At 40.5% G+C, this 276,174-nt stretch overlaps 6 protein-coding genes and 1 long non-coding RNA gene across 17 annotated transcripts; 4 read left to right on the top strand and 3 right to left on the bottom strand.

The window, feature by feature from the left end:
• Positions 1-8,430: 8,430 nt before the first annotated feature.
• Positions 8,431-46,247, top strand: EMILIN2 (elastin microfibril interfacer 2). The gene is made up of 8 exons (XM_041399353.1): positions 8,431-8,684; positions 8,781-8,903; positions 22,555-22,730; positions 24,444-26,378; positions 31,881-32,204; positions 32,779-32,817; positions 39,043-39,180; positions 39,765-46,247. The coding sequence occupies exons 1-8, from the start codon at positions 8,557-8,559 to the stop codon at positions 40,100-40,102; spliced, it is 3,201 nt and encodes a 1,066-aa protein (XP_041255287.1). The 5' UTR covers positions 8,431-8,556; the 3' UTR covers positions 40,103-46,247.
• A 1,703-nt stretch (positions 46,248-47,950) lies between these two features.
• On the bottom strand, positions 47,951-91,402 carry LPIN2 (lipin 2). Of its 4 annotated transcripts, none has more exons than XM_041399357.1 (20): positions 91,233-91,402; positions 77,082-77,282; positions 75,260-75,355; positions 71,610-71,908; positions 67,524-67,631; positions 63,461-63,593; positions 62,485-62,806; positions 62,144-62,243; positions 61,170-61,357; positions 59,867-59,960; positions 59,496-59,565; positions 59,304-59,393; positions 58,505-58,587; positions 57,257-57,401; positions 56,346-56,494; positions 55,820-55,906; positions 54,326-54,478; positions 53,207-53,321; positions 52,420-52,523; positions 47,951-52,112 (listed from the first exon to the last, which is right to left on the bottom strand). In XM_041399357.1, the coding sequence occupies exons 2-20, from the start codon at positions 77,271-77,273 to the stop codon at positions 51,968-51,970; spliced, it is 2,673 nt and encodes an 890-aa protein (XP_041255291.1). In that variant the 5' UTR covers positions 77,274-77,282; positions 91,233-91,402; the 3' UTR covers positions 47,951-51,967. The 4 variants fall into 4 exon arrangements, with proteins under 4 accessions (XP_041255291.1, XP_041255288.1, XP_041255289.1 ...); XM_041399354.1 differs by lacking the exon at positions 91,233-91,402 and adding an exon at positions 82,298-82,651; XM_041399355.1 differs by lacking the exon at positions 91,233-91,402 and adding an exon at positions 82,298-82,651 and having other exon boundaries at positions 63,461-63,584.
• A 6,908-nt stretch (positions 91,403-98,310) lies between these two features.
• Positions 98,311-170,356, bottom strand: MYOM1 (myomesin 1). 4 transcript variants are annotated; one of them, XM_041399424.1, is made up of 40 exons: positions 170,199-170,356; positions 166,200-166,688; positions 158,172-158,309; positions 153,790-154,000; positions 151,770-151,927; positions 148,053-148,145; positions 147,098-147,186; positions 146,911-146,970; positions 145,361-145,525; positions 144,608-144,769; positions 141,321-141,462; positions 139,007-139,206; positions 137,361-137,417; positions 136,860-136,984; positions 135,002-135,185; positions 133,806-133,980; positions 131,463-131,584; positions 130,215-130,541; positions 128,429-128,625; positions 127,555-127,681; positions 126,642-126,826; positions 125,786-125,900; positions 121,260-121,416; positions 120,239-120,345; positions 120,071-120,115; positions 116,511-116,647; positions 115,551-115,695; positions 114,915-114,974; positions 114,597-114,664; positions 113,916-114,029; positions 113,266-113,353; positions 112,526-112,564; positions 112,327-112,432; positions 110,332-110,495; positions 108,758-108,794; positions 108,427-108,449; positions 106,810-106,865; positions 102,002-102,217; positions 100,172-100,295; positions 98,311-98,941 (listed from the first exon to the last, which is right to left on the bottom strand). In XM_041399424.1, exons 2-40 carry the CDS (start codon positions 166,625-166,627, stop codon positions 98,715-98,717), a joined length of 5,373 nt encoding a protein of 1,790 aa, XP_041255358.1. In that variant the 5' UTR covers positions 166,628-166,688; positions 170,199-170,356; the 3' UTR covers positions 98,311-98,714. The 4 variants fall into 4 exon arrangements, with proteins under 4 accessions (XP_041255358.1, XP_041255359.1, XP_041255360.1 ...); XM_041399425.1 differs by having other exon boundaries at positions 130,524-130,541; XM_041399426.1 differs by lacking the exon at positions 130,215-130,541.
• A 19,488-nt stretch (positions 170,357-189,844) lies between these two features.
• Positions 189,845-197,046, top strand: LOC121333174 (myosin regulatory light chain 2, smooth muscle minor isoform). 3 transcript variants are annotated; one of them, XM_041399296.1, is made up of 5 exons: positions 189,996-190,102; positions 191,020-191,055; positions 194,975-195,172; positions 195,343-195,504; positions 196,554-197,046. In XM_041399296.1, the coding sequence occupies exons 3-5, from the start codon at positions 194,989-194,991 to the stop codon at positions 196,724-196,726; spliced, it is 519 nt and encodes a 172-aa protein (XP_041255230.1). In that variant the 5' UTR covers positions 189,996-190,102; positions 191,020-191,055; positions 194,975-194,988; the 3' UTR covers positions 196,727-197,046. The 3 variants fall into 3 exon arrangements, with proteins under 3 accessions (XP_041255229.1, XP_041255230.1, XP_041255228.1); XM_041399295.1 differs by lacking the exon at positions 191,020-191,055 and having other exon boundaries at positions 189,845-190,102; XM_041399294.1 differs by lacking the exons at positions 189,996-190,102; positions 191,020-191,055 and adding an exon at positions 193,406-193,565.
• Positions 197,047-204,862: 7,816 nt separating this feature from the next.
• Positions 204,863-210,278, top strand: LOC121333176 (myosin regulatory light chain 2, smooth muscle minor isoform-like). Its single transcript, XM_041399297.1, has 4 exons — positions 204,863-204,993; positions 205,259-205,457; positions 205,657-205,818; positions 209,470-210,278. The coding sequence occupies exons 2-4, from the start codon at positions 205,274-205,276 to the stop codon at positions 209,640-209,642; spliced, it is 519 nt and encodes a 172-aa protein (XP_041255231.1). The 5' UTR covers positions 204,863-204,993; positions 205,259-205,273; the 3' UTR covers positions 209,643-210,278.
• On the bottom strand, positions 205,374-229,526 carry LOC121333177. Of its 2 annotated transcripts, none has more exons than XR_005952250.1 (3): positions 229,312-229,526; positions 228,299-228,457; positions 205,374-205,504 (listed from the first exon to the last, which is right to left on the bottom strand). It is a non-coding gene; the product is annotated as an uncharacterized LOC121333177 (long non-coding RNA). The 2 variants fall into 2 exon arrangements; XR_005952248.1 differs by having other exon boundaries at positions 228,303-228,457.
• A 16,609-nt stretch (positions 229,527-246,135) lies between these two features.
• On the top strand, positions 246,136-257,783 carry TGIF1 (TGFB induced factor homeobox 1). 2 transcript variants are annotated; one of them, XM_041399213.1, is made up of 4 exons: positions 246,136-246,958; positions 247,360-248,573; positions 255,173-255,399; positions 256,726-257,783. In XM_041399213.1, the coding sequence occupies exons 2-4, from the start codon at positions 248,558-248,560 to the stop codon at positions 257,290-257,292; spliced, it is 810 nt and encodes a 269-aa protein (XP_041255147.1). In that variant the 5' UTR covers positions 246,136-246,958; positions 247,360-248,557; the 3' UTR covers positions 257,293-257,783. The 2 variants fall into 2 exon arrangements, with proteins under 2 accessions (XP_041255147.1, XP_041255148.1); XM_041399214.1 differs by lacking the exons at positions 246,136-246,958; positions 247,360-248,573 and adding an exon at positions 248,581-250,384.
• The last annotated feature ends 18,391 nt before the right edge of the window (positions 257,784-276,174 follow it).

The raw sequence follows: 276,174 nt of genomic DNA, 5'->3' as shown, positions 1-276,174 counted from the left end.
AGTTATCTAAATCTCTCCACTTATACACAGCTGATATTTCTAGACATTTGGCTTAATGTTTCTGCTCTGGATATGGATGTCTTCTCCATGAATGAGAGCTGTCCCCATAATTTGTGTTAATCTTCAGCAGTGCTCTATTTGCAGTGAAATTACAGCGTAACAATTTGCAGTGACTTCCCTGACCTCCAGTTAGAAAATGTCCTACTGTGCCTCAGGCAATTTATTTTCCCCTAGCACAGTCTACAGTCACAGCTTCTGTGATATTATTTCTCTATCAATGACAAGCATCAGGGAACAGTAGGAATGAACTGGCGAGATTTACTAATTGAATGTTTGCCTTCAAGTGGCCTATTGTTGGTAATGCTGGAAAACTGTTCAAATGGAATGTGTAGACTGAGAAGAACGAAGGCAGCTTCTTAAAGATTATCCTATTTCTCCAAAATCAAAACTAAAAGGAGCAAAATAGTAGCCAATGTATTTCTAAACAGCAATGACACATATAAGCTTTTAATATTTTTCAGAAAGAGAAACACAAAGTGAAAGAAAAGAATAAAAACCCCCTTCTCCTTTTCTACTGTCTTCCCACTCCCTCCCCCTCCATCCTAACCTCAGCTGCCCTACAACACTTAGTGTGGGTGCTGTTATTACTGGAATACAGGGATTTTCATCTGGCACAGTTAAACCACTTCCCAAATTAAAATAGGCTATCTTAGCATATGCACAATAACCTACATCTACAGACCTTTTGCTGGCTTTAACACTGTTGGTATAATTGGAGTGGCAAAATTCCCTGTAGAGACCAGGCCTCAGCACAAAGCTTGAGACTGTAACACTGAAGACAACAGAGTTCTGATTTTGTTCATATTTTCTAGCATCACTGACAGGTACCTATAAAAGAACAGGATTCCTTCCTTGTTCATTTCTCATCCTACAGCAGTAATGACTCCACCATGTTCTTCTGTAAATGGCTAAAGGGAAGAAAGAGAAAAGCCCAACATCAACAGGAGCAGAGACTACCAACAATTCCTGACAGAGTTCATCCTAAAGTTTAGATTTAATTTTAGCTGTTATAAAAAAAAATACTTTAAATAATTCTACAAGCCTGAAATACTGTGCTTGTTAAAGTAAAAGCAAATGTTGTAAATAATGCCAGATGCCCTGAATTGAGTCCATGACTGAGTTCATTCTTGAAAATATGCTCCTATATATAAATTCTTCATATCCTATATTCACTGAAGTAAATTCTAAAACCATGAGTTCATTTTACCACTACTGCATGCAGTCTTGTCCGGTGTAAGTATTACTGTCATTGATCAGTTCTCAGTCCCCCACACAGGGAGCACACCAGCAACGTTCATCTTTAACTTCTTCTCCCGCAACCATCATCCCTGTAGCCATTGCTCTTCCAAGACCATATAAAACCACACCCTCTTTTGGCAACAGATATTTCCTTTTAACAATAAAAGGCAAATTAAAGAGGATACAAGCCCATGGTTGATCAAGAACATTTGTCTGTACAGCCTGCAGCAGGAAGGATGCTGAAGTGTAAGATGTGTCTGAAAGAATCAGAGGAAATGGTGTCACCATCCTCACCAGGAGGTTTTGATCTCAGGTGGGAAAAAGGAAATTCAAGACTAGTCTGAACTTATCTCATAGACAACTTAAGGATGCTGCTAAAACCTCTGAGATGTTCTAAATTCTAAATATTTACCAATTTACATAAACACTTGGTAACTGAAGGATATTAGGATACAGAATGGAAATGTCAAGATAAGTGAATTTAAATACATATTTAGATACTCCTCACTGTCTACCAGTTGTCATTAACTACATGGCTACTGCTCATTAGGAGCCATGTATTTAAACCTACCCAGTTTCTCCCAGTACTGGAAAGAAAAAATCATCAAAGCCATTATCTGTGGAAAACCTTTCTGTACTTCCCTGTACTCCAAGGATTTTGCTGCCCAAGTAATGGAAATTACTTTAAACCAGCAGGTCTGAAAATAGAATATCTGGTGTTTTTAAATAAACTATTGATTCTTGCCTGAGGTTTTCAAGATGAGGGGGCAGAATGAGGCAGAAAATGCACAGAGATGGTATCCAGTGATGTTATCCAGCAGAGGTTTGACTGAAACAAATCTTGGGTGCTTAATTCCTAGTTTTCACAGAGGTGAGGGCTGCTGATTCCCATTGACATTGGTGGGAATGAAGTACTTGCCTACTGTGAGTATGTTGCCCTCAGCTCATTTAGACTTCTCAAGTGATCAAACCAGAGCACTGCTGTCACCAGTTTATTTATTTGCAGCCCTGAGAAATCCAACACACGTGGTTTGCAGTCTGATTAACACACAGTTGGACACACAATTAGGATACAATGCAAAACATTTATCAAGAATAATTTACTGGAAAATCTGTAGAATAAACAAAGGTAATTATAATTTTTTAAAATGTAGAATAGATAAGAATCAGAAGAAATGTTGAGAAGGTTTCCTTTTTTTTTTTTTTTTTTTATTGGGAAATAAGCCAGGAGTTATTTTTTCCAAGGAAGCAAGACTGATGTTGTGAATCACAGTATTAGGTCTTACTGACATAAAGAATTTCCGCCTCTTGTTTTCAGCAAGAATTTCTTATTTTAATTTTCAGTGGACTGACTGCATTTTTAATCAATTCCTTTAAATAAACCAGTATCTATTATTCCTAAAATGAAATTATAATGTCTGCATAGAAATTTGACCCCGCTGTAGTTAGACTCACTTAACTTTCTTGCTTAGTTCAAACTCCAGGAACTTCAGCATGAGCCTGACTGGTTAAACTGATGAACAAGGAATTCAAGCTTCAGAATAATGTGCTTTCCTACCAAGAGCAATGTAATTGTTTAAAAATCTGCTGACAACTTTGTCCCAAACACTGCAAAGCCATGTGCCACTCCCTTGCTCTCCATTCCAGCTCATCTTTAAAGTATCATGAAAGCTGAAATCTGTCACTTTCAATCAGAGAACAGCATGTTGAGAAGGGCAGTGCATGCTGTGAAACTCAGAAAGCTGCCCTGTACCACATGAGGAAAGGACTGCACAATAATTAATGCCTTCAGTTTTATTCTGAAATATTGCACTACCATCAAAAGGGAAATATCAAAACAAGTATAACAACTCTTCATTTCATAAGAAGCAAGATTCAAATAAGCTCTTTACAGCAAGGGTAAACAGTGCAGAGTTTAAGGCTCAGCCTTTTAAATATATTTCAGCAATTTGCCTGCAGGTTTTAGAAGGGCCTGTGCACAGGTAGCAACTGTAGCTTTGTACAAACCAGCTTTGTGCTATTGTATGTGCGGGTTAGAGAAGCAGTAGCTGTGGAAAGAACAAAGGAATATTGTGCATCTTCTCCCTTTAAGTCACCTGGCAATTTCACCAAACCAAAGATAAGCTGACACAAAAGAAGTCTCTTCCCCCTGCCTCCTCTACCCTCCCACCAACATCCCATCTGCCAAGAGATGCCAATCTCCTCTGATTTTATTCCAGTACTCATTAACTTCTTCGCCCCTTACACATGTCAGCCAGCCTTGGGCTCTTCACTGAAAGGTCTTATGGAGCAATAAAATGTTTTCTTCTGACTGTCATGCCATACTGGATGTCCAGACTTGCTCTGCTCAGAAAACCATGGTAACCACATCAGTGGATGATATGCCAGTCAGTCCTCTCACATCATATAACAGGTAATGTAAGAGAGCGCTTAACTTTTGTATAGGAGGAGTGGAGACCTTAATCCCGCTCTTTGTTTAGGTGTCACAACCATCCAGTATCAAGTAGACAGGCTGTCCCAAGTGTGGAATACTTGTGGTTTAACCATGCTCCAGCCCTCAGATCATTCTTCCAGGTGAATAATATAGTTTGATCTCTTTTGTCCTGCCTTGAAGCCTTGAACAGATGCAGTGGTGTGCTGAGAGCTGCTCCCAGGGAATAGTCTTTGTTCCTTTTGTTCTCCAGCCAAAACCATACCTGTGACAATAAAGAGCATCAGTTTCAACACAAACACTTGATGTGTGCCACAGCTAGGCAATGTTTGGGCTCTTTGTAATACACCAGTTTGTTTTTTTGTTTAAATAAATGAAATTAGCACAAATGTTTTTCCCCAAAAAGGAAATAACACCAGAGAAGAAAGACTGGAGTTGCCAGGTTGCCCACCCACACACTGAAACATCCTCAACACCACACTGGCAGTGCCTAGATAGACAGCTATGGCACTTCAGGAAGGAGATGTGGCTGAGCACTGGTTGGAACCACATGGGCTATTTCTCTGCATACTCCAGAGCTCCCAGAAAGGTCTGTGCTACAGACCTTTTGTTATGGAATGAGCAAAATCCTTGTGGCTGTGTAACAGTTACGGCTCTCCAAGGTGGCTCTCCAGTTAAGAGAAAACCAAAATACTCCATTCTCCCTTCTCTCATTATTGATTTATCACTGACTAGTGAGTACTGCTTGAATTTTAAACTAAGTGTTTATAAACAGTAATTTTATTAACATCTGTTATTTGCTTTTCATTCAGTCATTAATTTTCATTAAACATTCACAGCTAAATATGTGTCTGGCAGACTTTAGTGAGGCAATTACACATAAAATTTAAAAATTGAAACCCATCACTTCTTGTGATGGGGAATGAACTTTTTAAAGAAATTGCAAACAAAGCTCACACTGTGATTTGAGAATGGAAAAGTTGCAAAACACCCATTCTATATTCAAATTAGAATTTTTATGTTCATATTAAGATTACTATGTAATGACATATAGGCCAAGTGAATGGGACAGAGCTGTGTCAGTCTCTGCAAAACAGTATTCAAAACCCTCTTTCCCCAACAGAGTATTTTCCTGGTATATCCAAGCCAGCATGCGTCATACACCTCCATCCAAGCTTTCCTCTTTTAGCCTGCAGTTTCCTACAACTTCCTTTCAAACTTTTCTTTGTTCCCTAATGCCAGTTTCATCTTTCTGGAGGGACACTTTGACCTGCTTTGACCCATGGACCGAGTTAACACAGCACCAAATGTAAGCCCAGACAACCCACAGCTGTAGGCCAGCTCCTCACATCTGATGGCCAGTGAGAAGTACCTGAAAGACCTTTTGTGCCACAGGCAATATTTCAATTTTTTTATTAAAGAGAAGCATCAAGGCAGTACAAACACCTCTCTGAAAACCATTCATCTCAGGTTGTTTTGGTAATGTTTTGAGACAGTGAACCTGAAGAAAAGGAACCCAGAATTCATGAAGCAATTTGTTGCTGAAATCTACAGAAAAGAAAAGCTGATGGATAAGGGATGTAAATTGCAGGGAAAACACCATTTCTACCCCATGCACAACACCCTACAAATACCTTTTCTCTCTTGAAGTTCTGCAGTAAAAATCTGGAAATGTTTTTGCAAATTATTCTACCCACCTGTTCTGTGCACTTTTCTCTCTCTGGCAACCCTTGCACATGGCCCTTGTTGCTTCCCCATCATTATCCTCTTATGAAGTATGAAAGTATGGTTTGTCTTGGTGCTAGAAACACAGCTAGACTGCTTAGCAAAGAAACAAGAAATGTAAAATATTTCAAAGGATTTATGGACTCACATTGCTGAACTCTGTCTCCCAAGGATGTGTGTATTGAGCTCGCCAGTCACTGAAGCTCTCAGTGCACTCACAGACTACGTGCTCCATTTGTAGGGAGGGGTGGAAGGCTGCTTTCCATGTACTGTAAGAATCATCTGTCTTGGGATTACTGTGAATTTTAGAGATGAGATGACATAGCACAGAAATACAAAATGTGAACATTTCTGTCTCCTTGGGAACACGATTAACCCTCATACTTACACTGTGAAATAAAACTAGTTACACCCACAGAAAAAATGCAGCCATGCACAGAGCTTGGACCACATCTTCAGCATGCACCTGAGCTGAAGATGCTCCAGGCAAAGCCCAGTTTCTGTACTGGTTACTGTTGAATCAGCTGATATCACACTGATAGGCCCAGTGTGAATATCAGAGGAGCTGAGGTCAACTCTATTCACCCACCCAAGTTCGTCCATTTCTCTTCAGCTCAACACTTCTAGCACAAGTCATCCTCTGCTGACATTCCTTACTGAGCCATCATGCAGCCACCCTAAAACTTCACTCTCTGCACCACCACTTGTATTCAAGTTCCAACAGAGCTCTAGTTTCAGGCAGAAGATGGGGACTGGTCCTGCAGGATTTTTTTTTTTTCATTGTTATGGTTTATTTTAAATGAAACAAACTCCAAAATGCACTGTGCTTTGCAATGGAAGAAGTCTTACATAGCCTTTTAAAGAAATGGCAGCAAATGCTGTGAAAGCCTTGTTTCATAATATTTACAAAGTAGTTGACTCAGACAGTAAAGGGACAATTATATATCAGAAACCAGGAGAGATTTTATTGAATGAACAAACATTGACAGAGTCCTGAAGTTGCAGAAAGCTTCTGACTTATTACCTGTCATATCCATGGGGTAAGCAGGGGCTCTAAAAACTCTCCTTCTGATGGTGTCCCCATGTTACGTTTGGTCAGGCAATTGACTCTGGGGTTCACAGGTAAGTTGGGCGCCCTCATGGCAAATCAGGTAACATCTGTTTGTCTTCCTTCACCAAAATGTAAGCTCAGTGTTTAGCATATGGAAATATACTGTTGCTTCATGCTCATTTTGTTTAAATCAGTCTATTAATTTTTGTACTATGCAGTCATTCTCAAGACAGGCATGACTTCAGTCTTTCGTTATTTAATGACTTTCCCTTTGTGGGACAATACACAGCTCTTCCATGTTGCTCATCACTTTTGGAAAAGGACAAATTTCATTAGTTCCTTGGCTGAGTGAGGAAGGGGGAAAGGAAGAAAGAGCCTTCTTTATGGCTTTTTAGGAACTGAACTGTAGTCTTGCTCTCTACAGGCTTGGGAAACTCCAGATAATTTCTGCCAGCACAAATAATGAAAACCAAATTACATGCTTCCATGAATGCAAACAGTGGCACAGGAAATTGTTTAACCCTTGAGAAGTTTAAAGTATAATTTCTTAAGAGAGTGAGGTGTTATCCTCTTCAAAGCATCTACAGAGCATTAGAAGGGTTTCAAGTGAAATAGGACAGATTGAAGCAACATCTCACCTTTTTTCATTGCTATTTATTGCCAGTGAAGTTTTCCTATGCATCTGTAATGGCATACCTTTCTCCAGGGCACAGGAAGCTTTAGCATATATTTCCAATGAAACAGTTTCTAAAAACCAGTCTGAAAGCACCATTTTGACCTCAGCATTTAAAGCTTATTTCCCAGCAGACTTGCAGAGTGAAGTTTTTGGGTGAGACTCCCAGTAAGACTGGCAGATGAAATTTGCCTGTTTCAGCAGGTCGGGGCAAAAGATGAGGTCAGCAGGCTGCTGCCTACAGCAGAAGGAAGAGCCCTGCCCTGCTGCTGGCTCTGCTGCAGGAAGAACAAGGAAAGCCTGAGCAGCTGCTGTTGGCCATGGTAGGCCTTGGGAGCGCTTGAGCAGGGTTGGGGCTGGTCAGGCTCAGCAGGAGCAGCCTGCACTGTTCCCAGATCTCTCACCCAAACTATTCTCCACCCAAAGATCGCTCTCTCCCTTCCCCTCTTTCCCACTGCTGGGAGCAGCCTGCCCTGGCCCAGCCTCGATGCTTTTGTTCAGTGTCACTTCAGCCCAAAACTCTAACTCACAAAAGAGCAGGAGCTGAGGACGATGGGGGACATCCCTGTGGCCCTGCTCTCGGTGGGATGGCCTCACACGGGCAGGTGTGAGGTGCTTGAGTTGGATTTTAACAGCCAGGTGAAGCTGAATGCCCATTTCTCGCTCTGCCCAGTGAACACCTCTCCTTACAATTAAAGGCTTATTGTACTTCCCTCCTCAGCACCCTTCCCATGACAGTGGGTGAAACGAGCCGTCATCGGGCCACGAAAGGAACAGCGACCACCTCATGGCACTGGTGTCAGGCAGGACCCCTGGGTGTCACAAAGCAGCAAACCAGCCTCAGCCTCCCCCGCAGCCCAGCACGTCCGCGCCGGCCCCACCTGAAGAGCCCCGTGTCCCCTTCCCCCGGTTCGCGGGCTGCCCTCTGCCCCAGCAGCCCGGCTCCCCGGGAGCGGCGGGGCTCTTCCCCGGCGGACCGGCCCTCTCCTCCCAAGAGCTTTCCAGGGGGAAAAACTGCTACGGGGGCTGTCTCCGGCCGGCTCGGGCAGGGGCCGGGGAGCGGGGGCTGCCCGAGGGGACCCGCTGATGGGGGCCGGGCGCCGCACGGGGCCGGGGGCTGCCGCAGCGCTCCTGCCCGGCCGGGGGCTGGAGCGGGGCGGGGGCTGGGGCCGGGGCCGGCCGGGCGGGCGGAGGGGAGCGGCGCCTTGGCCGGAGGGGGGTGCGGAGCCGCCGTGGAGGGCGGAAACGGGGTGGGGGGATTTGCGTCAGTGAGGGAGCTGAGAGCGGGCGGGACGGACGGAGGGACAGACGGACGGAGGGAGCCGGCGGAGAGGCACCGGCCCGCTGCGCTCACCCGCCGCCGCTGCCCGTCGCCCCATGGAGCTGTGCCCGGGGCCCGCGCCGCCCTCGGGATGGGCTCTGCCGCTCCTCCTCGCCCTGGGCGCCGCCGGGCTCAGCCACGGCACCCCGCACCTGCCGTACTCCCGGCCGGGCTCCCGCAGCAAGTGAGTACCGCCCGCCCCGGGACGCGCTGCGGCACCGGCCGGGCCGGGCGGGCTGCGGAGCCGGCGTGCCTGACCGACATTGTCCTTCTCCCCCAGGAACTGGTGCGCCTACATAGTGAACAAGAACGTGAGCTGCTCGGTGCTGGACGGGACGGAGAGCTACGTCCAGGCCCAGTACAAGTGCGCCTGGAACCAGTTCCCCTGCGAGCCCACCCTGGTGTAAGTAGCGCAGGGGGCGACCTCGGCAGGGAGAGCGCTTGGCCGCCCATTGCCAAGCCCCGGCGGGGCAGCGCCGGGTGATTCCGGGCGCCCCGAAGGGCGCAGGGCCGGGCAGGGGGTGCGGACCGCCCCTGGCGCTCCCCGAACAAAGCGCTCGCTCATTGCGGACATCGGAGCTAATTAGAGCCAGATTGAGTTGCTGCTCCGTGCTGCCGAGAGGGAGCTGCGCTGGCACACCTCGTCGGCTCGGAGAGGCGTGCAGGCGGGCGGGAAGCACGCGGGCTGCTTTCCATGGGCGGCTGGAGCGCCGGCACCAGGACCGCGCCTATGGGAGCGCACCTGGGCCAGGGCTGCCAGCGCACAGCCGCGCTCAAAACCGGTTCTGTTGCTGCGCCGTGGTGCTGGATCGGCGCATGAAGGGAGAGCCAGGAACGTCAGCCAGCACCTTTACAGTCTGTGTGTCCTTGTCTGTTATCCAGCAAGGGGAGCGGCCAGTGCAGATTTTATGGGGGGTAATATAAAGTTGCTTGTTTGATTTTAATCTTCGTGCGTGTGACCACGTGGTAATCTGTGGAGTGGCCACCTACAGCAAGGTGTGCTACAGCAGGCATTAGGGAACAGATGGATCTCACCTGCTGGCTAATCACAGGGAAATCTCCTTTCCTCATTTTTCCACTTGAAAAGCAGCAATATTTACACGTTTCTCTTTGAAAGCTCTATGTGATACGCACTCTGTGAAACCATTTCAGCATCCCCAGGAAGTCATAGGCTTAGACTTGGGCTGAGATGATGATGAAGAGTGTTTTACAATAAAGCTACAGTAACTAGTTTTTATTTTGACATGAAACAGTGATGATGAGACAGATACTACAAGATCCTGGGTACCACTGAAATAGAACTAGAGACACTGATGACGCTGCCACCCTGGGGGTCCATGACAATAGGTGTTGGGTGTTTGGCATTCAGATCTGCTGCTTTCTGTTTGTTTGGGTTGTTATTTTCGTTTAAAACCCAGCTTTTCTCTATATAAACACTAGAATTGGAGGGGAAAAAACAAAGACAGCAGACAGCTGAGTAACACCATCTTGTGTAACTTCCCTTGTTTCTCTTTGGAGTCTTGAACTGGCCATTTTGGACTTCTGACTGAGTTTGTGGATGTGTAATGGGGTGTGCCCTCTGTCCCGAGAAGTCTCTGTAGTGGAGCTACAGAGGCATGAGGAGGGGTTGAAACTGAGCTCTTTAAACACATAAATCACCAATCATTAAGATAAGGAATTTCAGAGGCGGTAAATTAGGACTTTCCTGGACTATCTGCTAGTAGATAGTGAAGAAAGTGCTAAGGCATTGCTTCTAGCTCAGGAAATTCCTGCACTGAGAGTGTGAGATTATTGGCAGCAGTAACAAGGGGAAGCCCAGCTTGAGCAGGGGGCTGGACTGCACGACCTCCATAAGTCCCATCCCTTCCAGATTTCTCTGTGGTTCTCTGAAATGGCATTGTCTGTCCTTGTGCTTCTAAACATCTGGAGTTGGCTGCTGTCAGAGAGAGAATGTGGGGCTGAGCAGACATTTGGTCTCACCAGATGTGTCCAGTCTCATGGGGTTTTTTTGTTCTTTTGAGAATGGAATTAGATGCTTATCATGAGACTTTGTCTCCTCTGTTTGACTTTTTTTGGTGAACATCACTGTTATTTTCTTCATAACCATGATGGCAACTGCAAAACAATTCCTTCTTCTTAACATAAAATATTCCTTATTATTACCATAAAATATTTTTCTTCTGTCACAGCACCAGCTGATCAACACCAAGAGAAGGTGAAATATCGATATCTTGAAATTTTATTGTGTTCAAAACTGTTATAGGTTGTAATTTTATTTTTGTGTCTGTTGCATATGCACTCTCTTAGTGGCAGAGTAAGAAAGGTGATAATCCAAAAAGCTTGAAATACCTGCCTCAAATTCTGCAAACCCCTAACTTGATTCCTGTGAAAAATATTGTTTAATTCAGAAGGAGTAGCAGTCTGAATAACAAAATGTGTTTATATATGTTTGCTAACTAATGTTCACAAAAATAGGAAAGAGCTATAAAACAACAAAGAAATGACTGTGAGAAATTTCCACTTTGTAGAAATTAGTCTCTTTTTTTCTCCTTTATACACTTGAACAGAGAACTTAAAATGAGCTAAATAGCAGATATTCATGGGAATAAAGTACAGTCCCTGTGTAGTCTCCTCTCGATACTCATGGTTTATCTAAGAGCTCATTCAGCTGCAGACAGTGGGAACAGTGAAATCCAAACCAAACAAAGAATTCCTTAACTGTATAATGGATGTGTGTGTTTTATTAGTACTTAAGTACTATTAGGTCTATTTTTTAATCTACTGTTGGTTTATATTAGTTTAAGACTAGATTTAAAGAGCCCATTTAGGTTATGCATAACAATTACTTAGATTGCAGTGTATGGGGGAGCATTTCACTGCCTCAAACTTGCAGTGTACTCCTGAATTCCATGTGTTATTTACAGACAAGATATGTGTGTTGCAGATATGGATTATAGTCAGCCCTGATTTGTCTTTGCATTTTTTTAAATTTTTTTTTTAATAGAGAGCTCTGGTGATTAAGCCTAAAATCATATGCATGCATGAACCCATTTTATCTACCCTTTAGGCCCATTAAAATATAATTTGTCTGAAGACAAAAAACCCTAAAGCCCCTTGTTGGAATGACTACACCTCCATGATTGTTAACTGTAAATTCACTTTGGCTGCAGGGTGTATTTCCTGAAAGGTTAAGTTGAAATTCAGGAAATTATTACACTTCATTGTTTAACTGTTTTATAGGTACTTGGGCTCAATAGTGCATTTCCTTGCTGAAAAGTTGGTGAATACTTTGGCTGATTAAGGTGTCAGGGATGAATGTGAGTTGAAGTGTGGCTGCTTAAGAGATAGGAAGAGAGAGAGTAGAAAGAGAGAGCAGAAATGCCCTTTGAAGTATGTTCCCTTTGAAGTGTGAGAGGCTCCTGATTTATTTTTCTTAAAACTATGACTAGCAAAGGAAGGACAAACTTTGTTATTAGTGGGTCACTGGGCTGAAAGGTACAAAAATATTAGTGTTTATACTCACTAGAAGGATCTTGGATGTTTTGAAATTTAATATTGCTTCATAAATAATTTACCCCTCACTGCTTCTTTTGTCATTAATTTCCATTCCTAGCTTTCTTATGAATGTTTTGGTAACTTAATTAGCAATAACAGCAATTTGTAACTAGTAGCATTTTCTATTTCTAAAAGAAAAAACATGTTTCCTTTCTGGTTAGATCCTACACACTCTTTAGGGTTGTGACTTGTTTGGGACATCCTCTGGTCACTATAGCCCTTTCAGGGTAGGATGCTGTCATAGCAGTTGTTTGTTTTGCCCCTTGTTCTGTGGAGTGTGTGGGTACACCTGGCTGTACCAGAGGTGCACTAGTTTATGGCCCAGCGCTTTTGGGAAAAGCTGCTTTCATTAGTAAGGTTTTGATTTTGAAGTCTGAAGTGAATTGAAGTGGCTGAATGTTTTCTGGGATGTTTTCTGGGTTTATGTCTTTGCTATAGAAGTGCAAACAGAACTTCCCCCTGTGAGGTCATAAATTAAAAAAAAAAAAAAAATTAGCTTGGTAAGAACCGCTGGAGGTCATGCAATCCCCTCGTAGCCCCCAGCTAACAGCAGAACCAGCTTCAAACTTAGATAAGGTTGCTCAGGGACTTGAAGAAAGGATGTTTTATCAGATCTCCTAATTCACGTACCAGCCCCCATTAATTATGCTCAAGTGAGTAAAGATATTTGTGTGCTCAGGTCAGGTCATCTGTCTTCAGCTTGTGAGGAGTGACTTTTATTATTTAGTGTAAGCTTCTCATCTTAACACTAATGATACATGGATACTAAGCAAGCCCATTATTTCATTTAGAAAATGACCCAGAAAATGATGAATGAAGCAATAGGTAAATTAGCAAGCCTCTCTGAATCTCTCACTGAGCAATATTTTCCAACTTCTTGTAATTTTATTACTTTCAAATGATCATAAATAAGCCCAGTGCCAAACTAATCATGATTTTGTTCATGGCCCAGAATATTCAAAGCACCAGATTGAAATGACTTATGAGAATGTTACTAAAAGTTTTCTGCATTCATAAACATCAGAACAAATTACTACTTATGAGAAAAACATTACTTTTAATAAGCAGTATTCTGCATTTATTTACAATATATTACTGGGTAAAAGTGGAAATTTTATAGCTGAAAACCCTCACGTGAGACATGCAGTTCAAGTGAATGGCTTCATCCATCTGGCAGCCCCAGAATGACCTGGGTGGAGCACATCAGCCCCAGTACAGGAACATATAGGAAATCCCTGTGTAGTTTTCAACCTTCTAACAGTCCCAATATAGTTTTCTCTGGGACTGTTCTACTGCTAGAAATCAAGCATGCAGATCAGTGTGGGAGCGCTCAGCACCAGGCAGGAGCAAACCTCAGATACACAAGTCAGCACAGATTGAGCCTGTGCTTGCCACTGGCTTCCAGCAATACATATCTCATAAAAAAAAAAAAACAAAAAAAAAAAAACCAAAAACTTTCAGGATGCACAAAAACCTTGGAGGGAAAGCAAGAGCTGTTTAATGTTTCCCCTCCAAGTATCTATAAAGGTCTTCAGGACTTTCTTTCCAACTTTGTGTATTTTGTATGAAGCAGAATTTCTTTGTACAGACTCCAGCTAGCTGACTACATAGGGAGGTTAGCCTAGGGGCTTGTGCATTGAAAACAGTAAGGAAACCTAAAAAACTTTAGTCTCCTGGAGTGCTTGTTTGAAATCTTTGAGATCCTGCTGGGTGTGGTAAGTTTTCCTGGCTGTCTACCCAAGCCTGAAATTGTGCATCTCTGTCTCCGCACACTGAACGCAGCAGAGTCTTTCTCCTCTGTGAACTGGACAGAGAATTTTCATTTCACACATCGTTTAAGTTTGTTGCAATAATGTAAAAAAAAAAAAAAAAAAAAAAAAAAAAAAAAAAAAAAGTCCCATGCTGCTCCTCACTTCACATTAATGTGATAACTCAAAGTTTCATGCTTTTCTGGTTTGAGAAATGTGTGACCTGGAGGTCTGGGGCCTCTTCTGTTAAGCACCAAACTGTTGCCAAAGCAATAAATTTTTATTTGCAGGGAGCTGCTGAGCCATTTAGGTGTATTCCATCATAAATCACCTAAATAATCAAGGAACATTTTGTACCATTACACAGTGGGCAGTGCCAGTTTTACACTTTGGGGATATTATGACTCCCATCTGACTTCATTTTTGCATTCACATCTCATCTTTCCTTTCCCTTCTGGCTCACTTTTAACTTGGTGTCTTGAAAAGTAACAGCTCTCAAAACAATGCTCCGTTTTATTCTCAAAGTTGGGGTCCCACTTCATGCCACAGCTTAGCTCTTGTCTTCCTGAAAGTATTGGTTATTTGTTTCATCTGGGTATATTTTCAAATAATCTCTGAGAAAAAGCTCTTTCTAGAGCATTCTAGAAAACACTTTATTTCATGGGCAGAGAAGCAGAAGAGATACTATTGGAGCTCAGTTTTTCAGGCAGCTTTATCAGCAGCAGTGCTCTGCATCCTCACTTCATCTCTCCACTGGTGTAAGGTGAGAAACTTGGTCCCTGCTGCTGCTGGGAGAGGCAGGTGATGATGTTGTAAACATATAACCTGTTGCAGAGTTGTTCCTGTTCCATCCCTGAGCACATCACATTGCCGCTCTACAAAACTTCCCTGAAATCCTTTTGAAAGGGCTGTATTTTCAGGGTTCTTCTATCCCAAGCTATTTCAGTGGGATTTTAAAAGTTTACTGTTGGTCTGTTACCTTGTATTTGACTGGCATTTCAACATTGTAAATCCTGAACTGAAGCTGTGCTTTGAGCTTTGCCACAGGCTATCTCTGGCTCTGAGCTCCTGAAATGCATCCTATGTCCTTGTTTTGCCGTTCATAAGAGGAGAATGCCTACCTAGTGATAATTTGTGAACATTAAGATGATTAACATTTTAAACTTCTGTGCATTTCCTACTGGACTTTAGTGGTCAGCTTTTTGAAAATAAAATCCTTGGCAGCCAAGAGAGAGGTAGGGATTTGTGTATGTGAATGTGAAGATATGTGTACAACAAGAAGAAATTACTAGATGAGACATGAGGACATATTTCAGAATGTGCAGTGCCTTGGTTCTTTCTTCCCACAAAAAGCCATTTATCTCCCAAGAGAGAAAGTTGTAGTTTGAACCTCATCTTTTTTTGATGGAAGAGTTCCAGCTGAGTGGCATAAAATCCACTGTATAAGTAGTGAACAATGGCACTTTTGGAGACTTTGAAATGAAACCATCTGGCGTTGCCTGAGAATAGTTGAATGTTTTTGTCTTCTTCCAGTTCCTGTAATCTTCTGTCCTTCTTACTGAAGAAAACACGAACTCTGCAGTAAAATTCAGCCAGATTCTCTCAGATGCATTGGAGCAGTGTTCAGTGTTGAAGACAACAAAGTACCAGAGACCAGGCTGTTGTGAGCTGTCTGGGCAGCACGGTTGGCTGCTCCTTCTCTGGTACCACTAGATGAGATGATAGTTTTATTTAGGGATGGACAAATACAACTTTTTCCTTCCTTGTATGAAGGAGTAATACAATCACCTGCACCAGGTCTCTGCCCACTTAGCAATTCCTTCCAGATGGAAGGCCATCTTCTCCCTCCATGCTTTCCGGGTAGCGTGAAGCCACCAAGTAAAAATAACCAATGGAAAAAAGTACTGAGTCTCTAAATGCTCATTCCTATTTTATGAAAATAAAATTCAGTAAAATTACAGTGCCTTCTTAGTCAGATACTAAACTACTCTTTGCAGTGACCTGGATGGGTGATTTCTTGGGTGTGTACACAGCAGGTAATTGTGTTCCTGTGGATGCAGAGTGCTTTGATTCGTTACCTTGCTTTTCTTTAGTTTCTTCCCTGTTAATCCTCTCAGCCAGTAGCATTTTTTTTCTCAGGATTTAGCTCAGAACAGATCTGGTACGAATGTTGGCCATGCAATACATGACTGCAAAATTTATTAAGAACTCCCTTGTGGGCCTGTGCAAGCCTGGAGAAGCTGAATCTCCATGGTCATATGCACCAATGATGCTTTTCATAACTTAATATTTTCCACAGGAGTGCCTCAAAACTTTGTTTCTCCCAGTACAAAACATTTAAAACACTCTCTTCTTGCTTTTCATTATATATATTTTATTTTGATTATTATATTATCCAAAGGCCTTTGAGGAACTTCAGTCTAGATGTCTGTGAGTGGGCCAAGCGCTGGACTAGTGTCTAAGGTCAGTGGCATTTTTTCTCAAGAAAATGTAATTGCCCAGATCCCAGTAGCTGTAAAGACATTTACTGACCTACTTTATATAAATCCTGGAAAGAAAAAATGCCAGGCAAAGGAAAAATAGCAGTGTAAAGATAAGACTTGCTTAAGTCCATCTGTAAGAAGCCGCTTAGTGTCTCTAATGCCAGATTGAAATAGAAAATTATTTTGGGGTGCAATAGGATTCTTTTTAAATGGACTTTTGCTGTATTGTGTAATTGGGATTTATTACAGCCTTGATGGCTTGCTGTCACTCAACTGCTGTCACTTAGACTTCTGTAGTTTTATCTATTTGCATCAAAACATCTTTTTGCTGTTTGCTGTAAATGCCTTAGGATAAATTCTTAGGAGAGACACATTTTTCTCAAATTAAGCTAACCTGTGGGCTGAAACACAAGCTAGCTGCTGGTACCACTGCATAATGACAAGGTAATCAAAGAACAAAAAACAAAGGTGGGATTTGGTTCACCCTGACCCAAACTGTCTGCCCAGGATGCAGAGGGGTGAATCTGAGCGTGGGAGCTTAGACATGCAGTGATGGTGACACAGGTGCAAGTCAGTGGTGTCCAGCACACTCTGTAGGTAATAGGATGTAAATGATGACTTTAGGGTGAGATGCAGCCCTGTTTTGACTCTTCAGGCTGTGTGGACTACTGCTGTTGGCCTTCATGGAAATACAGACAACTAAAACCTGTCCTTACCTGCACATGAGGCACCTGAAATCCAGGTGAGTGCTGAAACTCACCGTGACAGACAGCTGCTAAAATCTACAAAGATTGTGGTGGAACTAGGATGTCTGCCACCATTTGTAGGGAATACAAATAAGCTTGCACGTTTGGGAAGAAGGAAACATGGGATCAGCTGGTTCTATTTCAGTGTTTGCATAGTATAAACAGCCAATAAAGTATATTTTCAGCAGAAGTGTTTTCAGCCTACAAAATAAAAAATGTTTGGTTAGAATATGATTGCATTTAATTGCATCTTCTAGGTAGTGTTTTTGGGTGGTGTCTATATGCCATTTCTGTGCTCCCATTGCAATATATTGGAGATTTGGATGACTGGAACTATATAACTACAGTATAGCTGTAAAAATATAACTACCAGACAATGCAACTTACAAAGAATGTGTCTACATGCAATAAAAGTGTTAAATAGTGTAGATTTGATATCTTCTATTTTATAAAGAAAGAAATTTGCAGGCTGCTGAAGTCGTGGGACTTGTTCCAATGGCTACAGAATTTTGGACCAACCTTGAAGCTTTGTGCTCAGAGTAAACATTTTGTATGCTGCTTATGTAGAAACATGCTGATTCTGTGGTCCCTTCCTCGCAGTGAGGACGTGGTGGCACTTATCTTATTGCATTTCCCAAAAGGTTGAATGTTAATATCCAGTTACAGAGCTGAGCCATATGTTTTCCCACCAATTTCGTCCAAATGTTTCTGATTTGTTTTATCGCTATTAGGTGACATTCCAAATATCAGTGTTAACTGTTTCCTTCTGTGGTTTAGCACCGTGAGAATACTATAGCTGATTCCCAGTGAAAATGTCCAGCATTTGCAGCAAACATGAATTTTTAATTAAGCATTTTCCTATGGAAGTACTTCTCTCTCAAAGAAGAGGAATATTTGAGTGCTATTGTCACCCTGTACGTCTTCATTTCAGCTGTGAAACACTTAAGATAATAAAAGTGGAGGTTTGTATTAGTGTTCTGGGTGTGTTTTCTCATTTGATCAGCATGTTGAGTTCATGGTGAAGGTAGTAGGCGTGGGTAGTTACAAGCCTGTTGTGGAAAAACTCCTAAAAACCAGCTGTTCTTATGTTCTCTGTTGCAATGAAAGATTAGAGACAGTTGATATTAACCTTTATTCATGCTTTATAAAAGAATGATTGCAGTATTTAGCTCAATTAAGAGATTATGACCATCCTCTTGAACTTGAAATCCACAGGAGAATGGAGTGACTAGGCACAATAAATGCTGGAGTGTTATGTGCAACTTATAACCACGTAAGAAATTACTATTTTTTAAAATAGTTTTGAAGAATGCTTGTAAAAGTAGTTGTGCTAATTAACACTTACTTGAATAGCAGAATTCCAAGTCAACCAGAGGAAGGTTTGATGTTTTACTGGTTTTGAATTGCATTGCAGCATATAAAGGTGTAAAAGTGGAGTTTTTAAGATACTTAGGAAACTTTTGTGGACCCTTTTGACAAAATTGCCTCACTAGAGAACTCTGTAAAAATTTACACCTGCCAGATAAACCATGTGAATCTTGTTGTTACTTTCCAACCATGTATCTTTATCCAGCTTTATAGAGAAGGAACATTTTGTCTGTCTGGCTGCCCTGAGTGTATTTTGTGTGTTTTGTATGTTTGTGATTGTGTATTTTAAATTTGCTGTGTCTGTGAGTGAGTAATTGGATTCAGAATACTGCAGATTTAAATAAAGTCATGTCTAATTTCCATATTTTGATACTTCCCAGTCTTGTGTCTTTCACATGCATGGAATCACAAATTAGGGATGCAGTCCCTAGGAGAAACTTATGGTTTGTTTTATTAGAATTGTCACCAACAACATAACTGTGTTCAGTGCTATTGGATGTTATATCCTAGCAAAATCCTGAAAGTCTCCAGCTCCTCCACTGAAATTCACTGAGTGAAGCGAAGTTGTGACTTAAAAAAGCATCTTGTAGGATTGAGAACCTCCCTGGGGCTGGATGCAGGCTGGTGGCTGTCATTTGTCAGTGCAGCTGGACACTGCTGTCACAGTGACACTGTTCCTTGCAACTTGCACAGCACTTGTGCTTGAAGAATGTCATTGGCAGAGAAGCTGTAGCAGTGGAACTTTGATTTTTAAGCAATTTTTATGTGACTGTATTCAAATCAGAGAAGTGCTAGTGTAAGTTCCTGTTTCCTAGCCTTACATGTCTAGTTTTCCTGGAGGAAATGGGAGTAGCTGTGTGATTCATTCAGCTGGATTGGCAGTATAGAGAAGTAGTTTTCAGTAAGTAAATCCCAGTTGAATTTTTGAGCCATCCATGAGTATAGCTGTCTTCTTACCACAGTTCAAAGTGTGACTATGAAAGCTGTTCTAGATCCAGATTTTGAAATGTTCTAATTCTAGCTTATTTTGGCTCTGGGACAACTGTGATTTAGGATTCAGGTTAATCTGTATTTGATGGACCATATCTGAAAAAAAAAACCAAACCAGTTCCGATTTTTGTTGTTTCAAACCTGAAAGAATTTTTTAGAAGTGGACTGTTTTTCAAAGATTTATTTTTATTAAATCCTATTTAAGCATTTTATGCCTATTAGGATCAGGAAACTATAAAACAAAGAAGAGTGAGAATGTCAAACATGCCTGGTTTTTATTTTTAAGATGGAGTTTGGAAAAGCTTTTAATTTTTGACATTGGAAAAATATTAAGCTCGATTTCTTTTTATTTGTTTATAATATTCTTTTGTATTTTGATGTTTCTTATTATTTTTCTGACTGTTGAAGCCATCTGAAAGTGGCTATATTGATTACTTTGACTACAGAGAATATGTTAAAAGAGAAAATTATCAGAAATGTGATGGAAAATCCTCACTGTGTAATTTGAGCAAAGAAAAGCACAATTTGCGCTTAAGTAATCCTTACTCATTTTATAAAATTAGTTTCAGCTATATTCTTAAAACTTTGTTGGGAAAAAAGAGAGATTTGGCATTTGAAAACAACCAAAATACTGTATTTTTCAGGAAGGGGTTTGGCCCTGAAAGTAAAAAGAGGAACACACACAAAGTTAGGAGCAGTTAAGTGTTTTATGGAAATCATACAGAATTATGTACAAGCATTTCCGGCATGGGAAAACTGATCTGGAAGTTCAGAGTTTGCATTTCAGTAATGTGGTGGTTGTGAGAGAGGCTGTAATGACTCTCAAAACCACTTCAAAACACTGAAGTATCTAGCTAATCCTGTTTCTCCTGACTCTGGCAGCTAGCTGGAAGGAAAGGATTCAATCCCAAATTATCTGCAAAAGATGTAGTTTAATACTTTAGATAAGGGAGAAAGAAAAGGAAGTTCCTGGGTGGCCGGGATATTGTTCTCCCCAGTGGTGCCCTCTACATTGCACTCTTGTATTTAATTTTTAAAGCACTTTACCACTGGGATTTCTGTACTTTGTAAACAGGATTCAGCAGATGTTTAAGTGAAAACCGTAGAAGAAATTATGAGCTGGAGTGAAGTCTACAGCTGTTTCATATATGGTGTTCAGAAGGTATAAAAGGATTGGAAACCTCTGGTTTCCACACTCCAAGTCAGAGTCTGAAAAGCTGACAGGCACAGCAAACCACTGCAGTTATGAGCAGCTCATGGACAGAGATTCAGCACAGACTGGCCCTGCCTTCCTATGCAGATCCACAGAAGAATGGAATCCAAAGAGGATTATTAGCGTAAACTACTCTTGTTCCAGAAATAGTTGGAAAAAATATGATTGTCTCTAGTGAAAGTAGCTTTTACCCCTTCAATGAGAAGTCGTAGACCAAGTAATAATGCAAAACAGCACTGAGTGTTTCCCGAGTGCAGAAATTAGAGTATGTTGTGGCAGAATTGGGAAAGATACATTTGGAAAAGAAATTCATAATTAGTAGTTAATATTTTAAGCACACCACCACAAGTTGGTTAACCAGCTTACCAAAAAGGGACAGCAAGTGGCTGTCAGATGGGGGACATTATATTAAGATTATGTATCTGAAATATGCTGAATAAAATTGTTAGAATTATTTCAGCAACTATTTGCACACATGGCAGGAGAAGCTTTGAAGAGTAACGGTAAGCTAAATCCCACTCTGTGACTCTCAATATGAAATGTTTCACAGCCTGTAAGATTTACTTCTGTCCATTTGGTAGCTGATTACTGATTTTTTTTTTTTTTTTTTTTGACCAGTTAGGAATTTTGGATATTAATAGCATGCCATGTTCAGTGAAATAGGTGACACTTGTGTGATAGCATGGCTGCTTCTGGTGCTGTTCTGTACTGTACATGGTTTCTCTCTGTCCCAGGATACACTCCCTGCGAGCCCATCCAGGCTATGGCTGAAGCCTGTTACAGAGCTCCTGTAGGTTCCTTTGCTGCTGTCCTGCATTTATTCTGCTGGTATTACTGTTTAGGGACACCTCAGCTGTGAAATAAGCCTGAAAACTGTTCTAATCTGAAGTAATCTGAAGGAAAAAAGATCTGAAAAAGCCTTAGGGAAATTAGTAGCATGATGGTAGTTTAACTGAGAGAAAGGAATTCATGTGAGAAATTGGGATGACTTACTGTTTCTGTGTGTTCCAAAAATACAATTTTATAGAGCTCAGGTGGCAAATCCCTGTTTTACTTATTTTCCTCATGACTCAATCCAAAATGAGCTGTACTTTAAATTGATTTAGTTTTTATCTGATAGCATAGGCTCTGCTTGTGCTCTGCTGGGATATCACAGTGTCTGACCGCAGCTGAATATGTGGGATGTCTTTCAAGGGAAACTATGGAAGAAGTCGATGGTTAGAGAAAATTGCACAACCAGAATTAGCTTGTCATTTATTAACTTTTGAGTGGTTAATCAGGGAAGCTCAAGGTTGTATGTGCATAATGGGTGTATAGGTTTGTCTGCCAGACCCTCTTCAACTTAACTGATGAAGTAGGAAAGAGTTGATTTCTTCGTTGTGCAGTGTTTCATCTGATTCCTTCTTTCATGTCCTTGTCTGACTCACACTTTTAGCATTTTGTCCTTCTCTGGAATATCCCTCCCTCTGGAATACCCCTGCCTGCTTTGACTGTGCTGTACGTATGGGTCCTGAGGAATGGTTTTAAGTGGAGACTGTGGAAATACAAATGGGACAAAGCAGGCAGAAGCATTTCTTGATGTTCAGAAGAGCCCTGGTGGGGGGGTTCCGATGAAAAGTTAGAGGAAAAACATTTTGAATTTTGCTGGTGGTCACGGGTACTGTCAGCAGTGTCTGATGAGTTGCACTTTCACTTGCCATAGCATTTTATCCCTCTGCTCATACATGAAAGCCCCTATTCCATGGCTCCCTATCATGACTGTGTTGAGTGGTGGCAGATTTAAAACCTAGATAGAAACACTTGTTCATTTGATGTTTAAAGGAGAAAATGAATAGTAGCTGTAAGTATTTGATTTTCATTATAAAAAGCCCTGAAACCTGTTTTAATTTTAACTTTAATCTAAATAGCAGCTTAGGTTATGGGTTGTTTAAAATGCTTTCTGTTTTGGCAGATACCGAACGAGTTTCAGACCTCGGTACACAGTTGCATATAAGACAGTGACAGAGCTGGAATGGAGGTGTTGTCCTGGCTACAAAGGCGAGGACTGCAGGGAAGGACCTGCAGAAAAGCCAAACACTGCTCGGCGTCCCGCAACACCAGCGAAAGCTGCCGTGAAGAAAGGCACAGGTAACTTTTTGTTTGAATTTTGGTACGCACAGTCAGGTCTGGTTTCTTGTTTTGTCTTCTAAGGATAAGAATCATTATGGTTTCTACTGAACTCAGCTGCTGGCAGGTACAAAAGCCATGTGAAAGACTCTGTGTGGTGGAGAAACAATAGCCAGGCAATAGCAGTCCTGATACAGAGAATTTCCTGAAGAATAACAGAGGAATGGGCTGTAGAACACTGGCTGGAAGTGCCAGCTGGCTACTCATGGTTCCAGAAAGTCTTTAGGTTATGACTGTGGGTTTTGTAAGAATTTACAGGGGATTTTTTTGTGGTTTCTCCAATGTTCAGAAAAAAAAATATTACCAAAACAAAACCCACCCCCCAGATACAAATTTTAATGAGGGTTCATAGCAGTTTCACAGTGTTTTGTTTGAGATTCTAAAGATTTACAGATTCTCATTAGATTACATGCTTTAATAATGAGGAGTAAGGGAATAAGTATGGATAAGCCTCAACTTCTGAAAAAATATTTTAAAGAATGAATGATGTTTGTGTAAGATACTGTCTTCTCTAAGGGCAAGAAGGCTTTCTGTTACTGCCATATTATGCCTTTTCTCCATTACGAAAAAATGATAAACAGATGTTCCCTTCTGAAGGACGTTTTCCAACATAATTGGAGATTAGTGTCACATATAGCACTTAGTCAGATTTCCACATGTGTTTTCTGTGTGGTGGAGTGTATTGAATGACTGAATACATGGTTTCAAACTAGTCCCATAGATTATAAACCTGCTTTAAAAATGAGCTTTTAAAGTATTTTGTTACCTGACCTAAAATATTAATTCCAAAAGATGATAATAAAACATAGTGACATGTGTATCCTTCCCCGCACTTCTAGACAAAATTAAAAATTACTTTTAACTTTTCCTGCAGTTTATCCTTTCTTGACCTCTGATAATGTTTGTTTTCTGGGTTTTTCGTCTGGATTTTCTGCAGTTGTTACACATTTTGTGTGAAACCGAACATCCAGATTTGTACATGGCTTTGTAAATGAGGTCCTACTAATGACAAGATTCAGATTCATTAATTGATTAATTGATAGGTAAAAAGTAGATTACAGCTAAAAGTCTTCTCTTTCTGATTTTCCTTCAATGAGGACGAGTTATTTTAATCAAACAGTTTTGAATGTGTAAATTTTACACTTTTATACATGTTTTTATTAACTACTTAAATATATGCCAAATAATTAGGTATTTGTGAAACAAGGGTGATAACTAGAGTGTCTTGCAGAACCCCATGTCATATATAGGATCTATGTTTGGATCCCAGGTCAGTAAAACACGGAAGCACAAACCCACTTCAGGCACATAAGTGACTGACACTGAAGTTTTCAGTGGGAATTTAGAGGCAAATTATTGTTATAGGAGATGTAGTGGTTCTAAGGTGATGTGTATGGACCTTAGATCCATTGCTGAACTGGAGGGGTGGTTGCCAGTTTCTTTGTGGCCACTGTATCTTGGCAGGAATCGGTCACCATGCTAAAACTTCTAGTTCTGAGGGTTTTGATACCATATTAACTATAAACGACTGGAAATAAGAACAGAAAAGACAACAAGCATTAGGGAGTTTAAACCATTATTTCATTTTAAAGAACAGTGAAGTCAACTGCAGTTTATTAAAACAGATACCACTGGGAATATTTACATCCACATTTTGTTATTTCTGGGAAACAGATGCAGAACCAACAGAAGCACCGGTGCCTCCACCATATGAGAAGAGAATGCAGTTCCTTGAGGACGAATTGTTTAGACTTACACGGTCTGTGATTGAACTCCAGTCCTCTGTGGCAGGTGTGAATGAAAACCTGAAGCTGACTGTACAAGAAGATGCTAGCAAGATGTTGGTCACTTGGCTGAACAACCTTTACGACCGCCCGGAGCCTGACAGTGCAGTTGGTGGTGAAACAGACACTATTCAGCTGCCAGGACTCCTCAGCAATAAAGACCAAAAAGACCCTTTTAGTGATTTTGAAATGGAAGATATAAAAGCTGAGCTAGCTGAGGTTAAAGAAGCCTTGAAGATGAGGAATGATGAGCTGGAGGAGCTGAATGGAAAAGTAAAAGGCTATGAAGGGCAGCTAAAACAACTGCAGGAGGCAGCACAAGGACCTACAATAACAATGCCCCGTGACAATATATATCAGGATTATATAGACTCAAAATTTGAGTCCCTCAGGCAAGAAATAATGGAAGAATTTGAGAAGAAAATGGCAGATCTGAAGAATTCTTGTGACTATAAACTAGAGGATATTCAGCAACAGTATGATGACAGTGAAAATAACTGTGCAGGGATAATCAATGTTATAAGAGGAAAAGAGAATGACTTGAGGAAAGAAATAGATACTCTCCGCACTCAGATTCCATCAAATGACTCCAGTTGTTGCAAGAAGGGTGAGGGAAATGACTTTGACCAACAGATGAAAGATTTAGATAAGAAGATTGACAGAATTGTAGAAGCACAGAGGATCTTGAATGTCAGAATAGATAATGAAATCATTCGATTGTCGACTCCAGATCTGGAAGATGTGTTTGGTGAGAGGCTGGAGGAGCTAGATGCAAGGATGAATATTACAGAACGAAATGCTGAAGAACATTGTTTTTATGTTGAGGAGACTCTCCGTGGTGCTATTGCTGCTGAGGTGGATGAACTGAGAGATTTGTTTGACCAAAAGCTGCGGGCGCTGGAGGTCAGGCTAGGCGGGACTATTTTGGAGATTGCCAACACCACGGACCCGGATGGAATGTTTGTTAATCCTGGGCCTGTCTTGCCCAGCGATGCAGGATTTGTAAATGAACAGTTTACAGCAGAGATGAATTTCGTGAAGGACAAACTGCTGTCGCTTGAACAGCTCTGTGGGCAGAAATGTCAGTCTGCACCGCGAGGCTCGCAGGACCTTCAGAAACAGCTAGAAAATTGTAACGACAAGTACAATCACTTGCTTTTGAAAACAGAGAATAATTCTGCCATCCTGCAGTCTCTAAATAGCTCTCTTAATGAGAAACTCAACTCAATTAAGGGTAACCAACGTGACATCCAGAAAATGCAGAGAGACGTACGTGTATTCCGATACAATCTGAATGCCATTGATAAAGATATGAAGAATCTTCAGGATGGCCTGAGTAGCTGCAGGGAGCAGCTTCTGGGTGTCAATTCGACATGCAGAAAAACACAAAGAGGTGTCTTCCGAAAAATTGATCAAATGCAGAGGACATTTGCAAATCAAACTGCTCATTCCAGTGAGAATTGTTGTGGTGAAGTGAAAGACAGACTAGAACAGTTGAATGACCATATCCTGAATGATCTTAGCAAGTGCAAAGAAAAGACCCAAGGGGTCCAGGAGGGTGTTTCAGATGTTGAGAGCAGAGTCTCACATATTGAAAAAGTCTGTGGCAAGCTGGACTCTGTTTCAGACAGCCTGCAGAATATAAAGGAGGGCCTGAATAAGCACGTGAGCAGCTTATGGAACTGCATCCGTGAAATGAATGGAACTATAGCATCTCATTCTACTGATATTTCTGGCCTCAAAAACTCTGTCCAACAGTTTCATAGTCAGGTTTCCAAAATCACCACAGACATTGAAGGCGTGCTGAAATCTCAGCCTGACACAAGTAAGTTTCTTGCTTATTTTTCTTTTACTTTTTGCTTGTTTGTTTGTTTTTCAACTGGCTTTCCTTTCTGAAACTCTTAGAAAAGAACTAAACAAGGGAGGAAAAACTTATTATTACACAATTCCTACTTTATTTTTGCAATGACTAATTTTGGCTCTTTGCTGCAGAACACCACAGAGTACTTTGAGTGCTTTTAAAAGTATCCTCCAAAAAGAAAAAAAAAGTCTTACTTTTTTTATGTTTACTTCGAGCTAGAATGGAGACAATAGGAAAAGTAGTGTTTTTGAATAGTGATTTTAAAGTGAGTTTTTTGTAATAATTGTCTGTATTATGCCAATTCATTTGATTTGATTTTTTTGTTTTGTTTTATTTTGTTGTTGAAGATTATTCTCTATTCCTCAAGGAAAATTGAAAAGCAAGTAGAGAAAAATGAATTCAAATGAATTCAAATTTATGATAAGAAAGATGTCTTCTAAGTTGTGTTCTTAGCATGAGTTTATGCTTATAATTCAGCACCCACTCTTTGATCTAGAAGTTTCACAAATGAGCTCTGGCATATCTTGGCATGGCAATATAAGACTTTTGCTTCATAGTTCTCCCAGAAGCTTGCTTTCCCACAAGGTCGTTGGCAGTACTTGGCACATTCCAACTGGCAATGTTTTAGCACCTCAGCCAGTTCTGTTAACAGTCCAACATGTTGGTGCGAATCTTGCAAACCTACCTGCACTTTGTTTAAAGTTTGCATTAGAGCAGCTGAGAGGCTGGGGCACATTCCCTTTGGCTCTGAATGCTGGGAAATGGAAACCTCAGCGTGCTGGTGAGCCTTGCCATGAAGGTTTAGAGACCCTGACAAATGCCACTCAGTTCCCTCTGCAGTTCTTGGCTCCAAATTCCAGCAATGGGTTGTTTTCCTGAGAGCTGAAGTTTACAGAAGGAAGCTGAGTTCCTGTTCTCCTGTTTCTCTTAGCATGACGCAAAATCATAGGAATTGGAGACTGTTTTGAAACTGCACTCTTCAGTTGGTTGATGCTTCTGGTTTTAATTCTGTGCACGTATGAGATAAATAAGAGGCCAGTTTCTGTGACTGGGTAAAATTAGAAGAGGTGCTGAGGGAAGAGCCTGTGTGCTGTTGCAGCTGATAGTGGTTGGGAGAGATCGGATGTGAGATTCTTGAGTGTTCTTTCTTGAGTGGCCAAGTTGTGCCTCATGAAGGGAAGAATATCCTTCTCACCCCAAGGCAGAGACTTGAAAACCTGCAATAGATGTGTTTCTTTTGTTTAATTGTTTAAAACCAAATGTATAGCAGTACTTGACACAAAAATCCTTCTGAGGTGAGAAGCTTTTGTGTGAAATAAAAAAAAAAAAAAATCTCTTAACTTTAAAGGAGGAAGTGGAGTGAAGGAGGACTGTAAACTGCAGATCATTCTTTTGCTATAATTTTGACTTAAATTCAAAAGGGTTAGGACCTTTATCCCTTGATCTTGCAGAAGCATCCCAGTCTCCATTAAAACAGAACATGATGTAACTGTGTAATCCTGCTTCTCATCCATCTTGCCCAAAATTAACTAGCACTAGGGACCAACATTGGAGAAAGGTCCAAGATACATACAAGCAGTAATCTTCTGCTGTTTGAAGCAGGTGTTCAAGTGACCTCATGGGTTACAATGTATTAAAGCATTAAAAAGCCTCTGCACACCTGGGTTTCCATAAAATAAGACCTTTTCAGGGCAGACCCCTCCAGACCGCTGGGTGTTAAAAGCCTGTGGAAGGACACTGCTGCTGGGTCTGGGCTGCAGGCACTCTGAGCATCCCTTGCTGCTCTGGGTGCCTCTGGCCTCTAAAGGATTTGTGAAGCATACACTGCAGTTCCCAAATGTTTCCAATTACAATAACACTGTCTGGCACAGCAGCCTAAGTAAGTTTTGATGGCAAGAGCTGAAGAAAGATTTTGGCAGAAGAGCCTTTTTTGGAAGTGATTTTGGGAACCATGTTATGTGAGTTGGGGTATGGCTTTAACTATTTTTACATTTGTGATCTGCAGCCTTGTCTGCCATACCAACATTATTTGACAGGAAGACCTGAACTTGGATCAGTGGACAGTTTCTTATGCACAATTTGCCAGCATATCGTAGCATTCAAATGATGTAATTTGACTTCAGAGGGGCCGAAACAGAAACAAGTTGTTACTAATAAAGTTGTTGAGGGCAGTAAGGCAAGGATGTGTTCCAAGAAATAAAACATAAAATCTTACCAAGCAGTGTAAGCCCAGCAAAGTCAAATTACCCTCGCCTTAAAAATATGGTTGTATTATCTTCCATATTTTTTATTCAGGGGTTTCAAATGCCTCAATCCAAACTAACAAGCCAACATAACAAATGACTGTGCATCAGATACGAACCCAGAGACTAGAAATGTCTTTAATTTGTTGTAATTCCTGGTGAAGATAGTGAAATGTCCTGCAGCACACAAGGCAGTGGTGACAGGAGGCAGTGGTCTGCTCTAAGCATTCAGGGAACCATGCATGATGTGCTCTCCAAGGTAAAATGATCCAGCAGCTTTCCATCCGCATTAAATGGTGCCTTCTCCCAGTTCCACGTTTTGTAGTCTAAGTTGTTCTCATTGCACTCTGTTCCTCTCTGCGGGTATGTTTGTTCCTCACATGGTATGAAACCAAAACTAAAGTGGTCTCTATTATTGTACTGCCTTTTTTTAATATATATCCATGAAGTTTTCCAGGAATCAAAACTGGGGTCTTGCAGCCAGATACTGTGCTGGGAGTGCAGTTTGCTTTGGTTACAGGTATTTGACCTGACCTGCAATTCCTGTGGTATTTGTCTGTGTAGCAGGGTTTTGAAACCAACAGCAAATCTGATGAAGTTGTGGCCTAAGAAACCAAATGTGTGTTTTGCATTACAGCATGGATATAAAAATTTTAATGCTGTATTGTGAATAGTTGTACAGTCAATTCCTCTGGGCTCCCTGTGAGCTTGTGCACAGTGCTGTTTTCTGACAGATTTGTAAAATCCCCTCGGTGTCTGTAATAAAACTCAAGTGAGGTCTTTTGGGCTTCTTGTGAGAGCAGTCACAGGTTCCTTTACTCTCTAGTTAGCTTTATGCACTTCGTTTCTGTGTGTTTTGGGGGCTGAGGGGAGCACCAGAAGATGCTGGTGTGTGATGTGGTAACCACACTGTCACTCACAACAGTGGTGACAAGCAGAGTAGCAAGGATCCTGCTGCTGAGAACAGCGTTGCTGTTCCTCGCTGTGTAATGATCTCAGCTCTGTTCTTGCCTTCCCAGATAGATGGGAAGATAATGGGAATATTGTGGTCATGGCCTGCTCAGCAAAATTCAAGCAGATCTCTACTCACACATACCTGATTGCTTCCACTTGAAGTTTGGCTTTAGGCCTGTGATTCTGGATTTAGTGTTATGGAGATGGGACAATTCTGAATATTGCATTATTCATGTTGCATGCAAGGAAGCAGTTTGCTCAGGACTTGGGATTTCAGCAGTTGATTGTTATTTAAAGGTCTAGAAAAGCAAGCAGAGAAATGTATTAATTTTCCAAAATGGCAAGTACATGCATCCCAAGGTGAAGTACTTTGTCAATTTTTTTTTTCAATGAGGTTAAGATTTTAGTTGAAGGCCTAAATCAATGCTTCTGTGGACAGAAGTTGTCTTACAAAGCAAATAATTATGTTAAAAAGTCACTTTGATACTTTCAGGTTTTTTGAAAAATTTTTAATTTTTTTTTTTAATTTTAGTGTTTAATTTTAAATTTAAAAAAAATATTTTTTTTAATTAAAATAGTTTCAATCTGTATAAAGCAAACATTTCACTGTTTAGGCCTCTGCCTTGTGGACAGAGTTACTGAGTGAGCTTCAGCGCAGCTTTGTGGTGCATTGTCTGCATGAGTTTCAATTCTCCTGATGGTTAAGATCAGCAAAGATCAGGGAGGTTTTTTCCTAGCAGCCATATCTAGAAAATGAATGCAGGTGGTGTGAGACTATGACTTCAGACAGCCTCCCGGTACTCCTGGAGGCTTATGTAGGCTTTTAAGGCTTTTATGAGACTGAAAACAAGAACTGAAATTCACAAGGGTAAAGTGCAGGTGTCGAGTGGTCACAAAACAGCATGTGGGTTGCCAGTGATGCTGTCTGGACCCCAGCCACGTGCTGGGGACAATACCTGCACACGTTTGTTGTAAGCTCTTCCCCAAATGTGAAGAGTAAGGCTCTCCTGGGGTCCCCAGACACACAGCAGAGCCAGGGGAAGCCTCACACCACATCTGCTGCTTGGCACATCCGGATGCGTTAGCCCTAGCCCCTGGTGAATTTGTCTAGGCTGATTTTGGACTGTATTGAATTGAAGTGTTTCATTGTGGGCACCACTCAGAGAGGTGGTCTCTGCTGGGGACCTTGGCAAGCATCTCTAGTGTGTGACAAGTTGTATCAGATAAATTTTCAGTGGGATGTTTGCCCATTTCCACAGAAACTCACATCCATCCCCGCACCTAAAGACATGTTTTAGTCTCAAAATGCAACCAAAGTAACCTATGCTGATGTTTAATTTAGCATGGAGAAATTCTTCTTCACCTACTTCTTCTTCTGTGTAGAAGCTGTCATTGCATCTGCTAAAATCCACACATTTGTAAATTTCTATTCTTAGTGTAAATGTAATTCAGCTTTACGCTTGGGAAGGCATTGCATCTAGGACTTCATTTTTATGAATAAACCAGAATTCCTATAAAGGGCTTAGAACATACACAAATGGAACCATGTCAGCGCTGTTCAGCCCTGATGTCATATGGGTTGGCTGCCCCAGTGGAAAAGTTTTTTAATGGTATCTCTTCTATTTAAACAATAAAGAATTTTCTGGTAGATTATATCTTTGAGTTCTGCCTTTATTGTCAGAAAATATTAGTAGTGGAAGTATTAGGATGTTTAAGTTCATTACTTTTTAAAGTAAGGGATAAAAACTCTTAAAAGTCATGTTCATTTACTGATGTTTTTTGCTGTGGTTAACTTTCTTATGATTATGCTAAAGGGACAGCCTTATGCTAAGAGTAGAGAGTTGAAAGCAAGCGCAGTGGGTGTGAGGGGCTGAGAACTGAAGTGAAAGGAGAGAGAGAGAGATACAGAGAGCACTCTGGAATGAAGGTACTGCTGGGAATAAGTGTGATACTCTGCCTGTTTGGTACAGAAAGACCAAGCTGGTGTAACAATTGAATGAATGTTCATAGGTTATTTGATTGCTGCTTGTCCTGTCTCCAGGCTGTCTTCATTCCTTTCCCTGTGCCACACAGGGAGTAAAGAGTGGAGTCTGTGATACTTCAGGAGTGGAACGGCATTTAGCCAGCGCAGTCTTGGGTCTCAGGGAACAGGTGGCCTTCAACTGAGTCCTGTTTTATTTCGTAGTATTTATTATGCAAAACCATGCAAGCTTATATTCTATTTTAGGCAAATAATTTTGTATTTTTCCTCCCCTTCATCACGTCAAAGGGCGACCAGAAGTAGCACAGCAGCCGAGGCCACCCGTGCAGCCCCAGCCTGGCATATCCCTGCTGCCATCACGACCCAGGATACAGCCCCCGCGACAGAGGATCCCTCTCCTCCCACCACAGCTGAGACCTCCTCCACGCCCAGCCCTGCCAGGGTCAGCAGTTGTGCCACTTCTGCCTGGAACAACCGGCATCATCCTGGAGACTGGGGAGGCAGGACCTCCTGGCACGGTTTTAATGTCTGGGAGAGGGCGTCTTAGGAGTGCGGATGGCCAGGCTGGCCAGAGTACCATGCCCATTGCTGAAGGGTATGCTGGAGCACCAGGTGAGAGAACCAAGCTGGGAGTGCATCGCTCCTGAGCGCAATGCATGTGTCAGGTCTTGCTGGAGAGGTGGCACTGAGATCTGCTGTGCTTTACCAGCCCCCTTTTGGCCTTTCGTGGACACCCACTGAGGCTGTTGCTGTTGGGAATGGGTTTACAGCAGAGATGATTTGTGAATGGACCTCTGCAGCCTCCAGCTGGCTGCAGAAGTAGGGGAAACTCATTCAGTGCCAGTTTTGCTGCATTTCCAAGGATGCACAAAGCATGAGGTCAACAGAGATGATGTAAAATCCCTGGTAACTACAGCAGTCTTTGCCACTAGGGAAACTTAATTTCTTTTTTTCTTTCCATTATGCTTGCAGTGGATTTAGTGCATCGGAGTAATAACTTGGTTCTCTTTGCCATGACCACCCCAGTTTAACAATAATTGAGCATTTCATAGGAGACACTATTTAATAGCTGTTTTGGTAGGTTGCTCTTCAGTAACCAGGGATGCTTTCTAGAGCACTGCAGTGATATTTGGTCATAATGTGCTCTGCTGTGTACTGAGTCACACATATTTCTTTTCCTTTGTAGGATATCCAAAGTCATCTCATTCTACCACAGATTCACAAGGTAAGGCAATTGCGTCCTAGAAATGTTTCATATGGGTTCTTAACATTTATTTCAGTCCCTGGAAGGTCATGACTGAGAGAAAAAAAAAGTGTTAATTTTTAGTACTTAAGTCTAGCATTGAGGAAAATCTGATTGATTTTTGCTAGACCTAAGCATTAAAACATAACCTGTATCTTTTGAAAACATGGAGGTGGGGAGAGGAGTTAGGTTTTGAAAAATCATTTTGGGTTCTTGCTAATTACTTCACTGTGTGTTTTTTTTTTAAATACAGAGAGTTGTATTTTCTAGCTAATGTCAGTGTGCACCTTTCTGTATGCCTTCTAAATGACAAAAGAATATTTATGATGATTTTATTATTTGTTTAATAAAACATGAATAAGGCCAAGACTAAGATCTTGAATAACTGCTGGCATCTTACCCTAGTGCATGAGGTTGTTCTCCTCTTGGGAGAGTTTCTCTTGGGCTTTGTTACAGTCACCAGGGCTCAAGTTCTGACTTCAGTGAAAGTAGAAGTGCTGCCACTGACAACCACTGATTAAAATTATTCAAAATTCACTTTTCTTGGTTTGCTGTGCTGCTTTTTTTAAAAATTGTTAATATTACAATTTATTTAAGATTTTGTATGATGAACAGGTATAAAATTTATGTGGGACGTGCTGGTTGGCCTAGATAAATATGTTGATTGGGTGCTGTCAGCAGTGCAGTCTCATACTCAAGATATTATCAAACCCTGGGGAATGGTATCCTTGATCAAAGTATTTCCACATCCTCTTCAAAAAAAGTTATTTCACCTAAATTTGTTTGACGAAATATGGGCAATAGATGGAAGTAAAACATTAGGGCTTTATGGAATTCAAAAACCTACTGCCCCAGGACTTAGTTTGATGGCCATAACAAAATCACGAATACACTTCATGTAGAATGGTCTGGGGACTGACAAAAAAAGAATTGTAAAGAGTTCATGCTCTCATTTTGATATTTATACCTGCTAATTAAAATTCCATCATAGCCTTAAAGCAGTCTTTTTGCATTTGAGGATTGTGGTGGTAAGAACAGGCAGCGATAGATGAGGTTTCTGGAAAAGGATAAGAAGTAAAGAAACATTAATTTATCTTGATGCCAGCAAAGCCAATATAGATGTCTAGATTTCTGTGATAAATGGATTTCCTGGGGGTTTCTTGCCATTGCAATTTATAGAGAGCAGTATTTTAATAGGTTTATGCTAAAACTGTGTGGAACAGTAGGTGGATGTTAGAAGTGTTGAAAAGGCAGGACAAGGCAAGAGTGTGCCCATCTGCTGCTTGGTGGAACGTGTTGGTGGAACAGTTACCACCCTGGGATCCAGAGGGAGGTGGGCTTGACCAAGGAGTTCATTTTCCTGATCCATGCCACTGAATACCTATCTAAATACAAGATATTCCTGCTGGTCTGTCCTTAAAATTTCCACAGTGTGCCTTGCAGACCTCAATGGCAGACAGTCAGAAAACAGAGAGATAAGGGTGGTACCAAAAGCTGTTTTGTGGAGTCAGAGCATTTACACCCACTGTCCCTCATCTGGACTGGTTGGATTGGTGGGCTGAGGACAATTGGATGAGGTTCAACATGACCAGCTACCAGGTCCTGCACTTTGGCCACAATAACCTGCTGCAGTGCTACAGGCTGGGGGCAGAGTCACTGGAAAGCTGCCCAGAGGAAAAGGACCTGAGGGTGCTGGTCAGCATGGCTGAACATGAGCCAGGGTGTGCCCAGGGGGCCAAGAAGGCCAATGACATCCTGGCCTCTATCACAAATAGCGTGGCCAGCAGGACTAGGGAAGTGATTCTTTCCCAGTATTTGGCACTGGGGAGGCCACACCTCAAGTGCTGTGTCTAGTTCTGGGCCCCTCAATCCAGGAAGGACATTGAGGTGCTGGAACGTGTCCAGAGAAGGGCAGTGAAGATGGGGAAGAGTCTGGAGCACAAGTCCTGTGAGGAACAGCTGAGGGGGCTGGGGGTGTTTATCCTGGAGAAAAGGAGGCTCAGGGCCGGCCTTAGCCCTCTCTAGAACCCCCTGAAAGCAGCGTGTAGCAGCTGGGGCCGGCCTCTTCTCCCGGCGACAAGCAACAGGAGCAGAGAACACAGCCTCAAGCTGCGCCAGGGGAGGATTAGATTGGACATTAGGAAGAGTTTCTTCACAGAAAGGGTGGTTAGACTTTGTAATGGACTGCCCGGGGAGGTGGTGGAGTCACCGTCCATGGAGGTGTTTAAGGAATGGCAGGATGTGGCATTCGGCGCCATGGTTGACATGGTGATGTTCAGTCATAGGCTGGACTTGATGGTCTCAGAGGTCTTTCCCAGTCCAGCTGAGTCTGTGTTTCTAATTGTCAGTGTCTGATGAAGAGAGAGCATTCTGGGACAGAATTCAGTTGTTAACAGTGCTGGGCAAATTAACAGCTGGGGAAGGGAAGATTTTTGGCTTATTGGAGGAGAAACTTAATGTGTAAAAAAGCCATCAAGGAATCCTTACTGTTTAATTAGCTCTGGACAACCATTTGTGATGTCTTTGGCAGTCTTCACCCAGTACTTTTTGTAGTACTTAAATTCAAATCTGAAAGATGACCAGACCTTCTTGTACTATAATTCCTAATATAAGAAGCTTGTACTATTAAAATGGCCTTCTGAGTACTCTCTTTCATTTCTGTTTCTGAATAGCTTCTGTTACATAAAAGCACTGCTCAGGAAGAAGTTGAGGGCTCCAATGCTCCAATTCTGTCTTCTGGGATTAAAGTAGCCCACTTTCATGCTTTTCTTGAATGCTGAGGCATGGTTTGCATCTTTTCAGTACCAGAGCATTTCTTGATTTTTGTTTTTTGGATTCCTTAGCTATGTATAAGGAACAGTAGGTAAGTGCTGGAGCAATATTCTCTTGCTGCAGTGTGAAAGGATGGAATTGTAAGAGCAGACAGATGTTACTAACAGACTGAGCAGGAAAGTATGTGTGTCTTCATAACACACCGAGATATCATCCACATCAGAATCACTGTGATTTAGCAGAGCAGCTTCATTGAGCACTGGCTCGTGGAAATCAATGTGGTGCTGTGCTGCATGGCCAAGCCATAGGCAGGAGGAATGTTTCTGAAAATGAGATGTTAAGGTCAGATTGGAGAGTTGAAAAAAAGAAAAATAGGCAGGGAAGTGATAAATTGTATTTTTGTCCCATTTGCTCTAACTGAAATTACACACTTTGACCTCATTTAGATTTAAGAGTATTGACCATTTGTGAGAGGAAATCTGACAAATCCTCTTCACTTCTGCTGTATCCAAGGGAATCATAAGTGCCTACAGACAGATGATAGACATACTTACTCTCTGTCCTGTGTCAGTTCTTGAAGAATCCTCATTCCAGTTGCTGAGCAGTTGTCTGCAGCACCGTCACACTGTTATTTTTTCTCCTTTCATCTTGATGGAAAATGCCTGTGCTGTGTGCTGTTTTGTTTTTCTTAATGATCTTTTTTTTTCCCCTTTTCTTTCTTTCTGCCCCTTGGGCTCTGTGGGAGGCATGAACTCTGCTTGGAACAAGGAGCACAACTAGCAGATGGGTGGAAGTAGATGTAACCTAACAAGGGCCACCCATGCATCTTCTGGGGTTTTTTGACTCCCCAGAATGCATTACAGTAGCATAGATTGCCAAGAACAGACTTACCTGCTCCTGCTTATCTGTATGTGTAATATCCCAAGTGACACCTTCTTGAATGCATCTGAAGTCAAAAGAGCTTTTTCCTCCCCCGAAAGAGGCAGTAAAACTATGGTTGAAACTTTTGTGAAAGATTTTGTCTGCCTCGCAGTTTCTTCATCAGAGCTGTGCCTCTGGTTCACAGCTTTAAAATGCTTTAATTTTTTTTTCTATGTTTATACTTCCATAATATTGACTGCTTAAGTGAAAGTAAGCGTCCAAGCCTGGACCTTCCTTCAAGAAGCTGAACTTTGATCTTTGCATGAAGAGAAGTGCTTGTAAGAGGGGACATGTAGGAGAAGATGGTGCTTTTTGAAAAAGCACTGAGGTGTTGGTAAGAATTGTGAAAACTTCAAACAGGCACAACTCCATCTAGAAGGTGGGAAGAGGGGAGGAGAGCACAGACACTCTGCATCTTTACTATGTGTCCTTATATCACCCCCTGAACTGATCTACAGGATATTTAGACAGGTTTAAGGTTTCTCCTTGAGTAGATACATATGATGTGCTAAACTCAGCTGCAGATCTGAAGCAATTTCATCAGCTTAGCAACAAATAGTTACTTCTAATAACTATTCTAGCAATTAGTGAAGTAAAATCTTGAAGGAAGCTGTGGAGAGCGAGGGCAGGAGTCACTCCTTTATTCAGATGACACCAACCCAAACAGGACTGTTGCTGCTCCAAAGCTGGCAGTGTTTCTGGGCAGGCAACATGTGGTTTGCTCCATCTTGCTGTGCTACTGCAAGGGAAAGAAACCTTTTGAGTGAGCCAACAATTTGAGGTGTGTTTTCAGTTAATTTTAGTCTCAGGGTAAGCTGAGAGTAGCTTTCTGTGTAAGTAGCATTGTGTTAAGGTGGTGGAGCTTTACAGAAGCTGTTTGAGTAACTAGGCTTCCTGCAATTAATTTTGGTCCTTTCAAATAACCTTATCTTAGCTTGCAGGAGCACCTGCAGGCACACTGGCAGGTAGGACTGATGAAAAAGGGCTTCTGTCTATCTTCTGAGCTTGAGACAAAATGCTGAATAAGAAGATTTCCAAAGATATGTGAGGCAGCTGCTTACCAGTCCCTGAGGGAAATCAATGTAGTTATCTGCCAGCTCTGAAGTTGTAGGCATGTCTTCTTCCCCTTTGCCTTTTCCTCCCCACCCCCCAGGCTGAGTTATTCAGAAAAACATTAGCTAGCAGAACATTTGTATATCCACATTTTAGAGGAAGTTATGTGACTTTTTAAACTTCAATTTTAAAGCAATATCATCTGAATTAGATTGGATTTTAGGAAAAGTGTTTTTACCAGAGGGTGGGCAGGCACTGCAATGGGCTCCCCAGGGAATTGGTCACAGCACCAAGCCTGACAGAAGAAGAGTTTGGACAATGCTCTCAGGCACAAGGTGTGATTGTTGGGATGTCCTGTGCAAGGCCAGAAGTTGGACTTAGGTGGTTCTTGTGGGTCCTTTCAATTCAGGATTTGATTAATTTAGCATTTGTTGCTGATGGGCATCTCTGATTGAGAGGGAGAGGCCAAATGTTAATTTTAAGGAAGGCAGAAGGAGCAGGGTGAAACAGCAGCTGTGGACAACTCTAGGGCATTTGTTGTTTAGCTACTTGCCCAGACAAAGCAGCAAGAATTGACTCTAGCATTGCGTATAGTGCCTTAAGGAAAATGTTGAAAGGGAAGGTATTTGGAATGGGACTAATAAGTGGCTGAGCACTGAACACTTGATATTAAGGCAGTCTGTTAAAAGTAAAAATTAGTCTTAATTGTCCAAATTATATTTCATCCATCTCACTCTAACAGCAGTGTTCATCTAGCAGCTGGATAGCCACTATAAAGTACCTAAGTGTCAGTTTGATCTGCTGAGAAAAGAAGAAAAAATTGTAAAGTGAAAAGTCTCATAAGGGCTGGAGAGAGACAAAGGGTTCTCTTTGCATTAATACAGAAATGTTATATATTCTTATAGCCATTTTCACTAGGCTTTGGCAGAGAAAGTGTGAGATTTAAGCTGTGCACAGCTTCTCAACGTGACAAGGAAAGCTGGCAGGAGCTATAATCTTTAGCATTCCTATGGCCATTGTGATAGTGAGGAGAGTGGAGATGTTGAAAGGCAGTCTCTGTCCTGAAGAAGGTCTTGGGCAGAAGCATTGTTGAACTGAAGTGTGGTAGGATTTCCACTGCCAGCATTTACTAACCATGTACTGTTTCCTTAGAACAGAAAAAAAAACAAAACAAAAAACAAACAAACAAACAAAAACAAACAAACAAACAAAAAAAACCCAAAAACAAAAAAAAAACCTGTGGCCAAGGCAGGAACTTTATGGTGCTCAGTAAATTTTAAGGTGAGACACCTGGAGCCTGGGCTAGCAATATATATTCTGCTAATTCTGGCATCCTGCAATTGGCAGGATTAGTCCACACGGAGTATGTGCAGGAACAGGCAGAGGATTATAAAGCATCATAGGGACAAGGCTGTGTTATCATCCTGATGTGATTCTGACTCATGTTGTTACCCATTTCAGGACCTGCCACTGCTGCTGTGCCCTCTCTGGTGTCATTTTCTGCTGGGCTCACACAGAAGCCTTTCTCCAGTGACGTCGGCGTGGTTCACTTCAACAAAGTGCTTGTGAATGACGGGGACTATTATAACCCCGACACAGGTAAAGCCAAGGAATGCACCCACAGCCCTGCTGGACAGGCAGGAGCACAGGTTACCAGTGTTCCCTGTTACCTCAGGCCTTGCTGGTACATTGAACAAACCAAGCCAGGCCATCTAAACCAGACACATGGGGGTAAAAGCTTCCTGTGGGTGTGGGCAGGCACATGCTTTCATGGCTGGTTTTCCACGACTGCCCAGTACTGCTGAGGCACAGCTCACCTCTACATCTGCCCTGCCAGCACAGCTGGGAGTGCTCCTCAGCCCACCTGAGCCCAGGCAGCAGAGGTGAGGTTCCTTACTCATCCACTTCACTGTGGTGAGGAGGGGAGAGGAGAGGGAGAGGAGAGGGAAAGGGAGTTCTCATGTTGCCTGCCCAAGGACCCTAACTGGGGGCTGCCTCCTTCTCAAGCACAGAATGCTAGGTGTGCCTTCATGACTCCGATCAGTCGGTCACCTGCCCTGGCTGACCTTGTTGCCTGTTCAGAGCAGTGTGGTGTGACCCATGTGGCTTTATGCTTGCCATTGTGCTTAGGGCAGTGAGGTGTCCCTGTTTTGAGTGACTGAGAGGTTGTCTCTCTCCTGCAGGCATTTTCACATCGCCGTTTGAAGGGCGCTACCTGATCACCGCCGTGCTGGCCCCGGAGAGGGATGAGTACGTGGAAGCGGTGCTGTCCGTCTCTAACGCCAGCGTGGCTCAGCTCCACACTGCTGGCTACAGAAGGGAACTGCTGGAGTATCACAAACCCTACTCGGGGAAACAGACCTGTGGTGGTCCTGGGACGTTCCACCTTGTTCTTCACCTCAAAGCAGGAGACGAAGTAAACGTCGTTGTAACGGGAGGCAAACTGGCCTACACAGACTCTGACGAAATGTACTCCACGTTTAGTGGAGTTCTCCTTTATCCTTCCATTTCTCATGTTTAGGTTTACCTTGAACAGGGGAGAAGGGTAAGATATTCAGAAGAAATTAAGTGTAATAAAATTCAAAGCTTTAATATATTCAGTTTATATATTTGATTTCAGTGATGGGTTTATAGTCTATAAGGAAACATTTTCCTTGTCCCTTGTTTCCAGAGGTAGCTACAAAAGACACATTTCTGTAGCTAAATGAACTCTTTCCCAAGCCCTTTATCTGTACAAGTAGAACAACTGTTTAAACAACAAGTATGTTCTCAATAGATACTTCTCCACTGTGCTCCTGCTATTCCCTAGTCAATTGCCTTTGCAATCTTTTCCCTAGTTTTTCAAATTGTCCCTAGTGTATCAAAGTTTACATCTTTGCTCAAGTTTACAGTTGTGGCCAGCTATTTTCATGTTTTCAGTAAAGCAGAGCCAAGAAAGTGAAATTGTGGTGGATACGGTAGATGACTTTTTATTCCTTGTAATATTTAGTAATGTGCATTGGCATAATCAATTTGTTCAGTGCAATTGCAAACCATGGTGGTGCAAAGCAAAATGATATTCACCTGCATCAGTTTTCTTTTTTGCCTTTAAGGGCCAAACACTGTGCTAGGAGACAAGGTGTGTGTGACTCAGTTATGTAGAAGCAGCAGCACAGGGAGAAACTTGCCTCAGCTTTCCACTGGGAAGATGTGAACGCAAGGTGCAGTTGGTACTACTGAAAGATTTAGAACAGTTTTGGTCTATTTATGGAGTAAAAAAGATGACTGGTTATTCATGATGCTCCTGAGATTAAAGCTTGCTGCTGGAAATTAATAAAACAGGTCAGAAAAATCAGAATCAATTTTGCTTAGCTAGAAGAGCGGTGATTTTGAAAAGTTTAAAAAAATTTACAGGGCTTGTTTCTGGCAGTCCAGCAGTATTTGCATTAGAAGGGAAGTTTTTGTCTTTGTCTTTGGTGCATTGTAGAAGACAAATTAGAGAAAAAATGGTTGATATAGGAAAATAACATTATTAGTCAATATTGCCAAATGCACAAACCAAGCCTCTGCCAGAGTGGTTGTGACAGCCTCCTGCATCGGTGCTTTTGAGTGAGGTTTGTTTCAAAACTCAGCATCTGTTTATGTGGATAAAGCAGCTTTCTTAGCTTAAACAGATAAACACAGCTGAGGCAGCAGGGTTTTATTTTGCACACTAGCCACTTCTCAGTGGAAGTACTAAAAATGATGCTTTGGCTCTTAGGAGTTAACATTTTGATCACTTCTGTGGCTGAAAAGAAATCCAGCCATGTTTAACTGAGAGCAGAACTGTATATTCATTTTTCACGTGTACATATATTTGTCTCTTGTACATTCTTTATATCAACTGGCCTTTTAGTAGTCTGTTCATGCCACATAGAGCTGTATTTATCATAGTGGTTTGTGTATTGTATTTTCCTTATTACAAATGCAGAACAGCTGTTTGTAGCCTCAGAACAAACAAGTTTTTTAGGTGAGGGAAGAACTCCCTGTGCTGTAAAGCAGTATATTGTATTTAGCTGAAGCCCTTCCCATCTGAGGAGGTCAGATGAAGACTTGTGCTTTTGTTACTTAGTTTTGGAACACATACTCCCTAATAACTATGTTTCCAGGCAATGAGTTGGGGCCTTCCCACAACAAACTATCACATCCTGGAAGCTGAACTGCTTTAAGAAATGCAGGGAAAAAAAAAACCAAAAACAAAACAACTTTCTGTCCACAGAGGACCTCTGAGTCAGTCCTAGTGCAGCTAGGGTTGCACTGGGGCAGCTGTGAGCACAGGAAGGAAACAGTGAGTGGAGTTTTAAAGCACCTGATTTGGGAAGATCTCTTGACACTTGATTTCCAGAAATGACGGTGTCAGAGATAAGCAGAAGCTGGGGCTGGCTGTGTTCCTAGGAGGAAGGCTGTTTCTGACAGAGCAGCTGGTGGTCAGTAGCCAAAGATGTAAGTGACCTTGCACTTGCGCTGATGGAAGGAGCCGCCTCCGTCTCGTTTCCCTGCCTGTGTTTCTGTTCCGTGCATTACCACGCAGTCAGCAACCGCACGCTTGTTCAAGGGGGGCTTAGCTTTCTTTTGTCCTTTCTGTCCCGTGCCTTCCTAGGGCTCAGAATGGTAGGGACAGACAGGAAGGGTTGTTTTCTGTGTTGTTAAAATCCAAGTGTCTAATACGCTTTTTCTTCGTTTTAAAAACATAACAATTTCTTGTTACGTACAAAAGCCAGAGAAGCACTTTTCCTTTCAGGATATTTTTCACTCTCCTCGAGAAAGCTGTGTTCTCTAAGAAGCTGGCTCCAGACTATGTATGACTCAAGATTATTGTTGCCTGTTCTAAAAATGACTCATGGAAACAAACAAAATGAGCTGAGTGCTTAGGGAGACCTAGCTGGCAAACACAACGTTATTGTTCCACCTCCCTCCAAGTGAGAAATTTTTAAGAATCAGCAGTGCAAGTTTAGTGGTAAGAGTTGCAAATCAATTATTTAATTATTATCAATAATTTAATTATTACCTAACTGCTCCAGGAGATTCCTAAATCCAACCCACAAATCCTCACAAGCCCAGTTTTGCTAATGGGACAGGGCCATCTTCCACCAGTTTCCTTTTAGACACAGGATGTGCTGCTGCCTGTGCTGGGACAGTTTAAGCACTCAAAATGCAGCGTAACTGATACTTGTACACTGCTGTAGGGCATTCCCTAAACTGTGTCACAGCAGGGTGCAATCCCAGCACCTTATTTTGAGGACTCCTTTAGACTTTTGGGGGGCAGCTTCCCATTCATCTCTAGCTGTGTCGGTGGGTAAAGTTATGACCTTTTACAAGGAACCTCTATCTAAGAGTCCCACCTTTGCTGAGAGGGATTTGACCCTTAATTTGCACTTCCTTGGTAATTGCTGTAATCAAGGTAGGTGGTTTGGTTCCTCCTAATGAGGTTACTTTCTTGGAGCTTACAAGGTGGAATATTCACCCACCTGGGAAAACCACAGGGATGCAGCCCATCAATAGGGAAATGGAGAATGAAACCTGAGTTTGTCTCTGCTCCAGTCAGTGCTTCGATTAAATATTAACAATGCAAGAGCTGGAAGAGACTCAGGCACAAATGCATTCATAGGCCTGACAAGGGTTGGCTCCACACAGAGCAGCCCAGCTTCAAGGAAGGAGCAAGAGCTCTGCTCCAGAACACCTGAGCCTGCTGACAGAGCATTTACATCTTTGGTGAGAATCAGCAGCAGCATACAGAAAGACCTGCACTGAAAGAGCATTTCTCACTGTGGGTTTATGATTTGACTGCCACATCCAGGAGAATCCACAAGCTCCAATAGGAAGCATCTGTTAACTGAGAAAGCCTTAAAAAAATCCAGTAGGTGGGAGCTCTAAGACAGAACTGGTGCCTGTTTCACAGATCACAGAGCTACCCTTTAGACCTGCTTTGTAGGTAGTTTAGTAATGCAATACATGAGAATTTTAAGACTCTTAGACAATACAGTATCTGTTGGGCCAAGTGCTCTAATTTGACATCAAAATAGGAAGAAACTCAGAAGGAAGAAACTCACCTTCTTGCAGCTGAAGCTGTACAGGCAGATGTGTGTCTGACAGTCCCTCAGCCAGGCACGAGGCCCTGTGGTTCCTCAGGGACTGCAAATATCCAAACCTGATGAGTCTCCAGGGCAGCATCACTTGTGAGACAGGTGAGTTCCCAGAGGCAGGGCTTTAGCAGCCAGAACATCTGAAGCCAAGCCAGCATGCTGACAGCCAGAGAGACTTGCCTCTGGCCAAACATGGCAAGTGTATCCTAAAACCCCAATGTGACATATAAATCAGTCATATCCCCAGGAAAGACTGCAGCAAAGCAGGAATGCCAACTTTCACTGTAAAAAGTGTAAAAAAAAAATCTACCTCGTTATTTTAATTTGCTATTAAGACCTCTAGAGACAGTGAAGACATTTTTCTACTGTCCACTTGGAGAACACTCAAAGCTATGAGGACTTTCTGTGGTATTCTATCACATTTTCTTTCAGTGTACACCAGGCTAGTTGCACCAACCTTGTACAGTGTCACTGAGACTCTAGTTGGTCTGGTGAAACCAACTGGCTCAAAAAGAAAAATTAAAAATAGTCAAGCAAGCTGTAGGTGGAAAGCATAAGAAAGCAATTTGAAACAACATGCCCATCACCAACCCGTGCAGCTTTGAAATGTGCTGGGAATGCAAGGTAAAGAGTTCCCCAACTACAGTCAGGAGATTCAAATCAGGACTGAACTCTTTCCTGAGAACACAGCATGCATTTGGAAGTGATTGTTTGCTGATTAGCTAAGTCCTTGTAGTACAGCCCGGTAGTGGTTATGGGACTCTTTCAATAAAATTAGAAATGCATTTACGGTCTCAGCTTGGAGATGGGAGGAATATGCACTCCACGAGACCTGCTAGCAGGTACAGGTCAGCTGCTGGTTGCTTCTGGATAATGGCACAGAGTTCAAATTATCCAGCTACCAGGAATACCTGGGGGCAGTCTCCTGTCATCACAAGATAAGTCTTGTGCTCCAGCCAACATAACCTTTTTGCAATGTACCCTGCAGACTTGGGTGCAGAACAGCAGCTCTGCCAATTTTTTCTATATGGGAGACTTCAAACAACACCTTGTAACATGTTACTGCATAAGCAGGTTTTGGCATTTATTTCGCTGTCTTGATTGTGAGAAAAGGAACATTACTAACATTTTTCAGCAAAAAGAAGAGTGCATTTCAAAGTATGCTTTAGGTGTGCATGTCTATACATATATTCATGCATATATAAAAATTATCTCAAAGGGGAAGAGAAATATCCAGGAACATGAAGAAACTGTGTGACAGAAAACAACTGCAGATATGTCCAAATAAAGCCTACCTCTTGTGCAATGCCTTGATGCTCTTTGGCTTTCCAGGGAATACAGCAGCACTGTTAAGCCAAGATTTTTGTTCTCTTCTCCACCGCCTTTAGAACTGCAGTTTCTGGCTTCTCAGTCAAGCTTGCACGTAGATTTAAAATGATTATTCTGTGTCAAGCACTGTGTTACATAGACTTTGTAGTACATAGAAGTTCTGCCAACACAGCTCTTGTCCATCTTAGTTGCTCAGTCACTGCCCTGTTCTGGCAAAGATGGTAGTTCAGTTGCAAGGGACCTACAGCAATCACCTACTCCAAGTGCCTGACCAGTTCAGTGCTGGACAAAAGCTTAAAGCACGTTGGTCAAAGGCATTGTCCTTTGTCTTTAATGCCTCTTAAACACTGACAGGCTTGGGGATCCTGAGATGGCCCCTCCACTCCTCCAGCACGGCAAGGACAGAGCCCACAGGGGCAGGATCTGGTATCTGCAGGGCTGAGCCTGCCACTGCTGCAGCGAGTCTGTGCCTGCCTCACAAGCAGATGGAGCAAGGGCTGTCCATGCCCAGGAGTGCTGAGCAGCTGCACAGAGCACTCCTGGGCTGCACTCCCCTCCATCCATCCTGCTGGAATGGGGTGTTTCCCAGTGAATGAGAGCGTGGGCAGCCAGCCATTCCCATGGCCCTGGCAGGACCCCCTTCTCTGTGGTGTATCAAAGCAGCTTGAAGTTCAAGAGCATGGGGAATCCAGGGTGGCTTCCAGGGAAAAGGAAGCATCCAGTGCCATGTGGGGAGTGCACTTGGCTGCCGTAGACACAAGAGATTCCATAAAACTAGTCTGGGGATCTTTGGGGGTTGTTAGTTGTTTGGAATTTGTTTGCTTTTTTGTTCATTTTTACAAATCACTGACCTTTGCATTTGTCCTGGTTCTGGCTTGGACAGGGTTAAGTTTTGCAGCAGTGGTGAGCACCTGGATATGAAATGTATGCTCTGCTGTTCCTATTGCTCTTGTTACTGTTCCTTATCCACTGCTGTTTCTAGTAAATTGTTCTTATCTCAACTTGTGATCTTTAGCTCTGTGTGTCTCCAGCTGTCATTTCCAGCCCTCCACAGGGGAAGAGAGGGAGCTGGAGGAGGGCTGAGAAAGCTCAGTGGTCTGGGGTATTTCAGTGGGAATACAGAATTGGGGAATATCACTCCTAAACCATGACAACATTGCAGAGCAGAGCTGCTCAGCACTCATATCCATCTAGGATAGGATGGATAGGATCTAGCTCTCTGCAAGGCATTGTCCCTTGAGAGTGAACAGCATCTCCCAGTTTGACATTGTCAGCAAACTTGCAAATGGAGCATTTGGCTTCTGTATCCAGACCACTGATAAATATATTGAACTGGCCCTGGAACTGAGCCTTGAGGAGCACTGCTGGTCAGCAGCAGTCCCTTTCACAACCCTTCCAGCCCCACCCTTCAGCCAGTTCTAGGCTCATGCTGTTGCTTGTGATCACTAGGAAGTATCATCAGAAGTGGGGAATGTAAGATTAGAGGCCAGCAAGGTAGGAAGGCAAATTAAAAAGAGAGGGCAGGGAAAGGTTGGCTTAAAGACCAGGAAGAACACGAGGTGCACCAGCACTTGAGTGGGACAGAAACACCAGTGGGGGTTTGATTAAGGCAAGGGAAAGGAGGAAAAGCAGCAAGGGACTGCTTAGGAAACACATTGCACAGGAGCGGCCACCCCTGCCAGGCAGAAGACCCTGACAAACCCTTGCTGTGCCCAACAGTGAAAGCTCTGAGCGCACACAGCACAGGGAACATCGCCCAGACAGCCCTGCTGAGCTGGCTCTGTGCTCAGCTCACCCCTGCAGGAGAGCTCAGCTGGCAGCAAGTGGGAGCATACACACACTTCCCCTCCCTCCACAACAGTGCAGGGCTGCAGGTCCTCAGTGCAACAACTGCATGACACAACTCCAGGCACGGTGTTCTGCACAGAGGAAGTGCCTGCTCCTGGAAACAGTGATTCTGTTCTTTACACATCGAAGCCAGCTGCTGAAGACAGAAAAATCCATCCGCCAAGAACAAGTCCACCCTAGCAGGAGTGCATTACAGCAAGATGGACACAGAAGAAACAATGCCAGCTCAGAAAAGTTTTTGCAACAGATTCAAATGGCAAACATAGGACACATCACCCTCCTGTTACCTGCACTGGCAGAGTCACTCACTGCAGCACCAAGGATGCAGTGGGACCCAGGTGTGAAAGATTGGCAGTGAGCAGACTGGTGAAAAGAACAAATGCAGCATGTCAGCAGGGTCATGGGGGAAACCTGGCAGGAACACAGGAGGTGATAAAACACCTGCAGTAACACCAATGATACCACAGAAAGACCAAAAGGCACAGCATCATTCATGCAGATCCCTCATAATTGACTGAACAGTCCGGTTTTCTATGTAGGCTGCAAGTTGGTTGCATTTACCAAGAGCAGCAAGAGACCAGGAAAATTAATTTCTACTGAAAGCTTGAGGCCCCTTTTCCAAGACAGTCTCACAATATTTGCTTCAAGGCATTTAACAACTGTGGAAGACAATACTTTTTGCCTTGAAAGGGAAAAGTTAACTTTGATTGAAATAGGATAAAACTCCAAATTAGGGCAGATTTACAAGCGCTTAAACTGCACTTACAACGTTTTCTTCAAGGCAGCTTGTACATTCCCAAGTCATGCCTCTGTTACCTGATATTTTATATTACCATGTGCATGTTTGCTTTTCATTATAGCTGTAACCCAGTATTGGTACTGGCACAGAAGTTAAGCTTGATGACAGCAATTTTTTATCAGCTGTATAAATACTCTGAAAAAAAGTAAATCAAGCCTGAAAGAAAGCAAATGTTCTATATCCTGAGAAGACCAACTTGAATTATGTTGAACATAAACACAATTTTAATAGCCCTGCGTTTAGTCATTCAGCAGTATAATAAAGGAATTGCCAAATACAAAGTAAAGAGAAATTTCACTTGAAGTCTGTTTTTATTGTGATAACATTGTTTCGAACACCAATAAACATTGCACTGAAGTGTGGGTTGCTGTACCCAAGACAGTCCAGTCTTAACAAAAACCACTGTATTGGTATGATCACAGATTTGACATTTTAAACACACTACCTTATTAGTGATTGGGTTGCTTAACAATCAAGTATTCCACATCTTAAAGATAAAAATGAAACAAATGACTGAAGAGAGTTTTCCCACCCTCAAAATAAACCAACATTTTAACTTTCATCTGGAAGTAATTAACACTGTAAAAAAGTCCCAAACAATTCCTTTCTATTTAGCAAATTTTAACTCTGGAAATTAAAATTTATTCAGGCAAAAATGACACTTTAAAGGCATCTCAAATTCTCTGTGATGTTTCACAAGGAATTTGCATTACAGTCATTTAAACAACTCATTCATATGACATCATTTTCTAGAAGACTTGCATGAAATATTAACATGAAATCTCATCTCTTTCATGTTTACCATAAACGGATTCAGAGTTTGCTTTAGAAGTCCCATAATGGAGTTGACACAAGTGTTAAAATTTTTCCAGTTGAAAAGAAAAAAATGGGTTTTGGAAGGCATATACTGATGACAGAAAGTTAAGAAGACATGAGCCAGGATTGCACATGCACTTGTACACTGTTGGGAATGAAAGCCCAACCTTCTGAAGTACAAACATGCTTGGTACAGTAAATAAATTTTAAAAAAACTAAATCCAAAAATGCATACCCTTTAAACTGCTGATCTTTAACTCATTATAGAAATGGGTAATGTCCAAGTCACTAACAAGTTTTGAATTGCAATGTTCCTTACTTACTTCCAGACAGGTGTCATTGACTCAGCCTTTGAGGGGTTCCAACGCTAAGAGGATCTGCATCTTCAACAACACAGTCTCAACAGGGGTGTGCGTGTGCCCGCAGCCAGGCACACTTAGAAGTTCCTCTTTCACAGAAAGAATGATGTAGCTTGCGCTAATTTTACACCAGTATAGCACAACTTGTTCTCAGACATTAGTTTCAGGCCACTTCTCTCCGCTAAGGTAACAAAGGTCAAGCTAATGCATAATTCTGATTTACCCCCCTCCACATTAACATTGTGGCACAAGCCCGCAGCAACGAGATGTCTGCTCTAGAGTCAGTAAAGTGCCCAGCAGCCCCGAGAACACAGGTACACAACAACAGGCCCATATTCTGTCCTTAAATGGGGTTAACAAACAATCTGAAAAGCTTCAAATACAAGCCAGAGTTAGAAAAACCAAATCCCTTGCCCTACCCATATCAGAAAGACTCAACATTTACATTTCATCAAAAAACAAATATCAAACTGTAGCTGTTACAGAGAAAAACAAATTATTTTTTTAATTAAGCAACCTTTTGGACACTCCTACAATGGAAAGTCACATGCTAGCAGAATGAGGAGCTCTCAACAAAACTCACACAACCCCCATCTTCATACCAGCTGAAAGTACATGTATTTGGAGATACACCTGATACCATTTTTCCACACTTCTCATTTACTCAAGTCCCCACCTCGAAATCCACAGCTTATCTTTATGACAGTCTAAAAAGTTGAAGGGAATTGAAGAAAAAAAAAAAAAAAAAAGTAAAAAAAGAGTATTAACCAAAAAAGACACAGCCAAACCATGTTAATAATCTGTCCCATTTGGGAACTCATCATGGTTTGATGAAGTGCTTTTATTTTTAGAAAAGCTGTGTAATACCAGGGCTACCAAGAGTAGACTTTAGCATGGTAAAGGAAATTTTGACATCCACAAAGAGACTGTTTTAGGAAAGGCTGCTTCACTCCCCTTATGCAAAATAGAATCTTTAGATAGAATATTTCATCTTGTAATTAAAATACTTTATTATGTTGGATTCTTATTTAAAGTATTTAAGTGACTTAAAAGCTCAAATTACATTGATATTCAAAGCACTTGGTGATCATGAAAATTTTAGTTTCTAATGAAATCTATGGGATAAAAAGTAAGAAAATAGAAAAAAAGCCACATGGAATGATGTTTGCAAGCTTTTGACATTGAAAAAAAAATACAAGAAAAAAGCAACAAAATATCCTTTGAGTTGAATCCCATGAAAGGATTCAACTCGCTACTTAAAGACTGAGTAGATGGGTGACAAGAACCACAGAAATTATTGTTCTCACAGTACAAAAAAGAGGATGCCTTTCACTTCACTGACATGCACTACACAACATGACAGGTGAGTTTTTTTATCCCACTCTCCTTCTCCTGCTCTGGAAGATATTCCAGGTTGATTTTGCTTGCCTCCACTCATTATCCAGTGTTTTATAAATATAGGAATACACTAGAATTTTATAAAGAAAGAGAAAAAAAGTAATTTCATTTATATAGTGATTTAAAAATGCCCCCTGCACCCCCCCCCCAGCAGTTCACCAATTGTTGAGTGTTAGATCAGAACTATGGGTTAAGACAGCCTGACAATGGAGAAAAAAATACTTCTGGAGGGCTGTAAAATCCTCTAAATATATTCTTTTGCAGGTAGTAAAAGCGAGTGATCTGGTGTTTAAATGATGTTTAAATGACTGTAGTCCTTAAGCCCTTTGGGCTAGCAGAATGGTATATTCTCATACAGTTTTGTCCAGAAGAATTTAAATGCACTAATTCAACTTAAAAAGCAGCCACCTTTACCTTCAAGTACTTTTAGAGAAAGAACAATTAGCTGCTTTTATAGCTGATAAACACCAGAACTGGAATGCAATTTGTTCACAGGCTCTGACTGGAACCTGAGGAATGACCATCAGCATGATGTTTGTGAATAACCCAAAACTTAGGAAAAAAAAAAAAAAAAAAAAAAGAAAACTTAGAAAAAAAAAAAAAAAAAAAAAAAAAAAAAAAAAAGAAAAGAAAAAAAAAATTCTGCTCTGCAGCATTTAACCATTCTCACAGCTGGAACCTTACTACTGAGTCGTATTTTCTTCCAGCTACTGAAAACCTGCAATACAGAACTCTGGAAAGACCTGCAGTAGACAATTAAAAAATTAAATACATAATTTTTTTAGTATTGCAATTCCCTGAATGAAATCTATACATACATTTTACTGGCCTACACAGCATACACACAACATACGCATTATATCTGTGCTGAAAAAGGAAATAAAAATGCCAGTTCCCCAACTCTTACAGAAATGTTCCAAGATTTTTCTTGATGAAAATTTAACATGACACAGCACAGCCTGAAAACAACAAAAGCCATACAAGTGTCTGAAGACAATTTTCCTTTTAACAAGCTCTTGAAATAGTTTAAACATTGTGTGTAAAAAAAAAAAAGTAATAAGCAGAGTTAGTTCGAGCGTGATTTGTACAAGCCCAGTCTTGTACATGTAACAAAAGGCATATTTACATTTAAAGAGGAATTTTATGTCTTCAGAATCTGCCAGGCTAGTAAGGTCTGTACATTTTCTGTATTCTAGCTGAGAAAGAGCACAGTGGTCTTAGGCTCTGGCTCCTCTCAAAAGTGGTCTAAATGCCCATCTGAACATTAAACCACGTTTTTCATTAATGGGTCTGACATTCTATTTGGCAGTTTCCATACACTTTTTGGCTTCATTTTAGAAAACATACTTAAGACAACTTAAAAAGAATCATCTATGTTTACAATAAGGTCTGTATTGATGAAAATGCAAAGTCATATTTTACCTCAGTATTTACTTGCCCTGATGCACTTGGGTACCATGACCATCAATTTCAGGCCAATCTCAAGTGCCACAGAACAGGTACATAATAACAAGCAATAAACAAACAAACACAAAAACCAACACACCCTCCCACAAAAAAAATAGACAGTAGCTTTGCATTTTCTTTGTTTTAAACCAATGAAATTAAAGTGATTTCTTTCGTAAGACTTACGGTACCAATATATAAATTAGCATCCTCACTAAGAAAGTTCTTCACATTTAAACTGAAGCTGAGTAGCTCAATATGAAATTCCATCTCCTGGTGAGAAGTACTTTTCAGGCCAGGTCATCCATGTTAAGGTCAGGAAGAGGCTCTCTCCAGTAGCAAAAAGAGCTGAATTCTGGGCATGGAAATGCAGAACTCTGTTCTTTATTGATCAGTGGGAACACATATTCCACAAGCTCACTTAGTCTGTAATACCTGTATTAAAGGAGAAGAAACACCATTATTTAGCAGTCTAGCTATTGTTCAGCTGTAGCCAAAAGCAGCTTTAGAAGCACAGACCACAAAGTTCTAGTCAAATAAGGTCCCACTACCACAAAAGTGATTTTCAACTCTCTTTTTCCAACTTTCATTTTTAAAAGTTTCATTCAAGTATCGAAAGCTGTAAGTCCCCAGCAGATAAGGTTTTCCATGTCACACGTAAAAGGAGATCACAGTCATAAGTGCAATTATTTTATAATCCCATTTCTAAGCACTTTAGCTGAAATAACAAAAATGGTCTTACGAAGATTTGTTTCCCTTAGTCTGTTCTTGGATCAGTTCACCCTTTGGATTCACAGTAAATATTCTGCAGTCTGGAACTCCCACTTGCATGTAGGCATATACATCCTGCAAAAGCACCAATACAAGTACATGCTTCAACATTTCCTTACTGAATGTGGTAACAAGCAATTTATCAAAGGAATGAGAAAAGCTGAACCAAAAAGGCTACAGTAAAGCTGCCCCTTAAAAAAAAGTCCCCGAACAACAGTAAAAAAAACCCCACCCCCAAAACATACACACACACTATAAAAAAATATTCCACCTGCCCCCAAACTCTTAATTCCTGTGCCCAAGCCTAGGACTACAAACATGCATGAAGTCTACATCACACAGCACCCCTCCCTGTGACAATATTCTTCTTACAATACCCCTCTTTCTCTCACTTAATTACAGAAGCACTGAGCTGCAGAGAAAATACAGGAACCGTACAACCGGAAAAGGGATTCAAGACTGTAAAGCACTGAATTAATGCCCTTAGGTCACAAAGCAGTCAAAAATACTTTAAAAGAAGTCAGAAAGGTGGCACATATTTAATAAACTGAGAACAGTAATGCATCTTTGCAACCTTTCTCATATAAGTAGTTGTAGCAACTTTTGTTTAAGGTATCTGCATGTGGCTTTTCCCAATCAAACCCTTAAAAGCAGCAGTGTCCCATTTCCATATTCAAATTTTCATAAACACAAAAAGGAAAGCCTGTTTGTTTTGCTTCTCAAGTACATGCATTTTAACCATTCAGTTAGGCACTTACATTGGGCCTGTTTCCAAAAGCAGCATAGAAAGGCTGTTTACTGGGAGCAAACAAGTTCTTGATATCATTCAAACATTCAATTTTGAACTTTTCAGGCTTCTTTTCTATGACTTCCCTAAAATAAAATTTTAACAGTCAAAGTCTAAATCATAATTTGATAGAAGGTATCCTCCTTTTCCCATTCATCTGGTATTTATATTCTCATTGCTTCCTGTTGCTAGCACTGGTAGTTATAGAGACAGCACTAAGTACTTCTCCAAGAACAATACAAGAAACAATCAAACATTCCCTCTTTTCCAACACCTACAGTAAAAAAAAAGCCCAGGCGAATACTGGGCACAGGTTAAGTATAAATGGAAATGGAATTCCCAGTTGTGAATGCAGCTGTGAGCTGACTATCTGAATCAGAAGATCTCATCAAGTATAACACACAAGTGTACTAGTCACAACTCTTGTCTCTGACAAAAGTGCATAAGGCCCATGACATTAATGGAAGTTGCTGTCATTGCAATCTGTGACAAAATAAAAACAATAAACAAAACCCCCTCCACAACCAACCAACCCCCCCCAAACACTTGTCCATTACTACCTCCTCCCATTAAGAACAGGTCCAAAAGATCAACTCAGCTGAGCCATACCTAAACTCCATAATTTTTTTTAAGCAGCTGTATACGGAGAAATCCCAACACCACAAGATTATTTCACATGACAGCCTATATTCCCTAGATTTTTTTAAAATTTTTTCTCTACCTTGTGTAGTAATAGTGCACTGCAAACCTTGAAGAAATGCTTGAAAAAGACAAAAATGTACTGATATAAACAGAACCTAAGAGTTATCAGTCATGGACTAGATGAATAAAGAGAAGGGAAAATGAATTCCTCCTGGATTGATATGTTGTGTTGTGTAGCCACTTCCAACATGACCACAGGAACCGAAGTATACAAGTGAAATTCAGACAAAACAGAGTTTTTAAATTATCACTAGAGGGACATCAAGTCCCAGTAGCAAATACAGTCCAGAGTGGAATGTTTTGTTACAGCTGTAATGCCAAATACTTTTTAATCTTCTCTTTCTCTGAAATGGGGAGGGAACTGATACAAGAAATCCCACATGCTTACCTATGAAAGGCAGAAAACAAACTGCTGGGGGACAACATGAGAGGGCCCCTGGGGAGAATAGTTCCTTTGTCATTCACCCAGTGCAGGTATCCTCTGGTGATATCTGCCATCCCAATGGCACGGGCAGAACAGTACAGGAACTTGTAGCCATTTCTAGAAAATAAATTACCAACTTAGTTCATATTCCAGCTGAAGTTTCTTTGCTAAGCTAAGTACACAGTTATAGCAATGTCCAGAGGCACCAGTTTAGGTATTGAATTGCTGCAGAGCTCTGCACATACACAAGGAAAAGACTTTTATATCATTAAAAGAATCTGCAAGGCATGTAGTAGTTTAAATACACAACTTAAATCAAAACAGAAACAGGAAGTGCAAACAGAATAGCAATGGTAAAAGTCAGAGGACACAGTTAGGTGGACTAGACAGTGTTTAAATAAGTGCCACAATGGTTTTATTCAGCTTCTTTCAGCCCAGCTGTATGATGACAGCAATTATTTAAATTATCTGCATCACAAAATAATGGGTGCCAGATCTCCTGTCTTTTTCATGTTGTTGGCAGAATTTGCAGTGCAGAGTGAACGATGGATAACAATAAGCATTCATTAAGCCCCTAAATTCCTCCTGCAGACTTTGTATGTTCATCTGTTACACAGATTTGTATACAGTTACTGCATGCACAAAAGGCTTGAGTGTTTATGTGCATTTTCAAAGACTTGATTCAATTTGGCAAATAATTCCAAAACTGCTCTTCTGTTATGCACTGAATAAACAAAAAAACCCACCCCAAGCCACCCAAACAAAACCCAACAAAACAGTAACATTCATGTTATCTCCCATGAAGCACAAGGGGCCACATGAAGGCCAACAATATATTCTAAGACCCCAAATATTTTTGTGAAAGAAAGACTACTAAAAAATAAAGACAAGAAGTTAATTATTTTAATTTAATTCTGAAGTTTCTAACTGTTGATCGTCCTCAGTTAGCAAGTATTATTTCTGGCATCACTGTATTTGAAATAAGTTGTTCCACAACATAAAATCCAACCTATGGAGCATTCATCTGGCTTTGGAAACAAACCCATTAAACGAGAAAATACTAATGCATTGGAAGGACACTATTTAGTTTAAAATTTATTCCATCTGATATTAAAGGCTTAGTGACCAACCTGAGTTGGTGGAAAACAGACATGCATGTTTGAGAAATGATTTCTATTATGGTTCCCATGAAAATATTACACACAGTTTTTAAAAGCCACAATGCAGAACAAAATGCCTGAGAAGGGAGCTAGTAAAAGCGGTGGCTTGCATTCCTGTAAAAGTATACACCTGTGGAAAGAATTTAGTTTGATTTGTGTATGACACAAGTTGCTCACTTCCCAGCATTTCCACCAGTACATTTTAATACATGAGTAATTTTTAACAACTATCCAATTACTTATACACTAATTCCCATATTCCAGAAAATCATAATTGTTTCACAGATTGCATACTCACTCGTTTATGGAATGATAGAGTTTTGCAATGCCCTGATGAGTCCAGTCCTTGCCAAACTGAGGGAGGATATGTCCCAAAGCATCAGACCTAAAAGGAGAATCAAAGGGACCTGACATGTGGTATATGAGTTTTGTTAAAGACAACCACTAATGAATATACAATTCAGAAATAATATTTACAGAAAAATTTCTGCAGGTAACTATTTAAAAAGAGAATTAATAAACAGTCCAGACAGAGCAATTAGTGGGGTCATAAAATACAAGTCAGTTTCCAAGTTAACCTGTGGCTGTTAAACTTGGAGAAGTCTAATAGAGGCAACAACCACATGGTAAATGTTATCATCTTGGCATTATTCTTTTAAAATACATTTTCTAGTTTGTTTTAAAGGCAAGTACAAATTAAAATCAAAGCAACATTATTAACGAATATCCTTTAATAGTTGTCTTAAATAAAGTTTTGAAATACAGGATAGGATCAATAAAGCAAAATTAAAAAAAAAAAAAAGAAAAACCCCTAAGATACTTACTTGGTTATTGTTCCATCAATGTCTGATATTATGATTTTATCATTCCAGTTCCAGAGGTATATTGTTCCTGCACAACGGCAAGTCCCTTGATACTGGGTTGTAATACTAAACACAACATCATTAGGGCCATCTCTGAGCTTCAACTTTGCCTGTACAACGAAAATAATTGAAAATGTAAGATGCCTTCCCTCTGTAATTTTTATGATTTTGGAATCACAAATGAGCTGCACAAAATGGCTCATATATTCTTCCTTTCCATCTTGATTAGCTCATCAAAAAGTGAACCATGGTTTAATACAGGCACAGTTTTGCTGTCCCAGTCTGTTGCAGCCTGGGTACATGTGTATGTCCACAGTTCTTGTAGTGCCTACAGCAGCAGGTATTTCACCCTCTGCCACTTTAATTCTTGCAACTACAGCAGACTTGCAGCACTATCAAACTGAACTCCCAGTTTGCCATAGGATACAACAGTATCTTCTGCTTAGTGGATACTTTCCTCAAAATTCTACTCTGATGAAAATCATACACCTAGGCAGTAGCAGAACTAACTTTTAAGTTAAGTTAGACCACGATGAATAAAATGCACACCAACTTAAATGTATGCTATTACAGAGATGTGCAGATCCCAGGATATCCAAATTGCAGAAGCAAACAATGCCACTTTTCTGGCAACCTCCTGACTACACAGAAAGTAGAAATAGAACTTGAAATAGAAGTTTGATTATAGAACTTAATAAGAAATTACTATTTTTTAATCCAAACAGATTCTTTAAAAAAGACCACAGAAAAAGTATCAGTAATTCCCTGCAGCTGCCTACCCTTGCACAGGAATACACGTTAAATTTCTTTATAAAGAAATTTTTTCTAAGGAATATCAATCATCCTACGCACAAGACAGGCATGTCACTTACTATCTGGTCTGAAGACAGTCTAAGTGACTTCTTATAAGATGTAACGTTCCCATGGGGTGGATGCTCTGCTGGGGCAGAATCCATTTTCAGGGATTCCTTCAACTCCTGGGATGCTTCATCACTAGAAGAATCATCCTCTGGAGGCCTAACGTGACATCAACCAGAATAAATGTAAGCTACATAAAATCCTTCTTTAATGGAGTAAGGTGCTTATGCCAGAGTAACTTCTGCTTATGTTGAGGATTTGCTGCTACCTGATAGCACAAATTAAGGAAGCCCATGGTCCAGGGAATGCCCAGATAAAGCCAATAAGCAAGTAAGACTTGGAATGCCAGTACTGGTGGAGCTCTAAACATGACTATTCCCAGCTGGCTCCACACACAATGGGTTTAGTAAAGACACGGTGTCAGGTGGTCACTAATACTGTGTTGATGAATTAGGCAAACTGCAGATGAAAAGGGACACTGAATGGGTAGCAGTGCTTCGTTTTTAAAAAAAGCTGCCTCATTTACTATGGCATTTAAACTGTGAGTGTTAGTGGAGTAGCTCACCTTTTAAGGTTATTCACAGACTTATTTTCCTGCTCACTAGAGATTTCAAGATTAAAAGCAGCATTTAATTTCTCTGAAGTATTAAATCACAATATATTTAGTTCTCTAAACCTTTAAGAAACCAACATTTACAAGTACCTTTGCAAAATCATGCGGGAATGTGCATATGCATAATAAACACCCTAGAATGGGAGAGTTTTGTGCTTTTAAGCACTGATAGCTGTCTACCACAACTTGGGCAACATGTGCACTGTGATGAATACTATTTTATTGTTTCAATTATTTAATGTTACAAAAAATTCCACATGGTTCAAATTATTAATACAATATTAGGCCTTCACAAAAGAAAAAAAAGTATTACAAAGTGTATCAGAAACAATATCACTGTATTTACAGAGCAGTGGCCTACTGATAAAGGTTGCCATGTATTTGTTCTGTCACTTCTGTTATGATTTAAGAATAAACACAACAGCATTTAGGAAATAATTGTAGTGTATTTGTAGTTCCTACAATGTTTGCAGCCACATTATTTTGCTGAGTTGTTTGCTATACACATCTGGTTCCTCTTCAGTAGCTTACAGGAAAATGTTTTTTTCCCATAGTACATTACTACAGAATTCTTAATTCAAAAAAAGGGAAAAAAAAAGGCAAAAAAGCACTATTCAGTCCACAGATAAGTCTTCAGACAGGAACACACCTACTATTAACTTGCTCTTTTATAGTTGCTGGCAGTTCGTTTGCTCTTTGCGTCTCAGTTTTCCCCTCTTTTGCCTCTGGTATCTAAAGCAACATGATAATAAAGAATATATTGACATTTTAGGCATTTTAAAGAAATTCAAATTAAAAACAGCTACCAAAATAGTACATAATCTATATTAAGTCTCAGAATCACCATTCTACATAATAATTTCTAAAATTATTTTCAAAAAGGATGCTTTTGAAGAAATTTTCTATCACAGCTTTTTGTTATTTGAGGAAACAAAACTCTTGTGCGCCAGAAATTGGAAACTGCTAGTTTAACATGATGAATTTAGCATTAAAAGGAGCTGTCAATCTTTGAGCTTATAAATCACTTTTTTGTGGAAAAGTAAGTTGATGGCCTATACTCAAGGTTTAGAAAGCTTAGTTTAGTATAAAATAGGGTGTCTCAGCTTAACTATTATGCAGTGCAGGACCTACTCACTTATTTGTTGTACATCCCTAAAACACACTGAAGTGACTGAAGAGCAGCTCTGATAACTGCTTACGGCTTAGAAGACAGAATTTTAAGAATAAAGCACAACAGGAGGATAAAATTAATTTTGCTGATGCAACTAAAGCATCTGGCAATATTGCAGTATTTGGGGCTAAATAAACATATGCAGCTACAATTGCTGCAGCATCAGCTGGCCATCAGTGACACTGAGCTATATGAGCAGTGTTTTGAGGTACTTCTGACAAATAACTATTTTTTTAACACCTAACAGAAAAAAAAAATCCCAATAGGTCTCAGCCACCTGCTTAGTCATGCTTTCTTTCTTGCGCCAGAACCACCACCTTCCAGACTTCTTTGGCATCTTTTCTTTGACCCAAGACTCAACAGTAGCCTGAAAAATTAGACATGTTTTTATTAGTGTAGAAAAACCAAAAGATAATCAGGTATTACTACATATAAAATTTTCAAAGAAAGTATGCAATTCTCTATTTACCTTAGGCAAACTCTTCTGAAACACCTGCAAACTCAGAATCATCGGAGCAGCCAATGCCCAGTTATAATACCTGTTTTAAGACATGTTATTTGTAGGATATTACAACTTGCCCTTGTGTTGATAAAAACATGTATTTTCTGCCAACCACTAACATTTTCTGCAAGCAGAGTAATTTTAATATATACAGTTCAACATCAGTGGCAATTACAGAAAAAAAGTGTCACTTAAACTAAAGCTAAATTTAATGCAAATCTTTGGTTCAAACAGATTCATACACAAACTGCAATGGAAGCTGAGAAACATGCTCACTTCAGAGCCAAGATCTGCAATGGGATTTTCAATGACCTCATTACAAGACACAGAGAATTTACCTGTTATAAATCCGTATTACCAAATTAGGATTGTCTATGAGCCCAGGGTTTTCAGCAAATTCATGATAAGTAATAATATGTTCCATGAATTTTTCTGCAATACAAAGAGATTTTTAATTAGAAAGTAATAACATAAAATCCCAAGATGTCTCATTAGTTTACATCTAGGAAAGCCCTTTCTGTAATTTCAGAGACAGACTGTCTCTGACTCACTCTGCTGATCTTGCAGCATCATTAAAGATGTGCTAATTGAGGTCTACCTGTCAAGAGTCCTGTGACTGCCCCCTCCCTACAGAAAAAGCCTTGTACCACTTTAACAGTCACATTAAAAGGGCATTAAGAAATCAAAAGAGGAAGGATAAGGAGGAGCTAATTCAGTTCAAAGGCCGGAAAAAGAAAGCCATGCTTGTCTAGCCAAGTTTTCTTCCAAAATTATGACGACAGGTAAGTGACCTACATTCTACAGTAGAAGAAGGGGATGAAGGGTGATGCCAGCTTTTCAGGTTTGAAAACCTACTACTATCACTAAACTAGCTTTTTCACAACTAGTTTCTATATATGTTTGCAGAAATCCACGATTCAGTGTAAGATCCCTGCAATCAAGACATCCTTTTATCCAATCAAATCCAGTATTGCTACCATGTTACCACAAGAACAGTCCTGAGTCTTTATTAATAAGCACCTAAATGTCACTTAATGTATTAGAGACTGGATGACCATTTAAAAAAGTAATGTTAAAACACTGCAATATATGTCCATAAAGATTTTATGCTCCTAAAAGCTCCTTCAAAAATACATACAACTTCAATAGTAAATAGACTAAAGAATTAAGAGAAAAAAATCAGCTAGTAAAAATCTAGAGGTTAACAATCATTTAGTAGAGCAGAAAACATAGTCCAACACAAAGGGGTTTTTTATCACTTGAAAAAAACTGAAAAACAAGAAAAATTGTCAGGCAATCGGAAAGAAGATGAATTGCTAAGATTTACAAAGGACTAAGAAAGGACTGACAACTAGAAATCAATGTAGATGGTCAGATAAATAATATATAGTACAAAAAAGGAGACAGAAAGCTTCTCAAGACATCAAGTGTCCTTGATTGATATGAGGTTCAATTCTGCTATCTCTGCTTGGCAAATGCTTGGGAATTTTACAAAAATTAAAGACTTTCTATCCCCTTTTCTAAACATGAGCATAGTTAATAAGCCGAAGTTTTGTAAGGAGGAAATCAGAGCGTTCAAGCCACTTCATTTGTTTAGCTGCCTGAGATCTATTCCTCTTTATGTTTTAGTCTTTCACATACCTTTAGAAATCTCTCCATTTTCATTGAGACCTCCACAAAGTGAAAGTGTAACATCAGGCAAGTCCATAGCAGAATCAGACATGCACTCTGTACCGCTATCAGCAGCAGCACTTCCCACTGACTGGGGTGACTGGGAACCAGAAAGGGTATCTGACTCTGTCCACTGCCTGAAGCCAGGATCAGAATCACTAAAGGAAAGTGAAAAGTACTTTACTTCCAAAAAAATGTACAGATCTTACGTTACAGAACACACTATATGATTACTCCCCCCAAAAAATCTTGCTTTTGAATTTTTACATAATTTCACAATTTAAAACCAACCTAACAAAAAACCCAGACACATACACCCACACCAACCCTTCATATTATTAGCAGACTGTTTCCAGTTCTCCTAACATCCCCCTCAATTTGGCAATAATTGCATTTCTTGCCTAAATTGGATTTAAATGAAGAAAACATCCTCTGCATTCTACTTCTGCAGAATAATACTGCCCCTCAATCTTTACCAGAAAGTTGTAAAGCAAGCAAAAGGAAAAGAAGGCACTGCTTTTAGTACTTTTAGAATACTTTCTGTTGCAGAATGTACAATACAAAAGAAAAATGGCCTTTAAAAAAAAATCCCATTGTCATTTAAGGCTGGAGTCACTAGTCTGATGCACTGAGAAGTTTACAATATGGCTGAACAAAAGTACTGGTACAAAAGCAGTTTAAACGTACTCCCCTCTATGTCTGCAGAACATATAGGTTCCACGAAGAGCAAAATTCTCACTAGTCACCTCCCATGTGATCTCTCAATGTGCTTCTTGTCAAATTAGAATTTTCACACTGAGATAAGTACTGAATACTTCACAAAAGCCTAAAAACCCAAAGTCCAATTATTTTTATCAGAACTGGCACATAAATAATAAATGTAACGACACAGGTCATGCAACTGCAGAATTACCCATATTTACAGCATTTTACTTCAAAATTACCTTTTGGGAAAGTAAAGTGCTGCAACTTCAGGTTCCAAAGCCTTTAGGTCATCCAAGTAAATATCATCAGGGCCTTGATGATGACTTCGCTTGTGCACCCCTGTTAATTTTAACAATTAAGATTACTAAGATGAAGTTACCCAGACACATTAAATACAAACATAATCATGGAAGATTCACACTTATTTGTATGATTTTTACGTTCCAGAGTTTCATTATCATTTTAGTCACATAAAATTTTAAATAGGAAAAACTGAAGAGGCATATTTATACTTTTTCCACTATGACCTCAAGTTTGATCGATCACACTGAGGGTAAGAATCAAAAGCTTTATTCTATACCTTTCTTTTTTGAAGGAGAGTCAGTTTTTGCTGTTGGTTTTGTTTCTGGTAAAGGATCCATCAGTATTCTGGACTGATGATCACCATCCAATGGCAACGGAACATGTGGTTCTACGATTGCAGAAGCAAGAGAGTCTTTAACATCCATCTGCTTAAGGAGAGGATGAGTTCTTGGCTCAGGTTTCAGTACTGTACAGACAGAATCTTTCACATCATCGTCGTCTTCAACTTCATCAGAGCTGAGGATAACCCTAAAATGAGTCTTCTCTGATGGAGTAATGGTAGCTGTTCTGCAATGCTCCAGTTTTTCTTTCTTACTTATCTGAAAAACAAAAGTCTAGTAAATCCTTTCACTCCACCTGTTTGTTTTATTCCATTCTAAACATTACATTTGTACTCATGGTACAAGTTCTCATCACACAAGGAAACAAGAATATAACTTATTGTAGCAACATAAAACATGTCACACCATATTAGCAAGGTTCCCTGCAAAAGAATTTTCATAGGAGCTTATTTATAAGTTCAGTAAAGAAACTGGCATAGAGAAAGCACTGACTTGACCAAACCACAGCAAAGAGAAAGTTTAAGTGTGGAAAGTTTAAGGGTGGACTTATCCTTAAGTGTGGCTTTACCAGGGCCTCTGTTAGATACCAAATTTACTCTTATCAAGGCTACAGTTCCTCTAGAATGAAACAGAACTTACTCTACAATGAAGAAAATTAACATCTTAAATTGTTTCCCTCAGGTTCTGACTAAAAATTCAAAAATTTCAGACTTTCACTGCTAGGTTTTCTGGGATTACTTTGCTGAGCAACTTTTGAACCCAACAAAGCTGACTCTCTCTGCCTGCCACAAGGGGCTGCTACTTCCCCATTTCAGCTGTATCTGAGCAACAGCAGATTTTCAATCCTCTCCTAAGACAGTCTTAAATATGCCAGAAGCCAGTCACAAAGTTAGAGACAATAAAGACATTTACCTTGGTTGACTCTGGGAATCCTCCCCATGTCCACTCCATGTGAGATTCAGATCTGAGCAAGCTCTCAGCAGGCTTCACTTCCAGTTCTGAATCACTTTTAGGGCAGACTTGCTCAGAGAAAGGGCTACCAAATCAATAAGAGGAAAAAAAAAAAAAAAAAAGGAAAGGAAAAGGAAAAAGAAAGCCAGTGTTTAAAATGCATTAATGCATTTGTTGTCCAGCTACTGTTGGTAGAGTTTTCAACAGCTTAACAGAGCTTCAATTATTTGGCAACATGGCAAGAAGCCCAGCAGGGTTTTCAAACGGTGAGAAATTAGGTTAAAACCAAAATCACATTAAAGACATTAAAGGACTTACATAGTGATCACACTAAACAGATTCCTGCACTGCATCTGCAGTGCACTAATAGGTCTCCCTTCAGCCCATGTTCCATTTTTCAAACGAAAGAAGAACGAAAAAGTTCATTGAAAAGTAAGACAGAAAATAGTTTTAAATTCCTTACTGCTGTAATAATACAGCATTTCAGCTTACTATGCAGAGACTTGAGTAATAAAAGTCTCGCAAACATAACTCACAATTGCATAAAACAACATCAATTCCCAGTGCAGGGAAAAAAAAAACATTAAGAAGATAACTTAGGAGACGAAAAGGAGATTACTTGGAAACTTCCTTCAGATGTGTTTGGACTAAATGACCTTTAAAATCCATCCTATTTTTCCTACAGTGGTTATCATCCATAAATCAGAAAGAGACTTCTAAAATTTACTTCAGTCAAGATTACTTTTTAGCCAGAAGAACACCCTACAAAATGCTATAAAGAAGTGATTTCAAAATCATTTAGCACTTAAGATGTTAGAGATTAAAGGAAACACAACGTTTTGTCTACCCTTCCTTGAACAGGGCAATTATATTCCATATTATAGAAATGCTGATCTTTTTACACTTTGACATTTGTAACATATTATGGTTTGGGTTTATACAAACAAACCTCAGTATTTGAATTTAAACTGTAGGGACCAGAACTGGACACAGCCCTCCATGTGTGGCCTGACCAGCACTAAGAGGAGATGGATAATCACATCTCTGTCTCTGCCACTAATGCCTCGTGGATGCAGCCCAGGATCCAGTTTGCCTTTGTTGCTGCAGCCATGCTCTGCTGCCTCAGGCTCAGCTCGTTGTCCCCCAGGTCAGCAAGGCTGCTCCCAACCACACAGATCCAAGCTTGTGTTTGGCTTTTTGGCGCTGTCATCCCAGCACACGACTGCACACTCTTTACTCTAGTTCCACTTGCAATTTGTGACTGATCTGGGTGTTACACAGTGTCTTTGAGGCTCCCTCTCCCATGAAAACTTGAGCCAGATGAACTTTTGAGGTCACTTCCAATTTGGGTTGTTCAGTCATTTAATATTGAAAATTTTAAAGTAACTCCCTACAGGTATTTAATTTATAGACTTTTTTCCAAAATTCCTGCGAGAATTAGTTACCTAATTCAGCACCATATACCAAACTTTCTGAAGGTTTGAGCACCTCAGGTTTTGTAGTATCATACAGGACTAAACTGTGGTCACAATTCAGACTGCAAAAATAGACATTACACAGATCACAATCCAGACAGTAAGAATCTCTCATATTGCTCTGAGAGGACACCTTAAAAAACCAAGATATCAGGACGTTTAAACATCTCTACAATGGTGAGTTGTCATCTCAGTTGACATCCAGCCTTCAGCACCCATGGACATAAAAACAAAACTGATATTTTCTCCCTCAGTTCTCCATTAACAATGCCATACAGGAATGACACTTTCTGTACTGTTAGAAGGGCTTGTTTAAAGTGACACACCGATGAAAATACACGTACCCCTTTTTTTTCCGGAAGAATATGAACTAACTTTCCCTACATGCCAAATAATTTATTCCACCTACACCACAAGTCACTTGGAAACTATGCATAATATTAACCTGTTTCTAAGTCTAATTCTTAATATTCAGCAGTTCCTGCAAAAAAATTAAATATTTCAGGGCTTTGGAACCCTAAGTCTATTCTCTTTCCCTCAAGGTATGTTTTTCACTGTCACTCTCAGGCAAAAGTGTTTAACCAAAAGGCCCCTGCTTCTAATAGTGACCTAGTTGTGCCAACATTGCCTGTTAAAACAAGCAGAATACTGATGGGATCAGGTACCTAATAGTTATGCTTTCTATCTTATTACACTGAGTAGGGCAAACTGAGAAGTGTCCCCATGGAAAGGACTTGTGCTATTTTCTTCCTTGAGCTCCCTGCAAGGGCTCTGAAGAGCAAGACAACCAACTGAACTGCAAGTTAGTTAGCTTTTTCAGATCTCCAAAAAGAAGGTTATTAAAAACTCCCACTTCTCTTCCTCTGTATGATAGCTACATGATAAAATCATTCTTTGATGGCTTAGAAGAAGTAATTTAAAGCAAAATTTCTCTTCTCCTAGATGGCTTGTGTCAGAGAATCCCTGACCCAACATCTTCCCCAAAGACAAAAAGGAAAATTGACAATTTCTCTGTTGAACTGTAATCTGGACTGGGTAGCTTTTTGTTAAAAACAACCCCAGAACTATGAAAAGCCCAGATACCTCACATGAGGCACAAACAAGTCATTAGAGCAGACTGGCCCCATAACACATAAATGAGAAGAGATGCATGAATTATCTCTCCCAGATATAATCTGCTAGTCTATGTTAGCTCAGAGTTTTATAAACTGAAAATAAGTATCAGTCTCCATGCTACAGTCATCTAGGTGATATAATCCATACAGCAATGTGTCAGTCCTAAGGATCAAACACTGTGACTGCTTTTCAGTCACAAACCACAAACCTTTGGGGAACATTTGAGGACTGCATCTCATTAAGTGTAATTGAGGATGTGGTTGTCAGCCCAAAACATAAAAAGGAATGATAATGGGATTTCCTGTCCGACTGCTTCTGTTCATTAACAAGCTACGCACTGGGGGAATTAGCAGGCACCAAGCATGGTGTGGTACATTCTGACTCCACTGAGGCCACAGCCCTGCAAACACCTGAAGCAGAGAAATCATAAACACTTCAAAAAATATTGGCTGAAGGTTGAACTCTTCCATTCTGTACCACCTATTGATGCAGAAGGACAGGCACCTGTGCACTGAGCAGGTAACAAGAAACAGTGGCCATCATGGAAGGCTGACCAGTAATCCTCACTGACCTTGTGAATGTACCTGCTATGAGGCAGATTTCTTCATCAAACTGAAAAGCAGTACAACTAGACACTTGCCAAAGAGTTCAGAGGAATCAAGATACTACTTAGCATGCTATGTGACACATATGTGCCCTCTCCTGCATGTCCAAGGTTCAGGAAAAGTACAAAATTTACCTCAAATACTACCACATATGCACAAAATGCTTTCTTATGCATATAGAAATTGAGGTTAGAGTGGTGAAATCCAAAGTGCGAGCCTTGAAAAATTACAAACTGAATGCAAGAGGAATAGCATGAATATCACAATGTACTGAAGAATGTACTTGAATGTACATACAAAAGAGCCCTGGTCACTGAAAACTGACTGGGGAGCTGTATTATGCCATTTTTAAGAACCCACAGTCAACTGATGATGAATTCAGTGTCTCTGGACAAAGATACCAGAACTCCAGCAAATCCCCTGTTCTGAAGTGGAATACGACTCAACTTCAGGATCTGGCTTTACCTTGAGCAATGAGGATTACTTCACAGGTAAAACGTACCTTAACATACACATCACCTTTGTGTTCTGGCAGATCAAGTATTGCTTATGCAAGGGTGAATCACAGGGAACATACCAGCATTCCATACCCTTCTCAGCTTGAGGGAATCTTATGAACTGTATTTCCTCTCTTTAACAGTCAAATAATACATTTTGTAAATTTCCCAAAGCTTCAAAGTAGTATCAAGTGTTGCATTTGATATCACAGAAGTTGGGCAAGTTTGATAGTTTTACAGATCAGGGGGAAAATTAATAAAAAGGCACAGTAATTTTTGTTTTTATAATTACTCATCATCACACAAATTATGACATTACAAAGTGACTTACTTCTCCAGAGGGGACCAGTCTCCATCAGATAAGGGGTAATGGTCTTTCGAATGATAAATCAAAGATTCTTTTTGTTCTTCGCCCTTTGGTGATGAATTTGAGGATCCTCTGTGGAGACACATAAGACATTAAGTCAGCTATAAGAAATCTGTGTTACTAATTCAGTAAAAGAAACTACAAAGATGTTATTAAAACAATCTAAGAGCAAAAGTAGGAATGTATAGCTTAAAGGATTTGTTGTTTGCAAGATACCTTCATGTAACTTAAAAAGTATTTTAAAACTATTATTAATACTTGAAAATATTGCAAATTTTAAAATCTACTACTCCTGGAAGTTAATACTGAAGAAATCACAACAGCATAAATAATACTACTCTACATGAATAATAGTTAATGATTTTACTCTACACAGGCAGGTAATATTAACAAAACACAAAGATCAACATAAATTTTTACACAGTGAACTTTACTGTGTGAATCATACAATCACTGGTAAAGTTGAACTAGAAAGGTTAGTTTTGACAACGTACATTTAACAAATTAAAACAATAATAAACCAGGGGTAGGTACTAGCAGCACAACTTACCCAAGAGTTACAGATTAACATCAACTACAACAAGGAGATAAAATAATGCACTTTTCTGAACAGTGGGTTTGTTTTGCACTGGGAAGTCTACTCAGTATCTACATCAAAGACGCACACCCAACCAACAGTAAGGCCCACTGAACAGGCACACACCTTATTTTACACAGAAATCCCCTTGAAATGTTACCATCATAAAGTACTTCAGATCTTTTTACAGCTTTCTGAATTTAACTGAATAAATATCTGTTCTCAGGATACAATTAACTTGTCTGAGGTTAGATCAGGGGTATCATGGCTATACAGTAGATAAGAATACAAGGAAGACATGACTGGAATTTGAGTGCAAAATGCAATAGAAACTTCTTTAATCCATTATTAGAAACGAAAAACTATTTTTATTTCAGTGCACAGTTGTACTGGATTTGTTTTGGAATGCTAATGCTCATTTCTCTTATGGATGGAGGAAAGAAAACATTCTGCTATTATCAAATGTGTAAATATTTAGAATTTGCATGCCTACTCAATTAGACACTAAGCGGTTACAGTGATCTACTTCATTTGCACAAGTCTTTCCTTTGGAAGACAGTCTGGGTTATGATAAATGCTGAAGTCTAAAAATGCTTTTTTTTAGCTCCACTTCTTATTCTGCAGTAGTACTCTTATGAAACCTGATGATGCTGCCTGACTTAAGATAAGAACCGCAGAGACGGTACATCCTTTGTATTCATAAACTAAGCTAAGTGTGACAGAAACAGATTTCATACTATCGTTGTCGGCAGCACTAAGTATGTCCAAAGGAGGAAAAAAAGTATGATTGAACAATTAAGTAAACACAAAAAAAAATATTAAGAAGTCCTCAATATCTTTACTTTAGGGGGGAGGGAGGCAGGAAGACACATGGGTGGTACTGAACAAATTTTATTCATTGGAAATTAGCAACAAGAAGGGTTCATATAAGGGATGCAAAAAATCAAGTTTAACTGATAAGTGGATAAACACAAAAGTTAAAAATCCAAATGTAGTCGAAGGTTATTGAAAATACAAGGGAAAAATCAGTATGCATCAACTTGTAACTTCAAGCTGCACTATCAACTCTAAGCTATTTACTTTGCAACATTTATAGACAATACAATCACATCTTCTCATTGTTGTCCACTTTACATATAGTCTAAATATATACAATTTCAGAGAAAGACTTTAACCCTTTAACACCCTTAGCACTGGAGAAATAATGTCCTCTATTTCTGAGCTGTACACACTGTAATCTCAGTTTTCCTAATATTATTTTATATAAGTCTAGCACTACTAACATATCTAAACGACAGCTGGAAAAGACAAAGAATGTATTTCGAAAAAAGATGATAAACACTTGGTAATAGATTTTCCCAAGAAACAGGAAACATCTTGTTTTCTCCTTTATAAAAAAACCAAAGAGATAAGATATTATATACTGGCACCTGTGACTGAATTTTTGACCTTCCTGTTAAAACATCAGCCTCCCTCTTCCTTTCCTAGTTTCACTTTGAAACTGAAGCCATGCCTAAGAACAGTTAAGTTTCTAATTTCTTATCATTCTTCTTCTTTTCAGAGCCACAGATTTATAACTAAAATAAAACCACCCAAGAAACAACCAACCAAAACAACATAACCTCACACAAAACTACTGATTCCACCTTACACCCCCACAGGGTTTGAAAACAAAGCTTACAAACACTTTTTCACAACCCTATCTTTAGCTGGGAAGAAAACAAATTGCAAGGCATTTATTTCCTGCCCTGGTAGCCCACTGAAATGAGTTTGTATAAACTTGACTAACCGACAGAGAGCCACAAACCTAATGTATTTGAGCCTTCACCATTACAATGTTTTTTGTTTCAGTCCTGCATTTACTTGCTGTTCACAAGACAACACCATTCTTTTACAGTATCATCTTCTTTTTGCTTTATAACACCCTGCCTGATAATGTATTTCTACTATAAGCTGTTTCAGTTTATACACATTAAAAAAAAAGTTTAGAAATAAAAAGCCTTGCCAAACTTTCATTATAAAGAGCACAAAAAATAAAACCAGAGTAAACTTGATGAAAACACCATGGTCTGTTCAGCTACGACTAAACATTCAACATTCTGATCAAACACACCATTTTTTATTCACCTCTAGACAAAGTAAGATGATTGCTAGAATAGCAATCTGAATCCTAAACACTGGATGAAAGCAGCCATTATTACAGCCATTGCATAACATTCCTAAATACTTCATACATTTGTAATGACACATTAAATAAAGAATAAACAATTATTGGGTTATATATTCTCTCTTCCTGTACTTCACAGTTATTTTTATTTTTTATGGCTTTACTGTGACAAGTTTATTGTCTTAATAACTGCATGCTAAAGGCTAAGCAAAGGTCTTCCTTTTCTTAAACTGAAAAAAAGATAAAAATTTCAAACCAAACAAAATGCCATGATTTAAACAGAGCAGTGAATATCTAAATGACAATTCAGTGACATAAATATGACACTAATAAAATAAGGCAAATTAACTATGAAAGGTGCAGACACTCTAAAAAAGACTTTAAAATCCAGATTTTGTTCGTTGTGTTTTACTGGCCATAGGTATGATAACAGATTCATGTTTTCCTGTTGCACTAACCTTTCTGTCTGGTACTTACTGAATTTGAGACTCCATTGAAGATCCATACTGAAGGAGTTTTTCAGTTGCATTTTATTCTCTTACACCAAAACATTCTTGCAATTCCCAAGACCCGATCTTGAATTTATTCAGCCAGTATTACATTTAATAACAATGCTGTTCAGTGAAACATCTAGCTTTCTTTGAAAACCAAGTCCTGATGAGTAGGCTTTTCTTGGATTTGAAGCATTTATATACTTGATAGCTTTCATTTATAACCTTAATCTTTCTTACCCTATCTTACCCTATAGACCTCTTCAGCTAATTAGTATGTGCTACCATTTTAGCACAAGCTCCCCTTTACTAAGTCTATTTTTGATTGATTGATTTTTTTTCCTCTTTTCCCCTCCCCACCTTCTTCACTCATGTATAAAGAATTCTCCTTACTAACATGAAGGGACATTAATTTACATAATTTTCAGTTGCCATAGTAAACTTCAGGTTTCAGAGAAGCCAAATTCAGATGTGGTGTGCTACAGGCATTCCACACTGCAGTCTATCTAGAGACTACCAGACACATCAGAAAATCACTCTGCCTCATCAGAGAAATTACACTGAAACTTTCTCAGTCACAACAGATCATTGCAACACTTCTTCACCAGAATGGGCTTAACTGCTCAGTAAAAAATGGCCCAATTTTAAGGCAAATTGTGAAGATTTGGAAAATACCTGTTTGGAGTTTTGTTTGCTTGTTGTTTGATAGGCAGGGCCTACCAAAACCTGTGCAATACTTGCATGAAGGAAATGAACAAGTCACCTTTTAAATGTTCAGTGGTAACAGTGAAAACAGCAACTATCAAAGAGCTTACCTTAGGGGCTGCACACTTTTCTCATCATCTGAGCTTATTTCCATTTCAAAAATGTCTTCAGTCCCAGCAGAAGAGATCTGATCTTCTTTCCTGCTATCTTGTTTGTATTTCTTTCTTCTTCTTTTTTTCTTTTTCACAGAACCTGGGGTGAATACAGTCTCTGTTTCTCCAGAATGTGGAATTTCTGAGTTTGCACACATCCTCTCATTTTCTCCTGATTTCATATGATTGTCAGAGTCTTTAAAAAACTGATCTTCAGTGGGTATTGGAGATGTTGCCAAATAAGCAGGAACTTTTTCCTAGGGAAAAAAAAGAAAAGGCTATTTTTTCCACTTTGTTTTGTGCACACAGGGTAGTTGTCAGCTACAGATTAATCCTTGTACCTATATTTAGACACAAAGCCATACAGATGCCCAATGGTATGAAGCTGATATCTAGAAAGGAACCAAGTTCACCAAGAATGATAACAAAAAGTTCAGAAAAATGCATGTTAGTATTCTTACAGTTTTCAGACACAAACAACTGATTTCGCCAGCAAAGCGAACACACAGTGAGTGGAATGTTTTAGAAGTTATCTGCCTTGAGCATGCCAGTTCCAGGCTTATTAAATGTGTTAATAAAAAAAAAGGCTAATTAAATCCACAGCTGTTTATTTTGAAACAGATTCATGGGAAGGTATAGGTTGAAAGGGACATCTGGACACCATCTGGTCCAATCTTCTGTCGAAAGCAGGGCCTCAGGTTAGGTTATCCAGGGCCTTGTCAAGCCAAAGGTTGAGTATTTCTAATGAGGGAGTCTAACACTTCTCTAGGCAACCTATTCCTGCTTTTGTATGGAAGGATTTTCCTTATATCTAGCTGATATTTTCCCCATGCCCTTTGCCCCATCTTATGGCTAGACAGCTTTGTAAATAGAGTGTCTTTGCTCTGTAACTACCTTGTAGGTACTGCAACACTGTGGTTAGATTCCTCTGAATCCTCTCTAGGCTCAACAGAATAAGGTCCAGCAACTTTTTTTCATATTTCAATTTCTCCAGCCCTCCACTGGGCTCTCCAACTTTCCATGTCTCTCCCGGCCAGAATCATGTTCCAGATTTGATCTAACACACACCAGGCTGAGCGGGACAACCCCACATCCCTTCACCTACCGGCTGTGCTATTGCTGATGTTACCTGGGATGCATTTGCCTTACTGCAGCCCGGGCACACAGCTGGCCAGCTGATGCAGAGCTGCATTTCAACCAGCCAGATCCCAGCCCGCACTGCTGTGTGTGCCAGCTCACGCTTCCAAGCCTTACGTGAGACTGCATCTGCATCTTGGTTAAACCTTGGTGTGAATCTTGTTGGTCCAGTCTCCCAGCCTGCCAAGCTGGCTCTCTGGTGGCTTTTTCTGACCTGTCTACCTCTCCTCTCAGTTCACTGTTATCCAGAAAATTATAAAGGTGCCTTCAGTCATGTCATACATTATTTATGTAAAGTATCTTTCAAAAATAAAAAGTCAACTATAATTTGGTCACGTTAAAACCAACAAACAACTAACCCTCAGCTAATTACAACCACTGCCCTTTGAAGGAAAAGCTTTAGCTATGGACTGCCTGAGGTTTATTTACATTGTAACAAGAAACTGAAAAGACACTGACACCCAGTCTGAAAGAAACACTGTGAAGGGACAAAGACAAGAAGGAACAAAGGCAGAAGAGAATGTAATTTGCATAGTGAAGAGAAAAAGTTATGGAACTCCATTTCATGGTAGAGAATAGAAGTAATTACAAGATGTCTGTTATTTTACTGGACTCTTGTGCAGAAGGTTAGTCAGGAACACTGATGAGACACAGTCAGAGCACTGATACTACTTTTGATGTGCTCCAAGTCTTATCTGCTATTTAAAACTAAATTCAAATTTTCATTGAATGAAGAGTTAAATTACAAATTTTGTTTCAATGGCTGTAAAGTACAGTGAAGTAGAGAAAGGAGAACAAATACAGCCTTATGCAACACTGATGACACACAGATTTTGCATTGTGAAAAAACTTGAAATCAAATGCCAGCACCTAAACTGAAGTTAATATTGTGCACAATTAGTGTTAAGTAACCAAGAATAACAAAATAAATTTAAAAAAACACTCAGGAAAAGTTAAAAGAAAACTCGCTGGAAAATTGTTCTGATTTGCACGGACAGTGGTATTTATATGGTGAGTGGTATTACTTTTGATTGTCAAGATGTGAAAAATGCAAAGACTGACCCCTTAAAGGACCTTTCTGAATGCCCCCAAAGGGGAAAAAAAAAACCTTAGAGGTTTATAATTTAACACTTAAGCATAGCTTCAAGAGGCAAACAAAGATTTTGATCAGTTGCAGGGGAAAAAAATGCCTAAAAGCAGTAAAAACAACTCAGTTTTGCTTTGTAGCAAATTTGATCTATATTTTCAGCATGAATTACCAGTTTTCAAGAACACATTATACACAGATAAGGCACTCTTGTTATATATCAAAAGGTACTATGCAAGTGCAATAGCTCCTTGAAAACACTGCTGGGGACAAAGGCAGTGGTTAGCACCCTTGCTTTCTGAAAGTCACGGGACTGATCAGTTCCCATCAATGTCTGACACAGCCCAGATCTGTAAAAAACTGCTTTCAGTTTTTATTTTAATCACGGTGTACACTGACACAGAACTCAACCTTCTGCTTAAGTAGGTTTTATAAATCCCTACCCCAAGTTCATTTAGGGTCTTAATGCCTATTTTTTCCTTCCATTTTAAATTGTATTTAACTTCTTTCAATATGAGAGCTTCCTCTAATCCCCAAAGTAAACAAGTAGCACCCTAAACTGAAAACTGGATCAATCTCATTTCCTGGAAAGACTGATTCCTAATAAACAGAAAATTAATGCTTTATCTTTTACTTCTCTGAGACAATTTTTTTCCTCTCTTCTCCGACTATTTTTCATTAAACTTTTTGGAACCTTGTATTTAGAACTACTTTCCTTCAGACTTTCTGAAAAATACCAACCGACTCAAAAGCAATCAAAAGCAATGCTCAGGACTGACCAATACTGTGATTACATATCTCCCATATCCTTAGGAAATCAGAGTAAAAATGAACCATTATTCCTGTTTTTCAGAGGCTCATTAGCTTCCAGTTGCAAAAGATTCTTGCAAAATAAATTCTCAAACCAAAGAAGTTACTGTTATCTGGTGAAAGTTTCATAAATAAAATTGTGAAAAACTAGGCTAAAATTTGTAAGGCAAATTAAAATATGCCCAAAAACCAGACTACCTTTATTAGTAGAAGCACAAGCTGTAATAACTCAAAGCAAAAATTATTATAAGACACAGCAATCAGTATAACTGCAGTCAAAAAGAATGAATTAACTAAAAAAAAAAAAAACCAAAAAAAACCACCAAAAAAAACCCCTTCAGTACATGTTCCAAATAATTCTCTAATTAATAGAAATAATTAGTTACTTTAGTCTTACTGGCAGCAGAATTGTACGAAGCATCAAGCATCTTGGCAGCAAAGAGATGTTAAGATTCAGTTACAGAAAACCTAGCATTCATAGAAGTGAGGATACTGACAACATTGTATGAAGCACTTTTAACCCTCTACTATGTTATTGCTACATCGCAGCCATCAACAAGCACAAAGTCCTTACATTTTCCTCCTCGGTTTCTTGCACAAAGAATGCTTCTCCATTGTCACCCAATTTCATATGCAGATCAACAGCATCGCCATTAATTTCTATATCAATCTGTGGAAAGAAACAATTTATTGTAAATAATTCATCATGGGGAAAGTGCTGACCTCATGGTCCACTTAGCTCTGAGAGTAAACTTTGTTTCACTGTATAAGGGTGCCCCTTTCTCATCTTTCTGACACAAGTCTGTCATAATGCTCTTTAATTTGTTCACCTGCAAAATATATCATGCTCCAGGCAGAGAGCCTAACACCCACAAGAAAAATAAGAAAAAAATAAACTTGATATAAAGACTGACTCTTGTTCATACAATTACTGATATAGTCTTTATTTGATGGAAGAATGACTGAAGCTGTTCAGATGTTTAAATTTTAATCTGAATTGGGGCCTGGTATGAATATGAATCCTGAATACCAGAAGTTCCACCTGGAGACCTCCTGGAGGCAGGCTTTGTCTGAAAGTGATAAGAGACTTGTCACAATTATTTCTGCAACTCAAGTTAGTGTTTCAGATTTTCCTGCCCGTGAGTTTATGGGGTTATGCATCCACAATGCAGTAACAAACACTCAACTGACTATTGAGAGAATGGTGTGAACAGTAACTCCCAGGAGGGAGGAAACAAGGAGCAGCAGTCATCTACACAAGCAAAAGCTGAGAATTACACTGACAGTCTAGTACAACAGGTGCCAAAAAGTAGACGTTTCTACTATTCAACAGCTTTTTAGAGGCACCCAGAAGCTAAAAATCTCTCAAATTTGGTTCAGCTACTCAGAAGTGTATAAAGACATTTAACAACCTCTAATTTCAGACACTCTTGCTGTAAGCATATCTTGTTTGCCTCAATGTCAGAAAAAGTACAGCTATACCACCTCTTTTGTACCCTGTTGAAAACTGCAATGTCATCTGTTACAAAATTGTTAAGGTAAATAAATTCTTTGTCATCAGCAAGCTCATTAAAATAAACATTAAAAAGTGGGAAATCAAACAAAAAATAAACATAAAACCTGCTGCTCACCTGTTTACTATGACAAACACACAACTTTAATGCATGTAACTCTATTGACCTTTAACAAAAAAATGCCCTGATCTAACCGCTCTTTCAGTTTCATTTTATTCTCTTTTTACAACCAACATATAAAAATAGGGGTAACTTCCTGCAATTTACTCCTTAAAAAAGCAGAATATAATCCTGAGGATTTATGTCCTGTTTAATAAATTCATCCTTTGGTAGCACACCCACATGCCATACACAGTATTCCTTACTGACAGTAAAGTCCCCAGCTCCATTTTCCAGCCAACACAATCCAACTCACTCTCTTGGCATGATCAACAAAGCCTATGGGAAGGGAAGGACAATCTGCTTGGGTAGCACCACCATCTCAGAATGGCTGGATGGGAAATTGTACCAGGTTCTCTTTCTAACATGCCCACACAGGAACAAAGCTTCAGTCTCAGTTTTCACTTGCACATGGATGCTAATAACTGCACTTGCTACTCCAAATCAGCCGTGAGCACAGCTAACAATGAGCAGTATTTATAACAGGTCACCAACACTTAACATATGCTCTGCTTGTCCTTCAGGCATTCCAAAAAAGAGCTGCTTACATCAGGGATCAGTTAAATAGCATTAAGCATTTCTTTCCTGGGCATACTTGGATAAGTAAACAAATAACCCCATGTAAGCATTTTACAACTGTGTATATATTGGTGTTTGTATTTCTAGGAAGGAAGGAAGGAAGTGGTTCTCAAAACTTTGTTTTGACCCACTTTCTGAACTTACCACTTTTTCTTTAGAGCGCAGTACACCAAGCTTCCCAAAGCGGACATGGAAAGGAGAACACTGGTATGTCCCATCCTGCTGCCGGACCACAATGACATCGATGCATCCCGAAAGGGTCGCCTGGTTAATGCCTTTGTACAGCTCCTTCACAGTAACCAGGACTTGTCCTGCAAGTTGCCCCACGTAGTTCATAGTCTGAGACTAAGGGAGAGAAAGACCAAAAAATAGTAAGTAAATTTAAAACACAGTAGATTTTTTGAAATGAATTTTTAAAAAGCACTTATATAGATGAGCGATGTCATTTATCAATTACTCTACTGTAACAAGATTTACACAAATGTTTTCAAGAATCAACAAAACTTTGAGGCAATCCTCATATTACTAAAAGTATCCAGAGTTATAGAACCTATTCCTAATGCTTTATCTACTTGAATCTATCACTCATTAAATACTTCAAAGAAAATTCTGAAGCATGTAATTTTTAGACCTCAAAGCCTAGATTTAAGTGATGCTTAACTCAGATAAGCTAAAAAGAAAAATTCATTCTCCAGAGGCCTGCCTGTTTAATACAATCAATCCTATACAGAAAATGGAGATAATTGTACATAAGGATGCAAAAAAAAAAAATCTTACAAATCAGGAAAAAGTATGTAGAACATACTACATGCAACTCTTCCTTTACAGCTCTGTATTTCAAAAACAGCTGAGTCATCTTAGAGAAATTATCAAAGTATGTAATGGGAGAAAAGAGATACATACATTAATAAGATTATGCTACAGTAAACAGGATAAAGAGCACAGAATCACTTATTGAAAATTCTGTCTTATCTATTAAAAGTACGTAAGTAAATGAATGAATTCTGAATGACTGCAAGTCTTGCAAACTAAGAACACAATTGGAACTATGAGTGCTAATAAGGAATTAAAGTCCAAAGATTTCTCAGAACATCTGAGCTTGAACAGGAAGAGGAGGGAAAACTGTGAAAATGTTCTGATAGAAACCTAAGTGCAACTCTTCCTCATTCTACGTACCATCTTCTGCCTCCCACCCAAAAGTCTGCTACAAGCTCATTTCAAAAACATCCAAGTAACTGCAGCCTCTGAAGTTAAGAATATTTAGGAGAACAAAGAACCACTGCCAACATGCAAAACCCACGACACTGAACACATAAAAGAGCCTAAATTATATACATTTTTAAAAAAACCTATTTTGGGATATTGTTTCTAGAAAAAATCTACAATGATTTTTTTTTTTCTTATTTGCATTTCTATTTTTATTAGTCATTGAACAAGGTTTAGGATTCTTCTTAATACCTCTAAACAAAACCATACCACATTACAACTGTTCTTCCTACTGATACTGTTTCATTGTCTATATAATGAATCAGTTATTCTCTTTTGAGCCTCCAAAGTCTTCCTTACAGTAACACAGAGTATCTTACACTCACCCAAAAGTGACAATTTTCGTGGTATCTCCACACTGATATAAATGTAAACAGGCAAGAAATCTAAAACTACTTTCACACAGCAGCTATGGAAACATTTTTCTCCATCTCAGGCTTCTCATACATTACTGAATCATATTAATGTTTTTTAAAAATAATTCCTTCCTCTTCACAAGACTTACAGAGGATTGTGGAGGGTTTCCAATACAGATTTAACACTGTCTTGAAATTACCCACAGAATTACTATGCTAGGTTATGTGCTAAAGAATTTTTTCCTGTAGCCTGTTGATGAAGACAAAAAGAACAGACTGTCATTGAGTGAGTAATGAGTTTAGGAGGATGGACTCTCTATCAACATTAGTCATTAATTCAATTTCATCTGTAAGTAGCTTCACATACAACTATAAAACTGATTGCTTGATAGTGAAGTAATAGCTCACTCCTCCTAAAGAGGGAAGATCTCACTTGAACCTTTCCTCATCTGACCCTCTAAATGAGCTGATTTTAGCACCCTGACACAGGTGGCAAAAGGCTACCATTTTTTGTTGTTGTTTGTTTCAGCAGGTTGTTAGTAAGTTAGATCAGCTTATTAAGCAGAACATGACAAAACACCTGAGTCATGAGGCCCTGAGCAGCACCAGTGAGCTAGGAGGGCGGAAAAAAAAAAAAAAAAAAAAAAAAAGAGGCAGGGAACTGAACATCTTTTTGACAAGTGAGATATTTGCTGCATCGCATGGAACTGTAACTCAACACAGAGATGTTACAGTATCTCTGCTTTCCTGTTGAAACAATTAATGTTCACCTAATATGACAGCCATGTTTAAACTCAATCTCATGAAAAAAGAAAATCTTTAATGCACAATCATCATCATTCATGGCTCTAACTTGGCCACTTCCAAGAGCTGTCTACAGTATCAGCTTAGAAAGAAAAGTTGATTTTGTGTTACTAAGGAAACTGCATTTGTTAAAATAAATGTTTGACACAATCAGGAATAAAAGTCTTTAATAAGGTCCGCATCCCAAGTATTTCATTTCAGCAAACAGGACTTGAGAAGTGGGCATAAGCAAGAAATTCTCTACAATTTAAGCAGTGACTTCTTAAAAGATCAAAATTTCACACCTTCTGCTAACAACTGAGTTCAGATGATAAAAAACCTAGTTTTTCTCCCATACATGCTAACTTGACCATAGACATTCATCACACAGCCCACACAAGACCAAAGCAGTCACCCATTTTACAAATATTCTTGCCCATCTGTAGCAAAAATATCCTGTAGCAATGTTCTCTCTTCTACAGGTATCGATTTCATTACTGTAGCTCATAGCACAGCCACTTTTATGAGCATACATACACTGAATAACCTCATACATTTGAATGTTCATAACCAGTTCACTCTTACATCTGGAAAAGTTATGAACTTTTGTACCTACTGAGTATTAAAAACATTGCTTATAAGGAAAGTATGATCCAAGTCTTAATGTAAACATTGTTTTGTACATTGCAAGTAAACCAAAGTAGATAAAGGTAATAAACTAATGCACATTATTGCTTACCAGGCTGCAATTCAGCTTTTAACATAATGGTTCACTTTGCAAGACAAACATGTTATATAAGAAGGTTCAAACTGTAGCAAGAAAATGATCAAATAGAATTGAAGTGTCACTACATACCTGAGAAACATGCCATTTTATCTCAAATGTCAATAGAAGCCCTGCTGGGAGATTTTAACATTTGCGGGGCTAGGAGTGGGTTTGAGCTTTGCTTGGCTTTGTTTGTTTTCCTTAAATGTTATTGTATATTGTTGGAAAACTTGTGCTGAACAAGTACAGAATCAGACTACAGTGAGAAAGGAACACAGTAAAATATTATTGTGTTAGTTTTTGCAAATGCAATAGAAATATCCTGATCATGGCATAACCAGTAGGACAAAATATTTCCTCGATAATACTCTTTATTTCATGCTTAGTAACCATTTCTTCTTAAATATCACAGCCTTGAAAGCAGAGAGCAGTATACCTTCCTAACCTCCTATAAGAACCTAAAAAGCACGCTGATTGCTAGTTTTGAAATTCACGACAAAAGCCTGATGAAACAAACAAACTAAGAAAGGCAAGGTAGTAAACTTCACAATGCTGCTTAGTTTTTAATTTTTATTGCTTTCGATATCCAGAATCTATATTCACTCCTGATGCAGTGAAATTCCAGAACTCTGCAAAGAAACTGAGATTAATGCAGCTCACTACTTTACTCAGACAGCAAATTAAAAGGCTATGTATATCTGAGGTATATCAAAGCAAAAACATGCTTTGTGACTCCTGAGGCTCCAGAGAGAATGCTTTTTGAATATTTATGCAATGCTACCTAGTTTACAAAAATTTTTACAGCTGAATACATTAATACCACTAAGGTAAGGGCAACTGTAATTGGAACGGGGGAAAGAATCTCTATGCCATATCATGAAAATAATTTTTTTTGGCAATAAGCCATTGCACTGCCAAAAGCAGAAATTGAAACTGCTTTGGTTTTTTAACTTTCTTTTTCTGAGAGCATAAAAGTAAATATGAAATAAAAAATATCTACTTCAGCAGTTCAATAACTAAAATGCCTCCACTTACAAAATACTCAAATCAGTGCAACTAAAATTAACCCTGAATATGCTGTTTGACTTTCTTATGTAACAGCAGTGGCTCTCAAAAATAATAATTAAACAGTACTCCACCTCAGAGTATCTTTATACGACAGACAAGACAAAGTTTCAAAACTCATTACCACAAAATGCTTACATTAGCATAACCTGAGCAGGAGGTTTTGTGGGTAGGAATTATATCTCTGTACCATTAACAAAGATATGATTTTAGCTGCCACTAGACCAACATGTTTTCTTTAACTTTTTTTTTAGTGTTATTCAGTAATATCCATATAGAGGTGCAAGACACAATCCAAAGTCTGTCCACAATAGGTGTTTTCTGCGCATATGGAGAACTGCTTTACTAATCTGCATTTCTGGGGCTCTTAAAGCCATCACCTCTTATACAAGTGCATCCATATGAACGTGCCTACTACAAGTGCCTAGCTCAACAAGAGAAAAAAAAAGTGCAAGTTACTCAAAGGCAAGGTATCAGATTACTCTAGAAAGCTACAACTTTAAAGGGCATGAATTTCAACTATCACTGCAAAAAAAAAAAGTTACTTAGAAGCAGATCTTAGCTTCTAATAGCATAGATATTCATACACTCCATTTATTTTGAGATACATTTAGAGGGTTAAAGTACGTCTAATGCCACATGATGTAAACATAAAAGAAGTTGTATTTGTTTCAAGAGATTGGGCAGAATAAAATAAAAAACATGCAGAGCAGTGGTTTACTTCAATTTATCTCATTTTGCCTATATTTGCATACATGGAAATTTATGAGGCAGAAGCTTTCCTTAAGCAGAGAAAATCTTCAGCAAGTGTTTTACTAGTTTCTATTTTGTACTCTGAAAAAACTGGGGGGGGGGAAATGACCCTGTCAAACAGGACCACTGTAGTATCAGATCTACTCAACAAAAACATCTTTGTTCCCAAGTAAAGATTTTAATTGGGGGTTTAGGATTGCTCCTAGTACTGCAAAGAGCAGTTATGGAACAAAAACAGGAAACAAAGTAAGTCTGTTGAATGCCTAATTAAAGTGTTCCACATACTATTAAATATAGTAAATTTTTATATATTTTAACTGTGTTATAGGAAATTATACACCCATATTTAGCAATAAATCTGTCGAACTCACCAAGATTCCAGAAGGAACCTTTTCATGGGCAGCAACATCACTTCTATTTGAGTCATCTTCAAGAACATCCTTTTCTGAGTTATGCATCTCAGAAAACAGAAAACTAACTTTCCACAACACAGGTAAGTGAAAAAATTACAGCCATAAGAAAAGGTTGCAGCAGCATTTCTTCTCTTCTCATAGAAGCAGAAGAACCATGTAAACCTTCTGGTCTCTTAGAGGAAACTGCTTGGTATACATTCCCACGCAGAATTACAAGTAAAAAGGAAGTGCTTCTTTAAGAAAGCTCACACAGAAACTCCCTCACCAATAGGCTTTGCTTGAAATGTCCCAGCCCCCTTGCACTCTCCGAGATAAGTGACAACATGGGCTGACTTTGCCATATGTTTGCACTGATAGGTGATGATCTTGGTTTGCATCACGTCACATGACTACAGTTGAAGCTCCCACGAAAACAGGGATTTAGTTAATGATTCTTAAGCAAAGTCTACATTAGCTCACTTGGAGACTTTTCACCCACTGTTGCAACTGCAGCCCTGGCAGCAGCACTCAAAGTCCTGGTTCAGCCTATGTCCAGACTGCCTGCTGACACTCCATGCGCTGCTGCCTCTGCTGATGGCGTCACTGGGGCAGCCAGTCGTGCCTGATACAGCAAATTTCACAACATTTCAGGGTCTGCTATTTGCAAACTTTTCTCCCTCCTTCTTGAAATTGAAATTACATAATAATAGCAAAGAGACAACTGACCTGGTGTCAAGTTTATACTAAACCATATAAAACCAATGCACACCAAGATGAGCATTTGTTTTCCTGTGGAAATTTTCTTGCTTTCTTCAAACGGAATTGCAAAGCAGTACAATGTGAATGTGTGGACAAAACATACAGGTTTTTTAAATAACTAGCTCTATGACTCAGAACAAGAATTGATTTTTCATCTGAGGAATTCTGAAACTTATCTAAATAAAATAATGGATAGGTGAAATAACTTGAGGAAGAGAAGTAGTGTAAGGAACCAACTCTGTCCCAGAATGTGAAACACGTTCTCTGAGGACCATCAATAATACCTCAACACAGACAAGTTCTCACTACCCTAAACCCATGTACCTCCTTCCACTCTCACTGGGTTACTGTGTGTCTGCTCAGAAGACTCTAGTGGATTGCTTCTTGAATTGCAAGCTTAAAAAAAAAAAATTATCCAGGACTACTACTCCTACTATTTATCCTACTACTATTCCTCCTCTAAGTTTTGTAAGTTCATGTAAAAGATTTTGATGCAAGGAGAGTGAACCACATTATAGGATGCAGCCAAATAGTTTGTAGGTTTCCAAAATAATTGATGAACTACACTCAAGTCCAAAACTGCATCAGTGTCAATGACAAAATCCTAAATTGAGTGTTGGGATTACTGTGTCTGCAGTAAGATTGTAATAAACTGCCACCATCTCTGAGCCCTTTTCTATGCATTGAATAAATTCATATTTCATCTGGGTCTTATTAGGAAAAACTAATGTGTTTTTTAGCAAATATGACAAGTATTTTCATAGAGTATTGAGAATTACTAGACACACACAATTTATCCTTCCTTTATCCTGTATGTTCTATTAAAATAGAGAATAAAACATACAGTTATGAGCAAAATGGAAGCGTAATTCATAAGCCAGTGCTCCTCTTCCAACACTACTGACTTTGTTTTATGTTGGGATTTCTATCTGTGATATCTCTACTACTTCAGTATCGTTCAGTATTTCAGATGGACACTATTTTCATCAAAGCTTATAAGAGAGTTTTAGACAACAGCTTTTCTAGAATACAGATAAAATTGTGTCACTACAGTAAGGTAAGATTTAGGCAGGTAATAAGCTTTGCACATTTTGTTAGCCCTCTTGTCTTTTATTTCTCAATATTAATAAGATATGTAAAATATAATTCCTGCTGAGTAAGTTTCAGCACTAGTTATGTATGTGCAAGTTGCACAGGAAAATTAGCTTTTATTTTGAAAAGCAAACACCTCAAATTTGGAAGTGTTAGAAGCAATGTTTTCCATGCAACCTTAATGAAGCTCTTTGGTGTAGGTAGGTTTTCCTGTGGGGTAGTCTCAGAAAGCACTTATGAGTTCTCCCATGACTCACACAAGTTAATAATGCTGACCAAGATCATTCACCATCTTATGTTCTGTCTTTGACCTGCTCTTTGTGAGTCTACACATTTTATCCTGCTGCTCATTAGTCAAAATCCCTGATAAGAAGTATGATTCCATTTTTAAAACAGTTTTCTGCAGCAATCGTCATAATATATTCAATTGCATTTCATTTAGTTTTGTAGCATCTCAGAGATGCAGTATTTTTTTCACCTATGCAAAGAAAAATTCAGTACCAATTAGGAATTAAACATGCAGGGGAGTTTAGCACATTTAGAGCTTGATTTTTCAGATTTTCCCTCTTTCTTTTACCTCTTTGCACATTGCCTCAATAAGCTACATTTGCAGTTGCAAATCAGATTTTTTTTTTTTTATTGACCATCTGGGATATGTAAAAGTCTGACTGCCTGCGAAAATGACATTTAAGTGATTATTGGACTGTACTGTATAGGAACTGTAGAACAAACGCCACCAGAAAACAGCTACAGGACATTCCCCCAACTCTCAGCAGTGCATTCCATTATGAGTTCTGGAAGAAAGGAAGCACAAATCCTACAGACATAGCTTCTATCAGCACACTCTCCCAATTCACTCAGAGATCAGAATAAGTATGCCAAGACAAATAAATGGACCAAATCCTCCACTAATTAACATACCCTAATAGATACGGTAAGTATGGGACAACCTTTGTTCATGTTCCAATTGTCTCCTTCAACCCACCTTGTCACACATAATTTCACCTACTATCAACCAAGAAGGAAACACCACAGTTCTCAAAGTAAGGATGACTTGTGATAATTCTTAGTTTCACACCCCATCCTGACACTGGAAAAGGTCCTTTCTCCATAAGGCTCCACTCCAGCTCCAAAATTCCAACACTTCTCTATTTTCACGCACTTTTACACTTTGCTTATTAGGTGTCGGGGCAGAGACACATAACAGCGGACCCGACACAACACTTCTCTATTTTCACGCACTTTTACACTTTGCTTATTATGTGCAAAAAAAAGTGGAGGAGTTGCCACTTCTCCTACACAGATTACAAAAATCAGGCTGGGGCTGAAAACACTCTTCTGTGTTCTTGGTTCCAGCCCTGGTGTGAAGCCTCTGCTTACTGAGACTGGAAATAAAGCTCTGCTCATTCCACGTTGTGCTAAAACACATTCAGCGCAACATCTCTGATATTTTTAAGTGCAAAAGTCTAGCTATTCTCTATATAAACCTAATTCAAAGGTTATTAACTTTGCTAAAATAAAATAAACTTTGACATGACTAAAAGAAAACATACTGAATGAAGACTATCTCCCTGAGATGCCTCCAGAAATGGACACACAAATTTTTCTAAAAGAAAACAGCTAGCGCTTTTCATCTAGCAGAATGGAAAAATACCATCAAGTGTCACTTCTTATTAAAAAAACATAATATACTTGCTAAAATTTTCCATACAAAAGCTGAAGGTACTTAAAATATAACATGGAATTACATTTTTAATTTTAACAAGTTACATGCAACTAAAAAGAAACTCTGTTCAACAATGTTGAAAAATACCACTAGGCAATGCTACCTGTTTTTACCTGCAATTCCCAGCTGTCAAAAAAATAAAAATTAAAAAAAAAAGGCTCTATCACAAGTAATAACAGCAGGTATGAGAATTCAAGCAATTAATAGATGTTAGAGAAACACTATTAATACAAAAGTAATGTATTGTTCAATAAACTGGTGGTTAAAAAAGAAAATCTAATTAGTTTTGCACCTATGACGCAATATGGTAAATTCAATGCCTTCAAGATTTCCTGTCAGATGGAATCAAGAGCATTTAAATCAAAACATTTTGCAGTGCAACTTAACTACTTTTTATCACCAGGGAAAAAAATAGCATGAAAGGAAATCCACAGTTTATTTAGAGTTAGTGCCTTTGTAATTGTGTCAACAGTTTTATCTGTACGATCTGCAATGAATCATCTGATTTCAGTGTTACAGTATCTGTCCTTGTATTAATCTGAGCATTTTCTTTTTTTAAAAAAATTATCCTTTTCTTCTGTTTACAAAGGAACACCAGGGAGGACAAAGAATAGTTTAAGAGTTCATAAATTGAGTTTTACTGGCAAAGTGATCAGTTCAATCAAAAACTTAGGTTACACATACACAAAATGTTCTTATGCATGTGGAGACCTCAACTTCTTTCAAGGTACTGGAAAAAGTAACTGGCTAATCAGAGTGCAGCCCTTTGGAACCTGCATGGGCACCCCCTGCCACACTTGACATATTCCCAGCAACACAGACTCTTGTAAGGCCACATCATCCTTGGCTGAACTTATTTCCAGACATGTAAGTCAGAAAACAATGTTTCTCAACAGAAATTCTATCAATCTCATTTTTGGGTGAGATGAGAGAAAGTAGTTGAAGCGTTGTTGTGTTTCTACAAAGAACTAAGCATTTCCTTAATAAGCAATCCAGCAATCTCTTATCTTTGTTTCCTCTTTTTAACAACATTTCTTTCTAGGTGCTTATCTGTCCCAGGTGAATTTAAATTTTCTTGCAACCTCCCAGGGTTTAAAAGTCAAAGCAAAAAAAACCAGAGTCATGTGTGCAAGCACAAAATCTAACTACATCTAATTATCTATTTGTGGCAAATAATTTGGTTACATTTGGAATGGATACACAAATGTAAGATTTGAGACTAGTACAAACCTTCAGACTGACAAGAACAGAAATAATACTTATTCTGAGAAATACATATATGGAATACTTAAAGAGCTGTAAATATTGCATCTATAAACAAGATACCTTTTTCCCCCACTTGATAAGACACTTGATAAGATTCTCCATATTGCTGAACTCATGAACATATACCAAAATAAAGCAATATTCCTAAATTTAATTTGCATATAAGACTTGGCTATGTTACTAACAAACTGCGTAAGAATGCTAGTCTTACAGAATTCCCACATAGATGTAATTACATGAGATGTTGGGAAGAGAAAAATTAGATACAGTTGAGCAAAGTGGCATAAGCTTACTCTTTCAGCAAAGCCAATCCACTGTATTATTGAGTTGTAATGACCACAGAGGTCACATCTGGCTGAGGGATCTGCTCACCCCTAGCACACAGCAGTGTCTGCACCATCTATATAGGACACAGCACACCTGTGCAGTGGCCTCACAGATTTCTTGTTTGTGTTAACAGGCACACTTTTTCCTTCAGGGAATGATTGGCTTTAAGTCACCACTAAGTACTTTTCTTATTTAAATCACTGTATTTCAGTTCACATCACAAACTAAATTCTAGTTAGCCGAGGGAGTCAATTACTTCCATTTCTAATGGAATCACAGCTACAACTCATTATCCGAAGCACTTATTTGAAAGAATTTTGAAAAGAATCCTTTACACATTTCCTTTAAAAGGCTTTTCATAACCATCAATTCAGAAGAAGTGTATTTCCTGAGGAGACAGCTATGTAGTCTAAAAAAAGACAAGTAAACCTAGAGACACAGCCTAAGACCAGCTTAGCTGGCTTCAGCCACATACACCAACAGAAATATGTCACCTAGTACACTGCAGACTTTTCTATTATTACTTTGCCTATTTACACTTCTGCTATTGAACTTCAGCACTTTGGATAAAGAAATGGGCCGATTCATCAGCTAAAAATCTCATCCGCTCACTCACTGCACACAGAAGCAATGAGGAAGTGTCCCTTAGTCCTGGGAAAATAAGTGACACAGGATAACTTCTGACAACCAATGTCAAATTACATTAGTGCACAGGTGAAAGAAATTGATTAAAATATTTAGCTAGGAAGGGGAAGCTAGCATCCTTTCTCTGATGATTCCCTTGAAATATAAATACCAGGAAAAAAAATCTCAAAAGAAAGTGTGCTTAAGCTTTGTCCTCAAGCAGAACGACAGTCTGACTTGACTGAGCATGACAGTTTCATATTAAATCAGTCTGCCTGCCCAAACTGAAATGCAAGCACTAATGTAACAATCAAGATGAGAGAGCAGCTAGGCAGATTAAATGCATTTTTAAGTGCCACATTCTTTGCAAAAGCAGCAACATTTTCTACGATGCTTAAAGTAGATAATTCTATTTATAACTTAAAAAAATCCCTCTGTTTACCTATGTAACAGTGAGATATGTCTAGAGATGACATCTTTGTATTACTGAAGAACCTTAAACTGTAACTTCAGCAAGACCATGAAGAACGATCTCCAGATACAAAAGTACTGGGGAATAGTTTGCTACCATGAGACCCAGTATGTGATGAAGACATCTATACATACTTCAGACTTGTATTTGATCACAAACATACCACACACTGTTGTGTATACGTCTGACAGCTTCTTCACTGTGGATATCCACAACATACAGCACTGAATCTCACACCAGAAATGGTCCCTTCACCCCTTTTCAGACAGTTACATAAGAACGTATTGCTAAATCATGATATAACTAATGATTAAAAGTTATTTCATATATAATCCAAAGCTATTTTAAAAAATATCCGATTTGTTAGAAATTTTAACTTAAGCACAAATTCTGTGATCCCACAGAGACCGTGAGAAACTTTTCCTGTATGCTGCAATCTTGTACTTGAACGGTGCAAGACAGGAAAACAATAAATTGTGATCAAGACTAAAATTCTGATCTAGACTATTTACCGTGTAACCATTTTCCAGGAAGAGAAGAAACAACTGCAACTAAATTAACCTCTGGCTTTGACAAAGGTTCCCAAAGTGGCATTAAACAAAATCCTTTCACCTCTATCTGATCTAGGTTGCAAATTCTCTGAGGCAGAGACCAAGTCATACAGCATGCAATGCAAGAAGGGCTGCTCAGGGCCTCAAGGTACATAAGGAGGTGTCAAGTGCCCTACCCCTGGAGACTGGATCTCCCCTTAACTGATCAAGACTTTATTTTACATGAAGGAAACGCTAGAGGCAGCGAGAAAGGACATAAAATTCACTGCACTGCAAACCTGAAACATTTTACGTGGAGGTCTTCCAAGTAAACAATAACAAAGAATTACACTTACTTTTGCAACAACCCAAAATATTAAGAACCTAGAAAAAGATGAAGAACCAAGAATAAATTCAAACAGCATCTCTGTTACAGGCCACTAAAAAACTGAAACTTTCTGATGTGCTTAACTGAAAAGTTATGATACAAGCTTAAAAATCAATGCTGTAATTGCTGACAAGAGCCATTCAGCACTATTCCTAGTTATTCCTACTGCAACTAAGAGTAATACCAGATAATACAGCATTTCAGTCAAAGTTCCTGGCATCCTGAGATTACTTAGAAACCTTTTAACTCCAGCATATCTGTTTAATAGTCTATTATATAACAGTAATATACATTTACGGAGCACCTCACTTTACACCACTCAAGTAAAAAGATCTTCCTTGATTTTTTTTTTTTTAAGGGTTGGCAAAACTCTTTACGTTCCTGTATGTTCTTGGATTCAAAGGAACTCTAGCAGGGACTAGGAGAGAAGGAACAACTTTGGGCCCTGGCTGGAGATAGCTGCCTAGTATGTATACAAAAAAAAAGTTGGTTATGTATCAACAAAGTGATAAACATTCCCACACATAAAAAAAAAAAAAAAGAGAAGGCATTTCGTGACTTACGACTTTTCATTACAACTAAATGAATACCTGTACATTCTTAAAATTCGCATAACACTACAATTTTTTTTCTATTTTTTCAAACATTAAATGCTCAGTACGCAAAATTGTCCCAAAAATGCTGGTGAATTATAAAAAACTCCAACCAACCAAAGAAAACCAGAACAGACCCCAAGGAGCTGCACTTCAGTGATGCTTGTGGGTTCCTTACAACCGGGATTTTGTATAACTCTAAGGACTAAATTTTATAAGGTTGTCTGTCATCTTCTCTGACAGTATCCTGCATAATACCACATACCAGTACAGTATATGGCTAAATACTTTCTTGTAACAACAGTGGAATTTTGTTTGGGGCGGGAAAAAAAAAGGTAACCAGATGACGGGCATGAACAAAGTGCAGCCACAACACAGGTATATTTATGACATCATTCTTCTGGATGGAAATGCACAGGTTTGCACAGCATGCTGCCCTGCTCCATCAAAAATCACTGATGCCTGCTACACGTACTCAGTTAGCACTTCAGGAGAAGAAGAAGAACGTAGTTCACACCAATTAAACCAGACGCACATTTGGCAAGCCCCCAAAGAGAAGCACACAAAAAAACCGCGGGCAGTGTGGCTCCCCTTCAGACTCCCCACACCAGAGGAACAAACACGGGAGGCAGGGGCGGAGCGCCCCGCCGGAGCGAGAGTTCAGTGCCCGACTTGGAGGGGCAGCCAGGCGAGACCAGGCGAGGCACGTATCCCGGTGTGCCGGAGCGGCCCCGCCAAGCGCGCCGGGAACACCGGCGCTCCCGCCACCCCCGTGCCGCGGTGGGGCGGCAGCGCCGGGCGCCTCCCCCACGCCGCTCTGCCAGCCGCACACCGGGCACGGCAGCGGGCGGCTGCCCTTCGCTCCGCCGGCCTGGGCTGCGGGGAATCGCGGGCAGCGTCCGGAGCGCGGGCAGTGCCGGCCGGGCGGCCCCGCTCCGCAGCGACGGTTCCGGGGAGGTTCTCAGGGCTCACTGCGGGGAGCCAGCCCGGGCTGGCAGCCGGGGCAGGGCCTGCGCCTCCCTGCCTTTCTCCCGCTCTCCCTCCTTCCCTCCCTGCCCGGTGGCCGCCCGGGCTCGCCCCGCACGCAGGCAGGGACACCTCGCGCCGAGCCGGCGACAGCGGCCCCTTCCCGCTTACCTCGAGCGGGGCCCGGCGGGAGCCGGCGCCAGCCGAGGAGGGACGGACGGCGGCTGGATGGAGAGACGGAGGGATGGAAGGAGGGACGGCAGCCGGGGGAGCCGCGCCCGGGCGGGTGCGAACTGCGCCAAGCGGCGGCCGTTGGCGCAGCGCGTGCACGCCCGCGCGCGCTCCCGCTGGCGGCGGGGGCGCGCCTGGCCCGGGGCGCCACGTGACCTTGGAGCGGCGCCGGGAAGGAGGGAGGGAAGGAGAGTGAGGGAAGGAGGCGCGTGCGCGGCTCCGGCAGCACGTAGCGCGACTGGAGCCTCCCGCCGGGATCCCGCCCGGGCCCTCGGGAGCAGGGATCGGGGATCGGCAGCGGAGTCCAGTCTGGAGCAGCTGCTTACAGTCGTGCTCCGAGCCGGGGCTCAGGATTAGCGCCTGGCGACTGCGCGGCGGAAAAGATGCGCTGCCTTCACGGTGTTTGCCGCTTCATACGTCCCTCACTGCATCCTTCTTCTGAAAGTTACCGGCCCACCCACGGGAGGAGCGAAAAACATTTATTTTTGTACACATATACATATCTTTATACATACGGACATATATATGTCATATATGCATTCTGCCGTAGTCTGTCTATAATATATCTATATCTATGTCTATAACTATATTTAATCTCTGTCTGTATCTGTCTATATCTCATGGTCTCAAGCTGTGCCAGAGGAGGTTTCAGATCGACATTAGAGGGATTTTTTCACAGGAAGGGTGGTTGGACATTGGAATGTCTAACCCAGGGAGGTGGTAGAGTCACCATCCCTGGAGGTGTTTAAGGAAAGGCTGGACGGTGGCACCCAGTGCCATCCACGGTCTGGTTGGCACTATGATGTTTGGTTGTAGCTTGTAGTTGATCTCGGAGGTATTTTCCAACATAATATAATTATATATATATATATATATATATACTTTTTTTTTTTTTTTTTTTTTTTTTGGTGATGAAAGTAAGTGTAGAATTGCAAAATCAGAACGTGTCCAGCAGGCTGTGTATGCATTTCAGGACAGCAGCTTCCTTTGCCCATTGCTTTTATGATTCACACCACTGCTTGCTGAAGTTGGTTTGGTGATGTGTTATTATTTACCTGAGTCACGCTATTGCCCAGAGGCCCCAGATGATGCCATGACATAATATGTGCTAAACCGTGGTAAAATTATCACTTGAAACAAGTTGCACTGTACAAAAGGGTAAAGAAAAGGAGAAGCAATTGGAAATACAATTTGGGTTTCACAAATGTGAATGAAGTGTTTTATCACTATCCATGTTGCTTCTTTATTTTATTGTACTTCAATTTGTCTACCAACTACTACTTCATCCACCAGTCCGTTGACAAAAGTTTTGATAAAATTGGGGGTTTGCCCCACTTGGTGTTAGAGCCTTTTTAGATTTTCACATAGGTTTCATTGTAGTTGTCACATAATGAGAAATCAGGCTGGTCAATGGAGTATTCAGGGCAACTGACAAAAAGACTTGCTAGTATACAAAGTAATTTATAGACAAAATTTATTGTGATAGTCCATGTATCTTTTAAAAGATGCCTGACAATCTTTTTTTACCAGTCCTACAAAGAGATAAGATCTGTTTATTCATCTGTACCTCCTGGGACAAGCTGCCTAAAAGATTATAGCCAGTGAGTTTGCTTATTTATAGATAATATATTTTAATCCATTTGAGCACGGAACTAAAACAAATCTATCCCTGCATAATGTGCAGGCTGGGTTTTCGAAGAAAGTGGTTCATGGAAGAAGGCACAGAGAATTATGTGGATAGGGTGACTATATTATGGGTATGTAAAAAGGAAGGTCAGATTTCATGCCTGCCTATTGTGATGATGTTATTGTCATATCAGGAATTCTGAGTCAATCTTGGAACACTTTCCAGGACTTGAGGATACATGGAAGAAACAAAGAGTAATGGAGCAATTTTCCACCCTTCAGTGCAACCATTTTTCAGCTGCAGCAGTTTTCTGAGAGGCCTCCTGTTTGAGTATAGCATTGCAATAATAATTACCTAGCCACATTAGCATAACATCTGTCGCAAACACACAGTCATTTCCCTGCTTTGCTGAGTTCCTTATTTGGCATCTTAGTCTCACAGTTTGTGAGGGTATAACCTCTTCAGCAATTGCTCTAAGAGAGTATTTTCATTTGTGGTTCTGTGATCTTATCTTTGCTGGTCATAATAAGAAGTTATTTTTTTAGTGGATGGGATTCTTCTTTTCAACACCAGGCAGCCCTGTTCACAGGGAGATAAGAGGTAGGGGCTAAATCTGTCATATGTCCTCAAATATTGACATTAGCTAAATCCTATTATGAAAATAAGCCATAAAAATCTTTACTTGAAAAGGGGTAACAAATGGGTAGATCATGCTTTTCTGTTTCAAACCTGGAGTATGTGCTTCTGAGTAAAGAGCACTTATTTGAAAACACAGCGTCTTCCCTTTAGGTAACATTTACCATTCCAAAATTATCACCTTTACACAATCAGGACTACTGAAGTAGACGTCCCTCAGTATTCTCCTTTTGTATTCTTTAGTCTTTTGCACTTACACATAGATGTTTACAATCAAGCTGTAAAAAGGCTTGCATTTTCCTCAGCTGTGTCTATCAGTGGGATTGGTTTCTGTTGTGATTGTGTGGAGTGGTGTAGCCAGGAGCTCCCTACACCGAGGCACCATTTGTGGTCCTTGCTGAACCACAGCTCACTGTTGGTGGATCCAGAGCCTCCAGGGCACAGGTAACCTGCTTCCTCATTTGTGTTCATTTTGCCTTTTCACCACAAATGTCACTATTGTTTCCCCCATCTGGGAGAGGGGAGGGCGTGATGATAGCAGCTGCTTACCGGTGTGGTTATTTTGGTGGAGAGGAAGCAATTTGAAAGTATGTTACCCAGTGCCATACGTAAATCAGTGGCTCTTTGGCTCTTCAGCTGAGGATTGTGTCTGGCAGCAGCAGTGTGTGAGAGAGGTAGCCTGCTTACGGCTACCAAAGACTTGGCGTTAGTGAGGAGATATAGTTTTGTCATTTTGCCTGTTTGTATGCACACAATACTTAGAAAGAAACCACTCTTTAGAGCAGTCATTTATTCCATACCCATCATCAGCAGACAGGACGATATCTCACCCTGTAAACCTATGGGAATCCTCATCTCTGCCTCTTAGTCACAACTAACACATGTCCCCCAGAAGCATTTTCCATAACATCTCTCAGATCAGAATGACATTATGACAGGATGTTATGATTTAGTTTTTTTTTTTTATTTCCATTTAAGAGAAAAAAAAAAAAAAAAAAAAAAAAGGAGGTAAGTTAATATCAAGGATTCAGGGCTGTGAGGAACTGTATCCTGATGCACCAAAATTTTTAAGCACATCAATAGTCCTAAAAGTTGATGGACTTGTGTGTAGAGTTAACATATTTGGTTACGCCAGCACGCTCAAATCAAGTCTCATATAAGCAGTATTTCTCCATTCTTTGTCAACCATTAGCAAGTGTTTTACAAACCATTTTCTGATAATAGATAATTATAGGATTTCAGGCCTTCTGTTAAGAAGTTCCTTATCCTTGCCAAAATCACAGCCTAATTAAGCAGGAGGTTTTATTCCAGTCCTGTTAGGATAAGTGATGAAATGGTAAATGGAAATAACTGTGTCAAATTGGATGGTAGGAGATGCAAGATTGGGAAAGAAGGAAGGTGTTTCATTTGAAAACTTGCAGAAGGAGATTGCAGGAAAGAGGTCTCGCATAATGAAATGGGAAGTGAGACAAGGGCAAAAGTCAGCAGAAGATTGCACCCAAATCTGGGGCCTTCCTTCCTCTCCACCAGCCCCTTGTCTCTCTCACAATACCTTTATAAGGCTTTACCTTTAGGAGCCCTTGTGAAATGGAGTTTTTTCTAACGTTTTTCTCTTTACAACTTTTGTGGCTCTTTTCCCTGAACAACATTTTGCTTCAATTCTTAAAATTTGATGTCCTTTTAGCAAGACCAAAACATACAAACAAAAAACCAAGAAACTGTGGGGAAAGGCTTGTTGCAGGTGTCTGTCTCCTATAAGTGCAGATTATATGGGATATCACTTATGCATTTACCTTATAGTTGTTGTTCAAGGGCAAAGAGCAGAAGTGCACTCTATGCTAGTTTAAGGATGATCTCAGTTTACAGCTAGCTGCTTCAAAGATTATGGCTTAATGTATTACCAAATTATGTCTGTCAGTCTCAGAGCACAGACACAGAGCACAGATCTTCCTCAATAACTGGCTAACAAATCCAGAAGAATTCAAGGGCAGCTGGAATCATAGTGCCTGTACTGCAGTGGAAGTCAAAGCCTATTTTTCTCATCCTCTTTCATCTTCAGAAAGCATCATTTGTGGTTTTAAAAGGTGATTGGATAATATAGCTTATTGCAACACTTTCCCTTGTTGTTAAATACAGTTATTATTACATGAGAACATAAATTTCTAAAAGAGTTATAAATTTGAATATAAGGAGTAATATGTGCTCATGTAAAAGGGAACATGTAGGTGAGAAATAAGAAAATAAAGAGAAGGGCACTTCAAATAAACATGGCATCCAGTGCCTGAGTTTAAATGTAGTCAAATGATTCTCTGTGTTTGATAGCAGATCCTGTCGCTACAGAAATAATTTGCATTCTATCGCTGTGTAGTGCACAGAGACTGAAACAATTTTTCATACTTATAATGGAGAATAGAATATAAATAATACATTTTAAATGCAAGAAAGAAATTATTCAACCACAGTAACATAATAAGCTTTAGCATACTCAACAATTTTGTTAATATTAATTTTGAATATTTTGTTATATATTTGTGAACCACTACAGCTTAAATAATCAAAATAAAAAAGGGAGGGTAATCTATGTTTACTGTGCATAACTACACTGTTCTTCTGGATAGCAAATGCATTCCTGTAGAACAATACTGATGTGACTCCATTTCCAGCTTTATGAAGAACCATCCAAATTTAACCAAAAAATCCCCTAACTCTAGTGCATTTTAGTTGAAAATTTTAAAGCTATTTCCAGTAGGTTTTAATTGAAATATCAGGAAAACAGTGTTTTTTCTTGCAGCAAAAAGCTAAGACCTGATTCTGCTACAATGACACAAAAGAGAAATCTGCAGTTGGCTTCATGGTGAGAAAAATGGGCTTTTTAATCTGAGATTTGGGACATTTTTAGAACATTCTTCTTAGCTCTAGCTTGATTTCTATTAAAGCTAATGCAGAGACCCCTGCGGCATTTTGCAGGAATTGGATCAGGCTCTCAGTGGAACAGTCTGTTCTATATATAACTTACTCACTGCCGTTGGTGTTCGTGGCAGACAGACTCCCCACCCGAAGGAGCTCTGAGAGGTGATGGATCTTTACAGATGTCAGGCAGCTTGAAATAATTGCCATGGCAAAATGTGTGAGATTGTGTGAAACAACCTGCAGCTTTCTACTGCTTTTGAAGGGCCACTCTGTAACTCTGACAGAGTGCTAGAATTGCGCATCTCTAGATATTTATAATTTTCTGTAATAATTGCATGTGAAATTATATGTATTGGGGTGTCCTGCCATGGAAATGCTCCTTACTGCATTTCTCTGAAGGACTTATGTCCTTCATTGCTGGGCTATAATACATAGATTTAGAAAAAGATGTGATGTAGAACTGAGTTGAGCTCAATGTCAAACAGTACCTAAGTGCAGTTGGATTATTTTAGTTGTAGTTCAGTCTGCTTTAAACTTTCTCCCAACACCATTTTGTGTAGATGTCAGTATTTTGATTTCTACAATTTTTTCTCTCTTTCATCCTACGTCCTTCTGTCACTTGCTATGGACCATCTAAGTTATTTAAACCCTTTACATTATTTACAGGAACATTATTACTCTACTTGCCTACATATAAGTGTTCTATCCAGTATTTCATCCAGCCAGAAAATTTCTGTTGGCTTTAAAAAGAGTTGAATAGAATCCTATTGGAATTTAGAAGGAAATTAATTTCTTCTCATCTGGGATATCAGTGTCTTGACTTCTGTGCATTTACATGCTATTGAGACTCTTTGCTTTCTTATGCTAACAGTTCTGCAAGGATGGATTCGAAACTGGTATTTCTTGTGTTTTCAGTATTTCTACATCAGTAATATATCCAGCACCTAGAAATACCAATGGAATTCATCAATTCATTAACTGACCTTTCATCAATAATCCATATGGAAAAAGACAATACAATATGATTAAGCCTTCTTAAAGTTGAAAGCAATATGACTATTTCCCTAGTAATTAAAATATCTTCTATTAATTTCTTATGTTTTATAACTTCTGGTCACTTTAAAGTTGAACTTAGCTTGCATAGCAACAAAATAAATTCTGACCTTTATTTTTATTGGTTTGTTTTTCAGCTTGAACACTGCTTCTTTCATGGTATCTAAGCATTTGCAAATAAGTCATATTTTCCTGTATCCTCAGTACATAAACCTGTGAATGGACATAGTAATGAACGTGAATGAGCACAACAAAGATTTAATGCAGAGATTCTTGCCTTGAATTTATTCCTTACTTACATGACCATGAAGCTACACTCTCTTATTAGAACCAGTGGATTTGATGATAGTGAGTGGATGAAGGGATAGTCTTGGGCTGAACCACTGAGGAAGAAGAGCAGTGGATTTAGCAGAAATGTGAGTGCTGTGGCAAAAGCTGTGGAGGAAAATTAGCATTTGGGGGGCAGCTGGTGCTTCATGGGTTAATGCTTTATCCACAGTAACTCATGAAGGCTTTAAGGGAATTAATGAAGTGGAGAGGACTGGAAAGCAATCACGTGAGTCTTGGTGATAAGAAATGGCCTGATGTAGTCCTGATCCACCTGATGAAAAGGGTTTGCGTGAAAGAAACTTGGATCAAAAGAAAATGACTTATGCCCCCCCTGCATCCATAGGAGATGGTTCTGTTTCTGGAGATCTTCCACTGTGGCCAAACTCTTCATGGGGGAAAGTAGAGCTCACATGGCATGAAGAGGACTGTATATATCATTTCCTTGAAAAAGTAAGCAGCATCTGCCTCAAGCTGTGATGGCCTTTAAATATTGATTAACACATCTGTGTAACTGATACCAACATTCCTTTACACTGTAGTAAATATGTCAGTTCTGGACAGGATTTGCTCGAATGAACTCTGCTTATAATGGACATTTTTTAGTAACTAAATTCACATTGACAGTACATGTATCATTATTCAGATACTTAGAAATTCCTGCAGTGCAGTGCCGTTATCTGGTACTAAAACATAAATGCCCATCTACTATGCATTTAAGTTTAAAGTTTGGAAATATTACAAATGTTACACAAAAAACCCTATTAATAAACTTCTGTGTTAAAATATTATGGTTAAGATGCCACTCATGAAATCTCAGGTTGAGCTTATTATCCTGTTGGTGACAGGATCACATTCTTCATTGAAGCTCAGTGGGGTTTACCCAAGGCTGCTTTTTCTGGTGGTTTCTTTCCCTGCCTATCCAAACTTTCTGTGGGTTGAGGAACTTTTTCTGCTACTCCTGCCTTTCCAGCAGTCTTCTTTGCTGCTTGCTGGTTGCTTTTTGTATCCTTTTCTGTTTCCACAGGAGGTATTTCATTTGGATCAGGTGTCTCTTCTGTAGTAGTAATTTCTTCTACGTGTGGCTTAATAAAATCTGATTTAGGAGAAGTAATAAAATTTCTGAGTAATCCTAAGTAACAATATTTACTGTGCTCAGCAATATTTCTTGCACATTGGTTATGACCTTATCATGTTCTTTTCCTCTTTCCCTACCTATATAAAGAGATTCAGTATCACACACAATATTACTATTTATTATGGAACCAAAACCAAGCCCAAGTCTTTATGTCTCTAATTAAAATTATCTAGAGGTAGATATGGGAAAACATTTACAGGTACAGAAATAATTGTTTCCTGTTTAAGTCACCTAATTTAAAGGATTGCTCAGAAAAGTATACCATACCAGTGAGGCAAGAGAGGAAGGAAATGCTGTAAAGTATTTGTTCTTGCCTTAGGAGCAAAAATGTGGGGGGAAATAAAAGTATAAAAATGCTCTGTCAGAAATGATATAACATACAAAGAAAAATGATATAACATATAAAGAAAAATACTTAGGCAAAAATATGTAAAACAAATTTTCTGATATTGTCAGAATTTAAGACTGATTTGGAGCTATAATGCTCTATATGAGAGAGATGCAATTGTGACTAATCATTGTCCAAATAGTAATTCTATAGGTAGAGTCTAAAAGAACAGTAAAATAATATACAAGTAATACGTGAGAATGCTGAATCACCAGAGAGCTGATTAATTTTCTACCCTTCCTATAAATTAGACAAAAAATGGTGACTTATAACTCCAACTTTACCATTCAATATGGACATGAAACTAGGAGAGAATAATTGATGACTCTCAAGTAGTAGCTAAATAGTCAGGGTTTTCTAAAAGACTTAGGCATTTAGGGTCCCTGAATCAGCAAGGCCTTATTTCTGGTGAAATATCAAACATCTAGCTGCTGAAATGAGTCTCACTTTGGAAAATAACACCATCTGTGTATGTATACATGCTTACAAAGTCTTTCCTCTGTATTCAGAAATGTAGAAGTATTTATTATGGTTTTAAAAACTTCCATCAGCCAGGTTAGTCAAGATGACAACTTGCAGTGGAAGTAGAAAAGGCGGTTTGAAAATATTGATTTAAGTCTCTTTCACTTAGGCCTAACCTGGTAATTCATACTTTGCATCTGTTGTTGATTAAGAGCATATGTACTGTAAACTTGATTGATTGGGACCTATGAAATATTGATTGGCACAGACAATTAAATCCATAACAATTTAACAATTTTTTCATTAGAACAGAAGAGTAACAGTGAAGGCACTCTTACCTTTCTTTCCCCCTTCCTTCTGCTTGCTTGCCGTCATTGTTTTTTTCTTTTTAGATACAGTTTTATTATTTTGATTGTGTCCTTGGACTGTGTCAGTCTGCCCTGACACAGGCATCACAATCACCTGAAGCAAAGCAAGAACAAAACGTGCACAAGCGAGGCATGGGGATGCATCACAGATTCAGCCTGAAATCCCCATAGGTGAATCCCTGGAAGTGATCCCTTTTGAAGCAACTTATTACCCTAACTTTCAGGGACACATACATCTGCCAAAGCAAAGTAAAGTAGAATCCAGCATGTTACCTGACCTACTTATATTCCCTGGATGTTCTGCCAAAAGGAGGGAGGCAGGACAGATTTTTGCAAATGAAGCAGTCGAAATAAACTGATGTCAAAATGCAATCGTTACTAAAAATAATACTGAGTAATAAACATCAGTTATTGCAAAGAGCAGGTGATATTCTTGTTTGCACTGTGGAGAATGGAAGAGCTGTGACTCTGTTGTTATGTTGTCTGCCACAGGACAAAGATGAAGCGACCTGCATATCATCCTTGAATTGGCTTCATGTCCTACTAAGCAAAATTGTAACATAATTTTGCATTAGTCCTTCAAACTCAGGAAGCTTGCTCTATCTCAAATTACAGATCTTGTAATGATTATATTTTGAAATTAAAAATTAAGCCTTATTGTTTTGTCTGTTTTACCTGGCTGCTGTGACTAGATAATCTGAACTTTTTTTTGGTAACAGATATTGATTTTTCTATCTAACAAAACACTTACATATCACCCTTAAATCACAATTCATGCCCAGGTGCATTGAAAAACATAGGACTACTCCTGTGACAGGATTTACAAAAATACCTTTTTGACTTAAGGTGTGAAGCAGTGAAGGTCTGGACAGAGAGGTGAAGAGATTCCATTGTGGTTTTGTCGCAAACAGCAAAGTGAAGATTAACAGGGATCTAAAGGGAAGCTGGAGGTAATTACAGTGGTGAAGGCATTAAGACAGTAAGATACTGTGCACAACTACATGAGCTGTGAGTAATAAAACAAGACACAGTGAAACAAGCTTGTGATTGAAGGAAAGAAGTGAATTCAGTTTATTTGTGAACATAAAGCAGAGTTCATACACTTTTACAGACACACACATATTATTATTCTCTTGGCCTCCTAAGCCTTCTTTTCATTTATGTTACAGTACTGTTACCCTGTTTGGGCAGATTAAACAATATTTAGGGCTGTAAATGACACCCATATTAAGGCCTCACTAAATTAACACAGCAATACAAAGGGGCCTTAACACAGACGAAAGCCAGCACTCATTTTTCTGTGATCTAACACATTCCATTTATGCTGCCTTACCAAAGCTGGAACAAATCCTAACTGCTGCTCAAGTACGCCCCGACCATTTTTGATCTTTCCATCTACCTCATTAGTTGCTTCCACTGAAGCAATTCTTGACCCTTTCCTTCCAGATGCTCCAGGAAGAGGGTGAAATGGTGGGTATGTGCTCACAGACAGCATGCACTTGGCCTTGCTTAAAATGCTACAGTTAGTTTATGTGAAGTTAGCACTAAGAAAACATTCAGGAAAGGCCCTGTTTTCCCTGGCATGAATGAGTGTATTAGAAGCAAATGTGAAGTGAATGGAAAAATCCAAGGCTGCCTGCTAAAGCAGAAAGCCATTTACACACATGGATTATATCAGCCTAACATCCAAAATCTCCTCTGTACTTCTGTCTTCTAGACTTAAATTCAAGCTTTCATTTTACGCTACTGCTTTTTCTCTTGCTCAGACTCTCTCTCCTCCTCAGGTATGTAGACACTTACGGTGACGTCGCTGGTCTCTGTACCGTACTTGTTCTTCACCACAATGCTGTACTTCCCAGAGTCTTGTGTGGACACAGTAGAAATGGAAAAGCTGACGTTTTTTCCAGATTCAAACTTCAGGATGCAATTGGCATCTGATACAAATGACTTTTCATTCTTCAGCCATGAGACCTCTGGGGTGGGATCTCCCCAGACAGTGCACGAAAGATTAAGTGCCTACAGAAAAAGTACAAAGGAATTATGAGTCAGTAAATTTGCTGTGTTTTTTGATGCCTGACTCTCCAAATATTCCAGCTTCCCATTTAGTTTCCTGCTTTTAGTAAAGGGATGCATACCATCATCAGTAATCAATAATTTATGTCACTCTTCTCTATCACAAAGGAAAAGAAGGAACTCAGTTAATTAAAAAATGCATTAAAACCTTTCAATATTTTATGGACCTTCTTCTCTACTGTCATAATCATTAGTAGAGGTTTCTCCATGCATATTTTTTAATATAAAATTAGATATTATCTGCATTTGTGTGTTAGACCTGAAATGAGATTTTAATGAACTGTCAGATGATTTTGTTCATATTAGCTCACTATATATATGTATATTATCTCCCATAAGTAAAGAAAGTGTGGCTGCCTTTATAGAAAACTAAGAACAAAGTGGCCCTGGAATACTTTGTTTAATTTGGGATCCTTTTAAACTGTGCCCTGACAGCTCTTCTAACAGACTTGAGGTGTTTTATGCATGTCTGTAAAACTATTTTTAACTGAAATCAAGACAGGCTTTACTCATTCTTTAGTGTTTTTGTAAGAATTTCCCTTTGATTTTCCTAAGGACTGAATTCAGTCTCATCAGCCTGTAGGAAGTATCTTCACTGTTAGAGAATCATCTTGTTGGAGAGGTCACTGGCAGCTTCTTGTACCTTCAGTGGGCTGGTGTGTCTCTTTGTACAGGCCTCCTTTTTTTCTTGTCAGCTAATTCATTTTTGGGAGATATTGATGCATGTAAAGGATCCCCTCCTGCAGTCATAGTGCTATGGCAGTCTTCTCAAAAATATTTGCATCACAATGAGACTCAAATGTGAAAAAAGTTCACATGACAATTCATTGGTACATAGGCCTTTCTCTGGAGCTGTATTTAGGAAGGAATTTATTTGTATACATATATGTCATTTAAAGGGGAATCTAACTGGACTGGGAATTGAAGAACTTCTACTGCAAAGAAAATTATCTTTGCTGCTTCAGTAGGAATGGACTAAGTGATAAACAAGGAGTAGACAAGATTTCACTTGACTGGAATCAAGTACCTCTTCCAACCTTCCTTCCAACTCACTGCTTCTTATCCAGTAGTGTGATAGTGGAAGATGGGACAGAAGAGAGATGCCTGGAAGGCTTTTGAAATGAATGGACAGAAAAATTGATAGCTTTACTTATAAAAAGTGAGAGGTGTTTGTATCTCTGAGAACAAAATAAAAATCCCCATGTGCCCAACCTGAGGACCAAAATGAGAGCAAAAGGAAAGGGGAAGTCTTTCCTCTACCAGCAACATGTAATTCTTGGTACTGAAGGAGGGCAGATTCCAAGTGAGAGGTGGTTATGGCATTCTGGAAATGGCCTCTATCTGATTTCCTGCAGCACCTACAGCTGGTGACCACGTGGGGCTGTTGACTCCCTTCTCCTGTAGCCCACTGGTGTGAGTGGGGTTTTGGTTGCCATATCAGTCCATCTTTTTGAAAAACAAGTGGGAAACGAGGTTTTATGTTTCTTTCCCCCTCTTCCTTATCACTGTGGAAACAAACATGCTCTCAGCCTTAGCCAGGCAATGTATAGGGACCCTGTCAGGTGCTCAATATTTCATTATGGTCTTCTGATTCTCAGGCAAGCAAGAGCTCAGCACCAAGTGGCTCCAGCTGCCACTCCACCACAGTGCTAATGAGCTGATGTCCATGTCCACGCAGCTCCATCAGTGGCATCATTCAAAGCTGGGGTGTTTGAAGTGCTGTCATACTCCATAATTCAAAGAGATTCAAGCAGCAGTGATGATTCTTTTATTCTTCTAAATCATTCCTTAAAATAGCTACATTTCCCTTAACATTGCATCACTAGCTCCTGTTTGATACGAGTGATTCTCTTGCTGTTCCCAACACTTTCTGTTTATTTTCCAGCTACTAATGTGCAGAGATGTGTCTTATAACTCACTATATAGATGGTGAGAACTTGGTTTTCTGAAAAGTAATTCCATACCCAAGGAGAAACAATTGCTCACTGTGACTGCACCTGTTTCAGATTTCTATTCTTTGGACAAGAATTTTCTTTGCTCATGTATATATTTATCACTCAGTGAAACCCTTGATTATAATACTGTGTTCAACCTGATATCATTATGGTAAAAAAGTGTGCCTTTTTCTCCTGGGCCCAGGGCACTGAGGCATGTCCACTTGAAGCAACCAGCAGCTGCAAGTCCAGACCCTTTGTGCCCCTCACTACCTCTTCTGCCTTTTACTGCAGATTATCATGGGCAGGGTAGTAGAGGTGGCAGAGAGAAGCGTGCCCTTGTATTTAAAGTATTGCCATTCTTCTTTCATATTAGCACAGCATCACAATCGTGGATGGTTTGGGGAGTGGACTGAAGCAGCTCAGTTAAGGAAATCTGCTCCCTTCCTCCAGCCTATCTGTGAGGACCTGCACCCCTGGCAGAAGGGTAGGATAGTGAGTTGGTGGGAAGAAGGATGTTACATGTTGCTTCTATGTCTGAAAGTGCCTCAGAATCCTAAGCCTCTTCACTCATTTACAGACCTTCATTAAAACAGCCACTTAGGTAAAGTTGCCTGGCTGGACAAAAAACATGCTAGCATCCTCTGTCAGGTCGGATTCCTCCCTAATGTGAACTGACACTTAGCCTTTTCCAATTATAACATACTGCTGAGGAGCATTTATGTCTATCAGTGGAAGCCTCTTAGGCCATCTGGAATGCTATTTGATTAACACTTGGTAAACACTGGTTCATTGCTTCTCAGCCATACCCTTCAGCTCACATGTAAAAAGGTAATAAATGGCATCACAGTCACAATGTTAAGTTTAAATTTGAGATAAGCATGTGCTTGGAAGTTCAATCTCGGGATACCAATCTGTTCATATAGGTTTGTGGTTACGGTGGCACTAGAACTCACAATCAAAGCTTGCCAGACCTCTGCTACCTCATTTGCTGTTTTACAAAATCCTCAATGATTGTGCAATTTGCATGAGTTACACAACAGAGAATTGCATTCTTCTCTCTCCAGCATATATGCAAACAACAGACAGATGAGCCAACACCACCCAAACCAGCTCTGTTTTCCCTGATCACTCTCTGTCCTACTCAAAACAATCCTCTACAGAATCAAGAAACTTAAGGTCAAGGATATTTGTCTCGAGTTCTGGGAGTATTTCAGCCACGTATTCAAACGTTGCAAATGTCCTTGCTGTCAAGGACAACTTTTGTCTGGGTAAGATTTTGCAACTCATTTTTACAAACTCGTTTTATAAACACTGCACATTTTGTGTCAGTGAACTCATACACAATTTCATATCAGCTCTCTTTTGTCCGAAAGCTTAAAACTGGTAAAAGTTTACACCCAAGTTTACACCCTGCCAAAGCATCATGAGAATCTCGCCTCCAAGCACTGATTAGCTGAGAATCTGCTAATTCATTCTGTTCCTTTGTGTCTTCTATCTACAGTTACAATGTTCACATGATCACTTCTTACTTTACAGCATTTCTCAAACTGCTAAATCTGTTAAAGAATTTTATTTTGTAATGTCAACATACTTGATTTTCCCAGAACTGCTGCGGTTTGCTATCTTGTCTGCTATTATCTCACGTTGACAAGCATTTCAGAATAAGATTTTAGATTCTTAACACTTCTGCTGAGCTTATAATCAAATTCTGTTAACCCAGCTGACCTACTGACAGATAAAGCCAGAAATACCAGGGAGCTGCCTTACTGTAGTTGTCACGTTACAGGTTTTCAGTGACATTCACATGCCCTATTTCACTGTTTGAACACACTGTGAAGAGGAACAGGCTTGTGGCAGAGCAGCAGGAGGTGAAAAGCAGGTGCTTCTTGGTCTCAATACTATTAAACAGCAAGTTGTAGAAGCAGTGTGCTGGGAAAAAGTTGTGAGACTGAGAACTCAGTTTCTGGGTCGTCTGTTCTGTGCTCAAGCATCAATGTTCCTCTGGGAGTGCCTTACCATAATCTTTCAGCTAAACTCTCCTAATATAATCCACTATAACATCAGTGACTTATTTTGACTTCTTTCTCCTTTACCCTGAGGAAATAGAGATTTTTTTCTCCTAGTGTCTGGACAAGAATTGAGTTATTGTGGTTTACTTCTTTTACACCATTTAAAAGCCAACCTCTACAGGTGTGTTACCATGCCACATTGTAAAGAGCTTAACTGCAGAAGGCATAAAATGACTGGCTCCCATGTGAAAACAAGAGTTAAACTTTCCTGATGCTTTCCTGATACAAGAAAAAAATCTAACTGTGAAACCTGTGCATGAATTTTTAAAGAGCTGGTTATATAAGGAGTTTTAGTCCCAATTCACATTGTCATCTCACTTTTATCTAGTTCTTAAGAAAAGACACTGCCCTGAATACATAAACCCATCTGTCCAATCCATTGAATTATGTACAGAAGGCAGGGGATGAATAAATAATGTAGCAGATTTTAAAGATGGCATCCTGAAAAAAAAGGGTGAATGTTTTCCCATCATTGAAAGGCATTCAAGCTGTTGGGATGCTGTGTAAAGCTTCAGTTAATTTACTGTACCTTGCCCTCCTGGATGGTGACAACATCGGGCAAACCTCCAAGTACCCGTGCACGATCTGGAAATAAAGAAGATTAATTTTTTTTAGTGTCTCAAAATCAACTGTGTGCTGGATTCTGTTTCTCTTCTAGTTCTTTCCTTTTGTCTTATTTATGTACAACTTGTCTCTGATATCTGTGCTAGCAGAGAACTATCCAGCATTTTTAGCACACCATTTGGACTTTAAAAAATGTTGAATTCACAGCAAAAGATGTGTTAATAGTTGGTGTCAATCACTTACAGAGAGGAATTAAAGTACACATGCAGTGTCCTGCAGACTTTGGTATCAATTCAGTTTTAATTCTGAGTGCACAAAAATAATTTATGTTTTTGAGATCTGGTGCTCAAAATTTTTACTGCAGTAAACTAAAAACATTGGGTGTCTAAAGGGAAATGAATGACACCTGTTAAAGTGCTGGAGATTAGCTTTAAGACAGACTTCAGTCTCAGTGGCAACAATGAAGTTCCACCACTTGCGTGTATCTGTGTGTAAATGAGACTGGTACCTGATTGATCCAGCTTTAAACTCAAGAGTCCCATAGAAATCTTAGACAAACACAAATAAGCCAGTCACATGCAGGCTTTAGCGCACTTATCCTGGAATACGGATTTTGTTCGTTACATGTCTGGGTGGAGCCTGGCAGAGGAAGGAAATGACTGTACAGAATGTTCCCCTCCAGTGTACTCTGTAAAAGATGTGCTCTGGAGCAGGGAGATAACAGCCTTGTGAGACCAGGAAAAGCACTGTGTTGTGACAGTTAACATGCCAGTGCCTTGTGGATAGTCCAGGGTCAGAAATTAAAGGTCAGGGCAATCGCTGACCCCTTTGCGCTCTCTCAGCCGGGACTTGTGGGGGTCACTGTTCGTATCCAAGCCCTGCTCTATCTCTCTATGCATTTTTCTCAAATAACTTGTCAAATGCCAGTTCTGCCCTCATTTTTATGCAGGTCTGAAAGTAATTTGAAATTAATTTGAACCATTCATTTTTTCCATGGCTTCTTCTGTAAGTAGGGAGGATAATAAGTCTAATAATTCAAACTGAAGGCTAATAGCTTACTCCTTAAGTAGTTATTACATACTTCTGTTTTAGTTGCTCTGTTGGAATTGACATACAGGCAAAAGTGTGAGGAGATTCTAAGCAATTCAAAAGCTACTGTTGCTTTCTTACATTTCTGTAAGTAATGCAGAGCCATTTGACATTTTAGAGCATTCAAAACTAGCCAAATTATTTTCTCGATCTTTGAAAACAAAGAGACTTTTGTGCAGAGATTATGCATGAGAGATCCCAGCAATAAAGTTTATTTTTAGAGAAGGCTAACTGATACTGAGAACAGGAGCTTAGATGAGAAAAATCAACCTAACCCATAAGAATAATATGATTAGCTGCAAAGTGCACCAATGTTAAATCAACAAATGGTCACTTACTTCTCCTTGGTGTAAGGACAAACTTGTTTTAGGATGAGCACGTGCATATAAACATGTTTACGTGCCCTCTTTTTCCCAACACACAACCTTCCTGGAGAGGAAGAAAAGCTTCATAAACAGTTTCTTGCAATCACTGTCAAAGAAGGCCTACTTACTTTTCTCTGCAATCGCAGCTTGCCTGGAGTTGAAAGAAACAAAGAGAAAGTCCAATTTTAGTAAAGGTTTACTTAGAGTGACTGAAAAATAGATTATCTTTTTAACTGCTTTAATCCATTAAGGAAAATCTCTCATTGCTTGGCAATACAGCTTTTTCTTTGCTACCTGTTATATAAGAGTTGCACTAAAGAAGTCACATGCAAAACTCCTACGGGCTTCTGTATGACTAGGACTTGTTTCGTAAGATAAAGTTATCTCCAGCACAAAACAAACAAATACTGTTATTATTTTATGGCTGCCATTACTGAATTTAGGTGGCATAATACTTACTTTAGTCTCTGGAACTCAGCAAAGGCTTCATCAAAGGCTTTGTGAAGAGGAAAAAAGTACATTTAGAGATAAATAATCAAACAAGTTAAATTTAATAAATAAATTTAAAATGTAGATGTAATAAATTTAAAATGCATGCATGTGTACTGTACAAACACTAAAATGCTGAATGGTTTGACTGATAAAGGCCATCTGGTATATGGCAGAATGCATAAACACACTTTTTTTCTTCCAGAAGTCGGGCTTTAAGACAGAGGGCAAGAAAGTAGTAGGCTGAAGTAATTTCACAAAAGAGAGGAAGAAATGCACAATACAACACTTAAATGAGGGATTGTGGCAGTGACCTTCCAAACTTTTTATATTGTACATCCCTATATAAAATTATTTTGAGCATGCACTCCCTGTCTGTAAATTTATTTATAGATTGTGTAGATGTATACAAGTGAGGGTCTCGTATATTCTCGCTGCTGCCCCAGTGAAGCACACTGGGTTGTCTTGCACATACCCACTTCAGAGACCAGCGGTTATGGAATACAAGATAGAGGATTTTACAAGGATTTTTCACATCTGCTTGAAGCATCACACTGATGGCAAAGAGAAAAGTGAACAACAAATTGTTGTCTACTTTGTGAATTCAGACTAAGCTGCCATCATGGGGGTGGTCAACCTCTCCTGCTTTGAAAGGGAAGAAGAAATGTCTTTTCCTAGAAAGTGGAGATAGAGTACAGAAGGAACAGCATGGAGATGATTAAAATGTTATCGCCCTTACACAGAGCTTTTGCAAACAAAAAGTGAAGTTTAGGGATGGGAATGGGTGGGAATGGAAAGAGCAGTTTGGAAGGAGTTAATCTGTTCTTTGGGATCTGAGAGGTCTCTCAGAGTAAAAGCTTCCAACAGTCAATCCAAATTTTTCCCCTAACAGTCCTTCCTCATGCTGATGAGAGGTCTTGGCATCTCTGAAAAATTAGGAGTTTTATTACACCCATCAAAGAAATGGGGTAGGAAAGTATCAGAACAAACTCGTCCCTCACTTTCTCCTGGAAATATTCCTTGGAAGAGAGACACATAGAAGGCATTCAATGCTACAACTCATATTTAAAACTGCCAGTCAATGCCAGGAACACAAGGGGTTTAGTAAAATAGCTCAGAAACTGGGCTGGCATCTCAGTAGGCAGACTGTAAGTGGGTATTTGGAATAGGAAAAAGCAGTTTGTATTTTATTATTTGAGAGCACAAGTTGGGGAAAACAAATGGTGTGGTCTGGGGAGAACAAATCACATAAACACAGAGTAAGCTGAATTGGAAGGATCCCACAAGGATCACCAAGTCCAACTCCCAATCTCACACAACACCATCCCAAGAGCTACATTATGTGCCCGAGAGTATTGTACAAAAATGCTTCTTAACTCTGTCAGGCTTCTTGACACAGTCCCTACAAAGAATGCCAGACTGGTGGGTGCACACACAGACCCCACAGGGTGACAGGTCTGTGGCAAGATGCTGCTGTAGATGCTCCCACACTGCCACAGCACACTGCCCACACGGCGAGGATGTTAGCAGAGGGAATGGCCTACCTTGTCCAGAAAGATCCACGGTCTTTTTGTGCGTTGTGTTGCCATCAAAGAGTTCCATTATGTATCTGCCTTTGTCCTGTGGAGTGGGCTCATTGATCTGCAACCAGATCTGCTCCCCGGTGACACCAGTCCTCATCCGGTCCGTGAACTTAATCTGGGTATCACTGGAAAGTTCAAACCAATGTTACCTTTTGGTTTTATCAGAGTATAAAAAAGGTTTGCTCGTGTTGAGTCACTGAGCACATCTGGAGTTACTAAATGATTTCCAAGATGCTATGGTATGCCACCATATTCTGAAACCTTTGAAGTCAAACCCTTGCTAGAATTATGAGCCAGGTGGGCAGAATTGGTGTCACAGCCTTTCCCTGTTCAAGGTCCAGCTATCCTCAGAGCTTGCAGAAGAATTATGCATCTCAGTCATGACCTGAGCCATAGAAAAGCTGTACCAGTCTAAAAACCAGATCACTGAAGGGTAGCCCAGGCATTCAAAAATGTTGCTGTTCTCTTTTTAGCATAGGTTTATTTCTGCTTGGGCAAAACAAAAGTATACAGGGCTGTATCTACAAAAGAAAACCCCACTTTTGTCAGAAATGATGTTTGCCCAATTTGAATGATTTCTGATGCTCTGCTATGTTTGGAATTTAAACACACTTTGACATAAGCATGTCTTCCATTAAAAAAAAAAAAAAAAAAACAGAAAACAAAATAAAAAATCCAAAAACCCAACAGCCTCCTCCCTCACCCCCCAAAGTCAATTTCTTAGCTTTCTAGCTAAGCAGTTAAAAATGAGGCAAAAGATATTTGCCAAATAAGCTACTCATTTCCTTGTTATCTTTAAACTGATAACTTTGAATGTACTGGAGAGGAAAAATAATTTTTTTTCTAGATTAATTTGACATGCTTCAAGATGAAACAAGTTTCTAAAAATGAAATTGAGAAAAGAGAGAAAGAGAGAGAGGGAAAAAAGCCCACAATACTTCATATTCTCTTGCACTTATTTGAAATACTTGGGACTTTGGATGATACCAGGTCAAAATGGGTGCCAAGAAAAAAGAGGGCCTCAAATGGCTTGCATTTCTCTGACAGGCTGCTGGTTAACATCAGTGTCAATAATTACAGCAAGCCTGGTACAGCACATCCTGGGTATTCTGTGCCTCATTTACATGAGTTTTATTGAGAGATCAGTAATTCAGATTCCATCATACAGACTAACTACTACCATATCCACAGGAAGTGAAACAACAAGAACAGTAATAATGGATTTGAAGTGATCTAAGTTGTTTACTTCTCTTGTTTACTTCTCTGGGTTTTCCACTGCAAGCTGTTTGTGCTGGCTGAGAACTCAAATCTGTCTCATAGATTTGGATGTGCAACTCCCATTAATTTTATGGGGAGCTGGGCACTTAAATTCTTTTTTAAAATCTCTGTTCTTCTGTCTGTCTTGGTTACGTTTGTAGTGCTTGCAGGAGGGGTTGTCTGGATTTTACTGCCCCAGGCACATGCTGGAATTTGCTTTGCCTCCTAAAAATGAAGCCATGCATTAAGAGGATATGCCTGCTTGTCCCAGTTCCACTGAATTGTGGCTTCTAGACAAGCAGACCTCCAGGGCAGGTATCTCTGAACCCATGATACTGGCCTCTTTTGAAGCCTGATGGTTCTTGGGTTATATTTGCATCACTCCATAAAACTGAGTCAGAGAAAGATGCAGCTCCCACTAGGGAACTGGGAAGTGCTCTGAAGCAGCACCATCCTGCTGGCATCCTGTGGGATGGGACTGTCTTTCATGAGAGAAACAACAGGAGGCCCTGGAACCATCACACCTGACTCTCATGCTGATTTCCTGTGAATGTAATTGACTGAAACAGACTCATATGAGAGAAGGACTCATGAGAGAGGAGGGGAAACCTGGGCCTCATCTCTCTCGCATATCCAGGCTCTTTCTGGATCTATGAAACCAAAATTGCACTGGGTTTTGCAAAGCTCTTTTGTACTTACTTGTGCACCCAGCCTACTCTCAAATCTTCTACATAATAAGTAACATAGGAGTACAGTCTGATACCCTCAGCTGTGCTCTGGATTTTCAGGTCTGTTGCAGATAAAGCTGAAAGAAGAGCACATGGTTTTATGCAGCCATACAGCCATTCATTGAGTGCCACAATGAGTCATTCATTAGAAAAAAGAATTAAGTGCTTACCAATCCTTCTGCATACTTCATTCATCAGATCTGCAAAAGCTGTGGAAATAAAATCCAGAGACTAAGACTCTCTGTCTGCAGTTCAAGCACAGTCAACAGTAGGACAAGTACTGGCTCTGAAATATTCTCCCCAAAAGGTTTGAAAAACCAGTTTTTGAAAAAGTTACCTTTTCAAGCATATTAGAAATTGGAGTAATGCAGAAATGCAGCCTGTTATTTTACAGTTTCCAGACTTTATTTAAGTGCATTCTTGATGAATACTGCTGCAGCTGAACAAGACAATGTTTTTGGGCTTTTTTGTAAATGACACTGTTCAGCTGGAATGCTAACCCATTTATATACATTCTAATGGATAGGAGTGGAATGTTAAGAACATAGTAATCACAGTAAGTGGAAAGGCCTCTAAGTAATTGACAAAATATACTAAAAATATTTTTAAATTATCTAGTTCTGTAATGTTTTTCTATACTTGTAAGCTTATTGATGGCCCCTGAGGAAATCTGTTGTCATTTTGCTTAGTGGTAATCACTGTATGCTCCCAAAATTATACAGAATCCAGATGCAATAAGCTCTATTCAAATGTTATTTGAACTGAAAAATCTCAGTTTTTCTAATCAGATGATATTGTATGCATGAGGACCAAAGCCACAGGAAGGCAACATGTGCAGATGCCTGTATTACCCTGAACCCACTTCAGTCCTGGTATCTGCTGGTGTGGCTGACCACAGCCAGGTTCTGACCTGTGTCCTTGAGCTTCAGCTCGCTGGAGTCCTTTCCTCTGTCATCCTTCAGTATGACTTCATATGTGCCAGCATCTTTCTTAGAAAACTGCAACATTGCAATGATAAAATCAGTTTTCAGAACAAGTATTGTAGAAAAATATAGGTTTTACTTGTGAACCCAGCTGATATCCCGTCCCTGTCCCCAGCAGATACCTGATGCCTGAGGCTGCCCCATGCTCCCCAGCTGCCCTCCTCCTGCCTGGGGTGGTGGGATGGGCTTTGGCAGGAGGTCCTGGGATGCAGGATCTTGTCCTACCCCAAATCTGCTGCAAGGCTGGGTATGAACCAGACCCCTTTGGTGACTAAAAGCCTGAGTGACAAGCACTTTCCAAATGCTATTCAGAATAGAAATGTGGTCTCAATCTGTTGCTAAATTGACATGCAAAGGAAGTGACAAGCTTATTATCTCTTCTGTCATCATTTCCTGAAAATCTGAACAAGCAGTTACAGACAGACATTTGCTTTAGTGAAAACACAGACGCCTTATGAGCTTTTCCATTTTTAAAACCCACTTCCTTTTTCAATTGTTCTGCTGGAGTACCAGATTAGATCATATAACTCATCTGAACAGTAATTTCAACTGAAGGCTAATGAAGACAGTCACTCACCTCTGATATCAGGAGAGTACACACGCCATCCTTAAAGTCATGTTCTTCGTCTACCATTATCTCCCTGTCATCTTTGTACCACACAATGTGTGTTTCCTTCTTAATATTAGCCACCTAAAATGGATGAAAACCACATTCCAATTATTCACTTCATCTGAGCAGGGGAGCTCAGTGTTGTAATTTGGGTTAGCTTGTCCCATGGTTTAGTGTGTTCAGGTCTCTCACAGAAGAACAGCAACCTTTAATACCTGATTGCAGGGAGTTACTGCAGGCCTCCATTTTAAAATGAGAGAGACAAGAGGGAAAACAACAACAGGGATGCAAACAGAGAGAAAAGGAGACCAGGGAATGAGTTGATCCTGCCCAAGGAATTTATTCATGCATAAACAGGCCAAAAATGAATTAGTCCCTGGATTGACAAAGACTTGTCATTCCTTTTCAGGTGCCTTTCTCTGATAGACCTGAAGAAAGAAATTCAAGCTATTTTCCAAAATATTTTGTTACATGCAATGAGCTGTTGCCTCAGCAGGATTAACCTTTGGAGGCTCTGTCACTGTCCAACATGCAGCTGGAGTACAAAAGCACAGGGCATCTCTTTAGCCCCTTCCCAGCCATCTAGGTAATGGTAGGCCAGAGTGGTGTACTCTGAATATTGTACTCAGGGTTTTCCTTGCCCCTTACCTTACATTTCAACATCACGTTACACTCATCAGTAACTTCCCATCCCAGTTTATCCACAAAATGAGGACCTGTTTGAAATTACAGGTATATTTTTAATGGTCACATCAATGGTATTCATGATGCAAAATGAAAGACAGATGTATTTTACTCGACAAGAATTCTGTTATATTTTAATGTGGTTTTATTTTTCCTATTTCTGCTTCAGAAGTAACCACGTAACACAACAAAACCCATGTATTTCAAATGAACGTGTATAACTATAAACAAACTCTTAACAGACTAACACACATGTGATACTTATAAGTATTCTATTATCACCTTGTTTCCTGTGCCACTCTTTGCTCTGGAAATCTGCTTCATCCCGTAGCTTCTTGAATACTAGGAATTAAAACCAGTAAGAAATACAAGGTTAAACTTCATGTGCCATTTGTACAATGCTGAATGTCACTGTAACAGTTCAGTCTAACTCTGTCCCTTGGATGTCAGTGAGAAGCTGGCCACAGGATCAGGTTTTCACTGGACATTCGAAAGTGTCAGAAGCTGATTATGGCTAACTTAACTTCCCTAGCTGCTTGCAGTCATCAGGAGTTTTATGTGTCCTGCCTGATGATGTGCAATCCCCAATCATACAGCTCCTGGTAGGAAGGCAAATGAGAAGGCAGCAGAGTCAGCAGCTGCTTGAGCTCTAACAGGTGCAGCTACTTGTTCCCAGCTGAATGGGCTTTTTATATGGGAAATTTTCATTCCACCCATAGGAAAGCAAACCACAATATGCTGCAGTATTTCACATTTCTGCAATAAGTCCCATTTCTCCCATTACTTTAAAAATTTCCGTTCACACATATGCCCTGTCCTGTAGGAGGTAGGCAAAACTGTGACATAAAAAAACTGGAAGGTCTGTTGATGTTGAAAACAGTGAAAAGCCAGCCCCCTGCATAATACAGATTAGCCTACCATCACCAATGAGGACAAGACTAGACTGATTGGTTGCTTTTCCATCCTGCAGCTGGAACGTGTAAGTGCCTTCATCCTTCTCCTCAAGTTTATCCATAATCATTTCAATAAGGCCAGTATTCTTGTCCACCTTCATTTTATATTTCTGCAGGAGTGGAAAGTAAAGCAACAATTAATACAGGTCAGTGACAGAAAATATTTGTGAAGTGTTATAATGGTCTCTTTAGGAGAAACTTTGTTTTCTTTATTTGGAGTCCCACTTCCTCAGGTTCCCATTTGTTCAGATCCCTATCCTATTCTAGATTCACTATCTCTAGCTCCAGCTCCAAATGTACAACCAAATAAATAAATCTGTTTATTTACTGATGCTGTACAAGCATATGTCATGCCTGTTGCACAGAGAGTACTATGTTCCTTTTCATGAGAAAGGTTTAGATTTGCATCTGCTCAGAATTGAGGGTGATTATATTGTACAAGGTTGTGTCTGGAATGCCCCCTCTCTGCCTTCTGTCTGGTATCAGTGCTGCAACAAAGTCATGCCATGTCCATGTCCTTGTCTGCAGCTGGAAACAACCACTTGGGAATTTTTCTGTGGTGTTACAAAATTCCTTCAAACCACAAAGAGAGGTGAGGACAGGGGTATTTTAGGGCTCTAGATGAAGGAGGTAGGAGGAGTCTGGGCAATTGCAGTGATTCCTTGAAGACCACAGTTAATAGAACACGTGGTATTCACAAAAGTGGCAGGGAGACATATAACTTCCCTTTATAAAATGCATCCAGTAGAATTCATCTGGACCTCAGAACTATGGGTAAAATCTTTCTAATCATGCTTTCCATGACATATACTATTTCTCATGAAAATTCATCAGAGCGGAACACTAGTTGGAGGTATACTAGAGACACCAATCCTCATTGATACTCATGAAAATACAAACACATGTAAGCAGTGAAAAGCCTTACCTCTCCATTGAAAATCTCCTTATCATTAAATACAAAATTGGCCTTTGCATTGCCAGACAGTTTTTCAGCTTGCAGCCAGAATCTCACTTCTCCTTTTTCCAAGATTTCCACTGCCAACTCAGAGATAAGTGGGACAGCTACAAAGAAGAAAGAAAGGAATGATGTCTATTTTGCCTGTGCCCCAACAGCTATTGCCTGCTACAACCAGAAAGCCAGTTAATCATTCCATACTCGAATACTGTATGCAAGGTAACCAGCTCATAACATCTCTTCACATAGACAGAATGTTTCTCCACCCACACATACCTAGAATGACAGATGAGATTTAGTCTTTTGATCCTTCAATCACAAGGTCTGGCCAAACTAAAAGCGTTCAAGATTTGAGTTGTGCTCCATTCTAAAACAAGGCTATTTCAAATGCAAGCTGCAAGTATCTGTGCAGCATTATGTGAGTCTGTATGCTGCAGACCCGTGTTTAATGAGTTGTCTAATAATATTACTGTAAGACAGTGAACTGACTCAGAGGGGAAAAACCAAAACAAAACACAAAAGATCTCCAAGCACAAAGCCAGATGAGAAAGTCAGCTGCTGAGCTGTAGGTTGGGAGATTTTTGAAAACACTCTGATCCTCTGCTGAGTGGAACCTCCATGTCCAAAATCCACCAAATATCCCAACACCTTAGTCTAATCCTTAGTCTCCCCAGTGCATTTTGATTTCTTATAAGTAACCGACACCCCCACATACAAACCAATTCAGTGTGTCAACAGGGAAAAAAAAAAGTAAAAATCATGTACTATACCATAGGTAACTCTTTTTTAGTTAGCTAGCTCCTGTTAGTAACAGTCCTCAGCTTGGTTTCTCTTTAAATTTTCTTTAAGAGACCATAATCAGCAACATTAAGCACGATGAGTTAGACTCTGACATGGGGGCATATTGCTCATCTCACTGACTTCCGCCGTGTTATCTGTATTGGTGGATGTGCAGATTTTCAGTAAAAATCATATTCTCAGCATTATGTGTGCTGCTGTGTATGAGCTCCCCCCAGGCTGCACTTTCTCAGTAGGGCAAAGTCAGTGTTGCTAGGGTGTAGCACGGAACAGCTGAGGACAGTGCACAAACACGTTGCAAAACACATGATGATATAGTCATCATGTGTGTACAGACACACCTCCCAGGGCAGGCTGGTTTCTTTAGCTCAGTGCATGCAGAGGCTCAGCTGCAGCAGGGCAGGACTGGCACCAAAGCAGTGTCTCATTTCTCTCATCCTGCTATTTGCACTGTGGTTTTAGTGCCTGAGTGGCACAGGGTCTGCCTCTGATAAAAACAAAGCTCCTGGGAGGTGAGGCAACAATCACTAGGAAACAAAGAGAATTATGGAAAAGGCACATGCTTAACCAAAGTGGGAAAAGCCTGGAGGCTGGAAGGACAGCATTGCCATGAGGGAGTGGGGCAAAGACAACCCCATGGAAGTGTGTCCCTGCTGTGCAAACGGTCCATATGAGCCTTCCTCACCCAGCACATCACTGGGTGTGTAAGAAACAGAAGGAATCTCAGGGCTTGCATAACTTCTTAAAACAAAGCAACTGAAATGCTACAGGAAGCAAGTGGGAGTGTGAATAGACATCAGGCTGCACTGCTTTTGTCTCACTGTCAGCTCTACAGAAATCTTAAACCCCCACTTGGATTGCCTGTTATTAACTAAGAATATCTTAGTCTAACATGGAAGAGAGAAAAGTATCTCAGCAGCTGTTAAATAAATGGCTGAAAGGATGCAAAAGGATTCTTTTTTGGAGAAAATTCTGATCACTTCTCAGCCTAAAGGAACTGGACAAATTTGCCTTAAAGTCTGCCATGAGCAGAAGTCTTATTTAAAATATTTCCATAAGCACCAATAGCTATTTTAGGCATTTTCCAGTGGTTTTACATCCTATTTGTATAGCATTACAAATTACTGGCAGCACTTGACAGGCAGCCCTTGGGCAGTTGCTAAATTGAGAAGCTGGAAGAGTTTCTTTTTACCTCGTACCAACACACTGTTGTACCCATACGTGGCTGTGTTCTGTAAGGCTCTTATTCAAGCAATCCATTTTCCCATGAAGTTAGTGGCTGCATGTGTTTCTAAGCAGAAGTTCCATTAATTGCTGCTCAGAAGTAAAAGCAGCTGAATCTCACCCCCTAGTTCTAATATATATTTTTCTTGAAGTGTACACAAGGGGCCCAGAGTGGCCAAAGCATGAGACAGTTTCCTCCTTAAGGATACTTTCTGCAGTGATCTCCCTTTTCTGCCTCTGCTTTCTGGAAGATCATGCACAGCTATGTCCGTGCTGATACAGTGCAAAAAGGATTATATGATCCGTGTCCTGAGGAGCTTTTTTTGTGATATTGGTAGTGAACACAAAGCATGGAAGAGTCCTCAAGAAGGGAAAGGTCAGAGCAAGTAAGGTCATGCAACAGCAGCAAGGTTTTGTGATGACCAACTTGTAGTGTGAAAATATAATTAGGAGAAGATAATTGGGAGGAGCAGGAGTTAACAAGGGTTTGTTTGGACTGTCATTAAGCTATCAAAAGGTGATACAGTATGTTGAGAAGAGTAGAGCCGATGAGAAAAAGATGAAGAAGGAACTGAGAAAAAAGATGTAGGCAAAAAGACCATTTCTGTAGCCAAGGATGGGCCAGGCTGAGAGGTGCAATGTGGGCTGAGTTGGAAGAGGTGCCAGCAGTGCATGCACTAAGCTGAAGATTTTAAAATGCAGGCAAAAGTTTTAGTGCCTGGAATGAAAAAGAAGAGAATATAGTGGGAGATGAGACCAGGTTTAGGTCTCATCTTGTTGTGTGCTTTAAGATTCATTATTTTTCCCCCATTTATTCAAGTAATATTCCAATAAAAATAACCAAATCGTGCTACTACCAGGGTATCATAAATGTCTGTGGAATTGGCAAAAATACCACCCCAAGAGTAGAAAGCATGTTCAAATTTTGTCAAATGTTCCAGGAAAGAAGGAAAGAATGAATTTCAGCAGGAAAATTCTGTACATATAGGTCATTACAGCTGAATTTACTACACTTGCCAAATTTGTTAACCATAAATTTAACTTATGTTAACTTCAGTTGGAGTAAAATTAGAGAATCTTTCAAATTCTGGTTTTCAAATCAGGTCAAGCATGCTGTATTAAGTATTAAAGCCCATCTGCAGAAGAAGCAAAGCCAATATGATACTTATTTTCCAGCTGTTATACAGACTTATTATATAGACCAGTAGCCTGCAATAGTTTGGGAAGAACATCAGTAATATACAAATGTAATGAAAGAGGGAGAGAAAAAAAGAGAATCTTAAATTTTTCAATCCAAACCCACTTTCACTTGAAATTACTATAGTGACCTCCTTACCTGATAGTGGCAGGAGCTTTGTGACCATAGAATGGTTTGGGTTGGAACGGACTTCCAAAGGTCAGCTAGTCCAAGCCGCCTGCTATGAGCAGGGACATCTGCAACTAGATCAGGCTTGTGATACCCCACTGCATGCAAAGCTCTCCCCTACAGACATGATTGATTCACTTACTTGGGAATTGGCGTTCATGGCTCAGAGCAAGCAGGCGTTTCATTTCTGCAAAAGACATAAAAGAAGTAATATGAGGTGTGTGCACGCCTTTTGGATCTGAGAGACACAGCAGCAGAGAAATACAGATGTGAAAGCAAACTAGGCATGCTTAGTAGGCATTGTGTCTACCTTCCTCATCAATTGTGTAGCTTGATGAAACTCCATCAGTGTCTGTAACAATACAAGAGTAAATTCCCAGATCATCTTCTCCAAGATCCTTAAAGGAAAGTTTTGACCTATAAGGAAAAAAACCCCCATTATGATGAAAAGGTGAAATCCATCTGAACCAAACCTGTCCTTTCTGTCTATATTACCAGATATGAATAGCCTTGTGTTAGCTTTTGCTCTGAGTGAACAGACAAATGTTTGGCTCTGTCAACTATAAATCAAAGTCCTACCATGTGTGGTACAAATGGTGATGGCACCAAAAGAAAAAAAGCATGCTGTCGAGGCTTTGATGAGCCTGGAAGGATACTGTAGATACAAGTTGACTCAGACTCCATATGGCAGCACCATGATTATGGTGGGCCACTGTTTCTTTCAATGTGGCTTCTATCACTAGGAGAGCACATAGGCCCTTTATGGGCTGAACCTGTGCATTCACCTTGCCTTCCTCTGGGAAAAGCCTGAAGAAACAGAGTAGGCTTGGAGATGTTATATAAGTTACTAAATCAGGCGATAGTGATGCTGACATAAGAAAGCCTTGCTTACTGCAGCAGTTCCAAAGATTACAGCTGCGTTACAGGGCAAAAGCATTTTTAAAAAGCCAGATAATTTTATTATTTGGAGATTTAAAATAATAAGAATAGGAATAATAATAATAATAATAATAATAATAATAATAATAATAATAATAATAATATCATTATCTGCCTTGACTGACAGGTTGTAAGGTGACAGGGCTCAGATTTTATCTCCCCCTGCCTAAATATCACTAAAGTGCCTACAGAGGAGGTCTGACTCATTCTGTGCAAGCTACAGTTTCCAAATGGTCGGGTATGGATTTGCTGGAGAACAGCATTCTCAGGAAGTAACCATCAAGTAACGGAGGCAATTTTAACTCTTCCTGAGGTCATACATTAAAAGGATGGATTTCTGTCATGTCTAGATCTCTCAAATACAAGAGTATTGCTACCCCTGAGGGTCTTACTTTCCGCCTTTGGTATCGATGTTCAGTCGAGGGTCATCCTCAATTGGTTCATAATTCTTGGACCAAATGAACTTAGAGTCTGGAGACATCTGATCACATTCGAAGTTCAAGGAAATTACTCCATTGTCATCTACATCAACCACCACTTCCTTGGTTCCTTAAAGAGCAGAACAAGGCAATTCCAGTTTCTCAGAGAATTCAGCAACCAAATTTCTACAGATATCATTCAGAGAGTGGATTAAGCAGATCCTTGCCATTTTCTCAGCTGGAATATAAATTGCTGCAGTCATTGATATCCCTGGTCTTCGATTGACAAGAACAGTTCTTTTTCTAATCCACAGGTTAAAACACATAATAAATCAGCTGATTTACTTGTGTGAATCTAAGCATACACAAGAGTTGCAGTACTGGCTATGAAAAAGCCTGAAGGGGGTAAAGAAAGCAAGACTCTAAATCCGCTAAATGTCTGAGCTATTGAATAGCAATTTTTATTTTCCATGGTAAGCAGTAGTTAGAGCTTTCATTATACAGCATGCATTTCCTATTCTCTAATAGAGTAAGTGCCATACAGGGAACAATATGCAAATGTGAGCATTTGAAGAGGTGAAGAGGAAGCAGTCAAGTCGTCCCAGCAGCACACATTTGTGACTGAGGCACATTCTTGGTGACACTGGCTTCGCTCAGGGAGGTTGGTTTAATTGCTGTGCTTGGCATCCAGCCCTGCTGCCGTCTGCACCATTAATCCTGGGCCCACAAAGGGAGTGAATATTTGCAATTAGCTGCTTAAGTCACCCACCAAGTCTTGCCAGTGCCTTCAGTCATTGAGCTGGTTAGGGTGACCCAGTTTGTCCTTTAAAAGGCTTTGGGGGTGAATCCTGGGTCAGCAACCTGAAGGTGCCTCTATTCTGCTCCTTCACACCCCAATGGAGCTGAGGGAATTTCATCTGGGATTTGGGCAGCCCAGTGAACTTGTCATCTGTGGCATTAATGTTCATTTCAACAACTTGTCTGAGAATGTCAGGGAGAGCATGTGCACTGAAAGGGACTGGAGAACATCCAGCCTTCTTTTCTGAATAGCTCTGAGCTGGATATCACATCTGAATAGGGCACTCATGTCCTATTACTTGGGCTAAGACAATTCTGGGCTGCCCAGAATACTAATGACACACTTTCTCCACAAAGTATTGTACTTCAAAGACAAGAGCCTTATTCCTGACACTGAGATTGAATGCTTTATTTTCAGCATAATTCTTAGTGACCCTCAAGCATAGTAATAGATTTCTGTGTTTCGTCGTCCTAAAACGATACATGTCTTTTCCAGCACTGCGAGCAGCTCCTGTCATGACAATCTGTGTACACACTTAGTCTTCACACTTTGCCATAAGCGTTTAATGAAAGATGAGATTAATATTCCTACTTTGGTACTGTTATGTACCAGCCCTAGCAGTAGTGAAGCACATTAAGTACCAGTATGTGATAAATGAAGTCTGAGACCTACAAATATTTTACTAGGCAACAGTATATTTGCAATTTTTTGTTATAATTTATTATATGTAAAATTCAACGCTTGAAATTTCATTAGTGTTTCATTTCTTCTAGGTCATTAGCCCATGAATCTTTTGTTGGCACTTTATGTGACATGGAAAGAATTACAGCCATAAGGGTAATTTGAACAATACAATAGAATTTTTACAATTGTTTCAAAGCATTCTTATCGTAGCAACAATGTATATAGCATTTATTTCCCAAAATGATGATGGAATTTACCTCTAATATTTATATGAGTAAAAAAAAAAATTGTCTACATTACTGATCACATTTGAAGAACTCACTCCACCTATCCTGCAAAGTGGAGGCAAAGAAGCTGCCATAGTATTAGCAGTCTTAATTTCCCTCCTCTAGATAGCTTGGAAGTTTCAACATATCATCCAGAGCTTCTCTTACAGTCACAGTAAGAAATAAAATACTTACATGTCATATCACATCACATCTCTGTTTATCTGAGCATTTTATTGCATTGAAAGGAAAAAAAGAACATAAAGCAGACATCTTCCACACACTCAAGGTAATGGCATTTTGAATACATCCAGTCAGAAAAGTTGAATGGAACAGTTTCCTCAATTTCTGAGGTTCAGGCCCTTCTCAAGTGGCTGATGCAAGCTCATAATCTAATTTTGCTTTGTATCAAGATAAACAAGGACTAAGGGCAGCAATACAAGAGTTGCAGTCTGCTCTTAGATTTTTCTTGTTTCCTGTGAGATCCATATATGCTAAAGTGCTTTTGTCAAAAGCCAAAATTACAGATCAAAAGTAGTCTGGATTGGTATTCATTTATATAGAATAAAGACAACTGGCACCCTTTGTATGAAAGCAGGTATTTTCATTCAGGATATTATTGGCTTGCATTCTTTGATTAAAAATCTCAGTTGTCTTACAATTTTGCACATTCGCCAAAAGCAGCATTCCAGCAGGAACTTTCTAGAGAGACCTGACAATATTTTGTCTCCATCCCAGGTGGTAATAGAGGCATAATTCATAGGGCAGCACCAAAATATTTGTGGTAATTTTTAAAAAATTGTGTGATTGTTCTTGACATTTTTGTGGTTAGAGTGAGAAAGGTGGAAGCCTGCTCAAGAGGGTGTTTTATGAAATAATTGTTTTTAATAAGTTTTTGTCTTTTCTTAATACCTTTAAGAAGCTTAGTTTAGTGGATTCTGTATCAGCAGATCTCAGCTCAAAATATGGGTCAAGTAGATTTGTACACATAAGTAATTTTCAGTTTCCCTGAGTGTTCATTTGGTTAAATCCTCACTTTCTGGTGATCCCTCAGACGTCATACCTATGAACTCTCCTTCTCTAATGGTGAGGTCTGTAAACCAAATGTTCTGCTCAAGTTTACCTCTTTTGAGTGAGCACAGTGTACGATTTTTTTGGCCATGTTGGTCATCTTCACAAAAGTTTGTTTGTATTTTTTCTCAATTGTAGTAACATGGTCAACCCTTTATTTAGGACACTTGAAGAGCGGTATCATCACAATGTTTTTTCAGAAGTATGATACACAGATATTAACCCTCAGTGGAAAAGGATTAGCAAAGCCAAAAGTTTTAATATTAATAGTGGCTTAATTCTCTTAATAGAAGTGGCTGCTGTATATAGCTGTTCTCAGGAATAAATTTTTAAGGCTTGCAGGTTACTATTATTAAGGTTTTTCTATCACCTTGCAGGTGATAGAAATAGCCGTGGTGCTTCAGCAGCTTATAGATCTGAAATTATGTTTCCTATATTTTTCAAAGATCCTGTTTCAAACCCTTCTTATTCATACAATTACTAATATTCTTTTTGTCCTTGTACCCCAGTCTTACAACTGATGCTTTCAACTGATCATCTACTCCTTCCAGTATCTTTTTCCCATCCCAGCTCAATAGCAGTCACTCCAGGCTCCCTATTCTGAGTTTCCCAGTTCTTTTACACCCCTAGCTTCACACCTCATTTTTCAGGCTTTTCTGACTTCCAGCCTCACTGAGGTCTAACTCAATACTTTTTAGAATTTTTGCTGCCCTGGTTATTGGGCATCTATGAGAGCTGAGCAGGAGGATGTAAAAATTAACCTAGGGGTCAGAAACTGGGAAAGGATCCCAGGCAAATGAATTCTGCAGGTGTAGGAAGGGAATTGTCAGAGGAGAAGAGGGTGTATGATGGATCCAGGTTGAGTTGTACACTTGCACCTTCTTACATCATACTAACCTTATATTAGATTTGTTTAAAATATCTGAGATTTTGTTTTTGCACCTTGTAGGACCTTGCACTTCTAAAATAGTCTATAGATGAGGAAGCCACAGGTCTGTGCTTGGGTTTTCTGTTGGGGGTTTGGTGACAAAAAAGTGTTGTCTCTGACCAGTCACCTCTGTTACTTGTTCAGCTAAATAAAGCCCAGAGGTTTCCTGAAGTTCCAGGTATGGAGATGCTGCCTTTGCACTGGTTCCTGTGTTTCTTGCTGATCTTACAGACACACTGGAGCCTTCAAGGATGCCTCCAACAAAGAACTGCACAACTGAAAGTGGTCTTCAAAATGACTTCACTGTGCTTTTAAAGCCTTTATTTTAAAGGCCAAGACAAAAAAATAATTTTCTTTTATCCTTTCTACTTTACATAAGAAAAGGAGAATGATAAAGCATAAACAACTGGTTTAATACAGGAAAGGAAAATTTTATATCTGTAATATTGTTTTGTTGAGCTGGTCTTACTTGGTCCTCTACTTATGCACCTACCTGTAGAGACATGCAAATCTTACAACTTTATTTTATCTTTATATCCCTCAACCTGTAGTTACGATAAGAAAATCTGTTCTGACCTTAAAATATACCAGACAATGAACTTAAGATATGGCCCTTAACTCATATCTTGCTTCATAAAAAAGCTTGACTTGAGAAGGACCAGATTCTTGGCACGTAGCCTGCAGGTAAACACATTGCATAAAGAGGAACCTGTGTAAATATGATGACAAAGAGGAAGTCTTTCCAACGAACCTGGTCGTGTTTCTGCTAGGACAGCATCTGTGACATCTGATGGCTTCCCAACGCCAGCCTGGTTTGTTGCCCGCACACGAAACACGTAGCTCACACCTTGTGTCAGGCCACCAATCTGGAAGAACCAAATATATGTGTAGTGGTGCGTTGCAAAACACTGATTTTAATTTCACACTTATTAAGATCAGAGTGGGTATTTGACAATTCTATTTCCTTTCTTGTTTTGTTTCTTTTCCAGTTATCTTTTTTTTTTTTTTTTGTTCATATTCAATTCCAAAGTGACATGACTAATCTGTGTGACTTGCTCCTTCCTTGTGTGCATAGTTCAGGCAGCGTCATTGCTGTCATTGATTTCTTAGCAAAAGGAGGACTGGTTTTGGAACAGGATGTTTTTAACTCATGTACATTGACCTCTGAAACATCATAGTCTTTAACTGCAGATAAATGTTGGCTTCGAAAAATTAAATTATCAGGGTAATAAGCACCAGCCACACCTATTTAGAAACAAGAAGGAATTTAATAGTACAGATTTAATTGCAGTGCCTTGAGGAATTATATTGAAACTGTACCACCTGAGGATACTCCTATAAAACATATATGAAAGGATCACATTTTATAATGACTTGTCTTTCAAATATTCTGAAAAGTATAAAAATAGCAAACCTACTTCAGACTTATCTCTAGAACTGCTATACTGCTGATCATGTATTTCAAAGTCATTCCACAAAATTATGCGTCATATGTCCTACTGAGTATTCCTTTCAGTGGAGCCATGATCAGCACAGCATGATGATATCAAAACTGACTTCCCCAAGATTATGCTGCTATGCCAGTATTTGAATCTTCAGCTATTTACCTTCAAGAATTTCTTTTGAAGGGGTTTCTCATTGACACTTCTCCAGCGTTCCTCCTTTGCTTCAGTTTCCTTCATATCAACATAATAACCAACTATGGGACTACGACCAGAATAAACTGGTTCCTTCCACAGTAAAACCAGAGAGTCTTTCCTGACTTCTGTGCATTTGACATCATGGGGTGGCCCTGAAATGTAAAAGTTGGGGTTGTGGTGTCAAAAAAAATCCCAAAGGGACCAGTGCATAAGACTCCAGAACCAAAACCAGACAGAACTCAAACTGTACACAGAACTTATATAACATTTAGCTCCTCTGTATCATACCTAGACCCAATGTACAAAATACAACCCATGCCAATTAAAAAGACTACCCCAAAACACAAGCTAATTGGTTGAGATTGGTATCTTGATCAAATATTCATGAGCTTACAAAATGGACAAATAATCCCCAAACTCTGGGAAATAAGTTAATTGTTAAGCTAATGTGCTGCTTCAAGGACTGGTCTAAAGTACACTGAAGTCAGCGGAGGTTGTTTTCATTAATTTCCATGAATGCTAAAAGGTCAGGGATCTGGCCTTGTAGTGATACATTTAGACAAGGGTTACAAGACCCCATTCTTTTCTGCCTTGTTCCTTAGACAGGTATTTATGTCTAGTATTTAAACTAGAAAGCAAAGTGCCAGACACAGTAGAGGAACAAAGAAGAAAAGATAAGGAAAACTAAAGAAGCTGCTTGTAAAATGCAACTAATTAAATAGGGATTATGTAAGGCATCATTGTAACGGCACGAAATCAAAGTGCTGACAATCCAAGCCTGGCCATGAACTTCAGTGTCCCACTGACTCCCCTGCAAAATGTCCACATTAGATAATCAGTCCCAGAGCACTCCTGGGCCGTGTCCCACTCAGGATCCTACCAGGAACAGCAATGGTCCACTCTTCACATTTGAAGGGCTTGCTGGGTTTGGAGGGTGCCCCAACCCCCGCCAGGTTAGCAGCAGCCACCTGGAACTGGTACACCATGTTTTCCTTCAGGTTTTGGATCTGCAGGATCAATAAGATGGTACTTATTAACTTTGGATTAGGACTTCAGAAGAAAGTCACAATAATAACTGTTGAAAACAAGAGCATGCTTTTGTGTGCCTGAAGATGGAAGCGTTATAGACATCTTAACGTGATAATTATGTTGGCTTTTCCTCCGATCAGTGATGGAGCACACATGAGTGATCTTAGCATACTCAAATTGCAACCCCGTTTTCCTAGCAATAGACACTTTGGTAGCCAGGGAGGAAACAAGGTACTGCTCAACAATCATCTTAGTCTGTCTCGTGGCATGGAGCAAGTTCACTTCAGGCAAGAGTTGTCCTTACAGTGGGGTGAAACTCAGTCCTGGCATTGCTTTCCATTCCTAAAGCAGCTCAACGAGGTTGTCTCTAAATTGGGTCAAGAACTGATCACAAAAAGCAGCTGGCACAAAGCTGGTTTTAGCACCAGCAAGCACTGGGATACATCCACCAAACCAGTAGGAATTCCATTTGTTGTGAGGGCCTGACTTACAAAATATCAGACTATGTCAGTGAATTTACAGATGATAAATGGTGCCAGACTAACAAATAAGTGTACAAACAATTTTCTAGAGAAGTTTAATAGGGCTAAATAAATTTACCATCATGGAATTCAAACCCTCTGAACCATCTATCCACTGAATCATAATTCATCCCAACCCATCTTTGAGATTTGATTTGAAAACACTGCCTGCTCCCCCAGCAATAACTGGAGTTAACCTCTTACCCTGTATGCCCTCTCAGTAACAGCCTTAATGTTGGCCTCCTTCCATTTCCCAGGAACTCCATCAACCACTTCCCTATAGTTCACGTAGTAGCCGGTGATTTCAGTTCCACCAATGGCTTCAGGCTGTTTCCATCCCAGCACCATCGAGTCACGAACACTCTCGAGTACCACGATGTCATAAGGTGGAGATGGAGCAGCTGTTTTGATGTCAATAACATGTGAGTAGGAGGCAAAATCTCAAGCTTGCTTGCACTTACCGTATTCAGGTGGCTCCTACCCTGCGTTTCCTAATTAGGACAACATTTATGTGCTCAAGGGAAGTTTCTGGAGCTGGAATAAGAAATGCAGGATGAAAGCCTCCACAAACCAAATGCAAAATCCAATCCAAACTGCATTGGAATTAGTTTACAGGATCCCCTGTTTTTGAAAAGCAGGCTAATACATAGCAAAAGAATGTGTTGCAATTGCAGCTCTGATGCAAGTGATCAGGACTCATTTTACTCTGTGAAAAATGAGGAACTAAAATTAGCATTGCAAAAACTAGCAAAAAAATTGGAGATGCAATGATTTGTTTTCTTTTGCAGAAAGCAAACCCCTTTTCACAAGACAATATTTATTGTAGTTTTCTTTTTTTTTTTAAAAAATATAGTCTCACATTCTTTCCTCTCAAGAATTGCCTTTATCTGTTTCTTTTTTTTCTTTTAAATTTATATACTGTGCAAATTTTATCATTGCACCCATCATGTGGTCTTACCTTAATGGAAGGCAGAGTGATCATAGGCACTGCAGCATGACCAGAAATGGAACATGTCTGTTAGTGGAGCTTACATTAAAAAATATGTGGCATAATCCTCCTTCTTAGATATTTTTTTAAAACAATACAGAAATCATTCACTTCATCCCTACCCACTTTCTTATATTAATTCTGTATCTAGTAGGAAAATGCTTGCCCACATCCAATATATAACATACCAGTAAAAAGCCTTACGTTTGCCCCTGAAGTCATACTTTGGATGAAAATCCCACATAATATATGTTTCCTTTTGTGTGTAATGTTTTTTATTGGTGTCAGCTAGGCCCAGGTGCCCCTAATTTGTTTTCTGTTCAACATTTTGTGTCTCACTTCAGAGGCCTAGGGAGCAGTTTAGTTGCCGGCCAGGTATCAGGACTCAAATGATATTCAAGCCCCACATATCTTGGGCAAAAATGGGTGTCTAGGCACTGAAATTTAAAATATGATTTTGTGTTTGTGCTTATAAGTTGATAGGTTTTCCTCCTTACGTATCATTATTAGTCAGAGATGGAACATAACATTCATTAGCACAGTGTGTCAGCAGGTAAGATGTAGTTTAGGCTAAAATCCACACAGCAACTTCATATTTCCTAACAGAACACGGATTTTCATGCTTACCATCATAAACAGATTTTGTTTCCTTCCCACATATATAACCCAGAGAACTAGGTAACCAGATTCCTAACAAATTACTGAAGTGATTTAGAAATAATACATCACCTTGGATACATTAATATGCAGTCAAACAAGCCATTAAATTACTAACCATATTGATGTGTTTCACTTTCATTAACCACTAAGTTTGTAAAGTGATCTCCAATACCATTACATGCATAGTGATCTTAATGGAGAGTTGAGCACATAATTAATAGGTTTGATAGAAGGTACATCACTGTAGAGCATGTCCACTTGTGGCACAGTTGAACAGAAGTTACAGCAGTCTGAAGTGGACCTACCAAAGCAGCAAAATCTATTTATTTCATTAATTCTCACCTGTATCTTTCTTCTTTGTAACTTTTTCCACTGTCAAAAGATCCCCGGGTCGAGACTTACTTGCCTGCTTAGCAGCAACTTTTTGTGGTGTGGATGTGACAGCATCCTTAACCATTCCTCTCGTGTTACTGTCTCCTGCACTCCCCAATTTGCCACAGCTACTGGGCAGTGTCTCTCTATTAAATTTAGCATTGCATTTTAGCAAAGCATCTGTGTCAAAGATAGGCTGGGAGGCCTCATGCATGCCTTCCCAGCTGGTAGTGCAGTCTGTTAGTCCAGCAGCTTTACCACTCAGTTCAGGACACACACCATGAAGCAATCCTCCCCCTATAATTGCCAGAAAACAGCAAAGACATTTGGATTTAGAACACATTCTTTTTTCTTCATTTAGGCAACAGAGTTAAGAAATGCATGCAGTGAACAATACAACTGAAGCATGACATGTCACTGTGTTTATGCACAAAATGTTAAGCTTGAATTCAAGAAAATTTGAAATGCATAGAATACCTCTCAGCCTGCTCACAAATAATGTTTTTTTTTTAAATAACATCTAGTATTTAGAGCAGAAAAAAGATTTAAAGTTAATAGTATTACTTTGCTATAGTTATTTCAGTCTTAGATATTCCAGGTCACGTTTGTGTTCCTATGAAGATGATCTCACAAAATTGCCCTAGGCCACATGTCTCTGCTCTAAGGTTGAGAGGTATGCAGCTTCAATACAAATGAGAGTGAGAGTGCTGCAGACATACAATTCATTCTAGTCCAATGATCTCATTAATCTTTATGGATTAGTTCAGGCAGTGGCAAACAGAAACAATCCATCAGCAAAGGGAGAACACACAGGGTTATAGAAGGTGTACAGACAACACATTGCACTACTAGGTTTAGTCATGGAAATAAATTTCTTAGGAACTGACTGTATATAGGATGGTGTGGATTAGAGGTGATATATCAGATAAGAGAATCAGAAAGACAATCCATTTTCCAGGATACCTATTAAGTGAACTTGGCAGTGCTCTCATACAGTGGTTCAAAAGAAACACCTGAAGAAAACTGGATGGTGAAGGTGAACAGTGTACAAGAGGGCTATGAGTGTGAAACTATGTCTGTGAGACTACAGGATCTATGGATAAATTATGATTTGTGAACAACATTGTGAATGAAAGTAATTAATTAGTCGCTAATAATTGCTGAGAACATATTTACTTAATTAATTACCATTGAAAGGGGCAATGGGAAATAGCTTACCAATGGCTGCTTTCACCTCTATAGGTTCTGATTCCTGTGAAAATTCACTGAGTCCCGCTGCATTTACAGCTCTGACTCTGAAAATGTACTTCTCACCAGTGCTGAGCCCATGGCAAACAAATCTGAAACAAACCAGCCAAGGAATATTTAGGAAGTATTACAGAAAAAATTAAAGTTTTAAGGGGCAAAAGCAAGCATTTCTTCCATGATATTTATTCTGGTTTCTAAACACCCAAGACAAACCATGACCCCAGTCACTTATATGAAGGTCAGAGAATGCAGAATCTGGGCACCTCGTTCTCACAACAAAGTCTAAACTCATCTCTTTTAAGACACACTATTTCAACACTCTTTCCTTCTTGAGACTACACAAATTTCTGTGTTACCACAGGGTCTACCTTACTTCTGCCTGCATATAAAATCCATGCTTCCTAGTAGAAAAATGTGAAAAGCTGCACAGGTAAGGTCTATATTTGTTTCTTGTGGGATATTTTCATGACACAAGTAAAAAACACATGTAACACATAAATCCCTTCCAATCATAAATGAAAAATTGCAGTTAAAAAAAATTACAGGGCATTGTATAGGAGATAAATTATTTTTGTACTTCACTTTCTTGCTTCAATACATGACAATAATCGAAATCAGACCAATTCTTTTATTTGAAGATAATAGTTTACTTGATAATCTAATTGTCACATAAAAAAAAACCCTCATAAATTTTCTCTGGCATCCACCCTGAAAATACAAAACTTCTGAAGACAGGAAGAATTTATTTAGGAATACATTGTGGTATGGAAATTTAATTTTTTTTCTTTAAAATCCCATTTATTTTTCACAGGTATTTTAAGTATATTTTATTCCATGTTATTTTGATTTTGTTCTACTTTATAATGTAATAATTGCACTACCAATGCTGATCTCATGCAATGGCATATGAAGCAACTAGAATGTGGAAAACAAAATCAAACTTTTGTTTTGGGGTAAGGAAAAAAAAAAACTGAATCAAAATTTTCAAAGTGGAATTTTCCCTACCCATCCTATCAGACTTTTCCAAATCATTTGCTTTCACTAGGGTGTGTGCAGAATTTCAAAAGATCAAAACATACTGTGTAAGGCAAGCTATGAGCTACAGCTAATGCTTTAAGATTGACTCAGCCAGAAAAACCAAGAGCTAACAGACAGCCTGTGTCTGACTGCATCATATATTATATCACACTGACTAAAAATGCAGTGATAGAAACCTATGCAGTGTACTTGTATCACAATATATAGTAACTCAGAACAGTATTTTTATTTCTACAGTGGTTAAAAGTCACATATATTTTAAAATAAGCAGAGAGCACGAAACTTCACCCACTTTCAATATAACTGCAATATAACTCATAGAAATAGATATGAAAGGATGTAATAATGGCACACATAAATACAACATAAATGGACTAAATGATATAAAGGACATTGTCGTGTCTGTGTTCAACTTAGGTACTTCTGATATACTAAGCATTTACAATGCCCTTCTAAAGAGCAAAGCTGGTCCAGGAGTGTTTAGCAGAGTTTTACTTGTTCTAATAAGGGTTGTCATGGATAGCAACTACAAGTAAGCAGAATCAGTCATAACAAGCAGGGAGTACTTCTGCATTGACATCAATCTCCTAGAGGAAAAAGTTCTGCACTTACTGTTTCAGACTCTGAAGATTATGTACTTATTCAAACAAAACCAAATCTTATTTATCTCAGGAAGTTTTAAATCTTGATTATTTTTTCTGACTGGAGACGAAGCTTCATATAGGTAAGATATGTGGGTTTGTATCCAATATTTGAGTGTTCATTATTTCTTGATGATTACAAGTGAAAGAGAAGTCAGAAAGTAGTATTTTTATTGGGATATAGTCCACATGTCCTCCTGACATCCCAGATACACAGTCCAGAAATGTTTACAGCAGTCTTCCAAAACAAAGCACTTTGCTTCCAACATTATGCAGCTTAGTTCTCCACATTTGTAACTTCAGTCATTCCTCAATGTCCTGCTTTTCATCAAGCTGCTAGGCTGTACAGTATCTAGAAGTAGCAAGCTGCTTCTCTTTTCTTCATTAGCAATGTCCATATTTCTTCCCCCCTTGACTAATTGTTTCTAATATAAGGTTGATTATAATTTGTCTTTGGACAAAACTCACTGTTTGAAATACGTTTTCACAACTTCTTAGGAGCTTCACATGCAAGAGGGATTCCAACCTGCTGGCTACCACAGAAGCTCTACCACTACTAATGGCTGGAAAGCACATATATACAGTACATCAGACATTGGTGATAATAATATTTCCATGGTTTAAGGTTAATTACCTTGTGCCTTTCACTGGATTGTTGTTACATGGTTCCCAACGACCAGATCCCTCCACACTTGACTCAATGTAGTACCCAACCAGCTCCTTGGCATCTGGGGGCTCTGTCCAAGTGACAACAACTGAAGTATCTGTGTTCCTAGTTGGCATAATACGGCCGGGAGCTTTGGGAATATCTGTGGGAGAGAAGCAGAAATAAATTAGTGGCCTGCCAGTAAAAACTTATAAATAAAATAAGCATGAAATTCTATTCTTGATTATACTAGCATGACTAGTACAGAATCTTCAAAAAACTGCTCTGATACAAATTCAGTAATCTGTCAGGACAGGACAGGACAAGACAGGATCAGTAGGCTCAAGCCTTTGGTGGTGGGGTTCCTCACTTCTCTATTGCCTAGGATTCAGTGTATTTCCTTAAAATCATGTTTAGTTTATCCCCTTGTTATGAATATTTGCAGCAGATATTGATTTGGAGCTTTTTAAAAGAGAAAATGCGCTAGGTGCACATTGAAGATCTTGCGCAGCCCACAGGATAAGCCAGAAGCCAAGGCTCCTGTTAAGTAGCAAAGGGCAGCTGTAGTGTTTTTTAAGAAGAGATGTTTTGCTCTCCTTAAAAAATGTATTCCATGGGCACCCAAATGCTCTGAGAAGTCAATATGAAGTGAACAGAGATCATTTGGGAACTGGATTGAAATCTGCATTGCTGTTTGGAAACAAATTGGTGATGTAGGTGTAGCTACTGATGACTTTCTGTACTGAAAATCTTGGCTTCTTTTCCAGTGAAAATAGTCTCTGCTTTCAATGTAAGTATTAAATTTTTCACTTTTGTTTAATTTGGCAAACAAGGAAGTTTAGACTCTGCTGATGTCTGGGCTTTTTTTCAAAAAAGACTCTAAGTAAAACAAAACATTTTTGTACTTCCTTGAGTTTTCATTTTCTTTTGCTATTTGCAGTCTTTGCAGTTCTTGGCATCGTTATTTGCAGCTTAATTTCCTTGTTTTGTATCTGTCATTTGACTACATTAAAGGCTGAACAACCCAAACAAAAATTATTTTAGCTAAAGGGAATAAATCACTGAATGTTTTTCATACACTTGAATTATTTTCTGGGCAGCTACCTGCCTGCAGACAAAACAATTGCATCACAAACTGGAAAGTTACCATGGAGGTAATTTAATACACAGGACCACACGCTTACCAAGTTTGTCATCCACTACAGTGGCTTCAGTTGCTTCTGAGGGTTCACCGATTCCAGCAGAATTGCAGCAGCGAACTCGGAAGCAGTAGGATTTGCCTTCAGACAAATCAAAAACTGCAAAGCGAGGGGACTTCACAGGGATCTCGGTGTTCACCCTTTGCCAGTCCTCTGTGCCAGCAACACACTGCAGTCAAACCCAGAAACCACGTTTAGAACAGAAGCATCTGAAGGCTGAGCATCTCACACATCAAGGCTTTCTGCCTGGGCCACCAAGTTCATGTCTGCTGTGGAGAATAGGGAGACACATCCCTTCTTTGGGGCTTTCTACAGAATGAGTGTATTTCAAAGCTTATGAATCTGACAGAGGTTCACTTACTCCAGAAAACATACATAAAAGTTTACTGGTTTTAACACACCAGAGCTAAACCCTCTCCACTGCCAGGAAGTGATGTCATTAACTGCACCCAGTCTGGACCACTTTTCAAATGAGTTTTGCAGATATTCAGCATTATGCTAAGAGCAAAACCCTAACATTATCACTTTGCTTCTAGATGCTTTTGTGGCACTGCCGGTGTTTTTGGGGTGGCTTTCAGAATTAATAATGATTTGATCCTCATTTTCCAGGAAAAAAAAAAAAAAACATTTGCAATTAATTTGTGAATTGTTTTTACTTCCATAGGTAGAAAATATACATACCATGATCACTTATACCACTAATACTTTTTTGCTTTGATTTATATGAAGTATAATTTCAAGTAAATAATTCTGGTTTCTGAGGGATTCAAATTCTCATCATGTGACATTGGTGCTGAGTACTCAGCATGCAGTCGATTATTAAAAAGCTTTCTTATATGGAAAATCAAAATTCATATATTCACGCTCTCTAAGGCTGTTGCTAAGTGAAACTCATTTATTTAGACCAGATTTTGTGTGAGAGATGGAAAACACATGATGGAAAGATATTTATGCCTCCCTTGATGACACCTCTAGACTGATAGGAAAAAACATTGATAAAAAAGGTTATGAGCCAAGAGATGCTAGTAGGAAGGGTGATGGTGTGAAGAATTTTCTAGGCTAGCAGCCATGCAAAAACATCTCAGGAAAGCAAGTGAAATTAAAACTGACTCAGAAAAATTAATTAAAAATTAAAACTGAAATTAAAATTGATTCTGTTTAAGGAGATCAAAATAGAAATTTTGTGATCTTTGTTGAGTTGGTGGAGCAAATGTAAGCTAATGCAGAGGATAAACATGAAAAGGCAGCTGGAATAGAAAGTGCTGATGACACGAAACTCTTGCAAAATGCGTCCATCCAAAATGTTAACAATCTGTCCTGCCAGACAAGCTTCATTAATACAAATTTTATACATGTAATTATATATATGGTACTATATATATATATACATAAATATAAATATATATATAATATCATATATGTCTATCATATATATTTATGAGATTATTATATATAATATACATTATATATAAATAAACATGCATTTTTTATTTTTATATCTATCTATCTATATATATATATACACACATAAAGCATGTGACTTTGCTCTGTGTTTTCACATTTTAGAAGGAGTTTTATTCTCTCTACTCCAGGTAGTCAATGACACAATTCAAGAAGAATATTACTGGGTGTGACGCATTCTTCACCTACTTTCCTATTTCCCATCTTTCTTTTATTCCTAGTTTATCTTAAGCTATGGTTTCAGTTATCTGGATGAACTTCTAATCCTTGCCCTAATTTGCAAGTCTCAGACAGAAATGAGAGTTAACCAGAGGTCCAGAAGAGATGACAATACAAATGTAAACTATTGCCACAGCATGATTCTGATTTTGTCCAATTTTACCTTTTCCACAAAGTACATGATACCCTCATGGCCTCGCTGTCCAGGAGGTTTCCAGCTAAGCACAACATAGTTCTTGGTGGCCTCAATAACTTGGAGGTCTGTGGGGGGACCAGGAACAACACCCTCTGAAGGACAGGGAAGAATAGGAAAGGGAACTTGGATTTAATTCTTCCATTTTTGTATCAGAATTAGCATCATAATTAAAAAATAGGAGTATTGATATACCTCAGCACTTAATCTTTTTTTTTTTTTAATGTAGAGTTAAAAGTCTTCTAAATATTGGATTTAAATTTCCTTCTTTAATTCTAAGCATGATTTCGTTAGGTCCTGAATAATGAAACTTCACCTCAAAAACCAAGTTGTTGAGTTATTCAAGGTCAAGTGATTCTCAGAACAGCTAACTTTGGGTGTGTGCCAAAGTTCACTGAACTCACTCAGAGCTTTCCTAATTACTGAACCAGCTTCACATTAGACATTTGTAGGCAAAAGGGCTGTGTTTACCTGCAGGTTCTTCCTCAGTCACAATAATCTGTCCAGTCCAAGGAGCAGAAGGGTGACCTGAAACAAATGTCAGATATAACACAATGAGAACAATGAGAAAACTGACTCTTTTGTGGTTCAAAACTAAAACTTGCAAGATCCCCCTAAGCTCCATTTTTGGTTAATGCTGTGGCTGTTGCTCATGTAGCAAGCTAGTTACCCAAGCTAGTTGTAGGCTTACCAGCTTGAATATTGAAAGCAGCTCAGCATTTAACATAGCTAGAAAATCCACTGAAACATCTATTCCTTCCTGAAATGTCACTGAAGTCTCCTAGGTGACAAGGAGAGGTATTTGGTTCACTCAGCTCATCATTTTCAGAGAATTAGTTTCAGCTTTATTTCCCATCCTCTATTCCTTTGGTTTAACAGTTCACTTATTAAAGGAACAGCCAAATTCCTGCAGGCTGCATCTTGTCTCTTTTTAACCACTTTCTCCCATATTACCAGCTTGTAAATCATGGGTCACAGTCACAAACAGTAACAGCTCAGCCTGACTCAGCATGTCCACTAGATAAACTTGGGTGTCTCTCTGAGCAACCAATATGTTATCACACTATTGCAGTTATGCAGCTTTCAACCAGGTCACTGCACTTTCAGAGATAATTTTTGCAAACACTGTTCTCCACCTCCACGTTGTTCACCTTACATTGGCTGACCTGATTTGGAGATGAAAGAAGAGAGGAAGCAGGTGGGGAGAAAAATTATGAGGGATGAGAGGAGATATAACAGGAATAGGCCACCAAATCCAGACTTCACCTTCTGTGACAGCTTCCATTCTGCCCATTGAGAAAAGCCCTCTGCCCTCCCCAGGCTTAGGGTTTCACGTCTGCCTGAGTGCAATGTTTCTTGGCAGTGCCAAGTCTCTCTCCTCTGGCCTTGTGTTTTATCTTGAATGAAAATCTAGATCATCTGGCTGCAGCACTACACACAGTAGCTCACAGAAGTTGGGACCATGGGAGCACTGTAGCTTTGCATAAAATACCCTTTCACATTGGATCATTTTGAATTGTAAAACTTCAGAAATATGTAGAAATAGATTTTGAATAGAAGTAGAAATTTATTTTAGGCACATGATTGTGCCATATGCATAGAGAGATGGGTTTGGAAGCAAAATGTCTGAGATGTTGTGAGGTCAGAAGAGAAATATCCTTGACTTGTAAAATGCTAACCTTTAATGTAGAGAGCCTGGGATTTGTTGGGCTGTCCTGGTGTTGTTCTGATGTTATTGCAAGACTTGGATTGTCACACGAGAACAGAAGTGGCCACCCTGGTCTGTGGCTCAGAGAGAGACTATTCACAGGATCTGTTCAGCTATTTTGTTGGCTGAACAAAAGCAAGACTCTCTAGGCAATTAAACTCTCCTGTGCCTTTCCCCCACCTTCCTGCAAGTTTGGAGCATAGCACTGCAGTCAGCCAAAGTCATTTCAGCAGATAGAACACTTAGTGCAAAAAGCACTGAGATGATTTCTTCTTGGCAAAGCCGTCGCCACAGGATATTTTTGCTTTGCATTGCTCCCTCTGGTGGGATTTTGAAGGCTTATGAGTTGATAGTAATACTTTTTTTTTTTCTTGAACCTCTCATGCAACCTGTAAAAAGCACATCTTACTTCTAAGCCTGGCTCTGTCTGCAGGATCCAGAGCAGCCACAGGCTCTGACACCCGGGACGGCAGGCTGACACCAGCCTTGTTCACAGCTCGGACTCGGAAAATATAGGAACGGCCTTCAATCAGACCAGTGACGGGAAAACGAGCAAACTTCACAGGATTCTCATTGCACTGGGTCCAGTGGGAGGTGCCAACCTCACACCTGAAAAATACAAACAGCAAGAGCAGGAAGGGAAAAACATGAACTCAGGGCACCCCCACGCCTTTGCAGCTTCACCATCTGTTCATGCTCGTTGCCTGGTCCGTACCAGTTTCCTCAGCAGAATTAGGTACTGGTGACATCAAAGCAGCTGCACCAAGGCATCAGGCTGAGGCACCAGCTGGGCATGCACTAAATCCCTCACAGCTGCAACCCTTCTTTCCTGAACTGAGAAAGGGATAAGAGCAGACTCACTTCACTGTTTGAACCCTCCAAAGTATGCTTAGGGAGGGTCAGCTTTAGCTTACTTGAAGGGGCAGGAAATACGCATCCCTTGCAGTTGCCAGAAGGACACTACTTCATCGCTCCTGCACAGTGCTGCACTGTACATCCCACAAGATGCTGGGCTTCATGGGGTGCAGAAACTCCCACTGTGAGTTCTGGGAGCAGCCCAGCACAGAGATAGCCGTGAATAGGGTTAAAGTCGGGCACTCAGTCAGGCCCTGCTTCAGAAACCAGACCACTGGGGCTGCCAAGGGAGCCTGCGGTGTGCTGGCTGCAGTCCCTACAATGACAGGACCCAGCGTGGTGCTGCTGCTCCCACACACCGTGTGCTGTGAAGCTTCACACGTATCAGGAGGCTGGTTTATGGCAGAAGGAAGATATGAGAGTAGCCACTTCAACTCAGCAGGGCAGGAGAAGCCTGTGGTGATGGCTTCCCTGTGTCCAGCAACATGGTCAACAGAAACATGACCTTTCAGCTTGGAAGAGACTATCTGGTGAGATATCTGCCAAAGAGAAGAGTACAGTCCCTTCCCATATTTCTTGGTACATGCAAGAATCTCTCCTGAGAATTGTTACCACCCCACTCAGAGTGGTTTTGTGGTTCTTGTGTCTGCTTGGGGTGAGGAATGCCCAAACTTTTCTTCTACCATTAGCACCAACCAGTCCTGCTGGCTCGTCCACAAGGCAGTTAGGGGCTACCCTGGCTGAATATTTGGGTCCCTAAATACCTTTAGTGGGATCCAACACTGGAGAGCAGTAACAGAGCTTTGAATTTGGGAGCAAATGCAGAATAAACAAGGTGAACACAACAGAAAAAGCAAAATGCCATTTCTCTTGCAATTACTCTTAGGGCTAAGATCCCTTAATAGCCTAGCTTTAACATGAGATATTATTGTTCAGAGTCTAGCCTTGATTTTGTTTAGGATTTTTCAATGAATATTAAAGTGCCATAGCTTACATATAGCAGAGCATTGTTACAGCAATGACTGGCACTCAAAAGTTATCAAAACAGTAAAGTTGTATTTGAGCGTTGCATTTATTTCACAAAGCAATACCCTCTTTTTACTGAGATATACTTTATGCATACTCAAAGGCATAATATAATGACATATTTCATATATATATATATATAAAAGTATATATGTATATATATATGTAAATGTTTGAGTGTTTTTTACATGCATTTGAATAATCCCAGAGGAACCTCATGTGATGGACTCTATTACCAAAATTCAAACAAATATTAACAGCATTGAAAATCACTGCAAGTCTCAAAATACTGACTTAATTTCTTAAATCAGAAGCTTCTAGCATCCTGCCACTGTGTATGAACATGGAGGGTTCATATTTTTAAAAATAATTTCCATGAAGCTTGTGAATCTACGAGCTTGAATAACAACAGCATTTGGGAGAGAAATCCAAGTCCCTTTGGGATAATATTTTGCTTTCTGGTGCATAGGAACTATTAGGAGAGAGGCAGGAAAGCCCTGGTACTGAAGGAGCCACAGCTGCCTGATGGAGAACTACCTAACACTACAAAATCCTGTGGCCCCTCATGCCTCAGAGGAAGCAGGCAGGGCTGAGCTGTGCAGATCTGGCAGAATCTTTTCTGTGCAATTAAATGAAGCAAGATGTGATTATTTCCATGAAAGGTAGATCAGGGCCAGCCAATCAAAAACAACAACAACAACAACAAAATCAGTTTTCTTCTGGCCAGCAACAAGAATGAAAATAATAAAACATGTTTTATCTCATGTTTTGCAATGTGCCTTTAGTTTTTTGAGTTGGAATGAGCAGTAATATGAGTTCTCCAGTCCAGCACAGTCACTGACCTGTCAATGAAATACCCAAGGATGGGGTTTCCTCCATCGACAGCGGGTTGCTTCCAGGAGACAATGACATAATCTTTGTTGGCATCTAAGCACTGCACATCTAGTGGTGCTCCAGGGGCTCCAGGGATTTCAGCATCAGCATCTATGAGGATGGAGAAATATGTCTGTAAATGTGAACCATAGTCCTTTCACAATTATTACTCTTGAAGGATCAAATTGTGTTCCTAGTGACTTCAAAAAAGTATTGCTTTTATATTGCTAGTGTTTTTCTAGGTTTTGGCTTTTCTTTGCAACATTTACAAATGTTTCATATGTTACAGCATACTGCGAATGTAATTCACCTAGACATTTTAAATAGAATTAGTACCATGCATTCTGGTTAGGTGCTGCAAGAGACACTGTTGAACTAAAAACTTGGCAGCCAGGCAATAGTTGAATTAAAAGTATTCACCCACTGGATATAACAATACTGAATTAAATATCTTATCTCTACTCATAGTTCTTCATTGTTTGATTCTGGTTGGCTGTGAACTGCAAAGGTTCCAAAACGTTCTGAAGTTTAATTATGTTACACACAGATTATCACTGTGGAATAGAACCTTCATAAGGATAAGTGTATTGTTCCTCTCAAGTGTTTATACAAATCTGAGGTTGCTGGTGTCAAAGGGCCTTGACTCCTGCATCAGCTTCTGGACATGTCTTATCTAAAGCTTTGAAAAATAGAGCATAATGCTGGGCACTGGGGAATTTTTACTGTTTACAAAGAGTCTAATTTGTGAGATGATGAAATCTTCATGTAGAGAAAAATAACCTTTGCAGCAAGATTCTGTGAAAGACTTTCAAATAAGAGATGTTGTTTCTCTGCAGAATGACATCAATTTGTACAATTGAGAGCTATTTCAAAAGAAGACCTAGGAGTTATATACCTGAATAAAAAATATTTGCTGATAAATATGAGTCATACATTCCATACAAATAAGAGTTCTCAAAAAGGTTTAATGTTTCAAGGCATCATGATTTTTACTTTCATTAAAAAATGCCTTATTAGAGAATGTAACATGCCTCATTAAGTAAAACAGTAGTCTTCCTAAAAAAAAAAAGAAAATCCCAGCAACACTTTGCAGTCTTCTTCTATAGTCAGAGTAACATCACATGTTGAAGCTGCACCAAAGTTGCCGAGTCCAGGTTCTAATTACAGGTAATGATGCATTTTTAAAAATGGTAGCATACAGAGTAAACCATCCAGTTAACATCACAGAATACTAAGAACATTAATAGTAACAACAAAATGTCTTGAGAGACCTCTTTTTGACAGGTTTTAATTGCCTGTATTTACCATTTGACAGAACGTGAGACAACAGTTTCTTTCCAAGACAGACTGGGAAACAGCTGGGAGAACCAGCACTGCTGATCAGCCTCTAGGAGGCTAGGATTTCATCCCTGATGGCTTGCTGACAAATGATGACCTGTAGCCATGGCAGAGGAGTCACACATGCTCTGGAAGCCCATCTGAACGTGTAACATTATGAGCCTCCCTTCCATTGATACACTGATTTCTGTGTGTGACACATAAAGACAGCTGCCCCAGCTTAAATACCAGAGCTGCCATTTAAATAGAAGTTGGCTACAGTTTAGGAGGAGCAATGAGGAATACAGTAGCCAACCAAGATTGTGGGGACCATTTAAACAGGAATGTAGAATATAATTGATGTAGATAGAATTTGGTAAACACACCTATTGGCTAGGAAAATACTCTACTGAAAGGGGTAGTGGGTTCAGTCAGGTCACACCTGTGTTGCCAGAAAATGTAATAGGATTGAGGGTGATCATTTATTTATATGGCAGCACGATGTACAACAAAAAAAAGAAAGACAAGTCCTATTTCTTGTCACAAAATCTCACTTCAATAGGCTCTTTCTTCAGGTGATGAAAACGTCTGCTTCAGTTGTATTTTCTGGGCAGGTTGTCATCTCACACAATTTTGCTGGACTTGGCAACAAGGAGCCATTCTGGGCATGGTCTCAGAGCCAAGAATTTCCAGAGCCTTTTCAATTAGCATTACACACTTCAGCTGCTTTTAGCAGCTGGGACAGATATAGAATCAACACACAACATGATAGCCATGACTCCTTTTAAAGAAATAATTCTTAATTGATATTCAGTGAAGTTTTTGATGGTACAAGCAAACAACATTCACAAAAAATTACATTTTAATTCTACTCTTCACTGCATTACTTCAGAGAATCACACAGTGGTTGAGATTGGCAGACAGGTCCAGGTACTGTCTAGTTTAGCCCCTGGCTCAAAGCAGAGTCAGGCAGAGCTGGTTGCCCAAGGCCATGTCAAATCAGGTTTTGAGTGTCTGCAAGGACTGGGACTCCACAGCCTGTCTGGGTAACCTGTACCAGAGCTACAGTGTCTTCTTTACTCCCCTCCATCACGTACACTTGGATAAACTCCTCCCATGATCTCTCTTTTCCGAGCTGAACAGTCACAGCTTTCTCAGCCTCTCCTCATATGAAAGATGCTCCAAGCCGTAAATCACCTCCACATCCCTTCAGAGGCCTCACTTCAGTGAGCCCATGTCTCTTTTGTATGGGGGATCTCAGAACTGGATCTAGCATTCTAGATGAGCCCCACCAGTGCTGAGTAGATGACAAAGATCCCCTCCTCAGCCTGCTGGCAATGCTTTTCCTAATGCAGCCCAGGATGCCACTGTCTTTGTGACAAGGGCACATGTTCCCCTTGGTCCACCTGGATCCTTCCTGAAAAGCACCACTCCAGATAGACACCAGCCTATTCTGCTGCATGAGATTATGTTTCTCCAGCTGCAGACCTTTACGTTTCCATTCCACTGTATATTTTCCTGCAGTGAGCATTAGAGAGAACCCCTCAAACTGAGAAGAAAATCTTGATAAAAATAGTGCAGTTTAGTTTGCAGTGGGATGGTTACAAAAAAGCATTTGTAACTTATTATGTGCATTTTTTCTCCTTATGACTGATGTTCAGCACTCTGAACATAATACCCTAAATTTCCTCCTGAGAATGTCAATGGAGTTTAGAAGTCTTCAGGCAGATGACACCAAAGCCTGACACATGCATGGATTTTTTCCAGAGATAATGACTGGAATGTACATTGCTAGAATTTATCAATAGAAAATAATTATTCTGTTGTGATGGGGGGTGAGAAGGATGGGGGGGAAGCACCTCAAATATCTGAGACTGATTTTGCCAATAAGTTTTTCCTCAGCTCTGTAGTGAGTTTTGTGCACAAGACAGTGTTTTACCTCGAACAAAGACATAACCACTGTACTCCTCATAGTACTCTCCCATCGCCACTCGGAGCGTGTAAAGACCTTCATCTTCCTTGTTTGCATGAGTCAGTGTCAGAGAAGCTCGCTCCCCGCTCCACTGCATCTGCACCCATTTGGATGGTGTGATAAGAACACCTAGGAATCAGAGAATTTCATGATGAGCACAAGCAGGATCTACTGAGGAATAGATTCTGAGTACAAAGAATATATTGGGATAGATTGGAAATACAAAGGAGACCACTCTTATCAGACAACATTCTGTCTTTGAAAACAGTCATAGATAACATCTAATTCTGCTCTTATGATAATTTTGTCTTTGATTTGAAAGCATTACTTCAGAAAGCAATAGTTTTTTATATTTTATCAGCTGTTGCAGAACACTGCAGCTACTTAAAAAAATATCTTGGTGTATAAATAAATAAATAGTAAAAGCTATATGAGCTCTATAAATGGGCCACATAGATGCTGGCTCTGATAAAAATGCTTCTAATTTATATTTTTTTTAAGAAACAAAAAAATCCCTAGAAGACTTTTTCATAGTGCTTTGTCAATTTTCTGTGGTTTCACATCTAAATGCTAAATTATGAAACAATTCTAGCTGAAAAAGAGAAAATATCATTGGAAAATCTGAGAAAGTGATGACCAAATCATAATGGTGACACAAGCTGAAATAAGTAAAGATTTACATGAAAGAAGTTTATATTTCTTCTTGTCAAACATTCTCACCATTTCTGTACCACTCAATGTCTGGTTTGAAGCGCTTGATATCAGGATTGATGACAACGGTGCAGCCCAGACTCATTGTTTCCCCTTCTCTCCCAAAGGCTACATCAAACTTGTCGACAAAGCTGATTTCAAACCTGGAAGCATAGCCATGAGGGGTAACAGCAACTGTAAAAGAGAAAAAAAAATATCTGGCTTTCTTTCCTTCTGTGACAAGTTTAGGAAGAAAAAGTACTCAGTGATTATGAATACAGTCACAGGTAAAGTTCAAAGTATAAATAGGAACAATATGTATATTAAGTCATCATCTTCAGAGGCAATTGGAGCATTGGATAACCCAAGTTCTTTCTATTGCAGAGAATCAACCATCCCTTCATTCATACAAGTTCTCACAGCTAATTAATTTTAGCAGGGAGGGGCTTCTGCAAAATTTAATTTCAGAATTTTCAAAATTTCTAATCCAATGTTTTATCATAAGGTTTGTTTTATAACTGAAAAATATTTCTATTTGTGATTAATTATTTGTTCAGGTCAAGTTGATCTTCAGCTTATATGGTTCTTCTCTTTCCCCATTTTAACTCCTTGCTCTATCTCAGAAAAGTCATGTGTCCACTCATCCTTTGTTTTTGTAAGCTAATAAGCTTTCGTGAGGGCTACTATTAATATAAAATGGTAGCCTGTTTCCATTCTTGTTCCTGAATACATCTTTTTGGATGCTGTGTGTCCCAAGTGGTGCAGTTTTTCAGACAGAACATCCTAAGTGCCTTTCACTTGTACTGTACATACACGGCAGAGGGGCTTCCATGCTTGTTTTGAAAACAGTTCAGCTGATAAAAAATAAGGTCACACTTTACTTTTACTCAACTAGCCTACACTGATAACTTTCCCTCTTCCTGTGATCAATGAATATATGCAAATCCTGACATTTCTTTCCCATAAAGAAGTGATGAATCCCAAATTTTATTTGAAATATATGAAAGTCTCATCTGTCAAACATTTCATGGGGTTCCTAGGGCACCTTCACCCACATGGCATGTGTGGGCGGATTGTCTTATCGTCATGGAAGCACGGATGCCAGATTGTTAAAAACTGAGGTTCTCAGGTAAAACAAACTACAGTTTTTACCTTGACATACCCCAAAATAGTCTAATTGAGTTCTGGATATGTAATTCTTTCCATGCATTTTCTGTTCATTTTCACATCTTATGAAACCACATAATCAGCAGATAACAATTAAGCCTACCTACTCAATGTAGGCACATGCTTCCCCATGGCATGTTTTACACATTGCAAAAGAGAAAGTGGCTCTCTTTGACAGGTTCTATTTCATAGTGAAGTGCAATATTAACAGGATATTTCTTATATAATCCAGCAGATGTAGAAGGCAATGTTGTTTCCTCCTGCTAATGAGGCTAACACCATCCCAAATTGTAAAGCTCCACACCCCTGTAGATCAGACCTGCTTCTTTTTAAAATAATATTACTAAATATTCTGCTTAATCATGATGTCACAACTATAAATGGAAGTTTCAAAGAAACATATTGTAACTTACATGGAGAGAGGGAAAGATTTCTAGCATGCAAAAGACTTGCATCAATTTCTCCTTTGTACCCTACACAGAAAAAGACAAAACCGTCACTACCACCAAGAGGCAAAGGCTCTGTGAGCCACAAAACCAAAACTGGCAATGTGCATCTTAATAAAAAAAAAAGCCTTGAAGGAAATATTTTGCAACCTACTCTTTACCACGAGGGAAGCATAAACCGAAACTTCTCCTTTAACATTCATAGCAGAGGCATGATACTGGGCAGTGTCGTCAAAGTCACATCTGAAATGATAAAAATGATTAGGCAGAGCACCCAGTCGCTCCTTGGTGTAGCCTCCCTGGTATTTTAGATTAAGAAAACCCTCAGAAATCTGAGTAAAATCTATTAAGCAGAAGCTTGGGAGACAGACACGCTGGACACTGGACTGATTGTAGCCATTAGGTTTTTTTTAGTGTTAAACCCCAGTGTTTGAAATAAATCTCTTTTCTTTTGAAATAAGTCTTTTTTCAAATATCACTTAGAGATTTGAAATTGGGAATACAGCATAAGTAGAAAAAATTATCTTATAATGTTCATTGCTTCTACGAAGAGATGCCTAACATGGAACTTGCAGGAACGGTAGGTTTCATAAAATATTTTCAAAGGGCACGTTACAGTAAAAAAACTGTCAAATCCAGGTTGTTGTTGACTAGGACTTACACTTTCAATATTTTTAATGCAAAGGGTGTGAAAAAATTTCCCTTTTGGAAGATGAGTACTATTAAAGATCTTTCTTGTATATAAGTGAGGACATCTCAGTTCTTTTCCTCATTTCAGCAAGAATTGTGAACTTTGCTATATTTGAAAAACAGTTAGTTCACATATTTTCACATGTTTAATTGTACTCATCAAGCAGACAGATGGAAAAAGTAATCATAGTTGCCCTACTTTTCTGACTCTGCCATAAATAGAATATCCAGATAAATATTCCAGATAGATAATCCAGACAAATAACTCAGGTAAATTGCATGTCCTCAGTTGATATCCCTGATATTACCTGACTTGATATCTCTTACATCCCCAAGTGGTATGTTCACATTTTGCAGCTCTCATTCTATAGCAACATTTCAGCTAAAGCTCTTTGTTAAATTATTTAATATTTCCTTACTCGGTAATCTCCAGGGAGTGCAGCCCATATCGACTTTGAATGATATACTTGCCAGGGTGAGCCTGTACATCAATGGGCACATTATTCTTGTACCTATGGAAAAGCAAAGAAGCAGTATGTCACAAAGACAAGTCATTCCATACTTTAAAAGGTCAGGTGCATGATATTTGAAGTAGAACATCAGTAGAACATCATCATTTCTCTTTGATAAACGCTAGTCTAACTCTCTGGGAAGACATTACATATCTCTGGAAGTGTAACCTTTCTCTCTTTTTCTTTGACCTGCCCCAGGTGGATTTTATTCTCAAATAAAAAGAAGAAAATAGTCTTGAGTGGGATGAAAATCAGCTCATATTACCACGAACTTCATGTTGCCATTTGTAAAAGAAAGGAGAAGTCACATGAGCAACATCTCAGAGTTTTGTAAATGGCAAATAAAAATTTTGTAGCCTCTTTACCTACCAGTTATCATAAACATTTTGCTTGGTTTGCATATTTGACCTACTTTTAAAACCTTTATATACACTAAAAAATGTCATGTAGAAAGTTAACTTTTTTTGTTTATTTCCAACTCAACAGGGTTAGACTGGAATACACTATAAGTGTTTTCTGGCATAGATATATCTTCAGGTAGGAAAAGTTTACTGTTCAAAATTCCCAGTTGTCCTGGTTTGAAGGAATGAATAAACCAGTGCTGTGAGCTGGTACCACCAATTTCAGAATTTATACAAACACCTTGAGACTCTCATAGTGGAAGAACAGTGGTGCATGATAAATTCTTCCTCTTCAGTTGCTCCATAAAATGTCACTCATTCTGGATAATACGCAGTGTAACCAAGTAAATGTCTGAATCCTGTCTTATGCCAGCACTGGAAATATAGAAAAAACTGGCAATAGAAGTCTAATAAATAAATAAATTGCACTCTGAATTGTATTCAGTACATTTGGGATTGATTTGAGGTCCATAAAGAAAAAATGTTTCCTGAGTGTCTTACTTTACATAGCTTCTTCCCTGTTCTTCACAAGGTGTATATACATAAAGTGAAACGATAAAGGATGACAGATAAAAGTATCTTCACCTTTTACTCTGATGTAGCTTAAATAAATCTTTCTTCTCACAACAGATAACCAGAAAAATAAGTTTGTGTCTTCATTTCAGATTTTATATTTTAAACCTTTCATGATTTTCAGTCAGGAAAGGGAACTGGTCTGGTGTCAGTGACTTGCCCCACTTCACCAAACAAATCAGTAATTAATGATTTTATTTTCACCAAGAATATTATCAGTTGACTATGTCTCAAGATGAAGCCATATCCACAATAAATCTGAGAACTGACTTTCAGCACCATCAGCATTGTACAATAAAGACTATTTCCCTGACTACAAATACTTGGGCATAGCAACACACTGAGAGTTTTCCAAGCACTTAAGTAAGGACCATAAACCCTAATGCTTTTTATCCTCATCTTCCTCTCAGCAAAATGTCTATGAAAAGGGACTCAATGCAGGGCAGCACTCTCTATTCTATATCAATTTGCAGAGATGCCTGACCTCATTACTCTATTATCCTGGCTTAGGCAGTGAATAATACATGAATCCAGCAAGAGTAATACATTCACCACCACTATTCACCTTATCTGTGAGCTGGTGCCCCCCAGACTGAACTGCCTGGGAACATCAGGGCATCTTTATATTACTTCTAGTGTGTAAAATATTTTAGGAAATAGAATAATGTCATCAGTTCTTAATATTTTCCAGGGCATATGAAATTATGTAAACAGGACTTAACTCCACAGTATCTTTAAATTTTCTCCAAAGGGCTGGGCAACTCTTGGATCCTATGGCAGCAAAGTTGTTTGGTAGCACGAGGTGCTGTGCAGAAACAAACTTTTACTGGGTCATGCCAGCAGTAAGAAGACTTTCACCTCTTTTGTCTTCACTATCAGGTTAGTAAAAAGTAATTGATTCAATTTTTGTTTATTTATATTTGTCTATAGAAAGAATAGGACTCGTGTTAGAAGGACCACTTGTTATTTCTGGAAATGCAAATTCCAAAGCAGCCAAGTCATTAGCTAATGTGGGACTGCAACCTCTCACTGTCATTAGGCACTGATAATTTATGCTTTCTGCTACTGGTTTCAAATGTCCTGGGTTTTCCATATGCTTTTTTTTCCCAGGGGAGTCAGAACAGCTGCATCAGGCAGGCTTTCTTTAGAGAAAGTCCATAAAGCTTTATAGTTTTTCAGGCACAGCATGAAAAGGTCTTCATTGCTTATAGAAAGAATGACTGTTTGCAATATTTTACTGACATTTTGTTAGAAAGGCTGAATGAAAGCTGACAGATCCAGGTCAGCACTGTTCTATATCTTAGAGCAAAGACACCTGCTGAAAGGATGTGATCTCTTTTTGTTTGTTTGGTTTTTTTTTTCTTCCATTAGTAGCCTGTGGCAAACTGAAATCCCTTTGGAATTCAGATGTACAGTAAAATGATGTATTAATTTCCACCATCCACATTTAGCACTTAGATGAAAGGCTGGTTCACAGCGAGAGCAAAGACAGACAGCTGAAGGCTCAGTTTAACCATGTCAGGTCTGGGGGATAAGGTGAATCTCAACCCAAGTGAAAATGACCGAGCTCTTGAATTCTTGGGTAGTATTCAGGTTACAGAGCTGGATTACAGCCATGAGCATAGCTGACCATCACTTATATCCAACTGAGACCAGATCTGAAGGGCTTGTCTGGAATCCTCTCCAGGTGGAATGTGAACACAGGGCACTTGTAACCCTTACAGGACAGGAAGACTGTGTCCATGCAGAGCCTGGCTGTCAGAGTCCCAGGAGAGAGATCAGTGACTTTGTGGACTCAGCTCTGGCCTATTAATATACCTCTTAATAGCAATTTTTGACAAGCCCTGACATCAAGGTTTTCAAGACCTAAAAAAATGTAGAGTCCCTTAAGCAATTCAAGCAGCAAATTGCAATATATGATTATTACATAACATTATGATATAGTAGATGTTTCCCTTCCAACTCAGCATATTCTGTGATTCTGTACAATTTTCCAATACTTCCAAAGTTTTCATCTTACTTGGATGGTTCCAAAGTCCTGACTTTGGATGGTACCTGAAGTCACTGACTCCAAACACTGTCCATGTGTCTGCTATGAACACATCATCATTACTGAGATTTCACAGCATCATCAAGGGATTTCTGTTCATGGAGATTTGGCACTGAACTGCTCAGCTGCCAAAAAGTTTGCCCTTGATCAAAGCCTGCTTTAATGCTTCAGTGACATTAGTGTCATTTGTAGAACTAAACCCAAGTATTTGGAAAATATTATCAAAGATAGTATGATAAATTAAACGGCTATTTTTCCCTAATCATCGACAGAAGGAATATATTTGATGTCTCTACCAAATAAAAAAAAGTCTATTTATTTCTAGTGCTGTTACACAAATATTTTAAATATCATTATATTAGTTAATTCACTATAATAATTATATAATTATTTGTGTTGTTATTATTATTACTTCATATTAATATTTTGCTCTTTTTCTGTACAATGTGACTTGAAAGGTGTTTGACAGGCCTGCCATCAGTACGTGATTTTTTTTTTTTTAATTTAACTTATTTCTTTCCAGAAAAATGACTACATTTACTGAGATTACTTCAGATTCTGGTTAAGTGGTGACTTTCAGTGCCAGGGATACAAACTTACCATGTAACACGGGGTTCTGGCCAGCCAGCCACAGAACAATTAAATCTAACATTTTCCTTTTCCCAGATAGTGTGGGAACGAGGCTCAATGATAAACTCAGGAGGATGTAAGAGTTTATCTTGATTCAACTTTCTATGGAATGCCTGAGTCTCTTCTAGCTGGAAAAGAAACATTTTATTATAGACTTGATTATAGCAGCAGTTAGAAGTGCAAATTATTAATACCAAACCAAACCAAACCAAGAAACCCCAAACCAAACAAAAAAAAAAAAAAAAAAAAAAAAAAAAAAAAAAAAAAAGAAAGAGAAAGGCAAACCCCCATGCAATTGTTTTCTTAAACATCCAGACACACTTAATGTATTTATCTCACCTGAACACAGAAAATAAAGTTTTCATTTTCCAGAAGTTCTCCTTCCAAAATAACTAGATTTGATTTTACAGGGTTTTTCCCCTCAAAACTATTCTAACTAAAATAATATTCCGTATTTAATTACTTGTTTATTATTTTAAATACAGAGTGGAGGTGAAATAGGCCTGAAACTCAGATGTCTTCTGTAATTGTTCTGATGCAAGGCTCTCTATGCCTAAGTCATCTCTGACAGAACTACTTTCAAACCTTTCCTCCTGACAGGATCTTTCATCCTCCCAAGGAGAATGGTTCAGCTGGTTCAACTGCTTGACTATCCACAGAGCTGGAAAAAAACCTCATAATATGGTATAAATCTTGCTTTCTGCAAATTAAATGATTTCTTTTCTGCCCTAACTTTGAAATATATGGAGAATTACAGGTCCCTGTATTCAGGTTATTAAATGAGGACTTTTATAAGCAGGGCAATACCAGTTTTCCCTACAATGGTTTCTCAGTACTGGACAGGTTCTATTTGTCCTCAGCATTCATCAAACAGTGACTGCTCTTTATCATAGACCCATCAGATTCCAACATAACTAAACAACTGCTCCTTATGTGTTACTGATAATGCTCTAGATTAGTATTTGTTTTTATACAGCTGTCATTAAATTGACTGACCTTTTATAACTCTCAGATCCTGAGGTACTTCTACGTAGCCAGGCATTCCTCATTTACTTTTCTTTCTGTGTGTAGTAATTCCCATTGGTTCCTATGCAATTTCACCCTCACTGTTTCTCAATTTTTTGAGATGATTTTTTACTTTTTTACCTTGTCTTTGAAAGTGTTTACACCCTTTCCAACCCTATGTTATAAGGATATTTTATAAGCATATTGCCAATTCTTCTGCTCAAAACAATAAATAATAAAATATAGTAATAGTATAGTGTAGTGTAGTATAGTATAGTAATATAAGTAGTATAGTAATAGAAATAAAGTAATATATTTGCTATACGAAACATATTTGCATTTATGTGTCCTGTCTGGTCACCACAGATTTGTAATTATGCTCTGAGAATTATTTTTTGAGAAGCTGGACAATAATGCACACAATTAGAGATTCAGTTCCAGATTTCTTCTCTAATTTATACCAAATTTTTCCCGAATTCTGTCCTAATTTATACCCAATGTTTAAAACTCTGGAGTGAACACTTTGGACAAGCCATAAAAGTCCAGAAATTACCCATTCACCTACTTATGAGCAAGATATTTCAGGGGGACATATATATATATATATATATAGCCACATTTATTCTCTGCCCAGCAGCTGCCTAATCTTCCAGGTGAAGGATGCTGTGCCATTCAAATAGGAGTGGGCATGACCAAAGAGCCTTCCCTGGTCCCCTCCTCAGTTCTTTTCTCTCAGCACAGCAGAAGCACTCCTGGTGTCTGCCTGGGACACAGTGCCTCTCTCCTTTTCCATTTGATACCTATACAACAAGACTTTTAAGTAGTTCAAGAGATTTCCATCGAAAATATTTAGGTTTATTACTTCCATTATTGTGATTGCCCATGGAGTAAATCAGGGCACTGGTGTGCTAGGCACCTTACAAACACCAAACAAAAAAAGGCTAATTTTCTTTTCCAGCCTAAGTATTAATTTATAATCTTTTACCGTTTTCTTCATGGCTACACGTTCAGCAGACTCCCGGATCGCCACTTTCCTTGATTTTTTTTCGTGATGTTCCTCTTCAGAAGTTGTCTTGGCCACCTTGCTGACACTAACTCCTTCCCCTGTGGCAAAAAGGTTCCTCTTGGCAACATATGCGGCACTTTCTTTAATTCTCTCTTCTTCGGTGTCTGTGATGCCACTGATATTCACTTGTCTGAAAGAATTTTTAGAAAGCAGAATCCCATTAGAAATGATGAGAACATGCTCCGTTTCTACTTGCTACAAAATCAGCCACTACAGTGGCCAACACCCTTCTGCCACAACACTCATACGTATTCAAAGGAGAAACATGGAAGGGATTCTGCAGAAAGACTGTGTATTTCACTATCCAAAGTCATGGCCATGTTCAGGGCCTCTCCCTCTAAATATGCCACACACATTTTCAGTTTAAACATTATCCTGCTGTGGCTTTTCATCTCCAGCACTATAAAGATGAGTGTGAAGCACAACCACAGACCTTCAAGGTATTAACTTACAGCTGCAGTGTTTGTAACAGCATTGCCAAGGGGGCAAGAGATAATTGTAGCTGTATAACAATCAATGTCCTCACTCATTAATTATTAACACCCCTCCCCATCCCACCCTATATAACTGTAGACAACAATTCTCCATCCTATATCGCTATATATGCTATATAATTTATATATGCTATATAAATTCCATCCTATATTATCTTTCAGGAAGATAACTATGGATTTTCTTTCCTCTTCAGGCTTTGTACAGAGGTGAGACATAAAGTACTCTCAGTGGGTGCAATCCTGCTTCCACTCTCACATGTGGAGGTACCTTTGAAACCATATTGTTTTGGCACTGCCAGAACATTAGCTGCTGTAGTGGTGCATGCACAATGAGAGTTCCTTGACTTAAGAAGAAGCATCAATATCCTCCTGCTGAATTTAGTTACTTTAGGGGAACATTAGATAGCACACTGAAAACAAATTTGGTTTAAGTTCTCATTAAGTGCCATCTTGCAAGCACTATAGAAACATCACCTCTGTTTCTAGATTGCACTCAAGCACAGCCTCTCTTTTATTATAAAACACTTAGTACTACTACTACAAAGCAAAAAATAGAAGGAAGAAATTTTTTCTGTTTTTTTTTTTTTTAAGATTGCCAATATTATGCATCTGACAGCACATCTCAATACCAAAAAAAAAAAAAAAAAAAAAAAAAAAAAAAAAAAAAAATTCATTTAAGCTCAGAATTAAGTGTCCAGCCCCTTATATATGAAGTCAATTTGGTGAGATGCAAGGCAGTCAAGCAGTGGAATGCTGTAAACTTAATTACTTTTAACAACTGCTGAAAACACTAAAAATCTTACTTAACAGCATAGAGCTTTGATCACCCTCAAACTCAACTTCCTGTGTTTCAGTCTGCTTTAAGAGGATGATCTTTAATAAATCAGTGGGATGATAGACTCCCTCCACTGAGGCACACCAGCTGTCTCCATAAATATCACCTGAAGCTGCAGATATAGGGAAGAGATTTTTAAAAACAATTTTGAAAAAAATCAGTATAATGCATATGAATATAGCTTTCTACATTCATTTTAAATGAATCCATGACATTTTTCTTCAAAGGCAAACTGATATTATTTCCTCCTTAATTACATTAGTTAAGATCTCAGCAACTTCACAGTATGGACTGGTTCCTCAAGACATTAAGCATCTTTTGGGAGCTGATGAATATCCTCTGACTAAAATAGAACTCATCCTAGTCATCTGCAGTTGTAATCCCCAGATGCTTTTGATCAACAGTATTAAATATTTTGGTTTTCTAATAATTTCTCCCTGTTATAATCTTCCCAGATCAAAGAGAAACCTGTTCCCTGAAACGACAAATGCACTAAACCAGCAAACTGTACCATTTAAGAGCAGATTTTACAGTCAAGTCTCAAGGGTTTCAGTAGAAAATAATTTTCAAACAGATCCAACCCCAAATAGCACAGGCAAAATATAATTTTAAGGGTATTTGCCATCTACAGTCCTTTGGCATAGGCTTATTAGTGATTGCAAATAGTTCCATGAGCCACATTCAGCAACTTCAGCACTTATGGCATTACATCAAGCTCTGGGTGTTTTACTGTCTAAAATACTGCCTGGCTGTCCACAATTTTCTCTTGCAACGATTAGCCCAGGTATTTAAAAGGTGTTTGAAAGGATCAGTTGCTAAGTGAATAATCTGAGCAAAGTATTTTTCTACAGCAGAATCTCAGGCTTCTGAAGCAGAGCTAAATAATGGAAATGGTGACACATCGCTGAAGGTCACCCAGCTCCAAGAAACCCACAGAGAGATGACCTTTATAAATAACTATTCCTTTTAACAGCTCTCTGCCCATGGGAAACAACACATCAATTTCACTGGGGAATTTGGGAATGACATATAGCATGCACAAGGTTCAATGGGCTTCAGCTGTTATCTTTTAAACAAAAATAAATATCTGAGAGGAATGTGGCATGCAACTTCCACAGTCCTGGCATGTGGTCATGAGCATGATGCCAACAGTGAAAAGCCTAAACCAGATACCATTTCATGCCATGTTGAGTTGAGCACTATACAGTCATCATATGCTCTTTTTAACTAATATAAAAAATTTTAAAAATCCCCAAACAAAATTTAAAAATTTTGTGTCATTTCAGTGGCAGAAAAGCACACACAGCTTTCTGAATTGCCATAAGCAAAAAGTAAGATTGACACAAAAAAAACCCCAAAAAACCAAAAAAACCCCAATGATGTAAGAATTTTACAGTACCTTTTAATGTAGGATCCCAAACAGGACACCAAAATATTTTACAGACACAAATAAATGAAGCTACACATAGTCACATTGAATTAGATATTACTGTATGCATTAGAAAATTTTTTAAAAATTAATTTTTTCTTAATATTTGTTAAAATGTTAACATGATGTGCTAAGATCACAGAGGCCTGTAAAAAAGCTAAGTACTAATCAATAGTTGTGTTTTTCAACTATTGACCAGTACTAAAAATTTTACTTGTGTAGACTCAACATACAATAAAAAGGAAGGATATTTGTGCATGGGAGACAGATGATGGGGAGCTGCAAATCTGCTGCATAAGTATAAACAGTGGCTCAGATGCAAAAGTAGTGAGAAGCCTTGAGAATATGTTATCTCAAGTTTTGTATGGGACTGTCAAATTTTTATGTGTTTCTATCATAGAAGATACAGATGAAACTCCAAAGCAATTTTTTAAAAAGTCAGCAGTGGTTTTTTTTATGTTGGTTGGATCAAAGAGCAGTGAAATCAACACAGGAATATACAAGGGGTGAGAAAAAAATTACTCTGAGATAGTGGGAGGGAGTTAATAAAAAAAACCCCTACTGTTCTCATCACAAAAGCATCGCAAATGTTCAAAAGGCCAGAGCAACAACATCCTCGCAGACAAGCTGGAACTCAGTTCACATGAAACCACAAGTTTGGGTATAAAGCAGAAGTGCTTTTGGGTGTTGGTGAAGCAGTAGACAGAAAAGCACTGGCTCCCGGAAACAGCTTGGATGTGTCCCCTGAAAAATGCTGTGCTGCAGAGGAAAGACAAGTTGAAGGGAGGTTTCTGCTCAACTGCAGGTGGGCAAAAATTTTTTTCCTGGCCTCTGACCAAGAGCAAGTTTTCCACACTACACCCCAGTATGTATTAATCTGAACACGTGACTATGCTGGAGCTGCTGGAGACTCCTACTAAAATCACCATGCCATACCCCAAAAAGGGCAGGGGAGTCTCTTTGCTGATGTTGGTTCTGGCTTCCACATAAAGTTCACATTCAGCTTTACTGAGAACACTGCTGCAGTAAGATGTATTACATCAGTAGTAACCATGCAATAAATACCACCAACACGTGAGATCAGTATGAATCATTACAATGGATTTGAGAAAGCATTTGGTTTCCCCGTGCCAGGACAAGATATTAGCACGTTGTTTCATTGTTTCTATGTTTAATACTGGGTAAGAGAGATTTGATTACAGAACAAGTTTTCAAACCAAAAGAATAAGCTAAATAATGTGGACAACATGCTTGCCAGGTTCTCAATAGGCAGAGTTCTAATTATATTTTCATTTCATAGAAAGTGGCCCTGACAATGTGTTCAAAACAAAGTCCAGACACGTAGGTTCATTTGTCCTGGCTCTGGATGAACAATGTCCAATTTCCTGCCAGTCAGTTTACTTCTCTTTTTCTCACTCATATGAAGTGCAAACTATCACCATAAGATCCATGAGTGTAAAGACAGATTAATGGATTTGTTATTTTATAATTTGTTAATAAAATGTCAGAAATAAGATACCAAAGAAAATTAAAATAAACATACCGTCCTGTGAATATGGGCACTGAGTAGTCTAAGGCTTCATTTTCTTTGTCCTCTGATATCAAACTCTGTTTTGCTCTCTTTGCTTTGGGACTCATCTTATAGGACTGATCTTCTATCATTAAGTTGGAATTTTTCAGTCTGAAATAAAAATTATATTGTTAAAATCAGGAAAACAGCTGTTAAGAAGCACTCAAAAATACAATTAAAGTACTACAACTTTTGGCTGTCTTGTTTTGTAATCAAGAACTTATAATTTTTAATAGCCGTAGTTTCAGAGTTATTAAACACATAACTAAGTGTACTTTTGACAATCTCACCATTACAAACATATCACTTATGCCCCTTGATATTAAATCTAAATAGATAGAGTAAGCAATATACCTGGTAGCAATGTACTTTTAACAGTTTTTGGGCTGGGACTTGGAAAGATCATTTAAGTCTCTCTGCAGAATTGTAAGGCACCGCATTGCTCAGAAACCAGTGTTGCCATTCCCACTGCTCTCCCATCCCTCTCCAGTGGGAAGAGAAGAGTTGGGTGAATTAGCAGCATTTAACATAGAACAGATAAATGGAGGATGACTGAAAAGGAGGAAGAGCTTCCCCCCCCACACCCCGTCCTCACCAGCCTGGGAAGGATTCCGAAGAGCATGAAGCATATTTGAGGCAATCACTTTAGGTTAATTTTTAGCATAGATACAAACTGTGTAAACAAAGCTCAAAACACCTGGTCCTTCTTTGCCAAAGCAACACATCTCTAATTGCCATAGCTATGGAATATGCTAATTATTTGTCAGTGTTTAATAAATCCCCAACATGCCTATTCACCTGTCTTGCAACATCACCACAGAAAATCACGTGTGACTCTGCTTCTGGTCTGGGGATTTGTCTACACAGCTATGAGCTCCCAGCTTACATGTGCAGATACAGGAGCAGAATGATGGTTTCTCAGCAAGCCTTGTTAGCCCTGACATGTGCCTCTGTCAGGGATAGCCTGCTTCCCACACCCTGGATACCTTAGCTGGTGTCTCCACACAGCACGCTGTACACATATATCAAAACCCATGCTAACACTGGGCCCCTGGGAATGTTACATATGCATAATGTAATATAATATTATAGCCTTGGGCTAATGTTTTCCTTAGGCTGTATCCCTGCAAAAGTACCACCACCAACACAAGATGAGTGCTTACTTTCCAAAATGTGTGCTAGTAATCTATCTACTGAGACTGTGTGTGAGATGACACAGGATCACTTTCATTCTCCTGTCCTCCCTTCCTTCATTGCTTTGTGTCCATCCCTTTGAGTTGGACACTGAGTTCTCTCCCTACCCAGCTCCTGTTAAATCAATCTCCCATTCTCTAGCTCTCTGTCTTAATGTAATTCCCCTGTGCTCTCCAGGGCCACCATCACCAAGCCTCAGCACTTCTGCCAAGAGACAGTACAGGGGGTAAAAGCAACCATGCACGCCTTCTCCTTCCTTCCTCCTCTCCCTGTAACCTGGTTTCCACACTAAAGAAGGCAGAGTCAGTGAGGGACTGTGGCACACACCACAGGACGAGGGCCAAGGGTTTTCCATGTCAGGCACCACTGGGTCAGCTAAGGCACAGACCACATCTACAGGAGAGAGATGCTGTGGGCTCTGGGTTTTGACACCAGGCACTGCCCAGGACAGCCAGGGATGGAGTACAAGAGAGGCAGATCCAGCATTTTGAAATGGGGTGTGCAGTGGCCTTACTCCTGGGCTGGACAATGATGTGGTGCAATCACTACAGCAAACCACAAATGCACTGGGAGAACTCCTCAAATAAGGGATGAGAAACATCAAAGGCAAACTATTTTCATTACTTTTCTTAATTGAACTAGAGCCTGTAAGGAGCTGCAGATCTTTACTTAGCAGGTGACTTTTATTCCTGTCCTATTTAAAAATGGGTCACACCTGGAATTTTGACTCTGACCGCCATTAGATTTCCTCAGAGCTTTAGGATGAACATGTTAGGAGGCCACTTCATTCCTGGTAGTTTCTAGATCAAGAAGGATCACAGTACCAATTGAACTTCAGTTAAAATGTCTAGAAGTTTTTATTTTCATAAATGTAGTTCAAATGTGGTGAAAATTTCAGCTCAGGCATTTACAGCACTGTTAAATCCAGACAACACATTATTCCTAAAGGAGAGTTTGGCCTTGCAGTCAGTTTAGTTTTCATTTAAGGTCCAGATTACACATTCATTCAGGGAATTAATGGGAAGAATATACAGCAGTTCCCATCACTCCCTGCTAGCCATTTTGTTGATATCTTTTCTGTATGGGATTTCCTATCTTTCATTAATATCTCTCTAAAACTATTTGAAAAGGCAAGAATAAATTGCTACAGGTTCTGTTTGTTTGGAGGCTGTTTTTCACTCAAACACTCCACGTGTTTGAAACTGAATATCTCACCTTTATGACCATACCAGAGCACTCAGCTGATGTTTTCAGAGGGATACCTACAGTCACTCCAAAATGTTCTTTAGAATTGCACTGCATAAACCAAGAGATTAGATTAATAAATTTGAAGCAGCAGAAAATGTTTCTACTTTCTAAACTCCATCATTTGCTTCTGTTCTGGCAGAGCTAGATGGAGGCTAGGAGAAACACATATCAAATGGAGCTCTTTGCTTGAGAGAATAGGTTAAACACTATTCTATCATGAGGTTTATTTCCCTGTTTTCCTGTGTTCTCACTATTTCTTCCTGTGCAACACAAAATCCTGCCTAAAACCATTATTTAGGCGGCCCAAAGCAGGACTCTGTTTCTTGAACCAGATTCTAAAATCTTGCCCTTTATTTTAAAACGTTCCAACCTTTTACCTGATATGTGGAACAGAATCTCCCCAGACGAGCAAGAGCAGGGTATCAGTGCTCTCTAGTTTCATAGGGAGGAACAGTACCATGACCTTTTAACATCTTTCAGCCTCATTTGATATGCCCAGCTAGCATATGTATATTTTTTTTCCAGGTCAGATATTATCTGTACAGGTTTATCAAGGTTTGTGACCTAAGCCTACTGTTCTTACTTCAGGGTGGATTCCAGCATGTTAAAATGTCAATGCCAGCATTTTCCTAGTTTTTCATTAGTGTTGTAAAACACACAGGCATTGTTCTGTAGAGATGTAAAAAACAGATGCTATTAACTTTTCCCTCTAACCTAAAGAGGAGTTAAAGAAAACACTGTGCAAGGCATCTACAGCTCCCAGACAGATTCTTTGTTCTGTCTTGATATCTTATTCTCAGACAAAAAATATGTGGCACTGCCCTTGTTTCTGTGCCTGAAGGGACAGGTTTCCCACACTGCCCAAAGAGAGTCTGCAGCCATTGGATGTAGAAATGTATTCTGGAAGCAGACCACAACACCCCATTCTTTAGTTATTTCACTCCTGCAAGAAAAGGCAGACATAAGCTCTTTTATACCTCTAAAAAACCCATGTATCTTGTCCTAGCAGAAAGAGGCAATGGTATACACAATGGTTGCACCAGCTGTACCTGCTGGAGAAGCTCCATTAGCAACAAAGCCTTGTCCGGGCTCTCTTTTTAGCTCTGTTTCTTTCCTAATATGCAGTATTTTAATTTACTGTAAATAGGAGATAGAGGATTGGCAAGCCCAGTTATAGGAAAGGAAAAAAAAATATTTTCAGCAAATATCTCTTTAAATTCAGCCTCTAAAAATGAGAAATGCTCTCTGGTAACTATATTAATTTTAAGTTGCTGACAGGTTTGTCACAAGCCCAGGCAACATTGCTGGCAATATTCCCTAACACAGCTTCCACAACAATTTTATTTGAAGGGGAATTGTTTCCACATAGCAGGTCTCATTAAAACAATTTCCACGCTTGGGTATGACATCTGGCAGCCAGCTTCTTAACCCTCACCTATAATAAACCAAAGGATGAGCAGCGCCAGGATCATGGTCTTCTAATGTTTCTGGAAGTGTACTATTTACTCAGCCTTGTTCTGATCCTGGTTACAGTGTTGCTCAGAAGAGCATTAGCTCTCACTGTCAGCCTAATTAATGGCAAGTTGGAAAGGCATTTTTCCTCTCTTTGCTTGGTACACCTGAATTACACCATGTCCTCTTTGCTGTTTTGCCTGACCTGCAAAATACATGCAAATGCCTGAGCCACACCAGTAACTTCTGTTTTCCCTCTAAGCAGGTGTCTAGCCCTTCCAGTGGCAGATAATCTGCCTGTGACACAATGGGATTATTGATACTGCTAGACAAGAGAACAACACATAGAAAAGCAGTGAAAGTTTGAGCAAAGGCAAATCAGTGAGCTTCCACAAAAAAGAGTTAAGTGAGTTTAATCCAGCAGCCCTGTTTGACAGCCCTGTAGTTCTGTAAGCAGCTTTGGCAGATCTGACTCAAATCTTCTCAGAAGCACACAGGGGATGGAGCACTGCTGTGGAAGAAGGACAAAGGAGCCAGGTTTCCCACAGGAGCCAACCTGTCCATGCTGGCAGCCCCCAAGGACTGGATGGGGAAGAGGATGGGTGGCCACAGCATCAGCTTGTGGGAGACATACATCCCTCACCTGTACAGAGTCTAAAGGAAAGCAGCACATGTCACTTTTCCTGCCTCTGCTAAAGCCAAAGAAGAAATGCTTGGCTAGAGACAGCGCCACAAGCTGGTGGGGAGGGCTGGGTGTGAAGAGGCAAGCACTCCATGGTGAGATGCCCTTTCTTTTGGGAGCCCAGAAGTTTGCACCTCTGGTCAACTGCAACCAGCAGAGCTGCAAGCTTCCATACTTGCTCTTGATTTTGCCAGTTTTCATTTTGCTCCCTGTACTTCCTCAAGCTGTTGTGGGGTGAAGAAGACTTGAAATGTGGGGGACAGGCCACTTGCACAGGGAAAAATTTTCATCCTCCTGAAAAGTCAAGCTGTGGCTCCTTCAAACCGCCTGTGTTCACACCCTGGGAATGTTTTCCACTCAAGTGAGACCTCAATACCATAGAACTGGGTCCAGGTCAAGGTCTTGCAGGTTACCTAGTTCCTAGTCCTTCTCCACTGCTTTCCCCATGATAAATTCCTCACATAGCACCAACTGCATGTCAACACCAATGCTTCATGAACTCTTTCCTGTACTGTGACTACAAAAAAGGATGAGACTTAAATTTTGCAACAACTATACATTTACCAGAAGCTACTTTAGATGAAAATAAGAAGTAACCTGAATAAAAACATAATATTTGAGTTTTCCTGTTGGGCTTAATGGTGTTTATCTGCAAAACTATATCCATTATTCATATATCTATATTTGGTGGCAATACTCACTGATATGGAATCATCAACTGTTAGCTGAAAAATTTTGTCTGGGTTTGGATTTGTATGTCCATTCTTGTTTCAAGCAAACACTCTATAGTTCAGGTCATTTAGATAGAGCATTTCAACCTTTTCTACTTCTAGAAAATTGGAAGAATTTGAAGACTTTCTTTTTTTTTTTTCTCTCCTACACCATTCTTTTCATATGGATGAAAACAGAAAGTCTGATTTTCCTAATTTATTTGAGTAACACTTGTTGTCTCCATATTACCCCTTGAAGTATATTGGGTTATCTGGGAAAGACAGTACAAATTTGGCAAGAATTCCTTCAAATCTGAACTACACTTAACTGTAGATTTGCATTACTTTCTCCTCTTGCAAATTGCAGAAATATGGGCTGCAAAAAAGAAATAAATACCAACATAGAGGCTATATTAACCATAAATCCAAATTAAATACTGAGTTTTTAATTCAGAAATATTTTCTCTGTGTTAATTAAGTTTTGTGTAAGAGAGCTTGGAATCTCATGTATTTAATCTCCAGATTCTTTGTCTTAGGTAGCAGCAATGAATTTTCTCCAGTACAATGACAGGATCACAGAAATTAAGAAGTTGCAGCCAAGACATTCTTATCTGAACAATCTATTGGCAAGTCTTGTACTACAGAGTATTATATATACAAATATACTACTTTAAATCAAAAGCAAATCCTCAGTAAATGTTTTAAATTCTCTCTCAGCTAAGCAATTCTATTTATTTCAGTAAACTCTTTAAGAGTTATTCTTAATGAGAACACACAGGTTTCAGAAGAAACTTGTGTGACAGCTGAAGTGCTTGTAAGCAGGACTCAGAAACAGGTTTTTTTAACAATCATTTTTCACAACTTGAAGTTCTTTTTTTATGAGAACCTTTTCTTCAAGAAGAAGCAAGCTTTGGGTTAGGGTCAGCAACGGAGTGCAGGCACAGCTGCATTGCTGCAGAAATTTGGGGTAGCTTCCCTTACCCAGAACCCTTTGGAAGCATAATCCTCAGTTCCAGCACCTCCAGTTTTCTTCCCTCCACCAGCAGATTATAAATGAGATTCTCACTGCCTTCTCAGTGATAAATTATCTGCACAAGTAAAACTGTTTCAACAGCAAAGCCTGGATATGACCCAGTCTAAGACAATCAGCTACAGAATCATAAAATCATTACAACCTCTAAGATCATCAGGTTCAACCAGTAACCCAGCACTGCCAAGCCCACCCTTAAACCATGTCCTTAAGTGCCACACATTTTTTGAACACTTCCAAGAATGATGATTCCACCATTTCCCTGGTCAGCCTATTCCAATACCTTTCAGTGAAGAAATTTTTCCTAATATCCAATCTAAACCTCCCCTAGTGCAACTTGAGGCCATTTCCTCTCATCCTGTCTTGTTGCCTGGTAGATGAGACCAAGTGCTGCCTGGTGATGCTCTCAGACAGCTGTAGAGAGTGATAAGCCTTCCCCTGAGTATCCCTTTCTCCTGGATAAATAACTGTATTTCCCTCAGCTGCTCCTGAGAAGACGTGCTCCAGAACCTTCATCAGCTTTGTTGCCCCTGTTTGGACACGTTCCAGCAACTCAATGCCTTTCTTGTAGTAAGGAGTTAAGTAAAGTCATTCACCTCGACTGTAACAGCCTGAGGATCAAATTCCTGAACAAACTCTGGCAAACAGAGATTGGACCCTGAGCTTCCTGAAAGCCAGGATTTCAGTGAAGACTGAAATCACAAGGTATTGTTTACTATGGTACATGTAGTCCTTCTTTCATTGGTTTTGGCCAAGATTTCACCATTATCCACAATCCTGGGAGCATAATCAGTTTTCAAAATTTAAATTTTCTGCTGGACAAGTTTTGGTCAGTTGTGCTAATGATACTCTTAATTTTACATTAATATAATAGCAAGCAGATGTTTTGAGCTACAATTTGTTAGTTGTTTGCTCTATTGCTAACAGCTGCTCTAATCTTACTTTAATACTTCTCTAATTTCTCTAAATCTCTGAGATATATACATACAAATAATATGAGGCTATTATAGCAAAAATATTATGCTAATGTAATTGCTTGAGCAATATTTATTATCTTAAATTTTAAAAAAACCCAGGAGAGCTGAGCATAGCTACTCTTCTCATGTCAGATGGGACTTCAGGTTATTTCTACTTTGGAGATAGTATACCTCAACCAATACACAGTGTGAAAATTTCCATTTCTTGAATCACTCAGCACAAAAGTGAAACTATTAGGCCAAAGAAGAATTAATCATATATGGACACATCAACTCAAACTTGTATGAAGAGCTTTGAGTTCTTTTACTACTCCAACCTTGTCAGATAAGAGACAGCCTCAATCCAAAGCTATCTCAACTCTTCATATTAAATTAAGCTGTATTAATGTGGCTAAACAACTTGGAAGAAGAGGTAGCTCATGCCTAACCAATCTGGAGTGTGAATATGTCAGCACACAGCCACATCAGCATTGTCAGCTCTGTTCTTATGACAGTCCATGCAACACACATAGATTAGTCCAACAAACTAAGCTGACCACAGTCCTTCCCATTGCCAAAGCCAAGGGGAAACACCGGACCAGGAAAAAACATTAATGCCAAGTCACAGAGAAACTTTATGTGGAGGAGGGGAGTTTTGCCATAGTTTTCAATGGGAAGTGGTTAGACATTTTTCTACCAGAATGCTGTTTCGAAGACGGATTATCTTACCCAAAACTGTAGGCTTCAGACCCCAGCCTGTAGGCTGCAGCCAGCTTGTTGATGGATTCAGATGCATGGCTGTAGGCAGCTGAGCTGGTGCTGAGAGATTCAGCGTCAAGGCTGTAGGCAGCAGATCTCTTGCTTTGCGCGGCAGAGCGGTCGTAGGCTGTGGATCCATGGCTGTAGGCTGCCGACTCGAGATTGTAGGCTGAAGAGCCATGGCTGTAAGCTGCTGAGGAGTCAAGGCTGAAGCCTGCTGCAGACGAGTGGCGATAAGCTGCGGAGCCCCTGGCGTAAGCTGCGGATCCTTGAGCATAGACGGCAGATTTGCTCTTTGTCTCCTTTTGGTACTGGCTCACAGTGGAGGAGAGCGCTTTGTGGCGGTACGCACGGTCATAGTGCTCGTGGTGTCTTTGGTAGAACGGTAAAGACATCATGGGTGCCTTCGAATTTTGGGTTTCACTTCACTTCTCTGGATGCAAATAAACAGGATAATGTCTGAAAAAGAACAGGTCAAACATAAGGACTACTGTCAAGGAAACTCTTCAGTTAGCATGCAAATAATACCCAACTTCACACAAACTAACACTGAACTTGAAAAATCAACTGCAATGAATTTAGAGTTATCGTTTTATGATGTGATTTAGACTTTCAGACAGGTTCATATTCAAGTTTCAAGATGCTCACATGTCACCCATTATGACCAAAAACCTTTGCACTCTTGTGTCTTCATTTGCAGTTGGCTCCCTGCTACTGCAAACTATTCAAGTTTTGTGTGCTCACTTATCACTGTAACCTAATAAAACCCTGTGTGCCTGGATTTTTCAGAAACAGTATAAATAATTTTGTTCAATTACAATAGAGATAATAAAGTAATAAATTTTTTTTAAAGGCATGAGGAAATCCAACAAGGCTATAAAAGCTGAAACAAAAATATATGAACATATCTATTTTCGTAATCCAATTTTCAGATTGAATTTAATCTTCCATTTATTATTACAGCAGTGAATTAAAACACTAAGATTGAGAAGGAAGTAGTTTTTCTCTAAATGTGCATTACAGTGATTGTTTTGTACGTGATACCAGGGTTCAATTTAAAAGGGCTTATTGTGCATTATGCTTTTACAGTTGAATCAGGGATCCAGTCTGTATGTAACGGGTAAAATAATATCATGCTCCTCAATGCAAATCCTTTTCTTTTAACCTAAAATATCATGTTCAAGGTTGCCAAGACCCTTCTTCCAGAAGATAGGCCCATTTAATTTTAGTTTGCATGTCATCAGTTGTTTGTCTTGTAGTCACTTGTAGCGCAAATTTTGATCAGTTAAAGGGTAGTTCCCCTTTCAAAATGGGATGAAAGTTGAGTGCAGAAAGAATTTCCTTTGTCTGTTTGTTTTTTTTAAAACCAGCAGTCCAGTCATTATTTTGCTTTTTAATTTCGCTGTTGTTATAACTGACTTTTTCTACTATGACATGCAAGATCGCCTCAATATGATAACCTTTCTTTCTTTCAGGCTCGGTGGCTACTAGGATTGTCCCTGAAAAGGTCCCTGATTAGTAACAGAAATGAGCTACAATAAGGAAATGTTAACAAGGATTTAAAGAAGGTCCAAAAACAAGGGTGAGAGGTGTTTGTTATTGTCTTGAGGTTTTTTTTTTTTAGTATTGATCACAAGAGTAGGAAAAACATTATGCTTTGTGAAATGAAAAATTATTTAATGTTTGGACTTAAAATACACTTACAGAACTGGAAGACAATCATGACTTCATGAAAATCTAGATATCCAATTTGGGTTGTCCTGCACAGGGTCAGGAGTTGGTCTTTGATGATCCTTGTGGGTCCCTTCCAACTCAGAATATTCTGTGATTTTTTTTCCCCCTGGTCTTTTTGCCCCCACGATTTCAGTCCTTGGCTTTTTCTTTAGTATTTGGTTCTCATAGCAAGTAAAAAAATTTCAAACTATTCTTTTTGAAAGCTGCTGAGGTATTTGCCCTAACCAAGGTAAATTATGAAAAAAAGACCCAAAAACCCAACAAACCAAACCAAAACCATATAAAAAACCAAAAACAAAGAGGAAAAATCTCTTATATTTCAAGGATCTCACAAGGAAAATGCTCCTTGTAGGATAACTTAATTGATCATTTAGTTGCAGGAAGTCAACAAGGAAGAAATTTATTCAGAAACTTTTTATGTAAAAGAAATTGCTGATATCCTGACCAAAGGGAAACTGTGAGACTTCTAGGAGACCAAATTATACATTTACTTTATTTTTATCTGAAGAAGAAGGAGAAATGGGAAAGAGTGTTAGCCTATTGGTCTCTATGGCAAAAACTTATGTTCCTTTTTAACTCTCTTATTCCTAATGCTGGCTATTTTTTCATGCAGTCTAAAAGAATGTAATTATCCTGTCTAGCATCCTTGTTTCTAGTACCTGTCAGTACTTTGTGTTGTTACTTATTTAATTTTGTTAGCTACCGGTAGTATGTAGTTCCTCTTAATTTCTCTAGTTTCAGAAGATTTTTCCTTCATTTTTCTTCATTGCCTCCCTGTTCCACCTCTGCAGAACTGGGTTTCGGACTTGTAAATCATTGTGATCACTGCCTAGGAAGGTTAAGGCATACAGAAGAATACTGTCTTGAACACTGAAAGAGAAGGAACGTGAGAACATCCTGTTTTCCTTCTGCAGAGTACTATGGTTTGTCTTCACCAGCTTTATTTGAAGTGTTGGCTGGCTTCACCATTCATACAACAGCCACAATGCTAACAGGCATTCAGCTCAGGCATTCCCACAGCCTTGCAGGCTTCAAACATGGAAGGTGATCCACAAGTATGAAGCACCGCATGTGTTGCCCATTAAGAAGTTAAACGAGGCATTTCATTTACATTTTATCAAACCAAAAGACCGAATTAAAATGGACAAAGGAAACATTTTTCTTCCAAACATGAAAGGTCTGGATCTCGCTATCCTCAGGAGTAGAAGTCTGTGATAGGAGTAAGGATTATGATAGCAAGGCAGGCACTGAGCTCTAAGTCAGCTCTTATGGTTCAAATCAAAGACCAGCACTGACTCACACCATGTAAAAGGAAACTCCTTTCATAGGTATTTTATCACACCATAACTTATGTTTTATATTTCCTCTGAAACATCATGGATTGCTCACAGGCCAGGATAAGTTGGTTACATTAGTCTGATCAGATACAGTAGTGTGATGCCATCGGAAATGACAAGTAACTCAGAAACAGTGCTCCTGCCTGGAGCACTGCCTGATTATCAGACTGACTCCCATCTCTTAAGTTTTATCTATGCTACCTGCACCCACTTCGTCTGTGTGCACCAGCCAGCCCCCTTCAGTGTGAGCAACACTCCCTCTCAAGATCAGTGTAGCACTTCAGAGCTTGGCCTAAAAATATTAGTGGCCATAGTTAGATGAATTCACAGTTTTTGGAGCTATATTTTAGCAGCTGTTGAACTGAGTATTTAAAATTACTACTGAGCAGACAGACAGTCCTGTACCTGTCCATAGTTCATAGCTACACATTAAAGGAAGTGATTCTGCTGGCATTACTTCTTGTGCTGTTTATCAGTCTGTGTAATTCTTTAAAGATCTACTCCATCAATCAGAGAGAATAGTGAAATAGATTTAAAAAAAGAAACTCTTGTAAGCAGAGGATAACATCCTATACGACAAGAAAATATTTATGTTATTTAAACATTCTCTAAGCTCACAGGAGAGTACATGACAAACTCCTCCTATATCTCAGTAACACAGGCTTCATTTGAGAGTACTGTGACAGTATGCAAAGATAGCTGAGTGAAAATAAAAGAGCCCCTGCACTACTTTCTTGTGTTTCACAGCTGAACGTTCAGATGTCTTCAATTCACATCCACAAATCCCCCAACTGCTGAGCTAAGAAGAATAAAGGGAGCTACTGTCAGCTTTGCATTACAGATTCAGATTAAAAATAATTGAACACATAAAACCTTCCAGCATAAAAAAACCACTTACCAGGATCCAAATGAATGGCAGCAAATGGAAGAGCTCCCAAATGGATGACTAGCAAAAAATACAGCAACAATGAAGCCAGCAAAGAAAGAGGTAGTTAGGACGAGGGGTAAGCACTGGACTTCAAGGTCCAGAACAAAAATAATGCCTGCAGTCAGTGGAATGTCAGAGCCCCAGTCCAGACCTTTTATGGCCAGGGGGATGCTATAAATATAGCATGGAAGAGGGAGAGAGACAGATACCGATACCCTGTACTATCTCTGTGCAAAGACATGATGATGGCAGCTTCAAACTAAAGGAGATACAGAGTTCTTCTTTTAAAATATCTTCACTAAAATCTACATAAAATCAGCATTCCAATTAAAAATTATTTGTAGGATTTTTTTTCCTTAGTTAAATCAGATTTAGGAGGAGAGAAAAAAAAATTGTGTCATGAACCAGAAACTAGGAAAGACCAATCCCTGTGTTGACCTTTGCTATGCTACAAGAATTTGAACATTTTATTGGTTCTTTTTTTTTAATGCCAAGCCACAGTACATGTAATATAAATATTTCAGCTTAATGACAGACTATCTATCAAGACTCTCTAAAGTCATATGAGTTCAATTTCAACAGAAATGTATTTTCTTTGTTCTGTTGATAGTGTTACTTTTTTATCATCTTCTTTAAGATAAAATGCTAAATTAAGAACATGACCTCATGAGGCATTTAAGTAGATATAAACAATGCAGCTTAAAATCCAACTTTTTGTTTCTAAATTAAAGAGTATTACCTCTAGGAATAATTAAATGGGCTTGTCTTCTTTCATTTTAGTCCCAGCATTCTGGCATAAAAATGAGTAATCAGTGGGGCTGAATATTACATCAGAACAAGTTCTGTCATCCAAGATCTAATAGGTGGAATGCAGTGTGACTTCAATGTAAATACAATTTTCCTCTGTCCTGTAAATTTAGCTTTCAATAAAAGTGATTAGTGTATTTCATTTTGTTCATTTGCATTGACAGAAATATTAACCCTCTCAGTTCTGCTATAGCTTCTTTTCACACTTGCCACGCAACACAACCAAGAACTTTCCAGATCCTCCTGCTCTGCTAGCACTGTCCCCTTTATGGCTGTAACCACCAGAAAAGGGTCTGGACAAGGCTAGAGGATCCCAGGCTTTTCTCTAGCATAGTTCATCAGTATCTTCTTCTTCTTCTTCACCTCACTGCCTTGATTCTACGTGAAATCCCCTCATTGTCCCCACTGACTACTGGTTCCCTGGAGAGCCACTGCCACCACGCAGTAAGTTCAGAAGCCTCTTCACCTCCCACACCAGGAGCTGCTCAGGTGCACCAAATGTATGGGCTTTTGTTTTTTGCTCATGAGGACAGAAACTATGGCCAGCAAAAAGTTGTGCAGTCATAGAAACTGTATTGTGGCTCAGAAAACTGACCAAACCTGCAACAGGCAGAATGAAAAAAGGGCACCTTAATACAAGCTTTTCTTCCCCCAGAATACTGTGCTAGTGGCAGTGCCACTGCACTATAGATTCTGGGCTATAATGTACATTTTTAGTTAGAGCAGATGGAGCCTCGGTGGACAGAGTCCTGGATTGCATTACAAACTCCTGATCCACTCCTTTGCCATGGGTCATTTGCACTGATATTGTACAAGTCTTAATGGCAGGCAAATTGTTTTTTAAGCATACAGGAAGATGTAGAGAAATGAAAACAATTAAATATCACACTTCTCTGTTTTAATTGCAAGACAATCTGTATAGCTCACACGTGGGGGATAAAAATCTGAACAACATTTTCAGTGTTTTTGAAAGGCATAATGGCACTATGAAGTTCAATACAGTTTTCAAATTCTGTGCTGATTCCATTCATTCTGTAAATAGAATGGAGATACAGTGTAACAGCAAAATATTTTGCATTATTTTGCCCCTTAAATTTACACAATTTCAGATCTAGCTTTATTATGAGATAATATCCACAGCTAATTTCAAATCACTGAACTCCTATTTGAACATCAAAGTACATATTTTAAGTCACTTGGAGCTCTGCAAGCCTCAGAATCCCTGCAGCACTCTGTATCCACATGTATTTAGTCACACTGGGCTTGGGAGAGACACCCTTAGGAAATATTAGTTCTGTCTTCTCCTAATTAGAGCTACATAGTGCTGGAGACCAGTTTGTTTTTCTGAATGGGAAAGCTGGAATATTAATTTAGAACCCGACATGACAGAACAAAAAGCTTTGCAGACTGTTCACTGAAGTTTTGAGAGCTACAGCATCGTGTAGTTGGGAGCATAAGTCAAATTTCACAGCATCCAGGTCCATCTCTTTCATTTGAGTATAATCTTAAATAAATCTGGTGAAACAATTTTTGGAGAACAGGCTTTGAGTATGTGTGCTGTCTTCTGGAGTTTGCTTTCAAATTTGGGTCCACTTTTGTACATTTATTTTTATTAAGAAATCACTTTAGGAAGATGTGCTAGTGTCCATTATTCTCCAACTAGCCATCTTCATAACCCACTGAAGGGAAGGGAGGTCTGTGTTCCCTGCCTTCACCCATAAGAAGGTATTAATATCCAGGTTTCTGCTGATTCTCTGCTTCACTCTCAGCTCATATATTTAACAAGGAGTCAACCTTTTAACAGAAGGGTTTGGGTGCAGCCTACAACATTTTGAGTGTCTGGCCTCACACCTGAAGAACCAAGTACAAGACGACTGTCTTCTCGATACAGATAGAAATTTTTCCAAAAGCCTCTCAAGCTATTGACTGTTGGTGCCTACATCAATTTTTTCATCATACAGAAATATTTTCCTTACCATTATTAGCAACATTTATTTGACAGGGTCTTTCTGGAACTTTGTAACATTATAAAGGTTTCTGTCCATAATAAAACCTTACCCCAAGAGCATACAGCAGATTTCCAAAAGAAAATTCTTATAATTTCTTTAAGTAAGAACTTTTGGCACTTAGGTTTTTGGTTTTTTTTTTAATGCATAGTATCTCCTCTTATTTGACAGGGTCTTTCTGGAACTTTGTAACATTATAAAGGTTTCTGTCCATAATAAAACCTTACCCCAAGAGCATACAGCAGATTTCCAAAAGAAAATTCTTATAATTTCTTTAAGTAAGAACTTTTGGCACTTAGGTTTTTGGTTTTTTTTTTAATGCATAGTATCTCCTCTCATTTTAACTTCCATATCAAAACAGATGGTTGTCAGATGTCGTCCCACATTTTATCATTCTTTCCTAAACATCACAGATTTTTCAATACCTTTATTCCAATAATGATGGATAGTTTCTAATATCATTGTTGTGTTTAGCTTTGTACCTTGGAAAGGCTGGCCAAAACACCTTGACAAATGATTGCTGAAGGACCCGAGTTGTACCTGGTAACTGTTATCTGTAACTGCAGATAACCTAAACCCAGAAAACTTGACTGAGGTACAATATCTGAGCTCCTGCCACTTAGGTATGCAGCTTTTAGAAGCAGGTAATATGCTTCAAAATATGAGTTAAATAGTTTAGGCAGAATACTGGCAAAACAGAGGTGCCCAGTGTCTGGGACTGGGGCAGTGGGATAAGCACTGGCTGTCAGGTCCTGATAGAGCCTGTGGGGAGCTCCCAAGGCCCCTGGAGAGCACTAAAAATGTTGACTTTGCAGTGATTGTCACCTCCTTTTCTGTTATCCATAGACCATGTAACTGAACTATGTCATTACAAAGAAAACAATCTGTAGATATCATCTTACTGAAGTGCAAGCTACTATTTCAATAATACAAAGCAATTGCCCTTGGGTATTACAATAATCACTTCCACAATGATTCAGGTACAAATGTACCCAGTACACAAGAACATCTTCCTTTTTTTTTTTGTCCTCACATTAATTGATTTAATACTTTTGGATCAATCAAATGTTTCTTTTAAAAGAAAATATAGTGGCTATGTCTTAATAGAAGAACAGAAAATGTTTTTAGCCCTTTAGCCATCAGACTTGGAAATTATATCTAACATAACAATTAGGCTTAAAGATGTAGAACAAAGTTTTGAGGAAAATTTGCATCAGAACTTCATATATTGCTTTATTCAACAGTCCCTGCAGGACAGACCCTCAAATTTCAAACATCAATTATGAGTAAGAAAGTCTTCCAGAAACTGGGGGTGAATGCAAAAAGACCTGGGAAGACAAAGAGGTGAATATTAGACTCTTTAGTATTTAAAGAAGAGAAGGAGATACACTGAAGAACAGAAGGAACTGAGATTAGGCTCTGATGGGTGGACATGCAAGTCAGAGATAATTTTGGTGATTATTTCCCAGGTGTGATTTAACTTTAAATGAAGTAGCTCAAACATCAGCAGTGTCAGCTGTAGCACCAAATTACTACGAGACAATTGCCAAACCCACCAGGACATTTCACAAATATTCAGAGAGTTGATCAAATTATTTGAATAGTTGTGGGTTTTTTTTCAGTAACTTAAAATATTTGCTATAGCTGGTGACTTCAGACTCCAGTGCAGCTATATTCCACAAAGGCAGCAGTATGTTTAACTCTGAAATGGATTAATCCTGATTTTTATGTGATGGCCCAATACTCCAGTTTTTCCATCCATGTTGTAGAACAAGTCTTTTTTCATTTCTGAGCAACTTTAAGTTTGGAGACTCAACAAAAGGGACTGGCATAAACTAAAATAAGATGCTTCAAAGACTGGAGGGCAAGATCATTTTTCTGTCTGACAATGGTCAGTATTGGATAGTTCAGGAAAACAAGCAAGAAATCAAATTTTCAATATCCTTTCCAGGGGATGTTTCACCTTAACATTTGTTGCTTAACTAGTTTATTATCTCATAGCTTAAGTGACTTATATGAAAAGTTGTGGTAGCTTAACAAAGCCCTTTATTAAAAAAGAAAACTAAATAGCTGTTTAGAGTAAAATTCTAGAATTCAGTATAACACTAGTCCTACAGATGAGAGCTCAGCCTTTACTGACTCTCTGAAAATGAACTGGGATTTGGTTATTTTATAAGCTGTTGAATGTTTCTAGTTCCTTACCTGTCTTTTTCTTGCTATAGCTTGTTCCTGCCTTTCTAGCAGAAACTGTCAATGCCTTGTTAGCACATCTCTGCCTCTTCCAGCAAGCACCCCCTCAGCTGGACACACCAGCCAAGTGGCAGCAGCCTCCTCCCCTCAGTGACTGGAAGGAAGCAGAGGACCCCTGCCTCATTTCTCATGACTGCCATTGACAACCCAGCATCTTTATACCCAAAGAAACCCTCATAATTCAGCGTAAAGGTTAACAACAGCAACAAAATATGAATCCTAAACTAGCAAATCCATCTCCTCCAGGTCATTTAGCCACAATAAATTTTTGAAGTGCTCCTCCAAAATTCTGTGCCTGTATATTCCACCAGTGAAAAGCAATGGCTTCTAGGTGAGTGATTTACATCTCTTTTCAGTACTTCCACTAAGCAAACTGCAGAGATGTTGAGAGCAGCACATATACCAAATGGGCACCAGGTGTGCCCAAAACCCCACTGGCTGCTGGGTACCAAAGAGGTACCAAGAGCAACTCACAGGGCAGGGAAGAGCCAGGTGGGGCATGACTGTTAGCTATTAAAATATCCTTCTCTGCCTACTCAAGCAGCTGGCTCAAAAAGCAGAGCTTTTTTTTTTTTTTTTTTTTTTCCTTCTTCTTCTTCTTCTCCCTGATAACAGGTATAACAGGGAGATTTATCCATGAGAGATTTAATTAACTAAATCCAGCATTAGCGATGGTGTAGCTCTGACAATTTAAAGCTCAGCACAGGACTCTTCCACCTGCTATTTACTGAGCTAATCAGTTTGGGGTGAGTTTTTCAGCCAGTCCTGATCTTGGCACTATATAGCTAGTCCAAATGAGCTAGTTAATTTAAATCTCCTCCAAATATATCTCTAGACAATGTCTGTGTGGGCATTATGTTATTTTTTCAGCACAAGAGCTTGCGGTCATTGAGGCTCTGTTAAAACCCAGATGATGCTTTAAAATGAGGCATAATAGGCATAATGAGAAAGCCCAGCCTCCTGATGAAAACACTTACTTATGAAACACATAGGGCACTATTAAGTCAAGGTTGTGCTAACGCAGCCTTGTTTCTGTCCCTATGTCTGATTATTTCTCTTATTTGTGTTTGTATTTCTACCACTTCTCACAGTAAAGAGCATGACCACATCACTTTGATGTGGAGGCACATTGATCACCTGCTCCCTCACTCCTATGCAGTTTTTAAAAACTCTCCTCTTGCTTAGTTTTCATCAACAAATTTTCAATTCGAAACACCACACTGCATGCTGATGTGCTCTCCAGCATTTGAGGAAAAAAAAAAATACATGGAAAAAATAACCATGATATTTGGCATGTCTTATGTGGTCATATATATATATATATGTATAAAGTTCTGCTCTATGAGACTTGGAGTGCTGCATCTACCTCTGAGGCCCCAAACATAAGAAGGACATGGACATGTGGCCCAGAGCAAGGCCACGAAGATGATGAGAGGGCAGGAGCACCTCTCCTATGAAGACAGACTGAAAGCTGGGGAGGTTCAGCCTGGAGAAGAGAAGGCTCTGGGGAGACCTTAGAGCAACTTTCCAGTGCCTAAAGGGGGTCTACAACTCAGCTAGAGAGGAACTTTTTACCAGGGCTTGTACTGGCAGGACAAGGGGGAATAGCTTTAAAGTGAAAGAGGGCAAGTTTAAATTGGGAATTAGGAAGAATCTCTTCACTGTGAGGGTGGTAAGGCACTGGAACAGGCTGCCCAGGGAAATTGTGGCTGCCCCATTCCTTGGAGTGCTCAAGGCCAGGTTGGATGGGACTTTGAGTAACCTGGTCTAGTGGAAAGTTGTCCCTGCCCACGGCAGGGGTGTTGGAATTAATGATCTGTAAGGTCCCTTCCAGCCCAAGCCATTCTATGACTCTGTCCCAGGAGCTCGGTTTCTGAGACCTTGCACAAGAACTTAAAAGGCTGAGATATGACATAATATGGCAGAAACAAGTGATATAGGGACCATTTTGTTGTGCAAAGCAGATGCTGTAGCACTGCTAAGTGTACAGCCCAGCCTGTTCTGCATGTTCAACTTCTCATCTATGGCATTTTTCATTTGGCACTTGATTGAGTCATTTGAAATGGATGTTGAAAACAAATTATTGCCCAGCTGACCTAAAAATCCTTCTATTAAAAATCTTTGTACTGTTTCACACCAGCTACTTTGAATCTCTTCCACACTTTGTCACTACTTGATCTCTGTTTAAACTGCACAAAGATTTTATATGTGCTTGTAAATTTGACAGGCATATGTAACAGAAATTTATTCAGAATATGAAAATCAAGAGGGGAAAACATTCTCTTGCTCTCTTTTTTCTCCTGACTCTGGTGATGATTGCTGTTGCTTTGCATAAATCATAGCAGAGCTGTGGGAGCTGGAGAGCTGCAAGATTCAAGCTTCCCATCTAAAGTAATTTGTCAAAAATATTCCATATGCTGATGTGCTTTCAAAGAAATTAAGATATTGTATTCATATCTTCCAGTTGTTTTATATTTTAAACATTAGTTTAACTGTTACTTATAACCTTGGATTTTTCATCAGATCTAATTTTCTTGTGTCACAACTTTTCTATGTAGTACCTGTCATGGCCATCTCAGCTGAACTGTCTTTCCTTATATGTTTTAAATTGCATCCCTTTCTGTTTGAAAGAAGAGCTGCTTGTTTAGTTGGGGTTTTTAGCCATGTGATGAATATTTAAAGAAAAAAGTTCTTGATTTTGGCCCATAACAAATTATTTTCTTATCATATTGAGAAAAAGGCAGGGAGATTGCAAATAAAAAAATAAATTTATTTTAAACAAATAGTCCTTTCTTTAAAGCCATCAATATCAGTCTAACAGACAAAGAATTTCATGTTTAAACAAATAGTCCTTTCTTTAAAGCCATCAATGATCAGTCTAACAAAGAATTTCATATGGAATCTTAACAGAAACCAATATTCAGTATAATGGTTTGCAAAAGGAAAAACTGCTTTTCTTCATGCCTGTGGGTCCTGTTCTTGCAGCCACTGGCTCTTCTGAAGTATTAAGTAAACGTGAACTGGAAAAACCCTGCTGGAGGCTCTCATAGATCAGTAATTGTCAGCCACTGAAAGTAGGTTGACACAAAAACATCCTCCAAATGAAAAAAAAAAAAAAAAAAAAAACCTTGATAGTGTGATTAACTTCCTGTTCTTTTCTGCTTTCCAAGGAAAACCTTCACCCAATGTTTGTGGCAAAACACCCCCATTTTGCTGGCCAGCTTGGTAATTTGGTACAGCCCCCTTTATAAACCATAGGAATCTGGGAGATTTTCCCACTCTGTAACCACCACAGCTGCATTGTACCCACGGCATAAGAATCAGAAGGTTTTGGTTCATCTTTCTTATCTTTTATATAACTTTTGGTCTTGTTATTCTGTGTTCTTCCATTCATTTTTTCTCTTTTTCTTCTATTTTCCAAGAGTGTTTTGCCCTTCAAAGGATCTTGCTTGACTGTACAAAGCACCAATTTCTAAATTTTATTTACACCTTGGGGAATTACTATTTCAAAAAATGCAACACTAGCAGAATTTCTAAATCTAGCTGAACTTCAATTGTGGTTTATAGTCACACTTCTTTCCAATGAGTCTGCACTGTGTGCAGCAGTATAAGACCAACCTTTTCAGCTACTCTGGTTGGTATGTCTGAAGTAAAATAAAAGAGGGAAATTAAAATTTAATTGGTTTGCATTTATGCATTTGGAATAATTTTCAGTTGCCAAGAAAGTCATTATTGATCTTAAGCAGAAAAAAATCCCTCTAGGAAAATGATTAAGCAATTAAGCCTCTGCATAAGTGAAAGACTTCAGAAATTGGCTATATATTTTCACTGATAGGATTGCTGGTGACAGAGAACAAGCATCCCATCATTTTACTGTCATCACTCTATTTGCAATTATTTCTGCCTAAATAGCCTTTCATTTGTAGAAATTTGCATACTGTTTTACATTTCCATTTTCATACTGCTAGTCCAGCTAACAATTTCTAGTAATTACTATCAACAGACAGGACAGCACATCTAAAAGGCAATTTGGATCTACAATGAGAATCACAAAAATCACAAAATAATTAAGGTTGGAAGGGACCTAGATGCTCTCTTGTTGACCCTCTGACTGAAAGCAGGTTCAACTGTGAGACTGTTCACAGCTTTGTTGAGTTGGGTCTTTGAAGCCTCCAGAGATGGAGAATGCACAACCTCCCTGGGCGACCTGTGCCAGCCCTTGCCTTGTTTACCTGCTGAGAAACAGGAGTATCATCCATACATCCTCACAAACCTGGGGGCTCTCCTCCAGAATCCTACTTTGATTTTTCATTTTTCTTTTTAAAAAACTGTAACATGTTTGTGGCTGTACAATCTAGTGTTTAAACTCCTCCAGATACTCCAATACCCACAGGCTGTCTGTCAGTACTCTGAAAGTTGTGGAAGAGTAACAACAGAGCATTTGGAGATCTGATGACAGATTTGTTTTAAAAATCTCTGCAGTTTAAGCAGTGCAGTTTCAGCTGTGTTTTACTATCCTCCTTACTGTTTCAGAATTGTTAGCATCAGACCCAGCCCTGGAGTCAATAGTTTATCAATGACATAAAGCAAAATTTTTTTGCCCCATTGCACAAGTTTCCAGTGTCTAACTGTGGTTGCAAAGCTTTCCTTCAATTCAAGGGCTGATTTTTGACAGTGACAGGCTCTAAAGATGATTTTAAAAGTATTCTGACATTGCAACCTACTTCCTCAATTTTCCATCTCCCATCCTTTTTGTTCCCACATCCTGCTTCTCAAACCTTTGCCTTACCCTGGAAAATTGGGGCAGAGGTCAAGTCAATGGGCTGGCAGCATTGAAGGAATGCAGCTGCTGAAAGCTGATGAGAACAGGTTTTCCTGCAGCCAGTTGTGTGCTGTCACCAAAGAGGGGGTTTTTCTTAAGGCAAACCTTGACATCTGGATGACCTCATGGAAGGGTTAGTGCTACATCACTGCTAGATTGTCATGAGGGCTTACAAAGCTACAAACACTTGGTATGATAATGAATATCATATCCAGAAACATGGTTAAGTCTTTAGCTGCATGTCCAGATAAAGGATGTGGGCCTCAGAAGAAGGAAATTACCTTTCCAAAGGTTCTGAAAGAGCTGCATATGAAGCTGAAGTGGTTTCAAAAGTTTAATGACCCACATGAAAGAAGATTATCTTCTTCACACTGGACAATGGCAAGGAAAAGTCACTGACAACACTTGACAATGTTAGAGACAGGCAATCTGTATTTGCCTTATTCAACTCTGAAAGCACTGAGCTGGACAGATATTGCACACTGTGAAAATGCAGAGCTGTTGCAAAACCAGGCATTTTATAATTTCTATCCGTTCACTAAAATTGCTGAAGAACATTAATTTTCTGAGCACTGCATCTCTGAATTATGTGTATAACTAATGGATCATAGTTCAGTATTCTGAATGCAAGCTTAGACTAGCTAATCAACCACATGGTTATTTGCATAGATCAGTGAAAACTGCTGAAAGCAATATTGATATTCACAATCTCTAGCAAACATGGTAATGCTTTATTTGTTTTTAGTTTTTCTTTCTAGGTGTCAGATACAAGCATAATATTATTTCACTGAAAATAATTTTAGAGTAATGAGCTGAAACCAGCTGTACAATTCACAAAGCTCTCTAGTTTCAATCCCTTCTCAGCACAAGTTCTTAAAACAAGCTTGTAATAACAAATCGATGCAATTCAAATGATTTTACTTAGGAAAAACAATTGCCAGGGAAAAACACATCTTGAGAATCCCAAAACAGTTCAAGGAAGAAAGACCTGCATATCAGGGCATTATTGTTCCACATGTAGTACTCAGGGTGTTTAGGAACCTCACTCACTGGGTGAGCCCCACATACACTTAATTAACAGCTACCTTTTAATTATGGTGGACTTAAAAGTTCACAGGAAGCTAGAGGTTCATTCATGATTGTTCCAACTTGGGCAAGCAGATGGAGGGCTAACAAATCTGAATAGTCTCAAGGAATGGTCTGGCACCTGCATCAGTCTGAACACAGGAGAGGTTACACTCTCTCTTGCCCTTTTTTTACTCTGTGATCCCTGGCTTTTCAGTCTGCCCATGGAGGTGGAGCAACAAGGGGATAAAACATAAGAACCAAATATGTGCAAGACTGACCCAAGAATATAGTTCTGGAAATGCGTTTCAGACTCCAGTCATCTGAGTCAAATTTCCAAACATTAAAATCCTGATGCATAATTGCTTTGTATTTTCTTTTGTAACTGGCTCATGCTTTTCCTGTAGTACAATGAATAGAGATCTGTTTCCAAAACACACTTGCAAACTATTTGGTATTTCAAGTTTTTGAGTCATGATCACTTTGCTGCTGCTTGTCTATGTCTTGGTTTGAAAATGGTTCCTCTCAGAGTTTGCTCAGTAGGACAGCTACCACCCCTATGAAGTGCCACCCCTATGACTTTGCTGTCTAAGGAAGCTGTTGCAACCTAATTCTCTGCAATAACTGGAAAGCTAATGCCCTCAAGCTTTGCCCAGGCTTCTCCTGCTCACCTTGTAAATGTAGCAGCAATTTGAAACCTGCCTGGGATCTGGCATTAATAATTCCACACTTTTGTCACAGAATGTCTTTAGTTCTAGTATCTTCAAACTCAAATAATCCTGTGATTAACATTAGTTGCTCCTGTTCAAGAAGACGCAGTGATACTGGTGTATTGAGTTTTATCTTACCATGGATCTTTAAATTGTTCTGAAAAATGTATTATAAAATCCTTGTCAACATGTGTTCTTACTAGCTGATCTCACTGCTGCTGTTAAGAAGCTGACAGTGGAGCAGAAAAGTCTCTTTTGTCCAGGTATTCTCTGCCTCTGAACTGCTTGTAGTCATGATTCCTCCAGCATCCATCCTCTGTGTTAAACTGGGCTAGATGAGTTATTCAGAAAACTACACACAGAGGTCTGCACTCCTTAGGGGCGGGCACACACAGTACAGGATCCTAAAATGCCTGCCAGCATGATGGCAGTACAATCTTTTTATCACAAGAGGTGCTGCTCTGCATGGCCCATGACACTGCCAACACCAACGGATATGATTCCTAATCTTCAGCAAGACAAAAACAGTGCCAGGGAGATAGCCTCTAGAATTATCTTCTCTACAGACACCCACACTTTGAATTAACTAGAAACGTTCCTATAGATAACAGCATAATCTTCGTAGGAATACTTAGAACAGAGATACGGACCCACAACATTCAGAGTTACCAGATAACGTTAAAAGCATGCGGAGCCTGGAGTTCATGTGATTCACTGTCTTAAACAGCTGATACCAACCCAAGGACTAAATGTGCACAGCAAAATATATGAGGCATATCTTTGTTTACTATTTAAAGCCACATGAAAAACAGAGGGGAAGCATTTGTTTACTAGATGGGTCTTATTTTCTATGAGATGGTCCAAATTGGAGCTTGTCTAATGCCTATTTATCACCTCCTGGCAGTTCTTTGAAGTCTAGCCACACTTCCGTTGCCAATCACCATTTATTTAAACATCACTTTTCCTCTGGCCAAAGCCCAAAGAAAATTGAAGTTAGCTACCTGGGAGAGATCAACCTGAATAGTTGAAGCATATTTTCACATTCCGTCATTTTATGAATTAAAGTTTTAGTACACTTAGCTTGCAGAAGCTGAACTTCTTGAAAGCTCTAGATTCCAATGAAATTTTGTGAAAAGTCCTTGTGATTTCCACACTGGAGGACAATGGCAAAAAATTTCGCCAGAAATACATAATTTTAAAATATTTTACTAGTGTTTTATTATACTTTTTTACATATGATGGAGGAAAAAATTTAAACAAACCAGCCAGAAACACCTTGAAACTTTTAATACATGTATTTGTCATTACTTCTGCAAGTCTAAAGTGTAATTAAAAGAAAATACACTATGGAAATTTTTTCAGCTGATATCTGATTTCTCTTATTTTACTTGTATAAAATATTGTTACCTTATAAAGCGTACCACAGTACTTGACATTCCTTTGAATGAAAAAGTCCTGTGTTTCAGGTTTTGGAGGGGAAGGGTGTGTGCTGCTCCGACATCCATGGTGGGCAGACAGCTGAATCCTTGGGCAGCATCTGGGAGCGTGTTTGAGTACAATCCTGAAAAAATGCATTACTGGTTTCCTGAAGAAGGGCTGATTTCCTGCTTACTCATCTGTAAATTCTTACTGTTTCATTAGAGTTCTCCAGAGGCTGTTACACTAGCTGGCAGGGTAAACAGAGGGAATCTGTCCCTTCCTTCTGCTCATGCCAGCAGGGACTCACGACCAAGTGCAGCTGCATAATGACTGCTGGAGGCTTAAAAACAGCTGCTGATCATCTCTGGAAATTCCTGGTGGAGCAGTTAGGGCTTTCTTTTGCTGTTGGGTTGCTCATAAAGAGAGGAAGAAGCTTGGTTGCTGGAAAAGCTCAAGTGAGCAGCGTCTGGTTTCTGTCAAGTGAGCAGTGTCTGGGCTTTCTGTCCTAGCAAGGGGGTAACCTTCCAGGAGGGTGCAGGAACACGGGAAACCAAGCCTGCAGCAAGGAAGCCAGGGTCCCCTGTTCCCCCCTACAGCAGCTCCAGAGAAAGCAGGGAGGGCTGGACAAGCAGGACCTGGCGGGAGGATGGCTGAACAACAACTTCCCATCAGAAAAGTGGGAGCTTGTCCTTTTCCTTCCTTGAAATTCTTACAAGGGGAGGAAAACAGGGGGAAAAGGGATTTTATTACATCTGTCAGACACCCCAAGGAAGCCTTTCTTGGGTGCAGCCACAGGGAAGCACGGTCTGCCAGCAGCTCTTCTGCAATATGAGACACAAGGAGCCTACATTTAAAATGGGAGTATCTAGAGAGACTAAAAACCACTTTTTTTTTTTTTTAATTTCCCCTATCATTTGCAATCAGCTGCTTTTCCCTATTATCACAAAAACATGGATCAAATTACAGTTTTGGGTGGAGCATTTAGAAAAGGATTTTGCTCACCCTTACCTCCAGATGAAGAAGTTGAGTCAAGTTACATATGCCATTTCACATTACAGTCTGGTTTCTGGTCTCAAGGTTGCTTTAATGTGTAAAATGGCTGGAGTCTTAATACGTTTCTTTTGAAAGTGAGATTTCATTTTAAAAAGCAAAAAAACTTTCTCTCTAACCAAGAGTTTTTGAGATGTCTTCCCAGTTCATCAACAGAATAAAATCATATATCCTTCCATAGCTGGCAAAAGGGAGACAATGGAGTGCTGGGTGCATACAGACCATATAATGTTCACATAATGGGAGAGGCATGTAGATAGGAAAACTCCAAATATTTGATTTTAAAAGCATTTATGCTTTTCATTGATATTTTGCAGTCCTCATTACTTTTCCTTTGATAAACAAAGGAGCAAACATGTTCTAAACATTAACATCAAAATTAACATGTTCTTGTGGGATATCCAGGCATACTTGAACCAGGAACCATGGCTAGAGAAGGAAGGTGCATCAGAGCTTTGTGAAGGCCAATTTAGTTTCTTGTGTTAATTTTCATTTTTCCATTGCAATTTGTTTTTTCACTGCTGTCCAGAGCTCATTTCATCAATTCTCACCAAAAAGGGCTCATAAACTATGAGTTCTCTACTGCCTTACAGGTTTGAAGGACTGCTTTTCTTTTCCAGCTCTTGACCTACTTTAGAATATTTGTTACTTTCATATACTTTCCACTTGTAAATTTTTTTAATTCATATTTATTCAACAATTTCTTCTAAATTCAGCCTAAGTGCAGAGGAAGATTTTCAAACCTCGCTCAAGTGGTAGGTCAGCTCTGGCTCATCGCACTCACACAGAATATTTCTCTGCTGCAAACAAGGAGAGAACAATTTTGTTATACAAATGGAAAACATATTTGCCATAGATGTTGTTGATCACTATGATCCTGTATGTCTATTATTGCATTTGTAACTGTGATTGAAACAAAATGCTTTCCATCTTAAAAAAATAATTGAGCTTTCCATAAAATTAACACACTGATGCTCTGCTTCACTGCTGTTAATTGCTTTTCCCCAGTCATTGGAAACTTTAGAGAAGTGTCCCCAAGCTCTGGTTGCTTCAGAAGCTTTCCTGCGAGCTGGGTGTATCACAGCTGTTAAAACTTTATGAAACCTGACATTGCAGTTTTACATGTACTAAAACCAGAGAGACTGCTCAGGGTTTCACCACATGTGAAACTGCAATGTCAGGTTTCATAAAGTTTTAACAGCTGTGATACACCCAGCTCGCAGGAAAGCTTCTGAAGCAACCAGAGCTTGGGGACACTTCTCTAAAGTTTCCAATGACTGGGGAAAAGCAATTAACAGCAGTGAAGCAGAGCAAAGAGGGGCAGCTATAACAAGGCAGGCCCTCACTTTGTAAAATACCAAGCAATTTCCCTTGGTAGAGGCAGGCAGATGCTTGCTACTGGCAGTGCTCTATGGCTCTCAGCAGAGGAAAGACAAGGGGCAGATGCTGGGACAGATCCAGAGGTCCCCAGAAAATTATCTGAGGACTGAAGCATCTCTCCTTTGAAAACAGGTTGAGAGAGTTGGAACTGTTCAGCCTGAAGAAGGCTCTGGGGACAACTTACAGCAGCCTTCCAGCTCCTAGAGGGGGAAGAGAGAGCTGGAGAGGAACTTTTTGCATGGGCATGTGGTGATAGGACAAGGGGAGATGGCTTCAAACTGAAAGAGGGCAGATAATAGGAAGATATTAGATATTAGGAAGAAATTTCCTGTGGGGGTGGTGAGGCATTGGAACAGGTAGCCCAGATAATTTGTGGATGCCCCATCCCTGCCAGGGGTCAAAGCCAGGCTGTACTGGGGTTTGAGCAACCTGATCTAGCAGGAGGTGTCCCTGCCCTGCAAGAGGGTTGGAACTAGTTTATTAACTTTCAAGGTGCCTTCTAACCCAAATATCCTACAATTCTGTAATTCTATTCTATCATTTGCGGAACTCAAAAGTGTTCCAAGCTCACCCCAGAGCTCGCGGCACCTATCGGGTCTTTCCCCTTCCTTCCGCAGCCTACAGCAGGACTTAGCCCCACACCGATTTGATGTCACTTCACAGCGTCCCCCCTCTCCTGCCCGTGGCGGTAGCGGAGCCGAGCTGTCTCTCGGGTCTATCCAAATGCGGAGCTCCCCTTGCTGGTGACAGCCGGAACGGGACCGGCTCCCGGCTCCTGGCTCCCGGTTCTGTGCAGTGCTGTGCAGCGACACAAGCGTGTCCAGGTCAAGGTGGGAACCCGAACTCGAGGTGAGTGAATCATCCTCAGTCTCTCCAGAACCTGTATGCTGCCGGCTGCCGGGCTCCGGTGCGGGTGCCAGTAACAGCACCTCTTCTTTACAGGCACAGAGTCAAGCACAGGGACAAATTCCCACCCCAGGAATGCCTTAAGAACGGCACCACCAGGCCCATGATGTGGCACCCCCTTTCCACACGCCAGAATAAGCTGGAAATGTTTAATTACTGTGGTAATAATTTCACTTCTTGGAACAACAAATAATTTTTGATGGTTTGAAAAGCATTAGATGAATTGCTAAATATTACTTATGGTTAGAGTAGGTAAATAATTTATTTGAGTAAGGTGCTTTGCTTTTATTCTTTGAATGCCCTAGGTCCCACTGAGTTGTCTGGGGATTTGTATGACACATGAACATGCGTCATACTTTATGACATGTATGACACGTTAAAGTATGCAGTTCATTAAAGGATACTTCTCCCACTAAAATGCATCCTCACAGAGGAGATGCGCTGATGAAGAGGTGTGACACCATGGCTCTTTATATGCCCATGGCTGGATTTTGATGGCTGCAGACTCTTCTTGCTAACTTGATCTAATTCACTTTAGGCTGGCCCTGCCAGCCTGAATTACTTTATTATCATTTCCATGGAGGGAAATTGTATTTGGTGTAGGTGGGAAATAACAATCTACATGCAGAGAGTAAGGTGTTGAGACTGAGAAGCTCCCAAGAAGTGTGTAGAAAACGGCAGTGGAGAGTCTTAGAATGACAGAGCATGAAAAGACATGGAAGACGCAAAATGCAGAGGAGACAGAGGCCAGGAGAGCCCGGGATCACTGATCCTTCCCCAGACATGTCACCACAGAGCTGGGCAGAATGCCTGCCAGGCAAGAGAGGAGCCTGGTAGCTCCATTAATACTTTATTTATTTATTGCAGTGAGGCTATGCACACAAAGGAGTCACTGACCCAGAAGGATTAGCCTAAGTCTAGGTATAGTCAAGACTGAGTTTAAAAGCAGCCCTGCAATGCTTCTTTCTTTAGGGACCTGTGAGGAAGCAGCAGGTAAGTCACTTTAAGGCAGATTCTAGAATTACTTAGATGTGCAAATATTGGAAGGTCATAGTGCTGGTCATAGTTTGGAAAGTCAAACTTCCAAATCCTGTTGGAAGTAGACTCCACAACTACCTAACTTGCCGACAATCCCTTCACTTTCCCAAACCTCATCTTTAGCATTTATGCTAGTCTAGCTCACTTGTGTTTCAGTTTCACATCTGTAAAGTGAACTCATAGCACTTTTATACAGTAGAAAGAGATTTAATGAGAAGAATGCCACAAATAAATAATGTAATTTTTTGCAACTGGTTAATTATCTTTTTGTGGAAACAGGATTGCTCTTCATGAGCCAATATTACTGCTATATTTCCTAAAGATTCCTGAAATCTACTGAGTCAGTTTCTCCCCACTTCTCAAAATAAAACCTTACTCATCTTTTCCCACTAAGAAATTATTCAGAAAAAAAAAAATTGTAAAAGGCTAATTAACTATGGTGATTTAGAGTGTAGGCCAAAGTCCTCTGTGGTTAGTCAATATATTAAGTATTACTCATTATGTTAAATATTAAACCAAATAGCTGCTCATATCCAGGACATACACAGATCCCAAGTATGAAGGATTATTCTGACAGGTCTTCCTACATATTCCTTACTGACATTTTAGGCTTTGCTTGTTATTTCCATTTTTCCAATTTCACATAAGCTAAAATATTATTTTAGTATAGGTGCAAAAATGAACATTTAGTATTGTAGCAATTTTTGAAGGAAAACATTAGAAAATCATTGTCATTGTATTATTTATTTAATTGCTGGGTAAAAATACCTTTAAATAGACAAATATTCTGATTTCTGCTCATATCAAGGCTAACTTGGATAAATTACACATTAATTTCACCACTGACTCCAGCTATGGAAGCAGTGGACTCTAAAAACATGAGAAACAAATATGTTCTTTGTACATAGCATGAGGAATGACCCATTTCTGGATGACAAGAGGAAAGCCTGTCTCAGCTTCCATGCAGGAGATACTCTACAGCCCAAATTCACGTCTTCTGGGTCAGGAGCTGCCTGTTACACAACAGGCTCATCCCAAGTGGGCAGCCTGCAGCATCCTGCCAGTGCCCAGGGAAAGGTGGGAGATGTGACAGCAAGCACCACAATTCCCTATAGGTAAAAAATACTGCCTGCAGTAGAAGGGACAGGGAAAACTGCAAGAGGCTTTTTTTGGCTCTGCAGGTGCTGAGCAGAGAAGATGTTTCCCCAGAGCTGTGGGAAGCTGCCAAAGGAGCCCATGGCGAGGCCACACATCCTGGACACTCAGTTAAGTCCATTTCCCTCAAAAAAAGTCAGAAATATGGGTAATCTCTTACTGCTTTCACAGACTATGTGATTTCATATACAGTTGTAAACTCTGTAAAAATCAAGTAAGTAGAACTAGATGCAAAATTATAAATTAGGCCAGGAGCTGGACTTTTATGACCCCTGTAGGTCCCTTCCAGGGATAATCTGTGGTCTTCTGCGAATCTTCCAGACACAGCAGCAGCTGCTGACGTGCAGAACAGTGCCATACCATGTGTTGGGCTGCTTAGAGCTGCAAAGTCGGCCAAGGGACTAGAGCACCTCTCCTGTGAGGAAAGACTGAGGGAGTTGGGCCTGTTCAGCCATGAAGACAGATGTCTGAGAGGGGACCTTTTAAAGGTGTTTGGTAGGGAGGGTCAAGAGGATGGAGCCAGGCTCTTCTCGATGGTGCCAAGGAGTAAGATGTACAGGAAGTGCCACCTGAACGTGAGGAAGAACTTCTTTACTCTGTGGGCGACCACACACTGAAACAGGCAGCCCAGACAGGGTGTGGCGCCTCCCTCACTGGGGATGTTCAAGAACCGTCTGGATGCAATCCTGTGCCACATGCTTGAACAGAGAGGCCGCAGCAGACGGCGGCCCCTGACACACCCTGCGGCTCTGTGTCACCGCCGCCGCCGCCCCCTCACACCCCGCGCAGCCCCCGCCCAGCCCCGAGCCGGAGCGGGGCGGGGGCGGAGCCAGCGGGCAAGGCCCCGCCCACCGGCGCGAGCAGGAAACTCCCGCCGTTGCCTTACAAGGACAGGCGCGCGGCTCCCTCCGCCCCTCGCCCGTGGAATGCGGTGACCACACCGCGCCGCACCAACGCGTCGCCGGGGGAGGGGGGAGGACACACACACACAGGGTGGAGGGGCTGAGCTTGTGGCTCTGGCTTTCTCCTTCAAGGAAGGCAGAGATTCCAGGGAAAGAACGTGAATCACGCGGACCCCTGCGGGTCCTCTCCCCAACACGGCTCGTGGCGCCCGGCCGCCGAAGCGATGAGCCAAGCCACCACCTCCCCCTCCTGCACGGATGGTCTCGCCCACAGCTTCCTTCCTGCCCGGCGGGGCGGCGGCCGCTCCGCTCTCCGGAAGTGTCCCTGCAGCCGCTCCCCGCCGGTGCCGTCTCCCGCCGCCAGGTGAGTCGGGGGGCTCCGCCCGCTGCCCGCGGCGTCTGGGGCCGGCCGCCGGTGAGGGGTGGGGCGGTGCCGGGTCGTGGGACGCTTGCGGAGCCGGGGTCACTTGCGGCGTCGCCCCCAGCAGCTCCCCTCGGGCCTCGGCTCGGTGCTGCTGCTCTTGACGGGGATCCGCCCTGCGGGCTGGAGCTGGGAGAGACCCCGGCTCCGGGCCCCGCGACCCCGCCCTGTGAGCCCGGTAGGGCGCGACGCCACGGGGACGGTGCCAGCGGGGATTACCTCCCTGTGCATCATTTCAGGGAACTGGTGTTAGAACCGGGGAACTGGTGTAAAACACCAGCGAAATGGTGTTAAAAGGTGTTTGCCTCCCTGTCGGAAGGGCTTGGCTGCCTCCCGGCCACTCCGAGCCTCTGCGGGTGTTTGCTCGGCTTTGTCGGAGCACGGGAGGGGCAGGGCTGGGAGCTGCTGCGGTCGGAAGCGGCTGAGGTCGTGGGCCTGGGTCTGTCCCTTCCTGCTCACGTTTTGGAATAACCAGAGCTGCACAGAGGACTGCGTGCGATGGTTCCCCGGCTCTCAGATAACATTAGGTTAGAAAAGACCCCCGGAATAATGGAGTCCAACCTGTGACCGACCACCATGGGAACTGGACCATGGCGCTGAGTGCCACGTCCGGTCTTCACTTGAGCACCTCCAGGGATGGTGACTCCACCACCTCCCTGGGCAGCCCATTCCAATGTCTAATCCTTTCTGTGAAGAAGTTCTTCCTAATGTCCAGCCTAAACCTAACACACTTTCCCTGTCCTCTCATCCTGTAGTTTACTGATTGGAGAAGAGGCTGATCCCCATTTGGCTACACCCTACTTTCAGGTGGTTGTAGAGAGTGATAAGGTCACCCCTGAGTCTTGTTTTCTCTTTTGCAGACGGGCTGTGTTGACTCACTGGCACTGGATCTTGAGGCAAGTGTGACTCCTGTACAAGGGTTTTGGGAAATTTATTAGTGAGAAGTGTGTTAAAGTGGCTTTTAAGACTGGGTGGGACAGCGTAGGGTTTGGGTTTTGCTAGTTTGCTTTCATAAAGTGTAATCTGCTCTTTATTGAGCCTTGATCTGCTGGAGAACACCTTGCTCTTATCTCTTCCTGTTGCCACCCACATTGTGATGGATGTGTGACTGTATGTGGTGCTGCAGTTGTGTACGTGGACAGAACTTGGGATTTAGCTTTGAGGTTAACTTTTGAGTTTGATGTTCTACCTTAGTTCATTAGAGACTTTCTTGGCTACAGGTTTAGGCATTTATTGTATGGTGGTTTGGGTTTTTTCAGTAGTAGATTTTGCAGTTATTACAATTGTCACAATTCTGAAACATGGGAGTATAACTTTTGGTCACTGCCTCTGAGCAGGTCCAACTTGCACCACTGTTAGTGGGCTGTAAGTTTTCACAGCTTACTGCGTGGCTCAAAATTTTTAGTTGCTTCGAGTTTTTTTTCTCCAAGGGTTTATCACTTTCCCAGAGGAAGGGACCACAAAATTACTCTGTGTGCTGTGGTTTGATATCCACTGTGGCTGAACAAATGGCAATACAGGCAGCACAAAGCAGCACAATGCTGCTACTACCCATTTATTGTTTTTTAATATGTGAGAATCTTCCCAAAAAAAAGGTTGCACTTTCAGAAATACCTTATGATGTGTCTCACAGGTAATGTCTTACATTTTAAGTTTCTTGGACAGCTTCCAAAACAGGGCCCAGACCATTCAGTGCAGCATAATATTAAACAACTGGGACTAAACCTGCATGTCATGACTTGCACTATCTAATGTGAAGTATTCCCACTTTTTATCTACTGAAATTCTATTTGCAGCCTATATTAACCCTGTTTCAATTACGAAAGTCTTGGCTTAGATGTGGGTCTTTTTCTTTGGATAACATAAAGTACAAACACTTCTGGAACTTTTAAATCATAAATTGTTCTCTTTGGCTAACTGGATTGATGCCTTTGGTTTTCTGAACATGTTCCAAAATGTACCACCTTCTTTTCTAAGAGACATTCCTGGAGCTGAGTCCAGTGTTTCAGGCATAGCTGCTGCAAACCTGTGCTGAAGGGCACTGCAGTCCTCTGAGATCTGATGTTTCTCTGTAGCTAGGCTGAGAGCTCTTTTGGGCCGGAGGAGTTGCCAAATCTGGTTCAGAGAAACTTAGAAAGTAGTAATGCAATCATTGGCACTTTTTTGGTTTTTTCTAGTAAAATATACTCTGATAGGTCAATCTTCTCAACAGAAATAAAAAGAATGTGCTGACAGTCTGCTTTTGTTACCTCCTCTTGCTTAGGATTGAATTGTAGGTGAGAGAATTGCAGGTAGTGGCTTGCTGGGAGCATTGCCTTTGCAGCACTTACGCCTTTTCACTGATCCTAGAATTACAAGCCAGACACAGTTAGGTGATAAAAATGGATTACCATTATAAGGATCCTTATGGTGCACAACATGCTGGATGAAAAAGCGCTGAAGGTGCATACTGTAAAAAGTGGATACAATTTTATATGTTCAGCAAGTTAGCATTACTGACAAGAATCCCCAATTAGAGACAGAGGTGATGAGATAATTTGCCCCTGGTTCTCCCCTTTTCTGAACACCCCCCCTCACCTTTAGATAGGAACTAAACTTTATTTATGAAAAAGTTAGGAAGCTGTTTTGACCTGGAATCCCAAATGTAACCTTGACCCCCAGGCCTTAGAGCTGCTGGGGAATGTATTTTGTCTTTGTAATAGAGTCGGTAAAATGCTAGCAATGAATACAACAATAGGCTACAGAGCTGCAAATATATATGTGAGGAATTTGGAGATACATAAAAGTAAAAAGGCAAAAATCAATTTGGTCGGCATCAGCACATGCAGAGTAAACTTTTTTGTTTACTTTGAATGAGCCATATCCTGAAAACTGCTTTATTTCAGAGAAGAGTAATTAAAAGATACTGTTGGGCTCTATTTTGAGTAGTGGAACTTCTAATCAATAAGCCAGAGTTAAGTGAGAGCTTGCCTGAGGGTTTTTCTTTGGTGGTAAGAAAACCACCAAAGTTATGCACAACCTTTGGCTGCAGCTTGACAGCAAACTACCTTTGTTGTCAGCTGTGTACTTAAGTATCTGGCAGTCAAGAGTTCAGGTTTATTTGTTGCAGTGTTGTGGAGGCCAGGCATCTCGGGTAGCTCGTGGTTAGTGAGTGCAGTGGGGAGAACGTCTGCCTTGCTGAGCGATGCGCAGTTGCATTTCAGGGGCTATTTTTAGTTCGGGACATAATGGTTTGTTTTGTACGTCAGAGGAACGTTGTAGATGCACGCAGGATTTAAAAGTGTGGAATTGGCAGGGGGCATCAGTAGCTGTCTGTGTGGACAGACTGAGAAGGACGTAACCATGGAATTTCCTTTTATGCTCCAGCTGCTTGGTACACCCTGTCAGGTATCTAATACAAAGCAAGGTAAAATGTCTTTCCTTTTAGTTAAAAAAAAAATCCAAAAATAACTGCTTTTTGCCTGCATATTGGGTTGATTGTATAAGGGAGTTACTTTGCTTAATTTTGCTCCTTTTTTTTTAAGGATGAATCCCAGTTAGTCACTTCAATCTTTCTTGCTTTTCAGGAGTCTAACAGAAAATACTCTACCTTTGAGAAAACTGTCGAGAAACAGAACTGTGCTATGACTCCAATTAGCATTGCTTTTCTGACCAGATAATTTGTTTCTAAGTTATAAAATTAATACTTTGTGTAAATTTCAAACTATTGATACTCTTGCAATTACAGGTGAAGCTTAAATTTTTCATCTTTCAGGAGAAACTTGCTACAGGTGTTTTCTGTAAAATTCAGAGTCAAGGTTGGAAGGAATCTGGTTTGCATAACATTTTGTTTGAGTGTTATGAAGGATTTTAGCAGTATGGATTACACTTTAGTTTTAGCTAATGCAAGCAGAGGTTATGAGACTTTTGGAAGCAACATTATAAAGGGTCTAACTTGTGCTCCAAAAGCAATCTTGAGAACTTTGTGTTTGCCTTTCAGTGAATGACTCAGCTTTTCCAGTTTGTGCTGTCATACATTTAGCTGGAACACTACATGTATCTTCCCAGATAAAGAGATGCAGTTAACTTAAGCCTCACTTCTACCCTGAATGTACCAGTGTTATAATATATAATCTATCATGTTTATTTCTTTGTTTGACAGCTTCAAGGGAAACAATGACATTAGTGATATATGAAAATTTATAAAAACATATTAATGTTTCTAAGCTTAAAAGAAACGGTCTTCACATTTTTGTAGCTATTGTACCTTTAATTAATTTTAAAAAGAGCGTGCTGGCATTTGCATGTGTTGTGTAGTAGTTCCACTGTGTAAGGGAATAGCACTGTAGAGTGCTTTTGAACCAAGTCAGTGCTCTCTCAGTGGCAGCTAGTCTAACAAAACGCTATTCAGAGCCTAAAATACTTTTTTTCCCCTCCAAAATGTTAGTTTAGTATACTATCTGATCTATTTAACCACTGTGTTAGTTAGCAGCACATATCCTTCTATGTCAACAGTGCATTAATGACTTAATTTGTGGAAGATGAGGTGGAGTATTGAAACAGCAATACGGGCATTCTGTGAGTTTCAAGAGCTGTGATTTGATTTGGGCTTTTTGATGTAGCCTGCTATTGGCCTACAGTGCTGGTCCCTCAATCCTCAAAGGCATTCTGCTTTCATAGCAAGTGAAGTCTGAAGGAAAATGGAGCAGGAGATACTGAAATAAATGTGTACTTCGGGGTATATGCCAATAACATGAAACCTGATGTCCCTCTACCCCAGGGACTTGCAATGTGATTTAATAAGGCTAAATCTTGGATATATTTCTGTCTCCTTAGAACCAACAGCCACCATGTCTAGCAAAAGAGCAAAGACAAAGACCACCAAGAAGCGCCCTCAGCGCGCCACTTCCAATGTATTTGCGATGTTCGATCAGTCGCAGATCCAGGAATTCAAGGAGGCCTTCAACATGATCGACCAGAACAGGGATGGCTTCATTGACAAAGAGGACCTGCACGACATGCTCGCCTCCCTTGGTAATAATGTCCCTTTTTTCTGTTCATGCTTGCCAGGCAAATTTGTGCTGCAAAAATCAAAGTACTGAATTTAGGATATGAGAGGCGTGGTGTCTCAGTTTGTATTAACACTACTGACAGTACTTTTTGTGTTTGAGAACTAAACTGAGTATGAATCCCTTTATTTGTAGGAAAGAATCCAACGGATGAATACCTGGATGCCATGATGAATGAGGCTCCAGGCCCCATCAACTTCACCATGTTCCTCACTATGTTTGGTGAGAAGTTAAATGGCACTGACCCCGAGGATGTAATCAGGAATGCTTTTGCTTGCTTTGATGAAGAAGCAACAGGTATGTGGGTAAAACAACAGTGTACGTTTATTACTTCTACTTAGTTCTGTAACAACAAACACTTGTGTTCATAGAAGCGGTGACCAGTTTTTTAACTCTGAAATTTTAGATTTCTGCAAACTGAAATTTATGATTGTATAGTCATGTGCTAAATTTGCCTTTTCAGTCTCTGTAGAAATTTCAAATTTCTGGCAGTGTGTTCTGTTCAAGACTGGACAAAGTATAAAAGCTGTTGATCAGGAACCAGGGTCTTAATTTATTCCTAACTTAAAATTCACCTTTGGGGCTGCTTTTATGAGGGGAATCACTGTTTTCAAAGCTGTTGTGCTTTTATGAAGAACTCTTCTGTCAGCAACTTGTATCCACCTTCCCTCTGTGAAGGTGCACTAAAAGGAGAAGAAAGTGCATGCAAGAAATCTCTTGTGTGACTCCCAGGAGTGATAAAAGCAATCACAAGTTAGACAAGCCTACTTGTTTAATAAACCACACCATAAAATTTATTCTTTGCAACCAGTCTAGTAAATCTTAGTTTTACCAGTGATTTGAGTTTGAAATGTTGTAAACTTTCACATGTTTCATGCACTTGTTGAATGTTAATAGTCAAGTTCTGTGATATTTTTTTGGTGGTTTTCAATAGGAATGCTCAAGGTAAACTGATGCCGTTTGTGATTTTTAAAATACTGAGCTAGAAGATTCTTGGTACTATTGGGAGTGTAGCCCTGCTGTTGGGAAGAATGTCCAATATGAATACTGATAAATTTTTATATTCTATGGAACAAAACAGGCAAAGCATATAATGGTCTTTATTTTTATTAGTGGGTCTTTTATTATTAGTGGGACCTTTCGTACCAATTTCAAATGCCTGAATTGATTGAATCCTTGTAATTATTTGGCAATTTTAGTAATAGGGTTTAATGGCATTGTTTTCATTTGGCAGACGAAGACTGTAGGTATCTTTAACTGAGGGAAGGAACTCAAAGAAATTATCACCCATGTATTAGCAGATAAATGTAAAAACTCCTCTTCTGTCCTCCTACACTGTGCTCCAGGGTTCATCCAAGAAGACTACCTGCGGGAGCTGCTGACCACGATGGGAGACAGGTTCACGGATGAAGAGGTGGATGAGCTGTACAGAGAGGCCCCCATCGACAAAAAGGGCAATTTCAACTACATCGAATTCACGCGCATCCTCAAACATGGAGCGAAAGACAAGGATGACTGAGCAAATCCCTGGATACGCGCACATTATCTCTACCTTTATGTTTATTTTTAATGGTTTCTTCCTGATAGAACTTGTTGCATGCATTTAGCTCCAAAGCTTTTGTCTTTTTCAATATATTTATCTATTCCAGGCCATTTAGGCATATTTGCACCTGTAATCAGACTGGAAGCAGGGAAAATATTTTGAGGGAAAGGCTACATGAAAAACATTCCCTGGTGTTGATAGTCCAGGAAAATAATCTCAATGTTTCTGGTTTAGCTGGATTTTTACATTTTTGTAATAAATGCCATTTTGAAATAAAGATTGCTATATAGATAAAATACCTCAAAATCTTTTTTGAAGAATGACATTTCTATTACACATTTACAAATGCAGGTGTGTTCATTGTGTTTTTCTTGCAGTTGCAAGTCAAGCTGGAAAACTCATTTTCATGCTGTTTTGTTTAGTGTCACAGAGTTCTGAAATGCTCCTAGCAGCATCCGCTGGCATCTTTAAAAATGCAGCTGCAGATGTCTTTCATCTCAGATTTTTGAAGTGGGATCTGACTACTGTGTAAGTAGTTAAGCAAATAAATGGTTAGGGAAGACTTAAAATTGCCTTATGGCCAGCACAGAACATCTGAATCTTAAGCAGATACCATGCCCAGCTTTTGCTTCCTTTTAATTTTGATGGGTTTTCTAGCAGTACTTTCATGTCAAAGTGTGCATTCTTCTTTGCTAAGTAAGGGGGAATTAGGCATATTTTTCCCTTCTGCTGAAGGAAGCTTGTGCAAAAGAGTCAGTGCTGGCACCAATTAACAGCAATACATGGCCAGGAAACTTACACAAAGCTTTATTTTTCTACAGGTAATTCATTTGCATGTGAGAATGTGAGCCAAGTCATTCTGAGAATTAACTTGGTAAAACCCTATAGGTGCTGAAGTTGCTCTCTCTTTTTAAAATATCATACATATTCCTGAGATATATTGGCAAGATGGTTTTTAACCAAGCACAGTCAGTTGTTCAGAACTGGTTGCGCTGATGTTGTTTGAAACACAAAGAAAAGAGGAGGATTGTTCTGTTAGTTCTTGGTATGACCATGCTCTTCTGTGTGCCTCATTCTCTTGGCTACTGCAAGTTAGAAAGCAGGAGGAGAATTTACTTTGCCTATGCATTTATCAATTAAAACAATGACCTCTTATCCAGAAAGCTTGTCCTCAGCTATATCACACGACTTAAGACCCCAAGGAGTAGGTATTCAGCACAAGGGATTGTAAAGGCCCTGACAGCTTATATTGTAAGGTGGGTTTGTCTCAATTCGTGTGTGATAGCATGAAGGCTTGGTTACTTAATCTTGCTTGTGTTCCCATATGGCAACTCTGGAAGATATTCTGGCTTCAGGTTTGTAAATAACTTGACAAAGTATACTCGGTGTACTTGGAGTATTTTTTTTATTTTTTATTCCAGGGTGTTTTTTTCCACTTACGGGCTTAATTAAATTTGAGTTTTCAACCATTCTTTTCCTAGTTCTGTGTTTTATCTGCTAACAAACTTAGCCTCAGTTTTTCTCCAACCCACATTACGTTCTACACTACTTTAGGTTGCCGCAGCTGCTCCTCTTTTTGAAAGTTTGCTTTTTAACTATCTTGGTGCTCTTCAGTAATGGCTGCTGAGTTATTTCTCCATGTGCACCTGCAAGGTTCTATGAAGTTGTTTACAAGTATGCATGCAAGTTTTCACCAGCAGTGCCCTTATGACAAAGGCAAGAGAGTGGAGATACAGGAAACTGTCTTGTTGAAATGTTGCTGTGTAAGGTTAGGCTGGAGAACAAGTTATGCTGTCACTTCTTTAGACTGATCTTGTCACCTGTGTGCAAATCAGTACTGTGTGCATATATGCCTGCTTGAAGGACAGATGTAAGAGATTGTTTATTTTTTCCCTTTGAGTGTCTAAATGGCATTAAGATTCAGAGAGCAGTTTACTTTGGTTAGGAACCCTGGATCTCTAAACCCGTCTTTTCCTGATCCTGTTTTCTTTGTAAATGTTAGGTGCTGGTGTGTTACACTGAGTAAGCTGCAGGTGTGCCAGATGGATTTTTCTTGCCGGAAGTAGCAATTTTAAAATCATAAATGTGAACTACTTAAAAGAGAACCTGGTATCTTCCTTGAGAGGAAATTGTCCACTTCAAAAATATTCTGTACTGCTGCTCTTGCTTTCTGAACAGCCAGCTGAAATGTGTGGTGTAGCTGTTTTGTTCCTTGGATGCTCCCTCTGAGTGGAGGGTGAGACAGAAGTGTGCAGAGGAAAAGATACCTACTCAGGAAGATGTGTTACTGAGAAAGAATATCCAAGGGTGTGTGAGTATAATGAACCTTCCAAGTTCCAGTTTCCCTGTTTTTTTATATTGTAGGAGACCAGTTAACCTGCAAGTGGGCACAAGCCCCTTAACTGCTGAGAGGCTGCAAGGCCAACAGCCCCAGCCAAGAGACCATATAAGAGCATCAGATGCATTTTGTAGCTAGGCAGGGAGGAATGTGACAGCTGATGTTGCATGCCGAGGGCTGTGGGGATGTGTCATCAATAATTCACTTCCAAAAATAAAAATAACTTTGGTCACTGAAACAGCTTAAAATTCTGATGACTTAGCCTTAGCATTTTGCAGCCAAAATCTTGGAACCTAATCTTTTCTCTCTCGGGCATATATAACAGTCTCCAAACTCCACACCAGATTAAGCTTATGATGAAAAACTATTTTCATAGGCTCATGCACACATTTAATAGTTTACATCTATAGTGATCTATAATGCCCTGTGAAGCACTACTGAAAAGCAGTGTTTTATTTTACATGACCCACTTACCCTGTTCTAAGACTACAAACACAGAGGTCAAAATGAAGGCACAGAGCTACTGAGGCTGCATGAGAAACCTCCAAATAGGACCATGTTTGTGTCGAGCGCTGCCAGGGAACTGCTCCCTTTTCATCCTTACTCAGCTGCTGGAGATAAAGGTAATGCACAATATTTTACACTTGTTTCTGCTCTTCATTTAAGCAAATAAACCCATCCTTGTGGCACAGTGATCAGATGACTGAAGCGTTTCACAGCATGAAGACAGATTGTTACACTAGCTCAGCAACTAGGGGATGTCACAGGGGTGGTATCCCTATGCTCCAGAGCAAGGATCTGTTTCACCGCTGACCTAAGGACTATCTTTGGATCGCTTGTTTCTAGGATCCCTGTGGTATCTGGAGGAATGACTGCAGCCCAGTGGCCCCATCCTGGCACAGGGCATCAGTGACAGCATGCCTTTGTGTCCTGACACCTGCATTCGATCCAAAAGCTGGGATAATATCTGAAATCTTGTCATCACATATTTCTCGTGGCCTTTTCTAGTCTGGAGTGTTACTAACCTACTGTTTGGGATGTTCCTTGGGAATTTTAAACAACAACAAATGCAAAGATATTTCAACAATGTAAGTCCAAATAACGGGTGAGTAACAAAGTATAGTCAGGAGCATTTTAAATATCAGCAGTTAATCCTCCCTTGGTATTGCTTATGCACCCATGCTCCTATTTTGTCTTCTTACTTAATTTTGCAAAACCCTACTGTCATTTTTAGATAACTTTCTCCTTTGGAAAAATGATTTAAGATTACAGTACCTCAGAAACAGTGTTGCAGAAACTAGGAACAATACAAAGGGAAAAACAACTCAGTAAATGCCTCTTAAAATGCAGCTTAAAATTAAGTTACCATGAAATATTGAAAAGTATTACTCAGTGGGGGGAACCCTCCACCCTCCACACGGCTAGGGTTTTTTTGTGCTCTGAGCAGCAACTCCACAGAGATTACTGTTTTCCCAAACTTTTGATATACTAGATAGAAAACTTCCCATCTTAAATAAGAAAGAAAAAGGTGGTAGCACATGGCTGCTTTTCCTACTTTTCTCTGCAGCCCATGGGTAAAAACACTGCCAAGAAATGTTTTCAGACCAGAAGTGTGATATTCCCTAGAGGCCATAATAATAGGCCCTGCATCAGAGGACTTAAGGGGTCAGGCAGTTTGTATCAATGTAATAAACCTGAGGGAAGATGTTTACATGTTTCTCAGCAGAACCCACTTAACAGGAGAATGGGAAGTCAAACTGCCACTATCTGCTCCTTTAGGCACCCACATTTGCTGTTCTTGTAAATTGCTTCGTTTTCCAAGGTTTCATTTAATTTTTAATCCTCACTTTGACTATTTTAGGGTATCACTGAGTACAACCTCACTAAATACCAAAATAGGCTTTGGTTTGTTTTTTTAACTATGAATAGTCCTTGGGAGTTAAAAGACAGTATTTCACAATAATTTCCAGCCTGTGCCAAGCATATTCAAGTGAGTGGGTGTAAATTTAGGCCTGTAAGACTTGTCTTAGTATGTGCTAAAATAGAGCTGGCATCAGACATGAGTTACTTGAACCTTGGCTTAGCCTTGTATTTAACAGGCACTGGGGGTTTTCCCTCTTTTGAATTCTTCCTCAACTGTAAGCTAACCATCTCTAACACAAAAGGTAGTGGCAAGATATTCCCACCCCATAAGAAGTATGCTGATTTTGAAATTGTTCCACCAGCCAACCAAACTTGCACAAACTTTCTTATCAGGCATCAACATCCTCAGTCTTCTATGATGACCAAGGGTGTGGAATGGCTTCTGTACAAGAAAAATTACCTCAGTGGGACTCTCTGCTAAGCTGATACAGGAACACACGAGAGCTTTCTGGAAGCAAAAGTAACAGAAAAGAAGTGGACACACAATTCAGCCTTAGTATTTCTCCCAACACAAAGTCTAGAGCATAGAATAAACATTGCAATAGGTACAGTCAAGGTTAGTAAGGTGAAGTTTTTCACGTAACAAATAGCAGCCTTACAAAGGGTTTCAAAAACACCAGCAAAGTGTTCAGTAGGCAAGTTCATGAAAGAAGCTCATTGTGGGTTACTCAACATCACATCTGGCTCAGGGTAGCTTACCCCTCCGTGAACTAAAAATAGTAGATATTGGGAAAGCATTCTGGGAAGATATCATGGGCTACCTTGATTCTTATTCTTCCCCAAGTACCTGTATATGGCCAAGGCTGCTGCCCTCCCCTAAAGAACTGGCTAAAAACACCCTGTATGCTCTCTCTCCTCCAAAAAGAAGTACAGAGAAAGTGATTTTTTTTTTCAAAAGAAAGTATGATTCCATGTTTTGGGTAAAAAAATCCAAACCAATACAACTCTCCAGTGACCTGGTAGGGAAGACCTCATAGCAGCTATTATTTCTTGAGGGCATGCAAGAAATCAGTAGATCCATCCCAGCGATGCTCCAACCTGGAAATGGAAAAAGCAACTGCTGGGCTTCCCCATCCCCAGTCTCAAGACTGTTTCTTGCCAAGACTTTGCTCCCTGCCTTCCACATCCAGAATCCACATCTCTTTGCAGCTGGGGTGCACTGGTCTAGGCAGACTTTTACAGTGAGCCAGTGCAGCCATTCCTGTAACATTCATTAGATTCATAAAGAAACATCATAAGACACAAACTGATTCTGCTTCATCAAGCAACCAAGTTAATGACAAATATTTGCACTGTCAATGTAACTCAGCAAAGATGGGGAAAGACAACAATAGAATGGTCAGAAGTTGGAAAATACCCCTAAGTGCAACTGTTAACAGAAAGAATTAAATGAAAGGAGGGAAAAGGTTTACTGTAAATTACTCACTGTCTGTTGCAGCCTTAAAACTTAAGTATGGAGCAGATAATTTTGAAAGTTCAAAGAAAATAAGCATTTCAATGGCACCAAATCATTGAGTATTTCAGACAGAAGGGATAGAAACAACTAATTAATTTTGCTTAAAATGTTTTTTTCTTAAACAAGACTGACATAAATGAGAAGAAGGGAATAATGAGGGAAAGAAGCAGAAAGAAGAAAAATTAAAGAGTTAAGAGCTCAGCATTTTTTTTAAACCATCTTTTCAGAAAGGATCATTTCTGTTCTGAAAGTTTGATGCACAGTTTTTGGGAAGCACCACACTCACAAAAAAGACCCTTACTTTTTTCCTTTTTTATGTCAAGAAGTTAAAAAAAATATCCTCCAAATATTATAAAAAGCAAAACAAAGCTTTCTTGTCCCTTAAGATTTCTTTATTGTTATGATGAGTGCTGTAATCAAGTAAAATTGAACCATTTTTAAAAGCATCACTCAGATTTACATCAAACAGAAAATGGTTTGCCTGTCGGAACTGCTTCTCATTCTACTATGATGTAACAAATTGGAGACAAAAGCTTTAAGAGACACACACTGACATGCAATTTTGTCATTAAGAACTGATCTCATACTGGGCAAATAATATTAGTGTACCTATCCCCACATCTGCAGAAGTTATACACGGTGACAGGCATCATGTAACACCCTTTTAATAGCATGAAAAACAACACAAGACAGAGTGGCATGTTTGCAGCAGTGGTTCAATTTAAAGTAACTGATGAAAGAAGTTTAAATTAAGAGATCAGATAGCTTTTGATAATTAAATTTCAACACACAGGTCAGTTTTTCAACATTGTCATGAAGTATTTTATTAACTCTCTTAACATCTTAATATTTCTACTGCTTTTCTTCCCACTCATACTTTGCATGTAATTATCTTGAAACTGTGCCACATCTAGTAAGCAAAGAATTTTTTACCCAAAACTTTTTCCTTTAACAGACTTTCAATTTAGCAAAGTCTAGTCTTAGTTTCTATTGCTCTTTGAGGCAAACTGTAGAAGAGTGATATTAAAATTAATTGGGGAAGTATTATAAGCTAATTAGGCCAAATTCTCAGCCCTCATGAAATAACTTCTGATTTGAGAGGAGAGCAGGGAAAGTAAGTTTGGCCTCTTGGCAATTAAAATGTCTCCTTTCAAATATGAGACTGCAACTTCTAGATTACATATTAGATTACATGTTAATTTCAGTAGCTCCAGTGGCTAAATGTAGTTCATTTACATTTAGAAATATAATTGATAATTTCAGATAAAGCTTGCATGTCTATTTTTTCCTTTCACAGAATGATCAAGGTTGGAAGAGATCACCTAGTCCAGCATCAACCCAGCACCACCATAATCCCCAAGTGCCACATCCAGACACTTCTTGAACACCTCCAGAAATGGTGACTCCACCACCCTTCTCGGGCAAATTACTCCAATGCCTTTCCTCCTTAAGAGTTCTTGTTTTCCAGGACACAGACTGTACAGCAACACAGCCAGCAGCAGGTAGGAGGGGGACTCAAAGAATGATGTTCTGGCAGTGCAGCTTTCCCATCTGACTACTTCAGGACCTTTCTGTGCACTGAACAAGAGTCTTCTTGAAGCCCAAGCTATTTATGTGGGACTTCAGAAAGCAACATGGGAATAAGCATTCCCTTTGGAAAATTTAAAAAATGTACAAGTGGGCTGAAAGTGAACTGCTTCTGAAGCAGTTTCAGAGACCATCCCCCTACGCTAAAAACAGCTCGTACTCAATTTATTTGAGATCCTACATCAAATAATGAATGGAAAAATATATGCAAAAATAAATCCTCCAAGTGGCCTTACAATCTATGGCTGAGAGTGGCATTAAGGCTCGCTCCTGCGGCAGCACCCACTTAGAAGACTTAAAGAAGCAATCTGGAATTCTTCTGATCCTTGGAGAGAAACACGAGGAAGAGCGAAGGTAAGGATGACACCTCACACCTGCTGATCCGGGCAGGACGTCCCCGCGGGATGAGGAGGCTTCGTTCAGCTCCCCGATGTGGCACCCCCGTGTGAACCCGGGGACGCCGCGGGCGCCGCCACCGGCTCCAGGAGCACGGAGCGACGCTCCACCTTCAGCGTGCGGAGGTTTTGTGTGTACAAAGGAAAACACCCCCGGGAATCTCCCGCTGCCCGCCGAAGCCCTGCCAAGCTCGGTCCCCACAGGCTGCCTCCATTCCTCCCCTGCAGGCGGCGCCCGGGGCCCAGCGCCGGCGGCGGCCACTTCCCCCGGGATGCTCCAACGCGGCCGTGGCGGGGGGCGCAGGGAAGCGGCCAAGGGGCCGTGCCGAGCCGGCCGCCACCCAGAGAAGCCGGGACGGGCTGCGATCCCTAAGGGAAACCCTCGGCTGCCGTCTCGCTGCCCTCCCGCCGCCTGTCCCGGCGCTCGTCCCCACCCGCGGCCCGGCAGGGCGATGGTTTCTCCAGGAAGCGCTGGAGCATCCGCCGGCGCCGCTTCCTCCCTTCCGTGTCTGCTCCGTACCCGGTCCCCGCAGCCGCCGCTGGGGTGAGGGTCCTTTCAGGACTGAAATTTAAGTTTCTTTACGTCTTGTAAAAATGACTCCTTTCCTGGTTTATTAGTCTGTCTTTCCTTTATTCATATTTTCTGCTTCTTTTTTTTCCCTTCTTGAAAATACTAGGGAAATACGTTCTGATGCGAGGAAATGAGAGTGCGTTAGTGGCGCGCTGTAACATTAAACCGTAAAACTTTTTCCTTTTTAAAATCCTAACTCTGATCTCACTGCATTTACTGTATTTCTCCCTCTGCCTAGTGTTCAAAAATCGACATGTCTAGCAAAAAGGCAAAGACAAAGACCACCAAGAAGCGCCCTCAGCGCGCCACTTCCAATGTATTTGCGATGTTCGATCAGTCGCAGATCCAGGAATTCAAGGAGGCCTTCAACATGATCGACCAGAACAGGGATGGCTTCATTGACAAAGAGGACCTGCACGACATGCTCGCCTCCCTTGGTAATAATGTCCCTTTTTTCTGTTCATGCTTGCCAGGCAAATTTGTGCTGCAAAAATCAAAGTACTGAATTTAGGATATGAGAGGCGTGGTGTCTCAGTTTGTGTTACACTCAATTTGTGTTAACACTCAAAAATCTTTGTATTGACATTACTTGTTCAGTTTGAAAGCTAAACCAGGTATGAATCCCTTTATTTGTAGGAAAGAATCCAACGGATGAATACCTGGATGCCATGATGAATGAGGCTCCAGGCCCCATCAACTTCACCATGTTCCTCACTATGTTTGGTGAGAAGTTAAATGGCACTGACCCCGAGGATGTAATCAGGAATGCTTTTGCTTGCTTTGATGAAGAAGCAACAGGTACGTGGGTACAACTCGGCTGCTTGGCAGGGGTATGGCTGGGTTTTTATGTTTGTTCTTTGGGTTTCTGAATGGTATGCTGATTTTTGGCACCTTTATCAATTAAATGTGAGATGGTAATCCTAGATGGCATATTCTGCTAAATTACTGAGTGAGAGTAAAATCTGTCTGGCTGTTCTGTGTCAGTACTGAAGACTAATAGGACTGTCCTTCTGTGAGGCTTTGAACAAGAGTGCTTTAAATGGACAGTGTGTACGTTCCTCAAAGTGTAAAACAAGATGTATTTGCTCTAAGATTAGGAACTCAAATCAGTAATGTGTGATTTTTTAATGGTGTTAAAAGGTGGTAAGAAATCTGTCATACAACTGAGTTTGTCCCCCCTCTGCAGTGGGTCTGCAATGTGTCTAAATTCTTCAGGTGTTTATTATTTTAAGACACACTGTCCAGACTTCATAAAGTCTTACAAACCCTCTCTGGCTGAGCATTTTTTATGGCTCTGAGGACAAATGTCATGCCCTCACCTGCAGCTCAGTTTGCTTTCAGATTGCAGGAAGGTCTGCAGTCTTAGTGGTCTAAAGATAAAAACCAGTGGGGTGTAGAAGGCAGAAATAACAGCTTGGACTGACTTGAAAAGCAAGATGAAGGGAAAGAGTAAAACACAGAACTCAGTTTTACTATATTGGACTTCCAAGGTTGTGCCTGTAATCTTGAGGTTAGAGTTTATGCTTTTATGTATTATTCACCTAGGCTAAGATTCCTGAGAAGCGTATAGTAACTGGGGATGAATCCATAAGGCAATTCAGTGGAATTAGAGTATCAGTGGTTTGATATGTTGTGAACTTGTCTTCCTAGCTCACACTGAAATTATGTAATCTCTGTACTAGAAATGACACTGCATCTACAGCTTTCCTCACAACTGTCCGCCGCAATATTTTAATCTAACCAGTCAATATACACTCTGCACCTTTTGAAGGATATCCTTCCGTTCCAACAGCTATTTTCAGTCTGTGTATTTTTAGCACCTTTTGGTTTTTCAAAGTGCATTGCCTTCCTGCTGAGGTGTAGGTAAACAGGCTTTCAGTTGGTAAAGCCTTTTCAAATGTTAATCGACTTCCTCCCTCTCAAGGGAAATCTCTTTACCATTTCCTAGAGAAGGAAGTTTGTTACTAGGTTAATTATTTTCTCTCCACAGGTAGTCTGACTCACTGTGCTACAGGGTTTTTTATTTGTGCACCAAAACAAGAGCCTGTGAATTACAATATAAAGAAAATGGTTGGGCTACCAGTTCTTTGGAACAGAAACTTCTGTGTCTATATAACCAATAAGTTACTAGTTTGGGCACCCATATACTGACAAGATTGATTTTAATATCTCTCAGCTCTGTGTGGTAAATGTTTTAGTCTAGTCGTACCTGTTCTGTTGAGTTTTGATTCATAATAGTCAAAATGAAGTCTTCAAAGTAGCATGTGACGTATTTGTAGAATCCATGTCATGTTAATCCTTTATTCATTTTATCCTCTTACTTGGCTTCTGATCAGTTTGTTCCTTTTAAAAATGTACAAGAACATTTCCAGCTATATCAAACTCTATTACTTTTTTTCTCATTTCATGGTCTCCACATGTGTGTTTGTTATGGGCCTGATTTTCTAGCTCTGTATCAGTATAGGTCTTTTGAAAGGGAGTAATACGAATCAGATCCTATAGATGAGGATAAGGTAGTCATGCTTGTTAGGTTTTACTTACATTTTCCTATATTGCCAGCCTAGTTGGGTATGTTGCTTCAGCATTGCTATCATGTGTAGTGCTATGGAATTGATGTAAGAGTTGGATCTTTCTGCACTTGGAGTATTTTTTATCTGGTCTTTGATCCTGCATTGTCATTTGCTGTGTGCTGCTTGCAACAGGCTGAATCTTAAGTTTTGCTTCATTTATTTGTTTCTTGCCATCTATGCTGAAGCTGTACAGGAGGGACAGGATCCCTGTTTGCTTTATAATTTGTTGCTGATATAACTTGTGGCTTATTCCTGGTCTGGCAGCCCAGTTCAGTGTTTAAACAACTACCTATTCAGACAGGAGCAATTAAGTCCTTGAGGCTAAACTTGCAGCACCAAAGGCCTTGCATTCTTTGAATACTAATCCTTATGTCATCTCTCATCACTGCTCGGTCTCTGTAGGACAGAGAAAGAGTCTCATCTGTTTAGCTGCCTTTTCCCTCTTCTTTATGCCCATCTTCAAAGACAGAACTCCAAGGTTTGATTGGAGTTTGATTGATGCCCATCCCAACCCGATTAGGATGGGCCTGGCTAACTGAACAGTCTCCCTATTTCTGAAGTAGAAGATTGTTGCTAGCCTTCTTCATTTGCAGTCAGTATCCAAGGGCTGGTCTGCACTGGGATATGGTGCTGTTTTCATTAGCATATGTTGAAACACAATTTTTTCCCTTCCCCCAGCATATACCACCCCCGTGCTAATTTGTCATGCTCATTGACTGCTTTTGGGTTCCCTGATTCCCTGTTTGGTTTTGTCTCTCTAATGAACTCTTAACTTACGCAACTCTCTTTCCAAAGCAGCTCTTTTTTTATCACGTTCTAATTGAATCTACATTAGTTGATGTGGGTGTCTACATATGATTTCCAGCTGTTCCACAGAGTTTACTTTCTTACTCTTCTTTTTGGAACCTACTTTTACCTCGTTCTGTTACTGACATTTCTCCAACTAAAGTTCAATAACCAATTTCTTTCTCAAATGAAACAGCTATTGTGCTGCTAAAGGTATGGCTGGAGTATACCCGCATTTAGCAGTTTCTGCATTCTACTGTCTGCCCTTTGTTATGCATAGTTCTTTTTTCATCTCTAAATTTTCCTGGAATTACTTGGCAACTGGTGGTTCTACCCATCTCTTGAAATAGAATTAGCAGAAGATACCTAGAAACTGCTCCTTTTTTTATCTTTGTTAACTTTCTCAAAAATCTTCTACTCTTTTAGCATATAATAAGTAATATATCCTACTCTTTTTTTTTACTGGGTTCTCCACCTTTAGCTCTCCACCTTTAGCTCTCCACCATAAACATTCCTCCTGCCTCCTGAGCTAACTTGCTCAGTCCTGTCTGAAAGTCTCGTCTGTTATAAACTACTTCCCTGGACACTTGCCAGGAGTTCACTGTATCCACATAAACTGCCTCCAGCAACAGTGTTGTGCAGCACTGAAGAGCCAGAGTGGTTATTTAGTCCCCAGGGGAAACTAGTTTATAGAGGATGTTCAAATATATCTAATTAAGGCAAGAAAAATATAGTTCATTTAAGAGAAGTGCTTGTATAATGAAGACTAGCAGTCACAGGAACTTGTTTTTCCACTTTGAGCCGTTGAAGATCAGTAGATGGAAATATGTGTTATTATACCACAGCAGGTCAGGCCCTGTCTTCAAAAATCTGCATGAAATGTGTTAAACTTCCTTTCGCTTTGCACTCAAGGAATTTCTTTAGAATTCAGTTAAGGAAATTTGTTGGGGCTCTGTGAAAATGCAAATGTAATATATGACGTGCTGCACTGGTTAATTGCCTGTCCCTGTGCACGTCTGTGCTGCTGCTTTTGGAGACCCAGCTAAGAGGCCTGGCCTCCCTTTTGTGTTTCTCTCTGCATGCCTCATTCCAGGGTTCATCCAAGAAGACTACCTGCGGGAGCTGCTGACCACGATGGGAGACAGGTTCACGGATGAAGAGGTGGATGAGCTGTACAGAGAGGCCCCCATCGACAAAAAGGGCAATTTCAACTACATCGAATTCACGCGCATCCTCAAACATGGAGCGAAAGACAAGGATGACTGAGCAAATCCCTGGATACATGCAGATAGCACCTTTGATTTTTATTTTTTTTTTCCTTCTCACTAATTTTATTTCTCAGGATCTGTTTTTTCCATTCTTTTCTGGTTTTCTGGGACCATTTGCATACATTTTTAGCACTGCAGCTTCTTCCTCTGTAGATCCTAAGGCTGCTCAGGCACACCTGCACCTTTGTAATAAGACTGGAAAGTAGCAGGGAGAGAGAGAACAGTTTACAGTGATCGAGGTTGAAGGACAAAGATCAGAGAGTGTGGAGGCCTGTGTAAAAATGTCAGAGCTACTCATCCTAGCTAGATTAATTTTACATTTTTAATGATAATTTTTCATATAAATCACTGTCTACTAAGTGCATAATCAAAACTTTCATGCTAGAAGTATAATGTTTCTCTAATGATACCTGTAAATATTTTTGCAACTGTATGCAGTCATGTTGTTACCTATTTTTGCCTTAAAAATTATGTATAAGTCACTTAAGCATAGTGATGTTTGTACTTCAGCAGCTGAGTATTTCACCTGCTACTGTGAGCATACACATGAAGAAATTCCCATCCTTCAAATTTTAGTGTATTGTAATTTAATAATTTCTGTCAGAGACTTGCACATTAAACATTTTAAATCTTATGGATGTAGTTGAGCATGTATTTTACCACCTCAGTCCCTCAATTTATTGACATTGAGTACTATATTAATATCACTTTTAAAAAACTTATAATGTAAATCCCAATTTTTTTTTTTTATACAAGGTATCATATTTGGGTAGGTTGCTTGAGTGATGCTTCTTACCAGATCTGTGGGCTGCTGATACTGAATTAATGACATTTCATTGCAACCATTTATTTCTTTCTCTTATATTTCTGGATTTTTAAAGCACAGTAGGGACAGGGCTGGATGAAGAAGAAAGTTGTGCTGTCTCTCCTTATAATTTTCTGTCTTAAAATATTATTCTTGGTCTTTAAATGAAACAATACATACTATATTTTTAAGACCTCTTGCTGTGAGTGGTGTTTTGGACGTGTGAGACTTGAGGCATTCCTTTTTGTTCCATTTTTCATAGTTGTATCCTCTATAGTTTTTGTGGTATGGAAGGCATGGCAGATTTGCCACAGTGTTCTGAAGCAATTTTGCCATAATTGGAATGCTTGTGGTCCTGCGGTTTTTATGTCTTGAGAGAAAGGATGATCAGAGCTGCTCCTGACACTTGTAGGAATTACATCGTTAATCCCTTCAGAATTTACATTACAAAATTAAGAAAAATTATTTAGCTGGGAGCATTTTGCTGTTTCAAACTGAATTTTTAAGAAATGCCACCAGAAGACAGCGATGAAAGCTCTGAGGCTCCTGCTCTACCTCAGTCCCGGGGAGCTTTGGCGAGGCACGGGAGCTGCGCCCACAGGGATGACCTGATCCCTCTGTGGGACTGTGCGAAGCGCATGGAAAAGCAGGGAGGGGAAAAAAGCGCCGAGCAGAATCAGCAGAAATCCAAACGCGTCACAAATGTTTTTCCCTGGGAAATACTTCCGTTCGGAGCGGGCAGAGATTAGAAACTCGAACAAGAACTTAGGTAAACTATGGGTGAAATTAGTACCGATTTTGATGGTTCTGAAGGAGGCACCGGCTGGGGCCATGCCGGGAGCCAGCAGGAGGTGGCAGCACAGCTCTCGGCACGGACGCCGCTGTGAGGCCGAGCGGCTCCCAGCCCCAATGTTGGATTTGTTTGGGATTTTTGGTTTGTTTGTTGTTTTAGGGGGGATTTTTAGTCCCAAAAAGCTCGTTTGCTGCATCGTGCATAGTGGGAAGACGTGCTCCGTTCCCATAGAAGTCCTGTTCCTGCCACAGCAAAGGTTAATGGTGCCAGGATTTTTCACATTGCGGCTCTTGCACGAGTTGAATTTTTTGCCCTTTAATCAAATTTGTTCATTACAGCAGAGAGTAAAACGAGGCCTCTGCAGGCCCTTGGTACCGGCCTACAAACACACATGTGGTGTATGTTTGGCAAAGATTGGGTTTCAAAAGGACTTATGGCCTTCCTTGTAACTCAAACCAGAGACACTGCTCCTGCATTTCACTTCTCAGTATCTCAGTGAGGGCTCTTCCTCTTTTGTTCAGATTACCTTGAAAAAAAACTACCACAAATTCAAATGTATATGTTTGCATAACTTTGTTTACATACGAAAGACTAAAACCTGTGATATAAACTAAACTGCTGGGGCTCCGAGTGAGGCAGCTGGTATTTACCTACAGCAATAAATGCCAGTTGTTAAACCCCAGTGCTTGCTTATGGGCCAGGGCTGTGTTGCTGTATAGCAACACCTATATGCCATTTGGCCTTGTGGTGACGAATTGTAGTTCATTAATACTATTGTTCTAAGCCTTGCCTTCGGCAGAATCCTGGTTTTACTCTCTTGACTTTAATGACATTTAATGTTCTCATAAAAACATGTCAGAGAGAATGATAAAAATGGATTTTTGGTGTGTAACTCAGAGGCCTGGGATTTGTCTTGAAACGAAATTTTAAACCCCTGCTCGGATGCAGAGGGTGCCTTAAAGTCTGTGTGTGTCTGGAACAAGTAACACTGGTTTTATAGACTAATTGCAGTTCTTAGTCCTGGCAAAATCATTCTCAGTAAGAGCCACAGAATTTTCAAGTGTTCTCACTGAAGTGGGTCAGCAGAACATGAAGGCGTTTGTCGTGGGATGTCTTTCTCCTTTTATTTTTGTTATTAATTCAGCTGTTTTGTAGATAGGTCACTTGAGTGGAGGGCGGGAACAATGTGGCCTTGAATCCTCTCAGCTAGAAGGGAGAATTAAAAGTAGGTCTGCAATATTCAGGCTGAATGTTAAACCACTGAACAATTGAATAAGGGAGGGTGGAACCATCACAAGCAGCTGTCCCTCTTATTGTGCCTTCTTTTTTCTTCTTTTTTCTTTTTTTTTTTTTTTGGCAAATGAAGGAGCTTAGGCAGTGATCTCAGGAGAAGGAATAAAAGAGATCCATTCTACCTCGAGAGGACTCTTTCCTGCTCTTCAAGGTGAAGTTCCCAAAAGCCATGACTCATAAGTGGGGCTGGGATGCTTGTTTCCTGTGGTTGCAGGGCAACAGAGCTGAACCCTAAATGAGTTTTAGCTTATAAACCGTTTCCTCTCCAGGACTGTTTGTGAGAAGTAGTGCCTTGCCAGGGAACTGTCTCACACATCCTGTATCTGGCTTAACACCCCCCACAAACTCCTGCCAGTGTAGGTAATAACTTGTAAAGGTTCTCGCTGTCTTTACTCTGTTTGAATGTCGTGCTTTGTAAGCTGCTGTGGCTCAGCACCTGATTATCCTTGAGCAACTCGGCTCTCTCCATACTGGAGCAGTCAATTTGTCAGCTGGGCTGTCCCTACATGTGAATTAGAGCCCCAACTCCTGTGGAAAGGGCAGTGGTGACTCCTTACCTCCTCTTCAGTATTTCATGCTGATGAGACTCAGCAGATCCTTACTCAATACCCTTGTTTTAATAGTTACTGATTTTAGCACCTAACCCCCCTGTCTGGGGAGACAGCAGCATCTGTCAGTGTGGCAGGCAGGGCTCACTGTGGGTAGTAGCAGTGGTGTCGAGCATTCTTCATTTAGATACCAAGTAGCCGGTATTTAATACAGCAACGTCCAAATGTCAAATAGAACGGTGCTTGTTCTAAAAACCGCCGAGGTCTGGAGAGAATTCCTGTCACCAGGGTGGTGGTGTCTAAATCCTAAGCACTCGGTCTGACCTTTGTGGACGGTTTCCTAGCGGCAGGCAGGGCTTGTTCTGCTATTCAAATAACCACAGCTAACTGCTGACTCATCTCTGGTTCCACTGGGCACATCCCAGTGCTCAAATATAAAAATTATTTCAGTAGCACTCTTGAGCTGTGAAAGGCAAACCTAACCAGAGTTCCTATGTGATCATCGTGAGATTAGAGGTGTCATGCAAATGGTGTAATTAAAAACATAAAAAAGCATTCATATGACTTTAATAGGGATGCATACCAGTCCCAGCAGGCCTCTTTCACTGAGTAGGTAAGACTTGCAAATTAAAGATACTTGCAGCTGGAAACTTCCTTTTCAAATAACTGCAGGTCACTGTGACATTGGAAATGGTTGCAAAAAGCTACAGTGAGACCACAGTCATGGCACGCTGCCCCCTCCCACACACATGCTCAAGATTTCCTGGGAAATTTGCTCAGCTCCATGCCCCACAACCCTAGCAAGCTTCAAAGCTACAGGGCTGGAGTTAGTTAAAAGGAGAATTGACAAGACTCATGTTAGTAAGATAAGCTTATGAACTTTGTGATTCATTTTTGGAAGAGAATTAAATGGAACAAAATTACTTGCAGTTAGTACTTGCCTGTTTATTTCTTTCACTAATTCAGGGGATAAAGTATCATATCTTTATTAGAACCTGAGATATATGTTGTGCAAAAGACAAGTTATAACACTATTACTGCTATCCTGTTAGCAAAGAGGGGAACTTGGTCATGAATCTAAATCCTCCCACTTTGTCCCCCCTTCTTATCTGCTAATTAAAAAAATAATAATAAAAAGGAAGCAATGCAATTTTCAATTGTCAGAAGACAGCATTTCTTTCAGACTTGGAATTTTTTGTAACCTAATTGAACACATTAATTATTATTAACCAATAATAACTATTTCTTCTGCTGTAGAAAGTCTAGGTACGCAAACTGTTGTTAGTGATGTTTTTTAGCATATCCATCTATTCCATGGCCACTTTGCCCAGACAGAACAGCAGCACTGCTACAAATGTATTTGGAGGTTCTCTACTACACACAGACCTAAGAGAAAGAAGGAGTCATTAAACTTGTACAAAACGATGAGTAAGGAGTACACTGCAAAAATGCAGAATTCTGATTCATTTGCTAGAAGATGGGGCTACCTGCACCTGAAAGAGGAGGATGAACTGTTGCCATGAAGTACTAGTTACAACAACGTGATAAGCAGAAAACCCACCTGATAACAGCTGCAGCTGAATTTGGAAGCAGATTGCAATGTGGATGGGACAGTAATCAGAAGACAGTGATGACACTTGTTAAAAATATTTGGTTCTACTCTGTTCCTGTTGCAAAGAATGCAGCCTGCTGACCCTGAAATTTTCTGTCCTAAGCTCTGGACAGTTTTGGGGTATCTGAGTAGCCATCTAAACTAATGAAGATTAAAATACCAGAAATTAAGATAGGGGGCAAGGCACTCAAGCATTTCCTGATGCAGCTGATCAGAGATACGACTTTCTAGTTGAGCTTCCAGTAGTCAGACTTCTCCAGAAGCTGGACACCAGTGCCCAGTCAACAATTTATGTAGCCCCATGCTTTGGCAGCTGACAGCAGCTTTTCCAGAGTTCTGTTTTCTGTTTGATGTTTGACTCCTCTCCTCCCCTCCCCTCCCATCCTTTGTGCAAGCACTTAAATGCCTTCCACATGTCAGGGGCCTGCATCTACCCTCTCCGTTGCAAACCTTACATATGCTGAAGGGTTAAGACCTTCAAGCAAGAAAGGCATTCCCTTCCCACACCTTGGGCCTCACTTTGAGATAAGATTCAAAGCAGCTAATAAGTTGTAAGGCAAGGTTTGCAAATTTTGATGAGCAAAACTTCACTCCAGGATTAAAGAGTATGTCCGTGGCAGCTTTTAAAATGCTGGCAAGTATCTAAATGGGATGGCAGTACCTCAGACATTTCAGGCTCTGGGGTAAAAGTGTAGATCAGACTCTTGTGCACATCTCTGGATGCACAACACATGACAAAACTGTCCTCTGAGGCAGTGGGTGAGCCTCTGGGGAGAGGAGGAGACTTTTGGCTGATGCTCTTACTAGTGATGCCTGGAAGATCTTGCCCTATGTCAGGTTTTCAGAGTTGGTAATTCTGTCTCTTCGACTCTTGATCTCAAGAATTGCTACGAAAGAGCAAGTATCAAGCAAAAGGGTGCTGGCTGCTTATTTTCACACTACTTTCCCAACTCGAAGTGTTATTTACACCTCTGTGATTGACTGAATTATTCCTACCTAGGACAGATTTTGTGTTCACACACACCCTTTGCAGGAATGTTTTTGTTACCTACCCGTGGTTTCTTAAGTGACTATAAAGCAAGGAAAGCATTTGGGAGATGCTGTTATTATTAACAAGTTAGGGTGTGTTTATTTTAGTTATTCTCCTTCCAATTCCTCCATGCTTCCCTTAAGCCTATTAACAGACAATGTTTCTACAGGCAAAGTATACTGAATTCAGCGAGGCTTACCTAAAAAGGCCATTTCAGCAAAATTGTTCAAGTTTCCAATATTTATCTTTACATACCAATACATACTTCTGGCTCATTTCTTAACTCTGCTGTTCTTTGCTTTGGGGCTGGTTGGGGGGTGGTGGTTGGGTTTTTTATTTTTAAGGTACAATTGCTTAAGTTTTAGCCTCTAATTACTGTTACATTAATGACTTACCTATACAGTTTGCCCCATTTTGTCTCTGATTCAGTTGAAATTTTCATTTCGAGAATTTCCTTGCATTTCTCTGCTGTATGCTGCTGGTGTCAGACACCTGTGACACCTGGGCATGTTCTTACATTGTCCACAAAAGTTCATTCAGAGCTTTTGTTCCCAAAAGCTATGGAGAAAAGCACTGTATGAAATCTGTTTAGAACAGAAGTTGGTTGGGGGGTAGGAGGTGAAAATTTTATCCCTGAAAATAAAAGCAATGTGGCATGAAGGTATTTGTAATATGGGTTCCTTTTAATGAATCTTAGCCACTTAGTTGACTGAAAACATTAAATCGGTGTTTCCCTAAAGTAAGTAATTAACTTTCAACACAGAAAATTAAATTGCCTAAGATTATTACACAGCTATCTGAACAATACTTCCAGTGTCTTGTTGCTTTTATTGCTTTGTTGCCCCTGGCATTTTGTGTGTAATCATCCAGACACCATGAAACATATTGATTAAATAATTTGGGGCACTTTGCACAGTACAGTCTTGTTTTATATAACCTTATGCAATAAGTTATTACTCTAGCCAAGTACTAAGTAAGAGCAGAGTTAAGAGAGAAACTTTGGGCAATGCCAGTCTGTCCTGTCATCCATTGTCAGAAGTAGTTTGGACTCCTGAAACAAGCTACATCTTTACTGATAGACTCCTGAGTTGACTTTAGTAGATATTTTTATATAAGGCTGAGCATATTTCCTCTTAATACACTGAAAAAAACTGTTTGAAGAGCATCTTCTGTGCCAATGCTCCCAGAGCTCCAGAGAGGTGAGCAGTTTTCTTGTTTATACATTGTCAAGCACAATGGGGATTGATGTGTGAGTGGGAAAATTAAATGTCTTACAGCATTTCCATGATAAAAGTAATAAGCACTTTTTTAATATATGTGACAAAAGCTATGTTTAAAGAGCACTGGGCCCTCTCTAACTCATTGGAACATCAGTTTCACCTCTGGCTTGGCAAGGCTGATTTAGCAGCTTTCTGCTAGAAAGGTTCTAGATAACAAGTGGCAACCAAAATATTTCAAGGCTGCCTTATCCTCTCTTATCCTACAGCCTAATGACAAAAGGAGACAATTGTACCCTATTTGCTAACTACACGTTGTGCTTTAATCTTGCATTTTGACTTATGTTGTCATGAAGCTGCTAATCATCATTCTGTGATGCTGTCTGCACAGCCCCTCCGCACAACTCTGGCCTGCATTACATGGGCATGGCACCACAAAAGGGCAAGCACAAGCACTGGCACCTGTCAGTAACTGCTGCTTAGAGGGAAGTTGTCCCTTTTGCCAGCCAGTGAAATATCAGAACTCCAGACCACTAAATAAATGCTATTATACATCATCTAGGCACCATGTGGTCTGCATGCTCTGAGTGTAGCTGAGCCACAGCCCCCCAGGCAGTTGGGTGAGAGACCTGGCTTCAGCCTTAGTAGCTGTCTGCTTCAGCAGCAGTAAGGCTTCCACGCTGCTATGCTCTGAAGAAAGCCTCTCATAGAGTACCAGAAGGCTTCTGTTGCCCTGTAGAAATGCTGAAGTTTCTGCTGACCCTTCTGGGCATAGGTGAATACATTCCTTTCCATGGTACAGCTCTGCACCCTGGGGTATCTGCAGCTCTGATGCTCCCTCACAGAACTTGTCTTCTACTCTGGTAACTGAAACCGTGGCTCATCTCATCTCATCTCATCTCATCTCATCTCATCTCATCTCATCTCAATCTCATGCAGCTTTTATTACTTCTTGCAAAAGAAGCCCACTCTGCACTGGAGTCTTACACCATGAATGGAAGAACTGGCACGTGTGCATAGCTGGAGGTGACTGGGTTAAATGTGTCAGCAGGCTGAGCCCTTCCATGGAGGGAAAGAGGAAATGAGACCTGAACCAATTCCTAGAGCAGCACAAATTAGTGAGCTACTAAGAGCCCTCAGAAAGGTTCCCAGAGGACTTCACACTTAACCCAGCTAATTGTAGCTGCAGGTGGCTACAACATGAATCATGCAGGTGAAAGTAGTGCTGAAGACTCAGCAAGACTGGTTTTATAAGCCCAGGAACTCAGCTCAACTACTAGTCCATTATTTTATTTACTGCTAAGACACCCGCAGTCCCTGCACTACAGCTAGCCAGAGCAGAGCATCCAATTGCCATTTGAAACACTGGGACTGGGACAAGCTGTGTTGGCCAAACCCTAGCCTACATCCATACAAGTAAATCCAGTATGTGTACAAGTTTGACAGGCAAATTTGGCTCTTTGTCTGCAACTCACTTTTTAACAAGTGAAGATCTGTTTCTATCCCAAAGTGTTTGAAAGGTACTTCTGTTTTTCAGAACATGAGATAATTACAGTAACAAATGACTTCATCATCTACCAGTAATGTCTTGTAAGCATGGATACATAGGTTTTGCAAAGGAACTTAAAACTTTCAGGTTTCTTAGTGAACTTAGCCTTCAAAGTCTTAACAGAGTGAACTGTACTTTCCTTGTCCTAACTGCTTACATGTCTGATTGTCTGGAGTGGTCTTTTATTTTTTTTTTTTTTCTAGAAGACTCACAACATATCTAATGCACTGGGCTGAGCTGAACAGCTTGATTGTTATTTCCAACCTAAAAGCCACATTAGTTCTACAATGTGATGATGTCTTTGGGCCTAACTTGTGTCCTGCTCACCTAAAGCCACGTTAGTTCTACAATGTGATGATGTCTTTGGGTCTAACTTGTGTGCTGCTCCTTCAGAGCCTGCATCCAGCAATATGCTGAATGTGTTTAGCAAGGGTGGATAGCATGGAGCTAAGCACGAGCTCAGTGACATCTTACTGATCACAACTGATGAAAATCATGCCTTTTGCATTTCAGCTCAGTAGCTAGAGGTTGCATATGGCAAGTTGAGACTTGACTGCAATTTCCTTTTGAGCCTGAGAAGGCTCAAGGATCTTACAGCAAGAGCTCTTTTACAAGGAGAGCTTTTTCTACTGTTCCTAGTGAAACTGGACTTTTAAGAGAGGGTGGAATTCACTGAGAAAAAGGAAAAGACAGAAAGAGACAGTATATGTGCCTGGCTCTGAAACTCAAAAGTTTCTGGGGAACTAGGGCTCCTTCATTGTATGGCTGAGAGACTGAACTCTTTGGGATAATAATGGCAAACCATTTCCCCCATTTGTGGAGATGACAGAGTGCTTTGTTGAAATGGAGGAGGTGAGCTTTTGTGTGTGTAATGGCTAACCTCTGATCTGATAAGGCAGAGGGTGAATGATGTGCGATAGGAGAGGGATACTGTGGAGATGATGGTGCCTCTTCTCACGGTAAGCCATCCTCCCTTGCACAAACCACTAGGTCGTGGGGCTCCCCTCCCCCCACCCCCGGGGACATTCACATGGCCTGAGGGTGTTCATCTCTGTTGATGGGCCATAAGTGACTCAATTGCCTGGTGTGATGGGCAACTGTATTGTCTTAGAAAGTGTGAAGGACTCCCGAAGTGTCCCATGATCCACATTAATACATCATCCAGTGTGAAGCTACCCACCCGGGAGAGGTGCCTGGGCATTATCTGAACAGGAATATAAGCCCAACAGAGGCTGTGTTCTGTGGATTTCCCCAGGACTGTCCCTTCCACCTGATGGATCCAGTCTGCAGACGTCACTTTGACCAAGACTGAGACCATGACACATTGAAATTACAACAACCAAATCTCTTTGAGAGGCCTACGGTGGTGGTGAACTGCAGATGGAAACTTCACAATGCTTCATTAGTCATTATGGCAGTTCCTAACAGAGGGTCTGAGTTATTAGGGATTATTGCATTTTAAATATATCCTGCTTCAAGGAATACATTATTCTCATTTGTGGAGGTCTGTTGTAGAAATAGATGTTATGATGGGATGTCATCCAAAGGGACCTTGACAGGCTTGAAAGGTGGGTCCACATGAACCTCACGAAGTTCAACGAGGCCAAAGGCAAGATCCTGCACTTGGGTCAATTCCAGGCACAAATACAGGCAGGGGACCAAGTGGAATGGGAGCAGTCCTAAACAGAAAGACTTGGATGTGTTGGCTGACATGCCCTTGCAGCCCAGAAAGCCACCTTTGTCTAGGCTCCATCAAAAGCAGCATGGCCACCAGGTCAAGGGAGGTGATTCTCTCCCTCTATTCTGGTCTTGTGTGACTACACCTGGAGTGCTGCATCCAGCTCTGTGTCCTCAGCACAGGAAACATATGGACCTGTTGGAGCAGGTCCAGAGGAAGACCATGAAGATTATCAGAAGGTTGGAATACCTCTTATGAGAACAGATTGGTAGAGCTGGTGCTATTCTGCCTGGAGAAGAGAAGGCTCTAGGGACATCTTACAGCACCTTTCAGTACCCAAAGGGGGTCTGCAACAGGGTCTTTTTACAAGGGCATAGGACAAGGGGGAGCAGATTGAAACCGAAGGGAGAATAGGTTTAGAAATTAGATGGAAATTCTTTACTGTGAGGGTGGTGACACACTGGAACATGTTGCCCAGAGAAGGCCCATCCCTGAAAGTGTTCAGGTTGGATGAGGCTCTGAGCAATCTGGTCTAGAGAATGGTGTCCTTGCTCATGGCAGGGAGGTTGGAACTAGATGATCTTTAAGGCTTCTTCCAACCCAGACCAGTCTATGATTTTATAACTGGGGAAGCAAATTTACATCAAAAATTCTCCCACTGGGGCAGGGTTACAAGGCAAATCTGGACCTGCAATTCTTGGTAAAACTCCAGCAAAGTACAGCTCTTACAAGTTCTCTGTCTTGACCTGCTCCCTCTTCAAACAGTCCTTAAACATTCAAAAGGAAGATGGCCAAAGTCCTATACAGCAGGTACAGCCTAGGCCTATGACACGTGGAAAGTTGTGGATGAGCTCCTCAGACTCCTAGAATGGTCTTCAGTGCCAAAGCACTTGAAGCAATGCTTTAATCCCAATTTAGAGGATTAGCATTTGTCAAGCCTAAATGACTGTAAAAAACTGGGAGAGAGAGAGTGGTATATAGGAGAATACCAAATCTGTGCTACGCATTGTGCCTGCTTCTGCTCAGGTTCCTGCCTGACCTCACCCTCAGAAACCATTATTGTCATTTTTTTGTCAGTCTTGTCCCTCTCAGGAGAGCTGTTCTGTCACAGCCCAAGCATACCAAGCATACACACAGGACTCCATACCTTTAAGTAATGCAGCGTTTCCATGCATGGCTTTTCCCTGCCCTCAACACACCAGCCAGAGTGTCTCTGGTACAGCACTAATTTGAGAGGGACACTTTCAATACACTCCCATTCTATCAGCTTACCATAAGAGAGAATGGCAGGACAGTGGGAAAGGGGTTTACAAGTGCCTGAGTGAGTGAAGTCATGTATTGACCCTGTACCATTTTTTCCAGATGTGATACTTAGGGTTTGTAATGTTGCAGTAGGCTGTGGAGGTCCTCTGTCAATGCTTTTACAGTGTACTAGGGGAGAATTCATTGGTCCCACCCCAGATCCTGGCAGAAACAGCATGGGTATGGCAAGTCATGAAAGTGAATTGGCTCTGGCTCTACATTTGTGGTTCCATTGATGGCAAGGAATTGACCCAGTGGTTCACTCTCCAGTGTACAAGTTGTGCAACAAGCCTGCTTGTCTGCAATTCTCCTTCTTTTAAATTGTCTAGAATCAGTAAATTGAGCCTATTTTGCGCTCCACATAGATCTACCTTCAGGTGTCTGAACCAGGCAGCCCTTTCCATATCTGCTGCATCCCAATACATCCTGCATTTAGCTTTGGTGCTATGCAAGTCAGCACATTCCCCTTCCCCTGGCACACTTCTGCACAAGCCTGCCTCTGCTCAGCTTTCTAAGCCAATTTCAGCAATGTCAGCCTATGGCTTTCGAGGCCCAGTTTCTATCTAAGCTCTGTGAACCCACAGACCTGCACAAGACAATCTGTTCACAGCTCCTGATCTAGCCCAAGCAGTGAGAATATGCCCAGCTGAAATTCTTATTGGTGCAAGCTGTCATAGAAGCATCAAACTGTTACTGTTGGAAGAGACCTCAAAGATCCTCAAATCCAATTGCTAACCCAGCCACGGTCATATTCAGAAATAAACCATGTCCCCAAGTACTATGCTCACAGGTTTTTGAACGCTTCCAGGGATGGTGATTCTACCACTTCCTTGGGCAGCCTATTCCAATGCCTAACTAGCCTTTCAGTGAAGAATTTCTTCCTAATATCCAATCTAAGCCTTCCCTGGTGCAACTTGAGGCTATGCCCTCTTGTCCTGTTATTACCTCAGAGAAAAGACTGATCCCCACCTGGCTACAACCTCCTTTGAGGCAGTTGTGGAGAGCAATGAAGTCACCCCTGAGCCTCTTTTCATGATTGCAGAGGAGAAAGAATTAGGACCAACCATCTCAGTCTGGTATGACATTTCTGGGCTGCCATGGAAAAGGGGTTATGGTACTAAAAGGGAATCACTATGGACTAGCAAGGAAGACATCTGCATAAATAGTACATAACCAATAATCAGTACAGAAGGAAATACCAAGTTCAAGAACACATAAAAACTATCAAAAGAAAGCATTAGTAATAGGCTATTAATTACCCACTGTGAAATACTAACTCAAAGTGAAATTGGTTTCAACTGTATTTTGTGAAAACCCTAGAAAGATGAAACAAAGGTGCTTTCACGGTTTGCTTGCTGAAAAGGCAGCTTTTGAGAGTCAACAGGAAGCAGTTGGACTGTCAACATGAAAGGAGCAATTGATCAGAGGAAAGAGCAGAGGGGCTCCCACTACAGAGCAAGCTGAGGAATTCTGTGCAATGGGCAATAATAGCGATGATGGAGAGCCCAGACCAAATGTTATAGGAGGGGTTCTTAAGTGACAGGAAGGCATAAGGGTCTTCTGGGATGAGTCAGAAGGAGGCAAAATAATAGTAGTAGAAGTTGAGGGGTAGGGGTTGAAGGAAGGAGAGATTTTAATATAATGATGAAAATTCTTTGCATGTGGATTGGGGAAAAGGCCAAATGGGGAAGACAAGCCAAGCAGAAGAAGTTACTAGTATTGGAAAGGGAGCTGGAATTATTAGTGTCTTCTGATAGCTGTGAATGACAGAAATTAGCGGGCTGCTGAAAGCAGCAGAGGGTAATGTGGCATTAGTATATGTGACAGATGAGGAAAGCTATTATCTTCATCTTTTCTACTTGAGGATCCCAAATTACTTTATGCTGCAATACCTTGAGCCTTGGAGAAAGTTTGTGGTCTTGAAAGGAGCTACCAATCAGCCAAATATAACTGTTCAGGTTCATAATGGCTATATGGCTAGCAAGGGACTGAGCAGATGGTAAAACCTGGCTGAAATAGGAACAGTATGATTGGAAAGGCCACTGGCCACTTTCTGAGAGTGAGATGATGGAAAAACATCCAGAACACAGGAACATCAGGTAGCTGAGCCCATGAGTGATTTTGGGAGACAATCAAGAGAACCATACCCAACCAGGGCAAGAATAGAACTGACAGTATTGGAGTGCAATCAAACTGAGGCAAAAAAGCCCACAAAAGAAAATTCAGATTACATCACAGGTAATTTCTTCTGATTTGCTTCATTGAAAAGTTTACTTAGCATTTCATGTGGAAATCAAGAGTTTACATTCATTATACTCCTCTGTGGTTTTAGCAATGTAACCCCAGAACTCTGACAGCCATTTTAAAGAAAAAATAGGAAACTTCATGGAAGCCAGAAGTTCTGCTATCCATATGGCTGGAGTAACCCATTTCAGATGTGTATACAAGAAACATGCACAAAAAAATAAAATAACACTTTCAAGTTAAAATTTTGCTGTCTTCTGTGCCCTGCTGCTTTTTCTATCTAGAAAACAGTTGTATAGATCAAGGCCTCTCTTTTTCCTCTAATGAGAACTATCCTTGTGTGCTGCCCGTGGGAGAGAGGATGAAGGCAAGGAGAGCTAAAGGCAAAGGTGTGTGGCGAAAGAAGGCATTATCAACTGAAGGGTGCCAGCAGATAAGAAGAGGAAGGGAGGAACAGCTCATGGAGCTCATAGTTTGGCAGTGCTGCACAGGGCACGGCTCCAGGGGAGGGACCAGGTAAGCACACACAGGCTGTGGCCAGGACAGCTGGGTTGGGAAGTAGCCACAAACTCCTGCAACTGGTGAGAGAAGGTGACAGACTCCCCTGGCAGGGATGGCACTCCCCTGTTTTTAATTTTTTCTCACTTTGCCTCTTGAATTTTTCGAAGCACTATGTCATCATTACTCACACCCGATTCATTCCTACCCTGGAAGTGACTCTACAGATTTCACTTCAGATGTTAACTGTTTGGACACAAATGTGTCATACAGAACACTGAAAGGTAAAATTGTGACCTGAAAGAGGCGGGATAAATATTTTGTACATCAAAGAGTTTCCTGTGTATAAGTTTTATTGAGGAAGGCTGTGTGGCAACATCACGACACGACTAAGACCAGGCCCTTGGGTGCTGGCTAGCACTGTTTATTATCCTGCTTGGGCTTTCAGAGGAAGAGAGATCCTACAGCAGCTATTCAGAAGATAAACAACCAAGTCCATAAACAGTAGTTCTCAGGTGGCACCCAGATCTGGATCAGGAACTGCCTGTCAGCATCTGTGCCCAGAGGACCTAGCACAGTGGGGCTTCAACAGAATTCCTCCTCCTTCCTGAATGGCTGAAAATATTGGACCCCACGGGCTCTGCTGGCTTCCTGCTCCCTTCCACATTCCACATAAGAATAGGAATCGTCCTGAGAGAAAATTAGTTATGTAGGCTGCTATTGCTGCCCTTCAGAGAAGAGAAACAAGCTAAGAAGCCACATAGAAGCTAAAATTAAAACTCAGGAGTTTCTGGCTGGGTGCCCTCTGGAGCTTGGATCACTCATTCTGATTAGGAAGAAAAACATTTAATATACATTTAAATATTTTTGGCAAGAAGAGGGAAAAAATATGCTATATGATGAATATGGTTTTAATTACACTTTGAAAGTTTGGCTAGAGTGGAACAGTAGCAGCAAAATAGTTTGCTGTTTAAGCTATTCCCCTCACAAACTTCAAATAAGGCTTTTCTCTTTAGCTAAATATTAAGATGACATTTCACTACAAGATAAATCAACTCCCGAAGCTGCTCTCTCTTTACTAAGAAAACTTTTGACTTGCACATTAAAACAATGATGGGTAAAAATAATCTTGATCAGTCAGTCATGGATCCTCTCCTCCTGTTTATTCAGATGTCAGCCCAGTATCTTTTCCTTTCCTCATTACAACCATCACTTTAATGCAGGACCTCTTTAATGGTGACTGATAAACGGGAACAGAAAAAGAAAAGGCACTTTTCCAAGGAATTATTGCACAGCACTAGCACTGCAGCAAGCAGTCAGTGTTATAATGTGTGCCGCAAAAGCCATATAGCTGAAATTATTTGCAGATTTCTGTTTTCAATTCCAATTTCACGTAATTGAGGTGTCCCATTTGTGGTATGAGTCTAAAGAAGAAATATTTCTCTTCCTTTTGTTTAAAAATTATTTATCTCTCAGACTGGAAGTGTTTTGTTGCTATCAGAGTTCCTGCTGTTCTTTAATCAATGGATGTCATGGATAACAGGCTGGACAGAACTCTAGAATACCATTTATTCTGGTGAAGGTCTCTTAACTTTAGAAAAAGAACTGGCAAAACAGGCTTCCAAATACTGGACTTGGACTGTTCCTATTTGGTCAGGATATGAGCAGTTTTCCCTTTTTATTTTCATTCTCACCCTGGGGGTTGGGTTTCTTAGTCATTCTTTTATACATGCAGCATGAAAAACATGTTACTTACCAAATCACTCTGACTCACTAAGTCCCGTCAGTTCAAGGCCTCATCTATTTTACATCTGACCAATCTCACTGGAGTCCTATTTCATGGCATAGCTAAAAGCTCCTCTTTCATTACAAGTCACGACCATGGCAACAATCCAGTTGCATGATTTGGCAGACTGGATCTCCTGATAAAATTAACATGATGTTATAGCTATGAGTACATATTTGCATCTCCAAAGCAGAGAAAATAATGTACAAGGTAAATATTAATGTTGCTGCATGCACTGTACAGCAAAGACCAAAGTACTGAACACAGAATTTGCTTTACCTTTCCACAGACATCTAGTTTAAAAACTTGGAGCACCAAGGTAATCTTTAATACATCCACCATTTCTGGGCAAAACTTTAATATATTACACTGCCATTCTACTAAATTAGTATTCTGAACCTAGGCAAACACTTCTTCTACAACCTTTATTCAAAAGTTTTCCATCAAAATCCTGTTGGTGGTGGGCAGCTAATTATCTTTCTAAGGAGATTAGTGTTCTTTAATAAATCCAAAGATTTTTTTTCACATAAAATTGAAACAGCCATATCGAGCCTGGTACTTGGGAAACATACTTGATTAAACAGGAATCTTTTGTTAGTGTCGCTTTCATGGAATCATAGGACTATGGAATGTTTTGAGAGGATTGGGACTTTTGAAGGTAGAATCATAGAGCTGTCAAGCTTAGAAAAGACCTTTAAGACCATCAAGTGCAACCATCAGCCTAGTACCGTCATAATGTTCACCATTAAATAAAGTCCTCAAATGTCACAACCACACATTATTAAACACATCAGGGATGGTGACTCCACCACTTCCCTGGGTAGGCTGTTCCAGTGCTTTACAAACCTCTCCATGAAACGTGCTTTTCTAATACCTGATCTAAACCTCTCCAGGTCATCTAGTCCAGCATCTTCAGCAGGACATCTCCAGCTTTCTGATCTGACCCTGCAACCAGGGTATCAGGACACACTAAATCAGAAGTCCTCTTCTGAATGGAGCTTGTGCTTCCCTTCACCATTGCCTCATGGCTCTGGTCCTCACATCACATCAGCGACCCTCCCTTCCACATCCAGATGAGGCACAGTGGTCACAAACTTCACCCTGGACCCTGAAGGTCAATATTAGAGAAGACCTCGGTATAGAGCAGGGAACTCAAGAAAACTGATGAATCTGTTGCAGTGCCACGGGACTGGACTCATCTCACAAACTCCTGATGAGGTTGCTGGTGGAGCTAGCTGTGCTATGAAAAGTGGACACACATCTCAGATGGGGTGCTGCTGAAGTTGTTGCTTTGGCTGCTCCAGTAGAGCCTCCTACATCACCACTGAATGCAAAGCACCCCACCAGGGAATGTAAAAACTTCCACACCCACCAGGCCCAGCACTCAGTGTAGGTCTGTAGAGAAGAGCCATATGCCTGTGAGACCTGACACCGAGTCAACAGTTCAGGCCCTATTATCCTCCCTCCCCTGCGGCAAGTGAAGAAAATCCCCCCTGTTGAGATGCCACTGTTGCTTTGCCCTTCTCACAGGGGAGAAACCACTGACAAGATCATTCCTTTTGTGGAGGAGATCCCAGTGTGCCCAGAGAAGGGGATGCCCTGGCTAGGGGAGAACACTGCTTGTAAGGTTCTACCTTGCATGCAAAAGGTTTGCTGTTAGTTTGTAGACAGTTTCAGCCCCCTCCCCCAAATATTTTCCTGAGCAATACCCAACCTTCCTGCCCACCCTCTGTAAAGCTGTTCCTGCTCAGAGGCAGGGATAACTGAGACTCCTCTCAAAGACTGTCCTAACTTTACTCTGCTGTTGCCAAGACAAGATAAAAATACCTGAAATTCAAAACATTAAATCAGGCCTAAACTTCAACCATACTTGTTTTAAAACATTTCTAGAAAAAAAAGACAAGTAGAAGAAGCATGCAGTATTTGTCAGCATAAACTGAAATAAGCACTGAAAAGAGAATTGTGGAAAAATACGTTGTACTTGCTGTGGTTTAGGCCACATCCTGTTTTAATTCAACACATCTAAAACAATGCCACTAAATCCACTTTGCATTTACCCCAAATAACTGAACAAATGAAAACCTGGAATGAAATTGAACTAGATTTTAAATTCATTTTTAGGCTTAGTAGCACAGATGAAGGTATAATCCTGAAAACTGCTTCCTCTTCCTTCATGCCACCCTGCATTTTAAGCATACCCAGACAATGAAATTATTGCAGAGCTGGGCAGTTCCTTAGTTACAGAAACATAGTGTTGAAAGGCATCAATTTGTGCTTTGATTCTTCAGGGGTTACTTACTTACTTCAGTAGCAGTCTGAGTTGTAGCAGTTGTTTTTTCTCTGGAGAGCTCCTTGCAGCCCTCAGATCCATCAGGTGATATTGCTCTGGCTAGTGAGCAAGTACTGCCCCACGGTTTTCTCCAAAAAGGTTGCTCAGCTTCCCACTGCCTGCCAAGACCTGAATAAAGCAATTACTTTAGTGAGCTTCTGTTCATGCTGTAAAACCTCTACATCTTCCTGACTTCCAGAGTCTATAAAAAATCCTACTGGAAGCAAAACTTCCCCAACTGTTAAATCCTTCCCTTCAGAGGAAGGAGTATGGTGGTGTCCACTAAATTTACTTTGATTATATCTATAGTTGAAGTGAACTCAGTTTTTTTTCTTGCCATATTTTCAGGAAGCATCTAGGAATAAGTGTATCTTTTTTAGGAACAAGAACCTAAAAATCTACAAATAGTTATTTAGACCTGTTTATTCCCTGAGAAACAGATACTTTCATGACTGTTTGAAGGACCATTTTACTTTTTTTTTTGTTTTGTTTTCATTCTAAAATGACAATACTGGGACATATACAATTAATCCATTGCTGTATCAAGAACTCCAAGGTGACAAACAAACACAGAAGATACAACATCAAGTGATACTGTGATACTAGATGACTGTCCAAGGTGACAAACAAACACAGAAGATACAACATCAAGTGATACTAGATGACTAAGCACAATGGATTTCTGCAAAAGCTGATGTCTAACATGGCATGTAGGTATACTTTCATGATTTGATGTCCTCAAACCTATCCTAGGATTAATCCATAGGTATGCCACTGACTGAAGAAAATTCCTGAAGCCCCAAAGCAGAACGCTTCAACCAGGCTCTTCCCTCCAGCACATTCCCAGGATAACTGGACTCTGCAGGTCAGCTCTGAGCCATCCCCAAGATATACACAATGCTCACAAAAGCCAAACCAAGATTTTTCTCCCTGTGTGTTTAGCACTTAGCTTCTTATATTAGTTTAGTGGTTAGAGTACTTACAGCTAGCATGGAAGATCATGTTTCAGGCCCTTAAAATGGAATTTAACCCAGTGGTCTGTAATTCTGTATAACACAGGCTGCTGGGTAAATCTCTATTAAGTAAACTGTTTAAATAACTTCATATACTTTAGTATAAATAACTACAACCGTTAAAGCGAAGAAATGAACCACACTCAGTGACAATGCAGCTGAGTGAGAGAGGAAGTAATTCTCTCTCTGACTTGATAAATATTTGGTTACAAGAGACTGGAAGAGGCCTCTCACAGAGCATGCAGGAATCCAGTAACGGGAACATTCCCCTGGGATGTGTGTCACTTCATGACTAAGCAGCATGTGCTTGTTCTAGCTAACGACTGGCATTACCTCTTCAATGACTCTCCGGATTTAAAGATCACATCTTTTAAATAAAGAAAAATTTTCACAGTGTGGTAGGGAAAGAACTCCAGAAGAGAATGATGACAGAGGAGGATTACAACCTTAAGTATTACACAGGACTTGAACAGTCCTTATCATACTGGAAATCACAGCTGTTCCCTCCTGATTGCACAGCCAACTCAAATATAGTGACTTGGAAAATCAGCAATCCTTCCAAAAGAGTTTTTTAATGCAAGGGCAAGACTAAATACCTACTTACTGGTGGAGGGACTCAACGGTCCAAATTGAAACTGAAAAAAAATATGTAGTGACTGATTAAAAGGAACATGTTTCTTAATAGTCACCAAGATACAAATGGGAAACTGAATCCTTGACAGAGAGGGGGTGGAGGTGAAGTCTTCAAAAATAAAACTCACTAGAATCCGACAGTGTTTGAATTTGAGCAGAGGAAACTAGCAAAGATGGTCTAAAAACACAGAAGTTTTCCTTTCTCCTGCCATGTTGGAGATAAACTCTTGAAACAATTAATTCTTCCTCTGGAAAATATCAAAATCAGTTTCACCCAAGTTTAGTTCTTCTAAATCATGGTGTTTTCAGTACGATCTCTAGGTCACAGATCAAGGAGAAAATGATGTACCACATAAAGGCATGTTTGACCCAGACCTTTTGATCACTGATTTTTATCAAATGACCTGTGGGTGAATTTGATCACAAGGCATCCGAAATGGCACTAGCACAATGTAAACAACTTTCTGTAAACAAACACACACAGATACAAATAAACATGAGGGGTAGGGGGAATACTAGCAGGTTAGAGGTATTTTTAATTTGGTTGTAAAGGAAGGACCCATCCATTCCAGCAACATTACACAAAAGCTCTATCCCACCAGGGTGAGATCTGACATGACTCAGCGTTCCCTGGGCTGTTCCTTCCATGTGGGACAGCCAGGCAGGAGCTGCTGTACACACTGTTCAGTTTCCCACTTGGCATGAATGAAGAAACAGGACGGACGTAGAGTGCAAGCATATCATCGTGTGTATTCATTCCTTAAAGTAAACTCAGCCCAAGCCTTCCTTGGACAGAATCAGGGTTAGGGATTATGCCAGGGCTGACTGCCCAGTCAAATAAATAACATTTACAAAGCTCGACTTTGCACTTCAGTGAGTGCAGAGATGACCAGAACTAAGAACTCAGGTCCCAAAATACTTCTAAAATTGCATAATCACTCCTTCTAACGGGATAACTAGACCTAACTGAAACTTTCTTAATTTAATCCACTGTTTTGAAAGCAAACAATACTGGCACCAAAGAAGAAATATTACTGATCCAGTGTTTAATTCCTTTAGCAGGGCAGTTCCACCTCAGGATCCTGGCTGAATTATGACACTTACCAGGGTACTGCAGTAACACGGTATGTGGTTGCTTTTAGCTTATCAAAAGGAGACAGAATGATTTAGCTTAAACCTTTTTCCTGGAGGTTCATGCTAACACATTTTACCTTACACTTCCTATAGTCCAACAGCACATATGCAGTGGCAGTTACCACAACACAGCTGACACACAGGAACTCTGAGCAAAGAAATTCAAATGCGTTGCCTTTGCTCAGATCTCTGAACTCTGGTGTCTTACAAAGAGCACTTCTCAGAAGAGTTAATACAATTATTTTCACTAAAAATATTCTTTTTTTTATCCTCTCCTCCTCCCTCCTTTTTTTTTTTTTTAATTGAAATGGTGAAATAAAACTTCATAAAGGAAGTACTCATCCACTGCAAATTGTTGCATGGTCATTATAGCCTTATCATAATGCTTTAGCATTGAGTTTATACATCTGTGCCTGTGAAAGCATTCTGTTAATTATGGGAAAAGGGAGTGATTCTCAACAGACCTGAACTTTGGCAGCTAATTCACTATTTTACTAGCATATATTGAAAGGACTTCTTTTATAATTTAGCTTCAGCAGTATCTCAGTACTATCACTGAGAAGTGAAGTCGCAGAACAAGGGAAGACTTCAACCAATGTCAAGGTCTTCCCACATGCAAGAAGCTAACTCTTCTGCTTCAAAGCCTAAAAATTTTAAGCAATAATTTCACTGATATCAAAGATGACCTCATGATAAAATACCATCAGATTGGGAACAGGTCCAAAGCGTTCCTCAGAACTCATTAGACAGGACATATATGTCACTTCTCAGTAAGGCACTAAGAAAGAACATGCAGTACCCAGAATGTGCAGTACCCAAATATAGGCTTCATAACATTGACTTTTGGATTCAACTTCCCCATTAGCATCTCCATCTTCCTTTCTTAAAGGAGGATCACCACTTGCCCATGGTTACATGACAAATGAGAAGTCACAATGAACCACTGCATCACATTTCCACATTCACCATTCAACCACAGTTCACATTCCACAAATGCACCCAGACTAGAAGTGCCCAAAAGTTGCTGTGGAAGATAACATGACTTTTGCTTGTCTAAAAATCAAGATTATTGGTGCCCTTAAGAGCTGCAGAATCAAAGATTGCTGCAACTCTTCAACAATATCGAAGGCTGAGCTCCCGGGCCTGGGATAACAGCCCTGCACTTCAAGGGTTGATCCATCTCAGCAGCTCTGAGATTGACCAAAAAATTGTCCCACCATGGCTGTTCTCTAAGGTGTCCAACCATTTTTTTCTGGGAAGACAGCAGCTCATAATTCAAAATGAATGTTCTAATGCATGCTCCATTTTGGAGAGTGCTAAATTCTCCAGAAGAATGATGATAGGAATCTGCCAAACAGATTTCTGTGTTGAAGAAAAAAACAAAAATCTTTACAAAATATATATAATTTTGTATCTATCTATAATTTTGTATCTACCACTTTTTTTACTCCAGTGCATACAACCATATTTAAAGACACAGACATGCTATAAATATTAGACTCTCTGGGGGCAAAAGGAAATTCCAAGACATAAGGTTACATCACTTCCAATCATGAGTGAAGAATTGCTAATTAACGAAATGTTCTCCCTGAACAGGTAGCTTTCAAAGGTCCTATTTTCATACCCATAAATCAGATTTTGTTAGAAAGCAAACTGACAGGTGACAGTTGCAGCAAAATCCAACAATAGGGTTTTTTCCCCAAAATACATTCTTCCAAAGTCTGTGCAATGCCAGATGCTGGTCTCCTATTTTTCATTAAAACCAAATCACTCGGTATCCTCTAATAATTTTGTGCAGAACATGGAGAACTAAATTAAAGCTGAACAGAAATGTAAGCTTTCAGGATCTAAAGGACAAGCTGAGGTTATCACTTCAGATGCTTTAAAAGATGAATGTACAACTTAACCTGAACCAAACCTCAAAGTCACTGAAAGCCAAGGGAAGATAAAAAGAAAAATAAAAAGGCTTCAGTAATTACTTAGCACTGATATTGGAATAGCAGAGAAACAATGTGTACTTAGCTTAGAAGAAGCCTCCATAGCCCAGATTAAATAACCTGAAACTTAAAGTCCCCAAACTATGAAATATGTTATTACTTTACATTCTAGCTCATTCTTTTCATGTTACAGGCTAAATAGCAGTAACAACTGTGTTTTTATAACATAGATGTTCTTCAAATAAATACTAGCAAGAGGGAAGTCATAGCAAGGGAAGAAATAGTAAGGAGGGCAGGAAAGGGGGAAAAAAGAGGAAAAATTATTTTTCCACCCTACCACTAACCTAGAGACCTACAGAGCAACATAAACATGGGGTGGGAAATGAAGAGATGCAATTTCCTTTCTAAATCCATTAAATTCACCCCAATAATCTGTATGGACTCACATCCATCTCTGCAGACTTCTACTACTTCAAAATAGCATAATATTTCCTAAAAGAATTACCCAAGCTACTCATGAAAGGCCAGAGAATCCTGAGGCCTCACAAGCCTATTATTCACAGTAACAGCTAGAAAAACTTGTAAAGTACAACTGAAGATTTAAGTAGCACATGGGAATCCTTGCCAAAACTCCCTTCCTATCAGCTCACTGCCTCCCACTCCTTTCTCCTGCTGCAATCTTTACATCTGCACTGGGTTTATAGATGATCATTCCACAGATGATTAAAAATGACTTTGAGATTAGGTACCACCAGCAGCATGATCAAAACATCTGATCTGATGTTTTTGGCCCAACAAAGGCTCTGCCAGCAAGAGCTGCTCTAATCTCTTTACCTGGCTCAGGGGATTAGTTAATTAGTTAACTAACAAATCTGTTGGTGGAATAGTAATGGCAAAGAACTATTTCAAACTGCTCATTAGACATGAGCTCATGATCTCAGATGGTTGTGGCTGTAAGGTGGCATTACATAATTCCCCCTCAGTGTTGGCACTGGGGCTTTGGGTACACGTTAGGCAGACAGCACCTACCTCACTAGAATTCAGATATGTAAGTCATCACTAGTTCAGCTCTCCTGATATACCAATCAAAGAAGCCACAGATCAGCTAAGATTTAGCTTCTTTTTTTTTTTTTTTTTTTTTTTTTTTTTTTTTTTTTTTTTTGTGTCTAGAGCATCTGACTCAGAGCAGGACCAGTTAGTACAATCACAAAAAGAAGTTCAAATCTTGTCTCTGCAGCAGGTTCTCCATTCACTACCACTTGCAGAACCATTTCATTAAACCATAACTCAGTCATATTAGAGCAGGTACACCAGCAGAGAGGTCACTGACCCACAAGTAGAAAGAAACAGTGAACTCAGAGTCACTTGCATACTCACATTACCTGGCCATCTAAACTAAACCCCCATGCTCATTTCCTAGAAGAAGTAAAAACTGTACCCACAAACTCTCTGAGGCATCCAAATAACATTTTGGCTTCTGATGCCAATTTTCTTGGTAGTCAATCTGCAAACAACACAGCCAAAAACAAGGGACCCTCATCACTCAAAGACCTGCTCACCATCTCCTCCCTCTATTCCTCAGAGGCCAGGTTGTGCTTTATTATTTTTCAGCCTTTTACCCTCTCTAAGGCCCAAGCAGGGGTGCCACCATTAATCTCTGCCTATCCAATGAAGGAAGCACTTTCTTATATGACCCTCCATAACTACTTGTATGTCTGCAGGTAACACACTGGGCACCATTTCATTGCTACAGTCTGACTTCAGAGCTGCCTGGATGGCTACCACCCCGCCAGAAAACATTAAGCATACACAGCAACTTCACATGAAGTCAAAGTACGCAAACCAAAGCAGCACAAAGCAAACTTGTGAGCCTGGTTGTATTTGTGGCAGTACAAACGGCATTATGTTAACTAGAGAGAGACTTTTCCCCAGCATTCGCCCAGCAGTAAGAGCCATTCTGGTTTTACGGGTATGAAAAGACCACTGCTAGTTCCCAGTGTAGTCCTTCAGTATGACATATGGAAATCAAGTCCTTTGACTTTTAATCTTCATATTGTAATGACAGCTATTCTCATACTTTAGATGTATTTCAAGTGTTCTGTAAGTTATTAACTTCAAGTACTAAAATCTGACACTGCAAATACCAGAAAACACCTAAAACCAGGTTAAAATCTGGTGGTTATGTTGTGTCTGCATAGCTGGATGAAATTTTTTTTTTAAAGCTGTAATTTATGTGATCACTGCTATCAACAAAACAGGATCATCAACTCTACAAGTTGATAATCATGAAAGAACAAGTTTGACAGTACAGGGAGTCCTGTACTGTCCTCTGAGTATGAGCAAACCATTATATCACTGAACTAAGAAAGGATATCTAAAAAAATTTCTTGTGTTTTGTAAAGCAACATTAGAACCTAAACACACTTCCTTGCAAATACTCCCTCCTGTTAATTTTTAAATCCATCAAAATTATCTCCTTGGTACTGCAAAGAGAAGAGGGATTTCCTTCATGCTCTGTGCCAAAGCAAGAGCTAAAAAGCCCACACAGCCCTGGGAGTTCATGAATTGCCAGCACTAGAGGTTCACTGATAATCTTTGACTTGGATATTACAGTTAGTTTTAATGTTTCATGACCATATCCTCTTTGATCTGCAAGTCTTCCAGAAGCAGTTCTGTGCTTGAGGATAGGAATACCCACTGCTTCCACAAGTTTAAGAGAGAACTGATTTCCATTACTTATTCAAAATAAAAAACAAATACTTCCAGCAATATAGTTGAAGGCATTGTTATATTATCAGTCATTGAAATAAAAGTTTTGTCATCATTTACCCATTGTCTAAACTCCACTGGTGATCTCTGTAAAAAGAAGAGGAAGACAACTGAACTCTCTCAACAACAACTCTTTTTCTGTGCTGGACTCTAGAAATTGAACTCTAATTAAGGACAGACAAACAAAGCTATTGGTTAAGATTTTTTGCTCAAAACTAACTTCACCAAGACAAATATTTGTTTTGGTGTGGTGGTTTTTTTTTTTTTTTTTTTTGGTTGGTTGGTTGGTTTAGGTTGTTTGATTTTTTTTTTTTTTTTTTTTTTTTTTTTTTTGTTGTTGTTGGTTGGTTGGTTGAGGTTGTTTGATTGTTTTCAGAGAGAAATCAAGGAGATTCAGATTTGGTGTTACTAAGTCACTCATCATCTGTGCAATCACTGCAGTTATGCACGTGAATTTTTAACTGCAAGCATCCCTATTCTGGCTTTAAAAACACAAATGATTCATCAAGCATCATTTAAAAGCCCTGAATAGTTCCACAGAGAGTGAAATGTCCTTCATGTTTACCTGCAGCTTTGTGTCTCATGTTTTTATTACCCACTTTCAACAAGATGCAAATTATCACCACTTTTTGTCTTGTGCTGGAGGCACTCAAAATTTCCCCCTTGTTGGTTTGTCACTAAAAACATAACTGAACACCTGTTGATGACTTTCTGTGGAGAGATGCTTTTGAATTCTGTAAAATTTACCTGGAACTGTCCTACAACTTCTGAAGTTACTGAGGAACCTAGGCAGACCAACAGCTAAGGGAAACACACTTATGTAAACCTCCTTTCCCCAGGAATCCTAAAATTCCAGACCTTGTTCTCCTATAATGTTACGGCTGCAACATTTCAAGGTTCACTCAGTGCCAACGGCTATCCCTTGCTGCCTGCTCCTCAGAGGAGAAATACTTCTTTGTTCCTAGGAAGAAAGTCCATGCTAAAGCAGCACTTTGCAGACCTGACCTTCTGGAGCATTTGCCCTGTTTTCTGATCACGTCTTAGGTGTACAACATCCCTGAGACAGGCCATGGAGACAGATCACACTGAGCTTTTTGGTTTCTTTTCCATTCAACTTCCACAAAGCTCAGGACTGCTGCTGCTTTCTCAGCTCTGAACAAGGGCAGCACACTGTTAAAGAACACATGTCCAGCCAACAATGAAGCAGCTCTGACTGATCCCATCTGTAGGGGCAGGTTTTCCTTATCTCTCCCCCCCATTTTTAGTGAAATTCCCAAGTTCAGTGCCATTATGTGCTGTTTCAAAACAGCATTAGGCACACTCAAGGCCCATCCCAAAAAAAAAAAAAAAAAAAAAGTACTGCCATGATTTACAATGCATCAGGCAGCGACTCGTGTAACTGGCTCCCCTGAGAGCTCTTTTGAAGTGTGCATGAGTCAACAGACTGACAGCAAAGCACAATATGCCATCACCAGACATTCATGGGCAGCCTCACTGTTTCTTCTGCTGCACATCTCATTCTCCTGTCTCCAGTATATCTCTTTTATATCTCCCTCTGGCTCTGTCAAAACAAGTTACACTTTATTAATTTGGTGGTCAGGTCCTTTCATATTGCAGAAATTAATGAAAAGAGTAGCATCATTGAATGCTAGCAGAACTACAAGCTATAGCAGCTTTCCTCACAAAAGTCCACAGAAGTTTTTCCATAAATCTGAGTTAAGCTTCAAAACACCAAAGACCATCTAAACCCTAACTGTGGCTACTTGAATAGTACTGAGTCCTCCTTGGTCACAGTCCCAGGTGGTCTTTTGTTTATCTATCTTCAGCTTGCCTCGCTGCTGCTGCCTTACACTACTCCTGACACTGGGCCACCAACAAGTCTTACCTTACTTGTACTGCATTTTACACTTTTGAAGGACAATGGACATTTCTGACAGGGACATTGTATTTCTGAAGTAGCAGTTAATGAATTGTTTAGCCACGTAACAGAAGGTGTTATTGCTGAAAATAACCATCATAATGACTTTCTTGGCAGTGGTCATGATGGTACATGGACAAGAAAGTCTAAAGTTGGTTTGAGAGTGAAAAGTAGTATGGCTATATTAGTGTGCTGTTTCACCAACACTAAGCCTTACAGCTTGCCAGTTAGTGAAGCAGGAATGCCACAATGACAAGATCATACTGTTACCAGTGCTCAGAGTTAATTTAGCATGGCATGTGTCACTTGGACAGGACTTAAATTTTGGCCAGTCTACAGAGAACTTTTACAGAGGCTTATCATTTCCCAGCAGACACGGCACACCAGAGTGATCATTTCTGCTAGGCATTCCATTCATCAAGCCTTCCAAAAATAATACTATTGTCACCGAATTTGCAGACTAGTATCTTCCTTCTGGACATGCATCATTATCATTATTAGCATAGCAAGACAACAAGGAACATAAAATAACTAACAGCATTGTGTGCATATTTACACATTCACAGGTGTAAGCAAACAGTGCTTAATGTCCTCTGCTTTGTATTTTCTTCAAAGGTTTACACCAACACTGAAGCCTGCTAGAGGTTACTATATTGTGCTTACACATATTCAGAGGCACATACATATTTGTTAGCTCAGAACATGCCCATATATATAGAACAGAATATCAGTCTGAAGTGCTGTGTATATAAAGGCAGCAAAGAATATTAGATAAATGAATGCCATGTTATTATTCTTTTAGTTTGGTAGGATCAGTTATAATTTTTTTTCACACCAAGACTATATATAAATTAACGGTGCTACTATGAAATAAAGCAAGAAACATCACAGCAGTATAAGAAAGTTTTCAGCTTAACAGCAGTTTTCTCTCAGTATTTAATCTCTATAGCACACAACAAGCTTTAAACTTTGGCATTTAAAAAAATACTGAGTAAGGAAGTCATTCAACATTCTTATCCAGAATGCGTAATAGCTGTTAGAGTTTTAATCTTTATTCAATGTAAGCTATTCCACTTCTAAATACCAAACAATTTGAGAAATCGCATTTTGGCAGATGACACTACCACCAGATTAATTACCAAGGAAAGAGTACTATCACTTACATAATGTGACAGCGATAATCCTTATCTCTGTCTCTCTCAAATATGTGGTTTGTGTTTAAGATCAGATAAAAAAACAGTTTAAAGCAGGGGGGAAAAAAATTCTCTGCTCATGGCACACGGCTCCTGTTTATCCACACGACAATCACTCACAGATGGGCATTTCTATATTTTAGCATGACTTAGGCACGTTGTGACTACATTGACTACGTAGATAGAGGTTAACAATTTGACGGTACCCAGCTATATAGTGCTTTGTGTCCACTATAGTTTACTAGTAGGCATACATTATTTATCTCCTACTGAACCAGGCAGCAGGTTTTTTTCCAGTAAAATGGGTGTGAACACATTCACTGCTATAATACCGCTTAGCTTTCAGCCAACAAGTCTCCAGTAAAATGGGTGTGAACACATTCACTGCTATAATACCGCTTAGCTTCCAGCTAACAAATCAAAAAATACGTATGGTGGTTTTGAAACTTTAAACATTTTCGTTTCGCATTTAAGGCTAAAAAGTTCTGTCTTCGAAGGGGAAGTCAGTCAGTCTTAAACTAGCATGATTTAAGAATACAATTGCTAGCCAGAACCTAGCTGCATGCAGCTTTCCTAGATTTTGTGGCTGCAGGCACACTTACAAAAGACTGGAATAGACGCCACAGGTAAGACAATTAGCACCTTGCAAAGTTGCAAACAACAGAAAGAACGAAAGGCATTCGAACCGGCTGTGGCCTTTTGTTACACTTCTCGGGATTAACCAGTTAATCAAGCAGTTCCACGCTTGAGGGTTATCTCTGAACAGCTCAAGTCAGGTAAATCATAAGACTGTAAGCATTCAGGTGATTCAATTCCAGCTCCTCAGGAGGCAAATAACCCTGCTTGGACTGATCACATTTTGTTACAGTTCAGGAGGAGCACAGAAGTGGAGTAGGTATAAAAGATTCTAATATTTGCTGGTAGTAGGATGGTAGCTCTTCCTACACCTCTTAACTGCAATGGAAGGAGGAAAAGCATAGATTTTAGGGTCTTAAGAGTTACCATACACAGAGAAGAAAGCAAGCTCCATGCAGACTCAAAATGTCAGCACCACCAAAAACCAGCATGTATTCCCATTTCTCTGCACTGCCCCAAACTTCCTTTGTCTCCAACTTTCAGGATTGGGGTTTTAAAATCAAGCACTGACACCTCACTTATTTTCCATAGTACAAAAAGTAGTGAAGGTGAAAGAGCAGAAACCCCCACCCAACTGATGTGATCCACTCCTAAAAAACAACAAAACCTGGATAAAATTGATTGTTAGGCTCTCCCTCTCCCATTGCCTCATGATATTCATTCTTGGATGGGCCACATGCAGGTTTAGTGATCTTCCTTGGTGCCTTAAATCATAACTGCAGGCAGGCACTCAGTCCTAAATCATCTCAACCTGCATTTGCCTGAAGGAGACTAAAGCCTCAGGCTACGACTAGGATTTTACATAAAGGTAGCCAACACCCAGGACCTGTCACTTGAAAAACTTTACACAACTTCGGCAGTGAAAGGTTGTCTTTAGTCATCATTTGATGACTTTTCACCCAGCTGAAAAGATCAACTCACTACTATCACTTGCAGTAATAGAGAGTAGAGAGACACAGTAATCCCTTATTCTACAAATTTCCTCCTTTGGGCTGAGCCTCTCAAGCAGGCACTACATCTTTTCAATGCACAGAAATGCTCAGTAAATTATAATATTAACAGTTTACTTATATGTTCAATGGAAAAAGCTGTAAATTTGGTCACTCAGAATTTCTTTAACATGCCCATAATACTGCAAGACTATTCTGTTTGCACATAAAATCACAGAATGGTTTGGATTGAAAGGAACTTCGGATATCATCTAGTTTCAACCCCCCTGCCATGCACAGGTACAACTTTCACTAAGCCAGATTGCTCAATGCCCCATTTAGCCTGGCTTTGAACACTTCCAGGGATGGGGCATCCACAGCTTCTCTGGGCAACCTGTTCCATGTCTCGCCACAGGCACACTGAAGGGCTTCTTCCTGACATCTAATCTAAAGGTGCTCTTTTTTTCAGTTGAAAGCCACCCCCTCTTGTCCTATCACTACAAGCCCTTGTAAAAAGTCAATCTCCAACTCTACAGTTGCATTAATTTTAAATTGTCTTCACCTGAAGTTTAATAGAACAGTAACAGCAGCAAAAACAATCAAGTGGATGCAAACCCTATAGACGTACAAATCAGACAGCTTTGAAAACAAAGCTCTCAGAATATATTCAGAGCAGGTACAGCACAGACAGCAGTGGCAGCTTTTCAAAATTCAGTACACCGTGTTTAACAGTGGCCTGTCATAAAATTCTACTGGTTTCTAATTAGTCTGTATAATTTTCAATCTTTGTTGAACATGAAGTTATATATCGGAACAGTTTTTTCTGTACTATTATACCTCATAAATAACACTCACATTTATATTCTGCTAAAAAGGTATAGAAATTTTGCAGTGCCAGAAGACACTCTTATTTCCTACATAAACCTTTCACCCTAACCACAGGAAAAGGTGACTGTGTGTCTTTAGCAAAAACTTGCTATTTCCCTATGTATTAAGGTGTGATACCATTTCTTCCTTAATTCACAGGCATAACAAATATTCCAAGTTAGGTTTTTCCTCTAAACTAGTGATGTAATTTATTCTTCTACCAGATAATAGTTTGTGCATATTTCATTCACTACCATTAAATTTTTTGTCCTTCTGGAAATCAAATTTAACCTTGGCTTGTAAGGACAGAAATAACTTCAGAGACAATGTTCCTGAAACACAGTTCTTAAAAAACAAAACAAACTTCAAATGTAGACTCAACCATGCAAATATTTGGCTAGCCATAATGTTATTTCTTTTAGAGTAGACTACACTAAACAGAATATAAGTGCTCAGATACAGCTATTACTCTTTTAAGAGTAATTTTGTTCAAAATTAATATTCTACCCTGAAAAAAAGAAAACAAAACAAAAAAAAAAACACCAGCTGCCAAGTGCAGATAACTCTTAGGCTTTGTTTTTGTTGCTTTATACAGTGATTTTATACAGTTAGACATAGTTTGCTGACGCACAGTCTTAAGTGTAGATTGTCCAACTAAATACTAGACTGTCCAAGTCAGCTAAGCAAGGTCACTCTTGTTTTGGGTGTCTTGCAGTAAACCTCCTGCCTTGTCCTCCTTCAGTATACAGTACCAGTCTGTAATAAAAGCAAGTTAGGAATCCCACGACTAAAACAAAACAAAACAAAAAAAAAAAAAAAACAAGACAAAAAAAAAACCAACTTAAAACCACTTTTTTTTAGGAATCCCACGACTAAAACAAAACAAAACAAAAAAACAACTTAAAACCACTTTTTTGTTTGGTCAGCCATACCTGATTTACCTGCTTGACTTACAGATAAGCAAAACCAGATTGCATAAATTGCATCCACAGTGTCGAATTTCAGGAAAGAGAGATCTGTTTCCTCTCATGCCCCAAGTTCTTGAGCTAAGCTGAGACTGTCAAGGATCGTGTCATTTGTCATGCTGATCTCGTTATACTAGTGTACGACAAAAGAAAAGATTGCCAGAGCACCCACTCTTAGACAAGAGGAAAAAGCAGCCATGAGATGTTCCTGTGGTAGACAAAAATTGTAATTGCATCACTGAAAGGAATACATGAGGTCTGCTCCTGTGCTTTTAAGTTAAAACCTGAAAGGGGAGACACTAACTCCAAGCAAGATTAAATTTACAATTCACTATTTTTTTTAAATCTTTAATTTTACACAGGGGTTTGTCTTCAAACTATGGAAACAAAACTACATTGACATTAATGGAAGTTTCACAAACACTCTCCAGAGGAAGCTACACAGATTTTAGTCTCAGAGTGGAAGCGATTACACCGCTCAAGAAGTTTCTGCACTGTCTTATAATCATAACTAATATCACTGAATATATGTAAGTTGTCTCTACAGTAAGAATAACATTCTATTTCCATATGCTTATGCACTAAACACAGACATAAGGGAGGACCATGTGCAGATGAGTGAGCAAAGGGCTGGCACAGGGAATAGCTATAGGAGGCCCCAGAGAGAGACAGCACTACATCCTGCCAGAGCAGCCATTGCTCCTCTCTGCCAGCTAATGTCTGAAAACCCCAGCGGCAAGCACAGATCACTCCAGCAGCTGATCCTCCTCACGAATCCTAAGTACTACCGCTTACCTTGAGTCCGTCTTCGAGTCCTTGCTGAGAATCAAAAGCTTGCAAACATGATGCTGCAGCAGTCAGGAATCAGTATGATTTTACATAAAGAATTCCTGAGGTTTTTGCACTTGTTTGATCTTTGATAACCACAAGAATGCGCACAGAAAACAAGTGAAAAACATATTCAGGTTGCTGAGTCTATTATGCAGAAGTTCTGAAATCTTAGAATTGTCTTCATGATTTAGATTTATCCTTTCTGCCCTTGCACAAAGGTAGCAAAGTGAGCTCTAATTGTGAGAGCACAGCTGGTTGACATAATTTATTCAGATTTCAGAAAGGTTTTTGACAGGGTTCCATGCAACTGGAGAAACTAAAATACTGCTTGGGAAAAAAAGGCAAACCAGTATCGTGGACGAATATCTGGTTGGAGTAAGTGAATCAAAACTGTAAGATTAAATTCTAAATTTTTTTTATTATGACAAAATTTTGACAGCAAGGTTCTTTTGAATCCTATACTTAGTTCAGTGTTTTTTAACATAATAACTCTGACCAGTGAGAGAGGGAGAGACAGGGGCAGGTAAAGAACAGTGATGGAGTCTGCAGGTATCAAAAATGTATTTGGGGAAAGGGAGATTTATGAATAAGTTCAGTGTGACTTCTGTTACATGAGTGAACAATGCAATGACAAAAGATTCAGCACTGATATGAATATGAAATCATGCAGAAGAGAAACTTCATACAAGCTAGACAATCTCCAAAGCTGGTCGAGCCCCATGCTCAGTATGTAGCAGCAGCCAAAGATAAAGCCTAACATGCTGGATTACATACAAAAATAGATCAGGGAGTAAGTAATATCAAATACATATATATTCTAATTGGAGGCATAACCTTGTTTGAAATACTGCAAGCAGCATAAGCCCCCTTTACTGAAAAACCAAACACTGTAGGATTAAATACACTTGGGAGAAAAACTGGCAACGAGCAAAAGTTGGGAGTAATTCTCATAAGAAAAGAGTGAGAAATTTTCTGTCAAAAGACAGTCATGAGGAAAGATATAAAATAATGAATGGTACCAAAGCAGGAATTTTTGTGCCTTTTTTTTTTTTTTCTCAAAGCACAAGAGGCTATTAAATGAAATAAGTAAGAAAAAAAAAAAAAGCAATGCATTTTTATGTAATTCACAATTCAACATGCTTCTCTGCCACTCAAATGCCATTACAGAATTCTAGTGCTATGAAGATATTAAACTTTTATACCAGTGTAAAGACTATACAGCTGGGTCAGTAATAAACTCTGAAGTTCTATTAAACTATTCCTCCAGTGCTTGTACTGAACTATTAAATATTTGAATGGGACATTTTTGGGGAAATTTTACCTCACATCTGCCTTGCGTAGCCGCTCCTTTCCTGTGATACACTGAAACTACTCAATGTCATGGGCTAGAAAAGGTGAAGGTTAGCTGTGACCTGCAGTAGTGACTCCTGTTTTTCTATGGACAGATTTATTCACCTGTTGTGTTGCTTTACTCTTACTGCCATAGGCGTGACCTGCTTAACTTTGTGCTGCTTAATTCTATTCTGACTACAATTTAATAAGTTTTATCACAAATATTTCAACAGCACCTAAGTGTCAATGGATTTATTTTCATAACAACCTTGCGGGGGAGGGGGTAAAATGCTATCTGGTTAATAAATGGGAAACTGGAATAAAAAGACCAAGATAACAAATGTCCACAAGCCTGATTTGCCTGGGTCCTGATTTCCCAGAGTACTTCCTTTAATAGTTTCTATGCCCGAAACATCGCCTTGGAGACTTCAGCAGTTAGGCAAACACAGTTCAGCGTCTCAAAGCAAAGCACTTGCAAAGTAAGAAACATGCAATGATTTGTGCGAGTTATTTTGCACGCGGCAATGTGACAGGACAGAAACATGTGCGCACCATCACTGGAAACTGATAAATCTATGATGCTGGACAATCATGGAGTAATTAAAAATCCAGCCCCTCCAGTTTAATTTCTCTCCCTTTTTAGAATCCAGTTTTACAAACACAGCATGTCTGTGCAGATGGGTCCAGACAGAGCTGAACTTGTTCTGACTAAACCAAGCTGTTCCAACCTGTTGGCACAGATGCATCTTGATGCACGTGTACACCACTACCTACCCAAGGAGCTGCACAGATGCCAAAGTTGCTCAGCATGAAGCAGTTTGAACTGCTGGTGAGATACAACTCACAGTGCTGATGCAGCTCTATCAGATTAAGTAACTCTAAAAACACAGCCTCACGAACACCCGAAGGGAGAATAAAAACTGCAGAAAGCTACATATTGCCTTCCATACCTTCTACTTCTGCAAGCAGCAGCCAATACTAATACACATGATCATCTTACAGACCACCAGGTTATTTGCTACAAAACTGAGTTGATCAATCCATTAGATTTGAGCTCAGGCAAATCACCTGCCCTCATTTTAGATACAGCCTTGTTTCAGGTGTGTTGAAGTTTTACCGGCAGAGAGAGCTGTGGGGGTTTGCTTCCACTGCACTACTTTTTTTGCAAACTTTAACCCACTACCACCTGGAGCACGTATCAGGAGTCTTTAAGTGGGAAAAAAAAAAGGCAGCCAAAATTTGTGGACAAACCTGAGATACTGCGCCAGGCAACAACTGCAAGGTGAACTTTCACACAAATCCACTTTCAATCTTTCCTGTTGGTCCCAGCTATGGGTATATCCCTACAGACGTCGAAGGAGGAACTTATTTTGAAACAATACCTTTTCATGCATTTTATACCACAGGAGCTAGGAATGAACACCCACTGGTCCATAGCCTTCTCCTACTAGCGAAAAAACTGCCACACAAAGTTGAAATTTATATTTTCCTAGAAAGGCTGTTTCTAAAGGTTTTGAAAAGAAAAAGTAACTTGAGTTCAGTGTGAAAATAATTTTTTTATTTTTTCTCCTTATAGAAATGACCTCGTCAAAGAAGAAAAACCAAACCAAACAAACATTTAAATAAACCTCTAAGAAAAAAAAAAAAAAAAAGGGGGAAAAAATAAGGAAAGAGCTAGTTTCAGAGATCCCACAGATTTGCCTGCAGTCCCAAGGACAATGAACAGGCGTGAGGCGGCTCTGGCGGCAAGGAGAAAGGGAAATCTCTTCGAATCCTTGACGTGTCTTTTGTTAACTTCCCATAATTGCTTTTTTGGCATGACCATTGCCCGGACGCTCGGAACAAGCAGTTCGAAGCGCCAGCCCTCACAGCTGGGAAGCAGGGCTCTTCCACAACAAAAACAAAACAGTAAAAGCCAAAATAAAGCCATACGGCGGCGTGCGCGCACAACCCCCGCCCCTGAGCCACCAAGTCCCTCGGGGGCACGGCTCGGGTGAAAACACCGGCCCCGAGCGAGCCTCGTCCTGCCGGGCTGACACCGCACGGGGCGGCAGCACCGAGCAGCGGCACGGCACCCCCTGGACACCGCCGGGGGCGACGCGGCGGGAATGCGGCGGGAAGGGCGGGCGGAGGGCGCTCGGTCGGCGGGCAATGGCCCGGATCGCGCTGCCGCCGGCGGGACCTCGGACCGCGCCGCACAAGCTCCCGCCTGGCACAGCGCCGTCAGTCAGTCAGTCAGTCAGTCAGTGTGCCGTGCCTCGCTGACCTACAGCCGGACACGCCGCCCAGCAGCCGCCAGCACAAGGGTCACCCATGCCGGGGCGAACGTCCGGCCCCGCAGAGCAGCCGACACCGAGTCCTTGGCTAAGTGACGTGACTCACCAGCTGCCCTCCCCCTCACACATCCCCCTTTCGGCGTACAACAGCTGTTTTATCTCCCGCTGTAATTACGCCACATAAAAATAGTTACAAGGTACTTGGGGAAGGCTTGCTGCTAAAACGCTGTTGCTTCCCTTGTGCAGTGAATGCGGATTTGCGCGGGTGCCCGCGCCGCTGTGGGGGGGTGCAGGGTGGTGGGGAGGGAATGATCCCCGCTCTGCCGTAGGAATCCATTATTTCATCAGCCGTTTCAGGCGCCTGCTGCTCGCCCCCCGCGCCTGCCCGGCCGGGAACAGCCCCGCACGTGCCGGTGCGGGAGTGACACAGACACGCTCCCGTGGAATGAGTGCACGCCCGCGCCCTCACGCCTGCTCCGCGGCCAGGCGGCTTCTTTTCCTTTCCTTTCCACGCTGAAACCTTCAAGCGGCTGGGCGTTCAGCAGTTTTGATTTTTTTATTATTTTTTTTTTTAATCTGATTTTGTCGGGGGCGGCAGGGGTAGCGCCGGGACCCGCCGCCGGGGCCGCCTGTGCCCGGGGAGAGCTCTCCACCTCGCTAGGGAGGCTGCAGCGAGCTGCTGGCGGGTGTCACGTTTCCCATCCCGGAGGAAAAGAAACTGTTGCTGCTGCAGAGCGTGCTCGCCTGACAGCGATGAGTCAAGCTGTGAGACTTCTCTCTTTTACAGCTGCGATCATGTGCCGCAGCAAAATCTACCGGGCTGTTGGGGGGAGGGGGGGTCGAGGGGGAGAAAAACAACCTTTTACGAACTGATGTAAAAATAACCGCAGAAACGGGGCTCGCCTTCCCCGCGGGGGTGGGTGGGGGTGTGTGTGGCCAGCGTCGGCCAGGCGGGGCTCCTTCAGCACCATAGGGGATCAGGGGGAGCAGTCCCCGCCGACCCGCTCGGCAGTCGGGAGGGGGGCGCCGGTCTTTGGAGGGCTCCTTCCCTTCCCCTGCCGTACGGACTCTTCTTTCTTCTCCTCTATTCACGCGAAGGAGTGGGTGGTTCGTCCGGCAGCAACAGGAGGAGGCTAGTCAAGGGCAGCTGTCAAAATCTCCCCCCCACCCCCGCCTCTTCCTTCTCCTCCTTCCAGTTTAATGATCAAACGTCTGCTTGAAGAAAGGCGAGGGAGCGGGAGGCACGGAGAGCTCCCCCCGCCGCTGCTGTTGTGTGTGCATGAGCGAGCGGGTACAGGCGGACACCCCCCCTCTCCGGCCGGTCCCTCCCCTCCCGGGTGTTGAGGCTCTGTCAGACGGGAGGGGAGGGAGGAGAGAGGAGGAGGAGGAGGCAGCCGCCGCCGCCGCTGCGAGTGCCAGTGCAGCGCACGGTTACTCTCCCGTACTCACTGCGGGGAGGTGGGGGAGGGCGGGCGCTGTGTACCTTTCTCTCCCGTGCCTTTCCTCACTTTAACAGGCCGGGGCCAATCGCCAGCAGAAGGGAACAAAGGGAAGGGGGAGGGAAGCCCACCCCGGCCGCACTAGAAAGCCCCCAGGGGAGGCAGAGCCCTGCGGCTCCCGCTGACAGCAGCGCGGCCGGTGACCGGGCGCCTGGCTCCTCGGCAGTGTTTCTTCTTTCTTCATCGACCTTCTCCTCCTCGCTGAGCTTAAAGGGGGAAAGCAGCGTCCGGCGAAGGGAGAGAAACTTGGGTCGGTGCGTGGGGTGTCCGGCGGTCGGCTCGGTCCTCGCGATCAAGATGAAAAGTAAAAAAGGTAGTTGTGATGGGGTGCCGCGACAAAGGGGGGTGCCCCGCGCCCCTAGCCGGGGTGGAAAGGGGAAGGGGGGGCTGTCGCTAAGCTAGCAGGAGTCCCTTTGCCTTCTCGGCCTTTTGTCCTCCGTGCCCCCCCCCACGCCCCCTGGCCTGAATCCCGTGAAAGATTGTAGTGGATGCTCCGCTCCCAGACAAAACATGCGGGGCTGTTGTTTGGAGGCGGCCGCCTCTCTGCGCCGCTGGCTCCCTGTCAAAAACATGTCCAGCCGTTCGCCTCGTGTCCTCCGCCAACTTTTGTTCTCGCCCCCTCCGTGGAGCCTCTTCCCCCTGCCCTCCCGTAAAACACTTTTGAACCCTTTTCCGCACCGAGCCCCACCATCCCCGAGAGGGGGACGAGGGTGCGGGTGGTTTTCCCAACTTGGGGCGAGGAGAGCGGGGCCGTCCGGCAACTCTTTGTTCGCGGGGCCGGCAGCGTGGGGCTTGAGGCGTGGGGGGGCATCGGTGGCAGGGCTTCAAACCCCTCCGCGCCCTCGACCGCCTTGTTTTGCTGAAAGTTGAAGCCTTTTCTATCCCTTTTATCCCTTAAAACAGGGGGACGAAACACAAAGTACAAAAGTTTTGACGCAGGGTTAAAAGGAAAACTTCCCCCCCCCCCCCGCACCATAACCATAATGCTGTTTGAGTTTTCTTTGTGTCCACTTCCAAACAGACAAACTTTACAGTTAGAGGATCGTTACTCATCGCACTCGTGGTGCTTTAAGTGCCCTTAAATTAGCGCTTGGCCACAAAGACGCGGAACGTGCTTTCGGATCTAGCGCTCCTGCGCTGGCTGGGAAGAAGTTCATAGCAAAGCAGTGTCTGTTCAGTTGCGATTTGCCAGTCGGCGGTGTGGCTGAAGGGTGTTTTGCATTCAAAGACCATTAAATGCTCCGAAGTGGAGGGTTAGAGGGGAGCAGTGCGCATGTTCAGTACTCCAGAGTTGTGCTGTTTTCGCCCTACTATGCATTCCTGCGGCTCCGTAGTAAAGCAGCCTCTCATTGTTAGTACCCTTGGAGCAATTAATGCATATGTAGTTCGTGAAATCATTGGGCTGCTGCAGACATGGTGTGTACTAATATGGTTTGTAGCCCTCGTCAGAAGTTTTTTTTTGGACATGCCACTCGGCTAAGAGGAGCGCACACAAAGGGAACTGAGCCACAAAGGCGAAGTTTAAAGAGCAGGCAGGGTGGTGCTGAGGAGCGCAGCGTCCCGCGGGAGCAGAGTGGAGCTCGATCCCAGGCACTGCCGGAGCTGCGCCCCGAGCTCAGCCCCCTGTGCCCAGGGACTGCGCTGGGTTTTAAATGTCTTAGGTAGGTCGAGATTCTTCACCCTGTTGGAAGCAGTTTGTGGTTTGTTTCCCCCCTCCCCTCTTTTATAGTTTCGCTGAATTAATTTAGCCCAGTTATTTTTAGGACATTCCTATGCTGCCTATTTGCACAGCAGTGGTGAGCTGGTTTCCTGTCTGCTGTTGCTTCCATTGTTCAGACTTCTCTCCCCGAGGGCAGCTGCTGGTTGGTGAAATACCAAACTCCCTGCACTTTCAACTGTTGTTCTTGCCACCCCCGAAATAAATGCGTGTGGAAAACGCTGACGTAGTTTCTAGGTATGCATGTGTAGGGCTTTGTGTGTAAGAGTGTGTGTGTGTGTGTAAGCTCTGCTTTGAGGATTGCAAATCCCGGGCTGAAACAATGGAAACAATGAAAGGTGACAGGCGGGAGGGAGAACTTTTGAGAGGGGCCATGGGCCTGGGGTTTGCGTGGCACAAATTAAAAGGTGAAGAGACAAAGGCAGAAACTTTTTAAAAGATGTTAGGGCTAGGGTGCCTTTGTTTTAATAAAGGTTGGGCTTGTACTTATTTGTGACCTCCTGGCACTTGAAGCTCATTCAAGAAGTTTCAAAGAGTGACTTTATTAGAGATTTCTTGCTTGCACTCCTAGAAAAATACCGTTTAGAGAGAAAAAAAAAAGTATAGTACAGCCAAGTCTAGTTGCTTTAGAAGTAATAGAGTGCAAGCTGTAAAGTACAGAGGAAAACAAATAGGCTGGTTCCTCAATTATGAAACTCATTCAGAGGAAAGAGGTGGTGGTTTTTTTTTTTTTTCTGTGGAAATTCCCTTCTGTATCCTTGTAGTTTTTTGGTACTTAACTGAAGTATTTTTGTTGTTTATTTTTAAATTTGCATTGCATTTTGGTTAGATTTCTTGGTTATGTGTGTTGAGTTTAAAATTTTTAAGTGTGTGATGCTGTGTTTTTGTTGATGGTTAGTTTTTTTTTTGTTTGTTTGTTTTGCTTTGTTTTTCTGGGTTTTTTTTTTAAGCTAGCAGACTCTGGATTTAAACCTCAGGATTCTTCTATGGATAGTTTAATTTACAAATAATAAGTCACACGGAACCTACTTGGCTTGTTAATTAGCTGATTTAGAACACAGTCTCGAAAAGGCACAGGCATGTGCTCAAGTTTGTACATGTGAAGAATCTTACTGAACTTGGTTACAACAGGATCGGAGGCTTGGATAGGAACTGGTTCTGTTTATCAGCGCTCGTAAAAAAAAATCTCACTAAAGAAATTCAGAGAACCCTGAGGGGTGGGAGGTTTTCTTTAAGGTGATTTTTGTCCATCCCCTCTCTGGAGGGCAGAGATTGTTCCTTGTGGTATACTTTGTCCTCTTTTGAATAACAATTGGCTTCTGCCACTTCCTCTGTGAAGCTCTTCCTCGACACAATGGGATAGTTGTTTTTTTTGGTGCCTTTTTTTTTCCGCCCCCCTCATAGGCTAAATTTTTCGTTTGCTTAACTTCCATTTCATTTGTATCAGCCTCTGTAAATACTTTGTCCTCCCCCTCAAAGTATTTCAGCATACGTTTTTAAGTGGCAGTGGTTTGTTTTGAAATCAGCTTTAGTCATCACTGTACTTTTACTCAAGTTGTTTCAAGCTGTTAACTAACGTTTGGGTGTTGAGCCCAGACTCCAGATCCTAGGTGTAATCTTCCCTGAGCTGATTACGAGGAGTACCTGTGAAGTCTTTGGCTGTGAAACAATGCAAAAGTGCATTCAATCGTGTATATGACTTCAGCTGGGAAGCCAGGAGGATAAAGTAATTTATAAGGGGATGCTGATCATGTAGTCCTTAGGTCATTAATAGCATAGACTGCTCTTTTAAGTGGCGATGTGGAAATGAAGGAATGGGATTTTGTGTTGTTTCTCAGACCTCTCTGCAAATGAACTTGTGGTGCTTTAATTTTAGTTCTATAAAAGCAGGGTTTTTTTTTGTTTGGATTAAATGTATTTAGGAGGAGACATAAAATAGCCTGGCCATAGCCTGCTTTTAATACAAAATAAATTAGTCGGTCAGCTGGGGCTACTCACCGTGTCCACAGGCCTTTATTCTGGGTGTAAATAACAGTAAGCCAATGGTCCAGTCATGGAGCGTGGCCAGGACCCTTTTCAGTTGGGCCCTGTTATAACAGGAAACCAGCAGCGAATAGGCTGATTACTAACAAGACGGAAAAACAAAGCTGGGTTGTAATCAGCAGGAATGCTTTAATGAAAACAGAGCCTTGACAGCAGCAATGTGGCTCCTGCTCTAGTAAAAAATATCAGCTGGGGTAGTGCGAGATTTCTAGCCATGACTTCCTGTTGCTGCTAGCTCTGTACTGCGCCTGAGAGATCTGCCACGAGTTCAGAGGGCTGATCAGCTATTTAAATGAGCTCATTTAAATGAGCAGAAGTCTGTACTACACTGGGTTTCCTGCTTAACCAAAACCTGCTTTGTGTCACTAACTTACTGTGTCAATTAATATGACACACTAAGGCAGCAGGTCAAAGGGCTGGCTCTGCTGGTGACTCATTTCTTGCTAGGTAGGTTACGGTTAGTCAGATGACAACTTTTACTTTAGCAAAAGATCTTATTTGAAAAGGGAGAAACGTTTTTGTAGTGCTGGCTTGCACATAGTATCTTATCCCATTTTTTTTTTTCCAGCTAAAGGAAAAGCAACATTTCTAGGAGAGGTTTTGCTGGTTTACGTCAAGTTTTCTGAAATTCAGAGAGATGTCCGTGGAGTGTTTTAATTGTGTGGTAGATCCTGGAAAGGTCACTTCAGATTGGGTGGTGTGTACCTGTTGTACTTCTTGTTATGCCTTGTAAATACTGCTTGCAGACCATTAGACATCTAACTTTTTCACAGTAGTTTCTCCTTCCCTCTTGTTTCCAGCCCTTGCTGTTTGCCTCTCCCTCTTTTCCAAGGTCTTGCCTTACTGCCCATTATATTTAAAAACAAACAAAAAACCCAACCCTCTGAAGTGCTGCAACAGTTCTGGTTCCTGACAAACAAGAACAGCGCACTTCAAAACACTGTCTGAATAGCATGGGCTAGTTTTAGCTAGTTTTTAAATTCAATTTAAAAGGGCTGAGCTGCTTTGCAGAGCTGTCCTGTTGTCTCTGCAGGATCTTTGTTCCCAGAAGTGTTCCTCGTGGCTCCAGGAGCCTATGGTGCAAGGCATGGTCTCAGGTCAGGTTGCAAGCATGACAGCACTTTCCATGACAAAGTGGTTTGCTTGGAATCATTGTAAAGCAAACTTTTGACATACTTTCTACATGAATTAAGAAACTGTTTACATAATTTGGAGTTTTATCTTGTGTTGGTTATTTAAATATTGTCCTATTGTTCCTGTTCCATGACTGGATAATTTATGTAGCTAATAATCAGATGAAAAATTTGGTATGTCAGTTTGGTGTTTGTCGGTTACATAAATCAGCAGTTGGGAGAATGAAAACAATACCAAGTAAGTTACTGAAGCAACTATGCCAGACAGATTGCGGATTGATCATCCTGTTGGGAATGCTTGCGTATCAAAACTGTGCATTTCAAGTTGGACAACTTAAAACTAAATTTAAGGATGTTGGAGCTATTCATAAATAGGGGAAGGAAAGAATAATTTACCATGTCAGCTTTGGCTGAAGTTTGGAAGTGTGAGGAAAGGTCCTTCTCTGTTTCTCTCCCTACTCTCCTGCCAAGTATTAAGGAAAACTTGCACATGCATACCTTCTGTCTTTCTTTGTGTGGTGCTGGGGGCTTTGGTAGCTGGCTGGTTGTTTTTTTTTAAAGGGCATTACTTCCTTCTTGCTTCTCACTTCCGTAAGTGCCTTTACTTATGGATATAACATAGTTTTATATAGTTTAATGTTTTCACACGTTCACTTCTGGTTGTTTAGGGCTTACTTTATTTCCTTGAATAGAATTTTTTAATTATGGGTGGTTTCCCACAGAAAAATTTTACTTCTGACATTTAGTTGGCTTTACTATTAAGGTTTTTAGTTTTGGTGTTACAAGTGAGCAAATTTCTTCCTTTCCATCCATCAACCCCCCAATCTAAGTTCAGGAGACAAAAAGATTAAGGGCTTGTTTTCCTTCTATAGTTTCTAAAACTGCTTTAGAAAGCCAGTGTGAGTTCACTTGAAATTAGTATTAATTTGTACTAGCTGAATGTGGGTAGTATCTTATTTGGACTTGTATATAGTTTGTAAGATTCCTAAAATTTCTGGTGAGTTTAAACCATGGTTTTCTTTGTGTTTTATGGAACTAGTGACTCGTGTATCCTACCAAAGGAGTAGAATTGTAGCCTTCCTAGCTATTGAATAGTTCCTCATTTGTTTGATTTACATTCCATAGCTTCATGTTACTAGTAGTGTGGTATACATATATAAAGGGATAATCAGATTGTGAAATCTGTTCCTTCCTTTGTGTTGGAGGGAGAAGGTATGCAGTTAACTGGTAAGTTTGGAGTCCTTATAGTAAGCATAGCACAGAACGCACATTTCCGAGGATAAAAAAATGAGATGAAAACCACAAAGTTGAAAAAATAGGAGAAAAACTAGTACATCTAAATGATCATGGTTCTTTGATACAGAATATAATTAAGTGAGAGTCAATTTCCTGATAAACTGGTGAACTCTTAGGCACCCGATTCTTCCCTTCTTTTGCACTTTTTTCCCTTCGTAAGTGAAAATCTCCTTACAGGTGGTGAGAAACACAATTTTTCCCTTTCTTTTTCTCTTCTTTCATTAATTTTTCTGAATAGATATAATTATTCATTTATAAAATCTACAACCTATCCCTCCCAAGAGACAAGCATCAGGATGTTAAGAAATCATTAAATACCCTATTGCTTGAGTTGGGTCTTGCATGTTGACCTTTTGCTCAGCCACTGGTTAGTTATCCTTGAAAAGAAGTGCTGGATGCATACCATAGCCAGCAAACTTGGACAATATCCTCATTAGATAGAAGCTATCTGATAACGTTCAGCAGATAAAAGGTTGCCAGGGGAACAAGAAAATGAAGGTTTGCAGAGAAGAATTCCTTTAGGAACGGATCATTGGTGCTACTTTTTTGTTAGCTGACAGAAAAGCTACAGCATGACAGGTTAATGCTGCAGGACGGATCTCTCGTACAAGGGCTGTAACAGCAAAGGCAGCTCACGTGATATAAAATGTCTGTGCCGTACAGTGCTGGAGCCAAGTAGTTAACGGATTTAGGAGGCTGATTGTGCTTGTCTTACAATTGTAGGTGTAGTTGCAATATCAGGCAGTGAAACGGAGGATGATGACACTATGGATGTCCCACTGGATCTTTCCTCATCTGCTGGCTCAGGCAAACGGCGGAGACGTGGCAACCTGCCCAAGGAATCTGTGCAGATTCTTCGGGACTGGCTCTATGAGCACCGATACAATGCTTATCCTTCAGAGCAAGAAAAAGCGCTGCTATCCCGACAAACACACCTTTCCACACTACAGGTATTTAAAAAAGTAGTTCTCCGTTCTAAAGGAGCTGTTTTCTGTTTTAAGTCACCTGTGGTCTAGTCATGGATACAAATGTTTACACCGCATGTGAGATTTCCTTTTTTATTGCTACTCTCCTGCTGATGGCACTCATAAGGAGAGATAGAGACTGATTATGTGTTACGATGATCTGTGTTTATTGGGAATAAAATTATTTTTCTGGGAGAACAGACAGTCATGAATAGGAGCATGCATGCTAATTTTTTGCAGAACCGTGCCCCAAAAGACATAAAGTGTCTGTACAAGGTAATTTATTGTGAGAAGAAGGTATTTATTTGTCAACAGAGGTTTTATGGTGATAGATGTGCAGCTTAGCATGTAACTCTTCACTTGTAAAATGGCAACTTGATGCTCGTTCCAGTAGAACATGGACATGTATAATTATGTGTGTGATCACTGCCATTAAAATCAGTGGAACAACCTGTATGAGATAGAGCTACTCAAGGGTGTTAGTGCAGGTATGATGAGGTGTTTGTATGTTTATTTTGGATTCTCATCCTGGGATGCCACTGGCATCTGTGAGATCCCTTGGGCGCAACATTCTCATCTTCTGTGATCATCTTTGGTAGAATAGCTTTTGCCCATTGCTGCATTCCATGTTGTGGGAAGGTGGCTGCATGAGAACTTGGGTAAACCAGGGTTTGGTTTTGGGAGCTGCTAAATGGAGAGCACTCCTGTTGAGTCCTGGGCTTTATTTTTCCATGATAATTCATTAGTGCAAAGTTCATAATTGGCTATAGAGTAAAATTTTCTTAATGCAACATTACAAAGAAGACTTCCTTTATGTAGTAAAGAGAAAAAAGACGTTAAACTATAAACTATCCTGTATTGCCCAGGAAACTGGTTGATATTTAAACAAGGACAAACTTAAGTGAGGTAATTCATGTTATGTCTGTCGACACAGTCAGTTGAACAAGGAAAATCAGTAACTATTTGTGGGAGGAGTGGCTCTCTTCAGAGAGAAAAGGTTTTCCTGTTGTTAATTAACCTAAGCTAGGGAACAATAGCCAATAGGTTAATGTGTCTGCACAGAGTTAAAAGCTAAACTCCTAGTTTGGACTTCAGGTGTCCAGGGGCTTTCTGTAACAGGAGCAGGGAGTTGGTAGCACGGGGACAAGGGAAGGGCCTTTGCCAGGCATGTCAGAACTTGTCAGTAGGTCTCTATTTTGTTGTGCAGTGCAGGAAACTGCTTGGAGGGATTCATTAATCTAACTGTCTGCTCTAGTGGCACATAGTTGGGAATGAATGAAGGTAGAAATTAAGATGTCATTATATTCCCAGGTCTGCAACTGGTTTATCAATGCACGCCGCAGGCTGTTACCTGACATGCTGAGGAAGGATGGCAAAGACCCAAATCAGTTCACTATCTCGCGGCGAGGGACCAAGCTTCCCGAGGGCGGCCTGGTGGAGTCTGCCATCAGCACAAAGAACTACATTCCCCTGCTGGATGAGACTGCCTTCCTTCCTGCTGCCGCGCCGCTCGGCAAAACTGTGTCCTCTCCCAAGGCGGCTTCCCCGGGATCGGTCCTGGCTCGGCCATCAGTGATTTGCCACACGACTGTGACTGCGTTGAAAGATGCCCCTTTCCACTTTTGCCAGCCAGCTGATGTAGGCCAGACCACGGACCTGCAGCAGGGCCCGGCTGGCGGCTTCACAGATAGCCCCCTCTCCTGCCACGAGGACGCATCCAAACTGGGACCTGGTGCAAACACACAGAGTGGGCTCTTTAACACTCCTCCTCCAACACCACCAGACCTTAACCAGGATTTTAGTGGATTTCAGCTTCTGGTGGATGTTGCACTCAAAAGGGCGGCAGAGATGGAGTTGCAGGCAAAACTTATGGCCTAAATCCCCTTCCTTCTCCTTCCCCGTTTTGTTTTACCAGGCAGGGATCTAACAGCTGTGTGGTTATTGCCACCCACACGATATCAAAAGACTTCACTGCGTTATTATTATTTTTTTTTTATTAATCTTATTTGCACAAGGGGATTGCTGAAATGAAGCTTCCTGTCACTGAGATGGTCTTCAGTGGAATACGGTCATTCCAAGAATTACGAACTTAAAGCTACTGTAGAAAGAAAGGATTGTGTGTTTTGTTGGGATTTTTTTAATGTTTTCTTTGTAGATTTTTCATAATGTGAGATGTTTCCCAAGATCATGTGATTTGTTTTGTTTCTTTCAGACTGTGCAATATCTAGTAATGATATAGAGTCTTCTTATCATTCCCATGTGGAACGGAATATACCGACACGCTGTCTAAATTTTCAATTTTTTTAACAATACAAACTTTGGATGATCATGCTTTTTTCCCATAATATAATAAAATATTTTCTTTAAAAGTGATGCATACAGAGTATTTTGTTGAATACAAGCTTTGAAGAAGACATGAATTACCCTTGAAACAAATGGAAGTGAGAAATATTTTTGAACTCATACTGACTTTGTTTGGTTCAGAGAGCCATGAACCAAACTACCAGTTGTTGTTAACCAGATGTTTAAAAGAATGCTGAGAAGTGGGCCAAAAGTACCTGATTGTGTTCTGCTATGTTGAAATTTTTTAAGGTGCCAAAGGGAGCTATGTAGGCAATTCTGAGTAAATTTCAGAGGGAAACCTTGGGCCCCTCTAACAGTTCCAGCTCTTGGCTCCTTGAAATATTTTAGGGCTGGGAAATGTGATGGCCCATGGGAAGATCTGAAGATAAAAGGAAGAGGCCAGAAGAGGGGCTGGGACAAGTGTTCTTTGCAGATCTTTGTGATGCAGCTCCTAGACATGACTGGTGACAAATTTTGATAGGGGAGGGCAAGCGCTTCTAGCCTTTTACTTGGACTAGCAATGACAAGGCTTTTACTCAGTAATTCTAGTAGACTGAAGTAAAGTAGGCTGTATTGCATTGAAATCCGAGTTCTGGGACCCAGGTCTTTTTAAGACACTTTAACAGGTGGTTGGCTAAGTTTTAGAAGAGATCCCTGTGGTATTGGGGTGTATTTTTGCCAACAGAATCTTAAGTTACCTTTCAGAAAAGGACTTTGCTATCAAAATGACTTATTACTGAAAATGGTGAAGACTTGCAACTCACATTTCAACTTACTTGAATGTCAGTCGCCCACCCTTATCCTTCCAGCAACAATGAAATAACAGACCTCCAGGGTAAAAAAATTACTGCTTCTGGCTAATCTTTAAAAACAAACCAGTTGTCTGTTTGGGAGGTTGGGGGAGGGCTTTGAGGAGTAGGAGAGTTGGTGAATTTAAGGATATCTTTATGAGTAGAGAGAAGACTACAATATTCTGACTGCTATACTGTTTTGCTGTGGCCTTTATAATTTTCTAGTGTCAGATACATTTTGTTTGTTCTCTGGAGTGCTCTTTGGAATTTTTCTGATCTTGTGCCTTTCTTGAACCTTCTTGTTTAAAATCAAAATGGCAAACAGTAAACACTGGTTTACTTTTGACTGCTTTGGTAACACAGTCTCCTAATATACTGTATGAATATAGAATTATTTTTTAAAAAATTGGAAATAAAGCTGGAAAATAATTTTGAACATAGAGATGGCTTTATACTCTGTCTTCAAGGCATTGCAGGTGGGTACAGGAAGAGCCTGGTGTAGTGTCTCTGGACACGCTGTACTTGATACTTCTGAGCTATTTTTCCTGGGATACCTATGTTTGTATTGTTTGGTTGGGTTTTTTTAATGACTAATTGTAAAATGGAAGTGTACTTTTTGTCACTGTGAGGTTCATGTTGAGGGAAAAGTTGGTTAATAGACATGGTTTTGTGGAATAGGTGATTTATCTTAAGGGGTGCTACACACCCAAAGTGGAGTGTCATCTTTGATAAAGGTTTGGAAGATGCCTTGTCCTTTCCTGTTCTTGCTGGAAGGAACTTTATTGCAACATTCCTTACACCCATGCTTCATGAATGAAAGAAAGCCTCACAAGTACGTTTGCATTGTTTGATTTGAATTGCTAGACATTTTCCTCTTTTGTTTCCTTTTTTTTCAAAGCAGTTTGCTGGTGTGCTGTGGGGCACTCACATCATTAAATGACATTTTCAGACATCTTTACTCTTCATTACTTTGCCCTTTAAAATAAAAAATGTCAGCAAGTTTAAAAAGAAAAAACTGCTGGTTGAACTGACCAGTTCTGTAATTTCACTAAGGCAGCTGCAATATTGAAAATGAAAATAGAATGAGGAAGAAAGCTGTTGCCATTCAGGTTAACAGTTTTCATTGAAAGTAAAAGCCTGTGATCTCTGCTGTTTTCATTTAATATTACGCCACGCAAAGTGGTATTAGTGTAAATGACCACCAAAGTCCTGCTCGTGTGATGAGCACTGCATTTCCATTTTGCTGACTGACTTACCGTGGGAACTGCACTGGTGACCAATTTTGATTGAGGCTAGTTATATACTTCTTAAATTATGACTTGTGTTAAGGTTACACCTAGAAGTTTGGCTGTAGTCACAAGTCAGATGGCTGTGGCTGAGTAGCACCTGACACCACACCATGTAAAAGCTTTTCCCTAGCCTGAGGTGTTATTTAACTTAGAAGAAGAAAATGACTCCTATTGAGTACCCACTAAAATGTATCAAAAGGGAGTTTCTGCTCCCGTGCAATCTAGCGCTGATAGTTTGGTGCTGGCTATTGACATTTACCTAAACCTGTTTTTTCTGAGCATAAACCTGAAGTAACTTTAGATAAAGTTATCAAAGGTAGGTAGGTATATGTAGGGCATTGGGTGGAGCAAGGATCCTGAACTGAGCAGGAGTCCAAGTAACAAACCAAAGGCTTCAAGTGCTGGCCACAGATCCCTGGCAGAGCAAACAAAAATTTATTTGTGAAACTTATTTTACCACGGAAAAGAAAAAAATAATATAAAGAAGCAGTGAGACAACATGGGTGGTTTTGCTGTTCTTGCAGCAGTGATAAACCTAAATGCAAAGCAGTTTTGTCAGAACCCAGTCTCTGACTGAAAGCACACACTTCGGCTGGAAGCTGAAGGGAAGGCACTGCCGTGTGTTACTGGAGACTGTGTGGCCAGCCAGGGCGTCAGCGAGCTAAGAGGTATGACAAATTCATGCCAGGGAAAACAGCTCTCACGCAGACTTCGTCAACCTTGTTTTCATGGCTTTTGTGTCTTGTAAACAAGTTGTGGCAGCTGCATGTGATAAATCTCTGCGCAAAGCAAAAATAATTACAATAGGGAGGGAATCTTGACCCTGGCGTCGCTGCCTGCGTGCAGGGAGGGGGTGTTGTCTCGCTGCCTGTTGCGGGGGGTGGTTTGCGGTGTCCCACACGTCTCCCAGCCTGTGCCATGAGGTCAGCGTACATGGCTGTAAAACCGTTGGAGCTGCAGCAGCTGGCCCCGTGCTGTGGGGGAGGGAATGGGGCGAGCGGGGCTGGAAGCTGGGCTAACTTCACGGCTGCGCCATCCCGGGCCACGCTGGCTCGGATAACAGCGGGATCCCGCTGCCCGGGCAGGCAGAGCGGGGGGCGTGGGAGAACTTCACTGGAAAAGGGGAAGCAGGAGAAAGTAAGCGGCAACCAGGGAGAGAGGGTGTGTGGTGAGGAATCGGCTTTCCCCTTGGAGATGAGGTAAGGCTGCAGTGGGAAGCCCGGCCCACAGAAGGTGAAGTGCAGCTGGGAGTCCAGGTGCACCGTGACCCTGTTCAGTGTCACTTTCACACCTATGGTATTTAGGCCACTTGCAGTTAACTGTGTCCTGTTTTCATTTGCCATTTTTCTTCAATCACTTACGCAGGGATTTTTGGTAACCCTTGGAGTACTTTACATTCTCTTTAAAACTAATTTAGTTTTTTTTTTTGTTTTGTTTTTTTTTTTTTTTTTTTTTTTTTTTTTTTTTTTTCTTTTTTTTCCTTTCTCTACTTGGCATCTTTCAATTGTCAACTTCTCGCCTGGCTTTTTCCCAGTAGGGATTACTGGCACAAATACAGCTCATATTCACTTTTCAGGACATTACTTGTTTAAAGTCTCCTGTTCACCAACTGCCGGAGTTGTTACATCTCTATCCTGTTTCGCTGGTTCAGCAGGCTCTTCTCCCATGAGTTCCAGCCTTCAGACTGAAGGAGAAGAGATTAGATTAGCCACTCACTCTAGCAAAATGTCACTTAGAGCTGTTGCTGTTCCAGACATGATAATTGCACCCATGTGTGCTGTATGCGGTTCAGTGTCTATTCCAGTCCCTGTCACGACAATGAGTGCCTGGAGTTCTGCACACACAGAAAATCATATAAGTTGGTACTAGCTATGCTACAAAGTAAAATCTCAGGCTGCTTTCTCCATCTGTATTTTGCATGCGCTCCTGCTGACAGCTCAAAGCCATTTTGCTCACCTTTCCCTTTGAAACTGGCTTTATTTGCCTTTAAACTCCTTTTTTTTTCTGAAGCTGAGGTGTCAGGTCTGGGACTACAGCTGGCAGGAATCTCAAGTCCTGCTACACACATTTGCAGAACAGGGTAGCTTTCACCAACAGGTCGACTTCACAGCCCTTTGTAGCTCTGCAGAGCTGTTTCATTGTGCAGCATGAATCACAGTCCCTGAAGCTGATGCAGCCATGAATAAATCGCATCTGCCTCCCAGCTAATCTGTGTTCCACTGGATAGGAGGATTTCTGCCAAATTCCATGTGTTTCTACTGACAAACAAGGTGTTGATCTTTCAGCTGCTTACACAACGTGTAATAAACCTGTAAAAAGGCAGAGATACAGTAGGAGTACTTTGAATTAGTGACTTAACTGGGGGGAGGAGGAGGGGCACAGGTGGCAGATTGTGAGTTGAATGAGTGCAGCTGACAACCATCTAACCCTGTTTATTCTTGGATAGCTTCCCTGGGACCACAGACCAGGGCTGTGGCTGCTTTCTGTAATTGCAGCCTAGGCAGTGCCTGCCCTGGGCACCAAGCCCTATCTCTAGGTGTGTAACAACATGACCCTCTCAGAGTGAAGAACCCTTGTCTAGGCATATATAAACCCTGCACATGGTTTTTTTTATGAGCCTTTCATCACATCATTTAGCTGACATTAAAAGAGGATTGACCTGATGATGGTGAGAGTGGGTCAGTCCCAGAGCTGTGGGTTTTGCAGTAGATATATCTATGTTTGCCTGGCTTCTCTGAGTCTTTCCATCTCTGTAGAGTTGCCACACTGCTGGGGAAGTAGTGACCTGGAGCTCCTCCATCAGTGACATTTCACAAGTTGGCAGGACTTGCCTTCTTTTTGGGAATATTCATTTTTATATATAGTATCACATCATTTAGCTGACATTAAAAGAGGATTGACCTGACGATTGTGAGAGTGGGTCAGTCCCAGAGCTATGGGTTTTGCAGTAGTTTATGCATATATCTATGTTTGCCTGGCTTCTCTTGAGTCTTTCCATCTCTGTAGAGTTGCCACACTGCTGGGGAAATAGTGACCTGGAGCTCCTCCACCGGTGACATTTCACAAGTTTGCAGGACTTGCCTTCTTTTTGGGACTATTCATTTTTATATGTAGTAGTACAGAAATAATTCCCAACTCTGAGGCTTGTAGTTTTACTAGTATGGCTTTCTATAAGTGTACAGAGAATGTTTGATCCTGCCTCTGAAGTCCCTACAGCCTGATAGCTCTGTGGGAAATAATGTGTCACACACTCCACACTTGCTTCTGCTTCCTCTCCAAAACCAAGCAGGGCCTGGGTGGCTTCCATAAGGGATAAACCATTTGGTTTCTTTAACTGATGTGTCCTATCTAGTTTCAGCATAAACCAAGTGTTCTTCCCTATCTCAATTTTTCCTCTGGTGTTCTAGCTCTTTTGCAGGAACACAATTGTTTTTTTTTTGTTGATTGGCAAATAAATTTTAGTGTTTAGCTGGGGCTCTTGGCCTTTAGAAGCCTCTCCTGTAGAAGCTGTTGATGGAGAAGATAGTCTTGATCATAATATGCCATCAGTTTATAGATTTTACCAAGATGGAGTTCTGTGTGTGTGTGTATATGTATGTCTATATCCCATATATATCCTAGTAAGGATACCATATATGTATTGGCCCTAGAATTTATATAAAAAATTAAAGTAATTTGACTGATGTGAGAAGAATGTGATGTTCCCAAGCTTGCTTTTATGAATTCATATAGCTTGTCTTGGAAATTGTTCTGGATAGAAGACACATAACTGATGGTAAGGATCTCAACAGTTTTGTAATTTTCCTGAGTAAGCATTCAGCTGTTTTGCCAGAGCCTGTAATTTCACTTCCTTTTCTAGCCTGCAAAGTTCTGATTGCTTGACCTTGTGTCCAGTGTTTTATTTTGTTTTCTTTTGCACTTCTAGTCTAATTCCTTGCTTGAACTCTCCCTCTATCATTTCTTTGTCTGTTTGACTTGAGAGTGCTTACATAATATCATGCATAGTCCATTTAACTAGGTTAGAGATATTTTGACTAGTTTTGTACTGTTTTGAAAGGCATCTGATATCTGTTACTCCACTACACTAACCACAACAGCAAATCTTGCTCTGATGCACACAGATCAACTTCTGTTTATGATAGAAAGCACATTTTCCCTGTGTAGATAGCTCAGCTTTTTTCTAACTTCTGCTTTCTGTGTTGTGACAGGGGAAAGGCAAAGAAAGAAGCAATTAATAATAAAATCCATTGGGCATTTTCAAAAATGCAGGGATTATTTTTAGTTTTGAGTTAGTGGTGTTGCTGGTTTCAGTGCGCTTTCAGAGTCCTGGCTCTGCTGACATGAACCTTCTCCTGGTGAGGTGTGAAGCAGACATTCCTCTGCTAACCTGAACGAAAAGGTTAGTTCAGGTTATTGTATTAAACACTGCTTAGGCAGTTGCTTCTGTAACTCATTCTTCATGTTTAATTCAGCTGGCTTGCATTCAGCCAAGGTATTTCCAGTGATGTGCTGCCAGCTTTCTCCAAAGGCCTCCTCAAAAGTTTTTCTTCCTTAGCTGGTGATATGTGGAAAAAACCTTCTGTAACTGTCTTGGTTTAGTGTATAGATTTGCATCTGCGAAGCACATACTGTCTGTCGTAAAACAGCCAGTCCCCCTACCTCCCTTCCCCTGCCAAACCTACCTTAACCCCTGCTACTGTGACCATGACACCTGGGACAGAGAGGAATGTCCCAGTCAACCGCTGAAGGGAGAGTGACATCCCTTACCATCTCTTTGAACCCTGGGAGGAGGTGGTGGGAATGCAGACGTACAGGTCTCCCTATGGGAGAGTTCACACTCAGTCCTGCAACGCCTTAGCCCTTCACCTGTGTGTGATCATGGGGTGCTGGTGGTCTTGGGGAGGGCAGTGTGTGAAGCCCAGCTGGGTATTGTGCCCACAGCCAGCACCACTCTCTGAGCTTCCTCTGATGTGGCAGTGTGAGTTTAAATAAGCAGGAGGCATGAAAGGAGGTGTGGGGGACTGTGTCATTTCTCTCATATTTACACTGATAAGCAACAGGTATTTCCGCTGTGAAAAATTTAATTTCCTTTCCTTTTGAAATGCAGTGATGCAGAAGCCCAGGTTTCCTTCCACGGGGTCAGAAGAGCAAGGAGGGCTGCACGGCCCAGCTGATGCCTGTGTTGGCCAGACTCTCCCCATCTGGCAGAAGTGACTCATTGGTGGCATGACCCAGGCGCTGTGAGCCTTGTTGAGCTCAGGGGGAGTTTGACTTCAGATCCTCTATTTCCTTGAAGATTTGCCTTTAGTCCTTGCCTTACCCCAGCCCTCATCTGCATTTGCTGTCCAGCCTGGGCTGAAGTGGTCTGCCCCAGATGCCTTCCCGGTGCCAGTGGCTCCCTTGTTTTGGGGAGTGGGGTGCTGCCATTGCAGAGCTGAAGCTGCGGCCTCCACCTGGGGCTCATTACACGCTGCTTCCTCTCCAGCTGTCAGGGGCTGGACAGAGAGCAGGGAAATCGCACGCAAGGCGCTTGTAAAACCCTCAGCCCTGTCTGCCATTGGAGTAAGAGCTGGCTGAGCCTCCCTCCCTGCAGGACGGGCTTCCTGCCCTAGGAAATCCCCTGCTGTAAGGCAGCCCAGCAGATCCACCTTGGGGATCTCAAGCTGTGGCCAGTCTGCACTGGCTGGGTACAGAATAAGAGCTATGGGTTTTTAGAAAACCCTAATAAAACTTTTGATTATGCATAAGAAAAAGAAATAAGTGATCCTTCCTGCTCCCCAGCTCAGTGGTTTGTCTAAACTTACTTCCCTGGAATACACTGGAGTTTGATCTTTGAGAAACGATATCTAAAAAGCCCACATGTAAAAACGTAACTGTTCCAGCGATAGGATCATGATCTGCCTTTGATCCTGTGAATTGTTGAACCACAACTCTATTCGTTGCCCAAGGACTGCAGGAAATGTACACGGGGTTATGCAAATCCCTAGGAGAGGGAATGTTTTGCAGGGAGGGGGGGGAAGATGGCTCTTGCCGCAATTGTCAGTCTCTGGACTGCAGCTGAATAGTTTGGCAGTCCCCGCGCTCTCCTGTGTCACCCCGCTGCCAGTTCCCACGGCTCCTACCCCTCTCTGCTCACCGTTCAATTGTGCAAGTTTGGAGCGGCGAGCTTTTTCCAGATCTCGCCCTGCGTGTGCTGGTGGCATTTACAGGCAGAGCCTGCAAGCTCCGTCCTTCGTCTGCATTTTTCTCCGAGCCACCACTGTGAGTGCAGTGTTCATGTTTCGCCTCTAAATCCCCGCGATTTTGCTGGCTGAGGATATTTGCATGGGGTGGGTCACTCTGGTTTGGTAAGACACAAAACAATTTATTTAGGAACCCTGAGGGGAGATAAGCCTGCACCAGAGCCAAACCAAGGCAGGACAACAGCAACAACACAACAGGGACACAGCCAGCCAGCCAGCACATGGGAGCTGTCAGGCAGGACTTTAATTTTGTGTAAAATGTGAATTTTCCTCTTTCCCAGACTTGCAAAAGAATAGCCAAAACCCTTGTAAAGATGCAAGTTGTGTGTAGTGTGGGAGTACATCCATCAGCAACACCACATTCAAAACAAGAGTGCTTGACATTGTAACCACAGCTCAGGGTAACAGATCCTGATAAAAAATAAAAATAGAGGTCCTTTGATACCTTCTCTGTTCTTACTTTTTGTTTTTATTTTTTTTTTCTTTTAGTATGTAAGCTAAGAGGCATGACACTTTGATACTTCATCCAATTTAATTTGCATGTTGAAGGAAGACATCCAAAGGCAGGCTGAGCCCACCGCTGCCCAGCTGCCCTGGTAGGACAGCCATGCTGTGCTTGTGTGCTGTGCCTGGGAAGGCTGTGCTGCATCCAGAGCACTGCCCAGCCTTTTCCATAAGCTGCATATACCGCACAGGTGCAGGGGCTGCACACACCAGAATGTGGGGCAGTGCTGCATCAGCTGGGCAGGAGTTTGTTTTGCTGTTTCTGTTTGGTTTTTTCACCTCGGTGATAATTCTTACCCAATGCGTGATCTCTGCTCTATGTACTTTACTACTCCTTGTGATAATCAAAATCCGGCCCTGAACTTTTTCACTACAAAAGAAACAAGAACTTTGCCCTGCTGGCTGTTAACAGGGCACTCAGCGATGCTGCAGCCTCTTCTCACGTGCAAAAACCCCCAAAGTCTGTGGAAATCTGGGTTATGCTGATGACAGAATGCTTATTGTTTTTTCACCAGTGCAGGTGGACCTCAGGTACTTTGACATGGACATGAAATTTCTGGTGTCAGACTCCTTAGAAAAGGAGCAGGCACCCAACCGGCTGTTGGAAAAAAAACCTTTAAACACCAGGACCGCCAATAATGTGCTGTGCACGGCTCAAAGTGCAACCTGTGGTGGGTTCAAAGCTCTGAAACATTAACCAGACCTTGGGTCACCGTCTGTAGTTGCCGCTGGGTGCCCACACCATGGCTCCCGGGAGCGGGAAGTGAGGGTGGCACTATTATTATCCATGTGGAGAACGGGCGCAGCGGTGTTTGCACAGCGCGGATGGAAGCGCTGGTGGCCGCCCCCAGGATCAGGGTGTGCGGCGGCCGGGCAGCAATGACAAGGTACGAGCTTCCCCGTGCGGGGAACAGGGAGAGCCAAGCGCTTAAATCTCAGCTCCAGCTCTTGGTGAAGGGCTCTGATGAACACTGCGGTGGTGGCGGTGAGAGGCTGTCCTTCCACATCCACTCTTTTGTTTGCAGGTATAACCTGCCTCAGGTGAAACCCTTGACTCTAAGCCTCCCCCTGACCCCAAATGAGGTAAGGCTTGTGGAAAGAACAAATATAATTTATGAAAATGCAGGCTGCAATAGCAGGGGAAAAGGAGAATGCTAGAGCTGCTTCTGGGCTCCCACCTCAGATGGTTTGGAGCTGGGTGGTGCTTTGGTGGTGTTTTCTTTTTAACAGTGGTGAGGTGTCCTGGAGATCAGATGAGGAGATACCAGGAGCCAGAAGGCATTTCTGAGCATTCAAGTGTTGTAATCTTGTTACTGCTCCCTGAGCTCAGCTGACACAGGAGACAGGTAAACATCTCCCACTGCCCAGGTAGGTGACAGTATATAAATCTTCAGAACACCCTGAGGAATAACAAGTCTTTTGTAACTTTGCCTTCGAATGCTGAAGGACTTATGCTTGCATGATGGATGGCAGTGGCGCCCAGCCATATTCTGAGGCATAGCACAGCTCCCAGCTCCCTCGCAGAGGTTTTATCCTCAGCCAGAGGGAGGATTCAGCAAGCTGTGCGTCAGTGCCGACTCTTGCAGCTGTAGCAACTTGTCATTTCCTTTCCAAACACCAGCACCCTCAGCAAGGCAGTTGGCCTTGGGCCAACAGCCATTCCTGTAGTGTCTGTTCCTGCTATATACTTGTGTAATGTTAACTTACCTGATTCCTAATGTGGGTTTCTCCACTGCCACACATTTGTATCTTGTCAGTGTGGTGGCTTTGTGAGCAGCATCTTCCATTATCAAGCCTTAAAGTGAGTTTACCTGAGAGCGTGTCCCTGTTCAGGGGAGCAAAGCGATGATTTGCTGTGCTTATGCTGAATCACTGTTACCTGGCAAGGGTTTGGGAACTGTGAGATCATGTTTTATTGTAGCATATTACAGAAAAGGCATTGGATTCTGGGTTTATATAAAAAGACTAATAGTTGATCAGGATGATAAAATATTTAGGTCTAGAACTTTGCCTTCACAGTTCTTTGTAAAGTAATTGCTCTAGTAGTAGTGGCAGAAGGAAGGACATGCTCATTTATGATGCTTTAAATCAGACAAATCATTTCCGAAGACAAATAACAAAACCATAGCAGAGAGCTCTGGTGCAGGGCTCCTTCTTGGATTGTAAACACTGCAAGACAGAAACCATCAATATTTACACAGTGTTCAGCCCAGCACAGTGCAGCTTCTCTGGCTGGGCCTTTGGAGGCACTAATAGGAATATTAAATCATGCTGAATACCTTCTTGCAATATTTACAGTTTAACGATAACCAAGCGTGTGTGTGCTGAATACTGTGGATTGTGAGCAGGCAGCACCAGAACCAGAAAACCTGCGATGAGGTCAAGCCCTGTGGTATCTCCCCCTGCTCATCACTTGTGTGCTGTGGTGGCCAGGACCCTTTCTAGTGCTCCCAATATTCATCAGAAGCAACTTAGAAGGAATGATGCCAGAGTAAGTGTGTTACTGTATGAGCTGTCACCAGTTGTTCCAAGGACTGTGGATTGAAAAGTCAGGGAGGAAAAAAAGCATTAAAAACACCACTGCTATGTTGCCCTGTGGGCTCACAGAAATTTGACACAGAGAAGAATTAGCCTTTTGCGGTTTCATGTTTCCCTGACCTTTTAAGAGGGGAAGAAAAAACCAGATCCAACTTCTGCTCCCAGTTACAATGCTGAAAGTCCAGAGCAAATGTAATACACTGGCTCCTGAGGTGTGAGAGCACAGTTTCGTGTTGTTTATTGAAAAGCAGAGGGAGCTGATGTGTAAAGACAATTTAACAAAAGCTTTGTGAGTTCAAAGATAAACCTCCATCCCAGGCAAGTGTAATTATTGGTGTTTGAGTGTAATTTTGGTGTTAAGGAGATCCATTCTACCTTCTCTGGAGGGATTTCTGTCTTGCTGTCAGTGTGAGGTAAAGCAGAAAACACGTGGCTCCTAGAGCACAATGCCCTCGTACATGTGAGTGAGGGATGTGCCACAGGGGAGGACTCTTGGGGACCAGCACTGCAGCTGACAGCCCCTGGCAGTGGCAACTGCTGCTGATGCATGTGGCAGGGATGCTGTGACAGCACCTGCAATCACACCACTGGACACTTGGGAAGGCCTTGAACCGTTAGCGTTAAGCTCACACGTGCTACTTGATATGAAAACAGTTCCAGTTAGAAGTCATTTCAGATTTGTTATTTTCGCTTATGCAGCTGTTGACAAACAAAACCTGCTTGGATTATATTTTAATGACAAACTCTGGATGCTTCCCCCTTTCTTTTGGCTCGGTTTCTTGGTTTTATTTCCCACCTTCCACTAAAGGAAATTTTTATCTCAGAGAAAATACAGGAGGTGGGCTGCATCCTGCGTGACAACCCAGCATTGTGTGGCAGAAGCTGATAGACATGAATCATCACAATGAATGCAATACTGCACACAAGTAGCTTTTCTTACAAGCACAAGGGTGTTAAGCAAAGGATGAGAAACACGTGGAGTACACTGCAGTTAGCCAATGTATGGCTGGGTTCCCAGGTCCGTGTACATTCTTGCAGACAGGCTGCAGTTGTCATGATGCTATTGCCAGGAAAGATGTAAACAAAAGGAAACCTCTTGTCAGTTGAAGCATTAGGTTAGTAACACAAATGAGTACTTCACGGAGTCTTTCAGATCGATACACGCCATCTATTTGTCAGAGCTATTTTCCTCTGAGGTGTAGTCATACAGCCTCTTTGACGTAAGTCACCGTTTTTTTACATTTTTTAAACAACAGCAGTATTTACTGTGTGGTGAATCAGGGTAATGAGCAAGATCAGAGGATCCTCTTGCAGATCATGACTTAAAATTCAGTGTGTTTTAGGCAAAGCATTTCTGGATTCGCTTGGACTGACACATGGACATGTTTCCATTGAAGTTGCTACAGGTTTGTCTTTATGTATGCCTTCACTAAATTTTATAGCTGGCAATTAGTCTGGGATGAAGTCTGGTTTCTCTCCCAACACTGCAAATGCAATTGTGTAACTTCACTAAGATTCCAAGCCTGGTTCTTTTGCTGGATTAAAACAGTAGATAGCGAGATGAAAAGAGAAGTCACCCTTTCAAACCCTTCTTTCCCACTATGACAGCTTATTTCATGGAAGCAGCAGCCATCTGACCTGGATTACTTTTGGTTTGTGTTTAATGCACACCACATTCCCCTAGAGTTGCCACTGCTGCCATAGCAATGCCCTGCCCTGTGCAAGGCCTACTGCTGCCCAGGGGCTTGTATCTCCCTGCCCTCAGCTGGCACCATGATACTGCTCTGCGTCTGATGGTTTGTGGAAATTGTAGAATTGTGGTCATGGAGGCACTGATGTACTGGGAAGGGATGTCACATATTTAAAAACTATTTACTGAAACGTTGCACCGAGGTGGGAAGGGATTTTCCCCTTCAGCTGTTGCTACGAGTGTGATTGTCCCACAGCACAGCAAAATGCCACCTCAGTTTTAGTGCAACATCTGTGAGCTGTCTGGCCCATATTATTTTTTCCCCTTTTGTTGACAATTATTGACTGGAGAGATGAAGAATGACACATGCTTAAGTGCATCAGTTATCTCAATTTCCTTCCCCTTAGGCCTGGTTTAGCCAAGATTTACCAGAACAGTATACCAAATGAAGAAGTTTCAGTATTTTTTTGTTTTTCAGGTGATAGGAGTTTTCTTATGAAGACTGACTGGAGCACAGTGAGTTATTATTACAACCACTTATTTAAAAAAAAATAAAAAAAGACAACGTGCTGCAAGATAACAAATAATATAGCCCAACTTGTGCAATGCAGTAACTTCTCAATGCTACAAAAAAATCAGGGATGATCACAGTCCTGAATGCACGCTCACAAAACCATTCCAGATTGCAACTGTGAGCACCTATAGTCACTTCAACAGGAAAAAGTAAGATATAGTCTTTTAAGGACACGACTTTGATAATTCTCTAGTTTGAAGCCAGGGATAAGTGATAGGTTAGGACATTCCCACTGGGGAAATAGGCTAGTTACATTGGAATGGGGTACCCTTTGCTATTCAACATCTCAGCTCCCTAGTTACCATCTTCAAACTAAGGTGTTTGCCTCAGCACATGGTTGTTTACACAGTGACTTATCTTACCTTGGTGAGATATTTGATACCCATAAAACATCCGTCACACTCTGTCCTACTGCTTTTCTTTAACTCAGGGCAAGGCCCATCCCTCTTCCAAAACCTTTGGCAGCTTTGAAATATGGCAGTGTTGCTGTCGGTGTAGCTCAGGGGCTATGCAGTGGTTGCTTTCTCCAGAGGTTCTGCAACATTTCAGTACTTTCCCCTCTTTGAACAGAGGTGGCAAAATCCATAATTTGTTTCCATTCTGCTTGCCTGAAAATGAAGAAAAGTTTGGCACCCTGTCACAGAGATAGTTAAGTGAAGAGTCAATACAGTGAAGGCCTCTGCACCAGGAGTAGCCCATAATAGGTGGTGGCAATGTCACAACTCAGCTTGTTTTTTAATATAGCTCTTTTATTTTTTTCCTTGTTTCATTAGTGTTGTTTTTTTTTTTTTTTTTTTTTTCCCTCTGGGTGGAGCAGAGCTGGGAAGGTGATGACTTACCTGCTACAGCTCGGTAGATCGCAATCTGGAACTGGCAGAGTGTTAACACAATGCCCCAGCAGAGCTTTTCTGTCTCTAATTTCAATGATTATGTTGTTACTGGATCAGTGAAGAGAACCATGAAAAACACAATTACCAGGAAGCCCTGTTCCTTAGCTCGCCTCTTTGTCTCACTGCGAGTGGGGCATGTGACTCAGGGAGCAATAGGGGACCGGCTGTAATCTCAGCACTACCGAGAAGGGTGCTGTCCGCCGATGGGACCCAAGCGTGGGAAAGCCTGACTGCCGGCTGGAAGGGCCAGTCACGTCATGTTTTGCAGCTGGCATCCAAATGCACCCTGATGAATCAACTGAGAGCAGCTACCTTCTCCTGCCACAACGGTGACCGAGCAGCCGTGCAGAAGAGGGGCTGTAAAAACCTCCCTGCATGCAAAAGCACAGGGAAGGGACGGTGTTGTGAATGAGCTTGCTGTGACAGCACAGAAATGTTTTATAGGTCACTGGCATAGCATCAGACTAAAGGGAGAGGGGATGAGTATGTTTCAGCTGTGAGTGCTGGTCTCAGGTTTGCTCAGTGCAGGACCATGGCTAGTGGGCCTGACCCGACCCTGTTCCGTGATGCGTAGTGGGAAAAAAAGAAATTCACTTGCTCTCTGCACCCCAAATCATGTATAAACCTATGACCTCAACAACAAATACCAGTAGCAGCAGAGCAGCCAATATTTTTATCATTAATTGCTATCAAAAATGTCAGCTCAAAGTCATCAGATTTGATAGGCGAGCATGCTCCAAACTGACGGCTGAAGTGAATTATTTGCCTATTGCGTGGTGCAAAAACAATGTCTTGCAGGAGAGAACAGACACTGGCAAACAAACTGACAACAAGATATACTTCTGGGGAAGGCTTCTGATTTGATCTGGAAGGAAATACTGAGTATAAATACAGAGAAAGTTTACCTGCATGAAAGGCAGGGTTGAGTCATGGCTTGGACTTCCTTACTCTGCTGGAGAACAGTGTGAAACATACCTGGTATTTTACTCCCCTTGAGCTGTTCTCATTACAAAAAGGTACCAGACACCTCAGAAAGTTTTTTAAGTAGTAAAGCATTTCCCCCCCCCCCCCGTCCCTGGTGCATCCATTTATCAGTGGCTAATGAGCATACAAATTCCAGCATGTAAAGAAAAATCCCTTCATCTTGATGTTAAGCAGAATTTTCCCTGCCCACGGATCTGCAGCACAAATCTTTCTGGTCTTTCTGTGCTGAGGGTCTAAACATGGGCAGACAGTATACGTTGCAGCACTGGCACACTAATAATACAACTACCAGGTACTACAAATTGAATCAGGACCTGTTTAAACACTGGTATAACCATGAATGTCATCCAGGACATGTTTCCGTGTGATTTGGTGACTGTCTTTATTTCACCCAGTGGGAAAAACCCCATATGGAAGCAGGATTCCAGTGAAGGGAAAGTTAGCTATGCCTGCCAGGAATCTCTTTTGCCCCCAAAAATTCAGACATCATGGGACATAAGCAGAAAATGAAAGAGAACCAGCGAGGGGAAAACCAAACAGGCTGGGGTCTTCTTGCCACTTCTTTTGAAGTCCCCAGTGTAACTCCTGGCATCTTCAGTGGGGTTTGGCTGGGCTCTGTGCAGAAGTGCCTTTGAAGATTTTGCTAAGGCTCAAGGCCTTGATCATGGCAACTTTTATGCCTGTGAGCAACTCTGTGCAGATGAACACTTCCAGGGTGCTCAGCAGGATGCTTTGGATGAGACTTTGCAGGGCTAGTCTTAAGCAATGAGAGCTTAAGAGAAATATTCTGGTTGTCGTGCTTTTATCCTTGACCACATCAAATGAAATGCCTTGGCAGTTCTGGAAGAATGAATTTGCATTGAAAACCCACAGCTCTTACAAGCAGTGCATTAATTATTTTATTAATTTGCTCTTTTTACATTATGGGAAACATTCATCTATTTACATTTTCCTGTCCACACACAAACCAGATAGATAATCCTAGGGAAACCCAAATCATTAAGCCGTAAAAACACTTTTCTGTCTAAAGGCTTTCAAATTTGTGTCTTTTGTTTCAAATCAAAAACATTTTTAAAATCACATTTGGGAATGCAGGTAGGCCAGTGATTTACATTCTACTTAAAATACGCATTTGACCATTTTCCTTAAAAAAAAAACAAAAACAAAAACAAACAAACAAACAAAAAAACAAAAACCCCCAATAAATTCACAATGATACAGTTTAAATTAAAGTGATAGTGCACATCAAAGCATTAAGGGAACACCAATAAATAAAATGAAATATATTACAAATAAATTATTTCTATTTACCTTTTCAAATATTAAAAATCTTTAATCCATTTCTTCATCTTTCTTTACAAAAAGATTATGAGAATTTTATGGAAACATCTGCAAAAAATATAATAAATACCTCTTTTTTTTTTTTTTAACTTTTGAAGCAGGAGACAAAACCAACCTTTTCTAAAATTTCCCCCAAGAAAAAAAAGCAATAGTTTAGTCCCAAAGTGAAACAGAATATAGGCATTTTTAAAATTCACTGGGCAGTTTAGACTAAAAACAAATAGTTACAAATTATTCTAAAACAGATGATGGAGCAAATATACTAGCATTAGTGTTTGTAAATGAGTCAAGTGGTTAACTAGTGGCATTCTATGGGCAGAATTATTTTATTTTGTATTTTCTGGTATTGGCTGTATTTTTAATATTTTGCTAAAAAACTAGGCAAACATTATAATAACCTCTCCAGTGCCAAATGAACTAACAAGCATTCAGCTAAGAATAAATTCATTTAAAATAGATACAAAAAATATTCTATGATATACAAATACAATAATTTGTAATGTACAAGACTAGATAGTCTTCACTTTTCTGCTTTTTTAGGGGAGAACTTGCTGGATATAAATTTCTGCAGCCACTTGTCAACCAAAGTCTTAACTCATCTTTCATAAAACGTTCACAAAACTAAGTAAGTCTGCGACACAGTTGTGAATGTGGACTCTCACCTAGGTACTGCTTTGAATACTTCAGTACAAATGAGTTCCAAATAATTAATACTTCCTATGACTATATATGCTCAAAAGTGGCAGTTGGCACTATTACATACTGCAAACACGGTGATGTTTTGTTGCTGCTAAAAGTTAAACGCAGTGTTTCAAAACTAGCAAATACACTGGTATTCAAACGCTTAGAGGGTCAAACCTTTTGAAGCTCCTGTAACACCAAGCACTCTAGAGTTACACTGGATTTCTGATTACTCTAGTTAAAAGTCTTTTATATATTAAATTATTAGCCCTTATCTTGTAAACCACAGCAGTAAATATTTGTGCCCTGTTTATAAAGACATAGCTCAGATATCGATGGCTTTGAGAGGTAGCAAATTCTCTAGTGGTTTTAGTATGCTCTCATGAAAATACTTGGTGCCAGAACCTATTACCTCTCCTATTTTCTCGAATAAAATTAAATTAGCACCTGGCTATGATGTCATAGGAAAAGAAGCTGTCTGGCATGGTCTTGATGAACACTTTTAGCAAGAGCTTAACTTTTCAATGATGATTTTCAATGCTTTTTAAGTGCAAGCTGCAGAATTACGCCACATGTGCAGTGGGGTTTTTCACTGGTTGGACTGTCCATACAGATTGAGCTGCCATGGGCAAAGCCAGCCAGCATTGGTGTGGAGCAAGGGCTGCCACCTGTGCCCCTCCACGGTGGGGCTGTCCCTGTCCCTGCGCCTGTGCCCACTGGGAGCAGAAAGCAGCCTGCCTTCCTCTCCCGTGTACCCCTGCCCTGGCAGACAGGGTGAAGAGCATGTAGGGAGCAGCAGAGGAGTCTGGAAAACATCGCTGCAGGACCGCACACATGCTGAGGGCCGCACAGCTCTCCTCTGCTCACACCAGTCACCCAAAGCAGCCCTGTCA

The sequence above is a fragment of the Onychostruthus taczanowskii genome, unplaced genomic scaffold (genome assembly GCF_017590055.1).
Source record: "Onychostruthus taczanowskii isolate IOZ18803 unplaced genomic scaffold, ASM1759005v1 scaffold16, whole genome shotgun sequence".
Classification (NCBI taxonomy): domain Eukaryota; kingdom Metazoa; phylum Chordata; class Aves; order Passeriformes; family Passeridae; genus Onychostruthus; species Onychostruthus taczanowskii.
The sequence above is the reverse complement of the archived record's forward strand: the minus strand, read 5'-3'. Positions and strand labels throughout refer to the sequence as shown.

Excerpts from the sequence above, each read along its gene's own strand:
- EMILIN2 (XM_041399353.1), top strand. The coding sequence starts at position 8,557 with ATGGAGCTGTGCCCGGGGCCCGCGCCGCCCTCGGGATGGGCTCTGCCG. Across the intron at positions 8,685-8,780 it reads CGGCCGGGCTCCCGCAGCAA|GAACTGGTGCGCCTACATAG; the intron begins GTGAGTACCGCC and ends CTTCTCCCCCAG. Across the intron at positions 8,904-22,554 it reads CCCTGCGAGCCCACCCTGGT|ATACCGAACGAGTTTCAGAC; the intron begins GTAAGTAGCGCA and ends CTGTTTTGGCAG.
- LPIN2 (XM_041399354.1), bottom strand. The coding sequence starts at position 82,384 with ATGCATAACTCAGAAAAGGATGTTCTTGAAGATGACTCAAATAGAAGT. Across the intron at positions 75,356-77,081 it reads TGCGCTCTAAAGAAAAAGTG|ATTGATATAGAAATTAATGG; the intron begins GTAAGTTCAGAA and ends TTCTTTCCACAG. Across the intron at positions 58,588-59,303 it reads AAGAAAGCATGACTAAGCAG|ATACCAGAGGCAAAAGAGGG; the intron begins GTGGCTGAGACC and ends ATGTTGCTTTAG.
- MYOM1 (XM_041399424.1), bottom strand. The coding sequence starts at position 166,627 with ATGATGTCTTTACCGTTCTACCAAAGACACCACGAGCACTATGACCGT. Across the intron at positions 120,346-121,259 it reads ATCGATACCAAAGGCGGAAA|GTCAAAACTTTCCTTTAAGG; the intron begins GTAAGACCCTCA and ends TTTTCCTTATAG. Across the intron at positions 120,116-120,238 it reads CTACACAATTGATGAGGAAG|AAATGAAACGCCTGCTTGCT; the intron begins GTAGACACAATG and ends TGTCTTTTGCAG.
- LOC121333174 (XM_041399294.1), top strand. The coding sequence starts at position 193,421 with ATGCACGCAGGATTTAAAAGTGTGGAATTGGCAGGGGGCATCAGTAGC. Across the intron at positions 195,173-195,342 it reads CGACATGCTCGCCTCCCTTG|GAAAGAATCCAACGGATGAA; the intron begins GTAATAATGTCC and ends CTTTATTTGTAG. Across the intron at positions 195,505-196,553 it reads CTTTGATGAAGAAGCAACAG|GGTTCATCCAAGAAGACTAC; the intron begins GTATGTGGGTAA and ends ACTGTGCTCCAG.
- LOC121333176 (XM_041399297.1), top strand. The coding sequence starts at position 205,274 with ATGTCTAGCAAAAAGGCAAAGACAAAGACCACCAAGAAGCGCCCTCAG. Across the intron at positions 205,458-205,656 it reads CGACATGCTCGCCTCCCTTG|GAAAGAATCCAACGGATGAA; the intron begins GTAATAATGTCC and ends CTTTATTTGTAG. Across the intron at positions 205,819-209,469 it reads CTTTGATGAAGAAGCAACAG|GGTTCATCCAAGAAGACTAC; the intron begins GTACGTGGGTAC and ends GCCTCATTCCAG.
- TGIF1 (XM_041399214.1), top strand. The coding sequence starts at position 250,300 with ATGGAAACAATGAAAGGTGACAGGCGGGAGGGAGAACTTTTGAGAGGG. Across the intron at positions 250,385-255,172 it reads TGCGTGGCACAAATTAAAAG|GTGTAGTTGCAATATCAGGC; the intron begins GTGAAGAGACAA and ends TTACAATTGTAG. Across the intron at positions 255,400-256,725 it reads CACACCTTTCCACACTACAG|GTCTGCAACTGGTTTATCAA; the intron begins GTATTTAAAAAA and ends TTATATTCCCAG.